Source organism: Ceratotherium simum, chromosome 6, assembly GCF_057802395.1.
Source record: "Ceratotherium simum simum isolate JZ-2026a chromosome 6, ASM5780239v1, whole genome shotgun sequence".
Taxonomy (NCBI): domain Eukaryota; kingdom Metazoa; phylum Chordata; class Mammalia; order Perissodactyla; family Rhinocerotidae; genus Ceratotherium; species Ceratotherium simum.
The window spans coordinates 88,485,418-88,773,775 of record NC_141905.1 but is presented as its reverse complement, the minus strand read 5'-3'; the positions used below and the strand labels follow the sequence as shown (position 1 = coordinate 88,773,775).

Sequence of the window (288,358 nt, the reverse complement as noted above, 5' to 3'; positions counted from 1 at the left end):
AGAGACCCTAGAACTGAAAAAATATTAACTGAAATGAAGAATTTGTTGGATCGGTGTTGGATGGATTTCCAACAGCAGAACGTGTTAGGTAACAAAGAGTTAGGCAAATAGGACGTATCCAAATGGAGGCACCATGAGAAAGATTCACGGAAAAGACAGAGTTCAAGGGCAAAATCAGGCGTGCTGTGAAGTTCTAAAACATCTGCAGTGGGAGCCCCAGAGTGGGAAGGTAGAGTAAATGGAATGAAGCAAAATTCAATGAGTAATCAATGAGCATTTTCTGAAGCAGGGAAAGGGGTTTGGGAGGCTGAGGTGGCTGGAATTTGAAGAACAGAGTCCTTACAGAAGGGAGTTTCTCAGAGGAAGAGCTCCAGAAACGTGCTCTAGGGTCCCCTTGAGTCCTTGCCCAAACACTAACCCGAGATGCACAGGGTGAGATTCCGTGAGGCTGACGAAGAACGTGGGCTGAGGGCAGAGTGTGGAGCAAGTCCTGAGCTCACAGGGGTCGTCCGAGCTTCGACCAGTCAGACAGAAGAGACCGCGCTGCACAGTCACTGGTTTCATTACAGACTCCGAAGGATCACACCTTAGGAATAGCTATTCTAGTCTTGCTCTAAAATAGCGTGCAGTCCAGCAAACGATGGAATGGGCAGATATATCACTGACTGTTGCCTCATCACATACACACAGTTTAGGTTAAAACAGAAGTAGACCAAAGTGTAAAAGCTTAAAAACATAAAACTTCTAAGAAAACTTAAGAGAAAATTTTGGATTAGGCAAAGATTTCTGAATCATTCTTAATCATAATTGGAAAAAAAATTTTAGTTGGACTTCATCAAAATGAAAACTTCTGCTCTTTGTCCAATACCAGTAAAATATGGAAAAAAAAAAAAGAAAAACCATGGACTGAGAGAAAATATTCACAGTAGATAAAATGGGCAACGAATTTGTTTTCAACACATAAAAAGAACTTTTGCAACAATGTTGCGAAAAATGAGATATGTCTTAGCCAGCTCTGGCTGCTGTAAGATAGACCTGGGCGCTTACACAATATTTATTTCTCACCTTTCTGGAAGCTGGAAGACAGAGACTGGGGTGCCACAGGGTCTGGTTCTTGTGTAGGCTCTCTTCCTGGTTTACAGATTGCAGTCATCTCCTTCTATCCTCACATAGCAGAAAAAGAGATCTTTTGTCTCTTCATCACCTCATAAGGGCACTAGTTCCATTCACGAGGGCTCCCCACTCATGACCTAATCATCTCCCAAAGGCCTCGCCTCCAATACCATCACAATGGGGATTCGGGCTTCATCATGTGAATTTTGTGGGGACACAAGTATTCCATCCACAGCAACCTAATTAAAAATAGGCAAAATACAGACACTTCTCAAAAGGAGATATTTGGATGATCAATCAACACATTAAAAGATACACAACATCATTAGTCCTCAAGGAAATGAGAATTAAAACCATAAAGAGCAATTTCTACTCAATTTTGCTGTGAACCTAAAACTGCTCTAAAAAACAAAGTCTACTAGAAAACAAAAACCACAATGAGTTACTATTTTCCCTTTACTTAAACGGTAAAAAAATTTTTTAACAACAATACCAAGTAAAGTGAGAACGCGGAACAACTGGAAATTTGTACTTCAGAGGTTGGGAGTGTAAAATTGTGCAGCCTGCTTGGAGAATAGTTTGGCAGTTTCCTATAAAGTTAAAAGGCCCTTGCCACGTGACCCGGAAATTCCACTCCTAGGCATTCACCTAAGAGAAAGGAAAACTTAAGTCCAAAAGAAGACTTGTTCGTGAATGTCCATATCAACTTTGCTCATAATAGTACAAAACTGGGAATGATCTTAGTGTTTTTCAACAGAAGAATGAATAAAATTCTTTCGGAATATCCATACAAAGGAATAATACTCAGCAATAAAAGTGAATAAAGGACTGATTTATGTGACAACATGGATGCATCTCAAACACAAGCTTCTCAGCAAAGGAAGCCAGACAACAGACAGTACACGCTGCACGATTCCACTTATGTTCATGTGGAATTCTAGAACAGCCAAAGCAATCCACAGAGAAGAGTCAGTGGCTGCCTGAGCACAGAGGTGGGAAGCTTGACCAGAAGGGGCATTAGGGCCTTTTTAAGGTGATGAACATGTAAATATTTGTCACAACGCATCAAACCATTCATTTAAAATAAATGTATCTTATAATATGTAAATGGTACTTAAATAAACTTGATTTAAAACACTAGAACCCTTATATTACTGCTGGGAGGAATGTAAATTGGTACAACTCTTTTAGAAATCTATGTGGCAGTTTTACTAAACTGAAAATAGCATATAACCAAGCATTCCATTCCCAGATAAGGATCCAACAGAAATGCATGCATGTGTTCAAGAAAATGCACGAGCTAGAATGTTCATTGCAGCATTGTTGGCTACAGGTCCGCACTGGGAGCAGCCCAGATGCCCATTGATGGTGGAGGGGATCACAACAGAACACCGCCTGGCAATGAAAATGAACAAATTGCAACTACACACAATGACGTGGATAAATATCACAAACCTAATTCTGATTGTAGGAGGACAAACACAATCTTGTACTCCCGTGTGATTCTAGTTATACAGAGCCCCAAAGCAGGCAGGTGGACCCTGGGCTGTCACAGGTCAGGATTTGGGTTCTCTCGGGGGAGCTGGGGATGTGGTGACCAGAAATGCCCTCGGGGGGGCTTCTGCAAGTCAGTAATGACTATTTCTTGATCTGGCTGCAGTTACACAGATTGTCCACCTTGTGAAAGTTCATTATGCTCTACTTTTATTATTCGTACAGTATTCTGAATGTTTAAAATACTTAATAAAAAGTTTACATAGAATGTCAAAAAAGAAGAAAAATATAAATGTTCCAATAGAATAATGGGCAAAATATTTTACTGGAATTCAAGAAACACAATGGGACTGAAACTGTATCAACCTAAGTGGACAGTGAGAAAGCATGTGGGTCGAGCAAAGGTGACCAGGATCGGGAGGTGACTGGAGACTTGAAACGCAGCCCTGACTCCTGGTGGACCCTTGATGGATCTGACCACTCGCATTTTGATTTTTGCTTGCAGAACAGTCTGCCATGTTTGTATGTGTGTGTGCTCTTGCATATGCAAAACTATTTCATGACTGATATGAAAACTTTAATTGTGACTACTCCTGAAGAACGTAGCTGGCTGTGTGGGAGAGACATATTGCACTGATCTTTCACTAGGACATTAAGTATTTACCAGCCATTGTACCTGCCTACTTATAATAAACTAAATAACTTCAGTACAGGGAATGGACACATCATTATCCCAAATCAGTAGCTCTCCTTGACGTCAATTAGAGAATGTGATAGAATGACAGAGCCTACACGTAATAGGGGTAAATCTAACAGACGTGAGCTCTGAGGACGGCATGCAGGTTGAACCTGGGACAGCAGTAGAGAGGAGCCCTGGGCAGAAGGATGCCCCTGACCTTGAAAGGATGGAGGAACCTCCCCTCACCTGTGTCCCAGAGAGCGATGCCTGCTTACTCTGGGGGTCATTCAGCTCTGTAGTCTTTTACATTATTTTATAGAACATGCTCTCAAAACTTATTCTACACTTGAGGAAGGGATTATTTATTTGTCAGAAAAATTATTCAAAAATAGATAGCCCATGAAGAAAAGATGTGTATCACTTTCTTCTACAGAAGCATACCATTGATTCAAAATTAGTGATGTTGAATACTGTTTAGTAGAAGGAAATAAACCTCCCAATATGTGAGACAAAAATAAGCTTTGAAACCCTAATGCCGCAGTAAGATTGTGTCCACCTCTGTAATTTTTACAAAGGGACAGAGTTGGAGGGAAATAGAGATGTGCACCTTCATTATTTCGGTGGGTTACCCTGGAGTGTGCAATGGAGAGTGAAAAGCTAGGCAGGCCCATTGGGGCTTAGAACTTTCTCCCTCATGTTTAGATTTCTATTCACAGTGATTAGACATTTAATTAGAAAAGATAAGAGAGGGAACTCTCATAACTTGTCCCAGGTATTTCCCATCAGCAATGTGACTTCATCGTGCGACAATCTTTCAAACGCAGAAGCTGCGGTGCAGAGAAGAGCGTCACTCCCCTAAGCCGAGCCGCTGATTCACACACCACTAAACCTAATTCCGAAATGCCAAACTCTATTTCATGCGTGTTTCTGCCTCTATTTCACGCTGGCTTTTTTTTTTTTTTTTAAAGATTCGGTTTTTATTTTCCAAATGACGGAATTACTTGGCAAAGGGAACATCTGTAATTGGATGTCTTTCTTTCGTCAAGGTTGCTAAGTGCTTGACGGCGGCCTGATTATGTCACAACCCTCCCATTTCATAGCAGAGAATGGGCTCCAGAACACACTCATCTGAGATGTGAGTGAGGGTTGCTTTCACACTCAGCATCTTCACACACGAGCACACACACAAACACATCCACCACAGCAAAGTAACAAAGTGCCCTCGATGTCCTGTTTTAGGATGTGTAACAGCAGTGCTTGGCTAATTGCTAAGGAGCAGAGGAAACGCTGTTTGGTAAATGAGGCGACTTACTTTGGAAAAATTATCATTCCAATAACCAAGGAATAGAATGTTTAAGAGGTTTTAAATTCTTGCATAGAACTAACTTTCGTACAGCACTCTCGTTGTGAAACACAGAAAAGAATCAGCAGGGCAGAAACGATAATTTAATTTACATTTCGCAAAAGCAGCCAAGAAAACAGAACAGCTTGAGAACGTGGTGCTGCCAAGTAGCAGGACGTAAAAATTCATTTCAACTTTGTAAAGAAAATATTTCTCCTCCCACTTCTGCAGAGCCCAGAAGGAAAGTTTCAGGAGCCCCGCGGGCGACAGTCTCCACGAGGCATCTGATTCACGTTGGAAGTCACAGGGCCTGGCAGTGTTGATCACGAGCTGCCCAGGCGGCCAGTGTCCAGAGAGGGAGGGACACTTAGGAAGTGGCGGTGACCATGTTCTGTGGTCAAGTGCTGTTCGCTGTCTGTGGTCCAGAAGATGCAGGAGAACTTTGCTTCGTCAACCAACTGAACAAACGAACGACCGTGACGTTGGGGTTCAGAAAGCAGGTTCTGGCTCACAGACTCAGGGTCTAGAATAGTCAGACTAGGTGAAGCAGACTGTTAGAACATGTTCCTGCGGTGAATTCTCAAGAGCAGGGGCCATGTCTGAATCATCCTCATGTCCCCGCATGTGCCACAACACCTGGAACGTAATAGTGCTCAATTAATGTCCCCTGGCAAAATGAATCTAAAATAACGTTGATCCAGCAAAAGAAAAAGAAACCTCTGATGTTCCTGGACACCCCTGTGTCCTGGCCACTATGCTAGGACCCATAAATCCTCATGACACATGAGGAATCTGGGGTTACTAGTGGTGAAGTACCTGGTCAAGGTCTCACCCCCAGGTAGAGGGGGAGCCATGACAGGAAGTCAGATCTGCTTGTCTTCTGGAATCGAGGCTTCTTCTCTTTCTAGTGTTCTGTGATTTTAATGGAACACCTGGATGTGATAGAATAAACACCACTTTTAGTAATTTGTTAGCTTAGAAACAGAAAGGACAGGATGTAAGTGGCCAATGAGCATAGCATGGAATGTTGTGCATGAAACCGAATGTTGGGTCTTTTGGTCTCCCCTACAGAGGCTCTGGCTGCCATGTGCTTTGTATACTCTTTCTTTCCCTGAGTATGCTAAGTGCCACTGGGCACCAAGTACAGGGCCCTCGAAGACCCACGCCTGTCCCCTCACAGTCCCAGTTTAGTGAGGGCGGCTGACCCGTAGGAACATGGGGTGGCAATGCATGTTAGAGGAACTCTCCTGTTATATTGAGGAGCATCAAAGAGGGTTGGCCATCCCTTTTGGGAGTCTTCAGACAGATATCACCAGAAAGGTGCATCTGACCTAGATCTTGAAGAAGGAGCCAGAGTGGCAGATAAGGGAGAAAGGGCATGGAGCTTGCAGAAAAGAGAAGCTCGTGGCGCCTCAGTACAGAGCACGTGGTGGGGGAGGACCAGGAAGGAGCTGGAGCTGGGAGGGGAGTCAGGAGGGTGAAGGAATTCATGTGCAGTATTAAAGCATGGCAGGTGTTGGTTTGACAGAAATTACTCTAGAAGTTGTGTGGGAGGTAACAAGCTGTGGAAAGTTGCAAGCAGGAGATCTGAGAGAATTTGGCTGTTGTCTCTCACTTGGACTTACAGGCAGCAAGATGGAGAGGGTGGAAGTGATTCCAGAGGGCAGAGCAGGATCCAGAGACCTATTAGACTGATTAGATGTGGGCAGCAGGGGGTACTCCGCTGGTAGGGTAGTTGGCACTCAAATGTCTAGAGTGGGCATTTGGGAGAGGCTGGAGGGATCTGAATTCCTGAGGAGCAATTCAGAAGGGGACAGAGGTTCAGGGGTCTGGGAAAAGATAACGAGCTTTGGGCATTATCTGGAGGTGTCTGGGGGCATCAGCTATGCAACTGGAACTTGGCAGAGCCTGGAGTTCAGGGGGCGGGGAGGTCAGGACCAGCTCTACTTTGGGGATTCAGTGGCGTATTGGTGCGGTCACTCAGGGAAGATACGTCAAGGGGGAAGGGACCGCAGAGGGTAGATGAATCTGGGAAACACCCAAGGGAAGAGCTCAGGCTGAGAGAGACCATGTGGACTCCTGAGGTGCTGTTGGAGAAGCAAAGAATCTGGAAATATGGGCCCCAAAGAGGAGAAGATCAAGGCAGGGACTCAGCGAGGCAAGTGGAGGCAAAGGGAATGGTGGGAGAAAAGCCATCACCCATCATCACACTCAGGATCAAGCTCAGGCTGGGACCCCGTCAGACAGGCTGATGCTGCAAAGGGTGAGAGTGCTGTTCCATGTCTTCCTGCCTGGAGTCAGAGGTCCTGGTGCTCAAAAAACATCCTGAATGAGTGAATACAGGAATGAATCTCTTCCTATAAGACCGAGGTATGTCACAGAAACTGTTAAAGTGCTTAAATGGTGCCTGGTACAGATTTGCACCAATTAAATTATCTGTTCTAATGAGGCTCAGTTGGTTCATCTGGCAAAAAATTAATTGAGAGCAATTATCGTCATTAAAACTCTCAAGACCACTGTCCTAGGGCATTAACGATTTGGGAATTAGCAATGCCGGGGATGTCCCGAATGATGGCTCCCCAGCTAGTGAACGTCAAGGGGCCAGTTGTTCTCAAGTCCATGCCCCTGTAGTGCTGCCCCCATCATTCCCTCCCAGGTCTCAAGGGCAGCCACCTTGCTTCCCAATGGATGGTGCCCCCTCTTCATCCACAATGACGCTAGGACCCTATAGACAGGACAGCTCCTCCTCCCCTGGGAGGTAGAGACTCAACAATAACTGCAGCCTTGGTTCCAAAGTTGTTGCCTCCAGTTGCGCCATCACCTCCTGGGGGACTCCTGGGTTGCAGGATATCTTGGTTTAGAACACAGGTGGTGCAGAGGAGCAAATGTGCTCCTCACTTCATCTGTGGGAGCCTTTGAGAAAAGACTGAGAAACCAACAATTTCTGAAATCTCTTCTCTTAATGAGTAATTGCCACTTGGCAGCAGAACCCTCCTTCAGGCATTCCTTTTCTCTGCTGGAACTTCTCTGAAGTTGAACCAAGTGTCCATGAACCACTTCTTGTCCAAATATTATTGAACAGACAAAATCGAGATGGAATAAGCCAGAATATTTTCTACATAAAATTAGCATGATTTTCCTTCTCAAATGCAGGTAAGCCTTAATTTTTGCAAGAAGTATCCCCCCTCCTGCCTCCAGAGGCTGAGCAGTGGTTGGATCTCATTGGGCGCAGTGGGATTGTTCAGCCTGGTCCTGCACCAATAATGGTGTAGCAGTCCTTGGCATGGCAGGCTGGAGCCTCTAGGAAGTGCTGAGTTCTCTTCAGCCTTACAAACAGCCACATCTCCCCAGCAGAAGACTCTCTAGATGACATTATCCACTCACGGTTCCCGGGCTCTGAAGGGTGGTTTCATCTCCTGATGGGAATACCACAGTAGGCATTTGTGCTTTACACCAATCCTAGTCATTTCCTCCTTCCCAGCAAATGGAAGGAGCACCTTCCTATGACTCCTCAGAGTTAGGTGGGCCACACAATGAGTTGAGAGCGGAATTGATATGCATCACCACCAGCTCAAGTATTTAATCATCAACGTGAGACCATCCAGCAGATGGAAGACGCTGAGTGTCCTGATGGTGCAGCTTGTAGTCTGGCCTTTATCTCTGATTGCTGAGTCGCAACATGAAGGAAATGTATCCTGGAGAGTTCCCAGGCCCATGGCGGACCTTGCCTGAGCAAGAAATTCAGCTTTGTCTGCCAAGCCCTGAGATAAGGGAGCTGTTTGTTACTGCAGCATAACCTCACCTATGCTGACAAATACACCCACCTTGAACACTTACAACTCTCTCTTCCGAGTGCCACCCCAAGAGTCTGTCCCTCCACAAAGGGCTCTTTTCTTCTCCTTCACACCATGATGAGCTTCCACCTGCTCCTTTGGGCTCCTACTGTTACTTGAACACAGCTCCCATTAGGCACTTTGTCATGTTCTCTTACCAGCACTTGTTGAAGTGTCTGCCTCTCCATCTCCAGCATGAGCTCCCTAAGTCAGGAATCATGTCTGTCTTATTATTGTTATAGCCCCAGTCTGTGTTCAGGAATGTTTGTTGAACAAATGAATGAATAAAAGCTTCACAAAGAGAAGAAAAATTGTATAATGCAAACGACTACTCACTAATTTATTGTTGATGTGAATTAGGAGCATTTTATGTTGGATTTGTTTTAAATGGGACATATATTCCTGCTAGATTTTAATTTTAATTAAGCAGACTCTTCTGCTGAAGTTGTTCTTGGTTTAATCTTTTAATGTCTCACATTGTTCATGAACAATTCTGCTCGTTCCTTTTTCTCCAGCAGTGTGGGAGACTGGAGGGTAGCCTGACATTCATGAACAGATCTTGTATCTGCATCACAGTGTAGTCAGCTCAGATGTGGGCAGACACCTTTCTAAATGGGGATTCTAAGGGTGGCGGGGATGGTGGTTCTCATTGCAGGGTATCAGACCAGCTGGGAGGGCTGGACGTGTAGATGGAAGACGTGTCCCTCTCACCTGCTGTTTTGCACATGAAAGCAAGGCCTGAGTTAGTCTCAGTTGAGGGTCCTGCTCTGGTTCTATTAACTGCTCTCTCACCTATGTATTCACTCAGTTCTTGACTTTTCAACTACTATGGGCCAGCACTGGAGATCCATGGTGAGCAAGCACAGCCCTCGTCATCAAGGAGCTTAGAGTTTCTTTCTCTGGTCCTGAATATGCTTAGTCCGTTTGTCTACAACCTTTCCCCACTAGAACACATGCAAACACATGCTTGTGCATACACATGCATATGCATACAAACATGAACACGGGGACACAAACATTCATGCGCACATGCATACACACAAACACATACACGCACAAACATACATGCACTCATGCATGTACACACAGACCCACAGGCACAAACATACATGTACACACAGACACACAAGTGCACAAACATACAAACATGTATGTTCACACATATGCACGTATAGACATACATGGACACACAGACCAACAGACACAAACACGTGTGAACACATGCACACAGAGACACAGACATGCATGCATACATGTATACACACAAACACACGTGTGTACAAATATGTATTGTGCACATGCACATGCAGACACACACACAGAGACCTACGGACACAAACACACACACACAAATATGTACACACAGATATGCATGTGCACACATGTACACATATGCACACACCTGTGCATGTGCATGCATGCATATACATATCCACATGCACACACAGATCCACATGCACAAACACATGCACACACATGCGACACACATACATACCTTCAGACTCAGAGCATGGCAGGGGTGGGCTGCCACGTCTAGGGTACCATGGGAGTGGGAGTGCCCTGAAGGCACAGTACTGCACGTAGCAGCTAAGCCTGAACCTTCAAATGAGCCACAGATAACCTGGACTATTTTTAAGCAGATGCAGTGGCATTTCTGTCACTGTGCTATGTTGATAAGTTTCCTGAGCACTGCAATCATTGCTTAGTGGAAGGGGCACTATCTGCTTTGGGGAATTTTGCTGAGTGCCTTTCCTTCTCAACTTCAAAGGAAATCCAGTCAGCCTGCAGATCATGTGAGGAGATAATAACCCGCCTTCAGGAAGTAAAACTGCTGAGAGATGACGAGCTACTCAGAGAGCAGGACAGGACGGGAGAGCTCCGAGCGCAGACTGGGAACATCACTACGCTCCCTCGCCTCGATGGGCTGCCATTGTGCTCTCATGAGTATATTTAACTAAGAGAGAGTTAAAAATTGAGTGGGCCCCTGTTCAGGTGATTCAGATAGTCTTACTTCTGAAATTAAGGGGATGCCTCTCATTTATTTGTTTGAAATTTTCCAAGGGGAACTGACTCAAACAACTCTATTATGAGACATTAAATCATAATTTCCATGATAGAGAACTATAAAGTGAAGAGAACCCTCAAATTTGGAGCCCCCTTGTGGTGCACGTGAATGTTTACCAAATGCTTCACTCTTCCATTGGAGAAATCCTCTCCACTGGTCAAACCTTCACTCTGGATACAGCACACGATGCACCTGGTGTGGGAAGCTCGCTCAGGCATGAAGCTCTATTCTAAAGGGTAACATTCTCTATTCTTCTCCCACAGCCACAAATAATTGATGACAAGGAAAGGAACCTGCACTAACGAGGGGCATTGAAGTACTACTAACTGCCTTCTCCTGTGGGCTGCCTTGTTTGTCCCTCTCACTGACATCCACAGCAGTTCAACGTTTTATGCTGTGGGAACAAAGGGATTGACTGGGATAGAAAGCCTATGACCCACGGAATTGAGCACTGAACTCCAGAGATGAGGGAGGAAGGTAACCCAACACCTTCTCCTTTTTGAGTGGCAAACAAGACATCCCTGAGAGCTGGGGCATGTTTGAGTGTGAGCCCTAGAGCCAGAAAATCAGCAGAATATTTCTTGTTAATGTGGAGGATGAAAACACTTATGCTGAGTAGACGTTATTTCCCCACTGAAAATCTGCAGTAATTGATTTTTAAAGCTCCCGTAGAAAATGCTATCATTCCCATTTACTTCTCTGTTGTTAAAATACAGTAAGCACATGTCTGATCCTATCCCCTTACATCTCTATGCAATAGCTAATAATTTTGTCAGATTCTTTTGCCAGAATATGCCCTCATATTTCTTCACTGGAACCTTCATTTGCAAGCAGCGGGCTGCCTGAGCAGAGCTGGAAGGAAAAAGTCAGAGACCATCTTTGCAAAATGACAGAGAAACGATGTGAACGGTTGACTGATTTTCAAATGCCTGACAAATAATTAGTGAAAAGGATAGCTTCTGTTTATCCAATATCTCTTTACAACATAAAATATGTTGCATCTCCTCAACCTGTGATAGTCATTCGGGAGCTCAAATCTCAAACAATCTGGTTGGTCTCAAGAGGTGTCAGGATTCCACCTAAACCTTGTGATTATAATGAGCTGCACATGTGATTCTTGGTAATTCCGGGGCGTCCCCTTATCAGGACATGAGCAGCCGTGGTTCCTCTAATGCACGTATGTGGCAGCAGTGAAAGCGCTGTCATTTTTGATAACTGGCATTTGTTCTGAGTCCAGCATCGAGCTGCCAGCAAGGGCAGCACCCGGGCTCGTGGAGCCCACATGGTGATTGTGGGGGCCTGTCTCCCACACGTGGAACTCAAAGTCAGATGAGAATCAGTAACAAGTCAGGGTGCAGGCCTCCGATTTTATGAACATAGAAACAAAAACCCAAAAGCAGCATTTTTGCCAGTGGGAGATGTCAGCCTTGCATTTCAGTTGAACTTGCATGTTTTTAGAAAGCAGCTGACTGAAGGAACATGAACCCTATGTTGTATTAACCCATTCTTGGTTTAAATTTTTAACAGTGCCCAGTAATTTTAACACCAGCGGGATTTGTGTGGTCAGTTTCCAGTGTTTAGGATCCGGTGTCTCAGTCTTTCTGAGACTCCTTGTGCCTGGTCTCCTCTCTCTTAATCTTATCAAATTCCCAGTCATCAAAGTCTTGGCATTAGGAAAAAGCAGGGATCACAGTTCAGACAGGGTGGGATTATCAAATGCTGGGACTCTATGCACAGCGCATTTTCCATTTTGAGCAAATCATTTCGAGGTGAGAACACTGAAACCTGGAGTGAAGAGGTGACTGACCCCTGGTTCCGGCAAACTTGAGCGAGTCCCAGTGGCAATGGAGAATGGAATTCCGATAGTGCGTTGTGCGGAAGCTTGAGTTCCGGGGGAAACAGTTTGTGAATCACAGCTAGAGTCTGTCTCCCTGTGGTGTGGTCGCCCCCTTCGTTCCCGCAGAGAGGTCTGTGGTGGGGGAAACTAGCATGATAGATCATTGGCTGCGTCCTGTTGGAGGCCATTTTCCCCGCTGGCTGTTGTCCTCAATTCCGTGCTGAGCCACCTCCGAGGGAAGGGTTTCTCTGCCTGACGCTGAGCTGTAAGCTGCCGTGGACTCAGGAAAACCAATTTGGAAGGAGGTTTATTATCCCACACACGGCAAAAGGGAGAAGAAGAGCTATTGGCTCACGCTGGAAAAGGCCTCAATAGATGCGAAACTCGCTGAATCTGACACTGCTTCAAAGCACTGTCAGCTCTATTTTAATAGGGTGACATTGAAAATAACCCCAAATTTCTTCTTAAACTCAAAATGGAAAATCTCTGCAGATATTCCTTGCCACAAAAATAAGTCCAAATGTTAGGTTAAGGGGTTCTAAATTATGAACTAGGTGCTCCTTGGGTTGCCCTATGACTTTAAGCCCCAAATTGGTGTAGTGAACATGATCATTATCTCCTGCCAAGCAGAGCAGAACAGAGAAGTGAGTCTCCGGTGCTGCAGGTGCCTCTGACTTCTGTATCATTGAATGGTTAGATGGCAAAAGGAAGCTGCTGGCCTACACTTTGGGGGAGCCACAAAGTTGGGTTGCAATGAAAAGAAAGCTCACTCTGCAGTTGCCCGGGTTCCTTCATTAACAGGTATTGGAGCACCTACTGTGTGCTCGGAGCTGTCTGTGGTGCTGAAGACACCACAGGGAAGGAGAGACATTCCAAACCCCTGCTTCCAAAAGAGGCGTGAATGAACCCAGCCCAGATCTGCAGACACTGGCCCAGGTCACAGACCGTGTGCCAACCTGGAGACTCATGAGCGATAATAAATGCATAATGCTTTAAGACCAGAAAAAACCCACCACCAACAAAGTCTCTGTCCTCCCAGAACTTAGAGCTTGCACTCCAGTGCGTAGACACAGACAATAAGCAGAAAATAAATGAAAGCTGGGGTGCATTAGATGGCAAATGCTACGAGGAACACTAAGAAGAGGCGAAGGAGGGGTGAGCCACGTGCACACCTGGCAATTTAGAGGGAGGGCAAGGAGGCCCTGAGGAGCTGAACTAGTGGGAGGGAGCATGGTAGAGTGAGGGAGGGAGGGACGAGGGCAGGCTGAGCAGGGCCTGGCCAGCCAACTAAAGACCTGGCTTCATCCCGAGCAAGACAGGTGCCACGGAGGGCTCTGACCCGAGCAGCGCCATGATGTGTCATGACCAATAGGAAGGCCCTCTAGTGTGAGCACCGACTGGAGGGTGCGAGGAAGGGGTAGAAGGAAGCTGCAGTGACGTAGGAGTGAAGTGAGAGCTGGTGGGACCCCAGATACATCTGCAGGGAATGCTGAGAGTGGGTACTGATGAAGTGCACATGGGTATATGGGCAGGAGAGGAGCCACAATGCCACCAGACTGGCTCGAGCTTTGAAAGGACAGGGAGAACAAGACAGCGAACATAACAAGGTTACTGGGCAGCGGTCAGCCCACTCAAGGGCTGGGTCCTGGATCTGAAGTGAGAATTCTCCGTCCGTCTCTGTGTCTCCCCAGCCACATCCAGCCTAGGAGGTGCAGCAAGTAATGGGTGGGTGTTGGGTTGAATCCAGTAGGTGGTTTGGCCAAAAAGGGGGCGAAGGTGGGAAGGTGCATGCAGAGGAGTGACTAATGGTGATGCACGACGAGAGAGCTTGGAGGAGGGAAGCGAGGATGTGGGGCGGAAGTCACCTGGAGAATGAGTGTGGTCAGGGCAGCTGGCACCAGGTGGGGCATCAAGGACAGGAGGAGGTGTCAGGGATGAGCACACCGGGTCTCCTGGTTATATGTGAGCTGCAGTTCTTGGTGATGCAAGGCCAAGTATATGAACGTGGAAGGGAGTAGCCAAAGTGAGATGAGATAGAAGGTGCTGGAGGAAGAAAGTTCAGGAAACTTGTGTTGATCATTTAGATGGAAGCTGAAATAATCACAGGTTAGGGCAGCGTAATGCTGGAGAGAGTGACTGAGTCAGGAGTGAAATTGGTCAAGAAATGGGTGTTAACTGGGTGTGGAGTTATCAGACAAGACCTTACTGCTCTGAAGTGTGGGAACACTGAAAACCATGTCTAGGAGCCCATTCTCCTCTGGGGTCCTGTGGATGAGGGATGGGGCTGATGCTCCCCACATCACAGATGAACCCAAAGACCTTGGCTGGTGGAGGGTGGACGGCTCAGTGGACGCCCTAGGAGCCGCGTCGGAAGCCATTGCCATGCAATCTGCCCTGTGCGCCCTCCACGCGTCTGCCACCCGCACACCTGCTGCACCCCGGCAGAGACGGGAACGGGCTGTGAGGGGGAGTGTGGTGAGGAAGGAGGGGCAGGGAAGCATCTGGTCGTCAGATAGTATCCCCACTGCTGTGGGTAGAACTACCACTGAGTAACACTTATCTGTCCTCACCTGTTAGGCAGGTTGAGCTAGTATTACGGATTCTGGTGTTCACACAAAGAAACTGAAGCTCAGAGAATTTAAATGACACCCAGGGTGCCAGTCCAGTGGAGCTGTGATTCTGACCCTGGCCTTCTCCACCTCCTGTTGGTTCCTTCCACGACGCTAGTAGAGAACCACCCCGAGCAACTGCCCCTGGGAAGTGGCTGTGGAGATCAGAACGGGGCCTGGGCAACCTGGGCGAGGGTGAGCACGCTCTGGGAGGTGACAGCAGCCCTGGCTGCGGCCCTCAGGCCAGCTCTGAGCCTGAGATGGGGAGGACTGCTCCACTGGGAGCCAGAGCCCTCCTGGGTCGGTTGCACCTGTGGCACAGATCCTCGCACCTCAAGCTCAGCTGTGAGGACCCCCGCCTGTCGGGTCTCAGGGTCACTCTCTCCACCTCTTCCTCTTCCGCTAACCAGTGCCTCCGCTGTGGTCTCAGGGCGCCTTAAAGGGAATGGCCTCTGCAGTATGCCTGACAGGGCCTGGGGGCCTCGCCTTATCCCGCTCTGAAAGAAGGGAGCTCGGGCCCTCCGGGACGGACCTGAGGCCCTGCACGTACAGCCGCCGTGTGAATCGGGATGAGGAGGGACCTGGAGCTGACTGAGAAGCACCCTGCTCCGCCGGGTCCCTGGGATGGACCTGGCATCTGCAGGAAGACCTTTTAACCTTGTTTCTAACTCTGGAGACAAGAAAATAGGGGTGTGTCTATTCTCAAATTGGACCCTGAAAGATTTGGTTAGGGTAATGGTCAGCCTTATGTGTCAACCTGGCCAGTCTGTAGTGCCCATTGATTGAATCAAACACTAGTCTAGGTGTTGCTGTGGAGGCATTTTGTAGATGTGGTTAACAGCTAGGCTCAGTTGACTTTAAGTAAAACAGATTACCTTCCAAAATGTGGGTGGGCCTCGTCTAATCAGGTGAAGGCCTTAAGAGCAAAAACTGAGGTTTCCCACAAAAGAAGGAATTCTGCCTCAAGACTGCTACATCAACTTCTGCATGAGTTACCAGCCTGCCATACAGAGTTCCAACTTGCCAGCCCCCACAACCCTTTAATTCCCTGAAATCTCCCTTTCTTTCTGTACACACACACACACACACACACACACACACACACACTTCTGGTTGTGTTTCTCTAGAACACCCTAACTGATACAATTAGTCATAACAAAATGAGTAAATATGAATGGACTTTCTTTTAGTTTCTCCTGACAAGTATCCAGAGAAACATTAACCTTTCCCCCCAAACTTCTGCCCCGACGTCTGACGAAGTGGCTCTAATCAGGGCCAGGGCAGAGGGGCAGGACTCGTCCGTCACCTGCTTCCCACAGGACCGTGTAACTCTGAGCTGCTTCCTTACGAGGGAGAATTTCATGAAAAATTGTTAATTCTGAAAGCAAAATTATAAATAAACAGATTGAATATTGTTGAGGCCAGTTCACTCACTCCTTAATTTATTCCCCAGAAGCTGCCTCTGGAGGGTTTCATTGGGCTGGGACCCTAAATTTTTCACCAGGCTATTTTGCAATTGAAAATTCAAATTTTACGAAAAAGTAAATATTTATTTAATTTCTGTTGGTTGGCCCCATTACTAATTTACTTATTTTTTTTTTGTTGTTTTTTTTTTTCAGAAAGAGAGAAGGAAACAAGAAGCCGTCATTTCCCCTATGAACCGCTGTGGAAACACGCTAAGGTCGGGGTTCCGCCTGGGGCGTGAGCTGCACGTTGTGTCAGAAACTGAAGGCTGAGTGTCTGATGCATCGACACACCCCATTTCCGACAAAATAGCCCAAAACAAGAGAAGACAAAGCAACAACAGTCATTGAACTCTTGCATTATTTGTCACAGGAGGTCATTGTGTTTGCTTTCTTTTCTATTTGGAAGCAGATCAATGCTGACGACGTTAGCAACAGTGTTGAAACCACAGCGATGCTCAGGAATGAGGAGAAGCCAGGCTGCCACTGCGCTGGCTGCGGACAGCAAAGGTTGCTATGGCGGGCCTCACGGGAGAGGTCAGGGCGGGCCCTGGAGACGCGGGATCCAGAGGCTTCAGAGACCAGGCGAGCTCCAGGGAGAAGGGGCCCCGCTGACCCAGCGCCGGCTGTGCTCCTGGGCCGGAGGAAGTGTCTCCAGATGATTCCCGATGATTCCCGGCTCCTGGCGTGGCAGGTGGCCACCAGGAAAGTGCAGCTGACGGGGCTCTGCACCCGCTCCACTTGCAGACCTGCACGCTCTCCCGCAGACTCAGAGTTCCCGGGTTAAACCTGCCCCTTTGCCAGCTGCTTGTGTACAGCAACGATTTTTGGTGTCCTCAGTTGAGTAAACTCACAGAGCACCAAGTGGATTTGCTTCACTCTCTGCTACGCCCATCCTGAGGCGTGGGTAGCCCAGATCCGTGATGTTGGCTTCATGTGGTTTCATGATGTGTTTGCAGACTGCAGAGCATAGGGTAAAAACACCGATGCCAAGCCTAGGCTTAAATCCCAGCTCTGTCCTTTCCTAGCTGTGTGACCTTCCACAAACTACTTAACCTCTCTGTGCCTCAGCTTCCTCAACTGTAAAATGGAGAGATAATAAGGGAAGCAGCTGCCTCATAGGTCTGCCCTGAGGATCAGAGTTGTCACAGATTTAAGGGAGTCGGAGCAGTGCCTGGCATGGCTGAGCACCCACAGGTGTTTGCTCTCATCATTTGAGATCTAACAGCCCAGGTTCCAATCAACCATATTCTTTTTTTTTTTTTTTGCGGGGAAGATCGGCGCTGAGCTAACGTCTGCCAATCCTCCTTTTTTTTTTTTTTTTTTTTTGCTGAGGAAGACTGGCCCTGGGCTGACATCCATGTGCATCTTCCTCTACTTTATATGGGATGCCGCCACAGCATGGCTTGACAAGCGGTGTGTCGGCGTGCGCCCGGGATCTGAACCAGCGAGCCCTGGGCTGCCACAGCAGAGCACGGGCACTTAACCACTTGTGCCACCGGGCTGGCCCCTCAACCGTGTTCTTCAGGGCAATTTTCTGAGTATCTGGAAATTACACTGAAGTGCACCTGTGGCTCAGGCCTCAGGCAATGACTCTACTACCGGGCAGAGCTGAGAGCCCCGTCTCAGGCTCCGAGGTGGGTATCAATCCTCCCGCCTCCCCAGTGTGACCTGAAATAGCCACAGGGCTCCATGTGGTCCATTCTCAGTCAGATGCCCAGTCACAGAAACAGGACCAAAATAGGTTAAAACAGCAACGGAAAGAAATGCTGGTATTTAAGAAGGCTTCCTCCTTGGAAGACGGGGCAGGGTGGTGGGGGGGAAGGAGGACGTTGAGATGACGCACATGCTCATCGTGTGGTGAGTCCTCATTGATTGCACCTGTCTCTCTAACACATCAAACGCAGTGTGCGCCCATCTGTAACTTGCTTCCAATCGGTTTGTTAGTCCTCAGCTGCTCTCATCAGGTTCTGAGAGGAAGAAGAAAGAGTTTGGATGAGGAAGGGCCTGGAAAGGCAGGGCTGAGTTAGGTGTCAGGGCAAGGTCCTTGGTGGCCGGGGTTCAGCGTGGGGAGAGATGGGCTTGTTGTAAGCCAACAGCTCCATGCTCCACCCTACAGCTCCCATAAGCCTTGCTGAAGGGCTATTGCCAGAAACAAAGCTTGTCCTGGCGGGATTTCCACTGATGCAACCCGAGGCTCTGCCCTTCCCTCTGCCGGCACGGGGAGAAGGGTTGAGCCACTCCCCGTTACTGGTCTGTGAGCTCACTGGTTTCCCTGACAGCAGTTGGAAATGCTCCCACCTGGCTCCTCTGTGATGACAGGGGCTCAGGAGAGCCACCTCCACGAGAAAGGCAGCCCTCCCTCATCCACAGCCCCCAGACTCTTCTGATCCTGCCCAGAGCCCACTTCCCCACTTCTGGGAGTGGGCAGAACCTTCCGAGTATGGGATTTTATCAAGAGACGGTTTATTTCCAGCAAGGACAATTGCTGTTTGGCTCTTCAAGATTTATGGACAATAAAAATCCTCGCGCACGTAAAGAAATGCTCACAACAGCCACATGATGTGCCCGGCTGCAGATTGCAGAGCAGGAGGAACGACTCCGAGCTGTCGTTCTGTTATCCCAGCTACCTTTTAACCTCTGGGTGTATTGTTTGCATCAATGGTGAGGAATGTAAATGCATCATAATTTAGCTGATCGCACTAGCTGGAGGACAATCAGAGGGCTCTGGAGAGAAATGGGCTCGACACAAAACAATAGCCCGGAGTCCGTGGATAAATATTGCACCCAACGGCAAACCTCTGGGGTGCGATTGATCCTTGGGTAATAAAGACTGGACGCAAAGGCTCCCCTCAAAGGTGAGGGCATAACTTATACTGAAATTTGGCCGCTGCAGGCTAAGGCCACCCCGCTCTGTACTGAGAGCATTCCTCCCCCACCAGTTGTGGGCGCTAGGGATGTCTGCAGGGTAAGGAAGAGCTCAGAGCACTTGCCCTCAGGTTGTCACACACGTGGTGATGACCGGGGAGTTCAAGCACAGCTTCCGCTGCTCAGAGCCCAGGGAGCGGCTGAGGAACGTGCATTCTGGTGAACGCCCGGGTGGGTGAATCTGATGCAACAGGCCAGGGGCACTCTGGAGACCGCCGCCTTAGGGGAGGGTGAGGGGCTGTCTCCTCTCTGCTCCTCCCAGACATCTAAGTGCTGCCTCCCAGCAAGAAAGCCAAGGCCAAAGGCCTGAGGTTCAGGAACCGGCAGGACAGAGGGGCTGCTGCCCGCTGGTGAGGAGGAGGTGAGGGTGGCTCCTCGGGGGTTGACCAGAAGGCCAGACTGCTCAGTGCTGGCCAACTGAAGGTGGTTCATGTGTGGACAGGCCTTGGAGGCTGGGGGTGGGTGGATGACAGAGAATGGCTTTGGGGTCAACCCCCCTCCTCCCCCAAGGCCACCTTTGAAGTCATGTGGAGGGATTGCTGGTAAGAATTTTCCGAGAGTGAATGCAGCTCCGGGCAATGGAGGGGAGTTTGGGATTCTGCCAAGTGTCACCCACAGAGCCCTGTGCTGGGGAAGATCCCGGGGCCACAGCGGGTCACCCAGAGCAGCAGCTGTTACAGCAAGTGGTGTGTATGAGGCCGGGTTGTGGCAGGGCGGGGCCGCGCAGGCTCCTCCCAGGGGCCTTGCTGGCTCTTGGAGAAGGAGCTACAGCCAGGGATGGTGGCAACCAGGTGACACACAGCTGACGGGTGAGCACCCCCAGGGTCTGCTTCCAGCTGCGTCTTGCTTTTCTTGGAAACACTTGCAGCTTCCCGAGGCCTTGGCTATGGGAGGCTGACAGCACACAAGAGCCCTGCCTGGCGGTTTGTGTGGCCTTGTTATGACTGAGCGTCGTTTACATGAGACCCGGTGAGTCTCTGCCAGAGTCCCCGTCGGACGGATTCTATCCAGGGGACACCCGAGCGGCCAGCCTGGACCATGGTGCCTCCCCCTGACCATCACGTCACTACTGAGGTGCTCCTGAGGGGCTCTTCGGAGATGACCAGGCCGTGACCGCAGGCACGCAGCCCCGAGGTACAGCCCTATGAGAGCAGGGCCGCTCAGACGCGGGAGCCGCAGGTGAGCATTCTGCACAGGTGCACACAGTGAAGATTTCCTGAGGCGCCGATCACCTTCTCCTCTTTGCTCCGGCAGCTTAGGGTCACGGGTGCCATGTGCACCCCACAGTCTGGCCACCATCCCCCTCTCGAGCTCAGGGAGCCATGTCAGTTCACCTGGCATTCTGCTCCAGTTCCTTTATCTGCAAAGTGGGCAGTCTGAGCACCTGGCTCCAAGGCCTGGTGAGGTTTGCGTGAGATGACGTGTACAGGAAGGGCATATAAGAGTGCCTGGTGCATCTTAAGGGCTCAGTCGACACACAAGCATCTCCCAGTGGTGGGACCCCCGGAACCTGAGAAGTGAAGTGGAGCTTCCCTGGATTATACGCCTTTCTCTCCGTGGAACCGGGCAAGTGATTTATTTTTGGTGGAGCCTCTCCCGGTGGGGGTGAGAAAGGCCTCGCGGGCCTGTGCAAACACTGAGCAGCGTGTTTGTTCTGCAAGTTCGCTAGGCCCGAGGAGTGAGGCACTGTCGCTGTGTGCAGGGAGGGGCTGTTCCCGTCCTCGCGTGCAGCGGGGGGCAGCGACCGTGGCTGGTCTTCATCCTCCAATTTCCCTAGTCGCTTGCATCAGTCACTTTCCGGTGTGGGATAAACCAGTTCTGAGTGGTCTCCTAGAACGCGGCGGAGGAACAGAGGTGCCCCCGTCCTTGGAGGAGGGATTACTGTTAGAAAATCTCAAGACTGCAGAAAACTAATCCAGGAGTGAAACGCCCGCTGTTCCCAAGAAGAGCAGACCCAACACCCAGTGACATGAGGCAGACTGCACGCTCTGGGTCCCTTGGCGTTGACCTAAAAGGGGAAGCAGTGGGTCTCAAACCTTAGGGGCATCAAAGCGCCCTGGAGGAGCCCGGCCCTGACTCAGTGGTCTGGGGCAGGGCCTGAGAATCTGCATTTCTAACAAGCTCCCAGGTGCTGCTGATGCTGCTGTGCCGGGAGCACACTTTGAGAACCCGTGAACAGATTTCTGATCGCCTGGGAAAATAGTGTTCACTGGAGGGAGGGCAGAGGGAGAAACTGGGAGGGAGGAATGAGCTGTCCCAGGCCCTGTGGCAGCGGGGGCTCCCAGCTCTGCAGGGGCTGATCCTTTGGAGTCTGCTGTTCTTGCTCCCCGGCTGTGAAATTCTCCTAGTTCAAGGGCAAGAGGGGCAGAAAGACAGGTTTTTGCATGAACTTTCTCTACCACTGTGCAAAGCAAAGCACGTGATGACATCAAAGACCAGGCCAGCCTCCAGGCTTAGCATCTGCACGTTTAATTCGTGCAAGTTACCACCTCAGCTGCACCGTTCAGGCTCTTCAACTAAAGCAGTTTAATTGTTAGAGACTCACACATTCCAACCAGCTACAAGGGACAGAAAAATTTCTGTCATATGACACCAGGCCGTCAAGTGTTTGTATGTTGCAAATCATCATAAAACACAAAGAAAAAGTTTTTCCCAGGTGCGTTGCCAATAGCTGCCTGCTGGGTTTGTCTTCACCGTCACTGTGACACCCGGACTGTGGGCAGGTCAGCCAGATCCTGGCCTGCAGGCCTGGGAAAATGAGGTGTCAGAGGAAGGAGAGAACAAAGGAGGGAGGGAGGGGAGACAGAGAGAGGGAAGGGGAAGGAGAGTGAGAAGGAGGCAGAGAGAGCGGAGGGAGGAAGTCGGTGCCATCACGTCCACTCTCTGTGAGTCTTCAAAGTTGCTGTCCATCTCTGTGCTCTAGGAATCCGGCCGAGACCACGGGGCCCAATTGGTGTTCAGGAAACAGTTGTTGTTAAATAAACAAATCAGATTGTCCTGCAAACATTTATTAATCAACTTTTCTCTGCTTAGCTCTGCGCCCACTGCCGGCGTGTGACACTTAACAAAGCCAGTATCACTGCTGCCCGGTGTTGATTGGCCTGGTGGCCCCGTCACCCACCCAGGTGACATTCCCTCCTGGGAAGTTCCTGTGGCCAGGCATGCTGAGTTTGGGAGGAGTGAGTGTGCACGCTGAGGCCAATCTTTGGACACTCGTGTCATCGCTCTGAGCAGCTCGTTCTTCTTGGAACATCTGTGGACCCCACGTTATCAAACAACACTTACAAGGCAAAACCACAGAGGCAGCCCCAAATCCAGGAAACACGTTCATCCTGTGCACCTTGAGGACACTGTGATTTTAAAGTTATAGCAAGATGTCATTGATATTTTATTTGCTATATGTGAAATATACGTATATATAAACACAGATATATAAAAATATGTAATATATATAAAATCTCTATGTCTCACAATGATCCTAAATAGTAGGACTTATAACTGCCATTTTGGGGATGGGGTAAAAGACAGTCACAGATCTTGCATCAGTAACTCAAGGTCATATAACTAGTATCGAAAGAGCCAGAATTAAAAGTGACCAGCTTTGAATCCAGAGGGAACTTTTTCACCATGGTGACAGAGGCCGTGTCCCCTGGGAACACTGGGCCCTGTGCTAGTGGGGCCTTCTGCCCGAGACCTGCCGTCAGGAGGGGGGCCTTCCCCAGGCACAGCGAGTCTCTGTCCTTCCTGTCCCAGCGGGACAGCAGGGTGGCCGTGGGGCCGAGAGGGGTCCTTCCTAGGGTTCTTTTGTAACTGCAGGGAGTCAGTCTCAGACCACACCAGTGGGCACTAAAGCTTGGCTTCCCCACTCTGAGACCCCCCCTCCCCAGCCATGGCATGCCCATTGTCCCATTCCATATTGCTATCTTCCCATCCCCATCCCCACTCCCCCGAGGGTCCACTACCCCCCAGCCCCTCCGATTGGTAATGAGCTGTGGTGACAATGTGCCAAGACTGGGCCTTTTGGTCCATGCTACAGGCCCAAGAGGAGAAAGGGCAGCTACTCTGAGTCACAGATGCCATTCGGTTCCTCGGAGGTGGGCTCCCTCTCCCAAGTCCGACAGCATCAGACCAAACCCACTTTGTGGGAGGGGAGGACGTCATCAGGGTGGAGTCCACCGTCCGTTAGCCGGGAGAGCATCCTGCCGTGAGAGATTCCCACACTGCGCCAGCTCCTCTCCCTCCCTGTGATCTCCTCCCAAACTGACCCAGACTCGCTGGACACGTGCTCTGTAGTGGGCTGTGAGCAGTTGCGGTGCAACCAGGAGCCTGGAACGCTCTTGCAGGGTTGGGCTTCTCTGTCTGTCCCTCTGCCTTTGCCACAGCAGCATGCTCCAGCTACCTGCTGGAGGATGGGACACGCGGAAGAAACCCAGGTCACTCAGCTGTCTTTGGCAAATCCATTATAGACCCAGTGACAGCCACCCAACCTCAGACAAGTGAGTTCAGCCAAGACCAAAAGAACCACCCAGCCAACCCACAGGTTCACGAGCTGGGTGAATGTTTATTGCTTCAATCATTGAACGTAGGGCTGTTTGTTACACAGCGGACACTATGGCAGAAGATAACTGATACCCTAGCGCTATCTGAACTGACAGCTACAAACACAGGCCCAGGGTGCCTCTCCCACTGGGGCCAGCGTTGATAACCAAGGCCAGAGAGCTGGGATGAGAGAGACCTGTCTACTGGGCCATCCCAGAGTCATCTCCACCTGCGTGGGACAAGGCTCGGAGGACACTGCTTATTGCAGAAAGGGGCAGGAAGCTGCCTGCCACATCTTTCTGTTATAGACTCACCTTATGGTGCTTAGAGAACCACTTGTTTCCTGGGTTGTGTTTGAATGATGACACCAAGTACTTTACGGGGAGAGAAGAGCCAAAGGAGGGATGTGCTCCCTTTCAAGAAATGAGAGAGGAGACTTCCTAGGAGCTAACTGTCCTTCCAGGGCAAGAATGAATCACAGTCATGAATCTAGGAAAGGCAAAGCCCAATTTTTCTTTCTGAAATGGAGTGTCTAATCTCACCATAAATACTACTGCATGATTTGACATGCTTTTACAGCATGGGGATATAATAATCAATACTAAAAAGATAAAACAATGCATTTGGACGGTGATGAACCAAAGAAGGACAGGATTGGTGGAATTAAATTAAGCAAAAATCTAAAACAGAAACAGACACTGACTTCCCATTATCTGAGCTATAGAAAAATTCATTTCTGTAAACATTTTTTAAAAAGGTTTCATCCAGTTATTTCAGTATCTCAATTACTCTTGAAAATGAGACAAGCTGGCAATTGAGAATAGCTTTCTTTTAACTATTCAGTGCCAAGGAAAACATAAAAATGACTCTATTTTAATGAGTAAAATTTACATATACTATTGACCTTGCATGAATCCTCGCGTTATATGAAACATACTGCACGCTGCATCATCTGATGCACACTTTTCCTTTCATATAGTTGACATTTAAAAGTAGCCCTCAGCGTCAAGAAAACCATCACATTAATCTTGCTTTTCCATAATCTGAAGCAAGGAGGGAGAGAAAGAGCAAACAAACATTTCTCGTTGACAAGGACGCACAAGGCCCAAAGTCCCACAGCGCCATTGTCCCCAGTATGTGGGTCTTTCAGGAAGGGCATCAGGGGAGGAGGGAGGGGCCCCGTTGAAACCAAGATGGAGCTTTGGGGTTTCTGAATTCTCACGGAGAACGTGTGCTTCCTTCCTTTCAGCCATGTTATTGAGCACCCCGGGGCACGAGTTCAGCTGACCCCGGGCTGCACTGGTCTGCCTCAAAGACACAGCTTCTGCAAGGCCAGGCAGGCCACTGGGCTGGAGGGGAAGGTCTTACCTGTGGACCGCCTCTCCACTCAGCTCTCCTGACTGTGGCTTTGCTGGGGAGTGGAGACAGAGTTCTGACCACCAGACTGTCTGTTCTGGCTGAACTTGACAAGCAGCAGGTGTCAGCTTTCCGACCACACTCTTTGCTCAGAGAATTTTTTTATCCTTATTTCTGCCTCTGTTCTTGCCTAAGTCCAGTCTCTCCATGTTGCCTCAAATTTGCCACTCAAGAACGTTGGCCGGTTTCCTCAGCTCCTCCTTAGATGAAGAGCCAAGTATCCCTGCTACTGTCCCTGCCCCAGACCTGGGAGCACAGAGGCAGGAGCCTCAGCGTCGTCAGAAGAGCCGCACAGAGTCATTCGTTCATTCTTTCAGTCATTCATCCAGGAAGCATTTATTGAGGACTTTCTATGCACAAACAGATAAGATAGAACTCCTATTCTCAAGAATCATAGGAAGCAATGTGCAGTGATACAATCAAGACATACAATAGCTGTGGGAGTGGAGCAAGTGTGGGATTAGCAATGCCACAGAGGCAATAAAATGCTTTTCATAGGTGAAGATATTTGACTTAGGCCTTGAAGTATGAGGAGGAAGAAAAAAATGACGGGGAACCTCCTCAGGCAGAGTACAAATAAGGAAAAGACCTTTGTATCATGGAATAATGAGCAAGGGACATAGGCCAATAAGTCACAATAGAAGACATACACAAGGACACCAGTAAATAAACATCTTTTAAAAAAGGATCCAACCTCAGTAGGAATCCAATATATGTAAATTAAAACCACAAAAAGGGATGACTTGTTACCAGCCAGATTCGAAGGGTTTTAAAAATGATAACACTCCATGATAGCGTGAGATGAACTGACTACACTCCTACACCACCGACCTCACAATACGTATCAGGAATTTTACAAGGGTCCATACCCTCTGGCCTTCTCTAATCTGAAGACAAAGATTTATACTCAAAGATGGTCATACATTATTGTGCACATTAGCAAAATTGAGAAGCTCTAAATATTCAACATGGAAATATGGAATACTCATAAATGTGTTATTATGTGGCCATTTAAAATCACGTTTGTAAGAAACATTTAGTGACATGCAAAAATAATGATAGTATAAGTAAAATTTATCTTTCAAAATTGTGTAATGAATGTTATCATTATCATAAAAAATGTGTGTTAGGTTGCATGTTTTCAGATGCAGGTAACAATCTGTGAGTTAGAGTGTCTTATATAATGAGTTTATTCTCATCCATAACGAGACATTTGGACATAGATGGCCCTGGAATTAGTACACAGCACTTTTAAGGACTGGGCGCTCCCAACCTTCCTCTCTGCCATCCTTTCTGTCTTGGTCCTGTCCTCAGTTTTGGTCCCTCCTGCTGCTTACAAGATGACTGCCAGTGTCATGGACTCACAAGCCATGTCAAAATGTTAGCCAAAAAACCAGCCATTTCTCTCTGTCTCTTCATATATATCTATTTTTTAAATATATTTTTCATATACATATGTGAAAACTCTTTTAACCAAGTTTTGGTAGAATAGCCCTTACCTTTCATCAACCATGGGTCAACATGTCCATGCCAACACTAATCTCTGGTGATGGGAATGGACAAGACAAATCTAACATTCACTTTCTGAGGTGGGGAGGAGCTATTTTCTGAGTACAAGGCCATCTAACACCTGAGCAGGGTCAAGAATTTTGTCAGCAAAGATTGTGAGCAAAGGAATAACGGCTGTTGGGTAGACAACCAGCAATTTTCCATAAAATACTTGGAGTAAAGAAAAGAAATCAATACTCCAAAAAGTGAACAGTAATTATCTCCAGGCTACTGTGGAATTAGGGTTGAATTATATTTTCTTCTTTATGTGTCTGAATGCTTACAAATGTTTTCATCAACGTGTATTTATTTTAAAGACAGAGAAGATGTAAAAGATAATTTGAAAAGAAACATTTAAATGGAGAAGTTTGAGCATCATGTGATATTTGTGTAGACTGTCAGTAATGAGCAACAGTTAGAACACCTGTGTTCACGGGAAATGGCTGTTTCTGCAGCTGTGAGTAGGTGAAGTGTGTTCCTGTTACATATCTTAAGTAGTTAAGACAATACTTACATTCTCTCTTTAATGACTTCCATAGACTAGAAGGGTGGGAAGAAGTAGTGAGGGCTGTAGATGCCAAGACCAGTTGCTAAAGTGAGATAAACATGGAATGAAAGAAAAAAAACTTTAGATCCCCAATGCACAGTAAAATAAAAGACATGAACATAGAAGGCCAGGTTTTAGAGAAAAGTTGAAAATAAAGGCAAGAATATATAAATAAAACTTTGTAAAAGACAGTGTGTAAAAAAGCTGGAGGGCTATGGTTTTAAAAACTGAAATATATAATGATTATAGATAATAAATAATTTCTAAAAAAGCATTTAAATCAAACTAGGATGTGGTAAAGAAAAGCATAAAATAATATATGATTCTTATTTCACTTCCACCCATGACAGGTTGGCTTATACGTGCTCATCTTCACTCCATTCACTAGAAAACTGGACAAAATATATAAAACAATATGTGAGAGTTTTTCATGAACTGGCAACCTGAGACTGCAGTCCCTAAGAGAAGGTAAACAAATTAGGTGAGCCCTCTGATCACCTCACCCTTTCTCCCTGCAGGTGTTCTCCAGCTGTGGCATGAGGAGTGGAACCCAAGAGGTCCATGCCAGTCTTGCTGAGCTGAGGATGTGGATCAGAGTTTAGCAAGGTTGATGTGGCTGGAATTTGCAGAGCAGTTCACTCAAGAAGAAGCTATGCAGAGAAAGAGCCCTAGAAATTTTCATAGGATCTTCATTGTCTATTTGGCTGAATACGAAGTTGCACACACACGATGTGGAACTCCATAAAATTAGTGAAAGAACAGGTGCTGTGGGTCTGTAAAATGAACAATTCCCACAGCTTACACAGAGCTGGAAGATGTTAGAATTCCACTTGGCCAACCATAAGAGAGTGGCCTTGTTAACACCAGACCATTCATCAAAGACATAAAGGAGAACAACAGCAATAACATGTGTCGTGGAGTCAAATGAATGAAGATGACACGAAGGGGAAGAGTGAAATGGAAGTATACTGCCATTTCTTACCCATGAAGTTGTATATTAGTTGAAGGCTGGTTGTGATATTTTAATTATGCACATTCCCTACAACCGCTACTAAAAAACAAACAAACAAGAAGATTTAGCTAATAAACCAGTGGGAAAGAAAAAATGAATATGCATATTCCTCAATCAATCCAAAAGAAGGGCAAAAAGAGGAAAAGTAGAAAAAATATAAAAAAAAAGAGTAGACAGGACAAATAGACTACAAATGGTAAAATGGTATACCTCAACATATCAATAATTACACTGAATGTAAATGATTTAAATTGCAGTGAAAATGCAGAGATTATTAGACTGGAAAAAAATGCAACACAACTCTATGCTGTTTCATGAAATGCACCTTAAGTATAAAAAAGAAGAAATATTTTAAAAATAGAAAGATGATAAAGTATACCACATAAATATTAATGATACAAGAGCTGAAGTGGCTGTATAATTATTCAACAAAATAGGTTTCAGAAAGAGGGAATAACATAAGAGTAAATAACAAACTTTTACAATGATAAATGGATCGATTCCTCAAGAAGACATAACAGGCATTAACGCATCTGCACCCAACAACGAAGCCTCAAATACTTGAAGAATAAACACTCAGAAGTCAAAGGCAAAGTGGAGAAGTCAACAAGTACAGTTAGATATTTCTGAACTCCTCTCTCATTTGTCTAAGAACAAGTAGATGTAAAATCAATAAGAACACAGGAGACTTCAACAATGCCATCAACCAAATTGATCTAGTGTTCACTGGACACCACCCAACAACAGCAAAACATATATTCCTTTCAAGTACACAAAGAACTTCACCAATATAGATCATGTGTTGAGCCAAAACAAATCAAAATAAGTTCAAAAGGATTGAAATCACACAGGTTATTTTTTCTGAACCAACTGAAATTAAATTAGAAATCAATAAGAAAAATATCTGGAAAATCTCTAAATATTTGGAAATTAAACAAAAATGCTTTGAACCTAATGATGAAAAACACAATGTATCAAAATGTGTGAGATACAAAACTGATATAAAGAGGAATTTCAAGCTTTAAATATCAGAGAAGGAAGTTTTAAAATTAGCCATCATAACTTTTACATTAAGAAGCTAGGAGAGGGTCGGCCCCGTGGCTTAGCGGGTAAGTGCGCACGCTCCACTGCTGGCGGACCGGGTTCGGATCCCGGGCGCGCACCGACGCACCGCTTCTCCGGCCATGCTGAGGCCGCGTCCCACATACAGCAACTACAAGGATGTGCAACTATGACATACAACTATCTACCGGGGCTTTGGGGGAAAAATAAATAAATTAAAAAAAAATTTAGAAAAAAAGAAGCTAGGAGAAAGAGAAACAATATAAACCCAAAGCATGTAGAAAAAAGGAAATAAAGAGAAGAGATCAGTGAAATTAAAAAATGGGCAAAAAAAAAACAGGAAATAAATGGAAAGTGATATTTTAAAATATCAATAAAATTATGAGTTTCTAGCTTGACTTATTTTTAAAAACAGAGGGAATACAAAAACTGCTATCAGAAGTGAAAGAGATGATATTACTATAGATCCTACAGACATTCATAGGATAATAAGGGGTTAGTAGGAACAACTGTAACCCCAAAGCATAAAAATATAAATGAAATTGGTGAATTATTTGAAAAATAATAATGTAACAAAAATTACACAAAAATAAATATCTCTTATCTAGTAATGTATTGAATTTATATTTAAAACCCACTCACAAAGGAAATTGCAGACCCAGATGGTCTTAGTGGTGAATTCTATTGAACATTCAGGGAAGATGTTGCACCAGTATTATATAAGCTCCCTCAGAAAATAGAGGAGGAGACAATTCCCAATTAATTTATGAAAAAAAAATTTCATGAAAAGGAAGCTACAGACCAATATTCCTCATGAATATAGATGTAAAAATCCTTAGCTAAATATTAACAATTCAAATCAGGCAATATATAAGAGAATAATATATTATTATCAAGGGGTGATTATTCTCAGAATGCAAGAGTGATTTTACATTAAAAAGTCAATCAATTTAGTTTACCATATTAAAAGAATAAAAAAGCACTGACCTCAATATATGTAGAAAATGCATTTGACACAATTCAACATCCATCCCTGAGGAAACACGGCAGCAAAGTCTGAATAGCAGGGAATTTCCTCACTCTGCTTAAGGGCATCTAAAAGAAACGATTGACATATTCTTTGACCTTGCTAAATTCATTTATAAGTTCTCTGCTTTTGTTCTTTTTTGAAATTATTTCGGCTCTTCTAGTTACTTTCATTTATTTATTTATTTATTTTTGTGAGGAAGATCGGCCCTGAGCTAACATCTGCCGATCCTCCTCTTTTTTTGCTGAGGAATACTGACCCTGGGCTAACATCCACATCCATCTTCCTCCACTTATACGGGATGCCACCACAGCATGGCTCAACAAGCGGTGAGTCGGTGCGCGCCCGGGATCCGAACCGGCGAACCCCGGGCCACCACAGAGGAGCCCGTGCACTTAACTACTTGCGCCACCGGGCCAGCCCCTCTTCTAGGTATTTTTAATTTTCATATGATCACTATCTGATTTCAAGACTTATGATAAAGCTACCTCAATCAAGAAAATGTCCAGTTTACATAAGGATAGACCGATAGTTCAAATGAACAGAACACATGTCAAGGAATTTCAGTGGAGAATAAATAGTTTTTAAGAATCCACTTCCAGAATGGCTAGTACCTCTGGAAATCCATTACTCCACAAAGGCAATGAGAACGCTAAAGAATTGTCAACATCAATTTTTTCAGGACTCTGTAAATTAATCACAGGCTTGCAACAATCCGAGGAGCATTTATTAAAGAAAAAAGGCTGAATCTTGGAATTGCATCCAAAACATAAACAACTCATACAACTCAATAAGAAGAAGATAAACACTCCAATAAAAAGTGGGCCAAAGATTTGGGTGAACACTTCAGCAAAGAAAGTGTTGTGTTGTACACATTGGACTATATGCTTCAAATGAGTGCATTTTACTCTACGTAAATTAAATCTCAGTGGAATTGATTTCAAACTTTAACGTTGAAAACTCAGCAAAATATTTGAGGAGACACTTGACAAAGCAATATATATGAATGACCAATAAGCACATGAAAAGATGCCCAATATGAGTAACCATCAAAAGGCAAAGCAAAGCCCCAGGAAGACAGGACTACATACACACTAGGATGGATAAATTTTTTTTTTTCTTTTTGTGAGGAGGACTGGCCCTGCGCTAACATCCAATGCCAATCCTCCTCTTTTTTTGCTGAGGAAGATTGACCCTGGGCTAACATCTGTGCCCATTGTCCTCTACTTTATATGGGATGCCGCCACAGCATGGCTTGACAAGTGGTGCATTGGTGTGTGCCTGGGATCCGAACCTGCAAACCCCAGGCTGCCACAGAGGAGCATACACACTTAACTGCTGCGCTACTGGGCTGGCCCCCAGATAAAATTTAAAAATAACCATTTCAGGTGAATATGAGAAGCAAGTGGAACTTTTCTATATGTCTCGGGAGATTAAATGTGGTACAACCACTTTGGAAAACAGTTTGGCAATTTATTACAAAGTTAAAAATACACTTTTCATATAACCTAGAAATTCCATTCATGTATTTACTAAAAAGTCATGAAACATGTCCACATAATGACTTGTCCACAAATGTTTATAGCAGTTTTACTCATCATGCCCCAAACTGGAAAGAACTAGAAAGTCCACCAGCAGATGAATTGGTAATCATGTCTGAGTACATTTACACAGTGGAATACTACTTAGTAATAAAAAGGAATGTACTGCTGTTCCTCATAAAAACGTGAATGAATCTAGAAAATATTGTGCTGAGTAAAAGAATTGAGGTACAAATATGTGAATATTGTAAAAATGTTTTTGTATGAAATTCTGGGACATGCAAAACTAATTAATAGGACACAAAGCAAGTCAGAGGTTGCCTGGAGGCTGGAGTGGGGTTGTGGGATGGTGTTCCAAGGATGCTTTTTTGGGCTGATGGACATGTCCTATATCTTGATTGTGGTGGTGGTTACAATGATATTTGCATTTGTAAAAACACTTAAAATGGATGCATTTTACTGCAAGTAATGTGCACTTCAGTAAAGTTTATTTAAGAAGTAAAAAAAACTATAAAAAACAAAACCAAATAATTAGTGTTTCCTATAAGAAATTCACTGATCCATGAATTTTAACAGGGGAAATGTCATATATTTCCCAGGACAGCCTACCCCATGCCACGAGAACAGTACGTGGCCGTGAGACTAAATAGCAGTCTGTGGTCCCTAAATGGATGCACGGTGTGGCAGAATCTGGGAACCTCCGTGAAGGAACTGCTGGTACTGAGGGAAGAGAAGTCATCAAATGAAAAGTCACTATCAAAGAAGGGTGGCTGGAGAGGGGCAGTCCCGAGACAGCCGACCACCAAGGCCCTGGGTGCTGGGGCTGTTGGAGGTGGCTTCTCTCCACTCTCCCCCCAGAACAAAGCCCGTTGTTCCTCTCTCAGCCCATGTGCACGGTCAGGGTGACAGTCCTCTTAGCCTCAGTTTCATTCGGTTACAAGACAAAAATAATACCCCACTTGCAGGTTGCTGTGCAGATTGAATGCGAATGCCTGCCACATGCCGGGCACAGAGAGCTCAAGGATATTGCTCAAGGTCACAGAGCCAATGAGAATCAGAGTCAAGATGCCAATTTGGGCACTTCCCCACTAAGTGTAGAGCATCATATCTCCCAAAAGGGCCTTCTGGTGTCTCGTGTCGTCAGATGTATGCGTGTGGGTATCCACAAGGCTGCTCCAAAACTGTGAACACAGCTTACTGTAAATTTGTATTTTTTGCAAAGTGTAAATTCTCATGGGATATCCTCCATGGCTAAGATTGCTGGTTGTCATCTAAAAGCCTTTTTTCTTCCTAGAGAGTAGTAGAGTTTTTAGCTGAGACACCCTCCTACCCCCACCTTAAGTCTAAACACCACATTTACCAGAATCCCTTGCAGGTAGGTATGGCCTTGTGACTAAACAGTGGCCCCGTAGGCTCTCAGAGGATGTGGCAGGCTGGCATGCACCTGTTGACTTTCCTTCTCTCCTTCCTCATCATGCTTTTCCTATAGCTGGAGTTCCATCTGGGACCATCAAGGACACTCCAGGAGGACTTGTTTCCAAAGTCGTCTGCGAGCAGAGCCCCAGCCCTGTATGGCTGTCCTCAGCACTTCTGCATGTGAAAAGGAAAACCCCAAACATTAGTGCTTAAACAAAATGGATAGACAAAGTAGATAGATATTTGTTTTTGCTACTTATTAGCTGAACCTAATCTCAACCATGGGTAGAAAAGTGTATGCAATTTTATTTCTTAGGATTGTCCTAGCTATGAAGTACTTACATCATGTGCGCACTTACAGAGAAAATCATTTCTTCTAGGTATAAATGGAGTGGGGCCAGAAGATAAGAGGAGGGGGAGCCTAGGCATCAGTACAGAACGTGAAATGGGGTGAGGCATGGATTCCCTGTTACCCAATGTTTACCGAACACGTACCACGTCCACGGGGCCATGGTGACCATAAAGACCCAGCCCACGTGCTCCTGAAAGCAGGATGCAAAGAACTCCTCTGAGAGGGAATATATACCCTGGCTTTGCCTGTGTCTACAGCGTTGCAAGGTAAATGTTAGGGTGTCTATTCCGTCTCCCAGAGAAGGCTGGGTCACACGTGTTAAATGCCTTGCTTGGTGTCACTCAGAAAGTGGTTGAACTAGGATTTTAATCCTGGCAGTCAGACTCCGAAGTCTGTGCTGTCCAGAAAGCCCAGTGCCTCTTGGAGCTCACCGGCTTGCTGAGGATGAAGGAGAGGAAGACAGAACAAAGAGAGCTAAGAAGGATGCAAAGAGGAATGAAGGCGGCAACAAAAGAAAAATAAATTGGACTACATCGAAATGAAAAACTTCCATGCATCAAAGGACACAATCAATAGAGAAGGAAACTGACAGAATAGGAGAAAATATTTGCAAATCCTGTCTCTGATAAGGGGTTAATATCCAGAATATACAAGTAACTAGTAAAACTCAACAACAAAAAACAAAACCTGATTGAAAAATGGACAAAGGACTTGAATAGACATTTCTCCAAAGAAGATACAAATAGCCAATATGCACATGAGAAGATGCTCAACGTCACTAATCATGAGGGAAATACAAATGAAAACCACAATAAGATACCATCTCACACCTACTAGGCTGACTACGATTTAAAAAAATAACAAGTGTAGGTGAGGATGTGGAGAAATTGGAACTCTGTGCACTGTTGGTGGGAATGTAGAATGGTGTAGCCACTATGGAAAACAATATGGTGGTTCCTCAAAAAATTAAAACTAGAATTACCATAGGACCCAGCAATTCTACTTATGGAGATATGCAAAATAATTAAAAGCACGGGCTCAAAGAGGTATTTGTACACCTATGTTCATAGCAGTTTTATTGACAATTAGCCTAAAAGTGGAAGCAATTCAATTGTCACGAGGGATGAATGGATAAAGTGTAGTATACACATATAAAGGACTATCATTCAGCCTTAAAAAAGACAGAAATTCTGACATTTGCTACAACGTGGAAGAACCTTGAAGATATCCTGGTAGGTAGAATAAGCCGTCACAAATGTCAAGGACAGATGGTGTGTGATTCCACTTGTGTGAGGACCCTAAAGGAGTCAGATTCACAGAGACAGAAAGCAGATGGTGGGCGCCAGGGCCTGGGGGAGCGGAGAATGGGAATTTAGTGTTTAATGGGCAGAGTTTCAGTTTTGGAAGGTGAAAAGTGTTCTAGAGGTGGACGGTGGTGATGGTTGCACAACACTGTAGTGTACTCCATGCCACTGAACTGTACACTTTGAAATATTTGAGATGATAAATGTTATGTTTTGTGTATTTTCCACAATTTTTAAAAATTAAAATAAAAAAAACATGAATGGAGGTAAATGGAGGCTTTGGACTCAGCATCTTCCCATGCAAAGATATAGGAAGAAAGGAGAGAAAAGAAACACATTCACAAATTGGAGAATAAATGAGGAGGTGAAGTCACTTGCTTTGGAAGGATTGAAATTCATATGCATTTTCCAAGGTGGAGTTGGCTCCTGAGTGGTCAGCAGTAGCTGGGAAAATGATATGGAAAGTAGGTACACACAATATTTTTCAGTGTCTTTGCATCCCACCATCCACCCCCAGAAAATATTCTAAATAACTTGTAGCGATCCATGTACCAACTGTCGTCTGATACTGAGGCTTCACACGGCTACCCCTTCTTGGCAATTTGTGAGAAATGATGAAATACTGTGTGGGTTGATAGTAATTAATGCCTCAGGAAAAGTCTGTCCTTGGCATGAAATTTGGACTCCCTCACCATCAGTGGAGGGAGTGTAGGTTTAATTGCTGTTGGTGGTTTGGCTGGTTGGGTGGATCTCAGATGCTTTGAACCTTCTCACCTAATACCCAGTGCAGCTCTAAGGTTACTTTTTGGTTTTGACATTGCCTGTCTGGATACTTCTTATTATTGTTGCAACAAAGCTGACTTATGTATGCAAGGAAAGATTTTGTGTACAGACTGAAGAAAAAGTGTGCCATTCTACATTCTTTATTTGTTGAAGATATTTATTAACTTTTTAGAGGTTTTGCATCTTCTTGTTTGTTTATATATAATAATATTTGGGAGTGGCAGGGGTGCACATTTAACAAGCTGATTGCATCACTAGCCATGTATTACATGTGTTATGTTGGCAGCATAAAATTGTTTCATTCATTTTTTCATCCCTCCATCCTTCCATCCATCCATCCATCCTTCCATCCATCCATCCATCCATCCATCCATCCATCCATCCATCCACTCATTCATTCTCTCCTTCATCCATTAGTTTGTCATACACTGATGGAATGTCTGCTATATGCCGAGCACTGCACTGGGTCCTGGGGAAATTCAGAGTCTTCCAGTTTGGGGAGCAATGACCAACACTACGATGTTTCGTGGCCACCTGTGCCAATGCTATGTGAATGCAAAAAAGATGGTGACCAATCCTGCCTGGAAGTGCCAGGCCCACACAACAGCGACTCTGAGGTGGGCGTTGGAGAGAGGGAAAGGCTTATGTACATGGAGTAGCGCATTTAGGAGAGGACAGCACAGGCCAAAACCAAGCCAGACTTTCTGGTGTGTGGGGAGTGGCCAGCGCCCGGGTCTGCGGGATGGAGAAGTCGCCCTGTAGGGTGTCCCGGTGACTGCGCCCTGTATCCATCCCATTTCTCCCTGCGATGGGCACGGGTACCCTCCGCTTTCTCCTTGACTGCTCACCCAGGGGACGGATGGCCCTTCTTTACTGAGACTTGTCCTTTACGTAGGTGCCTGTCTTCACTCACATAGTGGTGTTTGCTCCTAGGGACAAAGTCTTGTCCAGTGGAAGAAGGCTGTGTAAGAGGGGCAGAGGAGGAAATCTGGGATCCAGAAGTCTAAGTGGAGCACGCTGCTGGTTTCAAACCCATTTTCTTCTCTGTGACTTCCAAGGCTGGTTTGCACACATGTATGACTACATAGCACGCTTCTCCATAGTGGCTTCCTGAGACATTCGCTATCCTTCTTAAGGAGTTCCGTCCTGCTGCTCCCAAAGAGGTGTGGGATCAGGCCGCTAGGAGGAATCTGGGACAACACAACATCCATATCAAGATGACTTGCTCCCAAAGAAACCTTCCTTCCACAGCGAGGGCTGCTCTGGGCATCTCAGGGCAGCAGACACCCCGCTGGGGTTGAACTTGTGGATGGTCCTGTCGTTTCTGGTGTTAGGAATGCAGTCTGTGAGGCTCCACCTCCCGCCTCCTCCCTTGCCGCTTCTGCTGAGCCCAGGGAAGACAGGCTGCTTTGCATCTTTTATTCATAGGCTCTTCGTGAAGCAGGCTCACAGGGGACACCCACAACAGCATGAGTGATGTTGTTTAAAAGCATCTTGCCACTTGATAGCAAAAGTGGAATTACTCTTGTAGTGCAGCTCATCCATCTCCAAATACGGCTTTTTAATGCTTTTTCCTGTGGAAGGTCAACTTTGAATGAAATAATGGGAGTGGCATCCTTGGTGGCTGGTTGCAGTTTTACTTAAGTTCTTCCTTAAGGAATCTGAATGAGGAATTCTCCTTTTTGGGTGTCGTTCAGTAGGGGGCCCTTCCCCCATGGCGGAAATGCAGCCTGGTGTCTCCGAGACTGGAGACGTTTTGCAGCATCACCTAGAGTGGCTCTTGGACATAGTGAAAGCACAAGAGGACCAAAGCTGGACCCTCCTTCGGAGCAGGAGGCTTTCGTCAGCTGGGGGACGGGGTCTTCACCAGGCAGATGGAAGCACATTAGCCTGAGTCGTCCTGGTTCAAGCGAATTGGAAAAGGTGGACGGCCAGTGTGATAGTGTGGTCTTGGGTCGTAGTGCAAAGTGCTGCCCGCCTTTTCATTGCAGTCAGCAACAGGAAGATTGAGGGACCTGGTCGCTAACCCCCGCTTGGTGCTTCACTGGGTGGACACAGAGAGTCCAGGGAGTGAGGAAGCCATCTTTTTAGTGGTCTGAGTTGCTCTAGTTCACTGAAGTGTCGGGCTGGCCCGTAGGAGTGTGTGTGACAACCACTGGACCTTATTTCAGCCTCTCCGCAGGATGGCTCTGCTTTGGCCATCTTCACAACGGGCCTGTGGACATAGCTTCAAGGTTCTCCTTACTTGCTCTTTTCTTTTTCTATGACATTGGGTCTCAATGTTGGGGGGGGGCAGTTCCTCTTAGGGGATATTTGGCAATTTTTTGGAGAATTTTTTTGATTATCATGACTTGGGGGGTTGCTACTGGTATCCAGTGGGTAGAAGCTAGGGATGCTGCCAAACACCCTACAAGGGCCGGGACAGACCCCACGACAGAGGGTTGTGCTGCTCCGTGGATCTTTAACACCTTTACAGCTTCACTGAGGGATACATCGCCCTTTTAAAGTGTATATTTCAGGGCTTTTTAGTATATTCACAGATATTTGCAACTATCACTACGATCAATTTTAGAACATTATCTTCACCTTAAACAGAACCCCCCACCATTCAGCTTTCATGCCCCCATTCTCACAGCCCCTCCAGCCTTAAGCAACCACCTAGCTATTTTCTGTCTTCATAGATTGGCCTATTCTGGACCTTTCATAAAAATTGAATAACATAACATGTGGTCTTTGCAGCTGGCTTCTTTGACTTAGCATAATGTTTTCAAGGCCCATCCATGTTGCAGCGTGTCAGTGCTTCCTTCCTTTTTATGGCGGACATTCTGCTGAATGGATGCGCCACATTTTGTCTGTCCGTTCATCAGCTGATGGGCATTTGTGTGGTTTCCGCCTGACTAACCAAATTTTCACAAAGGTGCAAAAGCACCTCAAGGGAGGAAACATATGCTTTCAACAAATGGTGCGACTGGAATCTAGAGGCAAAACAAACAAGCAGAAATGCACCTTGACCTAAGATTACACAGTCTGCAAAAGTTAACTCAAAATGAATCGGGGACTTAATGTAAAATATAAACCACGGAACCTTTAAGCATAGGGGTAAATATTTGGGATCTAGGGCTAGATCAAGAGTTCTTAGACTTGACACCGAAACTGTGACCCACAAAAGGAAAAAAGTGATAAAATAGACGCCGTCAAAATTAAAATACTTTGCTCTCTGAAAGACCTTGTTAGAAGGATGAAAAGGCAAAGTAAACACGGAGAGAAAATGTTTGCCAATCACCTGTGCAACAAACGGTTGTTATTTAAAATATATAAAGAGCCCTCGAAACTCAGCATTAAAAAAAAACCTGTTAGAAAATGGACAGAGACGTGAAGAGACGTTTGACTGAAGTGGACATGCAGATGGCAAACAAGCACAGGAAAGGAAATTCAACATCATTGCCAATTAGGGAGATGCAAATTAAAACCACAAACCAGACACCTATCAGAATGGCTGAAAATTTTTTTTTTAAGTGACACCAAAAGCTGGTGACGATGAGCAGAAATTGGATTTCTTGTATGGGGTGTAAAATGGTAAAGCCTCTGGAAAACAATTTGACAGTTTCTTGAAAAACGAAATATGCAACTATCATGTGACCCAGAAATTGCATTTCTGGGCATTTATCTCAGGGGAATGCAAACGTGTTTATACAAAAACCTGTGCATGAATTTTGATGGATGCTTTATTCATAACAGCCAAAAACGTGAAACAATCCAGACGGCCTTCAGTGGATACACGGTTAAACAAATTGTGATACATCCACACCATGAACTACCACTTGACAGGAAAAAAGAACAAACTAATGATACTCACAACAAACTGGATAAATCTCCAGAGAATTATACTGTGACAAAAACAACCACAAAAAGTTGCATCCCATATGATTCTATTTACATAACATTCCTAAAATGACAACATTATAGAAACGGAGAACAGATCAGTGTTTGCCAGGAGTTGGGGAAGGGGTGGGAGGGGCATTGAAGTGGGTGCGGCTGTAAGACCACATCCGGGATCCTTGTGATGATGGCATGTTCTGTTTCTTGACTGTGTCAGCGTCAACACCCTGCTTGTGATACTGTGCTACAGCTTTGCAAGATGTTACCACTGGAGGAAACCAACAGGCAAAGGTACACAGGATCTCGCCGTATTATTTCTTACAATTGCACGTGAAGTGACAATGATCTCAAATAAAGCATTTAATGTCTAAAAGCATAAAACAAGTGGTTCTATTGAACAAAACATATCTTCCTTAGGAGTCATTTACCTATGTTTTTACGAGATAAATTTACATAGAGTGAAATGCATGGATCTTAAGTGTAAAATTTTATGAGTTTTAATAAATGTTTGCACCTATGTAACCCCATTCACCCAAGATATAGAACATTTTCATCACCCCCAAAAGTTCCTTTGGATCCCCTTCAAGTTAATCCCCACCCCCATAGCAACCTCTGTGCTAATTTCTATCACTATAGATAATTTTTGTCTGTTCTTGAATTTTGTAAAAGATGGAATTATTGAGTATGCATTCTCTTAGATCTGGCTTCTCTCGCTTCACACAATGCTTTTGATATTAGTCAGTTGTAGGTATCAGTAATTTATACTATTTTATTTCAGAGTAATAATTCATTGATTGAATATGCCAAAATTTGTTTTTCCACTTTCCTATTGGACATTTGGGTTGTTTCCAATTTGGGGCTGTTATGACTAAATCTGCTAAGACATTTTGTACAAGCCTTATTGCAGACATACCTTTGTATGTATCTCAGCTAGGTAGCTCAGAGTGAAATTGTTGGTCACATGACAAACTTAAGTTTAATGTTAGAAGAAACTGGCAAACACAATTCCAAAGTGTCAGGACCATTAACATTCTCCTCCGTAATGCGTGAGTTCTGGTTACTCCACAGCCTCATGGTATTTGGTAAGGTCAGTTTTGTTTGTTTGTTTGTTAATCTTAGCCATCTCAGAGAGGTGTGAAATGCATCCCCCTTGGGGTTTAATTTTGCATTTTCCCTGGTAATTAATGATGTTTAGCAACTTTTCATGAGCTTATTAATATTTAATTTGCATCATCCATTAGTATACCTTATTTTGTGAAATGTTTAGTCAAGTCTTCCTTATTAGGCTGTTATTCTTTTTGTTATTGATGTGTAGAAGTTCTTTATATATGCTGGATAGTCTTTATATATTCTGGATCCTTTGTCAGTTATATATGTTATGATTTTTTTTTCTCCCAGTCTGTAGATTGCTTTTTCATTTTCCTAGTAGTGTCTTCTGAAGAGCAAAAGTTTTAAATTTTGATGGAAACTAATTTATCCATTGTTTCTTTTGTTTTCATGCTTTCTGTATCCTGTGAAATTTTGTCTACCTACCCTAGGTTGTGAAGATTTTCAAATGTGTTTTCTTCTAAAACCTTAATAGTTTTGGCTTTTAATTTTAGTTCTGTGATAACTCTTACCTTAAATGTTGTGTGTGGTATAAGCTAGGGGTCCAAGCATTGTTTTGCTTTATTGTGCTTCATATTTTTAACCAGCAGTTCCAACGCTGTTCGTTGAAAAGACTTTTGAGCAGTTTTCCCTGTTGAACGGTTTGTCACATCTTGGCTATTCTTACTTAGCCTTGGCACTTGTATAAGTATTTTAGAACTAGCATATCACGTTCTATTAACAAAACATTTTGATTATTTTGATTGCATTAAAATTATACACCAATTTTGGAAGGATTGACAGCTTTAAAATATTGAGTTTTCCTATCCATATATACAGTCTATCCACTTTTAAGTTTTTTTAAATGTCTCAACAAAGTTATGCAATTTTATCCATAAAGAATTTACACATTTTTGTTAGATTACTCTTAGGGACCTTGTTATTTTTGTTACTATTTTAAATATTACATATTTTTAAATTATATGTTCCACTTGCATGTATTATGGAAATGCAAATAACTTTTGTATATTGATTTTTAAAAACTTGCCAAACTCTATTTTTATTCTTTTAGTATCTGCTGTAGAAATTCTAACATGCATATTGAATTTAACAAAGTTAAAATTTAATAAGTGCCGTTACTTCTTTCCAGATTTACGTGCTATTTTTGTCCAGTACATTAGTTCCCACTTAATTTTTAACTCCACCAAGTATTCATTCACTGTTGTCTTGTCAGGGTGTATATTCCACCCACATGTTGACTGTGTTCTCTGCTCGCTGCTCCTGCTGGCGTCTCTGCCCTTCCTCCTGGGATTATCTACCTTCTGTCTCTAGAACCTCATTATAACTCCCTTCAGTGAGAGTCAGTTGGAGTAAATGCTATCAGCTTTTATTAGTTTTCACAAGTCTTTATTTTGTTCTTGTCTTTGTATTCCACAGATATCAGATACTGTGTTCCATATTTATCAAAAAAGGTGAACTTCGGGGCTGGCCCCGTGGCGTGGTGGTTAAATTCGTGTGCTCCACTTGTTCACAGGCTTGGATCCCGAGCGTAGACCTACACATCGCTCATCAAGCCATGCTGTGGCAGCATCCCACGTAGACACTAGAGGAAGACTGGCACAGATGTTAGCTCAGAGACAATCTTCCTCACGAAAAAAAAAAAAAGGTGGACTTCATTATCATCTTGTTCATTTGTTCTATATACTCTCTGATTTCTGTATTCATCTGCCTGTTCTATTGGCTACTAAGAGAGATGTGTTAAAACCTCCCATGATGGTTACTAATCTGTCTACTTTTTAAAAAATTCTGCTAGTATTTATTTTATATATTTTAAGTTTACGTTATTAGGTACATATACATTTAGAGCTGTTACATCCTCTTGTTGTATCATTAAATGCTGCCCCTCTTTAATCTCTAATGATGTTTCCTGCTTTGAAGCATACTCTCACAGCAGTGTACTTAAACCAGCTTTCTTTTGCCGGGGTTTGCAGGCAGCGCTGCCCCTAGCGTGTGTGGGGCTCTAGGCAAATATTTGATGTGGGGCCCCGTCTATAGAAATAATTTGATTTAAAAGTGTATTAGAAAATCCCTGGGTGTATTGGAGGTATCATGATTTATCCGTGAAGATTTAGAACAACGGGTAGAGAAGAGGGGCACACATGTTGGTTTGTTCTCCAATCAGTGCATATGAAGACTCTTGGTAGTTCTGAGACACTGTCTCTGCCTGTTCAGGTCCAGGAATCTTCTCCTCATTATTTATTGCCAAGTGCACCACTCCTGGACAATTTCATCTCTCCCAACATGAGAAAAGAGCGCGGTGCTGTTGCGGCTCACCGTGGCACGGCCCTCGGGAACCTGCGTGCCTGGACGTGGTGCGGGTCTGCTGTCTCTGCGGTGGTATGTGATGTCAGTTACATAATGACCCCAGAAGCCGCATCGTCAGCCCTGCTTCCAGTGAGCCTCTCAGAGGTCGCCCCTGGGCTTCCTTGATGATGATAGTCAGGCAAGCCTCCTTCAGAACACTCGGAAATGTGCGTGGGATCTGCCACACTTCCAGAAACTGGGGACTTGTGATTCCATAAATTCCGGAAAATGTTTGGCTATTATCTCTCTGAATATTGCCTCTCCCCTCTCTCCTTTTCTTTCTTCCATGCTTTCTTCCATGCTTCCGTGTAAGTCTTCCTAGACACACATTAGCGCTTTTGACTTTATCCTGCATATTTCTTATCCTCACTTCCCATCACCCAAAGCTGGAATTCCCACTGTGTGATGTGTCCTGGGTGGTTCCTTCATCTCTCTCTCCTGATCCGTTTATCTCTTCAGCTGTGTCTAATCTGCTTTTTAATCCACACATTGTGTTTTCAGCCTCAAACACTGTGTTTTTCATTTCTAAAATGCTTATTAAATCAATTTAAAAGTTCACCTAGTTGTTTTTTTATAATCTCTCCTTCTTTAACTGCAACATTAGTACATTAAAATATTTTTAAAGGAAGGCATTAAAATATTTAGATTTTATTTGACTATATCAAGCACATATATTTTATATTCCATGTCCTGTAATTCTAACACTCCACGTTGGGGGGACTGATCCTTCCGTTTTAATTTTTTCCTACAAACCTCAGTCAAGATGACTTCTTTCCTCTTGTGCTTCTTGCTCTCAGATGTGTCCCTTTGATCTTCTCCTGTGGCCTGTCTCTGGGGCCTGGATTTACAATGTCTTCCTCCAGAGATTTACATTCTTACTCCCAGGTGCCTGGGGCCACTTCCCTTCAGGGACCACTTGGAACATTTTTTTTGTGTCACATGGGTGGTGTGGATTCTTACTCCAGTCTGACAGTCTGAGGACGGTCTGTGATTATAAATTTTCAGAGGAGGACTTCTCCTCCCCACCTGGGATCAAACGCAAACCAGACACGTGTCTGACCGTCTCCTTTTGCAGATGTTTTTCGAGTTCACACTGAGGATGTCGTCTTCCTGGGATCCCAGCTCCTCACGGGACTCTCTCGGCCATCTCCGCCTGTGCCCCCAGGGGCAGCGCAAGAAAGCAGGGGCGTCTAGTCACCGTGGGCAGTAAACGTCCCGGATAGATGGCGGCTTCAGCTTAATCACGTCTTCGCTTTGAGTTTTCTTGTCATTTTTGGCCTCTCAGGATTTCCTCTACTTTTTTTTTTTTTTCCGATCAGCCCTGTGTTTTTAAAGTTGTAATCGTACTTTTTTTTTATGTTTCATCGTAGAAACTTTTTCCAAGATGTACCATTTATAGGATCCTCATTCAACAAATGTATACACAAGTGCTGGCCAGTTACAGACCTGGTTCCAAGGACACGATGTGTGCAGTTCACATCTAGAGATTCTCAAGGCAGAAGGAAGGGCATGTCCAGGTGACTTGGGGCCCCAGCGAGTGCCCTGCCTCCTCCCCCACCCCCTCCCCGGATGAGTGGCCGTCACCAGCCCTGAGGCACCTTCCTGGGCTGCTCCTGAAGAGGCTGAGTTAGGAGCCAGTGATGAAAAGGACAATGGCTCCACCCAACGCAGGACAAGGGATGAGGGGCGATAGATGTGTCTCAGACAGAGCGTGTGGGCGAGGGGCCCGTGCCAACATTCTCAGCAGCAGCCAGAGAAGTGGAACTGGGGACAGGGACTGGTAAACTCTCTTTGGAAGCTGTGTGAGCGGAAGACGGGAAATCCCGTCTCCTCGTTCTGAGAAAGTGAGGGAGAAGGAGGCGTCTGGACAGTCGGCAGAGGCAGTGGGCGCCCTGCAAAGGTGGCCACACTTGGTTCCAACCTGCTCACTAGCTCGGGCCTTGGTGGACTCACTTGACCTCCCACCCCTGGGCAGGTCCCTGTGATAGTCAGAGGTGAGCTCTAAGTAAGAGTGTGGTACCTGGTACCCAGGTAGCACATGATTTTATTACTAAAATCAGGAAAAGCCGCACTGCTTCCCTCTGCTGAGGGTTGCTTCCGGGCACCTCCAGGGCTGAGGAGTCTGGGACAGGACTCTCTCCACCCCAGATGTTGAGTTTCTGTGTGTGAACCCTGATGGTGTTGGACAGAAGTTGCAGTGGCTGCAGGGAGGCCTTTGACTTTAGCCTCTCCATGGCCAGCATTGCTGATACAGTGGGCTGTCACTTGGTGTGAATATTTAACTTTCACAAATTCAAATAGTCACACTGGTCAGAGAGAGAGAAAGTGAGAGGGGGAGAGGCTGAGGGAGGAGGGCACCCACTAAGAAGAAACACTCGGCTTCAAAGCTGGGCTCCTGGCATTCCCTGCCCAGGGTTTGGCTGGCTTTGACAGGGCAGGAACATTTCACGTGTGATAGCCCTACAGGTGCTGTCTCTCGTCCCCAAACCAGTCTGTCCATCTGTAATTGGTCTCTGTCTTGCTGATAGAAGAAAGAGCATTGGACTGGGCCTCGCAGAACCAGGATCCTGGCTCCGACTCTTTGGTGACCAGGGCCTGCCGCCGTGGGGCAGCAGCAGGGACTGGGCAGGGAGCCATGGCTCCTGGGGCTCCTGTGGCTCCACCATCGGTGGGTGGACTCGGGACACCCGTGCGCAGTGCTTCCTCTCCCACAAAGCTGTGGCCACAGCAGCATCCAGAAGGCTCCTAGTTCCCAGCCTGCGCTTGGTTCTGGAATGCACAAGTGAAAGGAGCTTTCCTGCTGAAATGAAGAGCCGTCAGATCCAGTCTGCTTTACTCCCCCCTCTTTCAGGGCTATTTTATTTTACTGTTATTATTTTTGTCTTTTCTCTGACTGTGCTGAGGAAGGTGTGCCTTCTGAGGCATTGGATGCCCCAGAGGGGTGGTGTGGCAGGCCAGCCCCGTACCTGGCCCATGGACCCCAGGCCAGGGGCAGGACCCCAGAGTTCAGGTGCCCGGGGTGGGTGAGTTTCTGGTCCGGTCCAGAAGGAAGCTGCTGTCCCGTCACTGTCTCCGGTAGGAAGCTCCATCTGACAGCACAGGCTACTTGGGCTCCTTGCACATTTTGTTTTATTTTGGAATGGAGTTCAGAAAGTTTTGCACCTGTGTGCTGTTATGGTCTGAATGTTAGTGTCCCCTCCAAATTCATACTTTGAAATCCTGCCCCTCCCCCAATGTGATGGTATGTGGAGATGAGGCATCTGGGGGGCAATTAGGTGTAGAGGAGGTCATGAGGGTGGGGCCCCGTGATGGGATTAGCATCCTTTTAAGATTTCCCAGAAAGCTTGCTTCTCTCTGCTCTCTGCCGTGTGGGGACAGTGAGCAGACGGCCGTCTGTGAACTAGGAAGCAGGACCTCACCAGACGCCCAATCTGCTGGCGCCCTGAGCTTGGACTTCCTGTGAGAAATGCAAGTTTGCAGTTTCAGCCCCCGTCTATGGTATTCTGCTACAGCAGCAGGAATGGACTGGGTCACACATGTCTTCCTTCACTGAGCTACTGTGTTCCAGGCACTGTTCTAGACGGTGGGACACAGGGTTAAAAACAAGGTGAAAACGAACACATCCACTTTATCAACCCTCATCAGCTTCAGCGACATCCCACCTCGGTGCGGCACCACTGGCCGATATTCCCATCTGCTCATCCTCGTTTCCACAGGAGCCCTGCTAAGTTGATGTGACTTACCTCTGGCTTCCATCTGAGGAAACTGAGCCCACAGGGGTGGCAGGACTTGTCCGGCCATCCCGGACACACAAGGCTCAGACTGAGCTCGTGAGAGGCATGTGGTGTGATAACCATTGGCTTGATCCAAACCTCTCTTACTTACGGACAGCTGAGGTCCAGCAACGTCAGGGACTTGGCCAGGGGGACACCTGGGAGGGACAGAATCTTTATGACCTACCTGATAGGACTTGGAGGTTGGACCATGAGGCATCTGCACCCCAAGCGCGTATGGACATCCTCGGAACGGTTTGCAGGGAGGGAAAAGCCTGCCACTCTGCTGAGTCATCCTCGCCCTGTCCGATCTGGTGGCAGCCCCGGTAGCTCACAGAGCAGGATTTTCAGCAGTGAGACAGCTCAGCTGTCCCTCCACCAGCGTCCCTGTGAAAACCTCACTCTTGGGGCCCCCGGTTTCATGTACTCACCTCCATTTTACCACCTAACTCCTTAAATAATCAGAACTTTTGCCCTGTCCAATTCTCAACATGGGTAAAGGTCAGAAGTCGGATGCCTCAGAGATTGGTTCCAAAGCAAGTGTATTTCAATATATTTATTAATGAGTTGGAAGAGTCAGAGAAAAGGTTAAGTGGCAGAATGTGCTGAATGCACAGAATTATTTGTTAACTGTTCAGGGAAGAAAAATCACAGACTATCTTCTATGAAATTCTATTTTTTTCCTACCCTAAGAATATTTTATCAAGGTGAAAAATGTTAAGACAGTCAATGGTGCAGAGAGCACATTTAGTCATCTCCTTGTTTTTTCTGTTGAGATATAATTTACTATCGAGGGTAGAGAATTTGGATTTAAAGGATATGATTGCTGAATTCTGAGTTGTCACCTTGCAGGAATGCGTGCTGCTGGGTGAGATCAAAGACTTGAGAAGAACAGCTGCCCGGCCCAGACTCTTCGAAAGAGAAGGGAAGAGTGCGAACATGTACAGAGGCCAAGGATGGACACGCCGGCCTGGCCTGAGCACCACCGGGAGCCGGGTCTGCTAAGGAACCCCACTTCCTCCCTTGTTCACACTGCGGGCTGGATCTAGACATTTACAATCACACTGCACAGTAAGCTTGCGCTGCAGCATTGAATCTGGGTGACTCAGACGCTGCTAACACAGAGTGGGGGAGTGTTGGTCACTCCCGGTCAGCTCAGGCACATGTTGACAGATGCTGAGCCACCAGGAACGGTGTAGACTGTCCTCTCCCCAGGAATCTTGTTCTTCTGGTGCCTGTAAAGAAGTGTGCTCTGGGCTATGTCATGAACCCAGACCGTGCACTTTGGGGTTTGTGCTAATTTGAATCTGGTTGGAATCTGCAAAGCATAGCCCGTGTACAGAGGAGACTGATTAGCCTGCAAAGAGAAACGATTTCCGTGCGCTGATTGCTGAGGCTTCTCACCTGCTCTGGGGCCAGCAAAGCAGGGCTTCCCCTTGACCCCTCATCACCTTGTGCTCCTGGTTATGCCCCCAAAGCAGTAAGATTGTGTTAAGAACGCACTTGATAATCTACATCCTTCCCTGGTTCAGACCAAGCCACTTCTCCTCCTGAATTATCTCCAATTAGCAGGTTTGTTGTAATGTGTTTCCCCATCGCGGCCCCTCTTCCATGTCAGCGTGTGGCACGGCCACCGTGTAATTAAGCTGAGTGACGGCACATTAAAGTACAAACGATTTCATGTCTCCAAAACCCACAGATCATGCCGCCTGACTCGTGTGCCGAGAAGGAGGCAGATAAATCCTCCGGCTTGTGAGGATGCACTGCACTGTGTGTCTTTCTCTTCCCTCCTTGTCCTGAGTGCCCCGTAAATCATATTCTGATAAAGATTAAAGACCCCTGTCCCCTCCCCCAGCAGCTGGGGCTACCAGACAGTAGTGGGACAGGAAAGGGCACAGGAAGGGGTAGGGCAGCGGGCAGGGGCAGTAGAGCCCCCCAGCACTGGCAGAAGCCTGTCCCAGGCATGCCAGCTCATCCCTCGGCCTCTGACCTCCCTGCCTTCTCAGGGAGTCCTGGGTCTAAAGAGGGGGAGAATGGAACGGGGTGGGGTGGACTCAGAGAGAATGCATGGCCAGGCCCTGCCCCCACCCTTTGCTCTCTGGGCCCTGAGCACTTCTGACAAACAGGGCCCACTGCTCTTTACGGTCACATGTTTGGTATTGTCACTCCCCCCTCCAGGCCTCTAAGCTTCACAAGGGACGTCTGTGTCACTCACTGTCATTCTCTAGAGCTCAGCACCCAGGCTGCCTTGGTGTGGATTCTGGAAGGTGCCCCTCTAGGTGGACACATCCCTGCACCCGGCATGTGGCTAGGCAGACGGCCTGGCTGGATCCCAACACCCCCCACCCCCCACTTGGCTGGGCGCCTTTATAAGGACACAACCTGCAAAGCCGTTACTGAGTTACTGTCTGTTGGACGGGACATGGTCACATGGCAGATCTGTCTTTGCATCCAGCTGGGGCTCAGAATGGGCCTCCCAGTGATCCTGGGCTGGGACTTCCATCCAGCATGAGGAGACTTCACTGAGTGTTTATTACTTTCTTACTAGTGTTGTGGGAGAGCAGAAGGAAGAACGCATGGTTCCTGCCGTCCAGGGCATCTCAACTGAGCTGAACCAAGAGGCGCACTGTGCAAGGATGCGAGATCAGTGTGGACCTTGGGAAGTGCCTCCGTGGAGGGCAGGGGTGTAGACACAGCGGGAGGAGCCTGGTTCCCACCCAGGGGCCTCTGCCTTGCCCTGAGGATCCAGGGAGCTGAGCCTCGAGCAACCACCTGGGGTATCTGGTTCTAGAACAGCCTCGCTCTGCCCCCACACAACCTCTATGCACTCTAGTCTTTGGGACACTTATATATATGTCTTATAGACAGACAGATAGATAGGGAGATAGGTAGGTAGGTGGGTGAGTGGGTAGGTAGATAGTTTTTCATAACCACAAAATGTGTGACAGGCTATTGAGTGGGATGCCCCTGTTGTCCCACAATTGACTACTGAATTACCGTTAGGGGCACATGTACCTTAACGCATAAATGTCCTCAGTGAGGGATTTGCTCTGCTATTAGTAAGTGAGCTCCTCTAAGAATTTTTAATAATGTGGGGAAATGCTCCTGCTATGGTATTGAGTGAAAAATAAGATTTAAAATTATATATAGTACAAGAGAAATTAAAACTATTTATTATAAAATACAATTTAAGTATAAAATGCAATATCATAAGACACACTATATATAATATATACAATATATATTATCACATTGTATACAGAGAAGGATGAGTAGAAAAAAGTGCTGTGCAGGGGAGGTCACCAAAGGTTCACATTCCTTTTCCCTGAGTGGCTTGACTCATTATGTGTCTCTGTATTTTCCAGATACTCTAGAGTAACACATTTATAGGAAGAATGATAATAACACCCTTAATCGAACAAGCATACTCCTGCTGGTCCAGGATGGCTTCGTGGCCACTGCCTGGAGTGGCTTGACTCATTATGTGTCTCTGTATTTTCCAGATACTCTAGAGTAACACATTTATAGGAAGAATGATAATAACACCCTTAATCGAACAAGCATACTCCTGCTGGTCCAGGATGGCTTCGTGGCCACTGCCTGCCTCGGTTTACCTCCCTGCGTTTCCTAGGGAGCTTCGTTCCCAGTTGCTCGACCCATGAATGGCCTAGGGTGATCCCATCCATCTCTGAGATCTCAGTGACTATAGACAGCTGTCGCTCTCAATTCTTGTGCTAATTGAAGTTCTGTAGCCCCATGCAAGACATTGCTCCTGAACTCCAGACTGAAGTTTCTTACTGTGATATAGATGGATTTTTCCAGGTGTCCCTCGGAGCCTTCAAAGTCCTCGTGTCTAGAGCCATCCTCTCTCCTCTGCGCCTCATCCCCAAGAGCTCTCATCTCTGGGAAGGGATGCTTAGCTGCACAGACTCCCAAGTTTAACAGAACTCTGGAAATCACTCTTACACCCTCTCCTTCTCACCCGCACTGAGTCAGGTATGAAACTGCCAATTCCTCCTCCTGAATGTGCCGGTCTCCCGCGGCGGTGGCTTGCTTTCGTGGCTTTCATCCAGGGTCTCATCATCTCACAGTTGGCGAGTTTTCAGTAGGGAAGGACCTGGTCGGATCAGCATTTGTTTTGGAAAGATGTTCTGGGAGTGTAGGCGGGTGAGAGGGGCAGGGTGCTGCTGAGGTGGCATCTGAGTCCTCCACCTCCCTCCTGTTCCCCTGGGGCTTATTTTAACTCTGCAGGCCTGGAAGGAAGCATTTTCATTTCTCTCTCTCTCTCTCTTTTTTTTTTTTTTTTGGATTCTTTTACACTTTAGTTAGAAAAATAGAGTGAAATAACTTGGAAAACAAACAAACAAAACTTTTTACAGGCTGCAAAATCTTATTTCATTGATCTCTCCCTAACACTCAACATTAATTTTTCCTTAAAGGTAATAAACAATTCAGAGCTCACTAGCATATGTAGATAATTCACATGTTTCTTCTGGTGTGGATCTCATCTTGCTTTGGTTAGGTATTCTGTCTCACCTCAGCTGGAAATTTTTGCTGATTTTGCCTGAATAATACGAACAGACTTGAGGTTGTTTTCATTGGTTAGGAGAACTTGAGACTAGATTGCATACAAAATGCTTTATAAAGAAAATTTCTCACTGATTTTTACAGAGAGATAAAAGGCCTGAGTTTAGAAAAAAGTGCTGTGCAGGTACCAGCCACGTGCCCTGCCCAGGGCTGACCCCTTGGAGGTGTTGACAGGTAAGTAAACCTGCCCAGCACCAGCACAGGTCTACCTGGCATGGAACCTCCACTCACGGATGGGAGGTCCCCTGATTTGTGGTTCTCAAGGAGCACAGGGCTTCCTGCTTCCTTCCTTTATTCTTTTCTTATGCTTCTCTGTATTTTCCAGATATTCTACAGTAACACATTTATAGGAAGAATGATAATAACACCCTTTATTGAACAGGCATACTCTGGTCGGTCCAAGGTGGTTTCGCAGCCACCTCACTCCATTGGAATGAGAGTGTCTACGAGGAGGCCTTCTCCCACCCATGGGGGTGTAGGGTTGTTCCTGAGTTGAGTGGGGTGTGTGGGGAAACCTTGAGATGAATCCAATTGAAACAAGAGCCAGAAGTGGGAGATAAGCCCATGCCCTGGGTCCCCTGTCATATCAGTTAATTAATTAGTGGAAATCGCTCCTCATCTGTGTTGTCCTTAGCCGTGTCCCCAGATTTCAGAACACAACATGGTATGGAAAAGGGGTTCAAAGCATCGTAATAAGCGAATACAGTTAAGCCTGTGGCAGGAAGTGGCAAAGGAGTTTGGGCTTCTTTGAGGTTCTTTGAGTGAATGTTACTAGTGATTTTCCAGCTCTTGTTCAGAGCCAAGCAGTTGCCCAAGGCACGGTGCACTCAGGGCACTGGAAGCCCAGGAAAGGAATAAACATCACCCGTTGACAAAAGCTGACTGTCGCAGAACCACTCCAAGGACGTGAGTGATACTCTGTGAGGTGAGACTCCTCCCAAGGTGCCTGCTGGAGCACCCACAGATCAGGGCTAACCCTGTCTTCCCAGGACCCCGTGGTCAGTGCATGCGGCACTTTGTTTTTGCTGAGAGCAGCCTGCAAGCCGGGCACTGCCACTAGTGGTCCCCCATCCCCAGCCTCCAAATGATGAAGAAGGGATGAATAACTCCTGTTCAAACAGGGCCCTTTAAGAGGTCAGCATTAGCCTGCCTAAAGATGCCTGCCTCAATGCCTTAGTCTGGTTGTGACCAACCAGATCAAGAGACTTGTATCACGTGTGCGCATGTACAAATATATGCACACGAATTAAGGGCTTAAGCTGAATAGTAACAGGCTTCCAATCTGCAGAGCTCTCTGACTTTAGGAGAGAAAAAAACAAAATCTTGCCAGTACTTTTGCATCAAAGAGAGATAAACTTGCTAATTGAAAAATGGCTTGTGTGGAGGAAAATATGGAGACGCCAACTCTGTAAATTAGCATATGCCTGGATCTAAAAGAAATCCTGCCAGGCCAGGAGGAAATTAAGCAAATTAAGAGAATGAGGAAACAACCCTAGAAGCAAATTGGAAGCACTCTGGTGCTTTAGTTTGTCTCAGGAGTGTGGTCAGTGGACCAGTTGAGAGGTGATGAGAGCACATGTTTAGAGAGCACCCCAGGTGGGTGCGGGTGGGTGTGTCAGGTCAGGTCAGGGTGGGCTTTCCACACAAGCTCTTGAAGGCTTGTGTTGTAACACCCCTCTTCTGCTCTAGGCGGCAGGAAGCCCCTTCACCAAATGCCCCTAAGAAGCAGTGGGCTTGCCCTGCTGCTAACTGTGACTGGGCTTCTGTGGCTTAGCGACCTAAGGAGTATTTATTAGCACAGGGAAGTCTCCATTCCCCTCAGCACGAAGTGCCCAGGGCTGGGCTAGGTCTCAGAGCTGACGTTCCCCGCAGGGTATCACAGGAGGAGACGCACCTCCAAGGGACTAGTGTCTGCGGCAGGAGGGAGGTCGTCCCGAGCGGCTGAGACGCGCGCCGCCTGGCGGTGACTGCGAGTGAGCAGCGCTGAGCCCGGCTCCGCTCTGCAGGCGCGGGCTGTGCTCTAAGCCCAAAGAGGGTCCTCGGAAAGGGGGTCCGTCCCTGGGCCCAGGCAGCTCCGGGTGCACAGCAGAAGCCACGAGCGGTGGGTAAAGGAGGAGCCCAGTTTTGTGCCCGGGGGAATCCAGGACGAGTTCACTTTGGGCGATCCTGGCGACAACCTGACGTCCTGTGCAAAGGCCCGGAGGCGAAGGGCGTTGCTCCGGATTAGTGGGACGTGGGGTAGGGTCCGCCGGGACAGAGGACCCGCTGGGGGCATAGGAAAGTGTTTGTCAGATTTTCCCGAGAAAGAAATCTAACCGTCCCTAGCGGCAATCGGTGCCCGCCTAGCGTCGGGTTCTGCAGCCAGCGTCCCCTCGGGGCCCTGCGCCCTTGACCCGGGCTAAGCCAGGCAGAGAGCAGTCCCCGCCGGCGCCCCAGCCCCGCCCGGCGGCGGGACGTGCCCGGCTCGGGCGCCGCCACCTTGGCCTCCGCTCGCCGCTGCGCGTGGATTCCGGCCCCTGGGCCTGGCCGTGCGCGCTTACCCCGCGGTGCGCACCGTCCGCGAGAGCCGGCTGCCTCCAGCGGCCGCTCGGGAGCCCGGGGGCGCGATCCGCGGGATCCTTGCCACGCGCGCCCTCAGCTCCCCGAGCCCCTCCCGTTCCCTGCCCGCCGCCGCGGGGGTCCAGTGGCGCTGGCGCTCGGGGCCCGGCCTGGCGGGGGAGGGGGCGCGGGCAGGCCAGAGCCGGGAGTCTGGGGGCGCTGGCGGGCGGGCCCAGAGCCGAGGTCCGGAGGCGCTGGCTGGCCGGGCCGGACCCGGGGGGCGGCGGCTGCGCGGGCGGCCGCGCTCGGAGGGGAGGGCGGCGGGCAGGAGGAGGGGCTCCCCGCGCGGGGCAGGGGCGGAGCGAGCTGCCGCGCCGCGGAACCAAGTGAGTTCGCTCCTCCGGAGCCCGCGCCGCCGCCGGCCCGCACCTCGGGCGCCCGCCGCCCCCGCCGCCGCCGCCCGCGCGGGGATGTAGGATGCTGGTGGGCGCCAGGCTCCAGCGGCGGCGGCGGCAGCTGCAGCAGCAGCCCGGGCGGCGGCAGCCTCTTCTCTGGCCGATGAATGCAGACCCGCCGCCGCCGCCGCCCTGGGTTTGGATGGTCCCCGGCTCGGCCGGGCTGCTCCGGCTGGGCGCCGGGGTCGCGCCCCCGCCCCTGCTTCTCGCCTCGGCCCAGCCCCCCGCCCCTCCGCTGCTCCCGGGGCTGCCGGGCTGGCCAGCCCCTGGTGAGCCCCTGCTGCCGCTGCTGCCGCTGCCCTCTGCGCCAGACCACGCCGCCGCCGCCGCCGCCGTGCACCACTACCCCTTGCTCCATGGGCAGGTAACGTCTCCCCTGCCCCCGGGCTCGGGGTCGCCGGCTCCCCTCCTGACCCCGGGCGCGGCCCTCTCCCGGCCAGGGCGGCTCTGGCCCTGTGGCTCGCGCTTTTTCCTCCCCTGGTGGCCCTCGGCTCCCCAAACCATCAGGGCGCAGCCTGGCAGCCATGCATCGGCGACAAAGTTCATGCTTCGACGTCCCGTTCTGTCTCTCGGCAGTTTTTGCTGTATTTCCTCCTGGTCTCTCAGCTGAGCGGTTTGGAGACCCGCACCCCGAGGCCAGAGTGGGGACCGCCTGGCCGCAACTTTCGCCCGGGCCGGGGTCGCTGTCCACGGCGCGGTGCTGAAGTAGCCGCGCTGGAGCTGAGCGTGGCAGCCGCGTACCGTGGCCGACTTATTGCAGAGAAGTTAATACTTTTACAGTCTCTGCCAGACTTGAAAAGCAAGCTGGGAATCAATAGCTATTTCTGATTCTGATCTGGGTTTTTTTTTTTCCTCATTTGAAAATGAGATTCAGGACAATGCTTAAGAAAATTCAAACCAATGGAAGCCGGCAGGGAAATCCTACCTTTAATACTGAGAAGCGTTATCGGTGATTTCCCCCCTAACCTAGGTCTGCCTGAGCCCACCCCACCGAATTAGCTAACGCCGAATTGCGCTTTAGAAGAGTTTGGCTTTTAAAACCTGGAATTAAAAATTAAAAGTGACTGTACCTTTGATTAATGGTGCAACAGAGCAAGGCAGGCTGGTTTTGGCAAAATCCATTGTTTGCTGTCTAACTATGCAGATGCATTTATATCAGAGAATAACGTGTATTTTATTCCAAGGATTGTTCTCATTAGCATATTCAAATGAGTGGTATGTTAGAATACACCATTTAATTAATTTAATTCCGATATTATCTTGTGAGCTTTTCTAAAAGATATTAAACTCCTCCTAAATTGGTCTCTAGACTTAATGATACATCTCATGTGTGATCCTGGGTATTGCATTTTGACATGTGATGCAGTCGATATTGGGTTTTATTGAATAAACGGTAGCTTTTTCGATATTTTGAAGGGGTTGTTATATCAGAGTGCCACCACTAGAGGTATATAATGCCAAGGCACTACATTTTTTTTTTCCTGTACAGAACACTGCATTTCTTTCTAGACTAAATTTTAAAAGAGAAATCCAAAAAAACTTAGCATTAATCTTTTAAATATTTTAGTGCTACATATTTTCTGTTAAATAACAATATTTAGAACCAGAAGAACATTTTCACGTAACAGGAAAATAAAAAATACTCTTATGATTTTAAAACAAATAGATATTGAAGTGTTCCATGTCACTGAGCAGTGATCTTATTAGTTCTCCATTGATAAAGATTCAGTTATTTTAATGATGGAGACTGTCTCCTAAATTGTCTGCGTCCTTTCAGTGTTTGCTATTCCATTCTGTGCACTGGGATCTTCAGTTATGTGATAAGCTCATGTACATTTTCTTTGCCTTGGAATCTATTTGCATTTGTGAACCTTGGGAAACTTTTAATCGTAACACTTTAGCTAGTTTTGTTTTGAAAATATTAGTCGTGTTTGTTTTTAAAATAAGTATAATTAATGCAAAATGTTATATTAAAAGGACTATCATAAAATATAGCTCTCTGATTGCTTATGAAAATAATTCCAGAATTATAAAAGGAATACCCAGCATTTCACCTTTCCATCATGGCTTCTCATTGTCTAGGGGCAGAAGCCCATTTCTTACCAAGTTCTCATGGTTTGTGCTTAGAAGTTCTTTCTCAATATTGAAGAATGTAATGTTGGCCATGCTTTGTGATGATTCAGATATGAAAACTTTTATGTGTTTTTAAGTTTATATTTTAATTTTTTAAAATGTATATTTTAAATTTAAATTATAAATTTTTATGATGTTTCTTGACTGGGGAAAGAGGACATTTTTCTCATAATCAAACCCATACATTTTTAAATTCCCTGTGTAAAGCAGCCATCCCCGCCTCTTCTGGTACACAGTAGAGTTGATTGATGTGGGCTAATGAGCACTCTCTTCTCTTGGGTTTCAGTGGCTGTTTGGTGGCCATTCTCCGTCAATAGGACTGTCCCCCCCTTGCACTGTGGAGTTGGCACCCACTTTCCCACATGTCTGCCCATCTGCTCTTCTACTTCCTGTTGGGAAAAGTTGGATAGACAAAAGGATACCTAACTGTAAGGTAAAAATGCAAATGGTTTAGTTGGATAAACGGACTTTTAATTATTAGGTTGTTGAGTATTTCTATAACAACGTGTATTTTCCATTTTCTAATTGCAATAGTAGACCATCTAAGTGTAGAGAGAAATCCCTTCAGAACAAGATCAGCCTGTTCAAAAATGCCAGCAGATGGGGGCGGGGGTCAGTTAGTTTTAGCTTAAAAATTTTGGATTCCATTGAACAACATTAAAATTTCCAATTCTGAATCAGAATCTACTTTTTAAATTTTTTAGTTTTTAAATTTGTAACCATTGATCAAAATGTAGACTTAAACATTATGTTATTCAAGTATAAATTCTAAAAGCAAATTTTCCTTGCTATTGTTGCTTTGAATGTTCACCTTTCTGATGGTTTATCTTGGCTTTTGAATTCAAATTTACTGACTATACTTTGTTTACTTGAAAACTAAAAAAAGGCAATGTGGTGACTTGTCCTAGAGCACACTGCTTCCCTCAGCGGGGTGATTCTTTAATCTGTAAACTGGCTGCTGGGCTGAGTTAACCGAGTCAGTAGTTGAAGCCCAGCCCAGATAACTTTAACTAGGTGATTGCTATTGGGGCCGCATGGATCTTTAAGTTGTAGAATGATGCTTTTATAGACTCCCCACTTATAGGATCTCCAATATTTGATCAGTGTAGGACAAGATAAATATTTTACAGTAGTCTTTAGCTTTTATCACATGCATGGTCTTAAATGTTATACTTGCTTTCTTTGGGGACAGATCTTTTTTAATAATTCCTTCGCTCTGGACTCAACATGGATATATCCGGAGGAATCAAGATTGTTCCACGGTCATGAGAAGCCTCACTTGTTGGCAAATCAAGTCGCTATGTCCCTGTCCAGGCCAGCTCCTGCCTCCAGGCCTCTGCCCACGGTGGTGTTAGCACCTCAGCCTATACCAGGTTGGTGCCCAAATAATGGTGATGATGTGCTTTTTATTTTTCATTGCTTTAGCCAAAAGTTAGTTTTAGGTATGAAAACTGTCTTTGCCATTTCAACGAAACAATTCTTTTAAATTCTTTCAGTAAATTATAGTTTCTTTACACAGGCATTATTCCTTTTTATAAAGAAATTGAGTTTTGGGTAGCGTACTCACTGTGTTTTTGGAGTATGGAGTCTGTTTTAAGATGAAGAGAGGGCTGAAGGGATTTGCGTAGAATTGTATTTTTGGTGCTCTATTTTAGAATTGGACCAAATCTGCCGATAGCTCTTAATGGGGGCACTAACTGATCAGGCAATTACTTGTGTGGGGTGAGGTGCGTGCAGCAAATCTCCCTGGTCTGCAGGACACAGGCACATGGACGATTTTTGTGAGTCTTGCCTTCGCATTGGGGTGATATTGGGGATGGTCTATAAAAATATGCTGCTTGGAAGATGGATTTTGTTCTATCTTTGGAGTCTACTGACCTGAAAGAACATTTGTCTCAGAACAGACTCTCATGAAATAATCCCTGGATGAAAGATAGTATAATAAACCTATATAGTCTCAGGAGAATAAAATCATCTTATGAATTTTTAAATTGATTTTTAAAATCACCTTAACATATGATCATGTTATAAAAGCAAACGTTTCCTGTGGCAAAATTATCTTGCAACACCTTCCGTTGTGGAATATTTTATGACTTCAGATTTACATTATCTTCCTGTAATTTCCTACCTACCAAGTTTGTCTCAATGTGTGTCTCTAAAATTTAGTCGTGAAGGCATGTTCCTGTGGATAATGCAATGCTGGTTTAGGGGACATATTTATTTTCTCCTCTGCTTGTCTACACTTATGTATACTAATTGGCTGTGGATCTTGTTTGGTGATAAGTCAGGAAGAACAACTCAACGATTTGTGTTTTTCACAGGCCTTAATGATTCTTGACTGAAACTTGCCTTCTGTCCTTGTAACTATGCATGCCTGAGTTATTAAAATCTGAATGAGCATCATACACACATACATACATTTATAAACATTTTGCACTAAGATGATCATGTTTCCTATTTACTTTAATGATGATAAAAGATGGTTAGATAGCATATATTATACAAGGATTCCACAGTTTTAGATTGCTCTTTGGTTTATGAAAGAATAGTATTTTATTATCCTAATGCATTGGCAAATCTGTCACCAAAATAATCAGAAAATTTAGTTTAAAAAATAGTGAAATTAGTTCAACCATTCCAACAAAATCTTTGAATGAACTTTCTTCCTCTCAGTTCATCCTTGAATATCATATGGACATTTTACAGTCTACTTTAATCCTCTTCTTAGAAAACTCGTACAATGAACATGCTGAATATCTATTTAGTTGAAGGAGCTTATGGCAACTTATCATAGCTTCTGTCTCAAATGGATATTGTTTACTTACTATTGTGTAGCAAATATTTCATACTTGTTTCAAAAGTATATTTGTGTTAATTTTACCTTTTGACTTTTTGACTGATCTATTTTAAAGGAAAAAATAAAATAATGTTTCTTGCTAATATGCTGATAATAGAATAACAGTTCATTCTAACCTAGTCTACTAGTTGTCAAATCTCTACTTTTTTTTGGACATAAGAATGTAACACTTAACAGTTTTACTTATCTTTTGGGGAGAAACATATCTGTCCCCAAAGGCAATTTAATAACAGCCAAATGCATTTGTTTTGAGATGGGAGATTCTGACTTGCTTGGCGAAAATTTTGATTTTTTGGTAAGTTTCAGAATTCTTAGAAATTACTACTCTGGAAAGCATGCACATAATGACATTTCAGTCAATGACAGACCACACAGATGACGGTGGTCCTCTAAGATTAGTACCATAGAGCCTAAGTGTGTAGTGGGCTATGCCACCTAGGTTTGTGTAAGTTCACTCTGATGTTCGCCCAAGGACAAAATTGCCTAATTACCCGTTTCTCGGAACGAATCCCTGGCATAAAGTGATGTATGACTGTATTAATTGTTCCTTAGTCCAAAGAACACATTTAGGGGTTCTATATGTTACTAACTGCGTAACGGAGACCTTGGGAGGGGGAGCAAGTAAAGGAGGAAGGTGGGGCAAACCCCGAGTCAGTTAAAAATTGTTACATTGTTTCAATTTTACTGAAATTAATGAGAAAATATAACTTTATTAAAACATTTACACGTAAATTTTTGGATATATTGTTAAAAGTTATTATTAAAAATTGCTATTAAGTTTTTATACCCTATTATAAATAGAAAAACATAAATATATTTAATATGTATTATATATATTTAATTTTTGTATTGTATAATATATTTATATTTATAAATATAAAAATATGTATATTGTATATAATATAGTAATACATAATGTATAAATATATTATATAATTGATATTTTAAATTGATCAATCTTGTTATAAATTGTTATATTTAGAAGTAATTAAATGGACTCAGAATCATAGATATATTTTATTGATCATCTTTCAATTGATAAACAAGCACCGTTAAAACTCCAAGAGAAGCGGAAGAGTGCGTCCAACTCCCTCATTTTAAACAGGACTTGGGGGCTAAGCTCGTTTTCCTTTCTCGGATAGAGAGTAATTTTTGTGTAATAATCGTTCTTGAAGTAATGTTGTATGTGCAGTGTTGTTTAAAGGACAATGGCAATTTGTACCATGAGCTCAAATAATGTGACACTAGAAAGCAGTTTTGTTTGAATAAGTCTGTCTTTGTGGAACTGAGTTAGAGGCTGCAGTGGGTAGAGATGTAGGGGTGGGTGACCTCTGAGGCTAATATTGCAGCACCCCTGATCTGTTGTTGATTAAGAATTAACTGTAGGGCAACTAGGTTTCAGATAATATGAGCACAGCTTGAGTGAATTTGGATAAGTCATCTAAAATTTAGTAAATACTACCAAAGACTTAACTTTATTTTTGATATGTACTAGACTCACTTTTGTCGACGACAATGACGATCTACCATTATACTCAGATCTGAAAAAAGTTGGCTACTTTTCAGTGTAGCAACTGCTATTAATATTCATATTCTTGTCTTTGCTCATTAGGCAAGCTAGCATCGGGCACCTTCTCTGCAGGTGTGCTGCAGAGCTGGGACCATAGAAGACGCTGTTAAAAATCTCATGCTTTTGTGGGGAATATGCAAGTCAGTAGATAATTGCACAATGCTGATCCTGTGTGCCCTCTGCAGACATTTGAGGAGAGTCTTGGGAGGAGGATCAGCAGGGAGGTGGGGGTGATGCCACCTGAAACACATCACAGAGACTCAGCAGAACTTGACCAGGGCAGGAGGAGGGGGATGGAGTGCCAAACGAAGGGAGTGGAATGTTCAAAGACAGAAACACAAGAGAAATGTTGTTCTGTCAGGTAATTATAAGCAGTTGAGTATGGCTAAACCAGAGCAGTAGATGGGGAGTGGAGGGGATGGGGCAGTAGGTGGCCCAGCCTCTGGGGGCCTCTTCATGCAAGATGAATCCCATTATCCCACTGGAACTGTGTTGTAAGTCCAGGGCTCTTTATGGAGTGTTGTGGAACTTTCCATCATTCCTCCACTCCGGATCCATGGTTCCTTCCGGAAAGTGTGAATTTGTCCTCAGTAAGCAAAGCAGCCCAGAGAAGGCAGAGAGTCTGCTCACTGAAAAATAAACCCAAGCATGCAAAACATGTGAACTTACCACTGTCCTGGAAACTAAGGTCTCCAGTGAATAGTTTAGTGGTTTTTTTAAGGAATTATTCCTAATTTAGTGTAAATAGGTTAAATTGAGAAACAAGCTAGGACTCATTCATTTCCAGATGGCAGAAATTGATTCAGGGCCAGCCTGCAGGAGAGGGTCACCAGTGTGTCCCTCCTCTTCGGAGCTTCTCCACATGTGGGACAGGCCTCGTGGCTTTATGTCCTCTGTCATCATCTCCCTTCTCCCACGCAGTGCTGTGAGTGCCTCTTCTTCCCAGGGAGGAAGGGGTTGCATCGATCTTAGGATATGAGGTTAGTCACAGGTAGTGATGGAGGCAGGGCCAGCCTGGAAATCTGCTCTCTGAGGAGTCTCTGTACTCTACTTGTACAAATAAGAACTTTGGAATCCTTCAAGCTATTCAGAAATAAAATTACATATACTCAGAGTCTCGAGTAATGGGAGGAGAAGATAATTAATTCAGCCTCTGTCCAGTGAAGGCACATGAAATACTAGTTTGCTGGAAACCTGGAGATTTGTCTAAAAGTTGCCTATATCATATTGCCCTTCAGCTTAAGATCAAAGAGACTGATTCTACTTACATCTTGTTAGGAAAAAAACTCCTGGCAGTGCCTCACCTCATTCAAAGATGACTAAAGAGAGAGAAAGAGAGAAATTGGAAGATGAGGTGGGGTACCTGAAAATATTCTGCTTCATGAAAGATTCATTTACTGAAAAGATGCAGAAGAAAAACAGATCTGGGAAAAGGCTTTTGCATGGGAACTTGTAAACATGTTGAATAAATCAACTTTTGCCTTACCTTAATAGGAAAAAAAAAAGAACTTTATAGAAAAGCAGTAAAAGAAAAACAAAAAGGAGCCAGCTAAGATGCAAAGTGATATGGAAAGATAGTTTGAAGAAATGAACAAAGAATGCAGGGAAACTTTCGAAAACTGGCAATTAAATCATTAAAAAGATGAATTGATTCTGACCCTAATGATAGAAGACAACATAAAAAAAATTAATGAGCTTATATAGCTGTGACAACGAAAAAGAGATGAAAATGAGAGAAGGTGGTACGTAAAATAGAAAACAAACAACTCTGTATTTATTTGACCTCCTTAAAAAACAAATAGAATGCAGCAGAGTATTAAATGTGGCAAAGCTGTATACCTTGCTCACTAAACCCTGGTGAATTTTATGAGTGAGAGAGGCACTACTTAGAAGGACCCAGAAGTGGACATAGCTTCAGACCACTGTACACTATTAGATGTGGTTAGTTGATGGAGAACGTTGGAAAATTATGAGGAAAATTTTAGTGATGGAAAAATGTGTGCTCAACGAGAAAGTCCTGCACGTGCATAAACAAGGAAAAGACTCTCGCAAATGAGCCGTGGGTCGACTTCGTCACGTCTAATGTTTTCACCTCAAATTCTACTTTGTCTAAAGTTAATGTTGTTACCACCGTACATTTCTTTTGTGTCTTTCTTGTCAGTGTTTGCCTCGTCTTTTGTTTGAAGCTTGGGTGAATTGTTTAAAAGCACAGTCTCTGCCTTTGCCTTTTAAAAATGTAGTTTAGCATGCTTATATTTGATTTCCTATTTTTGTATTTCTTCTGTCATATTATTATATCCTGGTTTTTGTGGTCTTTTGTTATTCCTTTGTGTTAGTCTGTTTTTATCCTTCTGCTGTGCCATTTATGTTTTGTTGATGTTGTTAACTTTTGTTTTTCTGCTCATTTGAGTTGTGTTCACACTGGCCCCATTTTCTCAAGCAATCACCAGTAAGATGTAAAAAACAGACTTGAGATTATGTTTCCTCTAACTTTCAAATCATGACAGTGCTATCACTTTAGAATCCTTTTATAGAATATGAGAAATTTTGGAAAAGTTTATGTCATAAAAACTTTTTTTCTCTTTAATTTCCTAAGCTAATTGAGAAATTAATCTAAAGTAATAACTAAGAATGCAAAACTGAAGTTTCAAAATATGTCTAATTATCAACAATTTCTGTCAATCACATAGAATATACATAACATTTGTTAATTTGGTTACAGAAATGAATGAAAAATTCAAAACAATTTTCTTGATGGAGAAGAGATTATAATAATAATTATAATCTGAATACAAAACCTCAAATTAGGTTGATAAAACTGAGAAGAGGTGAAGGGAGGGAACTGCAGATACAAACTATTTAAAAATTCCTCAACTTTGTTGAAAGAAGCAGAAACACTAGAAAACTCTCACACTCAACGCCCAGATAACAAGGTTATCTAAGACTGAGACTGGACCAGGACTCCTGCCCACTAACCAGCCTAGCAAGTCGGAGTAAAAAGCAACACACATACACCGTTGGTACCAGGGCAGGACATGGAAAGTGACCCTTTTGTGTGGTGCAGGAATATAGGGATGGCTGAAAGCTGAGGGAGGGGGGCACAAATGTTAAGAAAGACTGTCAGACACTCCAGAACTTACCCTAAGCAGAAGCATTGCTAAAGGATTTTGAAGCCTATGGGGCATTGAAGGCAATCACGGCTACAAAATCCAAATCCAGGTCATCTCCTGAATACACTGACGCACCTCATTCACTGACAGGTTGACACAGGAACACCATGCCCATTTCCAGGAGCAAATCCTGTTTACCTCATTCTCGGTTGCTCTGCTCGTGATGTGTGGCATTCAGTAAAAAAGTTACGAGACATGCAAACAAAGAAAGAAATGATAAACCATTGTCAAGAGAGAAAGTAATCAACAGAACCAGCTCCTAAGATGACACAGATGTTGGAACTATCAGACAAGGACTTTGAAATAACTGTGATGAAAATATTAATGAGTCTAATGGAAAAGGAGAACAACATGCGTGAACAGATGGAGAATTTCAACATAGATATGGAAAATACAAGTAAGTCAAATTGAAATACTAGAAAAAATAAAACATGGTGTCAGAAATGAAGAATTAGTTTGATGGGCTCATGAGTAGATGTGATGCAGCCGAGGAAAGAATGAACTTAAAGGTAGAGCAATAGAAATTACCTCAATCGTAACAGAACATAGAAAACAGTGAGGAATGGAGTATACTTTCCCAGAGCTATGAGATAATATCAAATGGTTCAACATACATGTAATTGAAGTCTCAGGAGAAGGAGAGAGAACGTGACAGAAAAACGTATTTGGAGACATAATGACCAAAGGTGATAAAAAAATAATTAAAGTTATCAAAACATGGATCCAAGAGACTCAGCAAACCCCAGACTGAAAACTTGCAAAGTGAAAAAATAAGCCGCAAACTGAAAACTGGACAAAATCATATTCAAACTTCTGATTCAAAGATTAAGAGCAAATCTTGAAGACAGACTGAGAAAAAAGACACATTGCACAGATAGGAACAAAGGTTAAAATTTCAGGAGTTTATTGTCAGAATTTGTACAACCCAAAAGGCAACAAAGTGACATCTTTTTTTTTTTTTTTGTGAGGAAGATCAGCCCTGAGCTAACATCCATGCCAATCCTCCTCTTTTTGCTGAGGAAGACCGGCTCTGAGCTAACATCTATTGCCAGTCGTCCTCCTTTTTCTCCCCAAAGCCCCAGTAGATAGTTGTATGTCATAGTTGTACATTCTTCTAGTTGCTGTATGTGGGCCTCAGCATGGCCTGAAGAGCGGTGCGTCGGTGCGCGCCCGGGTTCCGAACCCAGGCTGCCCATAGTGGAGCGCGTGCACTTAACTGCTAAGCCACGGGGCCAGCCCCAAAGTGACATCTTTAAAGGACTGAAATAAAAATCTCTCAGTCAACAACTTTTTACCAAGCAAAAAAATGATCAAAAACTAGAATGAAATTAAGATTTTTCCCAAAGAAACTAAAGCTGAAAAGAATTCATTGTCGGTAGACCAGCAGTTCAAGAAATTAGAACGAAGTTTATCAAGAAGAAGTAATATAATGGCAAAGAGAAACTTACGTCTGCACAAAGAAATAAAGAGTGTTAGAAACGGAATGCATTAAGGTAACATATTTATTTTCCTTGTTTTTAATTGCTCTAAAAGATAACTGACTGTATAAAGAATAAAAAGTAGCTATGTAGTGTGTGCACATAAACATGTAAAATCAAAATAACCTCAACACTCACAGAAGATGGGCAGGAATTGGAAGTATAGAACTGTGAGGCTATCACACCATACATTAAGTGGTATGATATCATTTGAAGGTGAACACGAATAAATCAAAACACACATTTGTAAAACACAGGGCAAGCACTTAAAAATTAAAAAGAGTGAAAAATAATAAAACAATAGTGGAGATAAAATTTGAATCATAACGAATACTCAACCCAAAATCAGGCCAAAAGAGAGAACAGAGGATTAAAGCACAGAGGGACAAACATTAAAAAAATAATAACTACAAGATGGTAGATTTAAATACGAAGGTGTAAACTCCCTCATTAAAAGGAGAGGTGGGGGCCGGCCCGATGGTGGAGTGGTTAAATTTGTACACTCTGCTGCGGCGGCCCTGGGGTTCGCCGGTTCGGATCCCAGGTGCGGACAGACACGTGGCTTGTCAAGCCATGCTATGGCAGCGTCCCATATAAAGTAGAGGAAGATGGGCATAGATGTTAGCCCAGGGCCAGTTTTCCTCAGCAACAAAGAGGAGGATTGGCAATGGATGTTAGCTCAGGGCTAATCTTCCTCTCACACACACACACACAAGGAGAGGTTGTAAGGTTTTCACCCTCAAAAATGAGGTCCACAAGGAAGTCATTTTTATTATAAAGATATAGAGTAGGTAAAAGTAAAAACAGCAAAAGATATCGCATGCAAATACAAATCAGAAGAAAGCTGGAGAGACTGCATTAATATGAGGCAGATTAGAATTCAGAACAAGAAGTGTTACAGGGATGAGAAGGGACATTACATATCTAAAAATACATAATTAAAAACATACCTAGAAGTCATGACTATTCTAAATGCATATGCATCTAATAAAAGAGATTCCACTGAACAAAGAAATAGACAGAGCTACAATTGTATTTGGAGATTTCAATACTCATCTCTCAGTAATTAATAGAGCAAGAAAGCAGAATATCAATAAGGACTTAACGGAACTTACACAATCCTATCCATCAACTTGATTAAATTGACATTTATAGAACACTCTACCTAACAAAAACAGAATACATATTTTTTGTGTGCCTACGGAACATTCACCAATACAGACTATATTCTAGGCCATAAAACAAATCGACACACTTTAAATAATTAAAAATATACACAATTTGTTCTTTGGCCCCAATATAATTAAGTTAGAAATCAGTAACAGAGAAAATATCCAGATGAATCTCTAAATATCTGGAAACTAAAAAACTCCCAAGTAACACATGGGCCAAGAGGAAGTGACAGAGGAAATAAGAAAATATTTTGAGTTGAATGAAAATAAAAATCAATATTAAAAAAATTCTGTGGAATATAGCTAAAACAATATTCAGATGGAATTTATAGCACTAAAACGTCTATATTAAAAAAGAAGAAATTCTCAACGAAATATTAGCAAACTGAATTCAACAGCACATTAAAGGGATCATACACCATGATCAAGTGGGATTTATCCCTGGGATACAAGGATGGTTCAACATATGCAAATCAATAACCGTGGTACAGCACATTGATAAAATGAAAAATAAAAATCATATGATCATCTCAATGGCAGAAAATGCATTGACAAAATTCAACATCCTTTAATGATTAAGAAAAACCATTAACAAATTGAGTATAGAAGGAACATACCTAAAAATAATAGAGACCACGTACAGCAAACCCACAGCTAACATCACACTCAATGGTGAATGGTTGAAAACTTTTCCTCTAAGATCTGGAACAAGACAAGCATGCCCACTCTCACCACTCCTATTCATCGTAGTACTGGAAGCCCTATTTATGGCAATCAGGCAAAAAAAGAAACAAAAGACATTAAAATTGGAAGCAAGAAGTAAAATTGTCTTATTTTCAGATGACATGAACTTATATATAGAATATACTAAAGGGTCAACCCAAAAACTGTTTTTGGAAATAATTGACAAATTCAGTCAAGTTGTAGGATACAAAATCAACATACAAAAATCAGTTGTGTTTTATACCGTAACAATGAAATATTTATAAAAGAAATATAGAAAACAAACTCATTCACAGTAGCATCAAAAACAATAAAATACTTAGGAATACATTTACCCAAGGAAGTGAAAGATCTGTCCAATGAAAACTACAAGACTTTGATGAAGGAAATTGAAGACGACACAAACAAATGGGAAGATATCCTTTGTTCATGGATCAGAAGAATTAATATTGTTAAAATGTCCATACTACCCAAAGCCATCTATAGATTTAATGCAATCCCTATCAAAATTCCAATGGTATTTTTCACAGAAGTAGAAAAAAAATCCTAAAATTTGTATGGAACCACAAAAGACCCTGAATAGCCAAAGCAATCCTGAGAAAGAAGAACAAAACTGGAGGCATCACACTTTATGGTTTCAAACTATACTGCAGAGCTGTAGTAATCAAAATAGTATGGTATTGGCATAACATTAGACACATAGACCAATGGAACAGAATTGAGGACCAAGAAATAAACTCATGCATATACAGTCAACTAATATTTGACAAGGGAGCCAAGAATATTCAATGGGGAAAGGATAGTCTCTTCAATAAATGGTGTTGGGAAAACTGAATAACCACATGTAGAAAAATGAAATTAGACTTCTAATATAAACCACTCACAAAAATGAACTTGAAATGAATTCAAGACTTAAACATAAAACCTGAAACTGTAAAACTCCTAGAAGAAAATGCAGTGAAAAAGCTTCTTGACATTGGTCTTGGTAACAGATTTTTGGATATGGCACCAAAAGCACAAGCAACAAAAGCAAAAATCAATAGGTGGGACTACATTACAATAAAAAACTTCGTGCATAGCAGTTAAGATCATGCGTTCTGCTTCAGCGGCCCAAGGTCTGCCGGTTTGGATCCTGGGTGCAGACCTACTCACCACTCGTCAAGACGAGAGGAGGCGTCCCACATAGAAGAATTAGAAGGACCTACAACTAGGATATACAGCTATGTACTGGGGCTTAGGGGAGAAAAAAGAAAAAAGAAAGAGGAAGATGGGCAACAGATATTAGCTCATGGCCAATCTTTCTCGAAAAAAAAAAAAAACACTTCTGTACAGCAAAGTAAATAATATGCAAAATGAAAAGTCAGCCTATGGAACGGGAGAAAATATTTGTAAACCATGTATCTCACAAGGGGTTAATATCCAAAATATACAAAGAACTAATATAACTCAGTAACAAAAAAAAATCTGATTAAAAAATGGGCAGAGGAACTGAATAGGCATTTCTCCAAAAAAGACATACAGATGGACAATATGTACATGGAAATGTGTTCAACATCGCTAATCATTGTGTTTCAACACAATCAAAACCACGGTGAGATGTCGCCTCACACCTGTTGGAATGGCTACCATCAAAAAGAAAAGAGATAAGTGTTGGTGAGGATGTGAAGGAAAGGGAACCCTTGTGTGCTGTTGGTGTGAGTGTAAATTGGTGCAGCCACTATGGAAAACAGTGTGGAAGTTCCTCAAAATATTAAAAATAGAACTACCAGGGGCTGGCCCCACAGCCTAGTGGTTGAGTTCGGCGCACTCTGCTTTGGTGGCCTGGGTTTGATATCTGGACACGGACCTATACCAGTTGGTGGTGGGCATGCTGTGGAGGCGACCCACATGCTAAACAGAGGAAGATTGGCACAGATGTTAGCTTAGGGTGAATCTTCCTCATCAAAAAAAAAAAAAAAAAAAGAACTATTATATGATCCAGCAATCCCACCTCTGGGTATACAGTCAAAGGAAATGAAAACAGGATATTGAAAAGATATCTGCACTTCCGTGTTTATTGCAGCATTATTCACAATAGCCAAGATATGAAAACAACCTAATGGTCTATCTGTGAATGAATGGATAAAGAAAATGTTGCATACGTAAATATGGGGGAATATTATGCAGCCATGAGAAAGAAGGAAATCCTGCCATCTGGGACAACATGGATGGACCTTGAGGGCATTATGCTGAGATAAGTCTGACAGAGAAAGACAAATACTGTATGGTCTCACTTATACATGGAATCTAAAAAAGAGCTGAACTCATTGAAACAGAGAGTAGAGTGGTGGTTACCAGGGGCTGGGGGGAGAGGATGAGGAGATGTTGGTCACAGGGGACAAACTTCCAGTTATAAGATGAATAAGCTCTGGGGGTCTAATGTACAGCGTGGTGATTATAGTCAACAGTACTGTACTGTATACTTGAAAGTTGCTGAGAGAGTAGATCTTATGTGTTCTCACTAAAAAGAGAAAAAAAAAGAAAAAGAACAAAGATCTCAAATCAATGATCTAAGCTTCCATGTTAAGAAACTGGCAAAGAGAGACCTAATTAAGCTGAAACAAGCAGAAGGAAGGACATAGTTAAGATAAGAGCAGAAATCAAGGAAATTAATAACAGAAAAATACAAAGAAAATCAATGAAACCAAAGGACTTTTTTTCAGAAAGATCAATATAAGCCCCTGGCTATGGAGAATAAGAAAAAAAGAGAGACAACACAGATTATTGATGTCAGAAATGAGAAAAGGGACATCACTATAGATCTTAACACTAAAAATATAATAGGAAAATGTTATGAACTACTTCATGTCAATAAATTCAACAGCTTACACAAAATAGACAAATTCTTTATAAGTCACAAGCTACCTGTGCTCACTCAGGAGGATAAATAGAAAACATGAATACCACTATATCTAATGAAAACATTGAATTCATAATTTCCATCCTTCCAGCAGAGAACATCCAGGCCCAGACAGCATCACTGGAGTTCTCCAAACATTTAAGGAAGAAATTCATTCAGAAAATAGAATTGGGAATAACATTTCCCAAATTACTTTTTTTGAGGTCAGCATTCCTCTAATACAAAAACCAAATAGATATTACAAAGAAAGACAATTACAGACCAATATACTTCAAAAGCATAGATGCAAAAATCCCCAACATAATATTAGCAGTATATAAAATTGATAATCTATCATGACCCAATGGGGCTTTTTCTAGAAATGCAATGCTGGTTCTACGTTAGAAAATAAATGTTATTTCCTTTATCAAAAGAATAAAGAAGAAAAACAATGTGATCATTTCAATAGTTGCAGAAAATGCATTTGTGAAACTCAACATCTATTCAGATTAAAAAAAAAAACACAAAACCTCTAAGTCAACTGGGAATTAAAGGGGACTTCCTCAAACTGACAAAGGACATTTATGACAGAGCCACAGCTAACGCTGTATATGATAGTGAATGCCTGATGCTTTCTCTCTAAGACGGAGAACAAGACAAGGGTTTATGCTTTCACCACTCCTATGCAAAATTGTACTGGAAGTCCTAACCAATGCAATAAGGAAAAAAAAAAAAAAAGAATGAAAAGCATACAGATTGGTAAAGAAGAAATAAAACTTGTTTCTATATGCAGACAAAATGATTGCCATATATATCCTCTCAGAGTCTACCAAAAGCTAATAGTACCAATAAGTGAGTTTAGCAAGGTTGCAGGATACAAGGTGAGTATGAAAATTCAGTTGAATCCCTGTATTACTGTTGATGAACAATTGGAAATTAAAATAAAATAGAAGTATCATTAAAGCATCAAAAAAATGAAATATTTATGGATTAACGTAACAAAATATGTATCCTGAAAATTACGAAACTTTGATTGGAGAAGTCAAAGACAGTAATAAATGGGGAGATATTTTGTATCGATGGGCTGGAAGACTCAGTAATGTTAAGATGTCAGTTCTCTCCAAATTGATCTATCAATTCATGTAATCCTAAACAAAGTCCCAGTTTCATAGAAATTGACAAGATAATTCTATAATTGATATGGAAAGCCAAAGGAAGTGGAATAATAGCCACAACAGTTTTGAAAAAGAAAAGCAAATGTGGAGGACTCATACCTAACTGATTTGAATGCTTATGATAAAGCTGCAAGAATTAAGGCTTTGTGGAATTGGCAAAAGCATAGGAACAAAGATCAATAGAACGTAGTAATAGACCTTCCAGAAATAAACACCAAGATATACACGGTCAATTGATTTTTGACACAGGTGCAAAGGCAATTCAATAGAGAAAAGCTTGCCTTTCCAATAAATGGTTTTGGAACAATTGTACATTCATGTTTAAAATAAATAAACCTTGACCAAATAGATTATAGACATAACTATAAAATCAAAAATTGAAAAGTCAGACTTGTATCATATACAAAATTGTATCATATACAATATTACGGAAATACACCTTTTATAAAATAAACAAACGTGATGTGCGCATATTAGAAGTGATAAGTTTCAGCCAGTTGTGCTACGAGGCAAATCTAAAGCCGGAGATGAGGATGATGTTGACTATGAAAGCAGGGCATAGCAAAAATTAGCTTTCAAATCAAGGCATTAGAAAGTTAGAGAAAATTAAGGAAAATATGAGGAAGAAAATGATAAAAATAAAGGCAGACAGTCATAGTTTTAAAAATAGAAATAAATTAAATTGATTAAAAGTGCTTCCCCCACCCATAGTCAGAAAAAAAGAAACACATTAAATGGAGACATCTGTGCTCAATATTGCTAACTTTTTATAACTAGATGAGCTGTTTTCTGAGAGAGAATGAGCTATTCAACTTGAATCAAGATAGGGCAGCTGCATCAATGCACAGGTCTCCTGCCTCTCCTAACTGGACATGTGCTCGGAGAGCTCATCCTTGCCTGTTTCCCTACCTGAGTCCCCTCTACGCCTTGACATGTTTAAGGTTTTACTGGTAAAATCTCCCAAACTTCAAGAAGAATCTTCTCCTGATACAGAGTTTGTTTCAGAACATCGAAAATGGTGAAATGCTCATATAAACGTGGTTACCTATTTTACCAATATTTTCCAAAAATAGGGAAAAAAAGAAGCAAATAAATTATATGGACACATCTCAGTTGTTAAGATGGCTGTAAAAATCCTGAAAGTATTACTGAAAATTTAACAGTATGGTAATAATAACATCTGTCAGGGTTCAGTGGGTTGCATTTCATGACTACAGAAACTGTGTAATAGTAAGAAAGGCATTGGCAACAACATCACATCCATGGATTTAATAAGAAAAAATACATTCTTTTCATTGTACCCAGGAGGATGGGTTGTTTGAGAAAATGCAGCAGCCATTTTTTAAATCAGAAAACTAAAGACTGAAGTGCAATTCCTCAACGTGATACATAATATTTACCCCCAAACTGCCACATCGCATGGTAAACATCATTGTCACTCCCATGATAATCAGTCACTATTTATCTTTTACTTTGACTGTTTTCTGGAAGTTCCAGCCAATGCAATAAGAAATGAAACAGAAATCTGAAATACTGCTTGAAGTTTATATACTTTCACATTTTGAAATCTCATGGCATTCAACTTAAAAATTCTCGGGCTGACCCAGTGGCATAGTGGTTTAGTGCACGCACTCCGCTTTGGCGGCCCAGGGTTCTCAGGTTCAGATCTCAGGCACACACATAGGCACCACTTTGTCAAGCCATACTGTGGCAGTGTCCCATATAAAGTAGAGGAAGATGGGCACAGATGTTAGCCCAGGGCCAGTCTTCCTCAGCAAAAAGAGGAAGATTGGCATCGGATGTTAGCTCAGGGCTGATCTTCCTGACCAAAAAAAAAAAAAAAAAAAAAAAAAATCTCAGATTCTCAGAATTAAAAAGACAGTTCAGCAAAATGGCTTGAGAAAATATAAATATACAAAAGATAATATATTTCCTACATATTAATAGTTATTTAGATATTGCAATGGGGAAGAGATTCTCTTCCCACAGGATGGAAAATGCTCCAAGTACCAGGGCACGACCATCAACACAGGCCCACGGATTGGACCTTCACTTACGTATGAAACCTAAAGGAAAAAAACTAAGAATTTGCTGAAAATGATATTTTTCAACTGAAGAGACTCACTATGGGCTTTGATAGGAAAATGGAATGTTGTGGGGATGTAAATTCTCCTTAAATTAATTTATGGATATGATACCATGCGAATTGTATTACTTTTTTGAAATGTGAGAAAATCATTTTAAAGTTTTGACCATGGAATATACATGAGATGAAAAAAATCTATAAGAGGAATTTAACTTGTTACTCTAAAGTTACATTAGTTTTTTAAAATGTGGTACTGATGTACTAATCTACATATATATTAATGTAGTAAGTTTTAAAAGGATTGTTATATAGGACAATATTCTAATACCATAATAAAAATAGACAGACGTGAACAGATGACTCAGAATAATTATAAATGATCATTATGCAGTATGTGGTTTACTTAGAAGTAATATAGGAATGCAAATTTAAACCACCAAATATAATATTCTCCTACTCAATTAGTATGAACTTTCAAAAAACCTTGGCTCTACCATGTTGGCAATCACGCGATAGAACGGGCACAGTTCTCCGCACTAGCAGAAGCCATGTAATGGGTCATGCAATTTGGCTTTAAGAGCATTTTAAAAAGTTAATATAATTTCATTCAGTGATTCTACTTCTATGGCAGGTTAAAGAAAGAACAAATATGTATGTACAGTAATTCAGCGCATCATTATTTATAACACCAGAAGGAAAAATGAGATCTCAAATGTCTGTAACTAGATAATTAAGTGAATTATAATATATCAATATTTGGAAGATTATTTAGACAAGATTATTTAGACAAAAATAAGATTATTCTTATTTTGTTTTAGTAAGTTTTTAAAAGCAGAATACAAACTGTGATGAACCTATCATGAACAGGATGATCCAAATTTTGAGAGCACCATACACACTCTCACACTCACTCACATGCATGGATAAAAGATAGAAGGAAACATACCTAAATGTTAATAGTGGTTATATCTGGATGCTGGGATGAGAGGGTGCTTTTATTTCCAACTATATAATATCTTTATTTTCCATTTTTAATGAGCATTTATTACTTTTATATTCAGAAAAATGCCATAAAATACATGACAATGCTTCTTTCTTCTTTGTGCCAAATGGGAATATTATCTGCTGCTATAGCCTCTCATCAGCCGCATCACACTGACAGAATGAAGGTAATGAGGTGTGTCCGTCTGTCCCGCAAAGAAACGGCCATGCTAAGGCGGTGCTTGATATAGATGTATATAATTTAACCACTCATTGTGTCTGGGGAAGGGGCAGTGCTCCATCTTGTAGTCGCAGTGTTAGACATCTGGAAGAGCCTTGGGAAGACGTCGTTCATTTCCTCCTTGGACTCATAACCCAGTGGATCCTTGGGGTCCAGCACAGGTGGCAGTACCACCTTCCCTGAGGATAAGTGTCCCCACAGAGCACCCATCCTGAGCGGTTTGGTCTGTCCCCACCTGAGACTGTGCGTCCAGATGCTGGTGATGGGGTGGGAGTGGAGGAATAAAATGCAAATAGAGCTAATCGCTCCTGGTCAGAAGAATGTGCCCGATTTACTAGGAACTGAAACTGTGACATCATAGCTGTTGCTGGACCTCAGCTGTCAAGCTGGGCCGGCTCGGTGCCCAGTGATTTCTGGAGTAAAAGGATTAACAGATAAGTCTTTCGGGATGTCCAGTTTTACTTAGAGAGTTGGGGAAGACAGCAGCTTTTATATCCCGGAAGAACAGATATTTTAGTAGAAGTTGCAAATAAGTTTGACTCTTAGAGATAACGAAAGGTCCTCAGGAGCCTTTCAGGCTGGTGGTGGCCAGCGTAGGGGCTGCCCTTCACCCAGCTGGTGTATTCCTGCTTCCCTCCAGTTCCAGAGAAAACTATGGGGGAAAATCCAAGGAGTACTGTAAATTATGCCATTCGGGAAGAAGTCAGAAAAATACTTGCATGTGAAAAACATTTATCCAAAGCCATCTTCTTAAGTTGTTTAAATTCTCCTTTTAGAGCTGTGACATCACAGCACAGACTTTGATGCCAGACTGACTGGGTTCAAAAGGACCCTGCCACGTGCTAACTGAGTGGCCTGGGGAGCATTATTAACCTGTTTGTGCCTCAGTTTTCTCATCTGTAAAGCGGAGTTATTTCAAGAATTAAGTGCATTATTATTTTAATAGTAGAAATGATGTAAATGGCTAACATCCCCATGGTATCTTCGATGCCAGCGCTATCCAACTGCTTGACATAGATAGTCCCCACGGGGTGCTTCTCCACACAGGACGAGGTGGATGTCTTCTTGGAAATAATCGTGTGAGCCAGTTATCCCTTTTGATCACTTATGTTTTCTCTCTATCCAGACTGTACTTTAAGGCTCCATTTGTATGAAAATTGGTTTTGTCCGCAGACCCAATGGTAAATTATTCAGACGTCAACGAAAATTGAGAGACTGCTTTGATAATGAAAAAATTAAATGAGGTTTGTGTTTACCAACATGACTCTCATCGTTTTAAGGAACTAGGAATTTACATCCTGGTGATCATTTTTTTCCTTGGGTTTGTGGGTGACATTCCATAACATAATGAATCAGTTCATTGAAAGATGAGAGTGGTAAGTGACAGATATGATCCTGAGTCACTGTATTCATGCTGCGATACTATTAAGGAAATAAGGAAATGTGAGAATTCCGTGATAACCGTGGGCTTTAAAATCTAAATTAGACCTGATATTCGCTGATTTTTCTTATTGGAGGTTTTCAGATGCCATCCCTATTCTAAAGCAGCATTATCCACTGGAAATATAATGTGAACCATGTGTGAAATTTAAAACATTCTGGTACTTCTATTTTAAAAAGTACAAGGAAACAGGTGAAATTAATTTTAATAATTAATTTGATTTAGTTCAGTATATCCAGAACATTATCATTTCAACATGTAATCGATATAAAAATTATTGATGAGATATTTACCTTTTTTTGGTACTGTCTTTGAAATCCAGTGTGTATTTTATGCTCATGGCACATCTCAGTGCAGGCCAGCTGCATTTCGAGGGCTCAGGTGCCACACATGGCTGATGTCTCCCGTATGGGACAGGGCAGCCCGGGAAGATAATAACCAAGTTTATTTGTGAAGATCGCTAAGATCTATTTGTGAGTATATTTTAGAGCACCTGCTCAACAAGGTGTTAAGATTTCAAAGAAGTTTACTTAATGCTCATTCAGTGAACAACTTGAATCTGAATGTGACTTCTCTATGTCTGTGATCTTATAAAAATAGAGCATCTGTTTTATCCTACATCTAAAATATTTAAAAGATATAAGCTTATATGGTGTTTATATGCACAAATGGCTTGCCTTTTAACACAAGTAATTTTTCCCAATTTAGTAATAGTCCATATTTGTTAGATATAGAAAATTTGAAAACTACCAAAACGTAGAAGGAAGGAAAGACATCACCCACAGCTCCAGTAAACATTTACAGAAGGTGTTAATATATTGGCGCATTGCCATACATGATGCAATATCGTAGCTGCAGTCTTGTATTCTACTCTGAGTTAATATTTTAATGTGTATTTCCCCATGATAGTATGCTAGTAAATGTCATCTGTAATGAATTTTTAAAAATTCAGGGGATGAATCAGAGTTTACTTAACATAAATACACCAGAGGAAACTATTTCCAAATTTTCACTGTACATAAATAGTTTCTGGGCATTTAGCATCATTTCCTTATAGTAACTTCCCAGACGACGACTTCTTTTTTCTTTTCTTTTTTTTTTTGCTGGGGAAGATTGGCCCTGAGCTAACATCTGTGCCTATCTTCCTCTACTTTAAATGGGACACCGCCACAGCACGGCTTGACAGGCGGTGTGTTGGTGCACGCCCAGGATCCGGAACCCCGGGCCGCTGCAGCGGAGCACGCACACTTAACCCAGCGCCACCGGGCCGGCCCCGTCTAGACTTCTGAAAGACCCCTTCATCCAAGTTGTCAAAGTCTTTCACTTTCTTTTAAAGGACACAAGCCTGCTTCACAAGAACCATAAAAGTGTTAATGATCAGGAAAAAGATTTATTTCTTCCTTTCCATTCTCACGCTTTTTAGTTTTACTTTTAAAATTTTTATTTTTGTTTTTGCTAAGACTTTCACTGCAATATCTAACGTAGCAATGACAGTAGGTACTCTGTGCTGTCCCTGTTTTAAAGGGGAGGCTTCTGATACACTCCATTAACAATGGTATGTATTGTAGATTTTATTAACTACCCTGTAGGAAAGTTCTTTTCACTCCTACTTTGCTAGTGGTTATTTTTTGTTTTCATGATTTAGAGATGAAATTTTTCAATGTTTTTCTTTTTTCTATTAAGATAGTCACAATTTTCTTCTTTTAATCTGTTATTGTAGTGTATGAAATTTTAAAATTTATAATGTTGAATCACTTGCATTCCTTGGATAAATCCAAGGTCTTCGTGACGAGTTGCCTTTTTTGCACAATGCTGCATTTCTGGCCATTACTTTGTGTAGGTCTGTGGTCTGTGTTCCTGTGTGAAGCTGTCTCCTGTGCTCACCTGGTTTGATGTGAAAGTTATTCTGGCTCCATAGCATAAACTGAGACGTGGTCTCTCTTTTTTAATTCTTTGGAAGGGTTTTACAATATTAGAATGCTATATTCCTTTAAAAATAATTTGTAGGACTTTCCAGTTAAAATATAAAGAACTGGTCTTTCCTTGGTGGCAAGATTTTTTTTTTTTGTTGGGGGAGATTAGCCCTGAGCTAACGTCAGATGCCAATCCTCCTCTTTTTGCTGAGGAAGACCGGTCCTGAGCTAACATCCATGCCCATCTTCCTCTACTTTATATAGGACGCCATCACAGCATGGCTTGACAAGCAGTGCATGGGTGCATGCCCGGGATCCAAACCTGTGAAGCCTGGGCCACCGAAGCGGAGTGCGCATGCTTAACCGCCACGCTGGTGGGCCAGCCCCTGTGGAAAGATTTTTAACTACTGATTTAATGTCTTTAATTGTTATGTGACTGTTCATATTTCTATTTTTTATTCTGGTAGATTGACAAGTTATACTTTTTTCCTAGAATTCATACTTGCAGTTAGGTTTTCAAATTGTTTTTGGTATACCATTGTTCATGATATTTATTTATCTTTTTAATACACTATATTAATAGTTATCTCTTTTTTAATGTATAATATTGCTTATTTGTACACCTTTATTTTAAAAAATTTACTTGTTCAACTTCACTAGAGATTTGTCCATTTTATTAGAACTTCAAAGGAATGATTTTTGTTCTTTAAAAATATTTTCTGTAGATATTTTCAGCTTTATTGATTTCTGCTGTTATCTCTATTTTCTTTGGATTTATTCAGATTTTTTTCTTAAATCCTTAAGTTGTATATTTGCGCATTAATTTTCTGTCTTCTAATAAAAGATATAAGTCTATACTTTTGTCTCTACATACTATTTTCACAAATTTATAAAGATACTATTTTTGTTATCTTTCAGTTTTATATATTTTAAATTTTCATTATAGTTTTATGTCTCATGTTTTTTAGAAATATGTGTTTAATTAATTTTATAATTTATGAGGATTTGTAATTTTCTTTTTGTTATTTATTTATAATTTAAATAAATTGTGGTCAAGTGGTCTATGTAACAACAATTCTTTTGAGATTTGTTGAGATTTATGGCATGATACATTCTTAGTTTTCATAAGTGTTCCATTTGTTATGGTTCATAAGAAAATGTATCTGTTAATGTTGGATGAAATGTTCTATATATGTGCATTTGAATAGGCTTGATAATTATGTTGTTTAATTATAGTTTTCCTTTTGAGAAGCATTTGAGAAAAACATGGTTAAATCTTGTACTATGGTGGTGGGTTTCTCAAATTCTCCTTGTGGTTTTATCAATTTTGACACTTTCACTAAGTTCATTTGTATTTTGAATTATTATATTTTTGTGATGAATTTACCTTTCTCCCACTATGTAGTCACTCCCTCCTTACCCGTAGTTCTTTGTTCCTTACAGCCTTTGTGCTCATTACGTGTTTCACCGCAGTGTAAGGTAGTTAACGCTGTTCTCTTCAGCTTACACTCTCCTGTGTCTTTTTCCGAATCTTTGCTGTGAACTTTTCTGTGTCTTGACAATTTAAGTGTGCCTGTTTTAGACATTAAATAGCTGGATTATTTTTTCAACTAGCAATCCATCTTTTAGTTAGGTCAATTAGCCAATTTCATATGTTGTGAATATTCATCTGTTTGGAGTTGTTCTTAACCTTTTAGTTATGCATTTTTATCTTTCCTAATTTTCTATTCTCTTGTCTTTTTTTGCTGTTAATTTGATTTTTTGTTTGTTTTAAAATTTTATTTTCCTCTCTTGTTTGGAATTCATATACTCTGTTTCTATTGTTTAAAAATACTTTTAGGGCCGGCCCTGTGGCTTAGCGGTTAAGTGTGCGCGCTCCGATACTGGCGGCCCGGGGTTCAGATCCCAGGCGCGCACCGACGCACCGCTTGTCCCGCCATGCTGAGGCCGTGTCCCCCATACAGCAACTAGACGGATGTGCAACTATGACATACAACTATCTACTGGGGCTTTGGGGGAAAAAATAAATAAATAAAATTATAAAAAAAAATACTTTTAAATTTATACTCTAAATAGTTAAGTTAAAAAGTATAAAGTTAAATACTATCTTGCCACTACCATCCCCCACTAAACAACACGAGGACATTACAGTAATTTAATGCTGACCAGCCTGTCATCCTTACCCTTCCTGACTTAGATGCTTGTATTGTTCATTACTTAGTTGTTTTTTAAAGCACGTTTATCATTATTATAGCTCTTTATACTCGTTAACTATTTTATTTTTCTCAGATGATCCTTCCAGGGTCATTTTTCTTCTTTTTTATTAGATCCTTTATAGTCCTGTGTTTTTTTTGTTGTTGTTGTTTGTTTTTTTTTAGTGAAGGTCAGCAAGTAGTAAAATCTCTGTTTTTGCTCATCTGAAAAAAATTATTTATTTCTCTCATTTTTGAAGGACGATTTTTCTGGTTGATGGTGATTTTTTTCTCAACTCTTTGAAGATATGGTTCCAATGATTTATGGCATCTGTCTATTAATGCTAAGTTTTCCATTATTCTAAATGTTGTTCCTTTGTAGGTCATCTATCTTTTCTCTCTGGATGTTTTTAAGATTTTCTCTTTGACTTCCCAGATTCACAATTTCATCACAATGTATCTAGATGCAATTATTTAAAAAATTCATGACTCATTGTATGTTATGCTCCTGGGCTTCAGGTCTTTCATCCATTCTGGGACATCCTTCCAATGCTGACTTTCCTTTGTTATCCTCATTTTCTCCTTCTGAAGTGTTGATAAGGAATATTTTAAATTTTATTGCTCTCAATTCCATATCTCCTAATTTTCCTCTAATATTATTTATCTCTTTGTTCTCTATGCTGTCTCTGGATAATTTCCTTAGATATATTTTCCAGTCACCGAGTCTCTCTTCATCTGTGTTTAATCTTCTGTCTCAGCTCTCCATGAAGATTTTCATTTCAACAATTATAATTTTAACCTCTAGAAATTCAATTGGCTTCTTTTTTCAAACTTGCTTCTTCATTCCTTATGGTGTCTTGATTCTTGCTCTCTTAAAAACATTTCACACAGAATTATTTTATATTCTGTATATGAACATTCTGACATCTCTAGTCTTTGAGGGTCCAGATTGTTCGTTGTTTGAAGACTGTCCCTCATGGTGGCTTGCTCTTCTTTTACCTGCTGTGGGTTAGTTATGAGGTTATCATTTTGTCATAATATGTGGAACCTCAGAAGGCCTAAGTTGGTTGTACTTTCCTCTTAAGATGTTTTACACCTGCTTCTGCAGAACCAAGGGGCACCACTGACCCAGGGCCAGACCAATCCTCCGTGAAGATATAGCTTCTGCTCAATTCTGAAATCCTAGACTCAGCTCCTCTGTCTACTGCTGGCCAGCCTCTACATCTGCCCCTGTTGCAAACCTATCCCTCCTGTCTGCCACCTATAGGCCTAAGACAAAAGATTTTCTGGAAAGTAGGAAAAGATGGAACCTTTGGAGACCATTTTTACTTTGGCAAGCTTAGCAAAGCATCAAAAATTGGAGTCCATCCAGGGTTGTTCTTTTCTGCTGTTGGAGAGTCCCTCAGAACACCTAACTCATCACACTGTTGGAAACATAAGTCGGTTCAACTTTGTTGACTGAAAAGACTGGCCAGCTCCACGGCCCATATCCGCTTTTCTCTAGAATTCTATAATAAGAAATAGTCCTTCAATAGAGAATACATTTTTATCTCAGATCGTATACCTTGTGGTCTGATAGCCAGGCAAAGAGCTAGATAAGTAGGTTCATAGATTTCTCTTGAATTACTAATATCACCAGGACCTTATTTTAGTCAAAAGGTAGGTTCAACACCTATAAGAAATTAGCTTGTAAGTAATAATGTTTTTGATAAAAAAGCTTGCGCCATCATAATTTTCTTCCTTTAAACATTCAGTGTCAATGTCATGCAGGTAAGAATTCTTGGAGGGCAAAAGCCCTTTCTGTCTTGTTTACTGCTGGGTCTCCAGGGCCTGGCAAAATGTCTAGTCTCTAACAAAGATCTTGTTTTTAGTGTCATTGAGTTGATTCCAACTCCTAGTGACCCTGTGTACAGTGGAGTGGAAATCTGCCCGATCTTTTTGCGCCATCCTCTCACCTTCTGGCGCTATATCAGACAATGCTCTGCTGCTATTCATAGGGTTTTCATGGTCAATTCTTTTGGAAGTGAGTGGCCAGGTCCTTCTTCCTAGTGTGTCTTAATATGGAAGTTCTGCTGAAGCCTGTCCACCAGGGGTGACCCTGATGGTATTTGAAATCCTGGTGGCATAGCTTTCAGCAACACAGCAACATGCAGCCACCACAGTGTGACAACTGACAGATGAGTGGTGTGGTTCCCTGACCCATAAATGAACTCTGGTTGCAGTGGAGAAAGCACTGAATCTTAACCACTGCACCACCAGGGCTGGCTAGCAGGGGCCTGGCAAATATTAGATCAATAATCAAAACCACAAATGTGGATTGAGCACCTACTATGTACCCACACTGGTATATGTGCTGGGGGGTAGAACAGTGAACAAAACAGATCAAACATTTTGCTTCTGTGTTATGGGTCTTACCATCTAGTTTATTTTGTTAACATTTTAGTGTATCAACTTGTGTTGATAGATTAAAATACTCTTGGTGAAAAGTTTTCAGATGGGGAGACCTCGTCTTTCTGGTACAACATCTAAGGCTGCTTTCACTGGTTTCTGTAGTAAAGAATCAGTTCCCTCCTGCTTATGAGGTATTATGAACCACGAACCAGTTTTCAAAAAACAGCTGATTCAGGAATCCTAAAAAATAATGTCTGTTCCTAAAGCTCCCTGCATGTCATGGTCATAATTCCCATAATTATATTTGTAGAATTCATATAAATGGGACTTCAGTTATAATTCTGAGAGACTTGAAGCTTAAGTTCTGAATCTCTAGCTGTAATGTGTGCTTTAGGCGATGGAGATTTGGGCATATTCTTCCTAAGGGGCTTTGTAGAAGAGTGGGTTTTGGTTTGTGTCAGGCAGTGTTTTCTCTTCGGTATTGTAGGTGGTAAGCAAGAGCAGACTAGGTTTTTTGGACCCTGACATATACAAATTTGGGCTTTCTTTAATGAAAAGGGTACAAAATTACTAACAGGAATTGGGGATCGAGACTTGGGGTTTTCGTGCGCATGAGTGCCCTGGAGGTGAAGCCTTGTCAGCTTCAAGTCAGCTCTGCCTCTGGAAGGAGCAGAAATAGGAGTGTTTCCAAATGACCAAGCTTTGCATTTTTTCTTATAATAATGTCCTGGGGATCTTGAGTTTTACTTGCAACTTCCCTGTTCTTCCGGCATCAATACAAATGCCTTTTATATAAACAATATATTATTCACTCTTTTAAGGAAAGTAAGTATTCATTTCAGGTAGCATTATCTTCAATACTTTGGATTTTTTTTTAATTGAAAATGAACCTTGAGTCCCTTCTGATCTAATCAGCCTGTTTGCATCCATCCCTGCGAAGGAGAGACAGACCTGCATGGTTTGTTCTCTTGGGCAGTGTGAGGAATGCAGGGTAGTCTTCAGCATGTGTTGCTGCAAGATCTCACACACAATGGACACTCAAGAAATGTCTGCTGATTCAGTAGAAGGGAGACTGAATGCAATTTTGGATGCAGAAAATGGGATTTTACAATTTGCAATAGAAGGAAGAAGGGTAGTGGCTGTTGGTGGTAGATTATTACCTTTGAGATCCTGAGAAAGAGGCGTGTAGACATTGACGCAGGCTTGGAGAAGAGAAGACATCTCACAGAGGACCACAATAGCTTTTATAAGTCAAATGTTGTGATCGACTCTAAAGGCCAAGATATGAGTAGTGAGACAGAAGAGGGAGAGCGGGGCTGCAAAGTTTGCTTGGGTTCCATGGATGGCCAGACTTCTTTTCTTTTTGCTGGAGAGGGGAAAGACAAGGCCCAGGAGGTGCCTCTGACCTCTGGCTGCAGATCCTCTGGTGGCAAGGCTCAGCACTGCCCGCCCTGAGGCTGCGGGAGGTGCCTCTTCAGGGCTACCCAGGTGAACTTGAGGCAGATCCATGCATTGCAATCATAGAGAGAATGTGTGTGTGCGCGTGTATCTCCCTGTGCAGATGCAGGTGCCACGTGTAGCTTAATATTTAAGGATGCAGCAGGCTGGCTCTGCTCGGCCCCATTGCAAAGGGAGCAGCTCTCACCAAGTGATTCCCAGTGGGAATTCCCAATGGCAGTAGGATGCACTGCCTGAGAGAGTGGCTTACCCACTGCCATGACAGGTGGGCTGAGCAGCTGGAAGTGGGTTTGGACAGGTTTGCTTTGAGTGTTATGGCCATTTGAGACCATGAACTCTTCCATTTTCCATTCTTTCGGGTTATGTAGGGACAGTTTCCCTGACACAGTTGAAGTGGGTCTGTTGAAGTGTGACCGTCCTCACGGGGATGTTGGATGGCCGGTGTTCCTCTTGGGTTTGGAATTTTCATGATTCCAGGCTAATGTGGCTGTGGTCTTCTCTTTGCTTTGGGCACCATTAAATGTGTGACATGAGTCTCTTTGCCAAATGTCACTTCTTCTGAGGCTCCCTCACTTTGTTCTCGTCACTGAGGATACTGAGTTTTCTTTGCCCATCCTGGGAATGTTACCAATTGAGCTTCCTCCCAACCTCAGGGGGTCCCTTCCCTGTTTGGTGTGGCAGCTTTAAAATGAGACCAAAGCTTAGTGTTTGATAGCACCAGCTTTATTCGATGGCCAAAGAATGGAGAAGCAGGAATAAAGTTCACAAATCTACTTCTCGCTCTTGGGGCGACCAAGCAGCTGTTATAAGGGGTCCAGGTAATCAAGGGGGGGAATAGTCATAGCAATACAGGACACTGGGCAGGCTTCTCTAGGAAATGGAGTGCCACCACTTTCTTCCTTTATTTGGTCTGGTATTTCTTGTCATGGCCACAAGCAGGTGTGTTATGTCGCATGGTAATGTATTATAATCAGCATATAATGAGCTGTGGAGTCTAAGTCAGGTCAGGTCAGACTGCCACCTTGCCTTCAACTGGTTTTACCTGGTTTTGACCATATGTCTCAGTCATCTTCTCCTTCTTCTCTTTGTGATTTCCTGTAAGCTAAAGATAACATGTTAGGCTTGTTCTGAGCAGGGTTGTGGTTAATGTCTTGTGGGGTCAGTGGGCAGGGTAACAGGAATGCTTTAGACCATAAGAAACCTAGGCACGACATAATGCCTGGAACTTACTGGCAGGAATGATGATTATGGGTAAATACATTGCACCAAGTATCTTATGCTCCTGCTGACCTGCTTGCCTGCTGCCATCCTTTTTTCTCTCCTCCCTCCCTCTCTTCCTTCCTCTATCCCTTTGTAAAGTCAACACATGTTTAGAATGCCTTAAAATCGTAAGTAAAATGGCCAGTCTTTATTTGAGCACAAGCAGTGTGCAGGCATTTCATAAGCGCCTTCCCTGTGCAGGGGCGTTACCAAATTCTCACACAGACTTAGACTCTATGAAGCATGTAGCAGTGTCCCCACCCCAGGGGACGCTCGGTGCTACTATGAGGCTGGGCCAGGTTCCAGAAAGGCAGTGCTGAACCAAACCAAGTGAGGTCTCCAGGAGCCTGTAGCTTTGTATCCTGCGGGGGAGAAGGCTTTCACGTAATGAGCACAGAAGTGCGTGTGCAGCGGCAGCAGACGTATCTGGGAGGGGAGCTGTGTGGGGCCAAGTGGTCGTGCAGGCGGATCGTCGTGGAGGTGGACACAGGGATGACTGTCAAGGGTGACCATGGCGAATATTCATGCGAGAGGGAAGAGCACCTTCTCCTTGCAAAGCTCCTGGGGCAAGAGAAAGTGTGAGCCTCAGGGGCCTGAGAGCCATCTTGGGGCAGAGGCACCAACACCAAATGGGAGTGCAGCAGGAAGCAGGGGGGAACCAGGCTGGCTGTGGTCAGGTAAGATGTCCACAGAAGTGACGCCGTCAGTTTTGTGTTTTGAAAAGACACCCATGGCTCGTGTGTGGAGATAAATTGGAGGGACTGGGGGCTGCCTTGTCTACGCGGCACAAACGTGATCTCGAGGAGGTGCTCGCATCTCGATGTTACAGATGAGGGAACTGCAGGCTCTGGGCAGTCAGATCCCTCGGGCCCAGGCCCTGGGTGCAGAGTTGTGGAATCAGGAGAAGGTGCCATTCCAGAGAGCCCTGATCCAAGTTCTTGGGGGACCATGAGGCCCTGTCGTGAAGGGAGGGAGCAGGGCAGCTGCTGCCATGGTTCTCCACGCCTATCCCTTAAGTGAACGAGTGCACAAGCATGGCTGTGGGTGGTCATTAATGTTCTTGCCAGGAAGCAGGGAGCAGCCCTCTATTTGGCCAGGGTCTGGCACAGGCCGCCACCTCCCCAGCCTGCAGGGGTTTCCTGGCCGGCCATCTGTGTAGCTGCCATGGCTGGGACTGCTGTTAGAGCTTGGGGTGTGCATGCACCTTCACAGGGAATCCTTCTGATGATTCAGTGGCTGGGGCTCAAAAATGACCTGAAATCCCCTTCATATCTTCCATCGTCTCTATAATGGGTGGGCCAACTTCAAGCCCCTTTTGTCTTCGGTGGTCATCATGTGTGGGGTGCAGGCAGTCTTGAGCATGGTCCAAGCCCTGGGGCCAAGTCTGCATGCAAGAGAATTCAGTTCCCACCAGCTTCTGTCTCAGCAGGGATATTGTTCTCCTTATTCCTAACCAGTGCCTTGATTCTGAGGACTCAAACCCTCGCTTGGGTACCAGTTCTATAAGGACAGACACGATCGTGCCACGGTCCCTGACATGTAAATGCAGCACGGCATGTCTCGGCAGCAGCAGCTACGTACGACGAGAAAATTTTCCTGAAAATTTCTGTCTTAGAGATTTTCATTCTCAAATACTGTGGGTGTCCATTGGGGGATGTATGGAACCCGGTTCCAGAGGCTGTTTCCTGGGGATGTGTTTGGGTTTTGAGGAATAGCATTGTCAGTGTGGACATGTTTATCCTGGTGTGATCCATCAAAGCCACATCCATTGCCCTGAAGAGTCTTGCAAGTGAACAGCTGCACACATTCACCTGGGGAAGTTCAGGGGACAGAACCCACTCTGGCAGGTGGTGAGGGGACAGGCATATTCGGTGTCTCCATTATGAGGCATTCGATCATCTTGATTTCATAATGAAGATAGGCACAATAAAGCAGGAAAATTCCTACAGATCGTCAGCTGGCTGATTGCATCGCTGTCTAAATGCGTTTCTAAAGAGAAAGACTTGGGCTGAGAATAATTTCCTGTGCTTCATTACTGCCATGGGACGTTACGAGACAGGTAAGAGGTGAGTGTAAATTGTGTGTGCGTTGAACATAATGATGTGCTTTGAAAGCAGCTGCCTGGTGATAAACAGTGTAGTTTTGCTTAATGCATTATAGAACCCTTCACACAACTTTTGTTGTCGTGCAAACAAATAGGATTTTGTCCTGTTTTCAAGGTCAGTAAAACCTCAGGCTGTCTGTTAGGAATAGAATCTGCCTATTGCAGCTTTAATGATATAAACACACGTATTTTAAGGCAACAGGTTAATTTTCTGCCCATGCCATAGCATTCCATAGAAAAAGACACTCCTTTTAGGGACAGCCATGCACATCCTGGGACCCTCCATAGGGCAGGCATTGCCGATCCCCAAGCGTGAGCCCCACTCAGGACTAAACTCAGAAGTTGAGGAATCTGCATGGACCCATTGAACCCAATAAGCCACTTATGGAATGAATCTTTTAGGAGACATGTTGACATGTTGAGCACTCATTTGACATGCATTTGTTAAGCTCCTACTGCATACACAGTACCTGGATGTGTACAGTGAGTACAGTCTTGTGCTCAAGGAGTTTATAACTGTGGGTTGTAGAGGTAGCTATGTCTTGGGTGTTCTGACGGAAAGTGGGTCTGGGGGAGACAAGGGGCTCTGCTGAGCCAGCCCTTGGGTCCTGCTTGGCTGGCATGCATGTGTGTTGTCACAATCCACGTCCACCCCAGGCACCCGAGCCCGGGTCTGCTGCACCCCCACCCCTTCCTCTGACAGATCTGGGATTCCGGAAAGCTGGTTGCTGTAAGCAGGTGCTGCCTCAGAGTGAAAGGCAGGGCTGACAGTGCTCATTGGAAGTTATTGTCAAACCGCCCATGGTTTCTTAATGAAGAAAATGACTGCCCTGCTCTCTTCTCTTCCCTTCACGGATGCAGTTCATTACAGCAATAAGGACATTTAGATTACCCAGTATTAGCGGCAATTTGTTCTTTGGGGTAGTGTAATTAATCTCTAGTTTTAATAAAATGAATATTCAAATTATTGTGCACCAAGTTACATGAAATCGTAAAAATGACAGTAAATTAGTATTTCTAAACTGATGCATAAAGCTAAGTGAATTTGCCACCCTCTTAGCATTAAATAACTCGTCCGTCCTCACCTGACCGTCTTTGGTGCTGAGGTGGGGAGAGCTAGTTCCACACTCCTGTTCAATGCACACTAACCCCAAGAGGTGACTCAGTGATTAGATCTTCGGAATTCTATCCTGTGGGGGGTGGGGTTGTTCATACTGATGCGGTGGGATCCAGGGAACGTTTTGAGCATGCATCATCAGATGTCCCCAACAGAGACACACACGTCACAGCACGTCTTTTGTCTGTGGGAGGAGAGCCAGCTGAGAGGGGCCCCATGGCTGTGAGGAGAAGGAGCTGGATTAATGTGGCTGGTGGCTCCTTCAGTGCTGGGAGCTGGGAAGCATGGGCACCTTTCATCATACGGTCAGGGGACAGTGACCAGAAGGGATCATCAATCATGGGGTGGGGGGCTCAGAGCACACCATGCGGTCTTCAGGGTCTGAACCCATAGCTGTGGGCTCCACTCCAAGGCTCTGTGTCTGTCCGGCTCCATCCAAGATAACAATTCATAATGGGGAAACTGGGAACCTGGATGGGGGGACAGGTGCCCGGGGCTCTGTCATCTCCACATTCACCCCAGCTGGTAAGAGATACAAAGAGATGAAATGCTGCTGGGCTCTGACTCAGCTCCTTTGGAAAAGCAGAAGGGAGATATATCTTATCTTGATAGGGCCTCCCAATTCTGGGGCCTGGGAGGAGACTGGGGTAACTTGAAATGTGTAGGGATGTGCAGACAAAGTTAGATTAAAATGAGTCACAGAGCAGCCATGCTGGTTCCTAAAAAAGTTTTACGTGAATCCCAGCTAGACTGAAGCCAGCCCTTTGCAGAGCAGTTGTCGTGCACAGACATGCTATGCCTGTAAATCCACAAAAACCGAAAAGGGGTCATGTGGATAAGATTAAAAGGATCCCTACAGGGAAGTCGCCTCCCAAATGCCTTAAAAGAGGGGAAGAGGAGAGAGAGATAAAGCAAAGACTAAGAAATCTTCTGATCTCGGTTTTCATGGTGATGGGATTTTAGCAGAACTGAACAAATGCAGTTGGGGTGGTGCAGGAGCATCTGACCGTGGGCAAACACTATCCTGAAAGATGGGTGTTGTGTGTGCCGACCAGTTCTTGGAGTGTGGACTCTGTGTGCTAGCATCATTCTGAAGAAACTGAATGATCCTTTTAGAGTGTGAAAATGTAGGTACTTTCAGAAATGCAGTTCACTAGAATCTTTCCTTTCCATCGTCTGCTGGGTAAATGACCACGAGCTAGTTACAGAGGACAGGGAAGTGGAGACGTGAGCTCTTTGTGACTGTGAGTGGATGGTGGATGGCGGTTAGTCTTCTGCCTCACGCAGTGCCCTGCTGTTCCCTCAACCAAGCAGCAGAAAACGGGAGATTTAGGTAGGGAGTGTTGTTTCCCTGTGACGTGCTTTACAACAAATTATCTTTCTGTCTGGGAAGCTTTCCATCTGGGAATACTTATCCCTCTCATCGCGGACTCTGACTTGGGGACAAATCCTGATGTTATTTTCCTGTTTCCTGGAAAGACTTGAGAAGAGAGTGTTCCAGGCTCCGTTGTGCCTAAGCTGCATCACTATTGGCTGGGCTCTGAGCCTTTGTGGGGTTCACTGCCCTAGTGCTGCAGGTCTCTGGGTGCCCTCGGCGGAAGCAGATGCACATCAGTGATTGTGTAAAAGGGGGGGGTCTGGAAGGGGGCGCTTGGGTGAAAAGACAACGCCAGGGGAGACCTCCCGGGCAGAGGCAGCGCAGGATGAGATGGGGGCTCTGCTGCTTGTGGGCCAGCATGTGATGTGGGGGCTTGGAGGAGACTGGAGGCGTCCGCGTGGGGAGGGGGGGCGCTGAAGTTCCCAGGAATGAGGGAAGGGGCCCGCCAGTAGGTTGCGAAGGCCCCCTGGGCACAGTCTAGAGGGGGATCAGAGCGAAGCAGTGAGCTGGGTTGGCAGGGAGCTCTTGGAGTATTCAGGCTGTCACTGATGGTAGGGTCCAGGAGAGAGCCCAGATTTGAGAATTATTGGGCCAAGCTGTCAAGCCTTGAAGACTGATTGATTAGATGTTGAGCTAGAAAGAGAAGGAGGCATCTAGGTGATTCTGGCATTTGTGCCTGGGGTGACGATGAGCTGGCTGGGTTGGGGGACTTCTCTGAAGTAGGCATAGCAGTAGGAGTGGGAAGTGGGGGGCGGCTGAGGAATTAGCTGGGGGCATTGATGGTTGGGGTGGGTACGTGCACTGTGAGGTTTGGAAGAGGAAAGGGCACTAGGGAGACTCGGCTCAGGTGGCCCAGCCCAGGGTGGGTGCTGTCACTGGGGTGGAGGAGAGTGAGGGGACGGCATGTGGTCCGGGATGGACGTTCCTGAGAAAATCAAGGGGGAGGGTCCAGGAGAATAGAGAGGAGCAGTCAGAGAGCCAGGAGGACCCTGGGGAGCCTCGTCAAGGTCAAGGAGGGAGCAGGAAGGAGGGGGAGGGGAGGGGACAGGGGGCTGCAGGGAGAGTGGGAAGATGGACTGAAAAGCAGGCCTTGGAGGTGGTCCCAGAGGCCATGGTCATAGCCAGAGCATCTCACTGCGATGTGGAGGGGGATGCAAAGGCCCTGGGGTGATGAGTAAATGGAAGTGAGGTGGTAGCAATGGCTCTGATTCACTAATCAAGTTTATTGACACCAACTATGTACCAGGAGCCAAAGTTTCTGAAAATCCCCCTCATGAGAAGGGAAGCAGGGCGAAGGTGTGTGTGGGGTCACTCAGGGGTCACTCAAGGGACACTCAGTTGAGGGATGTTTGAAGGAGGGAGGGATGGGGACACATCAGCATGGGGGGTCAGCACTGCATCCCCTGTGCCCCAGAGGAAGGAGGCCCAGCTCCTGGTCCCACCACAGCTCTGGCTGCTGCCAGGCCCAGCTCCCACCCTTGTGGGTCTGAACTCTGGGGGACTCGGTTTCTGAGTGCCCCCGGGGAGATGGCCGCTGCTTCTCCTGCACCCCCCTGAGCCCTGGGTGGGCTGCCCGTCCCCTCCTCCATGGCCGGCTCTGGAATGCTCTGGCCAGGGTGCCTGCTGCAAAGACAGGGTAGACGGCACCCTCCTGCCCGGAGCCTCCTCTCGACTGTGGAGCTGTTGGCTGCTGCCCACGGGGGTCCCTGCTCAGCGTAAGCCTCACGGCCTGGGCCAGCCTGAGGGTCCTGGACCGAGACGGGGGAGCTGAAGTCTACAGTCGGGGCTGTTCCTGTCACCGTTTTCACTCTGAGAGTCATTTCTGAGTGACAATGTCCAAAGCATCACTCCTTGGACAGTTTCCTCATGATTTTGAGGCAAAGAGACTGAAGCTCCATGTTGAGCTTGTGACAGCAAAACCCAGGCGCTGGCAGAGGGCTGCTCCAGGACGCAGGTGACTCCTTCAGGGGTTTGGCTAATTTGTGACTTCAGACCCAAGGAAGAGGGAGCCCCAAGGGAAACTGCCAGAGACATCACCACTGCGCGTGGTCAGTGCCTGGGCCTCCCGCCCATCCGTCCAGGCTGTGCCCTGCCCCTACGGGGTGCCCAGGCGGCCTGGCTGTGAGTCCATTGGTGTCATTGCTATGGGGACAGTGACTGTCCGAGGCCCGGGATGGCTGAGGGCCAGAAGGGGCGTGGATGATAGAGCCGCCTGAGGGAGAGTCCCCGGGCCTGACATGAGGCTGGTGCTGACCCACTCGCGACCGGTACTCCCCAGGCCATCTCTGCCTGACTCATTGGCCAACTGCTCTTGTCTGAGGTCCCCAGTGCCTGTCCTCTTGGGGCTGGGGGGGGCCGCACCCTCTGACCCCACCCACACCTGGCCAGGCCTGCGGGAAGGAGAGGGAGATAAAGGAGCTGCTTCCTACAAAATCTCTGGCTGCGGTGCTGCTTGGTGGCCCGAAAGGCCACTGGCTCCTGCCCAGGCCTGCTGCTCTGCGCCCGACCCTCGGACACCCAGCCGCAGACCAACCCAGACCCCAGGAAGGGTGGGGTGAGAGTACATGGGACCACCTCCAGCTCCCCTGGCTCTGGGCACAGGGCCGCTTTCCTCTCTCCTCTCCCCTCTCTCCCTTTTCCTTAGTTTGCTGAGAATTGGATTACGAAACCATGCTTCTGGATTCATCTCTGGTGTATCTCCTGGTGTGCCAGTTTCAGGGACTAGCTGGCGGTGAGCTGGCTCTGTCCCCAGGACCTGCATTTTCTAAGGGAAACATCCTTCACTCACGGGTTATTAGCTGCATCAGAACCTGCTGACCTGCCTCTGGGTGGGCTCCTCCTAGGGCCGTGGAGCTGGCCTCGGGGCAGCACAGAGGGGCAGACACAGGGACGAGGGGGCAGGAGCCACGACCAGGGCCAGCTTGCTCAGAAACCCCTTGAGAGACCTTCACCCTCTGTGGAGGCGCCAGGATGAGCCTTGTTGGGGGAAGGGGACAAAGATGTGGTGGGAACCTGCAGTCGGTCTGGCAGGTGATCTGCTGATGCCGTTTGGTTCTCCAGACAGCACCACCCCCACCTCACAGATGAGGAGCTGAGGGAGGAGGTTCCGGGACCTTCTCCAGGTCACATTGCTGGTTGCTGAGCCTGCTAAGGTCCGAAGCTGGCATCACCTCATCCCGGGAGGCCCAGGCAGCAGCCTGGGTGGCCTCGTGTTTCAGGGCTGGTGCGGAGGTGGGCCCAGCGGGCCACCTTCATCCATGATTGGATGTGCAGTTCACAGACTGGGCTAGGGGGTGGGACCAGACCAGGAAGGAAATGTGGTCAGGGTCGTCCACCCACCCTATGTGGGGATTCTGTGCCGACAGATACTCCCTCAGCATCGGGGTCCCAGGCCGCCCCAGGTGGCGGAGAAGACTTTGTGGCAGGTTCCTTGAGCAGTTCAGGTCCAGAAAGCCCGGTCGTGAAACAGATAACCTGGCAGGTTTGCTGAGAGGGTCTGTGGAACTTGGGAGACGGTCTGGCCCAGCTTGTGGATTTCTTCCCCGGCCCATGGAAATCTTTAACTATACCAGGAACTGGATGTCTCTCTCGGGAAACAGCCAGAAGGACAAACACCAAGAAAAGCTAACAGAAATAAGAGGCCCCCTCGTTAAGAACAGTGCAAACACACGGCAGGGGCGGGAGGGGCATGCGTTGCTCTGGCCCGTCACTCAGACACGCAAAACCCATCACGTCTTCCTGAAAGGAGTGAGTCAGGTGCTGAGGATTCTCGTATGCCTGGGAGCTGTGTGTCCACACGGTGCTCTCAGAGGACAGGGAGGAAGAAGACCCTGTGCTCTTGACGCCGTCTCTGCAGCTGTCCCTTCTGCCCGCTGCAGGTCAGGCCACGTGCACCTGCTAGAGACCCCGGACTCGCCTCCCGTGAAACCCACTGCACCTGCACCACGAGCCTGAAGTCTCTGTCCTGATCAAACAGTCGTTTTTGCAGAAATAATTACTAGTCGGTAGATCTATCGCCTGAAGGATTTCCACCGGAGCTGAAATCATTTGCTAAATAGACACAATAAACTAATGATTGTTTATTTTTTTGAATATGCAGCTCAGCACAGAGACTCAGCAGCTGGTGTTTGTCAGATGAGCTTCTCTCCTCCGCAGAAGACTGCCTGCTGTCTCAGTGTTTATTCAACACCCTCTGCCATCTTTGAGACCTGAGGTCTTCGCCTCCACATGGTCATTCTCAGAGACAGACACGACATGCTGAGGCCTTCATCCCGTTCTCTTGTAAAGACGCAGAAGTTAAATGGGTAGCATTTTATCTACTCTGCAACCCTCTGGCAGTGAGAATTCCCATCGTAGTGTCTGGTGACTCTCTCATCCCAGAGCAGTCCTTCCAGGCCAAGCATCCCTCCGGCAGCGGGGCTAGAGGCCTGGACCAGGGGCGAGGGTCTGGGCTGGACCAGGGGCGAGGGTCCTCTGCAGCACTACCTGCTCCCGCTCTTTCTCTGCAGAACACAGGCAGTGACTGAGATCCTCTGGGCCGAGAGTGGGCTCTTCCAGTGCGTGCCTGGAGAGGAAGAGACGATCCCAGATGCAGTGAGAACAGGCAGCACCGTGCAACCTCTGAGTGGGTGTTCCTGAGTGGGAACCCCTGAACTTGCACTGTGCCAGGATTAGCATACTCAGCCTGATGCCGGGTGGTTCTAGAGCCCCTGCTTGTCCCACCACCCCAGCTCCCCTGGCCTGCAGCCTTTCTCTTCCTTTCTCTCTGTTGAGTCCTGGAGAAAGCAAAATACAGTCTCCTGCTTTGGAGGCAGGTTGTGGGAGGCTGTCCATAGCCAATGTGCCCATGAGCACAGCAGGCCACACAGAGCCCACCTGTCCTCCCATGTTGCCAAGGTGCATGGAGGTCTAAGTAAGTGAGTGTGTCACCCGTGACCAAGGCCCCCTGTGCATCTGGCCCCAGGGTGGGCTCTGGTGGTGCCAAGGAGAGAGTCCTCCAGAAGCACCAGTCTGCCCAGGTGTCTCAGACGAGAGAGAGAGGAAGCAGGTGTTCAGCCGGGTGGGGCCCCAGCACCAGCCCTGCACAGAGATTTGGGTCAGATATGCCTGATGTTAGGGTTCAGGCGCCATCCTTCTCCGGGGGCCTTTGGGAAGTTTCTTGAACCACTGAGTCCCGTTCTCTTCAGCTGCAAACAGGGACAACAAGTTCCCCTACATTTGGCTCTTAGAGGGGTTACTCAGAATAAAACCTGCAAACAAAGCTCTTTTGCATGTTTGGCCATCAGAGAAGGAGGTAGACATGGCAGTGATGATAAAAGGGCAGCGAAGGGCCGAGAGCCCAGCATGCGTGGAGTTTCCCAGCGGCTGGCCTGCCCTCTCTCAGCTCAAGCCGTCTTCAAGGGAAGCACACAGTTAATTACTATTTTGCTTAAAACGTTGATTTTTATAAGTAATCCTTATGGGATAGCATCTCTGGCTTATGTCTTAGCTGGCTTAGCAGTTTTTTTTGGCCAGAACTCTTATCTTGCTGTTTATTTACTCAACTAAGGGATTCTCTGCAGCCCTTGGGGAAAGCGAGTTATGATGATTATTTATCAGTCGACAGTTTATCAAGTGCCTGCTCGTCTTCCAAGACTTGGCTCAGGAGGCCTCTCTCAGGGAGCAGCTGGTGCCCCTGGGCTCTTGCGGGCTCTGTGTGCCTCCTGGCTGGTGTCCACCGGCAACACATACCTGCCAGCCTTTATCTGTTTGCATCAGCATCTCCAGTCGCATCGTCTTTCCAGTCCCACGCGGTGTGCAGTCTGGCATGTAGAGATGCTTGATAAATGCCTGGCCAAGGGGGGCTGGAAGGAAACAGGAAAACACAGACGACCAACAGCCCTCCTTCCCATGCTGGGCACCCCAAATTTTATTATTGCACAACCGTCAGTAAAAGTTCCCAAGCACCTGCCTCCCACAGTGCATTCTACTTATTTGCGATGTGCACACGTGTGTTCTTCTGCTCAGGTGTGCTCTCAGTGTGCTGGAGGTTGGGTGCCAGGTTCTGCTCCTACAGCAGGTGCCTGCTTCTATTATGAACACACAGCACACCTCGCTGAGGCCCGGAGCCTGGTGGAAGACTTGCAGTGACAACACTGATACCTCTTTCCATCTCATCCACCACTTACAACAATACTTTTGTTCGTGTTGGTTATTAACTTTCTATCTTCCCTGATAACACTCAGTAGATTTTGTGAACTAACTGGACAGTGTTGCATTTTTATAGCTAACCAGATGAATTCAAAGCAGGTTAAAAACATTTTTCCAAGTTTTGGGTTTTTTTTTTGGCTGAGGAAGATTAGCCCTGACCTAACATCTGTGCCAATCTTCCTCTTTTTTGCTGAGGAAGATTGGCCCTGGGCTAACATCTGTGCCCATCTTCCTCACTTTATGTGGGATGCCTGCCACAGCATGGCTTGACAAGCAGTGCATCGGTCCGCACCAGGGAACCGAACCCCCAAACCCCGGGCCGCTGAAGCAGAGTGCTCAAACTTAACCACTAGGCCACCAGGCCGGCTCCTGCATCTGATTCTATTAAAACACCATGAGCTACTCTCTCATTCATTGCTAAGAGGCCGTCTTCATTTGAACAATAGATCGAGTTCATTAAACAAATTCAGTAGGTAGCGTATCACCGAGACCGTCCAGTTTGGCACTGTCTTCTTATAGAGGAAAGACTTTAAGAATAGCAATTCTCAGGGCCAGCGCCCTGGCTTAGCGGTTAAGTGCGCGTGCTCCACTACTGGCGGCCCGGGTTCGCATCCCGGGCGCGCACCGACGCACCGCTTGTCCAGCCATGCTGAGGCCGCGTCCCACATACAGCAACTAGCAGGACGTGCAGCTATGACATACAACTATCTACTGGGGCTTTGGGGAGGAAAAAAAAAGGAGGAGGATTGGCAATAGATGTTAGCTCAGGGCTGATCTTCCTCCCCCCGCTCCCCCAAAAAAAGAAGAATAGCAATTCTCTTAAGCACTACGTCACTAGCAGCGGATCTGTCTTTGAACGGGGCAGATAAGTGGTTAAATTCCAGTGAAGACACTTCTGGTGAAATAATATAAATGTGGAGATGCTGAGAGAAGCCGATGTTAATAAGAAACATTTGTATGATGCTTTGTAGTGTGTTGAGGTTCACAAAATCACCTCATTAGACTGACAAAGGCACATCCCAAAATGCTCACACTGTTTAGACCCTGAATATCTAACTTAGGGCAATAAATGCAGAAACTAACTTTTTTTGCACACAGTTGTGTATGTCACGTTTATCATAGTATGATGGGGGCTGGTTGAGTGAACATGGCAAATTCGTGTCCATTGCCTGGAATACCAGGCTCTGATTAATAATTGGACTTAAGAAGGCCCTTTAGAGGTAGGGGAAGTAATTATTTTGAAACACCTCATGAGAAAGCTGTGCCTGCACAGCGTAATGAGGCTGCATTACCAACACAGCCAGACCGTGCACCAGAAAACTACCGGTTCCCTGCTTGACAAAAGATCAACAGTGTTCAGCTGAGGAGACCAAATGGATCCTTTTACCACTTATTTACTCCATTTTATAAATTTTCTATAATGTGTTTTTATTAAGTAGGATGATACATTTTGAATAGTGATTGATGTATTTGATATAATTGATATATTTGATATAATTGATATATTTCAAATATATTTTGAATTTTTTTACTTTAAATATGTATATGACAACAATGAGATATACTATACACCTGTTAGAATGGCCAAAATCTGGGACACTGACACCAAATGCTAGAGAGGATGAGGGACAAAAGGAGTGCTCGTTCATTGCTGGTGGGAAGGCAAAATGGTACAGCCACTTTGGGAGACAGTCTAGCAGTTTCTTACAAAGCTAAATATAGTCTTACCATACGATCTAGCAATCATGCTCCTTGGTATTTACCCAAGTGAGTTGAGAACTCGTGTCCAAACAAAACACACATACAAATGTTTTGAGCTGTTTTATCCATAACCAGAAAAACTTGGAAGCAAACAAGATGCCCTTCAGTAGGTGAATAGCTAAACTGTAGTACATCCAGACAACGGAATATTATTCAGTGATAAAAAGAAATGAACTATCTTGCCATGAAAAGACATGAGGAACTTTAAATACATATTGCTGAGTGGAAGAAGCCAGTCTGAAAAGGCTACGTGATGTATGATTCCAATTATATGACATTCTGGAGAAGGCAGAACTATGGAGACAACGAAAAGACCAGTGGTTTCGGGAGGGTGGGGTGGAGGTGAGTAGGCAGAGTACAGAGGGTGGTTAGGGCAGTGAGACTGCGGTAGTGCGTGGTGGGTACAGGACTCATGCATTTGGCAGAGCTCACAGAATGGACAACGCAGTGAACCGTAATGTAAACTACGGGCTTTAGTTAATGATGACGTGTCCATGTTGGTTCGTCAGTCGTAACAAACGGGGCACCCAGTGCAGGACGGTAATAACGGGGCGATCGGGTGAGGAGTGGGAGTATGGGAGTACGGGAACTCTCTGGGCTTTCTGCTCAACGTTTCTCTACACCTAAAACTGCTCTATAAAAATTAAATTTTTAAAATCTGTATGTGGCCATCATAAGGCAATGTGAAAATATGAAAAGACAGAAACGAAGAGAGTCTGGATAGGATCTGGCAGAGTGCATCCAGAACTAGCCTGTCTGTTCCTAGTAAAGCAGCCGGATGAGTACATGGAAATGGAAGTCAGAGCATGCCCCTCCTCTGCTCCATACTCAGTGTGGGCTTCCTCACTCAGAGTGAAAACCTGAGTGATCACCATGCCTCTGCCTCTCTGCCCACCCTGCCCACATATCCTCATCTCTGCCCCTCCCCGTATCCCCTCTGGCCTCCCTGATCTCCTTGCAGCTTCTGGAATACACTGGGTAGGCATCTGCCTCAGGGCCTTTGTACTTCCTCTGCCCCTCACTGGCCCACCTGGCTTCTGTCTTCACCTCCTGCAGGCTGTCACCCATGTACCCCTTCCCAGTGAAGACCCTCCTCCCAGTTCTCAATCCCCTTCCCTGAATTACTTTTCTCCCTTGTGCCCACCAACCTATAACACAAAGCAAATAAACATGAAAAGTGTGCCCGTGTGTCTTCCCGGCCTGGGAGTATGGTCCCTGAAGGCTGGCCTCTGTCTCTTTGGTCACTGCTCTGTCCCTAAAAGCTAGAACATGCTTGGCATCTGGTCAACCACATAAAGGTTTGCTGACTGAATGACTATAGCGTGTAGACATAGAAGTGGTTTTGCAACCTGTTTGCTTACTGAACATACTGTGAGCTGCCCCCTTGGCACTGGGTGTTCTTCCTTGACATGGTCCTACTGGCTGTTTAACATCTCACTGAACGGATGCGCCATCCTTTATATGACTGTTCGCCTTTAGCTGATATTTCTAGTTTCCCACCATAAACCTTTATCTTAAGGCATTGGGCACGTGGATGAATTACAGGAAGGGAAATACCAGATCAAAAGTTGCAAATTATATGAAGGTTTTTAAAACATATTTCCAAATTGCTTTCCAGAACTGGCCAAGCTAGGTCTCCACCATCAATATAAGATGGTATCTGCAAAATGTTTCTTAGAAACCACAATTATTTGAGGGAGTGAGGATTCCATTAAAAAAAAAAAAAAAGCTTTACAGAAAAGTCATATACAGAAGCAAACTTCCCAATGCCGGAAAAGACAAGCTGGCCTCCAAGTTTGGAGCCTGACTCCTTGCATGGAGCTACGCAAGCTGAGATGGATGTTGAGTTCTTCCACTGCTGCTCTGGCCCGTCAGGTGGCCAGCCTGACTGCTCAGGGCCAAGCTAAGCCTCATGGGCTCTGGAAACCCCTCTCTGCCCTGGCCCCTAGCCGCCCCTCCTCTGCACACACCTCCCGCATTCCTTATGTGCCCCTCCCTGGGTCCTCAGCAGCAATCGCCCACTTTTCACCATCGGCTCTGATTATGTATGTAACGCACGTGACTGTAGCAAAGTTGCTTCTCTTTAAGGTGCACATGTCCCTCTGGTGACTGTAAGCCTTGTGACTCACTGAACATCACACAGAGGTGTGTGTGTGCTCTGTGCACAGTCGACATTTTGATAGATTGCAAACTCATCCTATTTATTTCCGGGATAGTGGCTTGGGCTTCCAACAAAGGGGGCCAGCGCTGCTCTTGTTTTCTGGGTGTTCTCATGTTGCATAAGGACATGGTGTCTGTCTCCTGAGGACACTGGGCGTCCCCGTGCTGACCTCCCTATCCCTCTTCTGCAGGTGGTTGCCACAGCAGCCTTAAACCTGTCAGCAGCAGCCCCACCATTGCCATCGCGGCTGCCGCCACAGCCATGGTCTCCATGGACCCTGAGGGACCTGGAGGCCCATCACCATCCAGTGTGCAGCCCTGCCACTTCCTGACGCTGGCACCCATCAAAATACCCCTGCGGACCAGTCCCTTCTCTGGTAAGCACGGCGCACGGTCTCTCAAAGCCTTGAGCTGGTTCCAGAATCCGCAGTCTGGAGAACAAGGCAGGAACGAGTCTGCCTCCAGGTCCTCGGTGTCCTGGGTTCATGTGCTCTGGGGGTCCAGGCCTGGCTCCCGGAGGGACGTTCAGTCGGGTTACACAGGTTTTGCTCATCTTCGAGCTACACAAATGGGCCTTGATTCCATTGCACAAGGTCTTGTTAAGTCAATGCGGGCATTTTCTGCCAGAAAGCAAAGTTTAAAGTTTCTGTCTGAAGAAATGAGACTTCCCTTTACTAACTCTTTAGGGAGGATGAAGCTGTAGCTGATAGTGCAAAGACATCGAGAAGTTTGGACTTTCCTTACATGGAGCGTGGAAGAAAGCAAAGGCAGCGTGCTAGAAAACGGTCAAGCATCTAAGTTAATAAAACACAAAAGAGTACAATGCTCAGACTCACGTGGAGCTCTCACTAAGCCCTCCCACCTGGGCTTGCCAGCTGGGCCCTTTCTGAACACGTGGGGTGGGGTCCTACCCCCCATGGCAGGACCTCTGTGGAAGCCCACTGAAGCGCCGGGCTGAGTAGCAGGGGCATGGATGGCCACAAAGGTGTTTGAGGCCATAAATGCAATGGGTGTGCCCTTCTTCAGAAAAGTCCTCAGGGTCAAGGCAGGGCTGGTAGACCTTTTGATGTCCTGAGTGATGCCGAGATGTGTGACAAGGGGCTCAGGAGGGAGACGGAAGACTCCAGGTTCTGGATTGGTTGTGATTATGTGTTCGCAGCTGTACATGTATGTCCATTACCTGTAACCAGCATGCCATGTGTTCAAGCGCCATCCTTGTGAACCCATGTTTAGGTCCTGTCCTCAAATGTAGCAAGAGCAACATTAATTTGGAATGACATTTAGTAAGTACTCAAATCTTGTGAGCTAGTACTCTTTAGTTTTAGTTTTTCGTGTGATATTGTAACCGAACTTAATGGGTTTGTCTCTTGGTGATTGTGGAGCCGAAAAGCACAACCAAGGCCGAGGCAGGTGAAGAAAAGGTTTATTGCTTGCGCAAGCAATGGAGGATACCGGGGGCAGCTCCCAGCGCAGTGTCTCCTGGAGCTCGGTGCCGGTGGAGACTTTACACACAAGAGAGCAGAGGATAACAGGTTTATTTGTAACAACTGTGTAACAACTGTGCTCATTTAGGGCCCAGGCGTAGCAGGTAAACATGCTATTACATACATCGTATGATCTGAACATAGCTGCTTGGACCCTCCCAGAGGAGGAGAATATAAGATGCTAATGAGTTTAAGGTAACTTTAGGACGCTTGGAGCTGGAACATTTTGCAGGGGTCTTGCTGCAAATGTGTAAGTTTCCCTGCAAGACAGCAACATCTGCAAAACAGGGACATCAATTTCTGTGAAACAGAACACATAGTTTCTTCTGGTCTGAAAAACATTTGAGGGATCATGTTAGCACATGATCACAATACGATCATGGTCACAGTGTGATAAGACTTGAATAGAAATTCTATACTAGAATTAATACTAGAATCCTAGTATTAATATCATTAATTGCTAGATTATCAGTAACAGGAAACATCACTAGAATGTAAGATATATACATGCATATATACATACGTAGAGAGAGAGAGAGCGATGAGTTCATGGTAGAAAGGGAAATAACCTAGTTTCATTACTTTCCAGTTTGGGGAGTGTTTTTGATTTGCTAACCTTGTTTCTGGTAAATCTAATGTGGTCTTCTCAACACTGGACCTTTGGCTTCTGTATTTCTATATTGACTTAATAAATTAGTTGGTCAGTAGAACATTGTATTCTCAAGAACAAAATCTTATTCCTATTGCAGCATGTTAGTGAACATACATTCACAGTGTGATGGGGAAATAAATAAGACACATAGATAATCTCTTGTGTGGAACATAATTTACAGCTGTGTCAAGATTTTGGTTAAAATCCATCAGTCCACTGGCATTTATTAAGGTTGACTTACTATTTTTCAAGAAAATTAATCTTAGAAAGAGCCAAAAACCATGTACCCCAGGGGTGGCTTCACTTTTCACGTCTCTTTTATGATTTATAAAGTGACATAATAATTAGGCATCTTTCCATGTTTGCATTTTATAAGGCTCTATAATCAAATTTGCCATAATGTGCATTCAGTTAGAAAAAGACAAGTGTCAACATTATCTATCTTGTGGATAACCGCCAAAATGGGCTGTCAAAAAGATGAAGGGGCGGGACTCAAAGGTAGCTTCCAAAATTGCCTTTACAGTATTGGCATGGATCCTTTTGATTTTTGCAGTAGAGGTGCCAGGCTGAAGTTGAAATACAGGCAGGGGGCTGGGTCTGGACCAGTGGGCAGCCTCTGAGCTTTTCTGCCAATCAAGGCATCATTGGTGGATGTGGTTCTACGCAGGGATGCCCTTGGTAAATGAGTTCTTTGGGAGATATGACCACCTAGTAACGTTGTCCTGGCTACCTCCTCTTGACTTTAGCAGAAGGTATTTGAGTGAGACTGGCCACGCCCATGATGAAAACCTTTCAAGAATTTCTCGAGTACTTTCTGAAAACCAAGGCTTAAAGGAGACTGAGGGTAGACTGTTTGTCTATCGGGGCTTTTTTTTTTTTTTTTTTAACAGTATCAGTAGCCCCACAGAATCAATGAGACTGAAGCGTTGACTGTTCTGATGAGCATTCTTAGTGGAGGTCCACGCATTCTGCTAGGAAATTCCTGACACCCTCCCAAGACAGGTGGACTGGAGCAGGGGACAGGGGTAGGATAAGACAAATGAAAGGCCCGTGGAGGGCTGGGTGGGATGCATGGGGTGGAGGAGATAGAATGGCATCCACAGCAAAACAGGCTTTTACAGATCAAGAAAAGCACACCTCTCTGTGAAGTTTGCTCCATATTCAAATTGATTTTATAAAAGCATATGAACTTGAATTGGTCTACACACACATAATCTTATTTTTATTTAGAAGATAATTAATTCCTATTTTAGACAAATGAGCTAGACTATTTAATTTACAACCTTTGCTTCATGATAAAAGTCAGACAACCTTAGAGGCCCTACGTGGTTTGGCTTTACAGTTCTCAACCAGGGACAGTTTTGCCCCAAGGGGATATTTGGCAACAGGTGGAGACATTTTTTGGGGGGTTGCTACTGGGATCTAGTGGGTAGAGACCGAGGATTCTGCCACACACCCTACACCGCCCAGGACAGCCCACCGTGATAAAGACTTATCTGACCCAAAATGTTTATACTGCCTCTGTCGAGAAATCCTGGTTTATATTCTAGAATTCCACTTAACAAACTAAAAACTGAGATTGGTGTACGTATGAATAAGCTCACGTGGGAGATGGTGGTCCAGGAACTGAAGGACCCTCAAGGAAATAGGCTCGGTGCTGGAAAAAGCAGCCATAAGAGTTACACTTCATTGTATGCCTTTAACGTGATTTCGAGTTTCAAATAAGACACCGTATTTAAAGAACCCACAATCAGTTCCAAATTCAATCAGAAACTGGGTTTTCTCTATCAGAGTGTTGTCGGCACATGCAGAAGGTATTTGAGTCAGACTGGCCATGCCCATGATGAAACCTTTACAGAATTTCCCTTGAGTACTTTCTCAAAACCCAGGCGTGAGGAGACTAGGGTAGACCATTTGTTTACCCAACAAATGGGTAAACAGTATTGGCATGGATCTTCCATGGGACCCGTGCATACCTGGGGTACCCTGTTGGCCTCAGGCTCGCATTGGTCTGTTCACTGGCCTGTCCCCTTCCCGAGCCTCTAAGTCATCTGCTGGCGGGCCTGTGTCTTCCTATCCTCGTCCAGCCTGTGTCAGGCATCCAGGGCACTCTCATTATGTCTGTTGAACTGATGGTTCTACACACTGAATTCTTCAGTGGTTTCCCTGACTTAGTGTCCATTCTGCATATTGTACATGGATAGGTTGAATACAACCTATTCTCCTTATTCACACAATGTCTAATGCTATTTCTCGCATATTTGCCCCTGAATCAGAGGTGAGGTAGGGGGAAGAGTTGGGGGTGCAGAGGGTTTACCTGGAGATATCACTTCCCTTTTCCAGGTGCTGGCAGCCGTGGGCCAGTTAAATGTGAGCTGTGTCAGCTGGGAGCGAGCAGGTGCAGGAGGGAGAGCAGAGGTGGGGCACTGTCTTATTCGTTTCCTTCAACCAGGTTTCAGCTAAATATAGTTTGCCTCATTTCCAACTGTTTCTTTAAATCTTAGAACTTCAGGTTAAAGAAAGAATGCATTTGGGGTAAAAACACATCTTGTATCCTATTTATTGCCTAGTTTTTTTTTTTCTAAGATTTTATTTATTTATTTATTTTTCCCCCAAAGCCCCAGTAGATAGGTGTATGTCATAGTTGCACATCCTTCTAGTTGCTGTATGTGGGACGCGGCCTCAGCATGGCCGGAGAAGCGGTGCGTCGGTGCGCGCCCGGGATCCGAACCCCGGGCCGCCAGCAGTGGAGCGCACGTACTTAACCGCTAAGCCACGGGGCCGGCCCTATTTCTTACTTTTTAAGGAGAACGTGAAGTTTATCAGGGGAGAAGGAAAGAGTGCAGGATTTGTCCGAGAGAACAGAGCTGCTTTCCTGGCTCTCTCTAGGGCTGAATCCTCCTAATCCGCTGCACTCACAACAGCTCCCCTCAAACTTTCTGCCGGAAGTGTGAGGTGGGCGCTCACATTCTAGAGGATAAAAACGCAGCACAACTCCATCGTTGGCCCCTAATAGATGAAATAAATGAAGAGATTCTTTTTCTAAGAATGATGGTAGTTATTTTTAAAACTTCGCCCACCATTTCATAAGCATTCAAATGAAAAAGGTAAAATATGGGTGATGGTTATGATCTCTGGTAGAGCAAATGACTATTGCATACAACTATTAGCAAGTACCATCTGCCCTGAAAACCATTCACCACCTGCTCTTTTGCTTCCAGAACTATTTAATGGTTTAAATTTAACGTTTCGTCCTGCCACAGAACAGCTGGGAAGTGACTATTCTTTTTTCAATCAGGAACTTACCAGCCAAGCTACACGACAAGTCAGGAAAGTCCCTGAGCCAGAATCCTACCACGCAGGCTTCCATGTGGCTGTCGGCTTGCCTCATTAGCGAAATCGGCGGATGCTCGAACAGGTTCTATAACAAGAATAACCCAGCCATTTGGGGATGAAATCTTTTCTTTTTTACCCAGGAATTGTTTCTTCCTCCACTATAATAAAAAATGTCATAATATGTATTAACATTTTAGAGATTTTCAGAGACAAAAATACTGTGACAACATAATTACTTACACCCCAAAGTGCCTGAGATTCAGCTGGCTTCTGTGAGAAAGACATATGTGTTTCTAATGGAAGGACTGAGCTGCTTTTAGCAGAAAAATTATTGGATTTAAACAAACAAGAAAAGACTGTATAGTTTGTTATCCACAAGTGAACTCATATTAAGGATGCAAGCTACAAAGATTCAAGGTGGCCGTTGTTCCATGTAGGCATGTAAGATGTGGATCTCTCTAAATGCAGCTCCCACTGTTGGGATGCAAAGGGGCTGCTGGGAATTGCTCCCACTGTGAATCCTTCCTGCCAGCACATACGCCTGTTCTAGATTGCCCATCTAGAAAAGGTCCTCCTTTGACTTTATCTTCCCTCTGGCTGCTCCATTCCTCCTACCCTCCCTGAGAAATCCCTGGCACTTTAGCTACATTAGCCGTCTGCAGTGTTAGCTCCAATTCATTCTTTCTTTGAAAAGAAAAATTGGAAATCCATCATGCACACAACAGCACATATATGTTTATGCCAGGTACAAAGAATGCTGATACAGTAGACCCCCGAATACTATCTACACACCCAAGGTGTTCCCAGCAGTGTTGACTGCCACGGAACCCGGCTCCCGACAGACGTTCTCACCAGCTCAGCATCAGTTGGGACATCTAGTTGCGAAGCTCAGCAGAGAATGAGGCTATCTTGTGAAAGACTTCAAAGGAGTGGTCATGTCTCAATGCTACATTCTTGTAAGATTTGAATTTCCTGGAATCCAAAACTTTCACCCTGAAAAGGCTCTTGGACCCCACACAGCCAATCCCATTCCTTAAAGGTGAGGGATGGAGGGAGGCCAACTCTGAGTGGAGACCATCTTACCTACATCTCACAGCTAGGGGGGCAGAGTGAGGCTGAAACTCGGCTCCCGCTTTCCCAGGGCCCTGCATTGCTTTCTTATGCACCCCCTCTGATCCCTCCTGCCAGCCGTAGTTCACCATCGGGGGTAGAGCCATTGAGCTAAAATCCATGACCCAATAACCGACTCTGGTCAAGCTACCCCTGCTGTGGGAACGTTGACTAAACTCAGCTCTGTGGCCACGTGGGCCCCTCAAGGGGCTGGGTCCCTGATGCATTGAGGGCCTTAATCAAGAGTCTGTGACAGCCCAGGCAGAGAAGGGTGGCAGGGCCATGCTCACACACGCCATTGCATGTGTACAATCCCTGTGGGGGGCCTGGTGGTCTTCCAGCAGGGGCCATTTTTAGAAGAGACTCTGGAAGGACTATGAGAAAAATAGGTTGGTCTGCAGACAAGGAAGGATGAAAGAGCCACATGTTGGTTGTTGCTTTAATGAAAACGTCCTCTAAGGAGGCTTGTTTGCTGCGTTAGATCATGTTGTTATAGCTACAAGCCAGAGCATTGTCTTAGCACACTCACTGTAACAAGAGCAGCTGGCTCCTTCCTGGGCTGGGCTGTTTCATTTAATCTGTGCTAAAAGCACTGTTGGAAATGGTATCCGTGGCCAGTGGCCATCAGAGGCGGCGAGAGTGGCATCTGGTTAAGGATGTGGGAGGGGCCGAGTGCCCTGATGTGCACTCACTGGAGGCAGCTGGTCCAGGAGCGTTTCAGGAAGAGTCTTCAGGCTCAGCTGCTTTGGTCTTAACTCTCAAACGGATCCCTTTGGTGCATAAATAAGATCAAAGCCACACGGAGGCCTGTGCATATTTAGGAGTTTGTGACCCTGTGTTTGTTCAATGGCCTGTCAGGGAGGGAGCTGACATTTTGCTTTTGGTGCTTAAACTTCCAGAGACCATGTGGGAGCTACTTGAACAAGCATCCCCAGAGCAACATTGGTCCTTTAAGTAGCTCCAGCTGTGGAAAGCAGTATGACGGGGCCTCAAAAAGTTGAACATAGGATTACCATTTGATCCCGCAATTGCACTTCTAGGTATGTACCCTGAATAATTGAAAACAGGGTCTTGAAGAGGTATTTGTACACCCAACTTTATAGGGCAGCAATTGCAATAGCTAAAACATGGAAGCAACCCAAGAGTCCATCAATGGATGAATGGATAAGCAAAATGTGATAGGTAAATACAATGGAATATTATTCAGCCTTAAAAAAGAAGGAAATTCTGACATATGCTACAATATGGATCAACCTTGAGGGCATTAGTCTAAGTAGGATGGTGGTTGTTGGGGCTGCGGGGATGGGAATGGAAGTTAGTGTCTAATGGAGACAGAGTTCCAATTTGGGAAAATGAAACAGTTCTGGAGATGGATGCTGGTGGTGGTTGCAGAACACTGTGAATGTATTTAATGTCACTGAGCTGTACACTTAAAAATGGTTACAATGATTAACTTTGTGTTATGTGTATTTTACCACAATAAAAAAAACGAGTAAGAAACAGTAGCTCTGGCGCTCTGTATGCTGGGTCCCACTGGGAAGAGGCGGGTGTGGAGTCACCCCCTCTCGGAGCTCCAGCTGTGTGGTGGAGGCATGTTCACATATGCATGTGAATGAAATTTGTTTTAGGGATTTGGAAAGTGCCAGAAGAGCGGCATTAAGTAAGATATAGAGAAACAGCTTATGTGTCACTGTGAGTTACATTTCTGACAGTGTAGCATCTTCATCTCCCCTGATTCAACCCTAATAACAGCTTTTCCAGCAGCCAGATTTCTGGCAACATGAGCTTTCTGGAACATATTAGAAATTGAGGCATGAAGAGGAAGGCAGGCCTCTGAGCCTGGGTGAGGACAGCTGGTGCAAAGTGCGTGCTCTCTCCTGGCTCTGTAGGCAGCAGGCAGAGAGCTTGAGTGGGATCTGCAGAGAGCAGAATGGTGGTGGAGAGCCTGGGGCTGGCCTGAGTGTGTCTGACTGCCGGATTGCGGCCACTGGAGTAGCAGAGGGTGAACGGTCCCAGGTTGTCCTGATGTGGGAGGGACAGAGAGGGAAGCAAAGGCAGGCAAGGGGAGAATGAGAAAAGTCAGGATTTGCTCTCAGTGTGGACAGGCAGACCCACTGTGCCGGACTTGCGGCCAGAGCAGAGAGTGGGGTAGGTGACTGAGCGACCGGGGACCAAAGCCAAGGTCCAGAGCATCGAGGGGGTGTCAGTGCAAAATCTGGGAGAGTCCCGTGAAGACGAAGCCTGCTGCCCCACGTTTTCCTAGAATTCTTCAGTGCCCTGAAAGAGGCACCATCCACTAATGATGAGTGGGGTTCCCTGAAGGGGCCCATCGACTGTGGGCATATTGATGTTCTAACAAACCAGAGAATTCTGGCTGCTCTTGGAGTCCTTGAGGCGTGAGCAGTTGCGAGGCCCTGGTGGTCAGAGCTGACACAGAAATGCTGCAGCTGAGAGGAGACCAGGAGCCTCCAGCACGGGATCAGGGCACTCGGCCTTTCCCCCGATGCCGGGTCACGAGAAAAGCAACGCGTGCTTAGGAAACTGCTCCGTTAGAAAGTTACGTGCTGTTGACGTGCTCTGTCAGTAGTTTGACGTTTTATAAATGTTGATGGTTAAAATGGTGAGCTTACTTATCTAGCAGCATGCAGAACTCCTCATTCCCTTAGGAAGTCAACTGAAAGCGGTACCCGTCGACTGTGTGGGGAAGAAGAGAGAAAGGGGCTGCTTTAGGGCAGATCACAGGCACCTCACCCTCCATCCCCGATAGAGTGCAAGAACGGCTGTGCTCAAGCCTAGCTTATTATGATCAAGGTCCAAGATGCGATTCACCACCCAAGTGTGTCTCCTTGGGGTTCCAGCGCTGTTAGATGAGACTTCCCGAACTCAGATACCCAGGCTGTCTTCCCGCCTGGAGGGCCTGCTGTTCCAGCAAGGGTCAGCACAGAATGTGTGCTGCGCATTCCTCTGAGGCCAGCAGTTCAATTTTAAACATTCTTGGTGGATATTTATCTTCCATATAACCGGTAAAGACCTGATCACAATTTCGTCTGACGGTGTTTTCCGTCCTGACTCCTTCTAGTAGAACGTTGCTGCATTGCACACTTGGGCCCTGCATGTTTTTAAAGGATTTGGTTCAGAACGGGAAATGCACTAGTCTGCTCTGTTGTCCAGGGACACAGAGGGTCTGGGAGCTCTGTGGGCGGTCAGTCATGAGATTGAGACACAGAAGATGGTGACCTCCCCTAGGCTGCAGGGGCCAGCAGGGTGCCGCTGAGGTGTGGTGGCATGACCTTGAGTTTATTGTCAGTCCCTGAACCCATCTTGCTAGAATCTAGCAGGAAGAAAGAAGAGGGAGTGAGAAGAGGAAAGTAGCGCCTCTCCAGAGCTGACCCCTGGGCTGCGGCCCCTGGTTCTCATGGGGGCTCAGTCAGCTGAGGAGCCGCTTCTGCTGCCGGGAGGGGCACCATTCTCTCTCGGGCAGATCCCCATTTGCAGGGCCCTCGTCCTCTTCCTGCTCCCCATTTCTCCAGTGCAGTGATGGTGGAAGGAGCTCCTGCCTTTGCGCCTGGGGTCCCGGGCTCTCCCTGGCACATTTGCTCAGAGTGGGTTGGGCCCATCTTGGGACAGGCTGCAGGACCATCTTCCTGCGTAGAGGGACATAAAAAGGATTCTCTTGAAAGGACCTCTCAGAAAGGGATAGGGCACCATGTTAGAACTACAACCTAAGTTTTAACAACTGTGCTTTCTACCTGCCCCCGTTTTGATGGCCTTTCCTTCTCCTCAATTTACACCCCATTTTTGGAAGTCCAGCTGAGAGCTGACCTTGTCCATGGCACCTGTCTTGACCCCTCTGGTCTACCAAACCCTCCTGGCCTTCAAACTTCTATCCTGTGCCTGGCCTCACCTGCCACTCGTCTGAGAGTGAATTGTTCAGAAGTTTACACTTGGTGCCCCCATGTTGAGTGTCCCTGGGTCAGCGCTCGTGGTGCCTAGAGCAGTGCCCTGTGCACATCGCAGGTGCTCAGAGAATATTTACCGAATGGGAGATTCGGCAGCTGGAGGAAATTCAGTGACTTCCATTGGTTGTATTAGGCTGGATTGTTAAAGTTGTATTGCTTCATAAAATAGGCCCTTTCCTGTATGTGCAACGTGTAGAGAATGTGGTCTTTTTCTGTTATCAGCCGTGTAAATACAGTCCTATTGACTTAAGAAAGAAATAGCCCAGGTCATTATACGGTACATTTCCTCTGAAAGGTGTTATTAATGTTTCCACTCTGCGCTCAGTTCCCTGTGCAGAGCAGCACAGTTTTACTTGGGGGACACGTGGGTGCTCGTGATTCCACCTCTAGCCACAGAAAGTGTCATCAGCCTCATCTCATTCACTTTCTGCTTGACAGAAAATGGCAATGCTCCCGTGCCATTAACATAAAAGAGAGTTAAAGGCACAGAGCCTGAGAAGGACCATGGCATTCACAAATTGTCCCGTATCGTCCACACCGAGGACTTACTCTGAATGGGGCTGGAAGACACTCAGTATCTCCCTGTGCTGAAGTGTAGGGGGTATCCCGGACCGCCAAGCACGAGGTGTAAATGCCATCCTGCTGCGAGGGATGAAGCGGGGGGGCCCTGAACGCAGGGCTGGGGGTGCAGAGCCTCAGAGCCAGGGAGGCCTGCCTCCCAGGGAGGCGAGGCAAAGAGAAGTGGTCACTTCAGGACAGAAACATTTCCTGATCTTCTAGGAGAAAGCTGAGGAAATGGCCCAGACGCCCATGCAGCCCTGCCCACCACACCCAGCAGGGGAAAGCTTTCTGTTCTTATCTCTGGTCAGGTTGGCTGTCAGCGCCGGGAAGAGGCGTACGAGGTCTCTCCCTGGTCTGCTGCAGTCGGGTGGCCCATTGTCCCTTCCAGGTCCCCTATGTGGGCAGCCTCTCTCGTTCGTCTGAGTTCCAAATCCACCCGAGTGCAGCGTGGAAGGAGGCAGGGCGACAGGAAGCGATAGTAACAGCACAAGGCTCCGGGAAGTGCCTGGCCAAGCACAGACTAGAGGGGCCCCACTGTCCCAGACCCCGGGCCTTGGAGCCCTGCTCCTCCCTGCTGGATTTAAGACTCCTCCACGGTCCCTGCTCAGAAACGCCTCCCGTGGACAACTTCCAAAAGTTTTCTTCCTATGTCACGAGTAAGGCTGATATGCACATTTTTTCAGTGAATTAAAATTCACATGACATATAATTATCCATCAGCCCTCTTTCAGCGTACAATTCAATGTACGTTGTATGTTGTGCGACCAACACTACCTTCTAGTTCCAGAACGTTTTCATCACCCCAAGAGAAAACCCCACACTTGTTAATCAGTCACTTCCCCTGCCCCCTCCCCCTACCCCTGGGCAACCTCTGATCTGCTTTCTGTTGTGATGGATTTGCATATTCTGGAAGTTTCAGATAAATGGAATCAGACCATACGTGACCTTTTGTGCTTGGCTTGTCCTGGCCTCAGAGAATAAGTTGAACACACTCCCTGTCTTTTCTTTTATTCTGAAAGAATTTCTGTACGATAGGAATGGTCTGTTTCTTGAAGAATTGGCAGAACTCTCCTATGAGTCTATTTGGCTTTGTATTTTTCTCTTTGTTGAGAAGACTTTTCAGTAATAATTTAATATTTTTTCTAACCACATGACTATTTAAGTTTTCTTTATTTTCCTGAGTCGATTTTGGAAATCTTCTCCTTTCTAGGAATTTGTCTATTTCTTCTAAATTTTCAGATTCACTGTATAAAGGTATTTTTAGGCTTCTCGTGATTTTTAAATTTCTGCTGCACCTGTATAGATGCTCTTTGACAAATGGTGCTGCTGTGGAATGATGGACATGCCTTTCTGGGCGCCCCCAGCCAGCCTGCCCATCTGCTCTCAGGGCACCCAGACGTGGCCCTGCACACGCCTGCTGCCGTCTCCCGACTTTACTGGGCCGAGCCTGTTGAAGATGGGGGCATTTTCTTGTCTGCTTTTTATCTCGACTTCTTGGCACGGACTTGCCCACAGGTTCTCAGCACATCTTGGTGGAACAAAGGGGAGGAAAGAGAGGTGGGTTCTGTGTATGAGACTGTGGTGGCCCATGTGGAGGGGCTTCGGGAGGAGGTGGGGACAGCCCCACCCTTATTCTCCTGACGGAGGAGACCCTAGAAGGACCCCCGAGTGGCAAGTGGTCAGTTGTAAGAGTTCAAAGGGGTGCAGCCGGGGACCATCAGAGATGGGGAGTGGGGTCTAATCAGGGCCTGGGGAAATGGACGAGATTCCAGGAGCCAAAATCTAGGCTGTCTGCAGGCCCCCAGCCGGGGGACACCTGCTTTTCATGCTGCATCCCTGATGGGGACTCATAAAACAAGGCACTGCTGTGGTGGGTCCCAGAGCAGCAGGCTGGGTCCAGGGGGGCGCAGGGTGTGGTTTTCTTCTTTACTGTTACTTAGGGTTTGAGTGGGAGCTGTCAAAAGGGGCCCTGAAATTAGGACGAACGCACCAAAGGTGCCTCTGTCTTCCAGAAAACTGGTTTGGAGTTGATGCTGCTAGGTGGACAGATGTTTAAAGCTTTCCTTGTCAGTAGTTATAAGGAGTTCTCTGAGGGTAAAAATAACTGATGAGTGAATGCCCCTTCCCAGTCCAGACACTCAAACTCTCTGAGTCAGAGGGCGGGGTTCTGAGTCTCGCTCTCTCCCCCACACACACATGCACACGTTGTCTGTCTTTTTCACTCACACACACATGCACATTCTCTCTCTCTCTCACACACACACGTGTGTACACCCAGCATCAGGGGCGGCAGTGTAGCGGGTTGAGGAGTGTGGGCATCAGCTCCTGGTGCCGCGAGCGTCTCAGGTGCCTCCTGCTCACCCCGCGTGGGGTCCTCACGTTTCAACGGTTCTGTTTGCAGCTCACCCTCCCTTTAACCCAGGCTCCAAGCCTGGTGCTGATTCTGATTACAGCAGGAAGTACATCCACAGAATCGGAACAGCTCTGGGGACAACTTGGACTGTCTGTCCCTTTACAGCTGTGACAAAGTCCTGGTGACGAGGCCTCGAGTTCAGGGTGGACCAAAGGCATCTTTTCTGGCTGTTGTTTTCCTTTTCATTATGTTATTCATAGATTGTCCCCTATTGTTAAAGTCGTGAATGCTCACTTAGAACACTTAGAAAAAAATCCAGAAGCATAAATGAGAAAATTAAAATTTCCCTTAATCCCTCTGCCTCAGGTGAGCCTCTGGAAACCCTTCCAACGTTCTCTTTAGTGTAGGCAGTCTGTAAGGGATCAGCCTGCGTAGGTGAGGCTGCATCTGGCTTTCAGCACTTGCTATTTTCTTTTACTTCTTTACAGTCACAGGCCGCCTGGCCACTGGAGGAAAGCCCATGCAGATGGCGACGGTCCAGTGGTTTTGGGTGGACTATCTTCAAAAGGATCCCGCGGGGCCATGTGGGCTCTGCCAGCTTACCGTGGGGCATGTGGGCAGGAGGCACTTACTATACTTCAGTTGACTCAGTTTCCCCACCCCCAGTCTACTTTACCCTCTCGGTTAACCACATGATAACATGGCGCTGCCTTATTCTCTCGCGGCAGCTCTGCCCGCCCAGGGGCAGTGCTCGCGCACGGTGTTCATTCTGGGCTCTGGCAGGTGCAAGCTGCTTCCTGCAAGCAGAGCCCCTTCACTGGGCGAAGACTAGTGCCTGAATTATTCTACGAGCAAGTGTAGAGTGCTGTCTTCTGCTCCCAGGTTCTCATTTGCCGGGCTGACTGCTCCTGCTTTCCTGCCAGGATCTGAAGAGGAGGAGAAGGGCACGGCTTTTGCTGCTCGCTCTAAACCAGCCGCCAGTGTGCGTGGATGAGCGACCATGCTCACACATGCTCACGAAGACCAAGGTCAAGTAGAACCAGGAGAGCAGGCAGGAATTAATGCTCTGAAGTTTTGACTGTGGATATATATACTTGGGTAATTTATACAAGTGGAAGGAAAACTTATGTCTGAGGCTTTTCAAGAAAGAACTGAAATGGCAATGTAACCACAGAATGGAACATGCTTCTAGTGCTGAAAAGTTCCCCTGCGTGTTTACCTTCCCTGGAAAGGACAGCTCTTGTCCAGGGACTTGCAGACGCTGGGCTTTAGACGACCACTGTGGAGCCAGAGTGGAGCCGCCCTCAGGACCATTGAAGTTCAAACACTGCTGAGCCTGAAGAAGGGCTTTCCAGAGCCTCTGTTTTCCCTTTTTCAGTTGGGACATTGTGTCTGTCCCACGGCAGGGACAACCTGCTCATATCTGCTTAAGGTAGTTGACTCTTCAGCAACACAGTGTGTAGAGAAAATCTAAATTTTCTAAAATAAATTCTTTCATTCCATCCCCCACTTGATAAATCAAGCAGCCAGCCCACTTTTCCTGAGTACCTACTGTGTTCTCGGCTCCCGGGTAGGTTCTGAGTACTCTGTCATGAGCAAAAGAGAGGGGACCTCTTCCCTCATGAGGATGCCAGTGCCCTAAATGAGAGGAATTGCCTCTGCAGACCAGGTCAGCTCCTTATAGTCAGTCCTGCCGAGAGCTGGCCCAGGGTAGACACGACCTGGAGGGCTGTCTCAGGTTGGGTGGCCCCAGAAGCAGACTCTGAGACAGACATTCGATGTGAGCACGGGCAGAGGAGAGGGAGAGGGAGCCTCTATAGGGTTGATACCCATGGCAATGGGGGCTCAGTCCTGCTGGTGACTCAGCAGAAAGGCTAGCACATTCTTTAGAGAGTTCTGCTCAAGAAAGGAAGAAGCTTGGTTCTTTTTCGTCGGCTCCCACCTGAGTTTGGTTGAGGGCAGCCCCTGAAGCCTCTAATTTCCTGCAGTTCTGCCCACCCAGCACCAGGACAAGACTGCTCCTCAGCCAGACAGCCCCAAGGCAGAGAGAGTCTTAGTGGTCACAGGAAGCTGCCTTTGGTATGAACAGGGAAGGTGAGCACCTCAGGATTATGGTAGGGCACCAGGCATGGCTGATGGCCGGGCAGAATGTGCCACCCTGGGAACCAAGCTAGGGCAGTGACATAAGAGTGGATGGAGTGTGGTGTGTTTTGTGACCTGACCTCTCTAAAGGGCATAATAATTAAAGCTTCAGTGCTGGGGTTCACGAAAACCTTTCTGTAGTTCTCTCAGCTGTGACACTTCTTGCCAACTGTAGGTTCAGGGCCTGGATGGCATACAGTGTTTAAACAAATTGCCTTCTGAAGCAGTGGCTTTTGTAAAAGGCCCACTGTTGGTTCACAATGAATAGAGATGTTGGCTCTACTGATGAATAGAGATGGCTGGGGAAGGAGGACCTCGGACTCTAGGTCATTCTTCTGGGCTCCCTCCTAGGCTTTTCTTGCCCTTGGGACCACCGTTCACCTTGTGATCGGGTGGTGATGCTGGCCAGGCAAACACAGGACCATGGTAGAGTTGTCGATGATGACTATGCTGAGAAATGGGGTCCCATGACTGGGCTCGGCCCATGGAACCATCCAGTACATGGTGGGTGTTCAGTGAGTGTCCACTGAATGAGGAGGCTGCCTGTAGACGTAAGAAGAAAACACAAGCAGAACCAGTGCAAAAAGCAAGGCTCTAGGGAGGTCCAAGTACCAGGCCCAAAGTGGATCAGGGGTGTGTGGGGAGCCAGGAATAGCCCCAGGGAAAAAAGAGCATGGTGATGCTAAGGCTTATGGCAGGAAAGGGACTTCACCCCAATTCTAAAGAGCTCTGAGATCTTGGTCGATCCACTTCTCTCTCTGGCATTGCTTTACTCAGCAGTGAAAGGAGGGGCCAGGGTGAGGTCATCCCTGAGGTGCGCCCCATCTCTAATGAGCCATGATTCTGCAAAGCAGGGTCCATGCATCCAGGTGAGCAGGGATGCAGGAGCTGGACACCTTCTAAGGTCAGAGTGGACCACAGCCAGGGCTGCCAGGTGCAGCCTCCAGTGAATATTGCCATGGTTTAATGTTCTTGCATTGTCCATGTCAGGTTTTTGTAATACATGTAAAGGTCTTGTGCAGTCTTTATTAAGTCAGTTTATTCTATTTTGGGTAGTCAAGCAGAGGGGGAGCTATCACAATGACATGGGTGGGAGACGCTGGAGGCTTGGACTGGGCAGATAGTAGTGGGGCTGGGGAGGGACCTGATCTGGGGTCTGACTTAAAGGTTCACTCAACAGGCTGGTTGGCAGAATGCTTGTGGGTGTGAGAGAAAGACAGAGTCAAGGGTGGCATCAAATACTTGTCCTGAGCAACTGAGGGGATGGAAATGCCATTCATCGAATGGGGGACATCTCAGCAATGTGGACTTGGGAAGGCAGATCTGGAGTTTTCTCCAACCCTGCTTCTCACTTTCCTTAAACAAAATCCCTCCAAATAAGTTGTCTATACTTGCTGCTTTCAATTTCTCTCCTCCTATTTTCTTTTGAATTCATTCCAAGCTGACTTTGGCTCCTCCGCTCCACTGAAATTGCTCTTATTGAGATAACCAACGCCTTGCATTTTCCTAAATCCAAATGGTGCATTCTGTCCTCCCGTTAGTGACTTTTCATCAGCATATGATAGAATGAATAACTTTCTCCTTGAAATATCTTTGTTCAACTTGCCTCCAGCCAACACACGTGCCTGGTTAGTTGCACCTTCCTGGGTGCACCTCGTGTGTCCCCTATGGCTCCTATCATCCCCCACCCTCTAAATGCCAAGCTAACCCAGGCTCAGTCCCTGGTTCCTTCCTTCTCAGTCCACGCTCTGCTTCTCCAACACAACCACCTGAGCTGACTGGTACAACTTCTGATGAAATCATCCGGTCTCACGGGTAAGTTACCACCTCGACATTGTTGCCCCCAAATTTCTGTCCCAGCCTGGACCACTGCCTGACTCCAGATTTGTGTGTCCAAATGTCTACCTGACAGTTCCACTTGTATGATTAATAACCACCTCGCACTGAACAGATCCCAAACTGAGCCCAAAAGTCCTTATAATTTTATAAGCTATAATTTTTATTGTATTCATTTTTCTCAAGGCAGCATCTCGGGGGAAAAAACAGAGAGAGGATCTATGGTGTGAAGGGTGGAGGGTGTGTCATGGACAATGGCTGAGGGGCGGGTGGCAGGGATGCTTGTGGTGATTCAGGCATCTTTCTGTTATAGTGTCATGGTCACTGAGGATGTGATCTTGTTCCTGGATGAGGATCTATAGACTTTCATAGGAGGCCCGTGTTCTAGCAGGGAGGACCTTGTGCTTACTACCCAGTTCATCAGACTTGCACTGCTTATGTGGCTGTAGCTGTCATTTTCCAAGTGTTGTAGAAGTATGAAGTTTGTTAAAGATTCATTAGGACTTGTAAAAGTATGTATGCAAGATAAATAACCCATTTCATAAATGGGCAAAGATCTGAGTAGACATTTCTCCAAAGAAGTTTTACAAATGGCCAATAAGCAAACGAAAAGATGCTCAACATCACTAGTCATCAAGAAATGCAAAATAAAAACCACAATGAGATACCCTCTAGTGGCTAAAATAAAAATGGTGGACAATGACAGGTATTGGTGAAAGTGTGGAGAAACCAGAACCCTCATACACTGCTGGTGGTAATGTAAAATGGTGCAGCCACTCTGGAAAACAGTGTGGCAGGTCCTCAAATGGTTAAGCGTAGAATTACCATAGGATCCAGCAATTCCACTTCTAGGCAAATAGTCTAGAGAAATAGAAACATCTGTCTACACAAAAACTTGTACACAAATGTTCACAGCAGCATTATTTACAATAACAGAAAAGTGGAATGAACACAAATGTTCATCAACTGGTGAATGGGTAAGTTAAATGTAGGCTGTCGACTATATAATGGAATATTAGTTAACAATGAAAAGAAATGAAGTATTGACGCCTGCTACAACGTGGGTGAACTTTGAAAACATTATGCTAAGTGAAAGAAGCCAGTCACAAAAGCCACATATTGTGTGATTCTATAAATATGAAACTTCCAGAATAGGCAAATCCGTAGAGACAGAAAGATTAGGGGTTTCCTAGGGTGAGGGGTGTTGGGTGGAAAAGGGAAGTGGTTGTGAATGGGTACAGGGTTTCTTTTTGTGGTGACAAAATATTCTAAAATTGATTGTGGTGATGGTTGCACAACTCTGTGAATCTAATAAAAACCACTGACTTGTACGCTTCAAATGGGTGAATTTATAGTATTTGAATTATGTTTTAATAAAGCCATTATAGAAAGACAGACACATGCACAGCCCCTGTTTACTTTCCAGCCCCTGCATGAAGCTTTGCTGGAGAGGGGGTGATGCCTTGCACTGCCACATATTCAAATTGCTCTGGAGTAAAGTGACCAGTGAAAACCACTTCAGATCCCAGCAGTTCAACATCCCTCCTGGAGACAGAGCGCAGGAGTGGTCCATCAAATTGACTAATTTCAGTAATTTTCTACTTAACTATGTTTTCAAGTCATTCTTACCTCTTCCCTGGTAGCTTTGTGGATCTGCATGACTGTGGCCATTGTCACATCTGAGGCCCTGCAAGGTGGGATCTCAGGGGACACCCTTCACTGCCCTACTGCATCGGTCTGACCATCTTGAGGTTCCATCCCCCCCACTAGGATCAGGCAAAGAGTTCCCTAGGCAGCTGGGTTGGAGAAATGGGGGTTTATGATGAGATGAGGCTCTGTAAAACTTGCTGGATGATGAGATGGAGGTTCAGGATGAACATCAATGGGGCCTGCTGGATGGAGGGATGGGGTTCAGGATAAGGGTCTATGAGGTCTGCTGGATGAGGGGATAGGGTTTGTGGATGAGGGTCTATGGGACCTGCTGGATGGGGGAATGGGGGTTCAAGATGAAGGTCTACAAGTTCTGCTGGATGGAGGGATGGGGGTTGAGAGTGAGGGTCCATGGGACCTGCTGGATGGAGGATGGGGAGGTAGGAGAGAGGATTCAAAGGCAGCGGGGGCTTCACGCCTGTGCAGCTTCGTGATGGGGGTCAGGAGGAGGATTCCGGGCTCCGTGTGAGGTGTCTGCTCTTGTGCAGTTAAGGTCAGGAGGGGACTGTGAATGGCTCTTCCCCTCCTGGCCTCCTCTCAGAATGAATCGTTACCTGTTGAAAGGTGAAGCCAAGAATGCTACTATGGGGACCTATAAGAAGAGAATCTGTATCCTGAACCAAACGTGCATGCCCGTGTGAGAACCCGCACCTCCTCACACACATTTAAGTAACTGGTGTATCTGAATTTGAAATTGATTTTATTGTTTTTCTCAATTGCACATAAAATTGCTTTAGTACTTTTATTCATGTTTATGGGAGCAGCTCCTCAATGTCCCTTTCTTGTAGTGATGACATGGGAAGATGACTTATATTCTAGCTTTGCTTTTAGTTAAAGTCCTGGCTAAAACCTTCAGGAGGTCCTTCGCTGTCTTCAAGAGGAGAGCCTGGAAAGCACGGGCTTTGCTGGAGAGAGTGGCCTGAGTTTACCACAGTTGCTGTTTATTTCCTTTTTTTACTCCAAAGAGCTGTTCCTTCCTGTGTCACCGTAACATCCACCCCTAACCAGTGCCAGAGACTGGGCGTTCCCAGTGACCAGCCGCTGGCCCTGGTTGGGATGCTCACCAGCTCACATTGTTCCCTTGAAAACAAAGATGAAAGGGCTTCCCACTCCTTCTCAATCAGGAAGGGTCCGAGGGAGCTGGAGCAAAGTTCCCAGGCAAGCAGAGTCAGGGCCTCTTGCGTGCAGAGAGAGCAAGGGAGGGTTTCCAACTCTCCTTCCAACTCTCCATTTCCAACTCTCCTTCGCTGAGAGCCCAGCTCTGAGCTTCCTAGACCACTGGCCGGCAGTGCCACCTGATATAGGAGTGATTCTGGGCACCTCCCTGCAGACGGCTCTTCCCTCAGCTCTAAATCCCCCATGTCTGCAGTTTCATTCTCCTCCTTCAGCTGTTCTAGAATGTTCCCTGTCTCTCTGAGTGTGACACTTGGAAAGTAGCCCCACAAAGCTGCAGAGGAAGCGGGAGCCCCAAGATGTCTCTGTGGACATGATTCCTTCTGCTTCGCGAGGGGCTGTCAGGAGCAGTTAGACTTGAGAGTGTTCCCAGCTGCTATCCTCCGGGTGCTTGCAATCGTGGGAACCGTCGCTGTGGACTCTGTCACCAGTGACAGTTCATGTCGGAAACCTCGTGCTAATTAGATGCAGTTCCTTGAGTGTGAGCCAGAATGAGGAAATTTCTTAATCTTTCTTACTCATTTTAAAGATTACAGGGCTCGGATGACCTGACATTTCTATACAGAATTCATAATGTTTCCTCTGGTTTGCTCAGTGACTCACAAAGATTCACGTTTGTGTGTAAATATGTATGTAAGTGTATGTGCAAGGGCGTGTGAGGGTGTGGGGAGTGAGTGTAAGTGTGTGAGTGTAGGCATGTGTGTGATGTAGGCCACACAGGAGGCCAGGTGATAAGTGATGGTGCTGGTGGGGTGGAGGGAAATAGCTTTGAGAAGGGGATTTGGGAACCATTCGGAAAACAGTAACGAGACCCGACTTGAGGATTGTTCAGGGATGGGCTGTGGGGAGAGAAGTCGTGAGGATCTACTCTAAAAGCCGTTTGACGCATTCTCACCCTGGAGGATTTTTATTCACTCATGCTTCTTTTCATCATTCTTGTCATATCTTGTCTTTCTTATCAAGTTATAAACTCCTTTGCCACAGAAACCTTATCTTACATTTCAGTGCCCCAGGGGCTCATCCAGTGGGCAGGCCTGTGGGTGTTTAATGTCATTTAAGGGAGGAACTTCTGGGCCAAGAAGATGAACACAGGCCATACCTGGTAGATGACGCTGATTTATATAAATGTTTCAAAATTTGATAACGGTGAACAAGAACATGCAGACATAATTTGCTACAGCTAATGCATAAATGCATAATACTTAAATACATAATACTTAATTCAGAGTGATTAATAGAAATGCATTTACACACATGAGCCACCTCACAACTTCCCGACACACGGTAAGTGTGAGTAGCGTGGCGTTAGTTCTCATTCCAATGAAACTGTGCCGATTGCTGTGTGTGGGGGATGTGTGTGTGTGTTCGCGCTCCTGTGCACCTGTGTAATTCATGTTTACATCTCTACCTGAGATGCTGCAGTGGCTTCATCGGTGCTCCACGTTGAATGAACTTGCACATCCGCCTCCCTGCACATCCGTGAGCCTGGGACTCATTGAGCCGCAGCTCCTGAGCCCTGGGTGGAGAGGGTATCAGGGAAGGGTGTTTGCTAGTTATGTTTGAATACAGAGTACTGATAGCTCTGTCCCTGGAGCGTGTAACTCTGGGTGCCAACCGATGTTGACCTTCCTGCCTCCAGTGCTCAGAGCAGGATGATGCACCGAGGGCATGTGTTGCTGCGAGGGCGTCTCGCCCCTGGGGATGGTCCTGCCTGAGAGGCAGAAGGTTGACCCTTAGTTTCTCCTCTGGTCAAGCCCCTTGCATTTGTTATGACTTCTGCTGCACGCCGGGGTGGTCCCTGAGTTCTGGCACACACAGGCAAGGACAGCCACACCACGTGGGGGAGCCTTCTGCAGGGGTAGGGTGGAGGGGAGGAGTTTCACAGGCCCCCCAACTTTTCCTCTGCTTTCTACCATCCTTTCTCTAACTGGGAAATGTCCCTGGGCTCTCTGCTCTAGGCTTGTCCGTCCTTTCCACATAAACTGTAGTGTGCCACCCCAGCCATGCGGTTCCCCACCCGCATGCCCCACAGTCTCCAGCACTGGGGTCCGGGCCTGGCAGGCACACCTCTCCTGATCCAGCCTCTGCTCCCCAGTCCAGTGCACTGCCACCTCACTCTTCTCTCCATGCTCAGCACCCACTGCATCTCTTGGGAGCCCCACACCTCTCTCCACGGTGGTCCCAGACGATCTTGCTCATCCTTGAGCATTCAGCTGGTGTCACCCCCAGAAAGCCTTCCTGAGTGCACCCTGACCCATGGCCTCGCCACTGCGAGTAGATTACATGCGCCCTGCATAGTGCTGTGCCCATCTGTCATTGTTGGTTTATGTGGTGCTGTCGCCCCTCTGACTGTGAGCCTGTGAGGGTCCAGATGAAGTGTAATCCTCCCTCTCGCCCTGGCACAGCCCAGCTCCCGGGAGGTGCCCAACCAGCATTGTGGCCAGGATGAATGTCCTGCACGATGGCACCAACACCTCCTCACAGCAGTGATTCTGAGGGAGAAGACCGTCGGAGCCTGGAGGTGTGTGATGCTCTTAGAACAAGCAGACAAAGCATAGGATGATGCTGACAGCCAGCGCCCTCCGCCCACACACCCGCCTGCCTTGGAGAACCTCTGCCGCCCAGGCCTCCTGCTAGATTTCTGGTCCAGCCTTCCAAATGTCCCCACTCAGCGCCATCTCGCACAACTCAGATTAAAATGGCCCATGTACACTTCCCAAATTTGTACAACATCCACTGCATCCCTCCCGCAAGGCAGACCTTGGACCAGTTCTGTATTAGGACATAGTATTTAACTTTTAACCAGAATGACTCACATCAGCCTCTTTGGAAAGCCCCACCTCTGGTCTGGGCCGTTGCAGTTGAAGGTTGCTGGAGAAACCGTGTGTCCGTGTGGCGCATGGTCTTCTGGGGAGGGTCCTGAGTTGCTGACTTCTCTGTGTTTCACGCTCCTGCGCTTGGAAAGCCCGTGCCCTCACTGGAGAGAGAATGCACATGGAGGAGAAGGGCTCGTATGGAAGGAAGCTGACACACTCTACGAGCAAAATTACCATAGGCCCTTAGGAAGCAGAAGCCAACATAAACCCCTCACAGGTTTTTAAAATTTATTATTTTAAACCTATTAACAAGCTATGATGTCGACTGTTGTTTCTGGAAATAATTAATCATAGACAAACTGAAAGACTTCCAGAGAGGTTAAGCTGGCAGCCCTGCCTAATGGATTAATGCTGTAATTAATATCGCTTCCGCAGCCTCCTTTCACTCAACTCTGTAATTACGCTTTGCCGACACTTTTCCAGTGTGTGGTGGATCAAGGTTTCCTGTTTCTCACACTGGTGGCAGTAATGCCAATGAGACCCTGAGAAAGCTCCGGAGGTCCTGCCTGCCTTTCATCAGCGCAGATGCGTCGTGAGAAATTCTGATTTCTTTGACGGGGAGGATGCGACTGAAGTCAGGCTCGTTTCCTGGGACCCAGGCATGATTGACAGTGATGCAACCACAGTGTGGCCTCATCTCTAGGGCTGGAGCTTGGCTTTTTCCAGGTGCCACCACAACTGCCAGTGGATGGGGTTTGTCTCTACCCCGTACCCACTGGCACTTCCCTCTGGGTCCCCCTGAAAGCCCTGCCTCTTCCCATAATCCTCCTACACCCCATGCCACTGCCCCCAGGCCGGAGTGTCCTGGGCAAAAGGACACCTGATCCCACCTGTGCTCCTGTGCTCATGATAAGCGCGATGTGCCAGGTCTTTCGTGATTCCCTGACCACCCAGGGGAACTGCATCAAGACTCTAGGCAGCAGCTGGGCGGGGCTGGGGACACCCAGGCTCTCTAGTCCATGGTGAATATGAAGTCACACGGATGACTTTGTCCAGAGCGAAAGCACATTCAGATTGTGCTATGATTTCAATGGCCATGAGCTGGAGGAAGCCCTCCCCAACTGGTCATCTTGACCAGAACCTGTTGAGGATGTGCCACCACGCCCAGGACATCCTTGAGACCCAAGTCCAGGCCCTGGCTGGTAGGGAACACAACATCGTGTGTGAACTGGCTGCCATCTTCTCCGGAGCCAAATTTTAATTGTACTCCCCCCCAGCTTAGTGAATATTGGTGACACTACAGTTTTTGTATCCTTCCCTCCACCACAACTTAATCTTTGCAGGCTGTCAAGAGCGCCCTCCCTCACGTACCCCCAAACCACCCCTCCCACGGTGCATATAGTTAACTCCCTGGGGCTGCTCACTGTGAACTTAAATCTCCCTTTCTGGGGGACATGTTCCCCGAACTCCCAGAACTATGTGCCCTAACTCCGCATGCCCGTTAGATGGTGCAGTGAGTCCGGCACCTCCACTCTGGCATTTCCCAGGGCTCTAATTTCACACCTCTTCTGATTTATTTTTATTCATGCCTGTACATGCGGGGACAGAAGATCAAGATGAACAGTGAGGGTCTCCAGCCCCAGGACCTGGTAGCCCCACCCGAGAGGCAGCTTCTTTCGATAGCTACCACTTTCATTTTACGTTTTGTAGTTTTGTCAGTTAACTTTTCCATTGTAACTAGAACGTTGATATCTTTATTTCTTGATTTGTCAGTTGTAGACAATGGCCATTGACATCAGATGAAGATTCTTATTAGTTATCTATGGCTGCAAAATGGGAAAGTTAGCATTCGCTGACTAACAAACCATTCCAACATGTGGGGGCTTAAAAGAATGGCCACTTATTTAACTCATGATTTTGTGGGTCAGCAGTTGGGGCTGAGTTCAGGTGGGCGGTTCTTCTGTTGGTACAACAGTCTTAAATGCTTTGTGGGTTTTCTATGTATTGGATTCAGCAGAAGCCACACCGTGTGTGTTGTTGACACATACCTCTCTTTTAGAGTTATAGCAATTACAGGATTAGGCTTCTGTGGGATTACACCTGCAAGATTTCTTAGAAGACTTTTTAAAATTATTATTTTATTGAGGTCATGATGGTTTATAAAGTTGTGAAATTTCAGGTGTACATTATTATTTATCAGTGTCTGTATAAACCGCATCATGCTCACGACCAATAGTCTAATTTTTATCCGTCACCATATATATTTGTGCCCCTTTACCCCATTTGCCCACCTCCCGACCCCCTTCCCCTCTGGTAACCACTAATCTGTTCTCTTTGTCCATGTGTTTGTTTATTTTCCACATAGGAGTGAAATCATGCGGTGATTGTCTTTCTCTGCCTGGCTTATTTCGCTTAACATGATACCCTCAGAAGACTTTTTGCCTAGCTAGTAGACACCACCCTAAATCGTTCAGAGGTCTTACCAAAGTGTTTTATGATAATTTCTTTCACTTGGTCTTGGCCCAGGCTTCATTTCACTTTAAGAATCACTTACTAACTGGGGGAACTGCGAGTGAGAAACAGTTTTCTTTCTCCACCTCAGCAAGTCTTGGGCCCTCTCAATTCTACTTGCAAACTGAACAATTCTTTCCTTAGTTCCTCTCGCTTTTCTTGTATCTCATCACAGGCAGACATCAGAAGATGACTGACTCCTGCAGCCTTTGTCTGGAAATCATCTTCTGAGATCCACAGGGGACAGAGTGTATTTTCCATCTTTCAAGCTCACACAGACAGTGGTGGTGTTGATTGTTTCAAAACCGCACAACAGGATCTGTTTTCTCTGTTTTCTAGTTTTCTCACCGTTTTTCAGCCTGTGCTAATGGCTTCCTCCCTGACTTTCTAGCATCCACTTTCTGCCTGGTCCTGAAGTAAATGCCACACTTTTTAGGTTTTAGCTTTGGCAGCACTTTCTGTTCCCGTTCTGTGACAATCATCTACTGCTACATAACAAACCACCCCAAAACTTAGAGGCTTAAGACAACCACCACTTATTTAGCTGGTAGTTCTGTGGGTCGGCCCTTGGGGCTGGGCTCAGTGGGGCAGTTCTTCTGTTGCTCCTGGCTGTGTCCCTCATGTGTCACTGTCAGCTGTCATTTGACCCGTGGCTGACTGACATAGGGTGGTGTTAACCACATGCCTGTCAGTTGGCAGGCTTTGGCTGGCGAGACAGGGTGACTGGCCACATCCTCTCCTTATTGAGACCACGTTTTTCACGTGGAGGTTGCAGGTTCTAGCAGCAGCAAGAGGAGGACGAGCCCCAGTGTGCAAGCAGTTTTCAAGTCTCTGCTTATGTCACATTAGCTACTGTCCCATTGGCCAATGCAGGTCTAATGGTCAAACCTAGGGTGGGTGTGCGATGGACTTCCAAAGGACTTGGACATAGGGAGCTGTGAGCAAATTGGATGCCGTTGTTGCAACAGCCTCCTCAAGAGTTTAGTTCATTTACACAATCCCACACAAGGATGTTGATATCATTTTAGGTATTCTAAACTAAATATTCTTTAAATGAATTATAATGTTATTAAAACACTAACCTTTAATTCTTCATCCATAAAATAGTGAATTTCTTCTTTAAAATGGTGACTCTCTTTTTCATAACATGAGGATATTAACATCCCTATTTCTCTCTCAACCTTCCGAGTCCTTAACATCTGTCCGCCACACTTTTACGTTGTCAAGGGTGTTAGTAATTACATTCTGTCCCACAGACACCACCAAGATTTTCTGGCCTTGTTCATAGACTGGTTCTACAGGCTAATAGATAATAATAGCTTCTAATAGTTAATTGAAGGGTAAATAAATCAATAAATTTTCAATATTATAATGAAGTAGGTGCTGTTCCACAGAGAGTCCCCACCACCGGGACGATGCTTTAGCATCAAAATCAAACAGATATGTCTACTCATCTCCAATTGCTTAAATCCACTGGATAAGGCCATGCCTTTCTTACGTCTTTTGGTTTGGCTGTCCCGCCATTCCTCACTTCTTTTCTCTTCCTTTTTGCCAATATCTTCTTCTAATTCCTCCCTGCGCTTGCCTAGTCTGTCCCTCCTCTTTTTCCCTGAGGCCCTTCCTGCCTCGCAGCACGTGTCTTCTTGGTTCCCGTCATCTTAGCCGCCCCCCAGGGGGAAGCCGGACCTCCACATCAGTGCCCTGCTGCTCGGAACCTCTCTCCCTGGAACTCAGCATCTTCCCCTTTCCTGCTTCACAGTGACGCTTTCCCAGAGCTCATCCTGAAGTCACGTCCCAGTGAAAGATATTTCTCATTTTTTTGATATTTAAAGTTCTCATGTGCCTTCAAACTTGATCGATAGGTTATCAAGTTATGCAATGTTTGCTTAAGTTGTTTTTCCCTCAAATTTTTAAAGAAATTGCTCTATTTTCTTCTGCAATCTGAACTCGCAGAGAGAAAGACTCACTCCAGTTTTTGTTATTGGATAGGTGACTTGTGTTTCCTTTTTGTAAAAATCCTATTGTAATGAACTCCTTTCATTTCCGATGTTCACTGATTTTCTAATGATATCTACACATTTTTAAATATTAATTCTGTGGAAAATTCTGTGGGCCGTTTCAATACAAAGATTCATGTTCTTCTTTACTTCTGGAAAATTCTCTTTAGTTTATACACACACACACACATATATTCACATATGCACTGTGAACATAAATTATATTTTTATGCTTTGCTATATGTTAATTATATATTATACTATACACTGTGTATAGTATAATATAAAATATATATTATATAGTCTAATAGAAATTATATATTATATAACATTATATATAATATGTGATACTATACACTATAAAATATTTATAGTATATTTTATTTTCTCCCATTCATCTTCCTGTTTCTGGGGTTCCTATCAGTGGGCTGTCAGAGTCAGTGGCCTGTCTCTTACTCTTTTCTCTCATATTTTCAGGATCTTGGACTTTTTTCCACATTCTGGGAGACTTCCTTATCTTTGTTTTCAAAATATACTGAATTAAAAAAAAATCTGTTTGCATATAGAGAGCGTTCTGCATTCTGCGAGCACGTCTTCTTGTCCTTCCTGGTTTTCTCTTCTTCCCCTGGCACGAGTGGCGTCTGCTCAGCTCTCTGACACAGTCGCCGTCCTGTTTCATTTTCAGTTCTAGTCGGTTCCCTGAAGTACCTGCCCCCACCTCCGGGGTGACTCCTTCTCTTTGATCGTCTTAGTCTCTCTTTCTTGCTGCCAGCTCTCTTCACTTTTGCCTCATGTGCTGTGCTCTTTCCTAGTTGAGGAAGCATCGGACGTGAGTGTGGGTCTCCTCTGCTGGTGAGTAGCAGTGGCCAGAGCCTCAGGGTTTCAGCCAATGACCCGATGGTTTCAGCCATCCCCCTCGTGGGGCATCCATGGCTCCCTCTGCCTCTCGCCCGGCTCCCCTCTGCCTCTCACCGTCCTGAGCCCCGTGGAAGCGTCTCCCTGTTAGAGACGCCCCTATGCTCTGCGCCTCTCATCTCTCCACCATTTGGTTCCGCGTTGTGTCTGGGAGGGGCCACAGAAGGGAGAGGCGGCAAGCGCGTGCGCCTCCTCCAGCAGCTGGAGGCATCAGGCTCTGCGTTCCCCTTTGAGGACGTTTGATTCGTGGCCCTCCCACGAGACCAGACTCTGTCCAGGTGGGGGCTCAGCTTGCACCCGCTGTCACATTTCCACCCTTTGCCCCGGCCTGGCCTCAGGAACAGACGCTCATTCATTCATTCATTCATTCATCAGATACCACTGAGTTCTTACTGGGGCCAGGTGCTTGAGACTGTCAGTTGAGAAAAGAGGCAAAACTCCCTGCTCTCCAGAAGCTTCCAAGTTAGCAAGAGGAGACAGATGATAAACACAATAAGTCGGCTCCACAAATGTACTCAATAAGTGAATGAATGTAGGGCTGGGGGAATAATGTTTAATTCCTGTGTGGATAACAAAGCACCTGCTGCCAGAGGGAGGATGCAGGTGTCGGCCACACCTCGCAGGTGCTGCCCCTGGTGTCTGACGCATGGCTGCCGTGTGCCTGCTCCGGACACATTCTGTGCCCAGAACTGGGTGTGGCCAGGTACTGCCTCAGGCTGGGAAGGTGTTCCCGGAGCAAGGCCCTGTGTCTCGGCACAGAATTAAAGATGGAGGACGAGGAGGGTCTGCTGGGCTCCTGGGGTCGGGCACTCTTAAGATCTAGGACCATGTCCCATCACAGGGGCAGGGCAGTGAGAGTGGTCCAGGGGAAGGGCTCATTCCTCAAACCCAGGTATCCGTTTCCTGACGCAACCTGGCATGGGCCCGTCTGGTTGGGGTGCCATCCTCTGTATTCTGGGAAGTTTTATGAAGGCTCCGCCCATTCTAGGGGGCCAAGAAGAGCCCTGCAAGGGTCTGGCCTCGGACCTGAGACTCGTGTGGGGTCTGCAGGTTGGGAAGGAAGAGGACACACCCTCTTTATGCAGGATCCCAGGCAGAAAGGCAAAGGGCACCATTTCTGAAAGCAGTTTCTCCCCAGTGTGCCCGGCGCTGAGGTCTTCAAGGTCAGTCCTGTAAAAAACCCTCTGCCTGTGCTGCCCCGCTGACCCCTCGTTTCTTTTTATCTCAGCGTCTTGGGTTCTGCATGGCTGACACGTTTGGCAGTCCCTGCAAATACAAATCATTGAGTGTGGTTTTTGAGAAAGATGTCTGATGATTACCAAGCTTGTTTCCGCTATTTGACCACTTGTCAAAATTGGCAAAGAGCTTTCTTTTGAGGTAAGAAATAAACAGATAACAAGGGAACATATTCTTTGTTGGACGTGGCTTTATTTTTAGGAGATAAGATGTGTGTTGACATTTAGTTCTCATTTTTATTCTGGGCGTTGGACGAATGTCTTCTGCAGCGGGCACTTTCTATCTGGGTGTCCCTGGTTCCCGTATCAGCAGACAATTTACGGACTGCTATTTACTTTGTTACGTCTGATAAAGGCTGCGTTCAAGTGAAGGCATGGAATTACATTTCAGAAAGGCACCTGCAGGTGTGACTCCTGTTTCTGGGTGAGAGTGGAAGGGCGGTGTCCATGCTCAGCTTTGGGCTTCCTTATGGAATTCGGCGGCTCTTCTTGGACTGTCTTCTGGGAACAGAGCTCTGCTTGGTTTACAGCAGCAGAAGGAGCACACGTGTTCCTTGGGGCTTTTGTATTCTCAGAGTCCAAGTTTGTGCCAGGCAAGGAGACCCAGGGGCAGCAGGCACCTGTGCCTGGTGTGTGGCTTTTGCCAGAGACGCTCTCCTGACCAGGAATGATGGCTCCCACTGCCTAGTGCTCTCCCAGTGCCGCTGAGGAGAGGGCTCCAGGCACCACAGTGTGAGCGGAAGGTGCGGCCAGCGCCTCCTTCCCTCCAGCCCAGCCTTCCTGATGGCAAGAGGGTTGGGCCATCTGGGGCAGCTACAGGGACTGCTTCCAGCACTCAGCCACCAGCACTTCCAGAACAATCTTTACAAGCCTCCCTGGAGTGTGCCTCTAAACCAGGTCCTTGTTCTCGTAGCTGGAGCGGATGCCGCAGGGCTGCGAATGGAAGCATCGTTTCCTATTTCACAGAACCTTGGGACACCCGAATGAACGCTATAGAGATAACGAACACCGAGGAAAGCTCGGAATAGGAACACACATGACTTCCAGAAAGCCTCTGCCTTGGATGAGGCTTCTTCCCATTGTTTCATCGAGGCCACACGTGAAGTAAAGCCCTGCTCGCTGGCCTTGCTCGGGGCCCCAGCACCATCCTTCCACACACAGCCCCCAGCTGGCTCCTTGGTGGGCTTCGGGCAGCGTCTGAGGCGAGCCCCTGCCCCACGCAGTGCACTTCCTCCAGAGCGCTCGCTTTCTCCATTAGAACATTTTGGTGAAAGCTTTGTATCTTCTGCAGAAATGTTTCAAAATACCACATCTAGAGAGACAGCAGTCGTTATTTATACTCCGGTGTGGATTCCTTACGAGATGGCCGTGCAAACTGGGACAGCATTCCGGGGCCAAATCCTGAGGTTCTGCTGTGGTCGGCCCCAAAGTGGAGGACGCGCTGATCCAGGACTGGGGTGGGAGTGGCTGCGTGGGTGGAGGGGCCGAGGCTGGGAGGGTGGCCGGAAATGGGGCAGACCCTGATCTCACAATGGTTCCTTGATTTTCCAAAACACAAGAAAGTATTCTGATGAAAATAAAGCAATTTACTGCACCATGCTCGAGTTAGGAGTGCTCTGAATTAGGACTTTAGGTTGGGAGGGTTGTACAAAATACTCTGACTCCAAAACCAATAGAATACCTAATGAAAGAGTAAACGCAACTCGGCTCTCACACTGGGATAAAAGACCATTAAAACCTGCAAACCACCGGGTGTTCCTGGGTGCAGACCCCTTCCGCCTGCAGGGGAATGTGTGGAGAGAAGCAATCTGACCCGCTGAACTGTGGAATTGACGTTTTTCCACCAGCTGACCCCTTGGCTAGCTGCTCCAGCACAGAGGTGCAGAGGGATTTCCAAGTCGCTGAGAGTGGTGACCTCACAACTCGGCCCCCAGGAATCTACCAGCCACGTTCTTCTCCAGACCTGCGTCAAGTCGCAGGCTTCTTTTTGTTTTTTTTTTTAGAGTCTCAAAGTAAATGGATGAAACAGCCCTAAGTCAGCACTGTTTTCTTTAAGGCTGTGAAGTTTCTGCCCTCAGTGCCCCTCATGTCTCTGAAAACTCTCTGTATGGAGATGCGAGAGCCCACAGGTCTTCACTCGGCCCATGGGCTCAGCCATGCACAGCGATCACGCTGTCCCCCACCTTGCCAAACACACAGTTCTGCACATAGGGACAAACACCACCCCCCCGGCTCCACTGCCCCCACAAGGAGGACCTGCTTCAGGTATGCCTCAGAGATAGAACTCTTTCTTTGGGAAAACATTAACATCCTCTTAAAGTACCATATAAAATGGTGAAATTTTATGAGAATCCCTCAAATTCTTCATCTGCATTTACTCAGGTACAATGCAACTAAATATTAAATTAGAAGATGCACTCGTTTGTCTTCTTTTATTTATTCATTCACTTATTTCAATAAGTATTCATTAAGCACCTACTATATTCAAAGCGCTGTTTTTGGTGCCTGGAAAACCTTGAGAAGCAAAATAAAAGTCTCTGTCCTTGAGGGGTGTCCACCCCAGTAGGAGAAGCAAACAATAGATGTGGTCTGTTAGTGGGTTACATGGTATGTTAGAAAGCGATGAGCCTTCTGGAAAACAGACATAGCAGACAAGAAAAGGGAATTGGGTTGCAGAGGGGCTGTCACAATTGAAATAGGGGTGGAGATAGGCTCACTGGGAAGGTGACCTTTGGGGCAAAGCTGGAAGGAGGTGAGGGACTCAGCTGCGTGGTTATCGCGGGAATGGCCGGTGGAAGACCTAAGGTAGGAGTGAGTCTGACATGCTCATGGACCAGCGGGGAGGTGACAGACGGGTGTGGTGGGAGATGGAGTCAGGCCCCTAATGAGGAGATAGCCATGGAGGGATTTACCAGGCTGTCTTTCACTGCGAATGAGATGGGACCTCTGCAGGGTTGGGACAAAGAAGTGCCACCCAATGTCTTAGGGTTAGAAAGTACCACTGCGGCTGCCACCAATAAACCCTGGGGGCAAAGGGTGAAGCACATGTTCAAACGATGAAATCTTTAAGAACGATGGATTGTCGACTCACGTCAAATGGATGAGTGGGACGTTTTGTTTGCACCAGCCTGTGGGGACTTGTGGGTGTTCTTACTCCTCTGCCTTGGTGCTTTCCTGCTCAGAGGATAAGCTCCTGGTGCAGTCTCATTAGAGACACGATTCCCCCTAGTCAGTGCCCTCTCTCCTGGGTCCTCAACAGCTGTGTTCCGAGATGGGGAGAGAGCCGATACAAAGATTTATAGGTCTTCCACCCAGCGGGGATGGCTGTAATTGAATAGACGGTATTTTTTTTTACCACAAACAAGCTAAATAGGAGGGAATATGCTACTGGTGTTGTGACAGTGACGGAGGAACATCCCCTTCAGACGTGGTTCTCTCAGTAGCAGTTAACTCCTGGAGCCGTGCCCCCTGGGATGTCAACACGGCCACCTCATGTGCTCCATTTTCATTGGGATGCTGATTTCCATGGCTGTTTTAGTTAAATTGTTTGAAAAAGAGTCAGTATTTAATAACTAGTTTACTGAGAACCATTTTATGGTTGAATCCATGAGATCATAGGTCATGGATTGAGCTGTGTGGCCCTTGTATATTTATGCGTTAGAACCACTAACCACTACAGGGGTAACTAGATGAAAAAGCTAAGGTTGCATATAAGCAAGACAAACAGTATCTTGGGAGATGGAGAATGAAAGAGTCACCCTGGCATTGGGGTTGAGATTAGGCATTATGGGGTGACTCATTGCCAGACACAAACATTTAGGTGAGCCTCCATGGAATGAAATGTCTCCTGTTTGCAAATATTGAAGGGTACTGTTTGTGTTACAATTGTATTATATTTACTGTGTACTTCTTTAATTCAGAAAAACATTTTTTAGGGATTTATCTCTTATTTTAAAGTAATAAATGGATGCATATTCATTTTGTAAGATTCACACAGGGCAGAAGGACACAGAGTAAGACTAGCATGTCAACCACCAGCAGCCTTGTCCTCACCGTCTGCCTTTGGTGGCCCCTCCTACCTTCCAGACCTCTGTCTATGCCACAAACATGTACAAGTCTGTTTGGCCGGCTTGCATAAACAGGATCATATTATAAATATTGTTCTACAAATTGATTTTTTAAAATTGTGGTAGAAATACCTAACATGAGATCTACCCACGTAACACATTTTTAAGCACATAATATAGTATTGTTCATAATAGGCACCATGTTGTACAGCAGAGCTCTAGTGTTTATTCATCTCACATAAGTGAAACTTTATATCCATTGACTATCTCCCTGTGTTCCCCTCCACTCAGCCCCTGGAAACCACCATTCTCCTCTCTGTCTCTATGAGTTTGACTATTTAGAGACTTCGTGTAAGTGGAATCATGCAGTATTTGTCCTTCTGTGACTGGCTGATCTCACATACCATAATGTCCCCCAGGTTCATCCATGTTGGCAGGAGTTCCTGCTTTTTAAGGCTGAATAGCATTCTGTTGTGTGTATATACCACATTTTCTTAATCTATTCATCTGTTAATGGGTAATTAGGTTATTTTGAAATCTTAGTTATTGTGAATAATGCTGCAATGAACATAGGAGTGCAGATATCTCTTGGAGATTCTGCTTTCAATTCTTTTGGATATATATGCAAATGTAGGATTGCTGGATAATATGTCAGTTTTATTATTCATTTTCTGAGAAACCTCCATACTGTTTTCCACAGTGGCTGCACCATTTTCCCTTCCCACTCTCAGCAAATGAGCTTCACTTTTCTCCACACCCTCACCGACACTTATCTTTGCTCTTTTGGTAACAGCCATTCTAACAGGTAGGAGGTGATATCTCATTGTGGTTTTGATTTTCATTTCCCTGATGATCAGTGATGTGGAACACTTTTTCATGTATCTGTTGGCTATTTGTATGTCTTCTTTGGAAAAATTCTTTGCCCATTTTTTAATCAGTTATTTATTTATTTAGCTATTGAGTTATAGGAGTTCTTTCTATAATTTGGATATTAACCCCTCATCACATATCTGGTTTGCAAATATTTTCTCCCATTCTGTGGGTTGTCTTTTCATTCTGTTGATGATTTCCTTTGCTGTGCAGAAGGTTTTTAGTTTGACGTAGTTCCACTTGTCTATTTAGGCTTTTGTCGCCTGTACTTTTGGTGTCATATTCAAAAAATTGTTGCCAAGACCAATGGTCTTAAACTTAACTCTTTAATCCATTTTCAATTGTTTTTTGTGTATGATGTAAGATAAGGGTCCAATTTCATTCTTTGCATGCGGATGCACCAGTTTTCCCAACGTTATTTGTTGAGGGGACTATACTGAAAATGATAAAACATTGATGAAAGAAATTAAGAAGACATAAATAAATGGAAAGTCCTTCCATGTTCATAAATTGGAAACCTATATTATTAAAATGTCAATACTAACTAAAGCAATCTACAAATTCAATGCTATCCCTATCAAAATTCCAATGACATTTTTTATAGAAATAGAAAAAAAATTCCTAAAATGTGTATGGAGCTACAAAAGACCCTAAATAGCCAAAGCAATCTTGAGAAAGAAGAACAAAGTTGGAAGCAACAGCTTCCTGGTTTCAAAATATATTACAAAGCTACAGTAATTAAAACAGCATGGTACTGGCGTAAAGACAGACATAGAGACCAATGGAAAAGAATGAAGAGCCCAGAAATAAACCCACACATATACAGTCAATTGACCTTCAACAAGTGTGCCAAGAATACACAATGGGAAAAGGGTAGTCTCTTCAACAAATTTTCATGGGAAAAATGATTTTTCAACATAATCATTTTATTGGCAGGTTTTCCATAAGAGTACTTACATATCTATCTTGTTCTGTTATAGTGCACTAGATTAAAAAAATTTTTGAACCACTATAATTTACTGAATTACTTGCCTATTAATATTGCTTTTAGCTTTTTCTCTTTACGAACAGTGCGTGCACGTCTCTATGCTTATTTGCTTATTTGCACTATCTTTAGGACAATTCCTAGAAATGGAATTGTTGGGCCCAAAGTCAAGCACTTTTTTGTTTTTGATTTAAAAAGATGCTGCCCAGTGGTTTTGCAGAAGTCTCCGCCATCCCTCTCTCTCCAGTGGCACAGAAGAGCCATTTCTCTGTGTGTTTGTGTCTACAGGGTAGTCTACTTCTACCCTTTTCTGAGGTTAAATATCTGTCTTTCAGTCCTGTCATCATCACTGAACTTCTCTTAGACAACGACCCTGTTGTAGACTCTGTGAAGGTGAACTGCAGTTGGCATGGGGATTTTCACAGGTGCTGATTTTAGGATTTTAATCGACCTTGGGCACCACGTTAGTGACCCTCCTGCGGTGCAGGAGCCCATCTGTAGCATCTTGCTGGACCTCATGCTGTTCACTGAACCACCACTGACGGGAAGTCAGCACCTCCTAAGGCAGGCCGCCTTCTCCATAGAACTGTCCTCATGCTAGTGAACCAGCAGGCTTTTCAGCGACTTTCTGTAAGGGGGGTCATTTTTTGCCCTTGGGAGCAAGAAAGACTGAATGTACACTTTCTGCTCTGTGATAGGCCTTTAGCTAATCTGAAGTCAGCTCTCTTGATCCCCTTGAGTCTCCTGTCTTCAAGCCAGAAACCACTGGTTTTCTCAAAACTTTCCCATAAAATGTTTTAATAATTTTTCTCCATAGGCTTCGTATTTAATTCCACTATTTTAACAATTCCACCATGCTTAACAGCTGGTGATAAATTGCAAAGATATTATTTGTCTTAGCAATCATTCATGAAATTATATTAGTAAAATTAGCTTATTTAACTATGAAGTGTATTTCCAACAGCATCCTTGAGAGGAATATTGGATCTCTTAGATGCCATGAATGGGGACTGATTGGAGCAGAAAATAATCCAAACAAAAATACTTTCTGATCTGCTTCCAAGAATTTTTGAGGACGTCAGTAATTTCTTAAAAGTTCGATGGAAATTAAAACTGCAGATTCTCTTTTTACTGCAATATATATTTGATAGTTTCAAAATGTATGTTTTAACGCTGCATTAAAATGGATTATAAAGTTACATATAAAAAAAAGTGCTAACTAGGGAAAATATCTGGAGACAAAAGCACTAGTAAACTGTAAAAATGAGAGAAAAAGTCACAAAAAACACTGGGAAATTTGAATGCATAATCTAAATTTCATATCTATCTGTGTGGTATGCTTATATATGTATACATATATCACAAACATATATACATGAACACTAGCTCTTATTTATAAAAATATAATGCTATGAATAAAGGGATCCAGGAAGTAGGAATACATGTGTTCATAAAAATACAGAATAAGTGTAACTTTGTTAGTAATCGAAAAATGCAAATTGTGACAATGAGAGCTCAATATTTTGCTACATACTTTCCTCCCTCCCTCCTTCCGCTCTTTCTTCCCTCCCTCCCTCCTTCTACATTATCTTATCCTATGCTGGAGAAGGTGGTGAAACAGAGACTCAGACACTGCTTTTATCAGAATAAAGTATCTTTTTGAAAATATTTTGGAAATTTATGTCATTCGCTTTACACATGTTGGTATCCTCTGACCAATGATTTTTCTTAAGAGAATTTGGTTTCAGGACACAGGAAATTTACTCCAGGCAGAGCTATTGGTGATATTTAAAATTGGCAGCAACTTACATCTCCAATAGTATTGTATATAAATTATTGTTTGAAGTATATCTTCTATGTAGCCTTTTAAAAAAGCTGTTTACAAAGACCATAGAGTAACATGAAATGCTGGTGCAGAGACTGGAGATTGGTGGGGGAATTTTCTTGAGAGAATCTCTCTCCCTGGCCTCTATCTTTTGTGAGCTGACGGGAGGGCATTCGTGTGATGGATCTGAGCGGTGAGGGGTCTGCAGCACCCTTTTTAACAGCTCCTGGCAAAGAACTTTCCATGCACATACTTCTTGAGGACTTGGCACTATTAGAAACAATAGCTTCACTCCTGGCAACTCTTCTACACCCTGCAATTTTACAGAGAAAGAGCAAAAAGTATTTTAAAACTTTTTTCAGGATTCATCAACCTCTTTTACTCTTTTTGTGAACAAAAATGGGCTACAGATCTAAGCACATGAGATCATCTTGATTCTGCAGGCTTTCTCAAAGCCTCTGTGAAGTGTGTGTGTGCTCGTGTGGGTTTTGGGCATGCGAGGTGTATCAGTTATCTGTTCTCCCAGTAGTGTTGTGGAACAAACAACAAAACCTTGCTGGCAGGCAGCAATAAGCATCCGGGGCCATCGATCTCAGGTCAGCTGGGCCGCTGCTCACCTTGGCTGGGCTTCTCCCAGATCCAGGGGTTGGCTGGTGGTCGTAGGGCCTGGATGGCCCCATGGGGAATGACGAGGGATTTGCCTGGGCTCCGAACATCCCTCGAGCTTTAGTCAGCCTGCCAGCCACGTTTCATGGGGATGGCAGAGGCGTGAGAGGGAGCAAGCCCAACGGCGCAGGTGCTTCCGTCCAAGGGCTGCATTGCATCAGCTAACTCGCCATCGGCCCCAGCGCTCGGCTGGCAGTCAAGGAAGGTGGGCGGGCTCTGCAACATCAAGAGACAAAGCTGGGACGCGGAAAGGGAGGAATGGGGCCATTGCTGCAATCCGCCACAAAAAGAAAGCATAATTCTTTATTTCCTTATGATCCTTTTCTTCTGAATTAGCCTTCCACTAAGCAAGAATAGTCTCTGTTTAAGAACTTTTCATTCTCTTTAAACATTTAGTCATTTCAAAATGAAACTCCCAGTCAAGGTTGTTTAAGACAAGTTGTTGGAATATTTGCTCTCTTTAGGTGACATCTGAGTCAAATTTTCCTCTCCAAGTTAGAAGCTGGTGTTGTTGGGTCAACAGCATCCCTGTGGTGTTGGGGCCTCATGCCGGCCCTGGGTGTGCAGGCTGGTGTCCCCTGTGGGGGCTTGATCTGAGAGTCTCCCGGGGGCCTGAGACCCTCTGCTGAGCTTTGCAGGGGCGTCAGCCATGTCTCTTCTCTCTTGGTCGGGGTGGTGGTGGGGAAGCAGGTCTTCCTGGCTTGATGGGCCCCACTGTGGCTCTGCAAGTCTGCGGGTGGCTCCCATGTCATCTCTCCACTACAGGCCCACCGTCCCCTTTGCAGCGCCCCCACCCTCGCTGTCCCAAGCTCACTCCATCCTCCCCTGTCCCCTTCGTCCTCCCTCCATGAGTCCCTGCCCCACATGAAGCTAAGGGAAGTTCTGGAGGGTTCACTCAGGCCCTTCTTTGCCCAACTATGGGGCCCCTAACAGTTGGGGCCACTCTGCCATCTCCACCCAGAGCCCCAAGTGTGGAAATAGAGAGTCCTCCTTGCCCCCAACAGTCACTGAGTCACTCTTACTAGATAAAATCTGCACATTGACTTTTCTGCTCTCACATTCCTGCTCCCGTGGTGGCCTCATCTCTCTCACAAGGCGTGTGGACACCCCGCCAGGAAGAAGGTCATGTGCATAGAGATGCAAAGGAGGACAGGCCACAGCACACTTCAAAGCACATTGACCCTGTCCCCCCTGCTCCTTATCCATCCTCATAATCCTTGTGAGTCAGAGTTGCAGTTCCACGGGAAGCAGCGTAGCCACAGTGGTTTGGGGTGGAAGCTCTGCAGCCAGAGTCCAAGCAGATCCAAGTGTGGCCTGAGGCCGGCCCAGTTCTGGGGGCTCAAACTCTCTGAGCCCCAACCCTTCTTCTCTAAAGTGGGGCTGATGACATTCGCCTCCGGAGGGCGCCGGCTGGATGAGGGATGCGTGCGTGCCTGCACCCAGTAGGCATTTAGAAAGCTGTTGCCATTGGCTGTGTCATTTTTTTCATTTTCCAGTGACATAGTTTTATTATCACAGATTGGGAGCCCCCCTTCATTAAGAAGAAGCTGAATGAAGCCAGTGCCTCATTACAGTCAGAAATGTTTAGTGTCAGAGCCGCACTACACAGAATGGCTCTGGCATGGATGAGAGACCCCAGCAAAGGGCCGCTCACTTGGAACTTGGAGGTGCAGTTGGCAGTAATTCACCCTGGCCTAGCGGGTCAACGAGGCCACAGCCCACCTCCAGATCCAGTGGTGATGCTGAGGTCTTCTGGGCTTGACCATCAATTGGCAATACCTCCTTATGTTTTTAGTCGAAATCCCAATCATACTTTCAAGGGCGGCACTGAGGATTCACTTGCTTGCGTCTTCAAGTATGGAAATACTCTATTCTGGTCCTGCACACAGCCCCTGCAGTGGCCCCTCAGTGCTGGCATGGGGCGCACTCTCCCCCATGGGGAGTGGCTGCCGTGTGCTTGTCGGAGCTGCCTTCCCCGTGCTGGTGAAGGCTCGGCCTCTCTCCTAGCAGAGTCAGCTCCAGTCCCTCAGCTGCTCCCAGGAGCTCCGGCCGTGAGTGGCCTGTGAGCCGGCCTTGAGATGCCTGGGGTTTGAGAGGGGCCGCCGTCCCTCAGACAGGTTAATGACAGCTCCATCCCGAGCTCTGTGGTGAATGCAGTGGGATGTCCCTGGGCCTTGTGCCCACAGCTGGCATCTTGCTCCTGGCATGAGTGGCCTTGCTGAGGTGTAATGCAGGACAGCCTCCAATGGAGGTCCCCCAGGCTCCCCCTCCAGTGGGCGTCCCCCAGGATCCCCTCCAATGGGCATCGCCCAGGATCCCCCTCCGGTGGGTGTCCGCCAGGATCACCAGTTGGAGGAAGGTTTCCACGTCCCTTGTAAATGGTTGTTTTATCTGGTGCTCCTCCAGCTGCTGGAGCTTTGCTGCAGGTGAAAACTGCCCAGATTCTGCGTCTTCAGCCGGTTCCCTCTCAGACGGCATGTGAGAGAGGCCGCAGGATAGAGCCTAAGCCAGGCTGGTTACAAGGAGTCGGGGCAGGCTGTCAGGGACAGCCAGCCACAGGCACCTAGTGGACGGAAGGATTGATGACAGGAACAGCACATGCTTTCTGAAACAGTCCAGACCACAGTGAAGGCCACACGGTGAACGTGGAAATACGCTCCGTTCCAGCCTGGACTTGCTCCCTGGGCGGACGGCTGCTGCTGGTGGTGAGGGTTTGGTGGGTAGTGTTCAGGCTTTCCTGTTCCCATTAATATACACACATGCACACACACACACACACACACACATGCACTCACACATACACACACACACATGCATACACACTCACACACATGCATCCCCCCACATGTGTACACACACACTCACACACATGCACCCACACACACATGCATACACATATGCACTCACACATACATACACACATATCCCTACAAACACATGCACTCACACATATGTGCATGCACACACCTCCTCCTACAAAAAGGAGAGCATTTTCATTGTATGTTTGTACCTAGTTGCTCACAGAGGCTAGAAACCCTGTTCCTATTCTACTGTGATTATCTTGGAGTTATGATAACCATGTTTGTTAACTGTTAACTCGAGTGTGGGCTAATAGCCTCAAGAATAATGCAAGGCCAGGATCCAAACACAGCTCAGCCAGCCAGCAGACCTGTGGGATCTGGGCTGAGAGACCCCATCCTTCCGGATCCTGGAGGCCCCCTGACCCTCAGCTGACTGGGTGAGACCCACCAGCATCGAGCAGGGCAATCTCCTTTACTCACTCCACCCACTCGAATGCTAATCTCTTCTGGAAACACCCTCAAGGGCACACTCAGAATCGTGTTTGACCAGATGTCTGGGCACCCCATGGCCCAGTTAGGGTGACACATAAACTTCACCCTCACATATAGACACGAGACTGCTAAAGTGGGAACTGCTTAACTATATGAGAAAAGTCTTATTCTCTTTACAAGATATTTTATGAAAATGGCTTTAAGAGGCAAAACTCCCAGGTGAGTTTAATAGGCTTATCGTCACAGTTCCTAAACTCACATTCAGGAACACACGCCTTGACGAGAGCAGGTGTGCGGGGCTTGGCCCCACCTAGCGATGCATTAGAGGAGATGCGAGCCCAAACAGCGACCCCAACACTAGCCCTGCAAACAAGCTATACTTTTCGAGAGTGATGGCAGCGGCCAGCGGCGGTCAGCAAAGCACTCGCATGTCCCTGAGTGCAGAAGCAGCCGCTGCAGTGCAAGTCGGGTGTTTGCTCCCGTGGCTGGGCCGGGTCACTGTTCCCTCTGCTCCCTTAGGTTGTTGACCATTGGCTGGAGTCGGTGTCCGGCACACTGCAGGGAGGCCACAGGTAGAAAACACGAGATGCTGATACAATGCTCACGCTGAATCATGCTGACAGTCGATTCACTGTGTTGAGGGGCTGGGGGCTGAGTTCATGGATCATCCACGGCCGTCGCTCCTCTCTTTGCTGATTCACAGAAACTTCAGGGCTCAGGACCAGTTCTCTGCAAAGAAGGCAGAAAACAGCTGCCCTGTCCTCATAAAATGCAACTAAAGGAAGGGAGAAATGGCAGTGAAACGTGTTCACATTCCTCAAAGTCAGACTTGTCCTCAATTTAGAAGGTTACTCATCCCCTTCTTTATTCTTCATCTCTAACTCTTCTACAATAGCAGACCCCTCTCTATCTCGGGTTATTTGAGGAGTTCGTTCCTCTCCTGAAATCAGAAGTCGACGCCTGTGCTAACTAGTCACTGGAATTTATACATAACATTTCCCAGCCTCCACTATGACTTTGACCTTCCCTCGTAAGCAGCAATGTTGAATAATAGCCTTACTGTCAGGGGATGAATGTTCCAGAAGGCATTTTGGCATTTGGCATGTGAGGGTGGGAGGCATAAAACATGTGTATGTCATCAACTGCCGAGACTTGTCTCCTTAAAGATACTGATTCTATACATGGAGGCATTTACCTTCCTCCCAATCCATCCATTTGGAAAGAAATAAAAAGTCTGGATGAAATTCTGAAGGAGAATTAGCCACACTGGCTCTGTCCTGGAGCGTCTGTTGTGCTGGAGAAGTGTAGCCCCAGGCCGGTCTGTCATGACTGACCCAGAAGATGAACTGGGAACAGCCTCATCAGGTCGTGGAGAGAGAGCTTTCTGGACCCTGAGGCAGAGGGGAATGGTCTAAAGGAATACTCCTGGGATGTCACTAAGAAAGCAAACGATGGTTGGGGACGGGCAGGAGAGGTGGTGGCCCTAGCAGGGAGGAGAGGATCAAAGTCAGGGGGCAGGGACATTGGGAGGGACACGGTGATGGGGGCACCACAGGAACGACGGGACTAGCGAGCCAAAAATTAATGAGATGGATCTCCAGCCTGACACTTCCGAACTGTTGTTGAAGATTGACTTTAAAGATAGTGGTGCTCAAATTAAAATTTAAATGCTAGACAGATACCATGGGAAGAGTTTCCTTTTTCTCTTTAAAAAGTGAGAAATAAAGAACATTATTCGTAGCGTTTAATGAATCCCACTGTAATCTTTTGTAATCGTCATAGTGCATATGGTAGACTGTGTGCTAACGTCCAGAACCCACTCGTCTATTCAGTCTAAAATGGCCAAGTCAGGGAGACGGCCAGCTTGACTGATTTAAAAGCTGTAGCTGGTCTGTTGTTCGGCTGAGCTGTGAGGTCAGTCAATGGAAAACAACGATGGTTGTGGATGTAGACGTGCACGAGCTTTTCCCTTCCTCCCCTCCTGAGTCTGAGCGGAATGACCCTTGGTGGTGTTTGTCATTTCAGGTTTGCCTTAGGTGTGTGTGGGGGGGGTGGGGGTGGGGGTGCAGTTACCCCTCCTGCCCAACCTCACAGGAGGGAGACCAAGGCCTGCCTGGGACAAGGCAGAGCCCAAGGCCAGTGTGTGGGGATGGCTCATCCACCTCTGCCCCACACCTCATGGCCTACCTGAGTGCATTCTGCTCTGCCAGTTTTCCAGCTCTGAGCCCAGCCCGGGAGAATGAGAATGGGGGTGGTCTTTCCCAAGACCACCATGCACAGGCAGAGAGATGGGAGCCCTCCGTGTGGACAGGCACTGGGTTCGGCTTAGACCAGCCATTGCATTTCCAACTCTGCTGATGACTCCATATTAAAAGAAATCTCCCTTCCCACAGCCAGTGGCCACACCACAGAAAGTTCTGGAGAGCAGGCTTCTGAATGGGGTGTTGCTGTCTCCTGGGGTCTGTTGTGAGGAGGTCAGAGGCAGAGGCAGAACTGGGAGAGCAGGCAAGCCCCTGGGAGGGAGAGAAGGGGCTGGTCCGTCCTGACCAGAGCCCCCTGGCCCTGAGATGGCCCCCCGCTGGGAGCTGACGGAGGGGCCCACGGTGTCACAGCTGCCCACATTCAGGTCTTTGTTTGATTTCTGTGCTTTTACTTTGAAGCAGGAAGCCTCGGTTCTCCAAGTTTTACACAAATATTAAAATCCAGCATTTTATCTGCCCATCTGCCCCTAGGCAAGACTAGGATTCTTCTTTGTTCAAAATGAACCTAGTTTTTGTTGCCTGGGCTTTTAAACTTATAAACTATAATTATTTTTGATTACATGTATTTACTGTGTGGCTAATTTACCTTGAATGCCTTGAAATTGAATTTGTGGGGTGTATTTTTCTCTCCTGCGCGCCAGCTGTTCCATTGATTATTTCTTGCGTCCCTCTGTTGTCTGCTTCAGAAGACCAGGCTTCTGTTCCTCTGCTGCAGAGCAGAGAAACTGCTTCTTCTGAATGCCGATTTTCATGGCTGTAATCCTAATTTGTGTGGTTTCTGAAAGAAAACTTGAAAACCCAATCATTGTCTTGATTCTCTACTATTCTGGAAAGGTGGTCATTGTTTCTCGGACTGACTAGAATTCTGCTGAGTGAAGAAATCTGGAGCAAGTCACGTGTTTGAGAGAAATTAATACCCGGGGTCCAGAGTATGTTACTGTGAGATGCGTGTTCTTCAGGCCATTTCATTTCATTAAGATGAGTTAAAACAAAGTCACTAATTTTGAATCTGCATTCATGAGGCTGACTACATTTATTTCTAGCCTAGAGCTAACTTTGGGTATCATTGCCCGAGTACATCGGAGAGTCACTCCTGTGAGGGGGTGGTGGGTGATGTCTAGGGGTGTGCATTGATATGGAAATCTTCCTCCATCTGCACCTCAGGGAGGCCGTGTTCTGGTACGTTAGCATTTAGGAGGAATGCTTCTGTACTAGTTGAGAGATTTGGGTTTCCTTCAGATGTGTGGCTTTGGTTATCCTCATTAAATGGTGACTGGGTCATGAAATTAACTGAAGTGCATCCTTGGTCTGACATGAAAACAAGTGTGAGTTTCGTGCAGGCAGCTCAAAGCACAGAGGCAGGACTCGGAGCCGGTGTCCTTGAAGTCATCACAGAGAAAAGACGAGGAAGGCGTCCGTTCTTCCCTTTTTGCTTGTGGGCAGAATACCGTGCTTGCGTAACTAGATGCAAGTATCTCCTCTAAGCTGGTCCTCGTGGGTCCCTGTTGATGGTTCTCGTTGTGGTACAGCGTTCCAGTCTGAGCTGCCTGGCCTGGTGTCTGTTCTCCGGGCTTTGCTGTCGGACATTGGTGTCTGGCCTGTCACGGAGGAAACTTCATGAGGCCATAACAAGTGTGCTCCCCTCAAAGCCCTTTTGCTCCAATCAGCGAATAAGGGGTGTGATGCAGAAGCAAGTCCAGGCTCTGGTGTCCAGGGGGATCCGGTGAAGCTGGCTGTGGGCTCTGGGCCAGGGCTGTGGGTCTCAGAACCTCACTCTGCTCAGCTGTGAAATGGGATGATACCAATTTCTCCATGGTGACAGGTTGGTGGCATTAATGAGCGAAAGTGCCCAGACTGGGGCTTGGTGCAGGCAGACACACACTGCAGAGTCACGTTGATGGTGATTATCGTGAAGTGTATTATTGTCTCCATATAATTATTATTATTGTCTCTAATAGTAAAACATGTGCTGCTTGTCATGCTCTTCCAATTCCTAAAGTTGAGGTGCTCTAGTTAGAGTAGAAACTGATTTCAGCAAGATTTGAACTTGCCAGAGGTTGCTATTTTTTTGTTATTTCCACACATTGTTGGTGTTTTCTGATATTTCCTCCACGAGAGTTAGGGGAGGGGACTTGGGGACACTAGTCCACATGTTCTAAGGTGTGGCCTCCACGGATACCCCCACCCAGGGTCCCAGGAGAGTGTCATTGCCTCTGTCTCAGAGGGCAGCCTGAGGTGGGGAAGCTCCATAACTCGGCTCAGCAGGGCCCACAGGATGTAGTCAGCCCGGCTCACTCACTCATCAGCACACGTTCGGCTGTCCGTCACGTGACAGATACGGTGATCCGCACGAGAGTCCCGTGGGGAGTCAGATAAAGTCCTGCCTTCCAGGGTCTGCGAGTCTGGGGGAAGACAGTATAAATAGCTCACTTAGTGGATACACCCAGGACTGGGTATGGCGGTTGCTCTGGGATCGCAAAGGGAGAGTGGAAGGGGACGGAGAGCGAAAGGCACAGGAGAGCCAGGAGCAGGTGCTGCTGGAGCCGAGGTCGGCATGGGGAGAGTGTTCCAGCCAAGTGGGACACAACAGTCCAGATCCTTCAGGGAAGGCACGTTCTGGGGTTGATGGGAAGTGACACCAAGGCCAGACGGGCCAGCGGGGCGAGATCATGGAAGGGGGCCCTCACTGGGGCTTGGAAACTAGCATCAAAGAAACAGTGAGGCGGCATTTTTGAGAGTTTAGGTCTTCGCCAGGACTAAGGGGAATAACTGGAAACAGAGGACTGTGGATTCAAGAAAGAAGGAAGCTGGGGACCTGGCAGGACTTGGCAATCAGGGGCGTGTCCTTGGTGATGCCAAGTGTCCCATATAAAGCTCTGGTGGCATCAGGCTGGCCTTACCAACGTGGGTAACAGGGCCAGGAGGAGGAGGAGGGTTAGGAGAGATGAGGAGGACTTGGTGTGGGGGGGATGCCTGGGAAAGGTACAGTGCTCAGTGTGTCAAACCGGGGTTCATTAGTGGGCTGGTTACCGTGCTTCCCGAGGAACAGTGGGCACAGAGGAGGGCTTGGAGGGGCTTGGGTGGCCGGGGAGCAGATGGCCACAGGAGACTGCGGGGGTGGGGTAACCCGAGAGCTGAAAGCAGACTTGCAGGCAGACGGGTCCCAGAAGATGCTCTCCAAGGATGGCCCATCACCAGCATCTGAGTGTGCAGAGGCTGCGCATGTGGACAAGCCCTGAGGAGAACCTGTGCTGTTTGTCTGTAAAATCAGCCCAATGAGAGCAAAGCTTATCTGGTTATCGACCGATCATTGCGGGGCGCTGAAGGTGCAGACTCAGAACAGAGTTTGATGTGTCAGGAAAGTTCACTGGGAAAAAAAAATGTCAATGGCTTGGGGCAATTGGCTCAAAATAAAGCGTGTGTATATGTGTGTGTGAGTGTGTGTGCAAGTGTGTGAGTGTCTGTGTATGAGTCTTTGCACACACATACTTTGTTTTGTTTCATTTTTGTGGCTGTTAGTTTTTAGGGTAAAAGACACCGGGATATGTTTATATTCTAAGAAAAAGGAGCTCACAGATAGACATTGAGGACATCAGAAAGGATGGATCTACGGGAACATTTGAATAAATCACAAGGGTTTGTGGCTTCACCCTCCCTGGAGCAGAACACAGGACCAGCTGCAGGAACAGAAGGGAACCTGTGTGATGAAACCCAAGTGGAATGGAGGGGTGGGCCTCCGGTTGGGTCTTCCCTGTGCTGGGATGTGGCCCAGCTTGTCCTCTGCCTCAGTGCCCCCTGGGGTGTCCTGATGTTGCTGAAGCCAATGGCTCCATAGACCTGGCATAGAACCTTAGTTAATGGTGAGGAGCTCGACCAATGGAAATGGTGAAATGCATAGCGCTGATGAAGTGCCCCAAATCACATCTGGTCTTAGCTCCCTTCAATTCACAAGCTAATTGGGAACCTTTGGGGTCCCCTCCCCTCCTAACTGATTCATAGGGAATTAAGAACTGTGCTTGCATGCCATGAGGCCCCAGGGAGGGGGTTGGGGACAAGTCACCATCAAGGATGGAACTCTGCCTTCAAGGTTGATTCTGGGCTACTGTTTTTTTTGTCCCAGTTCCTACAGGGACAGCAGGTGTTCAGAATGGGCATAACCACTCCCCATGGCTGATGGGACCCTCAGGCCTTCTCTCGTGACCTCCCCAGAAGGCTCTGAATTGGGAAGGGACCTTCTCCACCCTCTAAAACACATGTAAGAGAGGGGGCAGGGAGTGACCAGGAGAGAGTGCGCAGGTGAAAGAGGCCATGTCCATGGCCGTAGGAAGGCAGTGCTCTCTCCCCACAGTGGGACGATCCCAACAGAGGCCATGTCTTGATTATTTCACGGAGCCTCACTTCAGGGAGTCATGCAAGAAGCCTTTGCAAAGATCCATTGTGCTGAATAAGCCATCTGAAAATCTAGAACTTTCTCCTCTCTTGTCAGGGAGTCCTAGTACCCTACTGGAGCTCACACACATGCTATGCGTGCCTTCTGATTTAGGTGGAGAAATTGCAGTGAGTTTCTTGCCAATAGAGATCCGTACCTTTCTCAGAATGCTGAATTTTGTCTAAAGAGGCCGTATGTTTCTCAGACTCAGGGCCCGTTAGAACAGCACTAGTCCACACACGAGTAGGACGCCGAGCACGGTTCAAAACGCAGCCATCACTGTCTGCACAGAAATACCATCCGTGGGTAATTTTGAGGCATTTGTCAGATTTGGGACGCTCAGGACGCCTGAGCGTGCATCAGTAATTCAGTCCTCTGATGAACTGTCGCGTTTGCCACGCTAACTCCAGCACGCTGCAGAGAAATGGCCGTCTTAATGGCCCGGAATCTGTAAATGCTGTTTCCTATTTATTGTGTAATAAATGTCACAGTTGCTCTCCAGGTTGAGGAAGGTGATCCTCCCACCAGTTTAGGGTTGTTGAGGAACGTGGACGATGCCCAGGGATTTGAGAGATTTCGCATGTTTCCATGTTCTCTGGAGGAGCAGGAATTTAGAGCTCTGCCAGCTGCAGGAAACAGGTAAAAATGGGGGTTCCATGACCACAGTCTGCCTCGTCCATTAGCTAAGGGCGGAGGTCACTTTCGTCGGGATGGCCACACAGATGCTTGTGTGCTGGATGCTGCTAGTGTCCCAGAGGCGGGATGAGTGGTCTGTAGAAAGAGCTCCTCTTCTTCTCGTAGGATTTTCATGCAGCAGAAAAGCGAGTCCAGGTCGCCCTCCTGCCTGGGTATGAGGTGTTCTAGCATCTCGCTTTTTCAAGCCCCCAGGTGCAGCACAGGGGCTTGGCTGGCTGTGACAAACCATACCACACAAGTTCATTTTGCAGAGAACTCTAAATCTGTTTTTAATGAATGATAATAACAATGTAATTTTTAACCTACGTTTGGCATATTTTAAAACTGTATGACTCTTGAATGCTACATCCCTGTTATGTATCTTTCGGAAATGTCCCATTTGGAGACACATACCACAGTTAGAAGACCTGGTGTTTCGTGAGCTGCCTTCTACTTGCATTGAGGAAATGAGTTTCTGGGGAGAGCATGCTGTCACCCTGGGCAGGGCCTTCCTCCACTGCCTCTCCTGCCTTCTCCTGGGAGGATTTCTCTCAGGGTCCCTCTTGGCGGCTTCTGTAGAAGACGACATTGAGCAGAAAATCCCTCAGTTCCGTTTAATGGTGTTACCATCTCTGGATTGAGTCTCTTTAGTGTGCCTCTGCTTCCTGATGAATAACAGTATATTTCCTAGAACATAAAATGTCTTGTGTGTACAAGACTAGACTAGTTTAGCATAAAAGAAGGAACATGGTTCAATTTTTTAGATTAACAGGAAATATGTCCTTCGGGAATCTTTATAAATTAAATGTGTATAAATGTACAATTGTCATTACCAATGAAATTCATCTCTAAAAAAGAGATGATTTCCCTGATAAAATTTTAAGATGCATTCTGCTCAAATCATCTCTAAAATGCATAGGATTGGAAACCCTGAATATGTTCTTTCTCTAAAATCAGATGATGGACGTTGGAAACAGTCCTTTCCTCAGGCTTCAAATCTTCCACAGAATTAGGTGGGACATTCAGGTCTTAGACATGGAGAGAAAACCACTTTTAATTCACTTTCTTCTCTCCTTGGGAGATGAGGGCCTCTGTCTCACCTGTTACCTGCATACAGGAAGGAAGTGGGCTCAGAGGCTGCTTCTCTGCCCTGAGACAACCTGCCAGTGTGTGGTCCCCCAACCACGCTTAGGTTTTGGGGTCAGTTTTCTAGTGTCTACAAAGAGGAAGACTCTCACTCAAATGCCCTTATCTGTTCCTTTTCTGTCCAGGCCCACAGGTAATGGGCTCTGTAGTCATTCCATGCCCAGGCGGTTGATCAGGTCCAGGAAGGATAGGACATCAAGTCCAGTGTTGCAAAGTCCTCACTACAAGAGCACCTGGCGTTTATTAAGCACTTGCTGTGGGCCATGCATATATATACATTTTCCCTCCTGTGCCCCTCATCACAAGCTGGCTATGAGGAACCCCTAGTTCTGCCCTGTGGTCCCTAAGTCCAAGGTGGGAGATGTTGCTCTCCTGTGAGAAGATTCCAGGCTGCTTACGGGCACGGCATCAGTGACTTTCATCAAAACCTTCCCTCTTTTTTCAAGACTCGTCTAGTCTTTCATCATGTCTTGGTGAGAAAGGCTTGTTGGGCGCTGGGCTTCAGAGCCCCTGCTGTTTGCTGATCCACCTGGACACCAAGGCTGGGCAAACCTTGGTCAGAGCCCGAGGCTGCATTGGCCTCCAGGATTTAATCATAAAATGTGTGTCTGTGATCATTTTAGTGTGGCCAGCTATGCTAGATATCCATTTGTGACAACGATGCAAATGTCCGTTCAATAAGTGTGCATAAGTACAAAAGTGAGTCACTGTAAGAAAACAGCACAGATGTTTGCGGGTTTGACTGAGGTTGGAGGACCTGGGGCCAGCCAGCTCTGGGGCTAGATCAGGAGGAGAGGGACAACCAGACCAAGGAGCTGGGGGATGCCAGGGGTGGCCCTGCAGATGAGCATGCCTGATGGGTCCTCAGGCAAGGAGGGCATCAAGTCAGATGGACATGGCCTCCAACAATCTGAGTTACCTGAGCCTCAGGCCCTCACAGGCAAATGTAGCATTTTGTCTTCCTCGCAGGCTGGTCACCATATCACTGGCCAAAAGTTTTTTCATGATCTGACCTCTCAGACACTCATCCTTCCACTTTTGCCAGACACCATCTGCCCTTTATATGAGAGCCTTGATAGAGAGGAGGATGGGAGAGGCTGGAGACACCCTGTGTGGCTGGCTGCACAGCCCTGGGCCTGCCCGCAGCCCTGGGCTGGGAGGGGTTGATGGATGGATGGATGGATGGATGGATGGATGGATGGGTGGATGGATGGATGGATAGATGGATCGATGGATGGATGGGTGGATAGATGGATGGATGGATGGATGGTGGGTGGATGAATCGATGGATGGGTGGACAGATGGGTGGGTGGATGAATGAATGGATGGTGGAAGGTGGGTTAGTGCGTGGAAGGTCGCTAGGGCAACAGGAAGGAGCATGATACCCAGGCTGGAAATAGGAGAAAGAGAGTAGAGGGAATGGGGCCTGGAGGGCACAACAGATGCACGCTACTGGCGAGAGGGTAGGCTGGGTTAGGTGGATGTGCGGAGCTCATCTTGTCTAGCTCGACAAACTATTGTTTCAGTGTCAGCACTTGTAACAAGTAACTACCCCTTAGCCAAACCTTCATTTGGAGGCCATGAACATGAGAGAAATGTTCTATGTAGTATTGGTTCTTATTGACGTTCTGCCTAGAAAGGCCCCACAGGATGTGGAGCTCGTGGAAGCCCCTGGGCTGGCTGGTGGTCTTTTCCCCAAGTGAGCCCACTCTGTCCTCCTACAGTGGATCTCCTGATGCTGCATCGTGCCCTACGTCAGGATGGATGAAGCCATCTCTCTCCCAGCTTGGCCAGAGGACTTCCCGAAATCCACATCTGCCACTTACTGCCTGCGGCATGGGCTCTCTCCGTGAGGGCTGATACGTGCCTGTAGGCCTGGATCTGGAGGCCCAGCAGCCCACAGAATCACCCTTAAGGTTCCACACCCACCTCCCACCTCCTCAGTTGATGGTAGCATGTCCTCCTTGTGCATCCATCTTTGGCTTTTAGATGAGAATTGGGTTCTAGATAATGTGTTGGCTTGTTCTAGACCACTGACACCTTGACATTCTACACCTGGTGCCAGAAATCAACAGGCTGAGAAGGGTTGGTTTCTTAATGGAAAGGAGACACAATTGTGCAAGTGAATTAGTGTTTAGCTGGATCTGAACCCACTGAGTTTTCATATGTAATCTGTACATTGACATGCAATGATATGACACCTCCTGAGCCAGAAAGAACGCTGGGATCCCTGCAGACAGTAGATGGTGAGACTGGGCTACTTTGTTCTCCAGTGTGAAGGTGGACAGCTAATGGGATTATATGGTGTTTCCGCAGGGTCTTGAATTGCTTACGTGTTTTCAAAACAGCATTTCTAGCAATTTCATTTATCTATTAGATGTGTTGGTGCTTTCTAATATAGCACTCACAGAACTTTATGTAGAAATATAAACAAGAGTCAGATACTGTTAACAAAACAAAAATCAATGCACCGGGAAATGCACTCAGGGAGGCAGGCAGGGCGGGAGGTGTCTGCTGGAAGAGATGGCAAGTGGGGAAAAGCCAGACCTCTGATCATCCAGGCAACGTGGGCCCCTGCTCTGCATGCAGCTCACACCTTGATGGATGCACTATTTCATCCTTTAATTTAAAAAAAGCCTTTCACTAGGGTAAGACCTGAGCCAAACTCTGCCTGGGTATGCTTTCCGGTTGTCACCTGCTGTGCCACGTGACGGCCATCCTGGACTCTGGGCACACTAGCGCCATTGCTGGTCAGGCAGGGAGGTTGAATTTGAGGATTCTCTGCGGTGTGCTAGGTCACCAGCCAGTGTCTCAGATCCGGACCTCTGCTGCAGTCCTGCCTCCCGCCTCCTGTGCCCACCAGCCGGGGTCTCTGGGCAATAGCATCCTCCTCTTGCAGCTGCAGGTGGGGCTGCTCTCCTGTCGGGTGGGCTTGAGATGCATGTCACGTGCCTCCCATGGCTGGCCCGTGGTCAGCCCGAAATGCATCTTTTTATAAATATCTCCAGTATCTATCTGCCGTCTGCGGTCAGTGGACGTGAAATCCAGTGTCCTGGACTGATGGGCAGGCTGTTTCCTCAGCTCTGTTTCCTGTCCCTCTTCCCACTCGCCCCGATTACAGCCCCAATAAAGCAGAAGAGAATGTTGAATGTGGGAAATGTCGGTTCTTGTCCGGCCTCCGGCTATAGAAGCAGTTTCCTCCTTTGTCATATGTGAGAGAGAAGTGATGAAATCTACTTTAGAGTTTCCAAAGCAGGTGCATGCCCATTTTATCCAAGATTCTCAAAACAGCCCTCGGAAGAGGCAAAATATTGTCCAAACTGAGGGCCTTACTGCACTAAGAGAGCAGGCAGCTGTGCGATCAGTGACAACAGATGGTGCAAATCCGTGGGCTTAATGCCTCCAAAGTGGGGCCTGCAGGCTCTGTGAGCTCCACTTTGCCCCCCGTCCCCACCCCTCCCTATTGTCTTATACCTGACCCACTCTCACTTTATGTGTCTTTTGGGCTTTGTTTGTATATTTTGGACTGTTTTCCTATTTCTCCATCTTAAGGGCAGAGTGGACGGGATCTGACTCGCTGATGACACCTGGCTGGATTTTGCCAACATGGTACTATTTTACTTAAAATGAATTGCCTCTCTTCCAGTCTGCCTCTACCTTCAAGGCTGGTGCGGGGACAGAGCCACCTGTGTTCTTGTCCTGTCCTGCCCTGTGGCCTGTCAGGTTCCGCGTCTGCGCGAGGCTGGGCAGCACAGGCTCAGCTGTGCCTGCGGGCAGCTCGCGTTCACGGGCAGAGAGCTTCTGCATGAGCCGCAGACCGACGTTGCTCTTTGTGCCCAGGGTGGCCACCATTCTTCTCGGTCAGGCACTTTTGCCGTGGAAAATGCTTTCGTGTTTCCCTGCGACACACTGAGTTCGTCCTGTGTTTGGATGGTGTCTGGTTTCTGATCCACGAGGGGTCAGAGTAAGCCCTTGGCCGTGACCACACGCCTCCCCGTCCTCAGAGATTCTCTCTCGAGCCGGGGCATCACGCCCTCCTCCTCTCTCGCCCCTGGCAGCCCCTCTCTGACTGCGCCGCACGCTCTCCTGCGGGCTCACCAGTGCCCTCCGAGCTGCGGTTCCCTCAGCTGCTCCTTACAGGCGGCTCCCCTGGGCGGGCTTTGCTCTTCCCAGCCTGCACAGTTTGGGATCCCAGGTCCCTACTGTGATGTTAGACCCCTTCATCTCGTCAGTAAACAGAGTGCCTCCGAGGAGCTGAAGGCTTATGCTTTTGCCAATTATGTTTATTTTGTTTTAATCAAACTGGATTGGAGTTAAAATTTCCATGTATATTTAAATATACATTTTAAGGTAATTTTCTCTCAGTAATTGCTATGTTTATCTAGTGATGAGTTCCCAATTTCAAACGCTACCTTCAGCTTCAAAACAATCTTATCTGATTAGCCATTCATTTCTGGCTCCCGTGGGTGATGTGGATTCAACGTAGGACTCGTGAGAGGGCAGGGTGGTGAAGACCCTTGGATGACTTACGGTATAGAGGTTTTCAAATGATCATATATGGCCATACGGATGTGTCACACTTAGGAGCTGTGAGTATTGGTCCCAGGGGCAGACGCTGGAAGGACCTGGCCAGGCTGAAGCCCCGGCTCGTGCACTGTGCCATCTTGAGCAAGCTGTTCACCCCAGCTCTGAGCACCAGCTTTCCATCTGTAAGTGGGGACGGTCACAGTGCCTACCAATAGGGCCATTATGAAAATTCAGTGAGATAATACTTGTAAAGGGCTTAGAGGAGGGCTGGGTGCAAGGTGGGCACCCATGCCATCTTCAGACCATCTCAAGAGCTCGAAATTGTCTGTTAAGCTGAACGGAAGCCTGTCCCCTACCCACAATCAGTATTCGGCACTTCCTGAGAGCCAGAGGTCGTGATAGGCTCTAATCTCTGTGGGAAACACTGAAATGAAGGCGGTGACGCCTTCCCCTCCCCCTACTCTCACTGTCAGTGAAGACAGAAGGTGTGGACAATGATGGTAAGCCCTTTATTAAATAGTTTATTTAAAGACTCCAGCTTCCTAGGAAGAGGGGCCCCAACTCTGGGAGGATGGGAACCTGCCAAACCAAGAGGCAGAGACAAGGGGTGAAGGGTGTCGGAGACTGGTCGTGAGAGGAGCTGAGACGTCTCCAGGTCAAACTGGACTCCTCGGGAAGAAGAGAGATGAATGGCGGCCAGTCCCAAGCGTGCATGGCCTATAGAGGCCAGTGGGTCAGGTCTGACTTGTGCCCTGGGCATGCCGGAGGGTGTGTGGTGAAGACGGAAGGGACCCGGGGGCAGGATTAGTCGGCTCCACGTGGGAAGCTCAGGACCTGCCAACTTGGCCTCAGACGTGAGCCCCAGCCATGCTCCAGCCCCTCCACCCCGCGTACCTCTGCAGGGCCTTGAGCCACGTGCAGGGGACAGCAGGAAGCCTGTGGGGTTCTGCAGGGAGCTGTAATTCACAAACGAGTCCCCGGTTCTGCAGTCAACAGGGTCATTGTGTTTTGTTTATTTTACATTAAAAGCTCGTCTTCATCCTCATAGGCAAGGAACCTCTGCCAGGTTGAATTAATTCACTTCCACAGTCTCCAGACTCGTCCTCACTGCAGGACAGACAGACACCTGTGAGCGCCCTGTGACTGTCCCCCCTACTGGACAGACAGACACTTGTGAGCGCCCTGTGACCATCCCCCCTGCAGGACAGACGGACACCTGTGAGCACCTCTCGGGACCTGGGAGACCACAGCCCTCTGCCGAGCCCTCTGGTCTCTTGTGGATGTGGATGTTTTGTGTTTTCTTGTGTTGTGGCCAGGGCAGGGCAGAGCCCAGCACAAGAGCAGCCATAAGCTTCTGCTGGGCTGATTCTCACGTTCGTGTGTAAATTGCTCTTTCAATTAGGATGTTGTTGAGCAAACACGCAGAGTGCAGGACACACAGAAGCGTGTTTGCTCAGGGCTGACGGAGCAGGCGCTGTTCCCAGCGCTCTGCATAAATAGCTCACGGAACCTTCACAGCTGCGCTGCAGGCAGCTCTGGTTATTGTCCCCATTCCATAGACAGGACACGAGGCACAGCCAGGCCAGACAGAGAGAGGGGGCCCCACTGAGCTGGAGTCCGAACTGAGGCTGCAGGGCTCTCGGAGTCTGAGCTCTTAGCTGCCCGCTGATATTCTACTAAGAATCTGAAAAACAGAGTCGTGTTTCAACACCTTATGGGAGTTTACGAATATCTGGTTCTAGTGAAGAATAACTTTAAAATCTGAACCATCATTCCAATTATATCTGTTTTCTCTTTGAATTTCTGTAGAAATGTCCAACAAGTGGGTCGCCTGGATTTCAACACTCCCAGGTTCATGGGAGGGTCGGGGAGCAGATGTTGATTCTGCAGGGTCTGGTATTCCTTCTTCCCACCTTGAAATGTGCCATCTTCCCAGTGCTGGGGGCCATTCTGACCACTGGAGGAGGTCCCATCTAGGGTCTGGGGGGCTGCGGCCAGTTCTCAGCCTGCCCACACCCCCTCATTGCTGATGCAGCCTGATTGAGGCTGTTTAGTAGATGGTTTTCTGGGCCGACTGCCTCGCAGGGGTGGAAAGGGGCATTTTTAGGCTGATTAGTGATTAAAGTCTTCAGATCCAACATGCAGCTCATGGTCGACCGGTAGCTATGAGAGGAGAGTGCGCTTAGAGCCTTTCTGTGAAGTGTGCGCAGGGGCATGGCCCCATGCAGGACAATTCTGTCAGCTGTCACAGCACGAGTCATCTCGGGCCTGGACCAACAGTCCTGTCTTAAACCCTCCTCACTACCCACGCTTTAGCTCTTTTCATCTCTTATTGTAAAATAAGCTTTTGTTTGCATCTGTGGTTGCTCACAGCATTCATGAGTTAATTAGTTGTTTTATTAGCCTAATTTGGTAGTTTCAGGTGTAATTAAGAATCTTGGAACAGCAGACTTGTGTATGTGCAAACTAGTAGGTACCTGAGAACCTTCAAAGAATTACCCACACGCATTTGTCAGATCCCCTGTAACCTCGCCTCTTTCATTTACCATTCCACTTTGGAGGCTAAATTTAATTATATGCTCATTAGGTGAGGTCTAAGAATTTTGAGCTTACAGATGCCAAGTCTAAATGAATGAGAGTTCCCATCATGCATTTGGCTGGATGAATGAACTTCCCCATCATGCATTTGGGATACACTTAACTTCGGGTCATGGATGTGGACACTGAGAAGGACCTTTGAGACCTTTTGGTTAAGATCTTGCAGAATAAACTGTACCGTCTATCTGAGGGCAGTGGCGGGGAGAGGACGGCTTTCTGGCCCCGTCTGAGCTAAGATGGTGTCAGCAGGCAGAGAGAGGGGACCAGGAGGCAGACGCAAGCTTAGCTGAGCCTGACTGCATTTCTGTGCATCACCCGGGGATGAGGCGGCCTCTCATCCACCTGAGATGAGGACAATGTGGCCACGTTGCACACCTGAGCCACAAAGTCTTGGTGCTCTGTGTCTTTGAACTTTGTGGGACTGAGGACGAAACCAAGAATTAAGTTCAGCTGAGGGATTTTAGCCGTGAGCGCAAATGTGAACTTCCAGTCTGGAAATAGAATTCTTGTCTCTAAGCCGACTTGCGGTGCTAACTGCTCCCTGGAACTGACCTGGGTTTCTCCTGTGAGACTCAATAATCCCATCTGAGAAGAGTAACGGTACTGAGTGCACCCACTGGTGCCTACCTGGGGCAGACAGGGCTCTAAAGACTCACTCACCTCACTGGCCTTGCAGCCTCACGGGGAGCCACTGTTAGGTGCTATTGTGATTCCCTCTCCAGATGGGGAAGCAGAGGCACAGAGAGGTTGTGGCTCTCTCCTATGGCTGCACAGCCAGAGGGGCAGAGCCACTTCTCTCTGGAGTCCCCTCTTTGTGCTTCCCCAGACAACAGTGGCTTCCACAGAGAGAATGCACGTCCATGTGTGTATTTCTGTACGTGTCTGCACAAAACCTTGGCGTCGCCGTGTTTTGTCATCTGCATTGCTTCATAACCTGGGGTAGAAAGAAGGTCTCTGGATGGTCGTGTGCCTTCTCAGCAACAGCAAAAAGATGATTTCGCTCCGGCCCAATGCTGTGGAAATTTCTGTGCGTTTGATTACTTTGACGTTTTCCTGTTCTTGCGTAATCCTTTTCCATCAGAGAAATGGAGGCTGCCAGCTGCTGTGTGTTCAGGAGAAACCTGGGGGCGAGGGGCCGGGTCGCCGGGTCTCTGGTGCTTCTTGGGGTAGAGGCCACTCTCAGGCTGAGGCCGTGTCCCCCAGGTGCCCCTCCTCAGGTTGTGCGATTCCTGGGCTGTGCTGTGCACGAAGCTCTAAATGTTAACAACGTCCAGTGTGTGCATGAAAGTAGCTGTTCATAGTCTTTCTGACAAATTTCCTCCTTTGGCTGAAACTCAAGCCACAGCCTGGCTTTGCTTCCACTCGTCTGGGAGGTGAATGAAGATGTGGCTGTGCGTTGGGACGTAACTTGTCACAGTAATTTGTAACATAGAAGAGCTTCCAGCAAGTCCAGCACCTGAGTTCTGGGCCCTTGAGCTCTTCACCACCCAGGGGTCTCCCGTTATTCCACACCTCCCCGCACTGTGGATCCTTGCTCAAGGGTTTTGCCTGCAAAATGAACTGCACTGAAGTCACAGTTCCTTTTCCAGTGTGAACGGGGCCCTGGCCGCTCTGGTTCAAGCAGAGCCTTGCTGTCGCCGCATGACCGGCTCCGTTTCTGTGAGAGCTGGCACCGGGCCCCTTGTGGGAGCCGGGCTCTCTGAAACGTAGGGGGCCGTCCATGCACCTGCACTGCGCCCAGGGCCTGGGGGCTCTGGTGCCTCCATTTGAGAACCCCGGCACTTCAGTGTCTGGCTTCAGAGGGCACAGGAATGTCAGTGGGGCATCAGGCAGAGAGGCCGAGCAGCTCCCCAGCACGCCTGTGACGCTGGATCAAGGACATGGATGCGTCATCAGCAGGCTGGCATTTCTCCAAGAGTGGGTTTTAACTTGTCCAGATGCAAATAATTCCTGTGGTTGTCTGTCTCACTTTGCATGTTAGCTAATTTTATTCTAAAAGTGTCTCCTTTGGCTGACGGTCGTGGCGGGTTGTGGTGGAGGTAGCTGCCTCTCAGCCTCTGCTGTTCTCCTCTGTGGGTGGGACGGGGGAGAGGGGACATGCACACACAGTGGGGAGGAGAGGGAGAGACAGAGAGACGGGGAGAGAGAGGCTGGGCTGGGCACAGGGGACACTCTGGGAACCTGTCTCGTGCTGCCTGTCTACTCTCCCTTCCCTCACACTGTCCACTGCAGGGCCTTGTCAGAGGATGGGCCGTTTCTCCTCTGGGCACCCTGACTCCTCTACTGGCCCTGACTCCTGTGTCTGCTTCCAGTTGCATTCCCTTCTCTGGCCCTTGAATCCTCCCTGGCCCTGTGACTCCATGCTCAGTCCCTGGCCGTGAGTGGCCCCTGGAAACCATGCTGAGTGTGACAGTCAAATGTGCATGGCTGAGCTCAGGGAGGCTCGGAGGCTCAGGGGAGGACCTGGACGAGGTGGGACGGGCATTTAGAACCGGCTCTGCCAATTTGGCTCTCTCCCTCTGGGGAAGCCAGCCATTGTCCAGCAAACAGTGACACCTCCGGCTCGCTTCCAGGACACAGCAACCAGGAGCAAGAGTTGAGGGATGTCCAGAAGTGGGACCTGAGTGGGAGTCTAAGCCACAGGCAAAAGAGGGGTCGGGGTGGCAGCCTCACCTCCCTGGCAATCACGGTCTGGTTCTAGAAATGAGACATTTGGCCCAGAGACAAGGAGAATGGAACTGGTTAGCACAGGACAGCCAGTGGTTTAGGGCTTAGAAGCCAGGGTCTTGAGGTCAGATGTCTGGGGTCAAAATTAAGCTTTATCATGTAAAATCTGTCTGGTCTTAGGAAAGTCACTTAATCTCTCTGTACTTTGGTTTCTTCACTATAAAATGTGGATTAAAAATGTGGGTATTTATAGTGCAGAGGTAGATGGAAGAATTACATGAAATTCTGTATGTAAGGATGCTTAATGCAAGGCCTTATACAGCGTAAGGCTCCAAAAGTGTTAGTGATTACAGTGAGGGTGGCCATGGTGGCCGCAATGGTGGTGATGGTGGTGATGGTGGTGATGATGGTGATGATGATGATGATGGTGAAAGTGGTGATGATGATGATGACAGTATGGTGGTGATGGTGGTGATTATGGTGGAGGAGGTGATGGTGGTGATGATGATGATGGTGGTATGGTGGTAGAGATGATGATGATGATGATATGGTGGTGGCGGTGGTGATGGTGATGGTGTTAGTGACGAGGGCAGTTGTGGTGGTGATTGTGGTCATGGTGGTGGTGTGATGATGGTGATGATGATAGCGGTGACGGTGATCGTGGTAGTGGTGATGGTGGTGGAGGTGGTGACGATGATGGCAACGGTGGGTGATATGTGGTAATGGTGCTAGAAGTGTTGTGAAGAGCAGGGTCCCCAGCACAGTATGAGCCCACAACACCAGGAGGGGAATTGCAGTAGCAATCCCTCCACCACCCCCTGGGGCACAATGGCAGGGTAAGACAGAGCTGTGGTTGGCTGCATGACCAGGTGCCCAGTCTTACCCCAGGCTCACTAGACACTGTCCTGATTTGGGGCATATAGTCTAATTCTAATCCTACCTGCTGGGGCCCTGAGGGCCCAGGATGGCCCCTGGGCCCCTCCAGGCTGGCCTAGGTCTTACACTTGCAGGTGGAGGGCCGTACGATGCTGGACTCAACTGTGCCCCACCACCCAGACAGCATCCCCGGCCTACCTTCTCTAACTCCCTCCATGAGTCTTTGCTGCCGCCCCCAGAGCACAGATGGGTACGCCATGAGCAGCGTCTGAAAACAAGCGTTCAGAAGCTCCCCAAGTGGGGCTGAGTCAGGAGAGGTGATTGAACGAAATGTCTCTTGATGTTTTGTTTTGATTAAAACATTAAAGTGCATGGCAGCTCCTTGTGGAAATTGTAAATCTTTACTGGAGGAAAATGAGAAAATAGGAAGGACGTGAAATAATGACTCCATGTTTCAGTGGTTTGCAATGCCTACTTGACTTCACATGGAAACTGGGTATTGTAGCTCCCAAATTAATTTTTGGAAAATGAGATATTGACTGCAGGTATAATTTATTACTAATAAGCAAAATATGTTTGTAACCTGGGCCTGATGGGGTAGTTAAGCAGGAAGAAGGAGCACTGAGAGGGAGGAGGGGGAGGGGAGAGAGGAAGCCGCCAGGAGAGTGAGGAAGAGGAGGAGAAGTGCCCCCCAGGACAATCTGCTCAGCTCCCGGTGAGGCGTAATTTAATCCTGTGCTGCTCCAGGAACTACAGTGCGTCCTTCAGTGTTCTCAACTCGCAGTCGTGAGATTTAAATGACTCGGGAGGGCTCCACCACTTGGAGGTGGCAAAGCCTGGACGCCCACCCGGTGTTCAGTCTCTCCAGATGGTCCTCTTTCTCCTATTTTCCCCTTGATGTTGCCCACCGTACCTCTGCCAGAGGGGGCTTTGGAGGGATGATGTGGTTAGGGTGGCTCTGGTCACAGCACGGACTAAAGCAAGAAGGCGGACAGGTTCTCTCAGCCCTGCTCTTGGGGTTGGGGCTGGGGTGGCGAGGAGCCAGGAGGCGCTGGCCTTGGTTGTGAGTGACCCTCCCTGCAAAGCTGGAGACCTCAGAGAAAGCGCATCCCTCTACCCCATCAGTCTCCACATCTGCAAAATGGGCACAATAACAGCTCCCAGTGTTCTTCTTGAAATTATGGCAATAACGGGAAAAAGAGAACGTCAAAGTGCTTGAAAATCTACAGCGTTACACCGAATTTCAGGTCAGGCCTTTATTTTTCTCCAGGTAATCATTATCTCATTAATGTTCCTTTCTTAGCCCAAAATACATTTTTGAAAACTAGGAAAAGAGACGTACCCACTAGAGTTTTAAATTCTCACTTTTGTTGTTAACGACCGGCCCAGTGAAGTTACGGTATGTTCATAATACAGTCTGATCCCGAATGCTGTATTTGTAGGTGTGAAAAATACTTGTAATCTTGCTGTTTTGGGTGTCGCGTTAAGATTCTGACATATTAAACAATAATGTTTACAAAGCATTTATCTTTGAAAATTAGTATTGAAAACAGAAAGCCTCTCAGCTTAAAATCATTTAAATGCTTATATTTATTTAGATAATTATAAAGTCATTTATTTCATAATTTACTTTAAGAAGTATTTAAATCACTCTAAAATACAATGGTTATTGTCACGCTGTTCTATAGTGTTGGTCACTGTGGGGTAAGACAGATAGTCGCGTTTAGCTGCCAGCACCTACAGAATCAGACTGATTATTCAGAGAGGGTTGGCAGGCCTCACAAGTGCCCAGGATTACATATTTTACATTTATAAGCACATTTGTCTACAACCTTTACATTTGTGATAGTAGAATTATTTGACTAGTCATGCCCTGTGCATATGAAAATGTCTGTTCCTCAAAGATCTAATAGTGACTCCTTCATGGTTTTTAAACAAAACTCCTACTTCTAACTAAAATTAGAGTATGAGACCCTCCACTTTCCCCTTTCTGTTGCAGTGGAAATTATCAGTAAGCTTGGTTCACACTTCTATGTAAATGGTTCATGCTTTCCAGATTTCCACATATTTGTTAAGGCTGGGCTGAGAAAGACTGTTTTGCTACAGGCAGAAAATGGCTTTTTCTCCTCCCTCGCAATGGTTGGGCAGGGCACAGATTACATGGTATTCATACCTCAGCGCTGTTTATATTTTGACTCTGACTATGAAAATCCGTCTGCTAAAACGCAGACTGATAAGAGGATGCTGAGAAAATAGAAGCTGTGTGTGAAATCGGGAATCTTGGTGGTGGTGGGACCCACGTCACCATCACGGGCTTAGAGCCTGGGTCGGGGCGAACTCGTCTCTATCAAGCTTGTGGTTCTGGACGTGTGTGGCCCGAGCTGGGGAAGCCAAGTTGAGGACGGCCAGGCTTGCAGATTTCCCAGGCACTGAAGCCAGGGTGACTCAGAGGACGGGGCCGTCACAGCTCGGGCAGAGAGCGATTCCAATTGGAGTAATCTGGGGATCCCTCGTGGAGAAGCGGTATTGAATTTAGGGATCCCTCACAGAGGAGGGTGTTATGTTTGAGGGATCCCTCGTGGAGGAGGGACATTGAATTTGGGGAGTCTTTCACAAAGAGAGGCATTGGATTGGGGAATCCCTCATGAACGAGGAGCTTGGATTTAGGAGGCCCTCATGGAGGAGGGTGCTGGATTGAGTCTTCAAGAAGGTCAGAGGCAGCTTATGAAGGTCCATCCTGTCCTCTCTCGGTCCTCAGGTGGGCCCTGGGGTCCCCGGTGGGCTTAGTGGGGCTGGCCCGTCTAGGGTTGGGGCTGCTCCCTGGGGTCCCTGTATTAAAACTGTGTCAGGGATTTGATTTATAGAGATGACAGGATGACCACGTGGAGGGGCCAATGCCAGTGAAGGAATTTGTTATCACATTTCCTGAGAGGAGGGGCTCCCTGACCACACAGGCCCTGGGGGAGCGTCGGAGGTGGTCAGGGGGCAGAAGCAGAATCAGAGAAGCCGAGGCCGGAGCCTTCCTCGTTCTTCCTCAGGAGCAAGCAGGCAGGGCAGGGAAATGGCTTAGGACTGGCCGGTCTGAATGGTCCCCGTGGGCTCTGGGCTGTAGGTTGGTCTCCAGTTGGCTGGTACCTGGCCCTGGGGTGATTTTGGGCGGGGGAGGTACTGGTTTGCTGTGCGAGTCAGATAAGGAGGTGGTCGGGCGGCATGGACTCTGGAGTGGTTGGTGTGCACGTGAAGGGCGTGTTGGGGCCGGTGGACTCTGGGAGAGGCACACAGTTTGGCTGTCAGGTTGGCCCTGTGGCTAATGGGTGCTAACCAGACCAACAGAATCTAAGATGACACCGTTGGAACAGCCCCTGGGTGGGCTAGGTGGGTTCAGGCCCCTTCGTTGTCGCTCTCCCAGATCTGCCTTCTCCTGGGTGCTGACCCTGGAAGCTGCCTGGCCTGGGGGCTCTCGTTCCTCGTTCATAGGTGTCCCCAGCTGATGCTGGTAACTTCTCTCTTCCTTCCATCATTGCCCCCCTCCCCAAAATCCACTCAGGCATTCTAGACGGCTTGGTATTTCACAGCCGACTCCAGCTACTGGACCTGGAGAGTCCACAGTCCACAATGGTCGTCCAGGGGGGACACTCTTAGTGAGCAGGGGCCATCATGCTGCCGTAGGGCAGGGATGCGCTTTCCCAATTTGCATGACTCTTTCCTCTGTTTTAAGTTTTTGCCCATCTGTGTTCTTAAACCTGCTGTGGCTTTTCCTTGCTTGCTAATGGGAGCCACAGCCTAACAAAACCATAGCCACTGACCCAATTTTAAGGGGACATCTGCCCTCGCGTTGGAGACATTTTGTAACCAGGGCACTTGAGCTCGTCTGCTGGTGATGGAACTGAACAAGGCACTGTGCTCGGGGTCCCTCAGCAGCCCACCCGCAGGGCCCCCCTCCTGGCAGCCTCTGGGCAGCACTGCCGCAGCCAACAGCATCCCCCTCTACGAGGCCTGAGCACAAAAGTCAAGCAAAACTAGTGCAGATTTTAAGCCGATTTGGAAAGCACTGTGATGTCCCCACATCTCCACAACAGAACATTTGGAGAAGCTGCGGTCATCCTGCCTGGAGCCAGAGGTTTGGGTGGGGTCCCAAGTGTTGGGAGCAGAGGGTGGGAACCTCTCTGCAAATGACCATGCAGCTTTCTCCAGCCTCTGCTGACGGCCAGCATGTGTGGAGTGCCCCCTTCCCATGTTCACAGGCAAGGACAAAGCGTACCTTCTGGAAGATTCCTGGATCAGGTCTGAGAACAGGCACTGACGATGTGCCAGCCAGGGGGCCCCACACAAAGACCTCTCTGGGGTTAGGAAGGGAGAGAGTGTGGGATATCTTATTCTCCCTGGCCTTTCTTCCCTGCTTCCCTGGGCGTGAACTGACCTTCCCAAACACTTTCATGCTGCCCCTCGCTCAGCCACAGGGACCTCCTTGTCTTCCCTGGATGTGCCCCACCCTCTCCCCGTTTTCCTCATCCTCTGCACAGTGAATCAGGTTTCGAGCCCCATGTACATCCAGCTTCCCGGGGAGCAGGGCTAGCCCAGGCCCCTTTCCACCCCCCAGCTGAGCGCAGCTCTCCTCAGGATCCATGATGCCCTGGTTCTCATCGCAGGCACTCGTTCAGGACATGGCTGCCTCCTCCTCCCTCCCCGCAGCCTCTAGCTAGCAGTGAGCTGAGCGCTGGGGGTCCCTGTCCACGTGGACTTTGTACCCATTGTCTGTGCTCACAGTTGGCCTCCACAGATGCTGGCTACGTGCACAAAAGCTCCACGACTCGGCCTCTCCTGGTGGCTGCCTGGCTCGGGAACTGCCCTCTCTCTGATGGCATGTTGCTCCTCCTCATGCTTCTCCGGGAGGGCTCGTGTCCTGTGCTAAGTTCTGTCCTTCCTCGTGGTCTGAGGGCCTTGCAGGCAGTGTCAGAGCTCCCTGAGCCGATCTCTATCCCCACTGCCTGTGTCCGAGCCCCCTGCCTCAGTGTCCACCTGGAGGACCCTCCCCTGCTCCTCGCTGCCTTCAGTCTACTCCTGGGTTGATGGCCATCCCTGGGATCACTGCTCCTGGTCACAAGACTGGGCCATCTGGGGGGACCTTTTGCTCGTGAGGATTCTGTCTGCTGACCTCAGCTGGACACCCTGGTGGATGGGTCAACTGATGCCCAAGGCATCATTTCAATACTGTCTGTACTTTTTATTCTAGAACAGAGAGCCACCAGCCAGCTCTCCAGACTGGGAATCTTGAGGCCACGAGTGTTTATGGCATCCATCCATCCATCTCTGCCCTGTCAGAGATCTCAGGGCCCTGCAGACCCCGGGGGTGGGTTCGGGTGGGACAGGACCCATCACCTCAGCCCTACGTCATCAGCCACGTCCTGGCCTCTGCGTCCCGGGCCTCCCACTGCCTCTGGTTGAATGTTGTCTGTGTGTTAGGAACAAGCAAGTCTCTGCAATGCTGGGCCTGCAGGACTGGTATCCTCAGCCAAGGGCCCTGGGGAAGTGCCGCCTTCTCAGGTCGTGGCCCCTCTTGGACTCACATCTGGAAGTGGTCTGTACAGGGAGGCCACTGAAAGGGGTACCCACTGCAGCTGGACCTACTGGGGAAGAAGTTTTGGGTTTTTTTCCAATAAAAGTTCAGCCTGTTAAAGAGTTTCAATGTGAGAGACAGGTGGAATGAGGCGATTCCACGGAGACAGCATCTTGGGAATAACTCACGTCTAATGTAGTTTCCTGGAGGATGCGTTTCCGGAGTCTAACTCCTTCTCCCTTTTTCTCTCACTTTTTGATTTTATTGCCATTTTTTTGACACTAGGAGAAATTGAAAACCTGTTTAGACTTCATAGCTTCCCATTTTAGAAGTGAGGGACGCAGCCAGCAGCCAGGACGTGTCTAATTTATGCTGCACGACGGGTCCTTCCTTCCCTTTTTAATTATGCAGCATCCCACAGAAGAGGTCTGTGGGGATGAAGGATAAAGTGCTAAGATGAACATTTTCTTCCCTTTTTAAGGGAACCACTTATCAGACACAAAAGGCAATAAAACCAGGTATGATGAGATTGAAGTGAGCATGAGGATGGGTCTGGTTACGAAATGAGCCGTTTGATGCCACCCGGCTGGGTTCCCAGACTGCAGAGGAGCAGAGCAGGGTGGGATTGGTCCCAGAGGCAGAGACAGAGACTAGAGCCCGAATGAAGATGGGGCTGAGCCCTTGCCCTGTGGACATGACCCTGATGTCTCCAACTTGACTGAGAACCTCTTCCTCCACTCACTCTAAGACGAGGAGGTGGGCGAGATCATCCCCAGATTTCTTCCTGGGATTCAGGACCAGATAGCATTCATGCCTGTGAATATCTCAGAGTGTCCGTTGGTGACCATCCTCCTGTGCAAACCCCTTGATGATTTCAATTTGTAACAACTTGGAAACAGGAACCATACTTGTAGCATCTTCTAAAAAGATATCCATTTCAGATATATAATGTATACTGGGTTGAATAGCATCCTCCAAAATTCATGTTTACCCGGAACCTCAGAATGTGACTTAATTTGGAAACAAGGTCTTTGTAGATATAATTGGTTAAGGATTTTGAGATGAGATCTTCTTGGATTTAGGGTGGGCCCTAAGTCCAATGACAAGTGTCCTTACAAAAAAAGGAGAGGACACAGACACACACAGGGAATAAAGCCACGTGAAGACAGAGACAGAGACTGGGGTGATGCGGCCACAAGACAAGGAATGCCAGGAGCTGCCAGGAGCTGGAAGAGGCAAGGAAGGAATTCTCCCCTGGAGCCTCCAGGGGGAGTGTGGCTCTGCTGACACCTTGATTTAGGACTTCTGACCTCCAGAACTGAGAATACATTTCGGATGTTTTGAGCCGGTTTGTGGTAATTTATTCTGGACACTAATACCTGAGCAATGTGAAATTTTTGGAAACATTGTGGGGGATGTATGCTGCATACAACACAGCACGTGACATCATGACCCCCACTCCTTAGACAGCCGGTTTCCACCGTCCTGCTGCCTCTCTTTCTCAGCATGACTTGACTCTCCGCTACCGTGGATACACAGAGTGGTCCTTCCCTGTTGAGGCTCTCACACAGCTGGTCCCCAGACAACCCACTGACCCTGGGGGCAGGGCTTCAAGGACTGATGGAAAAAATGCCCTCCTAAGGGGGGATCTCCTTTCCTGGAAGTCTTCTACTGTGCAAAAAAATTTCCCCTTATCATGTAGCAGCTTCAATGGTTTATGTTAGCCTCCAGAGGAAGAAGGTTAGACAAATGTCCTTAGATTCAAGGACTCACACACTTGGTTTACCCCGTGCCCTACCCCCGGGGCTGGTAGCGTGATGGACTCGCCAGCTCTGCTGGACGTGTGGGTCAGCTGGCATTTGATAGAGTCCCCTCTCTATTTATTTAATTTTGCTGAGGAAGATTCACTCTGAGCTAACATCCGTTGCCAATATTCCTCTGTTTCTGCTTGAGGAAGATTATCTCTGAGCTAACATCTGTGCCAGTCTTCCTCTATTTTGTATGTGGGACACCTCCACAGCATGGCTGACAAGTGGTGTAGGTCTGCACCCGGGAACCCACGAATGCAGGCCGCTGAAGCAGAGAGGGCACACTTAACCACTACACCACCAGGTCAGCCCCCTGAGTGCCCAACTTTAGGAAGGGTTTAACAGGTGCTTGCTAGCACCAGGGATGGGTCTAACTATCTTCACCCCCATTTCTCAGCTGTGCATATGGAGGTTCAGAGGACAAGGGATGTGCCAGAGCCTGTGGGTGGGTGTGGGTCAAGATCAGTGTTCTTTCCTGGAACCCCCCACTGCCCCTTCACTTCCTTCCATCCGGAATACACTGTTTGCACAGGCCACAGAAAAAAAAAGAGCTTGTCATAGAATTGGAGGGAGCAGACTCCTCCAGGCAGGTTGACACCGCTGCCTCCCAGCTGGGACCCCACCAGGATCCTTCCCAAAGCACATAGACAATGGGCTGGTGTACACTCTGCAACCCAAGTGGCTCTTATTGTCCTTAGCTTGGCAACAGCATTGACAGCCCATGATGGTGCGGTGACATTCGACATGAATGAAATTCAATAGAGAAACCCAGTTGGGTTAAACACCCTTAGCTACACACCAATGGCTGACTGCATCAAAACGTTTTACTTATCTTTACCACATACTGGAATCCACTCTTGGTGGCAGCACATCCAAAGGCCAAATGACCCAATTAAAATGACTGTAATTAAGAGCAAACGTTATAATTAATCATCTCCTATGAAAATATCCACTTCATCCCTGGGCCAGCCAGCATCCCACAGCAGTGAACCTCTGTACCCCTTAAAGCAGCAGTGAGTTAAGAGGACGTTGTGTTGATGCCAAGGATGCTCATTCTGGATGCTCAGGGGCACCCACTAAGGACCCTGATGGGGGAGCCCCAAAGGGTTACTGGAGGTGCCAAAATCCAGAAACCCTGGTGAGCTACGGCCACCTGGCAGCTAGAGATGGTCACATAGCCCACTTCTTGGTTTGTGGTCTAATGTGCCATCCCCCCCATCTCAGCTGTGCTGTGGTGGAGACACTAGCTGTTCACTCAAGGTTCCCCTCCTCTTCCAAGGTGTAGGGTTGTAGCTGGAAAGTGGCTGCTGAGAGATTTCCCTGCATGCTGTGAGTCAAGGCGGTCCATGTGGCCAGTTCTAACCTGAGTCAAGGAGGTCCACGTGGTCAGTTCTAACCTGAGTCGAGGAGGTCCATGCGATCAGTTCTAACCTGAGTCAAGGCAGTCTATACAGCCAGTTCTAACCTGAGTCAAGGAGGTCCATGTGGCCAGTTCTAACCTGAGTCAAGGAGGCCCATGTGGCCAGTTCTAAGCAGCACAAGGTGAGCAGAAGTGTCAAGTCCCAGCTCCCTGGCGTGGCGGTTAGGAAGAGGAAGTGCCTTCTCCACCTATCTCCTCTACCTACCTTCTGATTCCAACCACCCTGAGACTCTGGGGATGGCAGAACCCCCAAAAGAGGGAATACTGTCCCTGAATCATTGCCGATGACACTTGTTGTTTCTTACACAAGTGATTCTAATCTCTAAACTTGAATGGTTTAACACGATAGGAATGGTTTTGTGGCAGAGCTAACAAGTCCTATACACGCATTTCCTTAAAGCAGAAACATCTACCTGTGCTTGGGGCCAATTTAGATATTCTACTGGAAATGGTTGTCTATGACAAAAGAGCAGTCTTGGGCACTTCTTTGTCAACAGCCTCATTAAACCCTCCATCCTTCATAGAGCGGAGCTGGTCATAAGTGCTGCGCCTGGGGCACGTCACTGTGGTAACATATTGAAAGCCATAAAGGAGATCTCCTCCCACACAGCTGCTTTCAGTAAACTGAGTGAGTGCCCTCCCAGGGCTGTCGATGGATATAAGCACTGTTCATAAACATAGCTATGACTCCTTGAGAAGTCGCAGCAGTCATTCAGTGCTCTTCGAGGGCGCGAGTGTTCTGCAGTGAGGGCATAAACATATTTACTTGTTCTTGGACATTAGGCTGTTTCTAACGTGGGGCCATTACGTACAGTTCTTTTTTGTTTGTTTGTTTGTTTGTGAGGAAGATTAACCATGAGCTAACATCCATGCTAATCCTCCTCTTTTTGCCGAGGAAGACCGGCTCTGAGCTAATATCTATTGCCAATCCTCCCCCTTTTTATTCCCCAAAGCCCCAGTAGATAGTTGTATGTCATAGTTGCACATCCTTCTAGTTGCTGTATGTGGGACGCAGCCTCAGCATGGCCAGAGAAGCAGTGTGTCAGTGCGCGCCCGGGATCCGAACCCGGGCCACCAGTAGTGGATCACGCGCACTTAACCGCTAAGCCGCGGGGCCAGCCCCGTACAGTTCTTAAAGAGTGTTTTTCTACGCGCTTTGTCATGCAGGTGGTAAAGTGTCATAGGTAGTTGATGAAATGTAATTTGGTACAATGTTTCTGAAAAGAAATGGGTTCATATAAATTAAGACTCTTTATTTTTCTATATCACTTAGCCCAGCAGTTCCAATCTCTATTATAAGAAACGCTGTCACTGGAAATCCAGTATAGGGCTGCAGCCCCCTGGACAGGGGTGAGCTCCCCGCCCTCCCTGGTGGCTGTGGGTGCCTTCTTAACCCCTCTGATCTGCTCTTTCCTCATCTCTAAAGAGGGCTGCTGGGCCCACTGATGGCACAGGGCGCTCCTGGCTGTGGGTGGGGTGAGGGGTAAGACCCTCAGCAAAGTGACTGGTAGGTCTCAAGATGCAATAACAGCTGAACGTTTAGAACATTGTCACAGGCCACAGGGAAGAATGCATAAGGACATACCACGGAATATGGATTAAAATAGAGAAATTAAAAATGAAAAAACTAAGTGCCAAGCAGCAGGGGCTGAGTAAATTGCAGTCTAAGTTTCTGGTGACAGATTAGGCAGCCATTAAAATCAGCTCAGAAAGAACTTTGGCCAGCAGGAGTGTATGTTGAAATATTGAGTAAAGCAAGTAATCCTAACATTCCTGCCACAGGTTCACAGAGACGAATGAAGCCAAAGTTCCTTCCAAGGCCCTGGGAGCTCCTGGCGCCGTGTTTGCATGATCGTGTGTTCGTGTAAAGTCTGCAAAGACGTTGGACTGTGCCCCACTGGGGCTACTTTCTGTGCCCCCTCTTGCCACTGCTCCCTCCCCTGGGGTGAGGTGGAGTGGTCCTGGCCACGCGGGATCCAGCTGGGGAAGTGGAGCTGGGGACTCATTTAGTTTAGCAAGTGCTGGGATGTTTCCGTGGCTCACTGCCCCTTTCCAGCAGGGCAGTGCCAGCAATGCCAGTGGACAGGACTCCCAGGGACTCTCCTGCCTCCTTCTCTGCTCTCGCCGCATGTCCTGAAATGAAGGTGCGGGACCTGTGGTCCTGCCTGCAGCGCCCGGCACTGGGGGGCATGCGGGTGCCCGGCCACGTAGGGACCAGGTTTGAAGCTGGTGGGTGGAAAATTCTTCCAGTCATTAGAGGTGTAAAGCTGGAAGATGAGGATTCATTTCTCAACAACAACTGGTCAAATATGAGTTCTCTCCTGTCCAAATATAATCCATAACATACGTGGCCATGACTGCCCATGGTAATCCCACAAAACCACAGAACAGAATTTACCGGAACGCCTGTGCTGCTGGGCAGAGACCTGCGGCGATGCTGCGCGCACTGAGCACGTCTGCATGCGCGGGAACATCTTCAGGCGTAGCAACTATGAAGAATACAAAAAAGTTCCATCAAACACACGACAGGAAAAATTGAGCTGTGTTTCTATTTTTCTATAGAATCATGTATTGATGTTACAAAATTATCATATGAAGAGGTGGATGCAGCCCAAAAATGTAGGAGCAAAAAGTATTTTAGAAATATGGAAGGCAGTTGGTGTAAATATTGTGTTACTTTTCTGGATTTTGAGATACTGTAAATTTTTTTTTCAATTTTCAGAATAAGTGTGATATCATTCCTCATTCTAAGTAAAGGCTTGCATTTGTATCTAATTTTATTTTTGTGATTGTATGCTCTTTTTCCTAACGAGGGCAAGCCCTGGCCCAGCATCCCTGGCTCGTATCCACACAGCTTCCTTCCTCCATCATCTCACCTGCGCAGATGCCTGTGGGTTGAAGGTTAAGGTGTCAGTGAGGTATTCCCAGGGTTACAGACACCGTCTCCTGTTACTCGATTTTGGATCATTCCTATTTTTGCTTCATTTTGCGTTTGTTCCTTTACAAACTTCCTGCAATTTGTCAGATAAAATGGAGGGGAAGGGAACCGTTAGGTGATGTTTAAGGAGCAGGAGCTTAGTCGTCCCCGCTGAAAGTGGCGGTGAGGACCAGGACCACAATGCCGTGTACAGAAAGGGGTGGAGGTGTGTTGGGGGTGTTTTCCAGCCCGGCTGTGCCTCCAGTTGGTAGCCTCTCACTGCCTTTCTGCTTCTCTGGAGCAGCACCCCCGCTTTGCTCTCCTGATCCCCAGTTCCCTCATTCTGCCTCTCTTTTGGGGCCAAGTCAGGGCCCTCCCTGAGTACTTCATTCTCTAAAAAGTTCTTCCTTTTCTTTTAGTAGTGTTGGTATCAATACAAATTTGCCAACTTATACTAAGAGGTGAATAGCTGCTAGCGCATGATAGTAACAGAGGCAATAGCTTTTTATTTTTAGAATATTTATTAATTCTAATAAATTGCTTGGTGGTGGCATCCCAACCAGTTTAGCAAGATAAAGTGAATCTGTTCAGACAGCACAAAAACTGAGACTTGGGCAGTGACCCCAAGGTATGAGAAGGTGATCTGCTTCTACGCCCCTCCTGCCCTGTCTCTAAGCCTGCACGGGGAAGCTCAGGTCACATGCACAGCAGCTGTCAGGGCAGTGGAGGTTGGACCTTCCAAGGGGGAAGGGTAGAGGCATTGCCTGCACATCCAGGCTGTCTTCAGAGAATCTTCCAGCCTCAGGCGTGGGTGTGGTGATCCATGCCTGTGCCCTGGGATCCAGGGCCTCCAGGTAGGGACTCGTCCATCTTACTCTTGGGAGGAGTTGGCAGGTTTGCCTTCTCGGCAGACATGGGAGATGATTGCACAAATGCAGCCATGACTGCTCCTTCACCTCTGCAGGAGGACAGTGACTGTAAGAGGTTTGAAAAGTGGTGACCAGAGGGCGCTCTCACCAGGTATTCAGATGGCGCCGAGCCTATAAAAAGCCCCATCTCCACTGGCAGAGGTCAGATCTCCATCTGCTGTGACAGATGGAGACACACCTTACACAGTGAGTAGAAGTTATTTTTCTCTAGCACAAAGCACCTCATGCCCACGTCTGCCTGAGACAGAGGTTAATCCCGAACTGAAGCTGTCTGGTGGGTGGGCCGTTGGGAGGCTGGAGCCCTTATACTCAGGAGCATTGGGGACTGATGGGGGGATTGCTTTGTTTGTTATTAGTTTATACTGTGTTCTGAACATCTGGTCAATATCATTTTATCCATTAATTTTCCCTTCTTTTTATTTTGTCCTCTGCAATGTGAGTACCACGAATGTTGGATTCTTTACCCACGGGCACCCCAGTGGGGCTAATGGAAGTGGGGGCACAACTGATGGTTGGGGTGGCTGACCCAGTCAGTCTTTCCTTCATTTGCCTGATATAGTTTGCGTCCACTGAGTGCTGCCCCATGGCAGGCTCTGGGGACAGGCTTCCTGGACCCACATTACATGGCTCTTCGAGGATCCCGCAGCCCAGTTAGACTGTGAACGCAGGTGGCTGTGCTCACCCTCTGCTGCACTGCTGGAGGGACGAGAGGCGTCCTGCAAGCAGAGAGCTGACCCTGCCCCAATGAGCAGGGCAGGGCTTTGCAGCAGAGCGAGGCTTGAGCTAGGCAGCCCATGAGGCTGCGTCCAGCCGGAGACAAAGAATAGGCTTGAGGAAGGGCAGTGGGAGCCTCCCAGGCCGAGGAAGGAACCAAGCCAGCAAGGAGGGGTGGGTGAGCTCTGGAGACGGGGGCAGGCGGTTCTGTCGGGTCCTTGGGGCCCTCCCAGGGAAGTTCTTGCGGAAGGGGAGCTGGGAAGACAGTCCAGGAGAGCGTCTCTAGGAATGAGCCAGCATTTCTGTGTCCCGTTTCTGGAAGGGAGTCCCAACACCGATCAACCTTGAACACAGGGATTTCCTTTTTCCGTTTCAGTTTGATGCCGTGAGCCAGGTTCTGGTTTTACTGACAGTGTTCTGGGCCTTTGGGATGGAGGGATTTAGTGAGGTAACAATGGGTCTGTTGTTTGTGAGCTGAGCTGTGCCCCAGCACACAAGGAAGAAGGCCACACCTGCTTGCCAGATGAGGACAAACAAAGGCTGTGACATGGGCTTATTGTTCACCACCCCAGATTCCTGGGTGTGTTTGCTAATGTGCTCTCATGTGATGCTCCATTATTATCAAAATGTGACAAATAAGAATATTCACCTGCTCCCCATTTCACCTCTGTTCCCCATGCTTGTCAGAGCAAGTCCCCAGTGTACTTGAACCTGAAACACAGCCTGGGCTGGCGGGACGAGGGCAGAATCTGCAGACACCAGAAGGTCTGGCTCTCCAGGCGTCTTTGCCGCTGTCAAGGACCTCAGTAAGCGGAACGGTGAAAACATTAGTGGACTGGATTTAGTAACACGTGTGTATCATCTGCCAGATTTTAGAATTAGCATTCTTTGCTCTTTGATCTTAAACTAGCGTGTGTGTGTATACACACATGCAAACATATATGATTAACATGCAAATGTGTACATATAAGTCCAGGAATAGACTCAGATCCCTCCAGGCACCTAGTGTATGATAAAGAAGGCATTTCAAATCAAGGGGTGAAATGGATTATTAGGGTGATGCTGTTGAGAAAACATGGAAGCCACCCAGTGAAATATGATGGTGTATCTATACCTCACATCTTCGCCTGGATAAAGTCCAAATGGAGCCAAAAAAATCTTGGGAGAATTATTATGTGCTTTTGGAGTGAGGCAGCTCTTTCCTGATACAACAGAAAACCCAGAAGCTCTAAAAGAAAAGAACGGTAAATTTGACCCCTTAAAAATAAAAATTTAGGGCGTAGAAACCATGATCACAATGAAAGTCAGAAGGAAAACAGAATTTCCCCTGTTTTGTTCCCTCGGTCCCACTCCATCCACCCCCACCCAGGCCAAGAACAGTGCCTGGCACAGGGCAGGTTCTCCATGAGCATTTGTCTAATGGAGGAGTGAAAAGTACAGTGAATCTCTACGAAGACATGCATTTCCCCCCTCCAATGGGCACAGGTCAATGATGCTCCATTGTGAGGCCAGGATGCAGGAAGCCAGGTACCACCCAGGGTGGGAGGTATGCTCATTAATTAAAATTAAAAACGAGATGGTCATTGTCAAAATCACAAGGATGTGTAGCTTTCAACCAGCCAGTCCCCTATGGGGATTCACCTCCGGTGAGCTCCTTGGTACCAGGCGAGGTGAGTGCAGGGCTTCTGTTGCACGAAGACCTGCAATAACAAAAGAGGAGACAACCTTCACCTCCGTCGTCTGTAGGACGGTGCCGGGTAAACAGATGCTGGGACGTCCCCACAATGGACCGTGTGAGCCGTCAGAGAGGATGACGTGTGCTTTATTTACCTGGATCTCAGAGATATGTTATTAGATATTTTTTTAAAGGCACAAAGCAAGTATATATTATGGTGCATTTGTATACCGAAAAGAAATAGCTTATGTACTCATATTTGTCTGTAAATGCATAAAATATCCAAGGGAATTCACCTGTGAGAGTGGTCACATTCATTAATTCCAAGGAGGGTTGTGTGGCTGGATTTAGGCGTGGAGGGAGATGTTTCACATTATATCCGTCTGTACCTTTCAAAATTTCAATAATTATTCCATGGATATATTATCTATTTAAATTTAAATTGATTTAAAAAGAAAAGTACGGAGTCACGGCCCATGTATATGTATAACTTACACATGCGAAAAATCCAAAGTCAAAACTGTTGAAGCATTTGTGTGAAACACCTTTTGAGTTTTCTATAATAATTGTCCTGAATTAATGTTAATTATGTGCCCATTATTGAGTGTAGGGGTAATTGAAATGTAGCAATTCAGCTTTGCTTTTGGCATACTAATTAGATGTTGGGGCTGCCTGTGAGTAAAATTGTTTTTGTATATATTTGCCTTTTATTTCAGAGGTCCATTTCTCTTTGACTGTGGTCTATATAGCCCCCCAACATGGATAAAGTAATTGTGCAGGCAAGAGGGATCTTTTATCTCCCTGTAAAAACTTTGAAACCCATTTTCTTGGTGTTCTGCATGGAAACTAGCAGGGCATACTCATTTTTATTGTGTTCTATTGTATCAGGCGGTATTTTGATTCCCACTATTTCAACTCATAAACCTCACCATCAATGAAACTAATTGCATCAGAAACAGGCGGGGAACTTCATAAGCATTCAAAACACATAAATAATACCACCAATTAACCGCCACGACGGCGGAGCCCTGCATCTTCCTGTCAGAAGCCGTGTGCTCGTGGCTCTAATGGCACCACAGACAGGCAACAGCGGAGTGTGCCCGGCTCCGCTTTGGCCTGTGCCAGGGACAGAGCGATGGGGACGCCGCCTTTCGGGAGGGAAGGAGCGTCTTAGGATGCAGAGCGTGCATTTAACTCGCTTCCAAATTGATCCCTTTCTGTCAGGGGAGAGGCTAACTAGGACAGAAGCGGCGACTGCACAGAGCACGTGAGACCGTGCGGAGCCCTCCCCTCGGCAGGAGACGACGGTGCTCTTTTCCTTCTGCTTACCTGTCCACAGCAAATCCCCCAGAGCAGCTGGACAGAGCCAGTCGTAAGGGAGAGGACAGCTGCATCGGTCTGCATCAGAGCCCACAGGAGAACCAAGGGGCCCAAAGGTCACCATTTAGGGCAGTTTTGTGGTGGAAGGATAGCGAAGGGGGCCAGCAAGAAGTCAGGAAATTCAAGACCTGAGGGAGAACCAAGGAGACACCATTGCCCACAAGGGACGGATCATCTCAGCTTTGGGTTTTCTGTCATGGTGTTAAGGACAGAGTGCAGGAGAGATTGGCAGCCGCCTCCTTGCAGATCTGCCCTCCTTTGTACCACGGGGCAGGAATAGGGTGGGGTGGGGATGGGAGTCAGTCCTGAATGAGGCCATTGGGTTGAATGTCAGCAGAGCGGAGCGCCAGAGAGAATGCTTCCTGGTGGGCCACTTGGACGTCCATGATTGTGTCCCGGACAATGGGAAGGTCCAAGACTGCTCTGCACAGCTGGGACCTTGATGCTGAGGTGGCACAGCCCTAGCAAATCTCTGCTGCTCATTTAATCCTCCATCCAACAGACCCTCCTGCACTGGGAGTGGGACGGGGGTGATGGTGAACTTGACCGATGACCCCTGCAATCTCTGAGGTCACTGTCTTTGGTATGGTCAGACTCTGTCCTTGGCCAGTTTTTGGCCTGTCTTCTCTGTTACCTGGGAGCTGAGGTGCACGTGGCTCTGGTGGACTTGCTTTGCTGTAATGGGCCAGAGCTGTGAGTGAGAGGGGAGTGAGGGAATGGGCTGAAGGGAAAGGACCCTTGTGGGGTGAAGGGCAGCTGACCTAATGGTTGGTAGTGTGGGGTTAAGGATCAGATGGCAAGTGGCTACACCCTCAGATGCGACTCTCATCCCCAGCCTCCGACTTTTCAAAGCTCTTGCATAAGTATCACCTTGCACTAGTCTAACAACCGTTCTGTGGGGTAAATGGAGGCACTTTCTTTATCCCTGTGAGACTGGTGAGAAAAAGCAGAAACCAACCAACAAGCAACACCGACGTTGAGGGCATCACAGTGGTGTGTGTAATGCCCAGTGCAGAGGGGCAGACCAGGTCTAGAACCTTCTGTGCTGCAGCCCTTCTGCCCATGAAACAAGGTGCACAAAGACGGGGCCTTCTTATCGACCGCATTTAGCGCTCAGCCACCTCTGGCATCTCCTTGTCCTTTTGTAGGAAAATAGGTTTTCTTTTTCTTTCTGGAACTTTCTAGACTGATGCTTATCATCAGTGTTCCAAAATATCTCCTTGATGTGTTGTCCGGATATAACTCTGTAGCTGATAAATCTGAAGCGTGTGTCTCTGGAGCTTTCAGAAATCCCCTTCTGTCACTCTTTGTTCTCTTTCTGGGCCTTCCATTAGTCGGATGCTCAACGTCCTCTAATAATTCTCTATATACCTATGTTTCTTACCTTTTCTTTTTTTTTATTGAGGTGAAATTCACATAACATAAAATTAACGATCTTAAAGTGAACAATGCAGTGGCGTTTGGCACATTCACAATGTTGTGCAACTGCCTCTTCTATCTAGTTCCAAAACATTTTCATTACCCCAAAAGAAAACCCCTTACCTATTAATCGGTTACCCCCCATTCCTCCCTCCCGCCAGCCCCAGGCAGCCACCACTCTGTCTTCTGTCTCTGTGGATTTACCTATCCTGGATATTCCATATAGATGAGATCGTGGAATAGGTCACCTTTTGTGTCTGGCTTCTTTCACTTAGCATGCAGTCTTCAAGGTTCGTCCATGTTGTAGCCTGTATCAGTACTGTATTCCTATTTATGGCTGAGTAATATTCCTCTTTATGTATAGACCACAGTTTGTTCATCCAACCATCCGTTGATAGACATTTGTGTTGTTTCCACCATTTGGCTTGTGTGAACAGCGCTGGTATGAACATTTGTCTACAAGTATTTATTGAGTACCTGTTTTCAATTCTTGGAGTACATATTTAGGAGCAGAATTACTAGGGTTTATGTTAATTCTGTGTTTAACTTTTTGAGGAACCACCAAACTGTTTTCCACAGCAGTTGCACCATTTTACATGCCCGCTAGAAATGTACAAAGACTCAAATTTCTCCACATTTTTGCCATTGCTTATTTTCCCTTTTTTAATTATCATCCTAGTGGGTGTGAAGTCATCTCTTGTGGTTTTGATTTGCATTTCCCTGGCAACTAATGATGTTGAGCATCTCTCCCTGTGCTTCTTGGCCATTTGTATGTCTTCTTTGGAGAAATGCCTATTCAAGTCCTTCGCTCATTTTTTAATTGGGTGGTTTGTCTTTCTCTTATTAAGTTTAAAGAGTTCTTTATATACTGAATGCTAACTCTTTATCAGATACGTGATTTGGCAATACTTTCTGCCATTCTGTAGTTGGTCTTTTCACTTTCCTGGTGTTGCCCTTTGATGTTCAAAAGCTTTTCACTTTGGTGAAGTGCAATTTATCTATTGCATTATCATTCTTCCTCAGGCTTTTGGTGTCATATCAAAGAATCCATTGCCAAATCCGTCATGTCTCTCTCTTTAAAATCTTTATCACAGTCTTCTCTATTTTGGAAAATTTACTTGATATTGTCTTCCAAACCTGTATTTATTTTTTGTATTTGGATGATATATATAATATGCATATATTAATATGCATATATTAATGTAAATTTACATATATATCATATTTATATATATAAATTAGAGAGTAAGAAAGAGCTCTTTGGGAAATATAAATATAGCATATAGAAATATAATAGGAGATTTATATATATGGTTTCCTAGAGCTTACTTATGTTTTCTAATTGTTATTTTTTGGTAGCATTTTGTTCTTGTTTCATGGATAAGTACCTTCTTAACCCCTTTGAGGACATGACGTAGAACATGAATAGACCCTGGTTACGATGTGTTACATTTTCTCCTCTGTTACATGAGGTCCAATCACTCACTGACCTGTGTCCCACGGTTGACTTTGTACTTTCTTTCTGTGGACTTGCTCAGGTGTCTGGCAGTCCTGAGCTGCCCGTTCACACTTTAGAATCAGCTGGTGGAAAAGCAAGCTCCCACCGTGATCTCTGTGTATCCATGCAGAGCCTCTGGAGATGGGGTTGACCTGAGGTTGGAGCACTGGGAGCTAGCCATTTGGTAGTGGGCCCTTAACTTACTGGTGTGGAGGGTTTTACTCTGGAATGGAAACCCCACACCAGCTGCCTTGGCTTCTGCCAGTAGCGTGTCCAGTTTCTTCCTTATTTGCTGATCCGTGTCTCTTTTGTTTGATTGCTCCGCACATTCAGTGGCAGGTTGACAAGCCCACTTCTCCCTTCCAGTGGATGGTTGTTCATTCATTTGTGTATACATTTAGTCATCCATCCAACACTTATTAAGTGTCTATTTTGTGTCAATCACACAGTTGATTTAAAGTAGATTTAAAGATTAAAAGACATGGCTTCTGTTTCCGGGGAGCTCGCAGATATGAAATGAGTCATTTAAATGTGATGTGCTAGAATAGAAATATCTAGAACGCATTTTAAAACAGAGAAGGACAAAAAGATCTCCACTCTGTGCGGCACTCTAAGTGGAGGCTTCGCAGAGGAAGGGGCATTGGCCTCTCTATTGTGAAGAGAGGAACGACTCTGTCGGGCAGAAATGGAAGAAAATTCTAGGAAATAGAAACATCCAGTGCAAAGGCACAAACACCGAGCACATAGCTCAGCCCAACCAGATGCAGAGAAAAGGAATGGTCCTCGAGGTGGGGAAGTGACTTTGGCCAAAGGAGTTAGTTAATTCCCACCGAACAGCAATGCCCGTGTAGGTACATGAGGGACAAAAATGCTGAAGACGTTGTTTCCACCATTAAGGAGTTTATCTTCCAAGAAGGAGAGAGGCGTGAGCCAATAATTTCAGTACAATCTGTAAAGAGATGAGAAATGGACAGAGTGGAGGGCAGAGCAAGGATTCTTGGCTCAATGTGGAGAGTCGGAGAGTGTCCCAGAGAGGATGAGCCCTAAGCTCAGTTTGCGGGAGGGGTGGGGAAGTTATTCCAGGCAGAGCAGGTCCATGAAACTGCATTGTGTGCTTGTTCTGGGGGGGTGGGGTGTGGGGAGGTTCAGGCAATAGAGAATTCCTGGAGAACAAGACACCAATGAGGAAGGAATGGGATTAGATTCTGTCCTTCTGAGGATGAGGGGCCATGGAAGGGCATGGGAGGTCCAAAGTTGGATTTGCAAAGGAAGTGCTGGTTTATGGACCAGAAACTTTGATTCTAATTGGCTCTTCTAGTCTAGTAGCTGACCCACATGGTAACCAGCCCAGCAGAATGGGGAAAAGATCAACCCAAGACAAGAAGCTTCATCTGAGTATTTCCGAAACAGAGGGTCTTTTTACCAGATGCTTCATGATAAGTGTAGGATTGACTGTTTTTAATTTTTAATACCTTTAGAAGAAATAAATGTTAAAAATGCCAGTTCTTTGAAAAAACTTCTGCTATACTTTAAGCCAGAACAAGACCCCGTCTTGGGTAGTACCAGGCAGAGTAAACAGAACTTAGACATGTTGGTCTCCTCCTCCCCATCATTCGACAAGATGCACCTGCCCTTGTCATAAAAATGCATTTGTGTACGGGGAACAGGCTGGCTTCCTGATGGCCTCAGCAGAGGAATTATTCTTCCAGGTGAAGGGAGGTTTATTTTGATGCCAAACCAAATCGGATTGTGCAAGCTGACATTACAAATCATCCCGCGAGCACAGCCCGGATTTTTATCCCTTAGCAAACAGACCGGCAATCCCAAGCCTGTATTCGTTATATGTTATGTTTGCCTTAAACTAATTAAAGCCATTTGTATCAACTGACTGGAATAACTTCTTTTTTGAAAATAAAGAAAATAACTGAAAGAAGTTGGTTTAAAAAAAAAAGTCTAAGTTAATTTCATCAACCGAGATGAGAACCGCACTATTAATTTTATTACATCTAAATGTGAAAATAAATCAGCGAGGTGAGGACTGCATTTTCATATAGATTAGTCTGCAAAAAGTCAGAGCTGACTCAATAAGAGCTCTTCGGAGAATAACTAGCCTACAAATGCTAAAGCAGCAGGTCTATCAATCAAAAGGCCACCCCCGTCAGATATGCAGAGGGATCCACATGGTTCTCTTTAAATTGCTTTTTGTGTTAGTCATGTAGGGTTTATAAGAAACATAAGTACACTTTTGTGCATTGGGCTTACATCCTCATAAGTATCTTTTCCCTTAAATCATGTAAATGGGTCAGGTTAGGATGAATTTATCACAAATCATGATTTATGTCTAAGAGGATTTTTTAAATAGATGTTTATTAGTTTTAAATTATATACCTAGTGAAGCCCTGCTGGTCCCAGGCTCCCAGCAAGGTGTGGGAGACATAAAGACTGAATGAGGCTCCAAGCATCTCATGGCCTTTGCATTGATATAACTCAACACAATCCCATCCGATGACAACGCAAGATGCATTTTTATAAGAGGCGTGAGAAACTTCTTCTGGCCTTTTTTCCTATGTCCTCTCACACAGGAGACTCAGGGACCTGTGAAAGGCTCTAGAATATTCGGCAGGGTGGCTCGATTTAAAGCAGGGAAACACATACACGTGCACACAGATGCACCTAGATTCACTGCTGCATCAGATTGGTTTTGGCTGCTGCGTCCTGATTTGCAGCTACACCCTAACAGGAGCAGTGATGCTTTGGGAGGAACGAACGGTCTTTCTCAGCTTATTTGCAAGGAACTGTTAAATGTTTCTCTTAAAATTTTCACAAGAGAAAAATTGGTAGTACAGTTTTTCAGAAGACCCAGCTAGGTGAACAAGCTGCATTTTGCAAAGAAGATAATTGGACCCGGGGGGGCTGAGTTTGCCACGTGGGAACTAAGGATGCAGAGGCCCCTCTGCTCCTGGCAGCTATCTTCCAGGAAGGAGAGAGAGGCATCAGCCAATAATTTAAGTAAAATTTGTAAAGAGATGAGAAATAGACAGAGTGGAGGGCAGAGCAAGGGTTCTTGGCTCAATGTGGAGAGTCAGAGATTGCACCCCAGAGAGGATGAGCCCTCAGGGCCAAGCCTGGGTCTCCGGCTGGGTGGGGTCCTCTCTGCTTGCTCAACCAGAGGCAGAGCCTGCAAAGTGGGCAAGGCTGGTTTAGGATGATTTTTCCCTGTAATTGCTAGAATCCCGTTGCATAAGCACCTGCCATGGCAGACATTATGCACAGCACTGCATATTTAGTATCCGTCCACAGCCAGAATCTTCCATGTGGTATTGTTATGGACTGAACATTCGAGTCCCTCTGAAATTCGTATACTGAAGCCCTAACCCCCAGTGTGATAGCGTTTGGAGGTGGAACCTTTGGGAGGTCCTTAGGGTTAGATGAGGTCATGAGGGTGGGGCCCCATGATGGGATTAGTGCCCGAAGAAGAAGAAGAAGAAGAAGAAGAAGAAGAAGAAGAAGAAGAAGGAGAAGGAGAAGGAGAAGAAGAAGAAGGAGGAGAAGGAGAAGAAGAAGAAGAAGAAGAAGAAGAGGAGACACTGGAGTGCTCTCTCTCTGCCACCTGAAGACACATGAACAACGTGGCATCTGCAAGCCGGGAAGAGAGCTCTCACCAGAACCCCACCAAGCCAGCACCTTGATCTTGCACTCCCAGCCCCCAGAACTGTGAGAAATAAATGTCTGTTGGTCTGTGGTATTTGTTATGGCAGCCCAAGCCGACTAAGATGGGTATTATTTTGTCCATTGTGTTGATGTAGAAATTGAAACTCAGAGAAGGTGGGCGATTGTCCCCACACTTCAGGGCTAGTAAGTGGCTGAGATGGCTCTGATTTCCAGGCCCATCTGATTCCAAACCCAGCCTCTGTGCTGAGCCCAAACACCTCTCTGGGCCTCGGGGATGCAGTGGCTGCTGCTGTCCCATCCTCCCTGGTTCCTGATCCTCCCAGAGCAGGTGAAGGGGGGGTGGTCCCTAACTGAACCCGCTGTAGCTCTTTCCTCCCAGGTGAGGCTCCATTGTTGGGGGAGGTCCAGAGAGCTGAAGGATATGTTCAACAATGTGGACCAGAGATCCCCTAGACTCAGGGCCACTGGCTCAGTGCCATGGTGGGCAGTGGGGGGGGGGGGGGGGGCTGTGCCCTTCCTGGCCTGAGCCCTAAAGTTCCTGTCATGAGAATTCGGCCAGCAGGGGGTCCTCTTGAATAATCTCATCAAACCCGAGACCCACCCACACAACTGCCCTCAAAGGACAGACCGCTAATAATAGGACACACTCCATGAGCATAATTCCTATTCCAGAAACATGGGCTGCACTCATCTCCCTTCTATATTACAGTTGCTTTAATATTGAATCCCCCTTTTTTTACAAAAATGTTCCTATTTGATAAAATTTAACGATGCAATTTAGAGTATAAATACATCTAATCATGTGTTTCTCTTCTGCATGTAACTGAAGGTTATATAAAAAGGTACTTTTAAGGATGTGTTAAGATCTGAAGCTGTGAATACTCGTACTAAGACAACTAAGGTGTTAAATCAGATATTTGAGCTCTGAGATAGCAGCTCTTCATTTTAGCGTTTCACTCACCTGGGAAGACTACTGGACCCTCTTGAGATTCCTCGTCTTCTGTGAAATAATAGTGACAGTAGATAGTGGCCTTGAAAAAATCTTTAGTGTGAAAATAAAATTTAATCATTTGTATTATATGTGTAAAACACTATATATTATGTATGACATTATTTACATTGACAATTCCACACATCAACGTCCTCACATTTTTTCAGCTTTCTCTGCTCCCTGTAATGCCCCAAACAGGGGAAAGTGGGGTGACTGGTCTTACACCAGGCCTGAGCTGGCCTTGGCTGCCCCCTCTGGCCCCGTCTTCCATCACCTGCCCCTGGCACCAGTATCTCAGCTCTGAGACTCTGCCCCTGCTCTTCCTCATCTCCATATGACGCTCCCACCCCTTGTCCCAATGCCCTCCCATCATTGGGGTCTCAGTGGATTGTCCTGGAGCCTCTCTCCATTTATGTGCAGGAGTCGCCTGCCCAGTTCCAGAGGAGCCTGTCCTGTCCTCAGCCAGGCCCTCCGGCCGCGGTGTTGGTTGGTCACCATCTGCCCGCCAGACCACAGTCACCCTGGCCTCGGATGCGCTTCTCTTTTCTCTGTAATCCCCTCACCCCTCGTGCTGTCCTTAGAGCAGGCCAGTGACTGGGACATACTTTTGGCCCAAAACTGAAGAAACAGTTGTAAACCTTTGTCTTCGGGGAGGACTGCTGTCACCAGGCAGACACCAGAACGCAGGGCTTCCAAACCTGCTGGGGTCACCTCTCTGCGGCCGGACCAGGAGCAGCTGCTGGGCAATCGAGGGCATATGGGCCACGACCTCACGGAAGGACCCCCCATAATCAGGGATGCGACAAAACTGTCAACAGTCCTGCAACTGCTTCTATCATCGTCAAGTATCATTTAAGGTTCTGTTCGCCTGCTATAGATTATAGATTAGCAAAATTTTCATTAACCTCAAAACCCAAATCAAAGAAAAATCGGTGATCCTTGCTTAATAACCTAGGATTCCAAGAAATTGCAGAAGCCCCCACCTCCCAGCCCTCCTTGGTTGTCATCTTGGTGAGTGGGGCTTTCCTGAACCTTCCAGAGTCCTGAGGCTGGGCTGGCTCAGCCACACCAGTGGCTGTCGAGGTTGGGGGAGGCGCCACCAAGGACCCAAGTCTACCCAGTGGCCTCTGAGGGAAGCTGGGGCTCTGCTTTTCAGAACACAGGGCACTCTGAAGGGCGGATGCTTCATACCTCTGCCTAGTGCATTCTCGAATTGAAGAAAAGTTTAGAAACCACCTTAAGTAATACAAATTTTGATGCAGCCAGTCCTGCCCTTCATCATGGCTTGGCCTCTCAACATGAGCTGGGAAAAAGGAAACAGAGAGAAGTTCTTCCCCACGGGCCTCTTCACAGGTGTAGCTCTGTGCCCAGGTGGCCGCAGGGGGGCGTCAGCCTGCTCTGCGAGGGGGCCCAGCTCAGCCTCCTGGCCCTTTGGCACAGACTTCCCTTCCTTCCCCACCAAGGAGAGGGCTGGTGGGGGGTTGTTCACAGGAGCCCATCCAGGTCCCCCACATCATGACATTTACTCTGTAGTCAGCAGGAGCTGAGGCTGAGCTGATGTCCCCACAAGAGCAGAGCCCCCCGGTGATGACAACAGCGGAGCGTGTCCCCATGGGACGAAAACAAACATAAAAGAACACATCTGAGTTATTAAATGCTTGAGTCCGATGAAGTAGTTAGCATGGCTCTGTTGGAATTGCTTTGTTTTCTCATTAAACAATTAATTTGTGGCTCTGTGGAGTGTTCAGTGGAGTCCCATCTGTTGATTCTGTTATTTAACTTGATAAAGAGAGAGCCATCAGGTTTGGAAAACTAGATATCAACTTGGGAGCCTTTATACCAAGGGGGATGCTTGGGGGCGAGTCGGAGGGATCCAGGAGACGCCTGTAGGTGGAGCGGGAGGTTGGCCCTGAACTGCCATCTTTCCCAGGAGCCCCGCAGGTGTAACCAGGTGTCTCCCTGGGGTTGGGGGAGGGGAGGACTGCAGGTCAGCTGAGGGTGAAGGTCTCTACGACCAGTTTCCAAATTAAGGCCGGTGCCAGTGAGAGCAGGGTGTCCTGTCCCTGAGAGGTTAAGGAGCCCCGTCTTCTCGAGTAAGGCCCTGGAAGCATACTCAGCCATTAGGTGGCTCTTCCGAGCCTTTTGAGGACCCTTCAGGAGTTATGAGATGCTCATTATCACATTTATCAAAGCTCAGTTGATGCGAGCGAGAGGCCTTCGCACCACAAGCCTGCATCGTCCTTACCCAAGACCACTTCACGGACCTCACACCATCGGCTCTCTTGTTCTTCCATTAGCCCAGGAAGACCTCCACTGGGCTGGGAACATCACTCCTGCCACTGCCTTCTTTTAAATTCATAATCCTGTTAAAAGTAAAACAGATAACCTCGAGGTGCAAAGGCTCAGAGCAGCTTCCTCAGGCAGCCCCCCTGCAGAGAACTCGGCTACAAGGCAGAATGCTCACGGGCCAGAGGACAGGTCCCACATGCCAGGTCTGTACCTGCCGGGACCGTGGGCCTGGCGCGTGGTCCCGGAGCTTTGTCATTTTGACTCTGCCGTGTCAGACCCTCTGTCCATCGTGACTTCAGGCCCCTGTGGAAGCAGCATTTGTTAAAGCCCCGAGGAGGACGAGAGGAAGCTTGAAAAAGCCTCAGGACAAAGAGATAGAAGAGACTTAATAACTGTCCGAGACTGTAGAGGCTGGTTAGATAAAAACTGTCAACCTGCCAGGGCCTGTCGCTAGAGGAGAAAGATAAGTGGAAACAGACTTGAAACTACAGCTGAGGGCTTAGGGGCTGGACGGCTTCCGTGCCAGAGCACAAGCATCCGTACAGACTAAAGAAGTTGGAGTGTGGATCTGGAAGGGTCCGACTTCGGTGCAGATGGGGGAAGCAGATAGGCCGGCATTGCTGTGGAATTATGTTCTGGAGCCTGCCCTTCAGCCCGTCACTTGCCTAGTCGGCGGCTGATGTGTGTCCACTGCCTGCTGCTCCATGGCGGTCCCAGAAGTGAACGTTTGCTGTGGCCTTGGGAATCTTGCAGAAGTTGGGAGGTATGGCACACTCCCCGCCCCTCTGACATACCTCAGAGGCGTTAACACCCCAGTGAAAGGAGATGATGAAGTGCCCTGGAGTCAGAAGAGGGGGCTCACCTCCGGATGAGGCGAAATGATACACTGTGGTCCAATTGGTAAAGACGGTGTCTGTGTTTCGAAAGCAGTGCATAGTATACGGAGTCTTTCTAATAGAGACAACTTATTTTTGATGTCACCTTTAGAAAACGTCACGGTGCTGACATTCCGCTTGTTCATTTTTACATACATATGTCAGCTTTTCTTCCGTTCTTTTCTGGCGTGAGTAGGCCGGAGAGCACCATAATTAAATGGTGGATTTATGGGTAATGCATTTATCTTCTGTGATGGCTAAAAGATCATCCTCATAATACTAGTCTTTTCTTTGTGCGTGTGTGTGCATGTGTGTGTGGGGGTGGGTGCAGCATCCTCTTCTTAGATGGATGGGCGCCTGAGCCCCTGGTGCCAGCTCAAGTCACCAGGGTAACCGCCGTGACAAGCCCAGCTGTGACTTTCATGACAGCCAATTTGGTGGGACAAGCACTGCCAGGTGTGCACTCTCTGCATCCTGAGGACGAGGTGGATGGCGGGCGGGGGTTCTCCTTCTTTCAGCAGCTGTAATGTCCCTGCTGCCTTGAAAGGGGGCGTTGCTTGAATACCTCAGCCCTGCACTGTGAAATGGATTTATGCCTTTTGGAAAAGGTTGAATGCTGCTCTTTTATAACACATTCTACCTGAGCCAGAGGGAAATGTTTTAAATGATGGTTTGCAAGTTTACATGAATCTCTCTCCCTCTTTCTCCCCCTGTCTCCACCTCCACCTCCAGCTCCGTCTACCTCTGTGTCTCCGTCTCCGACTCCACCTTCTACTCCATCTCCACCTCCACCTCCACCTCCACCTCCACCTCCACCTCCACCTCCATCTCCATCTCGACCTCCACCTCCACCCAAACCTCCATCTCTATCTCCACCTTCACCTACATCTCCACCTCCACCTCCACCTCCATCCTCCACCTCCACCTCCACCTCCATCTCCACCTCCACCTCCACCTCCACCTCCATCTCCATCTCGACCTCCACCTCCACCCAAACCTCCATCTCTATCTCCACCTTCACCTCCATCTCCACCTCCACCTCCACCTCCATCTCTACCTCCACCTCCACCTCCACCTCCATCTCCACCTCCACCTCCACCTCCACCTCCATCTCCATCTCGACCTCCACCTCCACCCAAACCTCCATCTCTATCTCCACCTTCACCTCCATCTCCACCTCCACCTCCACCTCCATCTCTACCTCCACCTCCACCTCCACCTCCACCTCCATCTCTACCTCCATCTCTGTTTCCACCTCCACCTCCACCTCCACCTCCACCTCCATCTCCACCTCCACCTCCACCTCCATCTCCACCTCCACCTCCATCTCTATCTCCACCTCCACCTCCACCTCCATCTCCATCTCCACCTCCACCTCTATCTCCACCTCCATCTCTATCTCCACCTCCACTTCCACCTCCATCTCTGTCTCCACCTCCATCTGCATCTCCACCTCCATCTCTATCTCCTCCTCCATTTCTGTCTCTCTTCCTCTCTGCACTTCTTTCTTCCCCTCCACCTCCGTGTCTATCTGCATCCCTGTCTACATCTCTGTCTCTGTTTCTATCTCCACCTACACCGCCTCTCTATCTATTTATTTCCTCTTTTCTTTGTCCAAGTTTGTGGTGAGGTCCTACTAGGTTCATTATAGCTGACAGAGTACTCAGAATATGTTTAATTTATTTTCTTTTAGGAATTGTCTCATTTAATATGTCTCTTTTGCCCATAATATCTTTATTGTTGGATGATAATTGTAACTTTGAATATATTTTTTGAAATTGCAGGGGACTCACCTGTACCTCATTTATTCATTCATTGAACACATGTTTATTGAGGTCAGAGAGGTGGACTGGGGATCTGGCCCTGTTGATCACTCCCTGGACACACTCTGTGCATGGGTGCTGACTTTCCCTGGGCACAGCAGGACACAGCCTCTCCTGGGGTGGGCTGCAGTGTCCTGGTGACTTCTGGAGCAGGTCTCTAGGCGTGGCACAGCATGAAGCCAGTTTCCATCACAGACTGTGACATCCCACTGTGCAAGAATGCCACGTCTGGGTGACACCAGTGAGGCAGGCGCTGTGCCCTCTTCTCTGTCGCCCGCTGAAAACCAGGGAGGATACTGTTGCCATCAGCATTCAGAAGCCCCGCCATGCACCGTGCCCATTTCCTGCTTCTCCATCCTAATGTGGCTCCTCATCAGAAGCCTGCCTTCATCAAAGAACCGAAGTGCTTCAGGTTGTAGAACAGTCCAGTGAAGGTGCTCCATCATCTCCACAGGCCAGTCTGTCCAATGGTGACCTCAGATCCTTGTTAAGTCAAAAAGGCTAGCAACAGAATCTGGAAGCTCTGGCATGAGATCTTGCCTGGGAACAGAGGGGATGGAGACATGTTACATGGGATGTAGTCACTTTATAGGGCTGGAGCCACATTACTGGGGTGGAGCCAGTTACAGGGGTAGAGCCCATTACTGGGGTGGAGCCAGTTACAGGGGTGGAGCCACGTTGCAGTGGCTGTGACCCTTTCTTTGGAGGAAGCGAAGCCTATGTCCTCTAATCTGAGCGTTTTAAACCCTTGTGTTCCTTCAAAGGGAAATCCAGGATGTTACAAATGGGTAGAAAATGAATTCTCTGCAGCTTGTCAAGTCTGTGAAACCACTGCCTATGAAAAATTTAGGAGGACTCAGGAATGATTTGCCATTTATTTGACAGTGATCTTCAGTTATAGTGGATTCAAGGAGGTTCCCTCAGACCCCCTCTGCCAGCCGTTGCTGGGGGAGAGAAGGGTGGTCAGGGCAGGGAGATCTGGAGCTTCAACATCCGGGTTCCTGAAGCCCCCGGGCCCCATCAAGTGACCTCTTGACCCAAGACCCCCTCCGACACGATGTCCTGGCTGCCAGGCGCTGTTCCTGCCCACTGAGCAGAGCTTGAGAACATGGCCTTGGAGACTCCACTGCCAGAAATTTGTCTTATCTTCGTATTCCCATGAGAGGCTCTCTGAGAAAATTGCTAAAACATAGCTGCTGCCAGGATCCCTGCCTTTGTTGCTGGTGTGTGGGCTTGGTATTTGTCCCGTTGTTGTGGTTCTCAGTGAGATGGTAAGATGGTTCTTCTGTCCCAGTGACTGAGCATCAGTGGTGGATGGTCCAAGCATCGTCTTTATGTCAGGCAGTTGCACACCCAGGTGTCTCGTTACTTTGACTCATGGCCTCATGTTCCTGGCTGTGTCCGCCTCTCTGTGTGGTGTCATGCCTTGAGAAGGGCCAGAGACCTCAGCCTGTGTGTCCCTTGGTGAAAGGAGAGGACATGATCCCTGGCTACCACCTGCATTAGCCACCCCTGCCCCTGGCCACGCTGACTGCCCAGCTTCCCTGCAGCCAAGGAAATCTGGCACTGGGAGGGGAGACTCCCCAGGGATTCATGCCTCTGCATCCTCCTTCTAGTTCCTGAGCTGGGAATCAAGAATCCAAGGGCAGGTGCTCAGTCCTGCCCTTTTCTGTAAACTCCTCACCAGCAGGACTCTGCCTGCTGAGGTGAGGTTGTCACAAGGAAAGGCGTGGAGTCTGAACTCTGCCCATGGGTCTCCCTGGTGGGACAGGACTGAAGGGAAAAAGGATTAAAGGAGCATTGTCCCTGCTCCAGGCTCCCGTCACCGGGTTGCAACCATGCCTCCCTGCACACGGCCAAGTCAAGCCCCCCACCCCATCTCCTCGGGGTTCTCTCGAGTTTGGTTGCTTTCAGTCCCTGAAATCTGTCTCTTCTGCTTCTGCCGGTGCCCCCTGGCCAGCAGCTCGCACTAATTCACCACTTGGGCAGCATTAAAACTGGACTCTGGCCACTTTTCCAAGGCCTGAGTGTCCCTTTGAGGTTTTAGTTCTTATTGAGGAGGCTGACTCTGAAAATCACTGCACTCTCCAAGCCTCGTTGAAAACCATATACAACAGACCTGAGTGTGTCAGTTTGGTTATCTCAAACAAATTGCATTTTCCCCCTTATTTTATTACCAAATTTTTCAAAGGAGCCCAGTGCTTAAATTGACAAATAATATCAGCCCTCCCTAATGGCTTACTCTGTAACCTGGAAGATGACTCACCCGGCCTATTTTTCTTATGTGTAAAAGGAGATGAGTGTTTCTACTTTGCCCAAGCATCTTGGAAATTATTTTAAGATGCTGCTTATGGGGAGACAGTATGTGAGATTAAAATACCGTTCATTCTTCTCTCACGACATTTCTGTAAGTGGATGACACGTTATTTGTTCTTGGAGGTGAGAATGTTCATATATGGAAATGGGGTCACTAGATTGTGGCAAACACAGAAAATGGAGCCCAGTGACTCCAGGATTGTTCCCTAGTACCCACGCGTCTACACTGGCCTCTCTAGGAATAGAGACCCCTGGAGAGATGTGTTTCCAAGCTCGGTTCTCCTGCAATGACTTGTCGTGAGCTGGTCTCACTGTTTACTCCCAGCTGCAGCTGAGGCCTCGTGCACGGGGGTCAGTGGTGTGGATTTTCTTTGTAAACTCTTCCCATGACAGGCAATGTCTGCGACAACCAGAGACCTCAAGTCATCCTGCCATCTCCTCCAACCTCATGGGCAGCCCAGGACGTCACTGTCAGGGTCATGTGGTGGAGACTATCTGTGGACTGGAGTCCCCTCAGTCTCAGAGGAGATTTCTCACCTAATTCCAAATTCGTAGGCAGAGGTTAGTTCTGGAGGAAAAGTCTATCAGAGGTCACTATTGGCTTTCAGAACAGAAGAGGTTAATCCTCTCTCTCACCCTCTTCCTTGGAGTCAGTCTCCCATCACCGACAGGAAACCAGAAGACAGCTGCTCTCACGGGCCCTCCAAGGTCTCTATGTGTGTCCTCTGTTTCTTTGGGATATACCCCAAACAGTTCCAGACATCCTGCTGACTTTTAGAATCCCAGAATTGGAAGAAACCTAGGAGATTATTTCCTTTTATAGATGAGGACCCTGAGACCAAGAGAGGTCAGTATTTATTGAATTAAAGTTAGATTGGGTTTCAGAATCGCCCTTTGAATTAGGAGATGGTGACATGCTTCTCATGGCTTTTTGACAAGCTGGACAGTTTTGAATTGTTGGCAGTAGTTCTTCATTTTAATAATTTTAAAAAAGCAATTTTTTGAATGTTTAAAAAAATCCTAGTGCTCTATTCAATATAAGTGGTCTTTGCTGAAGCTTGGGTGCACCATTACCACAAGACCTTGCTGTCCCATTACTGTCATATTTAAGCTGTCTTTGATCTGTGGCCTGATATGAGACAATGACAGATACTTTTGAATCTTCATGTTTCCGGGACTTAAGAGAAGAGGTAGCTTAGATCTGGACTAACGACCAACAAGTGATATGCTGGGAAGCTGGCCAAGGACCCCTGACCTCAGATTAGAACGCAAGTAAGCCTGCCTCCCTCTCCTTTTAGGGAAATGAAGTTGATTGATTGCTGAACTGCACGAGTTTCCAAAGCCGAGTCTTGCCCTAGAGAAGGAGCAGGGTTTCCTTTCCCACTTTTTTCAAGGGGACGAGTTATTGCCACTACCCACCTTCCAAGGGCTCCTGGTGTGTATGCCCCTCTGGCCGCCCTCGCCAAGTCCTGCAGCACTTTGAGGGGAGAAGCCATCTACCTGCTCACATCACTTTCCCCCACAGACGACCAGGGCTGTGCTGGATTCCATGTGGCGGTAAATATAGGCCTGTCTGTTGATGGACGTGGCAGTTTTCAGGACAGACTCCTTTTCTCCTTCCAGACTTCCACATGACCTTTCCAGTCCCCCTTGTCGCTCAGCCCTGCCAGGAGGAAAATCAAACCAAGGCCATTTGAGGGCACTTCAAATCACAGAGCTGGGCTTGATCGATAGACGAATTGCACTGAAAGATATTACCATCCTGCCTCTCTCGAAGGGTGGAAATATATCGCATGCTCTCCTAAGTACTTGAACCCCCGTAGTGTTAGAATTTGTTGGTTTTCCTCCATAAACTAGTTCTCGTCCACCCTCAAGGGAGTCTTTTATGGCAACATCATTGGAATTAGTGGAGAGGCCCAGAGCAAAGAGTGCTTAAGCATGTCAGAGTGGACCCCAGAAGTGGCCCACGGAGAGCCGTAGAATAAGTGCTTCCGTGGCGGAATGCGAGGCGCAGGCCCAATTACGTGTGCGAGCTGGGGTGCCCCGGCCCCCCACGCTCCTCCGGGGTGGCTGCAAAATCAATGACTGTTCAAAAGTGCCGGCTGTTAAGGAAACTGAGCAGGGCCAGGCACAGGCATCTGTCACAGCCATTCTGGGGATACGAGTGTGATCAGGGGCTCTCAAGTAATCGTCAACAGCATCTCCTCCCAGCAGCAGCCACGGGGAACAATGCAAACCTGTTTATCTCAGAGCCAGGTTTGAAGAGCTGATTTTTACAAAGATCAACTATTTTCAATAAAGAAAAGATTTTAATATGTTTTCTCAAGGTAATGAGGGAATGAACACAGCAATCCTACGTGCAGTAGAGAACAGTGCTGTAAGCACCCGGCCGGGCTGTCGTTTGCCTCACACATTTTTCTCCGATCGTGTTATTTCTATGCGCTGAGGAGGTGCCGCCACACGCTTCTGTTGATGACCGCTGTGTCTTTATACGGGGCTGCCGCGTTGCAACACGGAGCGGGGGGCATGGAAGCACCGCACTGGCCCGTTCTTTCCCTGCCCGGCCCGCTCAGACTCGGAGGAAACCCAGACTGAATGGCTCTGGCTCGCACTCGGGTAGTAAAGAGCCGTCTGCTCCTCTCAGTCCGGGGATCACACGCGTGGAGGCAGGGTCATACCCGAGACGTCGGCTTCGCCTGAAGTGGAAGCGTTTCTACCCCCTTCCTGGGTCCTGCTTTGGGCTGAGTCTCTGCTTGTTTTTATTCTCTGGCCTCCCTCGCTCGGCAGGGGACGAGGGTCCAGGTCCTGCCTGGCCGCCTGGGCAGCTCCTTCAGTGTTGGTCTCCTAGGGCTCAGCAGTGTTCCGGCAGCCGGCCTCTTTCTTTCTCACAAAAGCTGCTCTGGTGGCTTCTGCAGACACCTGCCGTCTCTCTCCTCCGCGGTCCCCCAAGGCAGGCCCATGCGTTTCTCGGGCCGGCTAGACACCCTGCTGCCCACACCCGGCCTTCATCGCAACCTCCTGTGACCACCTTCGGCACCCGCTCCCCTCCCGTTTCCTCGGCTACAGGTGGCAGAAGAGCTGGGGTTCCAGAACTGTCTCTCGGACGCCTCTGGTCTCACACAGTCGGTGTGTGGCCAGATGGAGGGCCTGGGCTGAAGCCCAGATGGAGCTCCCTTGGCTCCGGCATCTTGTTCCATGCAGGGGCTCTGTAGGATGAGTGGGTGGGGGCAGAGCATCTGGAAAATCTATCATTGATCTAATAGAATCACCTGGCACTTGCTTTATGGCTTGTTTCACCAGAAAGGAAAAATCCTGTGGCTGAGGGCTGCCGGGTGTTTAGGTCATCAGGTCTCCCCCTCACAAGCTGTCTCCCAGGCAAAGGAGAGGAGTGGGCAGTGCGGGAGGAAGTGTGGACAGAAGTGGCTTTGACGTTGACTTCTGTGACCCGAGCATCGTCACCTTGAGGATGAAGTGCCCCCACATATGACGTAACACATCGAGGGAAGTGGTCGTGTGGTTTCAAAAAGAAAAACCCACTCTCCGGAGATGCCTGGTAAACTGAGTCTCGCTTGTCTGTTTGCCTCCAGTTTTTCCCACAGTGCTTCAGTTTCTCCTACATTTTGCCTTAAAGTCATACAGCAAATGGCCGTTTTCCTAAATCATTCCCATCTGTCAGCTCCTCTCTCTGATGTAGATGCAGTGACCTGCTAACCCATTTCACAGACACGGAAATAGGGGTGAGGACGGGATTGCCCTGCGTGGAACCAGGGCAGAGACATAGTGTCCAGGCTCCGCACTGCCCTTTGCACCTTGAGGAGAAATGGGCTTTGGGGAGTAGTTCTTAAGGGTCTGGAAATGTCAACAATCCAGTGGCTCTGCTTATCACCATGGGTGATAACAGAACATTTCCACTGCCCGCCAGGTTGGAATGACATGCAGTTCAAGGAAAAGCTGATAGTTCCTTCTCCAAAGCTGATGTTGAAATGGACTCACATTTGGTTGCCAGGCCCCAAGGCGTGTCTCTTGGTGGTGGTCACAGCTGCCCAGGAGCCTGGTGGTCAGCACTGGCCGCCTCTGTGTGAAGGGGGAGGGCAAGGTGGGGCTCTGGAGACACATGGGGTAGAGACGCCGATGACAGGAGGAGGCCAGCCAGTCCAGGAGTCCATGCTCCATCTGTGTGCCAGCAGCCTCAGCTAAGGGTCCCTAATAGCCAGGACCAGCCAACTGGCCGCTGGGGAGAGCCCACAGGCCAGGGCACTCTTCAGAGTGACAGCAAGTAGACAGCAAGCCTCCCTGTGGTCATCACACCCTCTGTCCATCCATCCATCCACTCGGTAGATGGAGAGGAGTGCTCTGTATGCTTCTGCCTCGTGTGGATGGGACTTTTGGTCCAAGTCCAGAGCTGTCCCCCTGGTGCTGCTCCACCTCTGAAGTACAGCTGTTAACGGAGTGTTGCCAGATGAGGCACTTCCTCACCGAAGGCTCTGCAGCTGGTTGCCCTGCAGGCTGGACCTGGCCCTGCAGCCACAAGGGTTCCAGGTACAGATGCCCACTGTGAGCATGGTGGCCGGGCCCCACATGGGACCCAAGCCTGTGTGGCCTCTTCCTGCAAACCTCCTCCCCAGAATGGGGGCCAGGGCAAGCCAGAGTTTGCAGTGGGTTGAGGAGGATGGGATGGAGGTGAAATGGGCCCTTTTGGCCTCCCAGCTTGGCTCCTCCCCTGCCTCCACCCTCCAAGCACAGATGTGAGGGCTTGGGGAGTACTTGTTGCTCACGCATGCACAGACGGACACACACACACACACACACACGGCGGTCCTCGCTTTCCTCCCTTCCACTGGGAAGAATCTACCCCAGAACCTTCCCGACTGTGCTGTACAGACGTGAGCTCTGGGGCAAGCAATTCCTCTACTTTCAAAGGCTCCTGACCTTGAAGCCTATGAGACCCCAACAGGGTGTCCTCAGTGATCTAACCTGTTGGTTAGGTTGGTGTGTAGTTAAATGGCTTGGGTTTCTCTTTTAATTCTTGGCATTGAAGCAGTGGTCAATCTTCCTGTCTTTCACTGCACCTGTTTACTACTTGCGAACGTTTGGGGGATACATAGAGACTTTAGGATAAGATGAGACCTAACCTTTGTTTGCATATCCAGAATCCACATTTCTGCCATTTCCCTCTCTCCTCCCCAACAACTACTTTTGTGGAGAGCTGTGTGGGCCAGCCCATGGCAAAGCCAGCGCCCACTTTAGTGATGAGCAAAGGAAGGTGACCAGAGGCCAGACCAGCATGGACCCCACCCGCCCACCCCTCAGGGCCAGGGCCAAGGGGGGCCTATCACTGCCACCAGCCATCGAAGCCTAAGAAAGCCTGGTTCTGCTGTCCCACATTGTCCCTTGTCCTTGTCAGGGAGGCCTGTGTCCTGTCAATCCATAACCCACATGGCCTGGGCCATGAGGCGTGGCCAAAACCATCGTGGATGGTGCTGTGCACAGAGGTAGATGGAGTTGCCAGAGGAGTTCAATGTCATCGGAGGCACTTTGTCACCAGACCACAAACGAGGTGACGTGCCAGCACGGCTTTTCCATGGGCTGCACGGTGTTTGTCAACCAATTTGAGTTTATTTTTTAAACCAGGATCCCTTTATTTATTTATTTATCTTGTGCTGAAGATCAGCCCTGAGCTAACATCTGTGCTAATCCTCCTCTTTTTGCTGAGGAAGACCGGCTCTGAGCTAACATCTATTGCCAATCCTCCTCCTTTTTTTTTTCCCCCAAAGCCCCAGCAGATAGTTGTATGTCATAGTTGCACATCCTTCTAGTTGCTGTATGTGGGACGTGGTCTCAGCATGACCGAAGAAGCGGTGCATCGGCGTGCGCCTGGGATCCCAACCCGGGCTGCCAGTAGTGGAGCGTGCGCACTTAACTGCTAAGCCACGGGGCCGGCCCCAATTTGAGTTTTTAGGGCCACATTTCATCCTTGTTTAATTTTTCCAAACTCACGTGACCAATGGAATGCTAATGACATTTGTTTTGGTCCCACAGATAAAAGCCTAGAGCGCAGCCTCGCGCCCCGCCCTCCCGCTCTGATGCTGCACGCAGACAGGAAGAGCCCAGCCGGGGACGAAGGAGACAAGGTGAGTCTCGGGACCCACTGCGTGTTTTAAAGACGTGAAGCCCCAGGTTTGGAGGGCCCCGGGCCAGCACACCCTTCGCACCTGTTTCCCCACATGGATCTTGTGCAGAGACGTTTTGCAGTCCGCTGTGTGTAACAGAGCGAGACCCAGCACATCCCGGAACACGGAGGAAAAGGAGAAATCCCAGAGGTTAGATAAAAACTGCCCGGCCTTCCCTCTGGATCCGGGTCCCGGAGCTTGGTCAGTGCTGTGTGGAACGTGGGTGGTGACCCCGGTGACCCTCTTCAGGAGAGAGCTTCGCAGGGCAGCCGGGCTGCAGGCAGACCCACACCACTCAGGCACAGCCGTAGTCTGTATCTGGACTTAACTGTTAAAGAACACCCAGCACGCGTTTGCTTTTTCCTGAAATATTCTGATCTCAGGCCCTTCTCTTTGCCAAATGGCACGTTAAACATTGACCAAGAATTCGTTTCGTGCATTTCCCTCCCCAGGAACAGCCCAAGAGATTAGCTTTTATTGCTATATTGGAAAGTGACAAGTGGCACTTAATTTGCTCTGATCTGTCTAATATGCTGGAGGCCTCTGGTCCGACTGGGTCTTCTGTTAACTTCCTCTCTTAACTTTACTTTCATCAGGTATGTCCCGGCCTCAGGCCCTGTGGAATTCCTGTCCCGCTGGTTTTCATATCATGTCCCCTGTTATGGACATTCCTCCCTTAGGCACCGTCACTGGGTGGTCCACCCCTCCTTCCCCATCATCAGGGCTGATGTCAAACGGTGTAGATTGACCATGAACGTTACTGCAAATTAAACTCTCGCTCCCCAATGTATGATTTCTCTATAAGATGTTAGCATCCATTCCAGAATTACATATTTATTAAACAGATAGTCTTCCTAGTGCCTTAAATACTTTCTTTATAACTGGGCTCTGCGTGTCTAATTCACTTTTATTACTTTAGCGTAGAAGGGGAGTTTTACGCCATGATTAGGCATTTTTATCACCAACAGGAAATCATCACCCCCGCATGCGCCTCATGAAGGAGGCCTTGGTAATTAGAGGTGGGGAAACCCAGCATGGCCCAATCTCAGTGCTGGTCCCCATTGCAAATCCCCTCCCGCCATGTTTACTGGAGTAATTAGCTGGGTAATCCACGACTCAGAGGCCACTCCTTGGGTGTCATTGTTCAATTAGCTTCTTAATGAAAATCTCCCCTTGTTTCTCTAATTGGATTAGTAATATAAACTCTGGTCTTATATTTTTTTAACAACTCTTTGTGAATACTCGCTGTTATCTTAATTGTTTATCCTGACCTTATTTTCTCACAGGAAACAAAGACATTTCCTACTACCTGAACATTCTGAAAAATATCGTTCTTAACCTTACAAACTTAAGGATAATTATATAAATTACAAATCACTTGTGTAACGTAATTATCTGTCACAATGAATGAGGGGCCACAGGAAGACCCCAGTAAAAGACCAGGATGAACACGCATCGGTAGGAGGAGCCCTTGTTTCCCGGGGGGTTACTGGTGTGAGGTTATCAGATGCCCTTCCCGACTGGCCCTCCCCCCGAGACCACACAGGGACTCTTCCTGATGAACGTCTCGTCCTGCCTTTCGGCGGATTCTCGCCCTGGCCCTTCATTCCTGATAACGCGGCCTGTCTCAGTCCTCGTCTCATGGATGGGGTGTTCACTCTGCGGCCAGTGGTTTTACCTGCGTCCCGTTGTCTGGCGTTGATTCCATCTTGGATCTTACAGACACTTGGGCTCTTTTAACTTTTTGTTTGAATCTCATGTTTCAGTTCTTCCATAGTTGAGCACTTTCCTTTCTGACGACTCAGTTTGAAAGGAGGCTGAGGTGATGGAAATGAGTGCTGACCCCGGGGTAGCCCTCGGGGGCCTGGAGCGAGTGTGTTGGGCTTTTGGTGCAATGGCTGTCTCCTCGTGTGGCCAGACCTGCACGAGTGCTCACACGGGCATGGAGCCTGACTTCATTTCGCTTTGATCGTTCAAACAAATGACCAATCATCTCCTCACCTACACCGTCTCGTAGAGTACTGACGTTAACGGCGGGAGAAACAGAAATTCTAAAATTTTAGGACGACATTCAGTTTTTCCTTAGATGAATCTAGAGCTTTAACCGCACTTGACATTCTCAGCTCCGAACCTGGCTGTTGCTTTGAATGATGCGCTGGTATCTTTTAATCTCACCTGATTTTCCGGGAGAAAGAGAATGCAATCTTTATCATGTTATTCTAAGTCTGAGATTAAAACCATGGGAACAGCTGGGAGAAGAAAATAAATTGCTCATCACTAGACTTTACTGTGCTCGCTGTGAGCTCATTTCTTCCTTTAGCTGCTGTAAAATTGAGTTGACACTTACTTTTTAAAAAATTCCTCACTGCGATTTCGCAGTTCCAACTGTAGGAATTTGGTAGTTTTCCCCTTGTTTAACAAAGATCCAGTGTCCCTCATACATCGATGCAGCTGAGTAGGTTAATCGGAATCTTGGGTCACTGTTTAGTTGGTGTTATAGTCGTCCGTGTTTTCTCATCTCCAGCAACTTTATTTCTCTCCAGATTCTGCGTAAGGAACGATGATCCAGTGTCCCAGCCACAGTTTTTTTTTTTTTTTCTTTTTCTTTTTAAATTTAGGGAATCAACCTTCATTTTCTTCTAGGTGATGTAATGCTCAAACGTTATTTTCTAAGTGGAGGCACAAAGACAGAGTGATTTTCACACCCACTGTGCCCCGGAATCCCCTGAGCAATGTAGACACCCCTGAACCCCCGCCCAAGTAGACACTCTAGAAAGGCCCATCACTCAAGCATGGGCATGCTGCAGGGACATGGGCCTGTCACTTCCTTCTGCCTTCAAGGGACCTGGCTGGGCCAGCCCCAGCTGCACCAGGACCCCTCAAAGCTTCGAGGTTCTTGGCCACTGAATGCAGTGTTTTGGCGGCATGGAATCAGGTCAGCCTGATTCCAAAGATGAGTCTGGTGGGATTTTCTGCCCCCGAGTCATTAAGGCCCTGGAAGCAGCCCCTTGGCTGCCGCTGCCTGTCTCCATTTCTGCAGAAGCAGGCAGCTCAGCCGATTCCGGATAACTAGCGGGATACTAATTATCTGAGTAACTGTCTGAGTTACTCAGCACGGTCTGTTTGTGCCATTAATTCTGTATTCTCAGCATAACTGCCCAGCCCATTTGCTTTGCTGTCCTGAGTAGGTCATTATTTACTGGATCTTGTAGGCAGGTCTGTCTGCAGGAGACTTGTTATCCTTTCCTTGGTTGCCTGTAATTGAAGATGAATGTTTAGATTAAAAAAAAAGCTCTCCTTCTCTTTCTGTTGAAAGGAGCCTCCATCGATCCTAGTGACAGGAGAGGACAGTGCAGCAAAAGGCAACAGACCCGTCGCCTCTACCCCGGTGCCCGGATCCCCCTGGTAAGATGCCCTGAAACCTGACAGCAAGGAGCCTTGTCTTCTCTCAGCGTTTGCTGGTGGTCACCAAAGAGAAAATGCGTGCTCCTTACATGATATTGTGCTTTAAAAAATTAATTTGCAACTCATGGCAGGTATAGTTCTACACTGCTGTCACAGTGTGCAGAAAGAAAGATGGCATTTAAGTGATGTTATCCTGCTCCGATATATTTGGAATTTGTTAAAATAACAATGCTGTTGCATGTGTATATATCAGTGAAAGACAGTGTCTAAAGAAAATGTAGCACACCTTAAGCTTCAAAAGATTTTTTCCCTCTACTCCAAGAAAAGTGTGACTGCGTGGCTGTTAATTAAAGATGTGTCTGGCTCTCTCCATTTGCCCTCTGTGAGGATTCCTGATCTTTGACTATGCCACACTCAAAATACCCTCCACAAGGGAGCCACCGTCTTTGGTTTTTAAAAATGTCCTTTTATAATGGAGTAATTTGGAAGCAGAATAAAAAGGTTATTATAGTAAAAATTAGTTTTAAAACCTGAAGATTATAGTGCAGGATACAGCTGGGAGGAACAGCAAATTTAAAGCACAGAAATAGCAACACTCATGTCCACTTAATGTGCTGTCCGGGTAGGAGCAGCAGCTGCCCACAGTCCCAGGTCTGACGTCAGCCTTGCATAGTGTCCCTGGCAGCTAGCGATATCCAAAGAGCACGTCAGGGTCTGTCATGTCCTGTGGCCCTGCCCTGATCACTTGCTTATGGTGGTAACTCCAACTGGAGAGACTGGGCACCCGTGCCTTCTTTGTATGGTCAGTGGTCAGTGTCGGCCAACAGCTGGTGGCCTCCCGCCCTCTGCCTTCAGCTGAAACTGCTCTGCACCCTGGGGATGCCTCTCGGATAAGGGCGTCCTTGTCCTAATGTGTGTTGTTTTCCAACAACAACCAATTCTCCCAACACTTACAGAGTGTCCTACAGTTCATTCAGTTCTGATGCTGACTCCCGGAGCTAGCCCAGACCCCATAGGCTGAGAGCTCAGTCCCACAGGACTGCCCGACTTCAGACCCAGTCACAAATGGGGTCCAGGGCTATCTGCACTTCTGCCTGGCTGATTGCAAATTCGGGAGTCCCCACAATCTCCCCCCAGGTTTGATAATTTGCTTGAATGACTCACAGAACTTAAGAAAGTGATTTACTTATGATGACAGTTTTATTATAAAGGATACAGCTGAGGAACAGCCAGACGGGAGAGATGCAAAGGGTGAGGTATGGGGGTGGGGCAGAGCCTTCCCGCCCTCTCTGGGTGCACCACCCTCCCCGGACATCCATGTGTTCCCCAGCCTGGAAGCTCTCTAACCCTGTAGGTCAGGGGGCTTTAGGGCTGTTTTATCACAGAGGCGTGATTGATAACATCACTGGTCAAGTGATTGAACTCAGTCTCCAGTCCCCACTCCCTGGAGGTTGGGGGTGGGGCTGAAATGCCCGTCCCTCTAATCCTGTCATTGGTCTTTCTGGTGACCAGCCATCCTACAAGAGTCACCGCATTAGCATGAACTCAGGGGTGGTCCCAGGGGCTTGTTGTGAATAACGAAGGACGCTCCTGTCACTCAGCAAATTCAAGGGTTTTTGGAGGTTGGTGCCAGGAATCCAGGACAAAGACCAAATATTTCCTTTTATTATGCCACAGATGCTGTTTTCGGTCTTCTATAATAAAGTTTTAAAACCCTCTCGACTGTGTTTCTAAGGCAGGCTCACTTTACAACAAACCCCATTTGGGGGACTTGGGATAAATTCAGTACAAGTGCGGCCCTGTCACACGGCCTTAATGGTGCTGCCCTCGGGGGATTGTACAGTCGTCCCCCCTTATCCGAGGTTTCACTTTCCATGGTTTCAGTTACCCGCAGTCAACTGAGGTCAAAAATATTAAATGGAAAATTCCAGAGATAAACAATTCATAAGTTTTAAATGAGTAGCATAATGAAATCTCCTGCCGTCCTGCCCAGGACGCTATGTCACAGTGCCTGGTCACTCTCGCCACTTCATCTCATCATGTAGGCATTGTTCATCTCACATCATCGCAAGAAGGGTGAGGGCAGTACAATAGGGTATTTTGAGAGACAGAGACCACAATCATGTAACTTTTATGACAGTATATTGTTATCATCTTCGTGATCAGATCGACCATCATGGTATTGCAATGCTTGTGTTCAGGTAACCCTTGTTTTACTTAATAACAGCCCCAAAGCCCAAGAGTGGTGATACTGACAAGTTATTACAGTATATTGTTATAATCTTTCTATTTTATTATTAATTATTGTTGTTAATCTCTTCCTGTGCCTAGTTTATAAATTAAACTTGATCATAGGTATGAATGTGTATATATATGGTTCGGTACTATCTGTGGCTTCAGGCGTCTCCTGGGGGTCTTAGGACGTAGTCCCTGTGGATAAGGGGGCACTACTGTAATTAGGTGGAAGGTGTGACCTTGAGCACTAGAACCTTCTAATTGGGAAGCTGCGTTTTTGCTTCCTCAATATTACCGTGTTACAATGCAAAATGCTAAGTGGGATCCTGAGACTCACACTGTTCCTCGGCTCTCCCTGCCCTGTCTCAATGTGGGTCCTTGCCTGTAAATGATAAACCAGCACGAGCCCTTCCTGGGCTTCCGCCAGTGGCAGCCGTGCGGTGGAGCCTGCTCTCCGGCCAGCTTCTCTCTGACTCTCCAACAGAGTGGGGGTGGAGACCCTCAGGAGAGCCAGCTGCGCGGTGGCGCAGGTTATCTCGCCAGAGGAGGACATGGGCGATGCCTGCTGGTGCACGGAGGAGCGCCACCCCACTCCAGGGGATGCACTTTCTGAGTGAGGATTAGCCTGCTGGCTGGAACTTGTGTGCTCTTTCCCCGAGGTGACGGAGATGCTGCTGCTGCCCCCGCTGCGCTCCTCATTCTCTGCTTTTCCGACTCAATTCTTCTGGCAGGAGAGTTTCTTGGCTTTGTTGAGCAGCCCTTGGTTGAGGATGTGAGTGTTGAAAGAGCCCCACGGTACCCTGGAGGCTGGGTCTGCATTTCCCCTGAAAAGTGGGGGCGGGACCCTTGACCTTGCTGGGTGAGGGGGCAGCTGCCAGACTGGCTTCCTCTGTGACTTTGTTCCCTGATTGAGAAGTGACTTGCGTGCGACGTGGTCTGACATCCTCATTCATCTTGGCATCACACATATGGAAACCTCGGTGACAACATACTCTACTGGTGCTGCAGTCTGCCACCAGGAGAAGAGCTCCTCAGCCACAGGGAGCCGTGCCTGTTTCACTCAATTAACTCAAATTGTCCACCGCAAGCCCCGTGGTCAGCCTTTACTCAGGGTCAGCCAGGCTCTCTGAGAGACGATGGGCAGAGAGACCCACTGCAGGGGCGGGAAGGCCAGGACCCCTGGCTCTATCATCTGTCGTCCTCACTGGCAACTACCTGCGTGTTAGGACACTTGAATCGGCCCATGGAGTGGTGAGGACACCCTCACCCGGATGGAGGATGTTCCAGGAGCAGTGGCTACCTTGAACTTTCTGATAAGGAAGACTCACGGTGAGGCCTTGCATGTGGAAGTGGGTGGGAAGAATGGTGGGAAGTGACTGGGTCTCTAAGAGGTGAGCCCCCAGACACTGGCGGGTCCTGCAGGCGGTGTCAGCTGCAGTGGTCACCGGGGGAGCGAGCAGGTCACCGAGGAGCTCTGGTGGTTTCGCTGAGTCTCTTTACTTCTCACGGCCAAATGCCCAGAGCTCCCTGCCTGCATCTCGGGGAATCTTGTTCTTGTCCTTCCCTTGATGGTGCGTCCTCTCCACCCTGTCCCTTGTCAGTCAAGCATCAGGCCCCACTCCCACTTCGGGGATCCCCCTCCGGAGGGAAAGGTGAGGGTCCAGGCTGCCAGCTCAGGTCAGATCTGAGAATTAGACCCTTTGCCTACAGAACCTTAGCCTTAACCCCAGACCAACATTCTCCTAAGAAAACTTAGGATTTCTAGAGGCTTCTAGAGGATTCAATGCAGGTGGTGCGGGGTGGGGGGCGAGCAGGCTGGGCTAACGTAGGCTCAGAAAGGATTCCTCCTGATCATCACAGAGCTGTGTGGGGGCAGCTGGAATCACAGCAGTAGGAAGAAAAGGCTTTGGAATCGACTCAAAACATGTAACGTGGAAATCAAAGTATTCTTGCTCTGTTAACATTTTCATTGTGGTTACATTTTGAATAAATCGGAGCTGAGAAATTGAATGTTTGGGAGGACAGCAGGATAAACTAAGACCCTAAATCACATGTGTGTAGTTATAGGGAAGAAACTTGCTTTCAAAGGTTAAAATTGTTGCTCCGTGGAAAACATACTGGGAGGTGAGAGAGCTGTATAAATGTGTGTGAAGTGGTGAGGAAAGAGGGTGCTTTTCTCCCTGTTCTCGGAAGGAGCTGTTCTGTGCTCGAGCGCTAAACGGATACATATGGAATGCCCAAAGCACGAAAGAGGTACCTTTAATTATCCTTAACTATGCAGGATTCTCTCTGCTGTTCTGTTGCCAGGAGAGGTGGCCAGATGTGTAGCCTCCGTGAAGGTACTCATGCAACACGGAGCACTTCAGAAATGCGCAGGGAGTGCTCTGACGATGGAGGAAAATGGAGAAGGAGCCGCTGCCTGCTCTCGTCTCGCGGCCCATGTCAGTTTCACCCCTAAAAACGGTTCCAGAGCCCAAAATAATTCCTTTAGCCAACTCTGCTACTCAGAAACTCATTTAGCTTAGTGCCATTGGGAAGTTGTAAGTATGCCGTAATCTGAGGCATAATACGTTAAGAAGAAAAAAGAAAGCGAAGACTATATATGCACTTGCATAAAAAGTAGTATCCTATCCACCCCTAAATGGAAGACTGGACTTGTGCAATGTAATTTGAATTATTTTTTCAAATCTCCCGTTTCCAGGTATGTTAATACTAGAATAGCACTGTTATTCTGTTAAGGAATTTCTTCTTCTCCTTCTTCTTCCGTTTTTTTTTTTTTTTTTTTTAATAATTTGGCTTTTGACCCAAATGGCAATTTTGGGAGAATTAAACCACTATGTTATTGACAAGTAATTAAAATATTTTTTTTTGCAGTTGTTGAAGATATGGGAAAATTTCAAAGGTAATTCTTAAACAAAGTATAAAATCCATAAGCCTTTGGCTTAAATGACAGTAAATGCCAATACCAATGATTAATTAGCATTTTAAAATGATTTAAAAGACTGTGGATTTACAAAAAATTAGGTATTTTCATGAAATAAACAAATGAACATTGGTTTTAGAATTATATCATTTTCTGAAAAATCAACAAAGATATAGTACAAATTTTATGTCAGTGATGTATTAATAGCAAAACCCACAGTCCTTTTTAAAATGACTGAGGAAGAGATAACAGTGGCCTCAAGAAAGAGGAGGGAAATGCTGCATCCATCAGAAAACCGACACCTGGGCCCGGCCCGTGGTGTAGCGGTTAAGTGCGTGTGCTCTGCTGCTGGTGGCCCGGGTTCGGATCCCGGGCGCGCACCGACGCACCGCCTGTCAAGCCATGCTGTGGCGGCGTCCCATATAAAGTAGAGGAAGATGGACACAGATGTTAGCCCAGGGCCAATCTTCCTCAGCAAAAAGATGAGGATTGGCAGATGTTAGCACAGGACTGATCTTCCTCACAAACAAAACAAAACAAAACAAAAAAAAACCCGATACCTTCAGAAGGAGCTGCTGCCCAGCAAGGCTGGCTCAGGTTTCATCGTAAGAAGGGAAGGCAGTTAAAATACAAGAGGTGTGTGAGGCTTTATCAAAATGACCATGGTGAGTGCTTACGATGGTAGTAACTTGTGTCGTCACTGAGAAGCCGATGGCTGATGTTGGATACCTGCCTTGGAGGTAGGAGGCTGGGCCGTAATTATGGGCCCAGTAAGGACAACAGGAAATGTGCTTTTGTTGAACTATTGTACATGTAAGCACGGGTGACAATCTTTTGAACAGCTGATTAGTGTATCAAAATCCTAGGTATACTCCACGGTCCTCCTGATTTTATGTTTAAGAGCATACCATACCATTTTTATTCTGATTTTATTCGATATTTTAGCACCTGTTGATGACATCTTTTTATTAATTCATAACTATTAATGTATTGAGTGTGATATTTTAAAAGTAGATTCTTTAGATTTTTCTAAATGTGGGTCATGGACATGTTTGACATCAGAAGAATAAATATGAAAATATGAAAGATGTGTTCTTGGATGAAGTTGGTAGAACTTTTCCAGAAAGAAAGGAAATTTTCCCCAAACATAATACACACAAATGCTGTTCGACAAAAGAAAGGTAATTAGAAGTTGTGCTTGTTAAGACAGGTGCCGGGCTGGTCACATCAGAGGACGTCTGTTTCTCGTGTGTGGTTCCGTGACCTACAATCGCACTAACTGAGCTCAGAGACCACACTACGTCACTCTTCTTTGAATACATGCCACTGAGGAGAAGCCAGATGTCACTCTGTCCTCTTAGCACAACTGCATCTTTCATTATGTCAAAGAGGGCACAGGTGAGACAGTACTTGTTGGGGGAGGAGATACTGATTAAAATAAATGTCAGAGAGGGTTACTTAAGGCAGATGGAGGGCAATGCATGAGGAGGCTGCCATTTAGATCCACATTTAAGAGCCCTCCTGCTAAACTGAAGGACTTTAAGCGGCTCCTTGAACCAGTGTGCTGCTGACCAATGCCTTTCCAGCTCTGCTCTTGGCTTATTGTTATCAGTCTCCAAGTGGCCTTGCTGTAACCCCGAGACAGCGATGGGCTTCCAGGAGCCACTGCGGGCCCCTCACCAGTGTGGGGCAGGTTGGTGATTCTGTCCCCCTCAGGCTGGGCAGGGAAATCAGCGGTCAGGATTTCACTGCAGGGAGAAACCCCCAGACTTTGAGTAAGCCAGGACTATGATGGATGAAGGAGCAAAGGAGGCGGCAATTTTGAATCTCCATAAAGGCAGATTCTTCTGGAAGCCAGCCATGGTCAAGATGGAGTTCCTCAGAAGGCTTTTGTTCTGTGAAGACAATCTAGGGGCCCTGGGCTGTGTTCTGATGTTGAGAACAAGACTCCTGAGGGTTTTGTGTCTTCTCTCTGCAAGGCTAGAGGCCCCCAGCTCCTCCTGATCACTGCCTGGCATTTTTATGCTGCTCATCATTTGAAAATGGGAAAATAAGTTTACAGGCAATAACTTAAGACTGATAGGTAAAGTTTTTCAAGAGTTGTGCTGAGACATTAAGTGATGGTCGTCAGGAGCGCAGATGCGTGAACACGGGTCTTGAATTGTCGTCACCAGCTAAAATGTCCTTTCACCGGGTGGCACCCACACTGCCCAGTGTGCTTGAGGATCTTCTGTCTAGAATGGCTTTGCAGTGTCACCCCTGACTAGCCTTCACAAAAGAGATGGCAACTCTCCCCCGTCCTGGAGGTGAGAGCTGTGAAACCAACATGGAGACACTTGCTAGGCACAAGCTGCTTCTCCACACAACAGCTCACTTCTGTGGCTGATCGTTGTCCTTGTCTTGAGTAGCAGGCAGAACATCTGGTCACCTGTGTGTTCTTCACTAAGTAAACGTTGTTGATGGGCACTGTAGCCAGAGAAGATTGGCTTGGAGAACAGGCTTAGGGGGGTAAAGAAAAACAAGCTCCTGTGTGTCTCCCCTGCTCCCAAGACTCCGTAACACTCTTCACTTCTGACACAGGAGGTGTGGGTTTTCCACACATCGAGCAATTCTTGGACACAAGCTGGGTATCCTACAATTTAACTCAGTCCTGGAACTATCTACCGGAGACAGCATCAGACCCCACAGGTTAAGGGCTCAGTCCCATGAGACTGCCCCCCTACAGATACTTCAGACCCCAATTGCGAGTCACATTGCTGTCTGTCACCTGTGCTTCTGACCGACTAGCTATACAGTCGTCCCCTGTTGTCCAAGGGGGATACATTCCAAGACCCCCAGTGGATGCCTGAAACCATGGATAGTGCCAAATCCTATACGTACTATGTTTTTCCTATAGGTACACGCCTATGATAAAGTTTAATTCATAAGTTAGGCACAGTGAGAGACTAACAACAGTACTAATAATAAAATAGAACAATTATAACAATATACTATAATAAAAGTTCTGTGAATGTGCTCTCTCTCTCTCAGAATATATTATTGTACAAATTTAATGCCTTTTCTATCTTAACTAAGCACTTATCATGCACCATGGCCATAACTTCTGCAGTTTGAGGTGCGACAGCAAACTAGCACGGATTTCTTTTTCCTTCTTCACAATTTCACGGACAGAAGATTCGTTCTTACCATAGATCTTAGCAACCTCAGCATACGATTATTTTATTCTTTCCTTATTAAGTCCAGAACTTTCACTTTTTCACCTAAAGGAAGCACTTTACACTTCTCTTTGGCATATTGGGATTGCCAGCATCACTATTCTTGTGCTTTGGAGTCATTGTGAAATAAAACAAGGGTGACTTGAACATAGACACTGCGATACCCAACAGTTGATCTGATAACCGACTGCTAAGTGACTAAGTGGCGGGTAGCGTATACAGCCTGGACCCACTGGACAGAGGGATGATTCATGTCCCTTGGATAAGGGGAGACTACTGTACATTGGCGGTTCCAACGACCCCATTCTTGGGTTCGATTAATTTGGTGGGGCAGCTCACAGAACTCAGGAAACAGTTTACTTACTGGATTATCAGTTTTTATAAAAGGATCTAAATCAGGAACATCCAGATGGAAGACATGCACAAGGCAAGGTATGGGGAAAGGGCGACGAGCTTCCCTGCTCTCTCGGAGAGCGCCACTCTCTCAGAATCTCCACCTGTTCACCAACTGGGAAGCTCTCTGGAACCCTCCTTTGGGGTTTTATGGAGGCTTCATTACACAGGCTTGATGATTAAATCATTGGCCATTGGCGACTCACTGGACCTCCATCCCTCTCCCCTCCCCGCTCCCTGGAGGTTGGGGGGTGGGACTGAAAGTTCTAACCCTCTAATCACGTGGTTGTTTCCCCTGACAACCAGCCCCCATCCTTAGGGGCTTTCCAAAAGTCACCTCATTAGCATAAATCTGGTGAGGTTGAAAGGGGCTTGTTGATATGAATGACAGAAGACACCCATTTCACCTTTATCTGTCTTGCTCTCAACACTAAGGTTTTAGGAGCTCTGTGCCAGCAACAGTGAGGAAGACCAAATGTACATTTCTTATTATAAATCACAATATCACAGGAGGGCAGGTGGGAGGGAGGTTTCTATTCTCTCCTCCCTGAGTCTTTGTGTCTGCAGGCCCCATGCCCCTCCCCCAAGCCACCTGTGGAGGAGCCAGGTCAGCAGCTTCCTGGAGACAAAGTTGGGGAGAATGAGAGAGGGAGATGTTAACCTAAAAATACAGAGCCAAAATGAGAGGCAGTGAGGCATTTATTTTGGGACCAAAGAATTGCAATTCGGGGAGCACAGATTCAGGTAGAAACCCAAATAGTGTCCCCATGACAGGAGAGGGGCTCAGGGTTTTTGTGGGGAAAAGGGAGGATGAGGTGAGTTGTATTCAAGAAGAGTTTAGTGGTGCTCCATGAGGTGAGGCTGGGTTTGTCCCTCACAGACTGGCTTGAGAATCGGTCATCAGGCAAAAGGCTAGACTTGTACTCCATTGTCTGGTTAGTGATTCGGTCATCAGGAAAATCCACTTCCGTCAGTTCTCACAGAAAGGATATTCTTGTCCTTATTGACATCTTGGAATGTTGGCGCTTTGGTCCAGTTTGGAAGATAAAGAAAACAGGACGTGCAAGGCAGTTCCTCTGACATGGCTGCCCCGGCTCTATTTTAATGTGGCTCCACTCATGTCTTCCTTCACAGAGAAAGGAGCAAAGGACACACAGATGCTGCTTCTTCAGTTCAGAGCCCTCATCCCTGGGGATGTGACTCTGTGACCGTCAGGCTCCGTCCTCTGCAGGACACTCCTCCGGGGATGGGCATGCAGGGAAAAAATACAGACAGAGAGAGGGACTCAAAGTGTGTCTTTGTGTGCGTGGGGAGGAGGGGCGAGGCCCGTACCCCATCTCCCCACGGGCTGAGAGCAGTCTTGGAGAGAAGCAGAAATGTCCTCCACCCTTAGAGCTTAGAAACATTGGGGTTTCCTACTTGCAGGTGGCTGTAAGAATCCTTTTGTACAACAAAACAGCAACCCCAGTTTTCATTTGTTAAAATCCAGACCTTCGTGTATTGGGGCTGCTAAGTGTGGATGTTTTGTAGCAGACTTAAATAACTCTGATGCACTAATTATATCCTCTGGGATATGGGGACAGTTAAAGAGAAGAGGGACTGTGGTAGCGATCCAGAAATTATACAGCTTGATTAAAGAGGGGGAACGTATACTTATTACTTAAAATGTGCATAAAATGATACATAAAATTAATTTCGCATGTTACAGCTGGCTCAGTCTAGTTGAAGCCAACTGTGACAAGTAGATGGGCAGATTTCTCTGGGGGAATCATGTTTATTTACCCTGCCGCCAGCTCTTTGGTTCAATTCCACATGCGTCCCCACGGCACAGGAACTGGGTTCTTTGTAGCCCGGATGTAAATGTGCCACGTGTTAATTGTCGTCACTGCTCTCTCCTGGGTAATAATCCCCTATTAAGTCCCTAATTAGCTCCACTCTTCCCTTGCTTTAGAATCTCGGTGGTGGAAGTTGGGGGGTTGTGACTACTTCCCACACTTTGGGGCGTTCTGGGCACTGGCTCTTCCCCCGCGATTAGTATGTCATGTTGGGGTCCCTGGACACAGCACCAGGAGCTTACAGAGTCAGTGTATCCCCGAAGCAGCAAGTGAACAACAAAGACTGACCCAGGATCGGGGAAAACTATGCCCCCAAATCCCCAAATGTAAAGCCTCTTTCTTAAGTTAACATCCTCGCCTGGAACCAGCGGGGAAAACACCCCAGGAACACGTGAGAAAATGAGCTGTGTGCACCTGAGGAAGGACGTCTGGGCCTTGCCGTCAGGGGGCTCTTGGGACGGTGTTTTCTACTGTCTTAGTGCATCCGCTTCTTCAGGGAAAGAAGAGGCGGCAACAGGGGGGACCCAGCCATCAGATTAGGGGCCCTCAGCAGAGGCTTGAAGGAGAACCAAGATCCCTTGACTGGCTCTGGTCTGTGGTGAAGTGTTTGGTTTCCTCTGGAAACCAGGAGACTGGAAGAAATTCAGGTGGGACCTACAGGCCCTGCTGGAGGTCGGTCCAACCTGCAGCCCCCTCCTCCTCTCCCCACTGGAGGAGGCCAGGTGCCCAGCCTCCTTCTCACAGCATCCAGCCTACCACTTGGGGTGCTTCCACAGCATCCTTAACTCTCTGCTGCACGGCTGCCTAGATCCACGTGCCCAGACCCACCTGCCTGCACCCACCTACCCAGACCCACCTGCCCAAACTCACCTGACAGACCCATCTGCCCAGGCCTACCTGTCCAGACGCTGCCCAGATCTGTCTGCCCAAACCCACCTGTCAAGACCCATCTGCCTGGCCTTATCTGCCCAAACTCACCTTCGTAAACCCACCTGTCCTGGCCCACCTGAACAGACCCACCTGCCTAGACGCCTGCCCACACCCACTGTCCTTCCTTCAGCTTTGTGTCAGGTCTACATGAGATCTGTAAGTGGCAGTCTAGGGCCCAAAGTTGAAATCTCATTTCTCTTGAACCCTACAGCACCAATCCCGGGGTGGTGGATATCTTCACTCACCGATTTTCAGTTTCTTCTTATTCTCCCAGTCTCTGCCCTCTCCACTGACCAGAACCTTCTCAGGACCCAGCAGCCTGTCCCTTGGTGCTTAGGAAGACTAGTGACTTAAGGTCAACCACCCAGGAGGCTGTGTGTTCCACGATTAGGACAGCTGCCCAGAGCCAGGTGGGAGGGACTTGGGGTGAGCTGAGGCTGGTCCTGCTTTGGGGGCTGGCTCAGGGCTGAATCTGCTTTCTCTCTGTGCCCACAGGGGCACAAATGCCTCCCCACCGTCACCTTGTACCTGTGTTTCCGAGGCTGCCAGCTCCTTAATAGTTCTCAGTGAAACACCCCGTCCACTTGTGGGATGAATTAACTTTGTCCCATCAGTGGGTCTTAGTTAAGTGCACACTTCCCAGTGAGCACAAGTTACCTGGGTCCTGCAGCCTCTGTAGTGATGGCAGTGCCATGTTTGGTGGGATCAGATCTTGTCTTTGAAAACCCAAAGTGCAGGTATTATAGGGAAGAGGGAGGTGGTGGGGCTGGTGTCCCTGATGCAGACTCTCCCTGCCGTCTTACCTGTTGGAAAGTGTCCTGGAACACTTAGTCCTTCCACCCCTTTGGGGTTTGTCCTGTGACGGGTTCCCCAGAAGCAGTGCCCAGGCCAGTGCCCAGCTAGGAAAGAGTGATTTCTGGGAGCGGGGAGTGGGAGAGCAGGCCAGGGAGGAGCTAAGCAAGGATGTGGCCTCAGCTGGAGGCCGAGCCTCAGCGCCCTGGACCGTGAACTGCACCACAGACTTGGCCCACCTCCACCCCCCAGGCAGGCAGGGCTGTAGGCTGCCCCGGGGTGGGCATGGCCTCCAGGTGAGGCAGCCACTGGCTAAGCACAATTATCTAGAGGAGGTGGGGCTGTGAGCCCAGGGCAGCCAAGGTCAGGGAGCTGGGGTCAGGTGCCCCTGCCCGTAAGGTCCATCAGCAGGGAAGAGGCACCAGTAGTGACCATGACTGGCGTCCTGGCACCAAACTGGAAAATTAAGAGAAAAGAATAGAAGCTAGAATAAAAGTTGGAAGGACTCAAGAAATCATCTGGGGACCCTAGTCCACCAACCTTCTTTTATAAATGAGGACACCGAGGCCCACACAGTGAATTCATTGCCTAGGGTGTTGCAGAGCCAAGGGGCAGAGCTGCAGTGGGAGGCAGGCCTCCAAGCCCCTGGACTCCTGGCTGAGTGCTCTCTCCCTTCAGTGGCTCTGAGGAGGGAACAGGTCGGTCAGCTCTGGGAACGATGCTGTTGGGGGCTGAGGCTTGATGCCCAGATCACTGGCATGTGTGTGTGGAGGGGCCATGGGGACAGGATGACTTCCTGCCAGGGACTCGGTACCTGTTAGGTCTATCAGCCGCAGCAGGACCAGCAGAAGTGGTTCTCTGTTCTGCCAGGTGAGGTCAGGGCTCCCGGAAGACCTTTAAGTTCCATGCAGTACCTCTTAAATCTTAAGTGGATAGACAGGGAGGCAGGGAGCCAGGGAAGCTTTTAGAATTTTCCACTCAGGCCAAATGCAGTCAAACATCATGAAAAAAAAAAAAACCTCCAAGCCACGCTATGAGAAATGGACCCCACTGGCTGCCAGGAGCTTCGGTCTTGTAGGTGTTTCTCCAGCCACAGCCCAGCCAAAGAAGCCTGCGTGTGGGGTGGTGGCTGGATGCGTGTGAGCATCCAACAAGCCTGAGTCCACACGAGGCACCGTGGGTGGAAGGTTCTCAGGATCTGCTGCCACACCCTGCACTGCTGCTGGTCTGCTTGCCTTTTTCGTGACGTTGCCTGCAGCCCGTGTCCAGTTGAAGCTGGAAGCAGAGCCTGCCTTCATGACAAGAAAACCGCCCACCGCCCCACCCACAGTCCCCGAAAAGCACAGGCCGAGAGTGGGGTGCTGAGAACCAGCGCTGGGTGTTGCCAAGGAGGGCAGCCCCCAGACCGACCTGGCAGCTTTTCATCAGCAGAGCTGTGACCGTCCGAGAGGGAAGGCGCCGAGTTCCTCTGACAGGGTTGATGGTCCCTGCAAGCCCAGAAGTCTGTCTGGAGAGCTCATGCAGTGGCTGAATTGTGCACAATTTACAGCACAGCATAATGTACTCAGCAAGAACTTCTGTGCCAGCCGAGCCCTGCCCTCGAGGGGCATGCAGCTCCCTCCAGGCCTGGAGAGGTTAGGCATCTCGGGGCAGGGGAGGGGCCCCACCACTTGCCTGGGGTCCTGTTCCACTTTGCCTCTCTTGCCCCTGGACTTCCAGCCCCCAGCACGGGCGTGGGCAGCTCCCGTGGCCTACAGGCTGTCTTGCCTCTAATAAAGACAGGGGCCCTTGTGTCTTGCTTCGATTTCCTCATAGCCAGGCAATGTTAGAATAACCCAAATCTCCATTCCAACCCCCACCAATGAGATGATGGAACTGAGGCCACACAGGATGAGGGGAAGCTCTCCACGTCACCTGAAGGTCAAGGGCAGGTCTAGAGCGGGAGGGTGTGTCAGCCAAGACAGCGGGTCACAGTCTTCTGCCGCCTGCAATGACCAAGCCACCAGCGGCTGATGCCTGCCGGCACAGTGCTTGGGGTTTGGGTCACTGCTGGCGGGATGCAGGTCCTGATGCTGGCACCCAGGACTGAGAGAGACCAAGGTGAAGCCTGTTGACTAGTCTGCCACAAACTCAGACGCTTCAACTCCACAAACTTATCATCTCACAGTTCCGGAGGTCAGAAGTCCCATTTGGGTCTCCCGGGACTAAAGCCGAGGTGTGGGCAGGGCCAGTTCCTTCTGGAGGCTGCGGGGAGAATCTGCTCCATGCCCTTTCCAGCTGCCAGAGGCGCCTGCGTTCCTTAGCCCCTTCCTCCATCTTCAAGGCCAGCAGGGTAACATCTTCCAATCTCTCTCTCTCCCCCTGCTCCCCCGCTTGTGTGTGTGTGTGTGTGTATGTGTGTGTGTGTGTGTATCTGTTTGTCTATCTGTCTGACCTCTGCTTCCGTCCTCTCATCTCCTTCTCTGACTCTGACCCCTCTGCTTCCCTCTTCCTCTTATAAGAACCCTTGTGACTACTATGGACCCACCTGGACAATCCAGAATAATCTCCCATCTCAAGATATTAACTTAATGACATCTACGAAGTCCCTATTGCCCTGTAAGGTCGCACACTCACAGGTTCCAGGGGTTAAGATGTGGACCTTTTTGGGGGCCATCATTCTGTCTACTACACCCATGAACCTGGCCTGGCTGGGGTAGTATGACCAACTCAGTGTCATTTCTGGGAAGGGTCCTGGTCTGCCCAGAGTTTTCAGAACGTGGGGTTTAGCTCGAGCCCTCCATGTGGCCTGTGGAAAGTGGCTGGCTGGGTTGGGCATGGAGATTCGGGGGTGGGAGTGATTTTCTCTATGCGAAGCAGAGTGGCTTGTGCTGGCCCGAATCCACACCAATGGCAGATAACCACCTGTGTCTGGCTAGGTAAGGCAGGAGCCGGTTCTCAGGGGCCAAAGTAGTGCCCAGAGGGCAGAGGTCCTCCTTCAGAGAGAAATCAACAGCCAGAGGGTTTGGGCACATGGGAGCTTTTCCTGCCCATTCCTATAGCATCTGAGGAGTCCGAGGAGAATCCTGGAGCTGTCATGACCCTCAGAGGTCACTGGGCGAAGCTGAGGCCCAGGGAGGGGAAAGGCCTTGCCCAAGGGGTACCTTCTGGAAGGCCCAGACCAGAAACAGGCCTTGATGCCAGCACAGGGCTCCTTCTCTGCACCATCCTGAGACCAGTCAGAGGACAGAGCCCAAGCCAGATGCCAGCCTGGTGGCCTTAACTGGCCACATTCCTTGGGATACTTTGAGGCCAGATCCAAATTCCTGTGTGTGTTTCCATATCACAGGCCCGCTCACAGTGCTCAGGAAAGGATCTTTCTGTCTTTCGTTTTTCTTCACTTTTTTTCTTTTTTAATCTTTTCTCCTCTCTGATAACCTTCCACTGATAAGGGGCCTTAAAATTGCATATTATTCTTTCAAAGATTTTAGATTTCTATGTATAAAAATACAAAGCTTAAGTCTTTGCTCTTCTAAAAACCAGGCGGGACAGGAGGGTGAAGTCGCTAGTCAAAGCCGCCCATTTGATCTTCCTGCTGTGGAGAGCACTGAGCTGTGCACTGTGCATCCTCCAGGGCCCGTGAAGCCTCCCACGCATGCTCAGTGCTTAATCGGGAAGTTTCCGGGAAACCACTCTCAAATGACTCAGTTCCTGGATCCGGGGCCAGAGGCACCCCGAGGGCTCGGGTTCTGAGCTGCAATTACATTAAAACAGAGAGAGTTGGCGTCTGGGAAGAGCACCCACCTCCTGTGGCCTCCGTAAGCCACTTGCTTTGCTGACCTCTGATGTCTTTACTGGTATAAGGACGGTCAGGGTAATAGCTACTTGTTAATCAAACAAGATAAAATATGTAAGATCTGTAAAGGACCCTGAAAAGCCAGACACGATCGTTATTACTTATACACTACATAAGTAACCTTTGGAAACATGTGGATTTTAGTCATGATGGGCTTTTTGAGTTCGGGTAAACACTAATGACTTTTTAACTACATATCTTTGAGGGTGACTAAGATGAGTTTCTCACTTCCAACAGGTGTGTGGTCTGGACAGGTGACGATCGGGTTTTCTTCTTCAACCCCACGATGCAGCTGTCTGTCTGGGAGAAGCCAGTGGACCTGAAGGACCGTGGAGACCTCAACAGGATCATCCAGGACCCGCCCCACAAGCGAAAGCTGGAGGCGCCACCAGGTAACTGAGAGCTGGGCTGTTTGCATCCACTTTCATAAGGGTTTAAGCCATATGTTCCTAATGAACATGAAAGGAAAGCTTGTTTTTCCTGGTTATGCTGGAAATTGATTTTTAAGGAATCATGTTCACTATTTCAGAATTTAGTAATTAAGTTTTTATGGCATTTTCTGCAGAAATATTGATCCTTCCAAGGGGTCAGCTCTGGCTTTCTTTTCACATTATGTAAAGTTATTAGCTCAGAGAAGGTCTTTCATTCCATCAGCCACTAGAAACCTCCTTTCCAGCCTCCTCATTAGCCAGCCTTTAATTTTTGTTCCAACTGTCTTATGAACCTCCCTTGAGAGACTAGATGTTCCCAAAGGGGAGTGTATTTCCTTCTACCTTGCTCATTCCTTTTAGAGCTTTGTATGAAATCCATCCATTGTTGATTTGAAAGGATGCTTGAATTCAGTGGAAACACAAGGATGGAGAGGGGGAGGATTCCTTTTAGCTGTAGAGGAATGGAACGCTTGGCAGAGAGGTAGCCATTTCTGAGGACGCCCATGTAAATCTCGTCTCCCTGTAGTCAGAGAAGAACGTTTAGCATTTTCAGAAAGGATCCTTTACGATTAGATGTAATGTATTTTTTATTAGCTGCTCCGTTGGGAAGGGCCCACTCCCTGAGCACGTGGGTTACAACCGTGTTGGCTCCACTGGAGAAATCAGAGACCAGGAGCTCTTCCCTGACCTGAGATGCACACGCTTGCTGAAAGGCCGGGGAATGGGGTCTAGACGCCTTGAAAGAGGGTCTTTGAATAAAACACCCTCTCTTGTGGGGTGTTTTATTGGGTTTGCAATGATGTTTTTGATTCCACACTATATAAGGCTAACACAAGATGACATCAGCCCACATTTTTAGTCAAATCCAGAGGCATTTGACTGGAACTTTAGAAAACAATATTTTAAAAGTTTTCTTAACAGTTTTAACAGCGCTAAGAGACACGGCAAAGATTGCTCTTGCAAAGCTCAAAGCTCATAGTCGTCTTTTAAGATTGAGAGATGACAGGTTTAATATGTTTATTTCACTTAAGATAAGAGGAACATTCTCCCGAGAGCTTGAGTCAACTGCTGTTGTTAAAAGAAAGATGTTCTAGGTACATATGTAACTAAATCTGTAAAAACTTAGCTGTATTCAGGGACAATAAGAATTGGGTTTTTGATTTTGTTTCCTCCTTTGATCAAGTGGCATCCATTTTTAAAAGGGATATTTTGTGTATTGAAAGAAGGCTGGGAAAAAAAAAATCCTCATAGAAAACCGTCCCCCAAGCTCCCTGCTCAAGAACCAGAGATGATGCTCAGCCTGGGGTATCACGAGACCTACGAATACCACGGGAAACACCAAGGTGCAGTTTGTCATAGCAATGATTGTATTCGCCTGGAAGAAGGCAAATAATGCAAGCAGATTCCTGCTCCTTTCTTTAGCCTGCTTTCTTGTAGATAATTGGGTGCTGTTTCTTCTTCTTTTTCCTGCAAAGCATCGGTAGGAATGAGAAGAAAGGAACTCATCCACAGTCAATGCACAACTGCTTTCTCATTTCTCTCCTTTGGATCAAATTCAGCCAAGTCTAAGAGAAACAGAGAGGTGTCCCCAGCACAGCCCGCTGGGGCATCTGCCATTTTGAGGCTTGTGAGGACTGTCGGTGGAGGACAGTGTTAAAAGATAAACTGAGGCATATTAAAAATTTGGAGAGTTTATTTGAGCAAAAAATTGGTTCAGATCAGGCAGCACCAAACCAGAAGTGGTTAGGGGTGCTCCGCTGATGGGAGCTGAGGAAAGACTCACATAGAGAAGGCGGGAAGCAAAGAGAGGAAATGATTGATTGGCTACAGCTTAAAGCCTAGTTGGCTGTTTGGGATGGGTCGTCCTTAGCGTTTTGATTGATTTCGGACCTTGAGGCATTTACAGGCTGAGATTTCTGTTTGCTTACTTAGGTCACCTAGGCATTAGAGCCCCTCAGATTAATGGCCTGCTTGTTTAATTAATTTAACCACAGGGACCTGAGTTACTTGGGTCATAGATCAGTGCTTCATTTCACTCTACTAACATGAATCTCATTTTATACTTAAAAGGTAGAGAATTGAGCCTCAAATCTAACACAACCAGAAATATCCGATTGATTTAGACTTAATAAATCAAGCTATCTTGTCTTCCGTCAACTTACAATGGAGGCACTGACTACTCTCCTTAGGTAGATATTTGATGATAAGATTCCATGTAGTTACAAGGCAAGTTTTAACCTTGCTTCCTCTTATAAAAACAGTAAGAGATTTTCTTAAACCTGTATTTTTCAACCTGAATCTTGAAGATATGTAAATGACCTCAATACTCAACTTCTTGTTGCAAGGTAGAATTGACATTTAAGTGTATAACTTCTAGTTTCTTAAGACCCACCCACCCAAATTATTTTGTTTGCAGTAAAACAATTAGGACAGTGAGTGTTTCTGGGGGATTAAGTAGCAATTAGCAGCAGAGTTGATGACCTCCTGCCATCAGCAAGTGCTACTTTTTCCTGGCTGGTCATCCATCATGCCTCATCAAATGATTTCACCCTAATTATTACAAGAACAAGCTCGAGGGGAGAGTGTTCTTGGTGTGGAATTTTGTTTTTCACATTTTGTTGAACTATGAGTCATTATAGATTTGAGTACATTAATACCTGTTACTGGTTGGAAATGGAAAAATTAAGCATTCCAGTTGATACCCATTATTTTTCAAGATGCAAATGAAGTAAATGAATTTTATAAAATAGCAGCCACATTTAACTGCCATTAGGTTTAGAGGTGTCTGTGCGTGTGTGTTTTCTGGAGGTGTCAGGCGTGGAAGTGGAGCTAATGGTGTTAGGTAGCTACGGGGTGCAGGACACAGAACTGCCCAAGGTGCTAAGCCATTCATCACTCAACAGAGAAGGAAAAGTCCTTTTTTTCACTCTGTTAGCATTGCTGAGAGATTTGGACAAAGCTCTGCATTATTTCGTAATTATCTTGTGGTGCATCCCGATTTTTTACGGCTCTAGCAGCTATGCCGTTAGCTGAGAATAAACGTCTGTTGAACTAGAGTGAAATGAGAAGTGCCACCTCCATCCCACATCTATTACATGGGGTGATGTTCTCAGGACTAGTACAGGCTCTTCAGTTTACGGGATGCTGATGTTGTTTTCCTACCCGCCTCAGGATTCCTGAAATCCATCAGAGGCTCAATTCTTTCACTGCAGTTACCTGCAGCACCCAAGCCCTCCCTTCCTAGCGATGGGTAGACATCTTCCTGCAGTCCAGCCAATGCACCTGCTGCCTCATCGCCTCAGCCAGCTCTGCCTGCCCTGCCCACAGTAGAGAATCCTGTCCCTTCCACTGGGGGGGTCTGGTGCCACCCAGTGGGAAGTATCAGAGGAAGATTCGACAAGTGCCCATGGGCTCATCCTCTGGGGAGGGGAGGAGGGGAGGCAGGGGGAGAGATGAGGAAGGACCCATCCCTTCTCCTGCTTTCTTGTCTCCCACTGGTGCCTCCCAGTGGCAGAGCAGGACAGGGGCCTGGGGAGTGAGAACTGCAGAAGTGGCCTCCTCCCGGCCATGGGAGAGGGAGGAGGGAGCCGTGGAGGGAAAATGGGGATACTGTATCTCACCCACTGGGTTACTTAGTGCTCACACAGCCCCAGGAGGTGGGTGCCCTCTGTATTAGCTTCCTGTGGCTGGAAGGTCAGACGCCCAACATTAGTCCCACTGGGGTTGGTGGAGCTGTGTTCTTTCTGGAGGCTCTAGGGAAGACTTACTCCCACGCCTCTTCCAGCTTCTAGAGGCCACCTGATTGGCTTGGCTCGAGGCCCGCCGCTCCGCCTTCAGCAACAGCACAGCATCGCCACATCTCTCTCTAGTTCACTCTTCTGCCTCCCTCTTCCACTTTTCAGGGTCTTTGTGATACACTGGGCCCACCTGGATGATACAGGATCGTCTCCCCATCTCAAGGTCAGCTGGTTAGCAATCTTAATCTCCCTGTGCCACGTAACTTAATATATTCACAGGTTCCAGGGGTCAGGGCATGGACATCTTTGGGGACCATTACTATGCAACCCACCATCTTTATACCCATTTGACAGAAGAAGGAATTAAAGAAAAGAGATTAATTAACACGCCTAAGGTCACACTTCTCTCAAGTGGGGGACCAGGAGTTGTACCCTGGCAGGTCTGACTCCAGATCCGAGGTGGGATAGCCTCGCCAGACATCTTTTGAGCTTATGATAAAAACGAGGTTTTGGGAACCATTTTTCTCCTTGTGCCTGATGCAGGGACAGTCAGGTGCAGGCAGCATTTCACTTAACACTGCTTCATCCCCAACTGTAATAGAGATGGCACAGACTTCCGCAGGCTTCAATTGCTCTGTAAACCTTTTAGTCATTTATATTCAAGACAAATGTACATTGGTAATGACATTTCTTTCACCAAATAGGACATAAAGCCGTCCCGGTGAGTAAACACAGCTGTGACTTGTGAAAGGGTGGCTTTCCCAAGCATTGTTTGCCCAGGGACAGTGTACACGGATCTCCAGATCACAGTGGGACAGGAGGTGGGCAGCACTCAGGAGGACCCAGGACCACTGAAAATGCAAATGCCGAGTTCTTCTCCAAAGGGGCAAGGATGTGCATCCTTGCTGATCCAAGAGGACTCAGGTTGAAGGGAGAGGCCCTCCTCACGCGGGATTCCCCTGCCCCGGCTCTTTGGGAGGAACCTGACCTTCTCATGGGACCCGTGTCCCACATCCTGGCACCATCTGGTGGCCCCCAGCCTATGCCTCCTCTTTGTACAATGAACGAAGCAGCACCTTGCTTTGTGAGCTCCATTTCAGTGCCCACGCTGGTCAGTCTCTGTAACGTGACCCCCAGATAAGGCAGGTAAGTGGAGACAGATCAGCCCTCTAGAGACCCCCTCATCGACTTTTCCAGGAAGCAGAGTGTGGGGCGCCTGTTGAATTCCTGGTAGAATTTTTCAGGCAGCTGGTGTTGGGAAGGAACAAGCTGGGCATGTGGGCACCATGGGGTCTTGACAATTCTCTGGAACACTCCCCTTCAGGTGTGCTGTAGTTGGCTGCGGAACGGGCAGCCAGGATGGGCAGGGCAGCGGCTTTCTAGAATCACCTCTGATTTAGTGCTGATAAAGAGGCTATGTCACATTTCTGTGCCTTCGGGGCTCACGACTGTTAAGCAGGAGAGACTGGAACAGCATTTTTCAAAGCAGTTTCCCCCAGAACCTAATGCTTCAAGCTGCCACCATTGCCCTGGCCCAGGAATGAATGAGGAAGGGAAGGAAGGCGGAGGGAGGAGGCAGTTAACTCCGTTCTAAATCATCCATTTATTCGCTCAGGGACTGGCGGCTGACTAAGCCCTGGGCTTGTCACGGCTCCAAGAGCAAGCAGGAGGTGGGCGGGCAGTGACGTGTTGCGTGCTGGATGTTGGCGGGGAGAGAAGTGAAGGCAGGGGCTGGGTGGAGCAAAGTGAGCCCCCAGACCAGCACCCAGGGGGCCTCCTGAGGCAGGGCCACTCACATTGCACCCCAGAAGATGGGGAGGGGTTGAGCATGCTTGGGGGACCCCTTCACCCATGGCTGAGCTCAGGGGCAAGCTCGCAGTGAGAATTAGGACGCGGAAAGCGTGAGAGTTCCTGCAGTGGCGGACACACCATTAGTCCAGCATTTCCAAGTGACCGAGGAGACTTCCCCCATGACAATGATTGACCAAATGCAGAACTCCCTTCCTAAGTCCCCGCTGGAACCACACACCCCTATGGGGTCCATTTTAGCAGCTTCAACCCCTCCTAATCGGGTGGCGGGCAACACTCTGCCCAGCTCTGTTCAGGCTGTTTCTCTGCCTTACTTTGTATTTTTACATTTCTTTCATGAGTTGATTGCAACCTAGGGATGCAGAGAAGGCCAATTTTGGTACCAAGAGATGCCCTTGGACCTGCCAGTTGGGGGTCCACTGTGCATTTCCATGGATAGACCCACTCTGATCCCCACCTCACCTCTCCCTTCTCCGGTCACACCCTCTTCACACCTGCCGACACCCCCACCCACCTCTCCCACCAGCCTGGGCCCGTGGGAGGAGTGAGGAGGGGGAAGGCCAGTGGCAGAAGCTCAGCCATGTGACTCTTGCTGCCCAACAATGGTGAGCCCTATGCCAGTAACACGAGTGTTTCCCTGAGCTCTGTGAGCTGCTCTAGCAAATCACCAAACCTGAGGAGGGGTCGTGGGAACCTTGATTTACAGCTGGTCAGCCAGAAGTAGGGGTGGCCTGGGACTTGCCACAGGTGTCTGAAGTGGAGGGGGCGTCTTGTGGGATGAGCACTTAAGTCTGTGGAATCTGATGTTATCTCCAGACAGTTGGTGTCAGAATCAAATTGAATTGTTGCACTCCCAGTTGGTATCCCGAGAACTGGGGAAGTGGTTGTTGGTGTTGGAAGACGTTCCAGAATACGAGGGGGCACTACTGCTTGGCATCTCGTCCTGACACTCAAGACTGTGCCCACGGCGTCACCACTCCAGCTCTGGCACCTGTGGATGAGCTCTGACCCAGCTGCTGCGAGAAGCTCTGGGAAGTTCTTGCCGAAGCAGGAGCACCCCCCAATCTCCCCCCTCTGTTTACTCAAGAAAGCCACAATCTTGGGGGGCACGTACTCCTCTGCACCCTTGAAGGAGCATCAGTGCCCTTGGGGGTGTTTTCTGTTCCTTATCCCCATTTTCTCACTCACAAACACCAATCTCAAATGGAATGATGGAACAAACAACTCTTAAATGCGTGACATATCTGTTGCATCTCATGGATTTTAGAAAATGCAGAGAGAGCTGTCCACACGGGGCTTTGTGGAGAGGTGGGGTCGGAGGTGGAGGCTGCCCTGTGGAAGCTTAGCTCTGATCACGCAGAACCCGTCAAGGGTCCACTGGGTGCTGCCTGTGCCGCAGTTCTGTAGGTGAGACTTGGACAGTCCAGCCAGCCTTTGACCTCAGGGCATTTTTGTGAAACATCTGCACAATGCGTGGAGTTCTCTGTGCACAGTTCCCAGGTTGCAGTCTCAGGACCTGAGGAGGGTCTCAGCTCACTGCTGCCTTGATGGGTGCCACCCTAGAGACTGATGACTCTCAGAAGCCTGGACAGAAGCGCCATATCACTGTATCCGTTAGTTTCCTAATTTGCTTTGTTTGTAGACACCCAAGTTAAAGGACATAACTTTGACCAGAGGGGGCTATCGCTCTCATGAAAGCCCCTCTCGGGCAGCCCTCAGCTGTGAACTCTAGGTATTACCAGGTTGGAGGGCTGTTGGAGAAGCTCTGCTGTCTTGTTCTGCTGAGTGACTTGTACATTTCGCTGAGTATAGGAGTTATTTAACCCACTATCAGTCTTTTCAGCCAGATGTTTGCAGACACCCCCAGAACATCTATAAGATCTCAGCTCATCTTCCCAGGAAAGCTCATCTGTGTTAATGGGCGTCTTGCTCCCTGGAAAACAGCGGGCAGAGACGTAAAAGTGGGACTGGTGAGTCTGGGTGCTCAGTGGGGGAGATCTGCTCGGGTGATGACCATGATCACCACCTCCTCTACCGTTAGGAATGAGCTGCAGACTCCCGTCCAGTCCTCAGGCCAGAGCACTGTTGTTCCGGGCTGCCAGGGAGTCATTACAGCCCTCCACCTTTCCGAGGGCCATCCATCTCGGGACTCAGGTGTACAACACACACCACGATCTCCTCCGATGCGAACTTGCTGCCTCATCAAATTCAACTCCTACAGTTCTTCAGTGAGTTTTCACCAGAGGTTGTGCCTTCTCTTTCTAAGGGGACTGGACACACTAGGTGTAATCGCTTCCACTTACAGAAAGGAAGACATTTGTCTCACAGACTCGGAAGATCTTTCACTAGTTGCTCCAACCTCACTGCCCAACTCAGTGCCTTTTTTTTTTAACATCATGCCCTTGCTTGTAAATGCATAAAAACAGTAAATCTTGACAATACGCAGATGTTTGTGTGTCTGTATGTTTTAGTAAAACGTCTCAGGAACTGACATGCTGCACTTTCTGTTCTTCATCTTGGATATCTTTCCAACTTTTCATGTTCTGAGCATCTCTCTCTCTCCTGGCTCTCTGCCTCTCTCTCTCTGTCTTTCTCTGTCTGTCTCTACTCTCTTGGATGAATACACCATGAGTCCATTACATTCTTCTAGTTGATGAACTTATAGGTTATTTATTCGTTCATGCTAACACACATAATGCTTATGAGAACACCTTTGTACACATATATTTATCTTAGGAGCATCATTACAAGTATTTCTATTGCATAAATTCATATTATTGGAATTGCCAGGTCAGAAGGTACATGTATTTTAAATTTTGACAGATATTGCTAAATCTTCCTGTAAAAAGATTGACTGGTTCACATGCCCACTAATAGATTCTGCATACTCTAATAAGCACTGTAGATCATCAAAATTTAATTTTTAAAACCATTCTTTGTTTCAGTTGGCATTTATTTCATTTTGTGTGGAATTGAACCTTTTCACAGGTTTATTGACCTTTGTTTTATTTTGTATTCCTGTGAAGTGCTTAAGAGTTTATCTTTCTTTTTGAATTATATGGACTCTTATAAATCAAGGATGTCAGCATTTTGGCTATAGCATGATTCCAATTTTTTTCCTGGTCTTTTGATTTTTTTCCATGGAACAAATTGATCTTGAATTTTTTCTTATTGTGGTAAATTATACACAACATGAAGTTTGCTATTTTAACTATTTTTAAGTGTACAATTCAGTGGCATTAAGTACATTCGCAATGTTGTGTAACCATCACCAATATTTCCAAAACTTTTTCATCACCCAAAACAGAATCTCTGTCCCCATTATCAATGACTCCCTAGGACCCTTCTCCCTCAGCCCCTGGGAACCTCTCTTCTACTTCATTCTCTAGAGATGAGCCTGTTCTATGTGCCTTGTGTAAGTGGAATTATTCAGTGTTTGTTCATTTGTGACTGGTTTATTTCACTCAGCAGAATGTCTTCAAGGTTCATCCATATTGTAGCCTGTGTCAGAATTTCAATCTTTTTTTTTTCAGATGTACATTATTATATTTCAGCTCTACATAGACTACATTGTGTTCACCAGCATTAATCTAGTTTTTATCCATCACCATACATATGCGCCCCTTTACCCTTTTTGCCCTCCTCCTACCTCCTTCCCCTCTGGTAACCACCGATCTGTTCTCCTTGTCTGTATGTTTGTTTGTCTGTTTATCTTACACATATGAGTGAAATCATATGGTATTTGTGTTTCTCTGTCTGACTTATTTCACTTAGCGTAATACACTCAAGGTCCATCCACATTGTCACAAATGGTACCATTTCATCTTTCTTATGGCTGAGTAGTCTTCCATTGTATATGTATACCACATCTTCTTTATCCATCATCCATTGATGGGCACTTGAGTTGCTTCCAAGTCTTGGCTATTGTGAATAATGCAGTAATGAGCATAGGGGTACGTGTATCTTTTAGAATTAGTGTTTTCATGTTCTTTGGATAAATACCGAGAAGTGGAATAGCTGGATCATATGGTATTTCTATTTTTAATTTTTTGAGAAATCTCCATGCTGTTTTCCACAGTGGCTGCACCAGTTTGTATTCTCAGCAGCGGTGTATGAGGGTTCCTTTTTCTCCACATCCTCTCCAACATTTGTTATTTCTTGTTTTGATAATTATAGCCATTATGACATGTGTGAGGGGATATCTCATTGTAGTTTTGATTCACATTTCCCTAATAATTAGTGATGTTGAACATCCTTTCATGTATCTGTTGGCCATCTGTATATCTTCTTTGGAAAAACGTCTGTTCATATCCTCTGCTCATTTTTTAATTGGGTTGTTTGTTTTTTGTTGTTGAGTTGTTTGAGTTCTGCATATATTTTGGAAGTTAACTCTTTTTCAGATCTATGATTTGCAAATATTTTTTCCCAGTTGATGTGTTTTCTTTTTGTTTTGTTGATGACTTCTTTGTCATCAATCCTTTTTATAGCTGAATAACATTCCACTGTATGTATATACCACATTTTGTTTATCCATGAATTTGCTCATGGACACTTGAGTTGTTTCCACTTTTTGGCTATTGTGACTAATGCTAACCTGAACACTGGCCTGCAAATATCCATTTGAGTCCCTGTTTTCACTTCTTGTGGGGCATAGACCTAGGAGTAGAACTTCTAGCTCATCAGGTATTTCTATGTTTACATTTTTGCAGAATGGCCAAACCTTCTTCCACAGCAGCTACACCGCTTTACATTCCCACCAGCAAAGCATAATTGTTGCATGTCCTTCCCCACATACTCGCCAACACCTGCTGTTTTCTGTTTTCATTATTATTGTTAATATTACTATTACTAGTATTATGGACATCATAGTGTATGTGAAGGGGCACCTCACTATGGTTTTGATTTGCATTTCCCTAATGACTAATAGTGTTGAGCATCTCTCCTTGTGCTTCTTGGCCATTTATATATCTTTGGAGAAATGTCTGTTGAGCCCTTTGCCCATTTTTAATCGGATTGTTTTTGTTGTTGTTGAGTTGTAGCAGTTTTATATATATTTTGGATACCAATCCCTTATCAGATATGTAATTTGCAAATATTTTTCCCATTCTATGAGTTGCCCTTTCCCTCTTCATAGTGTCCTTTGATGCACAAAAATTCATGTTGGTAAAGTCCAATTTATCTGTTTTTTTCTTTTATTGCCTGTGTTTTTGGTGTCATGGTTAAGAAACCATTGCCAAATCCAGTGTTGTGAAGATGTCCTCATATGTTTTCATCTAAGAGTTTTGTAGTTTTAGCTCTTAAGTTTAGCTATTTCATGCATTTTGAGTTAATTTTTGTATATGGGCTTCCTCAGGGATGGTTTCTGTCAGATTCTTTTTCTCCTGTGAATGGGCCATACTTTTCTATTTCTTTATATGCTTTTTTTTCTGTCGAGAACTGGACTATCTGAGTATTATAATGTGGCAACACTGGAAAACAGGTTCTCCTACTCCTCAGGGATTTCTGATGCCTGCTTGTTGAGGGCTGGAGTTGTCCATTTATGCCTTTGCCAAGCTATTTTTTAAAACATGTATGTACTCCCTGTCAGTTTCAGTCCCGAAACTGGAGTTTCTGTGCCGGGGTCTCTGTGGTCAGTTAAGGAGAGCAGCATGTCCCTTCCGCCAGCACTTCTCAGTTGCTGTAAGTGTCTAATCAGGTTCCAGAATTCTGAAATAGTTGATCCCAATCACTCTTCCAGCTCAATGGCTGTTTTGGTGGAGGGACTGACCCCAAAGTCTCCTACGCCACCACTTTGCCTGACGTTCCCTCTGGTCTTGTATTTTTAAAGGCAGCCACATTTATAAATATTTTCCTTTATGGCTTCTGGACTTTGTATCTTGATTAGGAAGACTTTACCCATGATGAGATTATTCAAAACAAACAAATACAAAAACTCTCAAAAGTAGCCAAAATCTTTACAATAGTATGACCTCATTTATTTTTAATTTTTAAAAAATTTTCGTGTCTAACCTTTGAAGTCTCTGGAGTGTGTTGTGGTGTAGGGCGTGAGGAAGGGTCTGCCTCTTCCACGCGTGTTCCCTGTCTTGGTCGTGTCTCTGTCCCTCCTCATCACCCCCCATCCCATCTGCCCAAAAAGCAAGGAGATGACGAGCACAGCCCTGCTCCTTCTTCAAAAGCTAACGAGAGCATCGCCTCCTCTGGACACTCCGGCAGGAGGCACATCTTGGGAAAGTTTCTGAACACCATGAGATGCAGGCAAGCAGAGAAGCAGCTAGTCTGCAGGAGCTGAGGCAGAGCCCACATGAGAGCTCAGTGCGCCCGGCAAGTGGGGACCAGGAGGGCACTGTGAGAGCCAGTCCCGGGTTCTCTCATGGAGGCTGAGACAGGGAATGGTGGGCGCAAGGTGGACCCAGGTTGAATGTGCCGGGCTGGGGTGCCTATGGGACACTGAGGTAGAGAGGCCAGGAGGTGGAGAGCCGGGCTGGAGCGGGGGAGGTAGGTGTGCTTTTTTGGGTCACCAGCATGAGGGGATAGATTGCTGGAGCACTGGAGGGGCACATCCAGAAGGGAGTGTGGAGTGAAGAAGATGAGCCTTTCTCCTCCCACAGCAGCTCTGTTATCACAGACGGTCTTTTCTCTAGACCTCTGGTTCTCAGTGTGTGTTGGGGTTGAGAGACTCTGTCCCCTAGGAAACATTTGGCGATTTCTGGAGACATTTGTGGTTGTCACAACTGGGACGGGGTGTTGCTGCTGGTGTCTGGTGGGTAGAGACCAGGAATGCTGCTAACATCCTACAGTGCACAGGACAGCCCCCATGCCTCAACAAGAAGGATTCAGCCCCAAGGTTGTGCCACGGTTGAGGGTCCCTGCTTGAGAGCCCTGAAAACACCACCTGGGCTCGGGCTCCTCACCTTGCCATGAGCTGAAGTCTTGCATACCCTCCCTTCTCCTAACACTGCCGTGCAAGGAACCCCAATTCCCACTCCATCTTCAATTTTGAAAGAGTGTCAATGTCTGTAATGTCTCTTTTCTGGCCGAACCTCCTCACGGAGCCTGTGTGTGGTGAGAACTGCTGGCCCAGGTGGAGAACACATGCGGACTGACTGGCCTGCAGCCAGTTCTTGCTTAGAAAGCACTCAGTGGTCCCGTAGTGGCATGGTGTGCTGTGCAGGACTTGGCGTGGATGAGCTGCCAGTGGGAGGAGGCCACTAGAACGAAGATGCAAGGTGGGCTCGGGCAAGCTAGGAGCTCCCAGAACCTGACCCTCTCATCCTACCCTCAGCCCCACCCCGTACATTGAAAGAAAACCTATGCACATATGGGAATTAGAGCTGGTGACTGAGGCATTATTGGGATTCCAAACAGCACAGGTGGAGCATTGTCAGGCTTTGTAAAAAGGAGAGGTGCGGAGGGCTTCGCAGCTGTTGAAATTGATATCTTTTCCCGTAAACTCCACATTCATTAGGAAGGCGTTCTCATTGCAGAGCCTCCTCAGGAAGGACGCGAGTCAGAGCAGACGAGGGAGGCGGGGCGGTGGGTGGGGACATGGGGGCGCTCTGCGGAGCCCAGCCCCTGCACCTGCGCCCACACTGGGGCGATCTTGAGAGAGGTCTCCAGGGGATGAGGCACAGAATGAGAAGCAGGGCGAGAAGGCAGTTGTGATGCTAGGGAGCGTTTGGCAATCACTCAGCCTGTCAGGACTGAAATAATAATGCTCCAGAACCATCTTTATACTCATTTTTCCTCTTTCCCTTTTGGAGACAAATATGAAACACCGAAGCACCTTTTTACTTTTTCATTCTGAAAGCTCATCAAACATTTATAGGGCCAACCTCTTCAGGATGGAAACAGGGGACCCGTCTTCAAAATCAGTTTGGCTTTTTGAAGTAGACACGTAGTCAGCAGTGAAGTACATGGTGAATGCGGGAGAGATGTGATTATGCATTGCAGTGGACAGAGGAGGAAGCCAGGTCTCTCAGTTCCCTCACAAGAACGTGAAGGCAGACTCGAAATAGAAGGGCTTATCCAGGGCCTGCGTCCCGAGGTGCGAGAGGAGGGGTCAGGTGGATGCCTGCTTTCAATTCTCCATCCTTCCGACCCTCTGAAGGTCTAGCAGCCTCTAATGAGCAGTGGCTAGAGATGACTTCTCTGAATAAAAGAAAATCAGATTTCTCTTCTCTGAAACATAGAGGGAGTATACCAAGAGAAAATTAATAGGATTTGATAGCAATCTTTAAGGGAAATCTGTTTTCTTAATTTCCAGATGAGTCTGCTTGAAAGTGAGCGCTTCCTGGTGGTTTGCCAAAGCGAGGAGCGCTGACACCCAACCACATTAACTCGATTCTCTTTCAGCAGACCACAGCGATGGGTGGAGCTCTGAAGACGGCAGGGAAGACCCAAACGTGAAAACCAAGAGGAATCGGTAGGTGTCAATGTCCTTTCCTCGTGTGTCTTTCCTTAGAGGATAATTAGGTGTGGTTAAGAAAGAAAAGGCATCGTTTTGACTCTATTGATGGAGCAAAGAGCTGATTGAACTGCTGAGCAGATGGTGGGAGAGCTCAGGACTGCTCCGGGGCCCCACATATTGGGGCGCAGGTGTCTCAGTGGCTCCAGGCACCTCAGACACTGGGCAGCATCTGCCCTCCCCAGGCCTCCTTGGTGCCCACACACTTAGCCCTGGCCTTGCTTCCGGAGCCTTGAAGGAGTCGGCAGAGCCATCAAGGTGCCCCAGAGAGTGCCATGTGCTGGGTGAGGAGGTGGGTTTGGGGGTTCCAGCTCTGTCCCTTGTTTACTTTGTGACTCTGGGCAAAGTAATTCCACCGTGATCTCAGATTTCTCATCTGAGAAATGAGATTGCAGAAGCTCCTAGTGGCAGCTTGAGGAGACGCCTGAATGAGATGATGCCGTGTGACTTCCGGTTGCACTCAGAGAATGGAAGCTCTCCATCAGAGTTTGCCTGTTGCCATTTGGTTGTGGTGGGTGGAAGATCTGCCTTGCCTGTCAAGCCAGGGGGGTGATTGTTACCCCTTTAACCCCTCCAGTCAGGCCCCGGTCCGTGGTTGCTTTCATACTAAATTCCACACAAAGGGGTAAAATTTGCGGTCTAATTTCCCCGGCAGGAGATAGACGGAAGGCACGGTGTAGTTTCTGGGCACCATCTCTGGTGGGGGTTTGTCTAAAAGACGACCCACGAGGGGAGTGTCAAAGCCTGCTTCCCGAGCTCAAGTGGAGCCCGGCGTCCTGTCAGGACTGGCCCTGGCGCTGGCCCAGCAAGCATTCCATCCTGTACAGGTGCCCGTGTATCAGCCCTTCGTGGGACCCCTCAGGCCTGCGGCAAGAATCTGAATGCAGTTGTCAAGAGCATTGGCACTGTGCGTGTGTTCTATACAACAACGTGTCTCAGAAGACATATTACTTTTGCAGTAACAGATGTTTGCAGTAACGAAGGGAAATGCCATCTTGCCCATTCTCACCTCTTCACTCCTTACCCTGTGACTTCCAGGCAAAGGGCAGTGAGACAGAGAGAGGGAGAGAGAGGGAGAGAAGGCGCAGGGCCAGTGGGTGCCCGACAGCAGGGGAGTTGGGAATGGGTTCTCCTCTCCAAGTGACGCCCATGGGGCCATGAACCTGTAGAATTAGACCTGAGTGGGTTCATTAAGTCCTTTTATTTCAATACCTTTGGGACTTTTTCCGTTATACACCCCTTTAAAAATGATTTTAATGACCAAGCCCCAGGTATATTGTCATTTTAACTGATAACAAGCAGACACCACAGAATTTTCCAGAAACAATGCAGGGAAGGGTAAGCACTGTCTTCCCCAAGACAGGGAGGCATTCCCGGTGGGAGGCAGAGGTCTCTCTGAGGTGAAGGAGACCCAGGGCTGCAATGTGGCAGGGCCAGGGGCTCCCTGTGGCCCTGGAGTGAGGAAGCCCCCCACCTAGTCTCGCAGGCTTCTGTGCTCGTGCCCCCTCAAATCTTCTCCTTAGAAAGTCACTTTTTGTTGTCGAAGGACACTTGTGTGGGCCACAGAGGATGTACACGGGATGCCTTCGGTGAGGCAAGGGCTCCAGGAAAGGGAGTAAAATATTGTCTCTTTATACTTACTTTCAGAGCATGGACATCAGCTAAGCCAGTCTCCGTTGGTCTTTGAATGAGTGTGTGTGTGTGTGTGTGTGTGTGTGTGTGTATCTATCTATATATAGATATATATATAAAAGTTTAAAACCAAGATGAGCTTCCTGAGGCAGAAGAGAAATGGAAATCTAGCCATGATTGGATGAACTCTGAACTTGTGTAGGAGGGAAAGTTCGGTCGGATCCAGAGTAGCTGGGGTGTCTGCCTGCATCGCCCAGTTTCACCCTTTTCCTGTGGGACTGGCCTGGAGCTCTGAGCGGTTGGCATGAAAACACTAATTCCGGTTTCAATCACTGAATTGCTCCATAGATGAGCACTCGCTTTGGAGCAGACATGGAGGTTTTGGGTGAAGCTGCCCCGGTATTGGTGATGGTGCATTTTCCAGCGGCTTCCAGCCTGCAGATTCTGTGTGCGAGGAGAACGCTCAGGCTCACGGGCTCCCCTCCATGCCTGAGGCGTCACTGTCATGGGTGGTTCTGTTCTGCCACTGATCTCGGAGGAAAATGCTTCTGTGGTAGTTATGCTGCTGGACTGAGGATCTAGAATGTTCCATGAGTCCTGGTCATGCATTTATGAGCCAGTTTACACAAAGTGTGCCCCCTCTGCTTGGAAGCTTCACTTTCGTACAGTTTTTTCCAAAGCTCCCTCCACAGCACTGATCTGCGTGTCCCTTGCTCAGAGCTAATCACCCCAGGCTGGATGGTCCATCAGTGCCATCTTGACGTTTTTGTCCATTTTGGGAAGGCTCCTGTCAGAGTACTCCTCGGGCTCCTAATGGCTTATTTTGCCTATTTTTATTTAGTGGACTCCGGCATAAATAGTAAGACAACAGGCTTCCAGGGAACCTGCTGAAATCAGTTCGTTTTGACCTACCCTTTTTGTCTAAATAATATAATTTTTCCTCATCAAAAATCACTTAAAATCCTCCTGCCATGTATGACTCATCAGCAGTCATATAATGACATCAAAGACATGAGGACACAAACTACAATGATTATTTTAGACACTGCTCTCTACTCCCTACATCTCTCAGGTACCCTGGCACAATTCATACACATTTTGAACGTTCTCACACAGATGGAATTAAATCAATTGTGCAAATAATTCAGGTCCAAATGATACTTTTCCTAAAATTCCCTGGGAAGAGAAATATGTCATAATGACAAGCTTTCAAATTACTAAAATATTTTAAAAGACCTGGTGAGTGCCGTTTCAGATAGATGGTGATTTTCCATTTAATGGAATGTGTTCGTGATGCGTGATCCCTGGGACCGGGAAATTGATTGTTTGCCTTTTCCCGTTTAGTGCAGCGCCTGGAGGTTCTGCCAGTTTCTGAAGTGTACATCTTTTTATAGTTCAGACCTGCGTTTCACATGTGCTGTCTATTTTAAGAAGTTAGGATTTATTTCAAATAATGGCATTGAAGGCTTCAGTGAAAGCGTGTCATTTGGTTTAAAAATCAGGATGAGATTATCCACAAAACACATTGGAGAAGAACTTGCCAGTGATCTGTATGGCTTGTAGCCCCTTCACGAAGTGCCAGCTTTTGCCAGTTGATGGGCGGGGGGATTCCTGTTAAATTAATGGCTTTCCACAGCATGAAAGAGGGAAACTGCTCTTTCATGTTGTCAATTATCGTTGACCCCACAGCTTAGGAAACCTATTTAAGTTTGCATGATGTTTGGTGTAGATTTCTTGTATTGTGGCTGCCCAAAAGAAATCTCTTGGTGTGGAATATTGTTTATTGTGGTCATTTGTGAACTTTGGGGATGCCCAGTGGATGACCTTGTATGTAAGTGATAAAGTTGGTCTTGTACCGCCAACTCTTTTTTTCTTTTTTTTGGTCAGGAAGATTGGCCCTGAGCTAACATCTGCCAATCCTCCTCTTTTTGCTGAGGAAGACTGGTCCTGGGCTAACATCCATGCCTGTCTTCCTCCACTTTATATTGGATGCTGCCACAGCATGGCTTGCCAAGCCGTGCGTAGGTGTGCACCCGGGATCCGAATCGGTGAACCACAGGCCACCGCAGTGCAGCGCGCACACTTAACCGCTTGGGCAACTGGGCCGGCCCCTGTACCGCCAACTCTTAACATCAAGTAGGGTGCTTTGTTGGGGTCATATAGAGCTTTGGGTGGAGACCCAAGAGTATGGAATCAGCAAGAAGTGCCCCGGGGGTCATTCTTCTGCTTTCCTCAAATATGTCCTCTATTATTCTCCTCTTGGCAAACCAAGGTGGCCAAGGCATGCCCAAAACATGTCTTCTGGACAGGGCTGGGTCTTTAAGGACTTTTGGGGTAGCCTGAGGAGGAAGTCTCCATCCCCAGTGCCCATACATGACCCTGAGCGGTCCTCACAGAGCTGTTAGGCTATGATCTGTCTACCTGCAGTTCTGCACCCAACCTGGGGGCAACCTAGGGCAGGGAGCATCGATCTAGAACAGAAGAAGAACACCACCACCCAAAAGACAACAAAAGCCCACTTTAATGTCTGAGGTTTTGCAGCTACTCCCCCTGAGACTGACCCCAAGTCAAGCCCACACCTAGAGAGAGTCAACTGTGGGGGAAGAAAATACTCTTTTTACAATCAGAAAGCAGCTGATCCCTGGTGCAAGGCGTATAATGGTCACTGAGTGTGTGCAGCGAGGAGGGCCAGCACGCCATGCCTCTGTTCTCACATGCAAGTGTGAGATGAGCCCCATTCCCTTCCACATACATGACTTCTAGAATCCCAGAAAGATTAGCTACTGAGAAAGTGACAGCATTGCTCCTTTGAAATGCTGTAAGATAATGCTAGAAAATATGTGGACTCCAAATTAAGATTGCTGTAGAATTTTATCTTTAATTTGTCCTTAGATAACAAGCGAATGATCTGCATTCCAATGTCGGCACCGGAGTCGCGTTTTCCTCTCCAGGGGACAAGATAGGACGGTGTATGTCTCTTTGTGGTCTTTGACATGCATGGAAAACACATTATTAACATCCACATACCTTTTAAGTTATTCGTTGTACATAATTCATGACTTTAGTTGATTAATTGGTTCTGTATAGAAGCCTGTGGTTTTGTGAACAGTATTGTGTCTGTGCCTCATGTCATGAGGGCAGCCCACTGAGGACGCCTCATTGATATCTGCCTGTGAGAAGACTGAGGGCCCAGGCAGTAATTTGTCATGGGATTTCAATTTGTCTTTTTAGATTGAAACACAGATATTCTCTGGCTTTTATTTTCTCTTCAAAAAGGATGATGAAACTTATGTCTTTCTGAGAGTAGAGACCAGGTATCAACATTAATGATGAGACCCCTGCGTCACACCCCTGAGTACTACATGTGGACCCAGCAGGTGTTATTTCCTCGAGTTGGGGTGAACAGGCAGAGTTCTCTTTCCAGCTTCCATGATGCTGTTCATTCACATGGAGATAAATCTGAAATCTGACCATGAGGAGGCCAATCTAGAACTGGTTCTAGAGCACTTGACCTCAGAGTTGTCATCACTGGTTCTTTTTCAGACCTCTCAGCCTGCCTTTCACTGCCCGTGACTCTGTTGTTCAGTAAGCACTTGACGTCCAGCTGTTGTCACATGTTTTCAGGCAGCAGGTGCAAAGGGGGGCTGGTTAGGCATTCCCGGGGACCTTGCTTGCTGACAGCAGGCACATGAACTCTGACGTGACACCAGGATGTCAGTCATAGGTCTGCCCTCCTTTGCCTGAGAGAGGGGCCTGTTGCATAATCTTCTTCCATGAAGGGTCCATTCCTGTAGTCGAGAGCACACCCAAATGTCCAATGTTTGCTGGGGAACCTGGGGGCCTTCCCAGCCTCTGGATGAGTGTCTAAGTCCAACACAGTGCCCACCCACAGGGAGGTCCTTCTCCGTGCCTGTGGAGCAGCAGCAGGTCGCTCCCAAATGGAAAGATAAGAGACCTTGTCTCACCTCCAACCCCGAGGTTCTGGCCCACTAATTCATCAAATGCTAAGCACCTACTGTACGCAGTGCATTGCGTGCCAGGTTCCCAGTGCGATCCAGGCCGTACATGTCTGGGAGCTTCCCATGCTCCCAGACTGTCTGATGGGGTGGAAACTATCTGGAACAGTGTGAGGCCCACGTCTCCTGCCAACTGATGGTGCAAAAGAAGGCTTTGCCTTTCCACGAAAGGTCATAGCCTGGGGAAGGCAGGCAAAGTGGGTGGATGAACAAATAAACGGCCACATTAGCAGGTTGTAACGAATGCCTGCCCCTCCCCCATGTATCAAGTCCTCTCTTTCAGGCACGCATTGAACAAATGTCTATTGCCACACATTGTGTGCAGGGACCCAGGGACACACAGCCAATTGGATGTCATTTCATGTCTCTGGCAGCTCTAGCCCAGAAGAAAAGGGGTATTCATGCTATGTCCGATGATCACAGTAGGATGTGCTCATCTCCAGCATCCTGAGATGCAGTACTCTTGGGTGAATTGTCTTCTCTCATGGGCTTCGAGCACTCTGGTGCCAGCTTGTTGTAGCAGAAATGTCTCCACTTCCCGCCCTATTTCCCATTGTGTCACTACTCCTGTTCTAGCCCTTGGTTCTTGAACTTGCAATCTGTCGTTCCCACCCTGCCGAAGCTCCCTAGCCCATGATAAACCACGACTGAGTTGCAGCCCCCTCCCACCTTGGCACAGGGACCTCCTGCCGTCCCCACACTGGTGCCGGCACACTGATCGATTCTGGTCCCTCTGTGGGTGCCTAGCCTCTCCTTGGGGTCTCTGGGTGCATGGCAGGAGCAGCAGCTACTGTTTGATTTGAGTTCCTGCCCTGGATGGGAAGGCCCGGGGGTCAGGTCTTAGAAAGTCCCATCAACGCTAGAGTGTTGCGTCCCCATCTATGTTGTATCCCGTGATAAAGCAGCTGGAGGTCTTTTTACAAGGCCATGTGACCATGAGGCAATCAGGGAGGTAATGTGTGGGAATGGAAGAGGAATCGAGAAAGAGGGAGCTGGAGGAGATGTGTGGGATCTTGGGTTCACGCTCTCCTTCTCTCCCTCCACCACTACAAGCCCCCAGAGTCCTCCTCAGGCTAAGACAGCCAAGGGCAGCAGAGTCCTGGCCTCTCCAACATCACCAGAGCACTCCTCTGCGCTGAGGGCTGTCTGGCTCCCGTCTGCGCTCCAGACTAAACTGTCCCCGGAGATGGTCTTTGATCTTAGAAGACAATTTTAATTTCCAACTCTTCTCTGAAATTCTGACTTTAGAATTTTCTCTTTTAAATGGAATTTGAGGAATTTCCTATCCTCAGAACTCTTTCCACCCCGCTGACCATCATGTGCTCAGGGCGGCTGTCCATAATGAGAAGCTTCACAGCTATTGTTTCTCACAAAATGCAGCTTACTTTCCACAGGAATGAGCAACTGAACGTCAGAAACCTGGGAATGGTGACTCAAATTACAGTTATGATTTCTGAAATCACTGCAGCTGTTTGAAGTGGAAATATGTTTTCTGAGTCACCAGAGAGCGAGTGAGATGGACAATGTGCAGCCTGCATGCCGGGCACTCACTAGCATGCCCCATGTGCCTACTTTCCAGAAAGTGGGCCCATCCTCAGCAGTCTTCCCATTTGGTCAAGTTAATCCTCATTTGCTGTGTGATTATGGTTCGCCAGAGGTCTGATGCCTGTCCCCGTGGAGATATAGACATCGCCAAGCGGTAGAGTGCATCTCACCCCAGCCTCACCACTCTCTTCACGAGACCGATTGTCAAGAATTTTGGCTCATTCTGTTACCCCCTGGAGGTGTAAATGTGTACATTTACACATTTGGAGGCAGTTTTTCCTCTTGTCTCCTGTGAAAAAGAATGTATTTGCCCTACGCTTGCCATAATTAATAGGTTAACTCTGTTCGATCTGATGATTACTTCTATTGTAAAGAATGCTCAGCTTGATGGAGGCAGGTAGAGATGGTTCACTGACCAAAGGGCAACTTTTGCTGCTACAGGGACGGGAGAGGGAAGCAGGGTATTTGGTCCTGAAGAGGGTGGACTAGGATGGGAGCTTTGCTTTCAAGACAGGGAGAAGCCAAAGAGGAATGATTGTGTGAGGAGCAAGCACAGATTAGGTAAATTCAAAAGGCCCAGTTGAGATGATTTCTAGTAAAGCAAAGAGGTCTAAATATGAAGGGAGGGAAGACAGACAGCTTGAGGTGGCCCGTGTTTATCTGGCTATCAGACACTGTGCTGGAAAAGGCCCAACACAATGAAGATGACCCGGTATACCCAACTAAAAAGTCATAGTCAATTTACCTATTTTTAACTTTTTAATTTGGAAAAGTTCAATATAAAAAATGGAACAGAATATTTAACCCCACATGCACCTTTCCCAGCTTCAACAATTATCTCACGGCCAACATTGTCCATCTCTAGTCCATGCCTGCCCCGCTCAGATTATTTCTAAACAAACTCCAGGTATCGTATAAATTTCATTTGTAAATACTTCAGGACACATGACTAAAATATAAGGATTTTAAAAATATAACCATAGTTACCCCTAAAGAAACAAACAATAATTCCCTAATATTATCGAGTAGCCTCCCAGACGTTGTTCAAATTCCCTTGATTGTTTTATTTTCTCTTACAATTTTACTTTTCAAATCAATATCCAAATTAGGTTTGCACGTTGCACTCTGTTGATCTCTCCCCCAAGACTATTTTAATCTGTAGGTTTCTCCTCTCCCGATCCAATGTTTTTTTCTTCATTTGCTTTTAAAGAAATCAGAATTTCTTCTCAACTGCAGAGTTTCCCATAGTCTGGGTATCACTGTGGTGTGCTTTAACGGGTTCTTCTCTCCCCTGTAGTTTCTTCAAGTCTGTAGTCAGATCAGGAGGCTGCATCAGATTCAGATTTGATTAGTGTTTTGGCAAGAACGCTTCATAGCAGCACTGAGTTCCTTCCACCAGGAGGCACATTGTATCTGGTCGGCTGTCTTTTTTGTGATGTGAGCAGCTGAGTTCCTTAGATCCATTGTTTCTCTAAGGATGGTTCAATGCTAATATTATAATCCTATCATTTAATTTGCATTTATTAGCCTGACTACTTTTATAAAAAGAAACGTCCTCATAAACTATTTGGTTCCCTTAAGGTACAGTTCAAATAGAAAACACAGGATAAATGCTTGATGCTTTCTCTTTAATACTGATTTCAAATTATCATGTTGGTTCTCAAGCATCCTCCAAAGTTGACGAATTCATGTTGAATTCCTGGATGTAAGCCTCGTTGATGTGCTTCAATCCATTTTAGTTACTAGTTTTATCCTTTAAAAGACAATAGAGTATGTCTCTGTCTTGGTGATCCTTGGTTAATTATTCCGGGTATGAGGTACCTTTTCAGAATGTAGGTGAATGTCTTTTTCATAGAAGGAGATTTTTCTTGAATTATTTTTGGTATTTGTTCTATCTCATTGCTTTGAGTTTCCTTATTGACGACTCCATGTCTCCTGTTTGGTTCATCTTTGCTTTTCTGCTGTATCACATTCTTTTGCATCCTTTTTGTATTTTTCCTTTTTGCTTTTTGATTTTTCCTCTCCTTCTCATCTTTTATTAGTCTTAAGGCATTATTTATGGCATTTATTCTATTCATGTTTGTGCACCTTCTGGTTTATTCTTCATTTCTGATTTTTTTTTCCTTTATTTCTAATTTCTTGGATTGCTCAGATGTCTTTTCAAATATTTCTTTGATCCAATATCCTTTATTTCCCCCTGAATTTGTCTATTCCGACATGTGCTCTTATTTTATAGCATTTTCTACCATTTTCTTTGAAAACTTTAGCTCGTTTTCAACTAGTAAGTTAATATTTGCATCAGTTTCTTGGGCTGTCTTGTTGCTTCTTCTACCAGTGGAATTTTTTGTGGGCATTATTCTCACTGCCCTCTTACTGACTCTGTGACTCGTAGTAATTAGACTATGACCATTGTCTGTAGTTGGAGTTTAAATGGAGGGTGGTGAGGGGAGGGTGGCCGAGGGGACAATCCTGGTTTCTCGGCTCTGGACTCCCTCTTCTCTTGCTGTCGTGGAGTGTGAATATGCCCTGTGTTTGGAGGTCTGTCCACTGTGCCCCTCCACTTTTACAGGGGCCTTCCCTTCCCTTTCCTCGGTGTCTCTGTCTCATTTAGATGATGCTCACTCCAGTAGCTCTTTGCATTTATCCCGGGCTTTATCCTGGAAGGGACCCTCAGTTCACAGGCCCGGCTGCCCCACCTGTCCAACCTCTTTGGGCCACCTTGGCCCCTCTGAAGTTTGGAGCCTAGAGGGCCCCTCAGTCTTCAGTGTCTTCTCCCCGATCAGCCCGCTCAGTAGCCGCAGCCCCGTGGTTGCCACTCAACCTGGGGCCGTCACGGACTTACTGGGCTCAGGGCTTTGGGACGTGCCCCTGCCACCTCTCCACTTCCTCAGGCGGTCCCCAATCCTCCAAGGACCTGGTGGTGCCCGTGGGCCGCTGTGCCCACTCACAGTGTGAGTTTTCAGGATGCCTCGCCCTTGGGTTTGTGGAGATGTTGTCTGTGGCTTTTTGTTCTGTTATTTGAATATCTCCATCTGCGTTTGTGTGAGGATTTGGGGAGACTGAAAAACCTTCATCTGCCTTTGCTTTATTTAGCATCATGAGGTTCATTTTTGTTTTAAATCTCAGAATGTCTTAGAGTCCTGTGTCCAAAGATGTATCCGATTGGGCCAATATGTTTCCTCTAATGTCCCCAAAAGTGATTTCTGGAGGCAGCAAGTAGAGGCAGGAGGGTGGTTTTGTTGTTGTTGTTGTGATGTAGAGGATGAAGCAGCCTCTGAGAGCCACACCCTAAATCCTCCAACCTGAGGGCTCAGCCAGGCCAGCTCCTCAGGCCGCGCGTGCTCAGGACTGAGCTCCTGGTAACCTCACAGGTGCAGCCAGGAAACCCGCAAAAGGAGCAGTGTGAACCCGACGCTGGCGGGACTCGGCCTGGTGTCGCCGGCGCTGACGCCGTGTGATCATAGGTACTGGTGCTCTGAGACCACAGCGTGAGCTCCCAGATAAGGACACAGGTCCGGTGAGGTGCTCGACGGCGTTCCTTCTGACTTCACCAAGACAGGCGCTGCAGACAGGACCCACGTGGCTCCTCGCAGAGCCGTGTCGTACAACAGGCACTCTGGTCAGGGCCTGCCCTGTCAACAGCAAACCTGACCTGTTTCTGGGGACTCCAAGAGCCCGAGATGCCCACTGGGGTCCACTCCTGCTGGGAATAAGACCATCTGCTGTTAGCAACAGGACACCTTTCAACAGGGGCTTCCCCACCGAGGAACCACGGCCTCTGGGATGCGGGTGGTGGCCTCTGCGCTGACCAGTAAACCTGCAGCTGGCAGACCCTTCAGGCCTTCCAAAGGCCCTTGCCAACTGGGCCCTCAGCTCAGTGGGAGGCCCAGGATGGCTGTAGCTCCTGATCCCATGGTCTCATTCTGTCCCCTCCACCCAGCATGTCTCCTGGCTCATAATTGGCATGCCACAACCATGTGGGCAGAAAGGGATGGGTGAATGTGGTCATACCGCCATGGAGGGGTCTGCCTGGCCTCAGTAGGGCTGGGAATGACTTTGGTGATTCCCAAGGCCCCTTCTTGGCGGATGTCATCAGGCCAGAAGGACTGCCCACATCAGGTGTCAGAGGGTGGGGGCAGGGCAAAACCTGCAGGGGTGAGAAGAGCAGAGCAGGAGTGGGCACGAGGAGGTTTGTCAGGCGGTCGGTGGTCAGTCAGGCAGAGCAGGGGGACAGTGAGGCCATTGCTAGGAGACAGGTACCCGAGATCCTGGAGCAGCCCAGGCCCCAGCCTAGAGCCCAAGTCCTGCTCCTCCAGGCAGAAGTGGTGTCCCTGCCCATCCTAGAGCCCTCGTCTCAGCGTGCTGGGCAGCACCACTACGCCATAAGGGCAGGGAGCTGCTATTCCCTCTAAGCTCCCATGGCTCCTCGCCCCAAGCTGTTGGGACCAGTGCCAAGGCCCCCAGCCAGGATCTTGCCCATGGCTGTGACTCCATCCAGGGGAGGCATCCTCCTCAATATCTCCATTGGCTTCAGATCCCAACCATCCACATGAGAAGGGCAATGCGGGCAGAGTCAGTGCCCCGGCACCCCAGCTCCTCCCAGGGACCCGGGGCAAACCCTGAATGATGTGCCATTCTTCCGACAGCGGCTAGAGGCATGCTTCCACACTGCAGCATTGGGGCTAGAAACTCAAGAATACAGATCTTTCAACGTTTGCCTCTTGTGAAGACCATTTGTTACAACTATACGATAGAATGTCCGAGCCCCACAAGCAAAGAGAGTCACGGAAACTCTGATTCCTGCAAAATTTCATGTTGTGTCTAATACCAGAGTTACAGTCTGGCAGTATTTTGATGATAAATTCCCAGCCCTCTTTGCTGAAAGAAAGAACAGATTCTTCCCATCTATTAAATCAAATCAGAGATGAGATGTCACCCAGCTGAACAGAGGGCACGTCAGTGTGAAAGTCCAGATTCAAAGGCAGGTCTGTCAAGATCAAACTTTTAATTAATGCCCGACATTCTGCCTCCTGATATCATCCCTACAATGCAGTTCTTCCTCTTCTTCTTCTCATTTTGAGGGTAAAGAAGCGGGGGCTTGGAGAGGTTAATGAAAGTCCGGACGGACAGTTATTGTGAGACATGCAATCGGCTCCAGTCCTGCCTGAGTCCTCCAGTCCTGCTCCCAGCTCCTCTGCACTGCACAGACCATGGAGAATTTACCAAATAACCTTGTTTTATAAATTCCTTTGACGACTCTGCTCAGTGAGAACAGCCGCACTTTGAGAAGACTTACAAAAATGTGTCGGTTACATCCTGGACAAATTCTGGGAGGATCGCTCGGAAGGGCACCATGCCGCAGCGCCAGCACAAAAGCCGGGATGCGGATGCCGCAAGGAGTCTGAAGACCGTGGCAAGCTGTTCTCTTCACAAGGCAGGCCCTGGGACCCCACTGCATTTGGTGTGTCTCCAAGGAAATCACAAGGAACACACTCAACCACACCATCTAATTGAGCATTTCTTCACTGCTTTTGGGGCGTGAAGCACAGTGCCTCGCGATGGAGATGAGCACGTGTGCAAGCCCTGTCGCTGCCATCAGGGACTCGCCCAGCAATTACAGACGCAGATCCAGAAGTGGGTCTAACAAAAACATCGTGTGTCTCGCCTGCCCGCTGCAGGAACACGGGGCTCTGGGAGCAGGAGAAAATGGCTCAGTCACTCAGGGTGGGACATGACCTCCCAGGGGGATGGCCAGGTGACCAGACTTGTGAGTGGACAAGGGGCAGGCAGAGCAGTGGAGGAAGAAGCATTGTGGTCAAGGCACAGAGGTGTGAGTGATGAAGGCACGAGGCATGCGGATCGGCTTGGTGAAAGACGAGGACCTAGGAAGCACATGGTCCTTCTGCCAGGCTGTCTACAGGAGGGAGGGCTGTGTGCTGAGGACATGAGACGAGGGTGCAGACCCACTCACTGGCCCTGGGATGCTGCCACCACAGAGGGACATGGGTGACACCCCAGGTGGGCTGTGGGCAAGCAGAGGCGTGTTCTGGGGAGTTGAGACTTCTTTGCATAAGCCAAATGTGAATGTTCCAGAAAAACCCCATGAGCCTGGGTGATCACTCCTAGGAGAGTGATGTTGGTGGCGGAGCTTTCTGGACTGGGCTGGAAATGTCACACCCAGGGAATCTCGGGTTCCTGATGTCCAGCCTGGCATCATTGCCTCTCACGTTGACAAAACCTGGAGACACTCCTCAGGGACATGGCACTTGCTTTCCCAATGAGGATAGACCTTGTTATGGGTTTAATTGTGTCCCCACAAAATTCATAAGTTGGAGTCCTAGCCCCCAGAACCTCAGAATGGACCTTGTTTGGAAATAGTGTCCTTGCAGATGTAATTAGTTAAGATGAGGTCGTGAGGGGGGGTCCTAATCCAGTATGACTGGTGTCCTTATAAAAGGGGAAATTTGGACCCAGACACACACACAGGGAGAGAACACCATGGAAGATGAAGGCAGATTGTGGGGTGTTGTATCTACAAGCCAAGGAACGCTACAGATGCCAGCAAACCCCCAGGCCCCTGGGGAGAGGACTGGACCAGATTCTCCCTCACAGCCTGGGGAAGAGCCAGCCCTGCTGAGGCCCGATCTCAGACTTCTGGCCTCCAGATTATGACACAGTACATTTCTGTTGTTTAGGCGCCGCACTCTGAGGTATTGTCACAGCAGCCCTGGAGGCTAACCCAGGCGCCCCAGAGCGCAGGCTTCCATGGCCAGGCCCGTGTTCTTGAGTCCTGGCTGAGTCCATAACCTGTGGGGTCTGCACTAACTCTGGCAGGTGGGACGCTCGTGATGGGGGGGAGTGTGACTGGAATCCACAGATGTCAACGTCTGTGTGACCTGGGCAAGGGGCCTGCCCTCACAGCTGAGTTCTCTCTCTGTGAAGTGTGAGTAAGAGGAGCACATATTGCAGAGAGCTCAGCGAGCGGCGCACGAGAAAACACTGCTCGCTGCACAGCAGTGGCTGCGATTATCAGTTACCTCAAATGCCACCCTGCTGACTGTGCCGACGAGCCCACGAGGAACGGCTGCCAGGGCCAGCAGTGCACCTGGCCTGGAGTGGACGTTGACGAGGAGTGAAGGTCATTCCCTGTCCTGTGGTGGAGCTCAGGGGACTGTGAATTGAGCTGCATTTGTGAGGGCGGGAATAGAACACCAACACCTCTTAGATGGGCCTTCCACAGCCCAGAGCCAGGTAATGGAGCCCCTAAAACACGGCCTTGGAGATACGTCAGAGGTCAGATGCACAGATGGGATGGCCAGCCAGGGACCAAAGACCACAGCATCACATGCAAACCTGCATCAACCTTGTGATGTCGACAGGGCAGAGGAAAGCAGTGACTCTGTCTGTAATGCGATGAGAGAGATTCCCATCACCACACTCCTGAGAGCTTCCATTAGGGACGTGGGATCGTTTTGCATTTGCTTCCCCGGTTAATGCCATCCTTCCCTTCAGGCGGCGTCCGTCCTCGCATGCCCCACCTGGGATAATGAATAATTTTGAAAAGCACATCAAGGAAATAGGCACTCAGGAATCGTTTCACGTCCAGGAAAATATTTCTGAAACACGTCTGGGAAGACGCGGCTGGCGGGCCTCAGCTCTGCGGGGCCTTGACAATAAATAACCATGTGCTCCAGACGAGGTGCAGCGTGGCAGGGAACCCCGTGCCAACTGTGGGTTCCCTGGAGTCTGCTGGGAGCTGCCTCTGGCCCTCACACCTAGGGGAGCCCTTGGTCAAGGAGGAGGAGGAGCAGAGACAGAGCAACGAGTCAGGAATCAGGGCAGTGGGGACCGCAGGACACCCACTCTGCTCTGAGCCCTCCAGGCTCACCATTTCCCTCGGAGTCACAGGCCACGTCCCTCCTGTGACTGAGGAGACCCAGGGTCCTGGCCCCTCGCCGTCCTCTGAGTGCTGCCCATTCACACACTGTGCTCCTGCCTCACTGGCCTCCTCGTAGCTGTCTCTGGAACATTCTAGATGCTCCCACCTTAGGGCCTCTGCACAGCTGAACCCTGGGCCTAGAATGCTTTTTTCTCAGATGTGCCCAGGGCTCCTTCACCTCCCTCCAGGATTTGCTCACAAGCACCCTTTCCAGGAGGCTGCCCTGACCTCCAGGGGCATCCTGCATCTGGCCTGCCCGTGTGATGGCCCCAGACCCTCCCTCACCTGGGTTTGTTATTAAATTTCCTAAACAGGTAACATCTTTGAACACACCACCTAATTTGCTTATTTAGTAGGGTTCATTCTTTGTTACTCTCTGTCCCTCCCCCAGCAGGTGAGCCCCAGGCGGCAGGGGCCTCGTATCCCCCTGCAGGCACCAGCAGACCTGTGCTGAGGGGGGACACGTGCGCCCCTCACAGGCCCTTCCACGTCAGTGATCCTGGCTGAGCCGCACAACCGCGTGGCAGGGTCCGTGCGTGACGGTGAATGATCCGCGGGGCTCAGGAGCCACACAGGCTGCCCTGGTGCCCGAGGGCCTCACGCAGGCCCTGGGTAACGCCTGCTGGATGGAATTAGAACACAAATCGGACCTACCCTCTGACCACAATTCTCTGACGCTAACCTGGTGTCCTACAGTTCGGTTCTGACGCTGACCACCGAGTTAGTGCAGAGCCCACAGGTGAAGGACTCAGTCCCTGAGCGGGGGACGGCCCCGCTTCAGTCGCCAGCCACAGGTGGGGTCCCAGGCCGCCCACACCTCTGCTTTCCTTGGCTCCCTTCAGTTTTGATAATTCGCCAGAATCACTCACAGAGCTCAGGCGTGTGCTCGACTGAAGACAGCAGTTTATTATAACGGGTACAACTCAGGAACAGCCAGACGGAAGAGACGCACAGGGTAGGTCCGAAGGGTCCAGAGCACAGGAGCCCCTGTCAGGGAGTCAGGATGCCTCCCTCCTGGTCCACCGATGTGCTCACCAGCCAGGAAGCTCCCCCAGCCCTGCGTCGTCCAGAGAGTTTATCAGGGTGCCTTACGCAGGCCTGATTAAGTCACTGGAACTCCGTCTCCAGCCCTCTCCCCTTCCTGAGGGTAGGAGGTGAGGCTGATGCTCCCAGCCCTCTAATCACTTGGCTGGTGGGCCAGCCCATCCCTTGAAACTATCTAAAGGCCACCCTGAGTCACCTCCTTAGCGTAAATTCAGGTGTAGCCAGGTAGGGCGCCTGAACAAAGACGCTGCCGTCGCTCAGGAAATTCCAGAGGACTTGAAGCTCTGTGCCAGTAGCTGGGACCAAGACCAGACCTGCTCTTTGTTATTTCACAGGACCACTCTTGCTGCACACCGCACTGCTAACGGGCCCTCGGAGCTGGCAGCGTGTGGCCCTGAGTGGTCACTGACGGTTGGTGGGCAAAGCAGAAATGCCGGCCAGGCTGCCCTCTGCCCAGAAGCACACCCAAGGGCAGGGAGGGAGAGAGTGTGGGTTTAAACAAAGCCCAAGGTCACTCAGCGGCCCTGCTTACAAGGGGCTGCCCAGCCTGGGATCCACCACGGGCCAGCCATCGGCGGGGTCCCCAGATGGTGGCCGAGGCCCCGGCAGATGCAAATGCTGTGGGAGGCGGGCCAGGGCTGCCGGACGTCTCCGTCACTGTGACTGCTGCCTCCTTGCCCATTGCCCACGCTGGGGAGCGCACCATCGCCTGCAGGGTGGAGGCCGGGGGCACTTGCCAGAGGCGTCTGCCTTGGGCGTTTTCTGCTGAACATTTTTATGAACACGTTGGATGAAGAGGCAGGAGGCCTGTTTATCAAATTTATAGGAACTGCAAAATTGGGAGGCAGAGCTAATAAGTTCATGGCAGAATCAAGATGTTTAAATATTTCAACAGGACAAAATGATCAGGATCACATTTAAGTCCTAGAATTGCAAGAATTGCAGTTCTTTTGAGGCGTTTCAAGATCGTCTTGTCCGAACCACGTGTCTTACCAAAATTAAGGTCCAGGGAGCTTCCGTAATTTGCTCAAGGTTTTACAGCAAGCCATCCACACATGGAGGCTCAGAAGCACCTTCAGCCCCACATATCCACACTTGGCCTCTTCTCCAGAACCAGGTGCTCACTCAGAAATCAGCATTTCCTTTAGATAAGATAGAATCCCCATGGCTACAGTCTTCCATCTCAACCTGAGTTGGCGTTTGTTTCTCTTCCCGTCTCACGCTCTGCATTTGAGCAAGGTCAGACTGAATGTCTTCTCTTCCTGCAGTCTGTCAAATGACGGCATTATGAGGGAAGGAGGGAAAGAGGGAAGGAGAGAAGGAAGGAGGAAAGGAGGGAGGGAAGGAGAGATGGAGCAGAGAGGACGGACGGGAGGAAGGAAGGAAAGAGGGATGTAAGGAGGGAAGGAGAGAAAGAAGGATGGAGGGAAGAAGGAAAGGAGGAAAGGAGGGAGGGGGAGAGGGAGAGAGAGCACTCTGAGTGAGGAGTTGTGCTGAGGGATTAACTTGGACTATCTGGTTGAATCCTCACATCAACCCCGTGGTTGCCCCACATGAGGACACTGAGGTGTACAGAACTCAGCATATTTGCCCAAATTGAGGTTTGGACCTTAATCCATCCAGCTCCACAGTCTGAGCTTCCCCCTACCTGGGTGATGCCATGACACTTGTACATTGACACCTGAGTCAGTGGGCGGGTGCCTCAGACTCGCTGAGAAATAAACCTGCCCGGTGTGCACCCCTACAAAAACCACGCAGTCTTCTGAAGCTCCGTCTCTCTCTTTCTCTCTCTCTCTCTCTCTTGCTGTCTCTCTCCCTCTCTCATAGATAGAACAATAGAAAGCCACTTCCCTTTGAACTGTCACAGGCTGTAATTTCTTTGCCAGGGCGACTGTTCTGACCTCAGGATGGCTCCACTGAGAGACTCGGGAGGTGGGAAGAGGCATGTCTGCGTGTCTGACTGGCCTCAAGGCTCACGGCAGGCGTGCCAAGTCCAGTGGCCTGAGTCCTCTCAGACCAGATAAACTAATTACATTTTGTCATCCATAAAAGGAAAATAACGACTGGACTTGCGTGTTTAGAATCTGGTCTCGTGCGTTTTAACAGATAATCTGATGCCCTCGGCACGAGGGCTGCAGACTTACCCACAGGGACAGACATGTGTGTGCACACGTGCCCACGTGATTAGCACGTTGCCTGGACATGCTCAGTAGCCTTCCGAGGGCTGAGGCGAGGGGCAGAAGGGGGAGAGGAGCCCCTGTGTCCAGGGAGCGGTCACCGTAATGTCTCCAAAAGGGTGGTGGACAGAGGCAGGGAGCATGCTGCCTCTCGGAAGGAAGAGACCCCAGGGCTGTGGCCCCGGACTGGGGGACCCTGGCCCTGGGAGAAAGACTGGACAAGACCAAGCCCCTTTTCACCTGGAAAATTGACCTGGAAAATTCCCAAGACGGTGCATCGCCCAGGCGAGGCGCGGGCCATGCAGTGAAACCATTTCCTGATGAGAGACCTTTCCCCTCGACAGCCAGCAAGGCTTGTGGGACCCCAAGTAGTGTGCCCTCGGGGACACTGCCTCTCACCCTTGTACAATTTTGACTTGAGCTAGTTTTATTAAAAGTATTAAAATTTACTTTTTGTTAAGGGTACCAAATTCATTCACCCATAAGTATATTAAAAATATATTTAGCAAGTTTGCATTTGCTTTCAACCAGTTCTAATTGAACTGATGGCTTCGCGGTCTGGAAGGTGTCCAGTGGTTTTGAATAAAATATTTTGTTGAATAAGCTATAATATGCCATCATCGCTGAGCTCACACATTCCTATTAATCTTATTTCAAGTTACAACAATACAAGTCCTGTTTCCACACTTCTATTTTTAACTAATGAAAATTGATTACAAAGAAATCCTAATTATACCTTTTGGAATATGATACAATTGCAAATCTACAGTTAATTTTCTTTTTTCGAAATTCCACATAATTGCATGAGAAGCAAAGAGTGTAAGTTCTCTTCAAATAGTTGGTCTATAAATAAGATTCCCTAGTGGGCTGAGCAAACATTTTTTTTCCTTTGCCCATTTTGTGTTAGGTTGGATTAATCCATGTGACAACCCCGGTGAGTGAAAACCCTTGTTTAACATAGAACATTGTATATTCTCAGCACATCGTAAAAGTGGTAACTAACGTATTTCCACAGTAAGCTGGACAGACATGATGGGAAAGCCATGCGCCTGGTGGGCGTCGGGAGTCAGGGACTGGCCTGGTCCTGGCCACTAAGTGATAGTACAACCTTGAGTGGTCCCGTCTCCTCCTCCCTGCGTACAGGAGTTGTGCAGACTTGCCCAATAATCCTGGGGGGGGCGGGGCTGCCCTGGGCATTGCAGGGGTTTAGCAGCACCCCCGGCCTCTACTCCTGTGTGCCAGGACACCTCCCCAGTGGTGGCAAGCACAGATGTCTCCAGACAATGCCAACGTCCCCCAGGAGCTGTCACCCAGGATGAGGGCACCGTGCTAGACGTATGTCAGAAAGCCCAGACGTGGATGGTGTGAGCGAGTTTGTGCCCCACGCCTGGGGTGAGGCTCCTTTTGCAAAGAGCGGGGAAGCCTCGTGCTTTTTAAATGCACATTCCCTGCTGTTGCCAGACCCCCTGGCACTTAGGGTGTCCATATGCAGAAGGCACTGAGTCACATGCTTTTCGGTGCCCTTCTCTTTACTATTGTCAGCCTCGGTTGCCCTAAGTGCCATCAGAAAGCGAAGGCTCTCTAAGACCCGTGGTCTACTGATGGAATTGCTGAGAGAACGGGTTTGCACCTGCCCTTGTTGGAGTCAGTGGGCACAGGACCTGACGATGGAGAAGTGTAGGGCGGGGCCAGCCCAGGAGGAGGCCCAGAAGAGGGGTCCGTGGGGGCAGAGCCAGGCTGCTCTCCAGGCCGGTGTAGGTGAGATCTGTGCATCATGGCTAAGAATAGGCTGCATGGGAGGGGACAGGAGTGGGGGCTGTGTGGACCTGCTCCCAGGCAGGGCCAGGTCAAGGGGTCACATGAGGGTAACTGTTGGCATTTGGCCAAACATCTTCTTCCAGCAGCAAATGTCAAGGGGTTTTAGAAGGATGTTTCCAGATGCTTCTAGAATAAAGTGTAGAATCATGAAGAGATCTATCAAATGGCCGGTTAAATAACATAATGCAAGGCATGGAGTTGGCGCTTAATAAGAGTGGGCCTCTCCCTCCCTCCCACCGCCCAGTCTGGTGAGGCCAGCTTGTGGCTCCCTCCCCCCGTGCCCACACTGGGCCTGCCTCATGCCCGTTCCCCTTGTGTCCTGGGCCTTGGCTGTGGCCACCCTTGTGCTGGGGGAGGGAATATATCCGGGGCTGCCGGTGGTCCAGCTCTCTACCATTCCCTGTGTAGACAGCCCAGGGCAGGGTCCCAGTGTCTCCCATTGTCACTGAAATCTCCCTTTTGGGTTAGACCTCACGACAACATTTTCCATACCCTGAGTGTTGATAGAATAGTTCTTCCTGTAACTGTCTTCCACAATTTGTCCAAAATGAAGGCCTTTCTGTAAAAATAGAAGGAGGCGTGAGCTCCAATGATTTGCTCAAATGGGAAGGCTCGCTCCATTGCCTCCCTGAGGACTATCTCTAGGCATCGAATGCTGGCTCTCCGCTTGCTTCCCCATCGGCCCTGGTGGCAGCTTGGGCGCATTCGGCCCACATGTGTACCCCCGCCCCGGCTCGTGCCCACTCAGTTAGGGCTTCAGTCTCAACTCTCCCTCCCAAATGCAACAAAGCAGTTTGCATTCCAAGAGCAAAAATCTCTGCTTTCACCTTCACTGGGCTGACTGCACAGGGCTTTAAAAAGTTTTCAAAGAATGTTTGCTTTCTAGTTCCCTGGAGGGTTTTTAAAGGTTGCAATGAAAAGCAGTTGGGTCTCCAGGGCGCAGTTAACTCTCTGTGTCTTGTGCCTTGTGCCTTGAAGGACGGAAGGCCGCGTGAGTCCCCGCATGAGTCCTGGGCCAGAGGAGGCGGAGACAGAGGACAAAGTCAGCAAGACACCGCCACCCCAGATCCTCCTGCCCCTGGAGGAGAGGGTGACCCACTTCCGAGACATGCTACTGGAGAGAGGGGTAAGGACCTGCACGCAAATAGTGGCCCCTCAGAAGCCAGAACCGAGTAATCGTCCCCGAAGCCCGAGCGACACTTCTCCTTCCTCACTGAGCTTGTGGGATCAGGCTGAGGGAAATTCAGGTGCCAAATGATGTGAGGCCAAAGCAACATGAACAGGAGCCCCTGCCTCTCGTCTTAACGGAGAAAGGGGAGTCTTGCAGCGTGTGGTGGCATCTCGGGCAGCTTCGTTCACCTCTGAGAGTAAACAGGTGCGGGTCTCCTGGAAGGGGCAGTGTGCAGATGGGTACGGGAAGCATCCGGCAGTCACAATAAGATGCCTGCTGGACCCCGGCCACGATTCAGGGTCCGTGCCTCCCAGAGGGATGTCCCTATGCTTTTCTTACTCAGGAAGGGACTTTCACACCTGTGGATTAGTCCAACTCTTTTTAATAAAATTAGGATGTCTTAATTGTAGTTCTGAATCTCATTTTGGATTTAGGGGGAAAAGAACATTTTATAATCAAATCTCCTTCCAGTGACTTTTATTTCCTGCTTTAACTTTTGGGTATAAAATGAGCCAGATACGATAGCTTAGCCCGGTTGGGTTTCTTCACAAAATGAGACTGAACGCAGGAGGCAGTAATGGGAACCTATGTGTCATGATGATTATAATGAACCCTGTAAGGGCCTTGGGAATTCAAAAGCCAATTCCCTCTGCAGTCAGCACCCACCCCTGACTGCCTCCTGGGCCCGCCTCTCAACAGCAGGTGCAGCTGGGATTGAGGCTCAGGTGGAGGGAAGAGAGAAAGTACGGGGCCTGCGTGTGGAGACTCCATTTCCCTCCAGAGCAGATGGTCTGGGCAGGGACCCTCAGAGTCAGGGCTGGAGCACTGGCACCCGGGCAGGGTGAGGCCATGGGAATACAGGGAAAACTGAGATGGTCCCAGCTCTTGAGAATTATCAGAGGGAGGAGCTGATCCCAGCTCCCCTCCCGGGGAGACGCCTCTTCCTTTGTACTATGGATTTTAATACACGCATCGCTTTATCTGTCTAGTCACTCATTCAAAAATAAAATACAGCCCTTGCCCACAAGAGACTGGAAGGAAAAGCAGACTTGTGAACTCAAAACTACGATGCAATATGTTAAGCCTAAATTAGCATTTATGCCAAGTAACACAGAAGCGCAAAACAGGGAATGCCCTGAACATACACAGGCACACGGGAACAGTCCCTGCTAGAGATGGATGACATGCTTTTCAAAAAACCCATGATTTTAAAAATTATGTTTATTAGGCTACAATTGTATTTTGAAAAGGACTGTAGTCGCATCTACCCCATACAAATTTCTTGTTTGTCAAGCCATAGGGATGATTGGATTAAACTAATCCTGTAATTTGGAATGGCCCTTGAATCAGCAGGCCTCTCCTCCGTGCTGTATGTGCTCCGCCAGGCCCCTGGGACTGCACCATGGACCACAAAGGGACGGGGAGGGCAGCTGAGCCCAGCGCCAGGCCAGGCTCTCCCCTTGCCATTTGCTCTGCCCCCAGCTAGTTCCATCCTCCCTCTGCTCAGCCCCTCCCACTTCAACAGCAGACAGACATGCCAATCAAACCCGCTCACCCACTGGGTGTGCTGAGTACCACAGCAGAGAGAGAAGGAGCCAGGGAGCATGAGGGTGGGTGTGTGCTCCCTGCTCCTCTGGCCTCTCCTGCCCCTCGAGTTCCTACAGCAGAGAAATGGGTCTGGTCCCTGCACGCCCTTTCTCCAGGCGGCCCGAGAGGGTGCCTTTAGAGCCATCACTGCCACCCAACTGGGTTGCTCATTCTGTGGCTGTCAGACTGGCCTCATGATCCTGGAGGCTTGTACCCAATGTCACCACTGGTCACCACCTCTGGTGGCCTCCCTGCACTGTCTCACCCACCCCCTGCCCCTCCTTCCACTCTTGTCACAGGGTCCCTTGGCCCCCTCCTGCTGCCCTCTCCTGGCTGACTGCTCTGTGTCTCTGCCAGAGTTACTGTGCGAGGCCAGTCTAAGTTTTCCATCTCCTTGTTTTGGAAGCCCACCATGCCCACTTTACCAACACAGCATTAAACAAACCTGGGTGGGAAGTGAGGGCTGCCTGGGAGACCCCCTTTCCCTCCCAAGGGTGCTGGCAGGCTCCATTTACATGGTCTCTTGAGTCATACCAGTGGCCTTGGGTTTACTAATGAGATTCTCGGTGCCTTCTTGCCTCATTGAGGAGGGTGATCCTTTCAGCCTAAGATTCTTAGGTTCTTATATATGAGAATCTTCTAAATATGAGAATTGGCAAGAGCAACATGGAAATATAAAGCGCCACCCCCAGTGCTCTGAGATCCCCCGGGAGAGAGAGACTGGAATGCAGCCTAACCTCCTTCTTATGAGGATTTCAGAAGAAACCCGCACACAACTCGTGAACAGAAATGACCACTCTGAAGTTACTGCTGATATTACACAGTGATGCCACCATTTATGACTTCTTGACTTTATAAAATATGCCAGCAGATTTCATATGTTACTCATGCTCATGAGAATTTGATAGCTCAGCCCATAAGATTTCTAGTTGCTTAAAAATGAGGCCCAGAAAGGTCACTTTTTTCATGGACTGAGAGATTAATAAGATTTTTTATTGCATTTGTTCAATGCTTCAGTTCAGAAATTCATGTACTTACAGAGTGATGAAGCTGGGTCCTGTGGATTTCCACTTGTTTACAAAGGGCACAGTTTGGGGTATTCTGTGGGGATTGTGGATTGGGAAGGGGCCTTCAGCTTTATGGCTTTGGAGTATGTAAGTGATGGCTCAGGGAAGGTTTGGTTCTGGGTTTTTAGTCGTCAAACCACAATGGAGCTTTCTGTTAAACCTCAGTCTATAAAGGGGCCATTTTAATTGAAGGGTAGATTATTAATTGAATCCTGCCTATTTAGGTAAATGCATTAGAGACATTTATTGAGAACTTCCTCCTATAAGTATCCCTCAGAAGTAGGTACGGCTTTCCCAGGGGCCAGGAGAGAAAGGACGTTTCCAGGACCCTAGATTTTACTCCGGGGACTCTGGGGGCTGCATCTGCCGTCCTCTCAGAGGTCCCTCTGTGGGTGACCTTGGCCAGCCTCCCGGCGGTGGGCAGCCTCAGGGAGACGGGCTGACACTGTCATAGCTACGCAGGTGAGGCCGCTGGAGTTTGGACCCAAGTCTGTGTCTGAATGAGGAACTCACAGACCGCATGGTCACACTGGCCGGGCCACAGTGGTCTCTACCTGTGCTGAGACAGGTGTGGATCATGAGGTCGTCAGTATAAAGTGAGTACAAAGGAAGTGGAGGCTCCTTACTACAGGTCTTCCTGCTAACGGGGCGGGGGGGGGGGGTGCCTTCTCCCAAGCAGCAGGAGGGGCAGCCTCGTTCCCCCACTTCTGAGGCCCCCCTCTCTGGTAAGTGATGTCTGGTGCCCCTTTCCCTCAGATGCGTAAACAACAGGCTGTAGCAGGCACCTGGGCCGGGACACATGCTGGGAGGGCTCTGTCGTGCTCATGGGCAGGGAGCACGTCCCAGGAGACATGGCCCTGGAGACGAGGCTCCGAGCTCTGTGCTCCAGTCCCGGCCACCCACGGTGTCAACTCCGTGCAGTGAATCTGCGCTCCCGGGGAAGCTTATCTGCTTCCTGTTCCTATGGCAACTCTTCAAAGTCTCACAAGGCACATAGTAATACCACTAATAACATAAAATTATGCTATAAAAGGAATGCATGCTTATTATAGAAAATTTGCAAAATACAAAGAGTATAAATAAGAAAAAAAATCACCTGAAATCCTACCCTAAAAGACTATTGTCATCAATGAAGTACATTTCCTTCCAGTCTTTTCTTAAAAAAATAGATTTTTAAAAAAATATCAAGAATAAACATTTTTATCTTATAGTGCAACCAAGATTGAACTGTAATTGAACTTGGCTGAACCAATTTTTTTTCTAATATAGTCAATTTCATAAGGTTCAACCTAATTTATAAATTTGTATACTGTTTTCTCTTTTTAAGCATTTTTTTAAAGTATTAGTATAAACTTTTGGAAAACATGTTTAATGAGGGCACAATATTCAATTCATTGTCAGTTCAAAGATCCTACATTTCCATTCACAAAATTTCCCAATTTTGCTATTTTAAATAATATTCTGGTGATCATATTCATGCATGAGCTTTTGTTTGTGTGTGTGTGGGCTATCAACATTGGACCTATATTACCAAATTGTTTTTTAAAAAGTCGCTTTTATACAATGTATTCTCCCAGTAGCAATGTTTGACAGTTCCTGGAAATTGGTTTTGCCCATAGTTCCACCAGCATTGAATAGTAAGAGGGATAAATATTTGCAACTTATTATTTTTTGAATCTGGTTGTTCTTTTCCTTGGATTTATGTTTTCTCTTGGCTTCTATGCTGTGGTTCCTCTTTTCTGAATTGACTGTCACGGCCTTTGGCAATTCAGCTCTTCGGATGCTGTTAGAGTGCCCCCAGAATCAGTGTTAGATCGCCTTCTAATCATCAGGATGGCCTTGGGGGGAATAGTGGACCACCCACTCTAATTCTTAGAATGGGATTGTAACTATCCCTAATGTGAAAATAACCCTCAAAAGTAAGCTAAATCAGCTGAGGGTGTTGTGCAATGACAGTATAAACTTTTATTTATCCACCAAAATAGAAAAAAAAGCTGCAATGGGTGAAATCTGATGAGCACTGGGAGAGGAGGGGTGGGAGTAGGGGGTCCCCAAGTTCGGGGGAAGCAGCAGGCCCCATGCTCACTCGAGATTCATCTGCGGGTCACCCGGCCTCATGGGAACTCTCCATGTGCTGACCACTCCCCCCCAAGTGGTGGGGACTAAACATCTCCAAGGGCAGGTCTCAGTCACGAAGAGGTGGGGACCAGCAGGTAGACCCCCATGTCCCCGTCCTTGGTGGGACAAATCTCAGGCAGGTTCTCATGACCCGTCCAAGTTCCCCTGGCGGGACTGCACCCAGTGGCCCACTGTGGTCACCTGCTCATTTATGCATGGTCAGTGGCTTTTCTCTTTCCACATGTTAGTTCTCAGTACGCCTGGAATCACCTCCCAAATGCACCGCCTGTGTCCAAGCCCCTGTCTCGGGGCTGCTTCTGGGCGATGCTGGGTGATGACACTGCCTCACAGTCAAGGGTGAGGTGCTGTGTCCACCTCAAGTCACCTTTAATTGTCAGGAACTCCAGAGCCAGAAATAAAAGACACAGCATGCGTTCCAGGAAATTGGTAAAGAGGATAATGGCGTAAGTGCTAATTACAAAGAGCAAGACATTTGTTAACAGCCTGAGGCTGCAGGCAGAGTGAAGGGCGGGCGGAGAGGAAGGCAGAGGAAGCACATGTAACAGGGAGAGGGGTGGCCAGGCAGCTTCTCAAAACTGAAACCCGTCCACGTGGAACTGGGATCCTCAGGGCTCATGGGAGATGGCTGTGGGGTCCTGAGGAGAGGGTCCCGGAAGGAGTCAGTGGGCGGGGTGGGTGAGCTGTGGATGGAGGAGGAAGTGTTGGGACATGTGGGGGCTGGAGATGGAGAAGCCAGCAGGCAGACTGGACAGAGTCATAGACAAGGGACCATGGCCCAATTCTCCAGCCCCTGTCCCCTGGAAGCAGAGGGCAGTGGGCTCAGGCTGGAGGGAGATTCGTGAACCTTCTTCAGGGGCCACTGGGCCTCCTGCATGGCTCATGTTCACCTACCCAGTGGTCTTGCTGCCCCTTCAGAGCTCCACACCTGCTTCCCTGCCGCCCCCACCCAGGTGAGGACGGCCTCTGCTCCCTGGCTGAGGCCTTGGGTGAATTTCTCTGAGGCCACGGGAGACCAGGGGGCACCAAAGATGGCAGGAAGGGGAGAGAGGGCGCCCTGGCCAATGGGCCAACTGGTCTGCAGCACATGCTGGGGGCATGTCAGTGACCAGGGACGGGACAGGTTCCCAGTGCCCAGCCCAGCCCCGCTCCTTTCAGCTGCGAGAGTCTCTCTCGGGCAGCCAAGAGCTCAGACCGCTCCTCAAACACCTTTGAGAAGTCTTTCTGTCTGTCTTTATCTTTCTTTGTGTCCCTAACATAACACAACATAATATAACATAACTCGATGTCCCATAGGAGCTTCATTTACTTGTTTACGTTTAAGCATTCTGTGGAGGTGTCCTATCCCCGGGGACACAGACTGAAGAGAAGAACGAATTGAGAACAGAGACGGTGATCGCATTTCAAGGTCTGGCTTTCTTGTCATCGAGAGATGAGCGTGATTGTAACAGATTGCTCCCTTCTGCAGGACATCTACAATCACAAAAACCAGAAGGAAAAGTGGCCTCTAGTGATGAACAGTCCATGCTCTGGGTTCCAGATCACTATTTACAAATGCCAAGGCAGTAAAGAGTAAACACAGTGTGTTTGATAATCAAGTTTGGTCAAAAACGTCTGAAGGAAGTGGATGTGTGTTTGAGATGGACATTATCCCTGTACAGAGGCCCTGAGAACACCCAGCTCCGCGTGCCCGAGCTGAGCCGGCAGCTGCTCTGGCTGGACCCCTGACAGAGCCCGGGTAGGAAGCAACAATGACAGACGGGCGGGTGGCGCAGACAGACGGACAGACAGACAGGCGCCGTCACCTGCTCCACAGGTGCACAGACAACCACGACTGCCCACCAGCTGCCCCAGGAGGGCGTCAGAGAGGAGCCCCGGGCCCCCAGCGTTAGCAGAGCGCCTGGTCAGCGTTGCTTGCCTGGGAGGGCCTTCTCAAGGCAGGGTGGTGACCCTCCAGGTCAGGGCTGAGCAGGAGCTGTCCTTCCCCATCTCCCTCCCTTCTCTCTGGTCCCGAGGGTCCCTGATCCGAGGACTGACAGACGCTCAAGGCAGCCTTTGGTTTTGAGGATGGAAGCAGCGTCTGCCTGCTTCAGGGCGGCCCTGCCCCTGCCTGGGGCATCTTTCTGGATGTAAGGATTGTGGCCGGCATGTCAGACACCAACAGGACTTGCATTATCTTGTTTTCAGCCATGACTGAACTCTCTCCGACCACTCTACTTAAATGGAATCTATTTTTCTCTAAAGTCAATCTCCAGGAGCAACAAAAGCCTTTTTTCCTCAGTTTTCTGAGAGGCTGAGGTGGAGCTGGGACTGAGATTGGAACTAGTTCCTTCAGTGACTTTTCTCTTTGTGCACAGGACCCTGGTCACCTCTCAGTGGCTTCTGATCCAGGGGGGCCCCGCCCGTGCACCACAGGTGGGGTGGGGGAGCCGGTGCTTTGGGGGACCCTTGCTGCTGGGGTGGGTGTGCAGGGCAAGGTGGGCCCTGCATGGGGGCAGCTCAGAGCCACGCTGGCCGGGCAGCAGCCCCGTTAAAACTGAGGGGGCAGCTGAGGCCAGGCCACAGGGGCCCCGGGTGCTGGCTGAACGGTTGGCCAGTCTGAGGGCTCAAGAAAGAGACCCCTTGGGAAAGTGGGAGCTGTGGGTGGAGGGAAAAGGACTCTGGAGGATGGGGGAGCCATTGGGAGACCGTTGTGTTCGTCCAGGCCCGAGATGACCACTACCAAATGCTGCGGCAATGAGGTCGTCATTTTGCTGCTTGTTCTGGTGAAACACTTGGGTATTTTCCAAACAAGGTTATTTTCTCGGAGAGAACACTGAAAACAGCTGTGAAAAGAAGGGCCCAGCTCGAGCGCCCACAAAGAGGGTACCAGCTTCCTCCCTCTGAACTGCAGCCTCCCTCTGCCTGTCATCACTCCAGCAGTGGCGTCTGACGTGCAGACAGTGCCACACAGGGACCCTCATGTGCCAACTAGCCACAGCGGCAGCCTCTGCCCCTGCCCAGAGGTTGATGCTCGCTGACAGTTTCCATTTTACAGCAGCATCTGCTGGGGCTGGGAACTGCCCCCTAGCCTGCGTCCACACTGCCGCTCCTTCTCTGGGCCCATGTTTTAAATGACCAGCTGTGATGTCTTCTGTTGTAGAAATGGGAACAGATAGCAACTCGGACGCTAATGATGAATCAAAGGAGAGTGCGCCAGCAGGAGAAGCACAAGGTGCAGGGGGCTGGAGAAGAAAGGGCATGGCTGCCAGCCCAGCTCCTGGTGACCCGCTGTCCATATTCTCATGACTCTGGGTGGGTGACACTCCAGTGGAGGATTAAATAAAGAATGTGCGTGCCTGCTAACGGGAGGCTAGTGGCACAGTCCTCCAACAGTGTCGGATACGCAGTCCCGCCAAGACAGAGAGCTCCACCCGCACAGACGGCGCCCAGTCCCCGGGTGGTCAGCTCACTGACCTGCTCAGAGGCTTCTGGGCTTACAGCTGCCAATTATCAGGAGGTGACATCAAGGTCCCAGAACATGGTTCAGGAGGGAAGATGGAGCCATGCATCACACAATCAGGCTGCAGTGGAAGGACTGGACTTCTGCACGAAAGTGTCTGAAATTGGCTGAAGAATTCCACTATTCAAGGGCCAAAGTCCATGCAGAATGTCAGAGAATCACAGAAGTGTCAGGCACGATGAGGGACAGAGATGACTGTTGAGAAATGAGGGCCATGGCAGAGAAATAATAATGTGCGTTAGTCCTGGGGACCTGCTGTGTGGGCAGAATCCCGATGTGGCCCCCGAGATCCCCACCCCCAGGTATGCACATCCTGAATAATCCCCTCCCTTGAGAGCAAGCAGACCTGTGAATAGGATAGGGACTTGCTCCATGACGACGTTACATTATGTTATATAAGGCTGGGTCTTATATAGAGATTCTATTGCTGTCTGAAGAAGCAAGCCGCCCCACTGTGGAGGCGGCCTCATGGCAGGGAACCTCAGGTGGCCTCTTGCAGCTGAGAAGAGTGCCCAGCAGACAGCTCAATTGGTGCCCCATAGAATGAACTTACTGGGCAGCGAGACTGTGGGGACAGGGAGGGGGGTCTTCTATCAGAAGCAAGTCACACAATTGATTGTACTGCACTTATCAAGAGGCTTTCTTTGGGAACAGCTCTGTCTCACAGACAAGGCTGTGCCCACCTGCAGGCAGTGGAGGACCCGTTTCACACACAACTGTCCGACCTTCCCTCCTGCTCCAACCTCCGTCCCAGGTCCCGCACCTGGGCGTCCCCTCTCTCAACCACTGCCACCTTCTCTGAACGTCACGAGCATCTGTGTGCACGGCCCTCAAGTACTATGGCAGTGTCTGTTTTATCGTTGTAAATTACAGTCACTGCAGACATGTAGAGATCTTGCCTTAAATAGAGATTGTAAATTCCTTTGGAGGCAAAAACGATATATATACATATATTTTTAAATTTATTTTATTATACATTTAGAACTCCCCACATTCTCAACATACTGGTAGAGTTAGTTATGTGGCACCAATTCTTAATCATCTTCTGCCCTCCCTACAGGGCTGGGACCTTCTGGGACGTTCACAGATGCCCATTTGATTGAGCTGAATCGAGGCTGCCAAATTTCTTTCCATAACTGCCCTAATGCTCCTGTGGTCAACTGTGTGCCATCAAAGAACAAAGAATCATTCTGCCAGCTGCTTTCCCAGAGAGTCCCTACCCCCAGTCCCTGTGATGTATCAATGTTCTCAGTCAACTGAAGAAAATCCCTAGTGGGGCCTAGATCATCCCACCTGATAAAAGAGATCATGAATAGTGAAAAAGGGCCTTGATTTTTTATCATCGAAGATGGATATTGTCAATTAAAAAAATCCATGTTATGATGTACCAAGTTAAGCAGGTATTTATTGAAGAAGTACTAGGAATACTTTAACCTGTTCAAAAGTAAAAATGTGAATGGGATTTTGGTTTTACAAACTGCCACTTAGCTTCCCCTCTCCTCTGTGCCCAGGCCAGGGAGTGGCCTTCCTAGAACACACATGACGTCTGTCTCTTCTCCCGTTGCTCTCCAGATAAGGTCTAGCTTCCTAAACACACCTTGGAATCTCCTGCACATCTGCTCTGTCTCTCCTGCCTCTGCCTGGCTCCTCGTAGTTTCCTTCATTCCCAACCATGTTCAACCTCCTGCAATTCCTGCCTTCCCCATGGTTCATGGGTCCTGGCCTTTGCCCCTATAGACATCCCCTCCTGGAACATCCTTTCAGGTGATTTCACAAGGCAGGAGGAGTATTCATGTTTCAAAATAGTCAGCATTCTAGAAAACTCCTCTCCGGGAGGATATAGAGGCCCCTTTCCTATGTCCTCTTAGCTCCTGGGCATGTCTCTGGTCCAACACTAATGCCTCTCAGTTCATTAGTCCACTTTCTGCCTTACTCTGGACCATGGGCTTCCTGATGTCAGGGGCTTGATTTAGTTTAGCTGAATACTCAGCACCCAGTGTGGGGTGCTGAGTCAGTACTTAGTCGATGTTTTTAAATGAATCAATTACTTTTTAAATGACTTGAACATTTCCTTGCTCTATCAGCTGAGACAGTCCAGAAGCAGCAATGTCTCAGCAACAGGGAGCACCCTCAGCACCCAGATCGTGGTTTCTGACACTGTTCTTCAACAGAAGGATCCAGGACTTCCCGGAGAACTGGCTGATTCTAGGGCTAAGGCGGGAGATATACAAGATGAGCCTGGAGCATCTTGAAGAGCTAGAAAATGAGGAAGTGCCCAAAACACAAAACGATGGGGGTATGCCCAAAGGACACAGGAGCCAACCAGAACAGTCTCAGTGGCCAAAGCTGGAACAATTTGAGCAAGAAAATAAATACAGTCATGTTGGATTATAACCCAAAGTATGAAATAGATATCCGTGAGTCCCTGTGACATAAAGAAATGATTGAATAAATGAGTAAATGTGGGAGAATGGACAGATATCCCACCCAGAAGATTCCAAATAACTTACATAGATACCCCATCCCTAGAGATGGAACATAATCCCTTACGTGTGGGCTGCACATAGTGACTTTCCTCCGAAGAGTGCAGCATGGAAAAGGGAGAAAGAGTAAATTTATAGAGGAGAGAGCTGGCAAACACGACCTCAGCCGGGCGGCCCAGGTCGACATCCACAGTCATGAGTCAAGCTGAGGATGTACCTTGCATGAGGAGATGAACCTGTTCTCCAGTCTTCCTCTCAAAAGCCCATAACCTTAGTCTAATCATCAGAAAACTAAGATAAATCCCGGGAGCGGGGCGTCTTACAAAATACCTGACTAGCCCTCCTCAAAACCGTCAACATCATCAAAAACAAGGGAAGTCTGAGGAGCTGTCAGAGCCCAGAGGAGCCAAAGGAGACGTGAGACTAAATGTCATGTGGTGTCCTGGGTAGAATCCTGGGGCAGAAAAAGAAAATTAGGTAAAAACTAAAGAATTCTGAATAAGGTGTGGACTTTTATTGAAAGTAGTGTATCAATGTTAGTGGTAACAAATCTAGCCTACTAATGTAAGATGTTAACAGTATGGGACACTGGATATGGGGTGTATGATAACTTGTGATATTCTTGTAACTTTCCTATAAAACAAAAACTATTGTAAAATAAAATAGTTTGTTTTTAAAAATGAGCTACCTCAAAAAGTTTTAAATGTTGATTGAAAGTCAACTAAAATGACATTAATCTCAGACTATTTGCAAGAAATTGCCCTCATTTATGGCCTGCGGCCATAAGTTTTTACAAATGTCATTTCTCCTCTCAAGATGCGACATTCAGAAAGCCACAGCTCCACAGATATAATTGGGGCTTCAGATCAGTGGCACATGGCCCTGGAAGATATCCAAGGAAGAAATAGTGTCATGAGTCTAGAAATTAAATGTTCTAACGCTCTAAGTATTGATTTTCTTAGAGAGTTTGACACGTCTAACACTTTTATACAACACTGCATCCCTAAACCGGTGGTCCCTAATGCTGTGATTTTGCTATTGATCATTTCCCATGACTCTGGGCTCAGCGTTAGATGCTAAAAACAGCTCTATTGAATATCTTTCTTCAGGTGTCAGCGTTTTCTACCTGGGAGAAAGAATTACACAAAATCGTGTTTGATCCGCGCTATCTCCTGCTAAACTCTGAGGAACGTAAACAGGTAATGTGGTGGTGGTGGGGCACGGTGATGGCTGTGGAGACACAGCATTAAAATGACGCTTCATCCCGAGAGCCCTGCTCTCTATCAGATGCTTGTTGTTTTCCATTTGTCGGTGGGGAAGTGTTGTAGACTGCGTACTCTCTCTTGTGAGCTCGTGAACAGTAAGGTTATGGGTGCAGAGGAAGATTATCCTGGTAACTGTTCTTAGCAAACCGTCTGGTCGTGACCCCATAAGACAAATACTCATATTCAAAGATGAAAATGCAAATTGGAAAAAAATGCAAATTTTTGGAAACTTGACTGCATCCCAGATTACTGTATTTAAAAGACTTGAGGTCTTATGTACTAATAGTGAACTAGGAGAGGGTCCAGGAAGCAACAGTAGCATAGGAAAAGGATGGAAGTTTCTAGAAAGCAAGTCCCCAGAAAAGCTGGGAATAGGTCAGAGATAGCTTTGAAATGGAGAACATGTTAGACAGAGATTTGACAGGGGTCTGCCCTAGCTTGTTCACAAATTAGTTCTCGGAGCCAAAACTGTTTCCCAGATTAACCGGACAGATGGAGGGACAGGCTGTGCTGCCCAGCTGGAGGGGGAACTGATGCCATAATACATAAGCTTGTACAGCCCACCCGGGGGTCTGGGTGGTCCACGGAGCACATCCAAGAAGGGCCCTGAGGTAAATCCCGAAGATCCAGATTTCCATGCATTCCATCCCTGTCCCAGTCCTGTCTCTCCCTCCCTCTGCCCTTCGATTGAAGAACTGATGCCCGTGGAAGTGTGTCAAGAGCGGCCCCTGAAAACAGAAGAGCCACGAGAGTCATTCCAGAGGTCTGTTGCAGTGGGCTGGCAGGCGTCCATTGGACTTCTCAGACAGCAGAGTCTGGAGAAGCCTGGGTGAGGGGATGGAAAGTGCGATTTTGTTTTCAATTCTGTCGTTGGCTCATGGAGTTCCTTTACTCTTATGCCAAGAGGGTTCAGTGAAGTGCCAACCAGGCAGAGCCTCTGAGTTTGGGCGTCAAGTATTTTTTTCTATAGCCGAGGAAAACTGTAGACTTTACTCATTGGTAATATTTCACCCTTCTGTTGCAATATTAAAAATCAGAAAAGTTCATCTATTCAACTATGAGAACACATAGTAAGAAGCCTGTTTATTTTTGTGACAGAATCACTTTATGCCAAAGTTAAGATCCACAACCTGGCTAATATCTACTAACAGTCAGCACACTAACAGTGACACACCTGGAGATCGTGTGTCACTGACCTGTTGTGGTCAACACGGCGAGCTCTCTCGTTCACAGATGTTCTCAGAGGCCATCAGCCCCCTTGAAGGAAGCTGATTAACTAAGACCTCCCCACCCTCAAAGAAAAGCCCACATGATGATTTGACGCTGAAGTCACATCTCTTAGGAGGTCTGCCCTCCTGATGTCTGGGCCAGTGGTCATCCTGCAAAAGACTCTGCATCCACTGGGGCACAGAGAGGCTGGAATTCCGCAGGCCGTGGTCAGAGAGGGCAGATGCTAACTGGGAGGGGCTGTGTCTGCCTGGGCTGGGACATCCTGGGACGGCCTGCCTGCACCTGGATGTACACTCTGCAGACAGAGCAGACTGGAGTGTGAACTCACGCTGAGAATCCACTGTTTGGGGAAAGCCTTCAAACATCCCTGTGGAAGCACCCAGAGAAAACTTCAGGCCTGTCTTACAAGACTGCAGCTTGGTCCCAGAGGGGTGACGAGGAAGAGAAGGAAGCAAGCTTCACTGGGAGCTGATGCACGTCAGCATCCCAGAGCCCTCAGATTACACACCTGCGTTTGGAAGAGAAACCAACCCCATCGAAGGGGAAATGTCGCAGTTTGCATAAGGAGTGGTACTGAAGCTGAACTGATAAAGGAAACAATATTTGGGCCCCATTCAAAAAACAGTCCTACTTATGAATAAAATGAGTTAGCAAGCTTCAAACCTGGAATGTGTATGGGACCTGCTATCCCATAGGGTTTTCATGGGGAAAGCTAAGGATCATGGTGTGCAAACTGCAACCTGCCCTTTCCTGGGGGTCCTGCAAAGGAGAAGTGACTGAGCCTAATCAGAGAGGAGGGGTCATCAGTGGGAGTGCTAATCAGACCTGTTTCTACGGTGACGGAGAGTGTTTCCTTTTATTGCACTAGAACATGCCATAATGAGATAATGGCCAATGGTATCTCTTTTAAAAAGTCATGCCCCACTTTGAGTAAAACTGGAATAATTTGTTAGAGAGAGGAAAAAAATGTGCTACATTAAATTATAGTGACATAAATAAATCAACAGAGCAAAGGGAGAGGGAAGAGAGAAGAATCTGATTAGATGGCTAAACGGTTCTAGGTGGAGAGAGAAGCAGATCTTTCTTTCGAGCTCTGACCCCACAGCCAGCCAGCATTTCTGTCTAGATTTAAAATTAATAGAGCAAAACTCTGACTAATGATGGAGCCACATGTTTTTATTTGGATAATAACCCTGCATTCACCTTTTTTATGAGTTTAAATTATAAGACAACTGGAGAGCTTACATTACCACTTGCCTTGAAGGTGAAATAAGCCAATCATATTCTTACTTAAATATATACGCACAGGTACTAAATTTAAGTCCTGTTGGTGAATATTTCATTGCACTGCTAAGTCTTCAGGAGGCGAGTAGCATTTTGTATTTATAATCCTATAAAGGCTTGTCATTACTGAAATGGAATCCAAAACCAGAAGACAAAGCCAGAAGAGAGCCACTTCTGCATGGAAGGTGACAGAGGCTTTAATCTGCCAGGTCTTCGCTTCCTGACTCCATCTCCTTGGAAGGAATGCAGAGATTCCCTGAGCACTTGGGTCAAATTTTAATATCTGTCCTGGGCGTTGATTGGTTGGTACAGAATTGCTGTTTATTGGCCTTATACTATCGTATGTGGAATTTTTAATAATCTTTTTATTTATATTTGCATACACATTTAAGTTATCTCCAGTTTGTTTTCTTTGTGATGTTCTTGAGGCCTGGGTAGCCTTAGGAAGGAAAAGCTATGTTTCCACCCCCTCTGGCTTTATAGTCTATAAATGACAATTTTCCTGATAATAGGATGATGAGTGGTCTTCGTCTAACCGAGGGAGGATCATTCTATGGACCACTGCAAAGAGAGATTCCACGGTGTCATGTTGTTACGTCAGCTGCCAGTTCCCGTGAGAAACCGTCCTGGAGCCGTGAATGGATTTACCTACCTGACAATATCCATATCCTCAACCCTAGGAAGGGGGTTTTCCTGTAGGGTTGGCCTTCAAAATACACTGCCTGTCAAACCGGGCAGCATGCAGTGTCCTAGAGTCAGGTCTCCTCTTTGGGCGTTTCTACCTGCGGGCTCCATGACACCCTCAGGGGAGGCTCGCCTTGAGCCCTCCTGGTGAACCAGACCCCACATTCACAGCGATCTTCTTGGAGACTAGAGTGTAGGGAGTCATAGATGCTGGGGTGACTTTCTTTTCACAAGTTTAAGTCACATCTGGAGACTCAAATGCCAATAGTTGCCATATGAATTGACTAGAACAAATTACGTTACTGGTTTTATCGGTGGTGACGTGCAAGTCAGCAAGACAACGTGTGTCTGTACATGCTACTCATGAAGTTCCAAAACGAGAAACACGGTGGCCCCTGGCGCTTGCATTTCCAGGCTGCAGATCGCTTCCTCTGCGCCTCTTGAGAGAGCTGCCCAGTCATTCCCAGGATGTCTCCAGCAGGGCTGATTCAGTTTGGACCCTGAAGTGGCACGTGTACCTGAGAAGCATACTGGCCTCTAGGGGATCGAGGGTTCATTATGGAGACGCTTGGTTTCGTGGAGAGTGTCATGGTAGCTCCAGCAACTGTGAAAAATAAACCTTGCCTCCAGTTCTCGCTACTTTTTCGTGTAGTGTTTGAAATGTAGGATTTCATTTCTGATATGCAACCTTGTAATACTTTTATTTTGTGTGTGGTTTAAGATATTTGAACAGTTTGTAAAGACAAGAATAAAAGAAGAATACAAGGAAAAGAAGAGTAAATTGCTGCTAGCCAAAGAAGAATTCAAGAAACTTCTAGAAGAATCTAAAGTGTCACCCAGGTATGGAGAAAGGAACGTGCCAGGCAATTTCTGGGGCTGGGAATTTTCCAATCATCATAAGAGGGCTTTTAAAGTCTGCTTAGGTTAAGTCATGTAACCTAACGTTCCATGGACATCAAAAGTGTAATTTTAAAGATCCATTGGAGAGAGAAGCCAACTCCCCCTTGTGTTGTCAGTGAATGAAGCTCCAACCCCTCCTTCTGTATCGGTCCAGCAGACAGTGCTCTTTGCTAACCAAATGCACCACAGTCATTCTGTTTTTCTGCACTATGTGGTTTTAAAAATGTCAGCAACCCTGACTCCCCGGCACAAATAAATAATCAATAGGTCAGCCCTTGAGTCATGAGGTCTAACTTCTGATCTAATGATTAAGGAGTAAAAATGCAAAGCAAGCAACAACAACAGCAGAATAAACCAGCCAATCCCCTCGGTTCCAGACACCTTAGCCGTTGGCTGGAGTGTACAGTGAAGATCTGACACAGGGGCTAAAGGACCCAGTGAACTGGGTGCCAAAACTTACTTAAAATAGTCAGGCATTCTTTCTGTGAAATAAAACAAACTAATAGGAAAATAGAAGTTAGAAATTAGAAAAATACATAAGCTTAATTCTTCTTTAATATTAGCTTTAATTCACTGACACAAAAAATAATGAACATTTTAGAATTATAAAATTATAACTTTTATAAGTATAAAAGTGACTGATTTTAATACATTTTTACTTTAGATTGGGATATTATTTTTGAGTGGACATATTTATTATCATTTTGAATAACATAAATTCAACATTATTTTTTTAAATAGAACTTAATGTTTGCTTTCTATGAAGATGTAGGCGTCTATATTTTGATCAATAATTGGTTAATTCATTTGGTCAATAATTGGATAATGTAAGTTAGTGTTGGTTACATAGTCCTCGTAGAACTTCTCCAACTAATTAAAGGACAGATACTTTCTGAATGGGAAAAAATTAGCATGAATTATCCCCATCACAGAATGCTAAACTAAGAAAGTAAATGTGTGTCTAATGATTTGTAAATTGTGATTTTCTATGGTTAAAGTCACCCTGATGAACGCTGGGTTCTAGCCATGGCGTCCCTTTGTCCTCCCACATGGTGACCCTCGGGGGGAGGAAGTTGGTTCTGGAGCCCCCTACCCGAAGATACAGCCCGGCCCCCTCAGCCCTGGCTGTGGGGTAAGGTGCTGGCCTTTACCAATAAGGGGTCATCATCTGAACAGGGGATGGGTGCCCCAGCCTTGTTGGGCAATCAGGAGGACGTGGGAGGTGCTGCACGTGGAGAACACACGTGGTGCCCGGCAGGTAGGAGGACCGGGGACGGAGAGCTCACGTCATTCCTGTTATTGTTATCGTTAAGGACATTTAGCTGATGTTCTCTGTCTGTGTGTTAACAGTAAGCCAGCATAGCCCCCTCTCCTGAATATATCATGAAGGCAAAGGAGAAAATGTTCAGAATGTATCGAGCAATTAAGAAAAAGATCACGGACACACAGAGAGAAGGAAAGTGAGAGATGGAAACGGAAAGAGAGTTAAACTTACTCTTCTTTACAATTAGATTTAATTGCCTGTTTTAAAAAAAAAATGTGCACTGGGCATATATTACTTTTATAATTATAAAACTATTTTTTATTTTTTTGTTTATTTATTTTTTTGCTTGAGGAAGATTCGCCCTGAGCTAACATCTGTTGCCAATCTTCCTCTGTTTTGTATGTGGGTCACCACCACAGCATGGCCACCGACGAGTGGTGTGGGTCCACTCCTGGGAACCAAACTGAGGCCACCAAAGCAGAGCACACCAAACTTAACCACTAAGCCAATGGGAAAGCCCCTATTTTTTATTTTAAAAGTAGCTAATTCTGCAACATTTTCGAAACGTTTTTAGATCTTCTCTACGTTTTCCTCTCACTGCCTCACAGGCATCCTGGTAAAGTACGTGCGGTCCAGATGGCTGCACATGGGATGGTAGGTGAGGCGGAGGAAGGCCGTCCTGAGCATCCTGAGAAGCAGCCTTGTGGGTCTTTGCAGCTCCACCAGTTATCCCAGGCTTTAATGCTGGGCAGGGCCTCAGCTCTCACCTGAGAAGCTCTAGGGAACGGGGGCCACAGGGATAGTCCAGAGCCAGCTCCCAGCCCTGCCCAGCTCTCAGGGTGTTGGGATGGGGAGAGGAGCTGCCCGGACCTCCCCTTTGGCTATGAGGGCAGGCTGTGGGCCTGGCACTCTGTGGCTCCTTATTGAAGGCCACCGTGGCCTACTCCTTCAACTGCAGGTGGGCCGTGTCCCCAGTTGCCAGAGGGAAAAGGGATTCCCAGTGCTGATGCCTCAGATGACTTCCCCAGGCCTGCTGGACAGTTCTGCAGGGTCAGCGGGAAGCCCGGCTGTCCCCTCGGGCATGGCTAAGGGGCCACACAGAGTTTTAATTCTCTCTTTCTTTTCAGGGACACTTCTTCAGAGGTTCCCCAGATAGGACCTACGTGGAAGGGGCCACTGCCCAGCCCCTAACTGAAAATGCTTAGACTCCTCTCTAGACAAGTGAAGAAAATAGGCCCCCAGTGATTCGCATCTTGAGAGGAAGGAAGGAAGGAAGGAAGGAAGGAAGGAAGGAAGAGAGGAAGGAAGGGTCTTAGTCCGTTCAGGCTACTGGAACAAAGTACCATGGACTGGGGGGCTTAATCAACAGACATTTACTTCTCACAGCCTGGAGGCTGGAAGTCCAAGACCAAGGTGCTAGCAGATTCAGTGTCTGGTGAGGACCTGCCTCCTGGTTCATAGACAGCCGTGTTCTCCCTGTGTCCCAATTTGGGGAAGGGTGAGGAAGTCCCCTGGGGTCCCTTTCATAAGGGCACTAATCTCATCATGGGGCCCCACCCTCATGACGTCACCTGACCCTAATCACCTCCCAAAGGTCATACCTCCTATACCATCACATTGGGGGTCATGCCTTCAACATATGGAATGGAGGAGGACACAAGCATTTAGTGCACAGCAAGGAGGGAGGGAGGAGGGAAGGAAGGAAGGAAGTTGAAAAGCAGAGAGAAGCGCTTTTCTTTCAGAGAAGTGTGTGCGCGAGCATGACCCCAGAGCCCCGACAGGGAGACAGCACTGCTTCAGAGGAAGGAAGGAGACTGCTTGTTCAGTGACTACAAAGAGACGAGTCTACTGGTTACTCGTCTTGTCTCCTAACAGCCATGTCCGTATAATCTTGTTGTTCATGTATAAAAAAAGCGAAGTTATAATAATTTAATACAATAATCAAAGGTCTGTGATGAAATATAAAACTCTCCACAAAGAGAAAGGGGAGAAATGAGAGGCTTTCCTGGACAAGGCAAGAGCTCGCTTCCCCTTCCCCCGGGGTGCCCTCCCACAGCTCCGCCTGAGGCTCTGAGGCCAGGACCCTGGGGCAGGGAGGCGGGCCAGAAATGTCAGCAGGCACCGGCTCCTCCCTCCTCCGGACCTCAGCTCTCCATAGCTGTCACCATTCCCGGCTTCCAGTCCAGGCCTGGGAGAAGAGAAAGCCATGGGGACCCGGTGCTGGCAAAGGCTCCATTTGTCCCTGCAAAGGTGCGGCCACTCTTTTTGCTCTCTGAGCTGCCCCAGCCCCTGGGGACCAGCCTCACCGGGCTAGGCTGGCTTCATTCGCATTTCCTCACGTGGGACGCCCTGGCCTGGCAGTTAGGGATTCATTCAATCAATATTTGGGAGCTTACCGCACATCGGCCATGGCCTGATATTCAAGGTGTTCAGTGGAGAGCAAAGCTGTTAATGGTGCTTCCACTGGAGCAGGGAAGAGTTGAGTAAAACTGTACAATTAAGGCTTATTGCCATCAATAACTGTGACAAGGGCCGTGAACGAATGACACGCAGTTCTCTGACCCTCTTGATAGGGCAAGTTTCCCTGAACAAGACACCCTGGTCCTGAATTCTAATGATGAATGAGCTGTAAATGAGGAGGGAAAAAATAAGGGAAGGGTGTGCTAGGCAGAGCGAACAGCATATTCAAAGACCTGTGGCAGGTAGGAGATTGGTGAGAGCCAGGGGGGAAGAAGACCTGTGTGGACGAAGTGGTGTTGGGGGGCGGTTGGGCAGTGGTGGACTCAGAGTGTGAATCAAGGCTGGAGAGGCAGGCAAAGCCAAGCTCATTTCCAGGGACCAATTAGACGGAGACATGGGGGTTCTGCAGGTTAAGTTGGATCAGGACCCCGGGCCCGGTGGGCGGTCATACCCGGCTTGGGGAGGGTGGGGCAGGCCTGGGAGGCCCAGAGCCATGCCCTGCAGCCAGTCCCTGCCAGTGTCCTGCTCCTTTGGCCCTGCAGCCAGCAGCTGGGTCTGCGGGAGGAGCTGTCTGCCATCTCCAGCCATGCCACCCTCAGTGTTCAGGAAGCCCAGGACTGGCTCTTAGGGAAGAAGTCTCAGGAAACCTTTTGTTTTTCAGGACCACATTTAAGGAGTTTGCCGAGAAGTACGGCCGGGACCAGAGGTTTCGACTTGTTCAAAAAAGGAAGGATCAGGAGCATTTTTTCAACCAATTCATACTTGTTCTGAAGAAACGGGACAAGGAAAACAGACTCAGGCTTCGGAAAATGAGATGAATGTGTGGAGAGTGCAATAAGACTGAGCGTTGCAGGGCGAAGGGGGGACGCGCAGTGGAGACACAGAGCGGGGCGTCCGCCCGGAGGGTGGGGTGCTCTCGGCCTCGCTGCTGGCTTAGTTCTCAGAGGATTACTGTTTCATATTGAAGCTCTCTTTTGTACCACATTCAGAATTTGATGCATTTCTAATTGCCATGATATGTTGATCCCTTGTTTTAATTATGCAAATTCCTTATAATATATACAAATTGTAAATCCACTGCAGATTTGTAAGTCAGCACCCTCTAGAACCATCTCAAGGCATTTTCATGAGATGAGCCGATTATCTGAAACTTTTCTGAAAACCTTTGTGAGTTTCTTGGATTCTTCGGGAGCTCCATGGTGTTGGGGAATTCCTTACTCGAGTGTCCAGGGTCTCCGTCTGTTTTCTGAGTAGTAGCAATAGGGTATTCATCATTACTCATAGTGACAACTGTGCACATCTCAACACATGAACCACGGATCACCCGCAAGTGTCGAAGGTTGATCCCTCACTCCCCCGGGGGGCATCAGGCCTGGAGAAGGGGGCCACACCGTCTGTCGGTGTCCTACTTATAAAAAGAATTATTTTGTACAAAATCATCATATTAATATTTCAGTTATTTTTATTGTATGCCCAGAGTTTGCATGAGATTTTTCTCATCATCTTTGTATAAAAAAATTTTAAATTTTTTTTAATTAATAAATATTTTAAAACAGCGTGTTTTTGTGGCTAAGACGTCCAACACAATCTCAAGCAGCAAAATTGTGTTTCAACTAAAGATACTTTATTTCTGAAGATTCATAAAAACATGTCTGATTGCACAGAAGGCTGTGTAAGTACTAGGCAAACAAAAATCTTACTTTTCATATTACTAGTCCTGGGTGGAATAATGTTTTATAAAACCCCAGCCAATTAACTGTATTCTTTAAATTATTGAACATCCGTTAGTTTATTTCAAGATTTGTGGAGTTTCTATTCAGACACACTGTCTTTGTCCCCAGCACACAGTGACACTGTCTCCTCACCTACTTCTCCTTGATCAGTTCCCATAAGAACACTTTTTGCCATGCCTATTAGGACCTATGGCAAGGTGGGATTCTCTCTTGTTTGGAGTATGCCTTGGTCTTAACACTAGTATTGTTAATGTGTGGTCACCTTCTAAGTGGGTGACCTCTGTAGGTGATGGGGCCATCACTCAGGCCATGATCCAGTGGTGTTGGGTGTCCAGGGCTGGGCTGCTGGAGGCAGACTCTGGAGAAATACATGCAAACTCTGCATCAGTCAGGGTCCAATCAGGAAACAGAAACCACCTCGTAATTTGAACAGAGAAATTTAATGGAGGGAATTGTAAATATAACAGGAGATGAGAGTGACGAGGCTAGTAAGTGACGACGTGTGTGAAGAACAGAGGAGCCGCCATTGCTGCCGAGCTCAGAGAAGCGTCTAGGAAAATGCCTCCCCGACCAGGGTGGAGATCTAGACCTCCTGGAGAGGGCAGCTCTGTGGCTCAGCCAATGGCAGAGACGTCATTGTGGTGCCAGTCAGGGGAACCTGCTGGAAACCCACCCTCAAAGGTGCTGGGGAAAGTCGCTCACGTGGCGGTGTCTCCTTAGATGCACTGTGCCCAAACCCACCCAGGAAGATGTTGGGGTGGCGGAGCTGTTGGCCGCCCAGCCCCCAGGGATGGGGTTCTGGGGAAGTAGCCTGTGCTGCTACGGGAGCTGGAGAGAGGAGCTTCTGGTGGCCCCTGGGGTTTTGCTAGAAGCCAGTGCTCTCTTCTGCCGTCAGTATCATCCATTTTAAAGCCAGCTTGGCTTGCTTCTTGCCCTGGTAGAGGCTGGCAGCCTGATCACAGAATACCAAATGAGTGCACCCTAAAGCCCCACCACCACCTGTAGTCTGGTCCATCCAGCATAAAATTGGATACACACAGCAGCGTTTCATCTAAAATGGAAATATATAGCCAAGACTGAGCCTTAGCAGTTCTGGAAGGTGTACTAAACCCATATTCCCTGGGTACCTGCTCCCTCCTGATGCCACTCCCTGCACACACAGCTCTGCCTCCTGCTGAGATCCCCATGTCTAGTGGCTGAGGAAGGAAGGACAGGCCTGGATCAAGAGCTGAACGTCATGGGATGCTGTCTCCAGTCACGAGTAATTGCTTACTTCATCACAGCTCCGGTCAGGAGGGGCCCTGAGAGTGGTGGTGAGGGGAAAGTCTCTCTGTGGGGCCATTTGACTCCTCGTGGCACTGAAACAATAGGGGGAGAAGGTGGTGGCTGTGCTTGCTGGCAAGTCCTCCCAATTATGGAAGGGAAATGACGTTTCTGGCACCTCTTGCGGTTAAGGAGGACCGTGCTAGAACCCAGAGGGTCGCTGGGCACCTTCAGTACCACACTGAGCGCTTGCCAGCAAGGGCCTCACAGCTTCCATAAAGTCAGGACTGCTAAAGACTTAGGCCCATGGGAAAGAAGGCGGGTCATCCCACCATGTTGTAAGGCACCTCTGCAGAGCTGGGAGAGGGGAAGGAGCACGCGGCGGCTGGTCGAAGCTGTGGCCTTCATCTTCGGTCACACGACAGTCTCCAGAAACGGGGACGGGAGCAGCCACATTTCTATGTTAATTTTCCTCTCCTTCCTCGTCCCCTATTATCTCGTGTAGTTGGTGACTACTAGTTTGGATTTGGGGTGTGTGACTCTGAATTAACCTCACCTCACAAGGATCTGGCAGCTGGTTGGATTGTCTCCCCTGTTGGGGCCACAAGGTTCATCTTCAGCCATGACGGTGAGTGGACCACAGGTCCCGGCAGAGGATCCAGAGTCCAACATTCCTTCCTTGCCCTGCGGCCCAGGGTTCTCCACATGCCACAACTCTGGGGCTTCCTTCCTCGGCTCTCAGGTGGTATCAGTGGGGACAGCATCAGGAAACAGGAGGGTGGAGGAGAGAGCCGGGGTGTTTGTTCCCCTGTCCCACCTCTGCTCAGCCAGTTGGCCATGGCTATTGTCCTTCACTCACGGCTGTAGCCCCAGTCAGGCAACCCCTCCTGCAGCCACAGCTTTCCCAGGTTTTGTTTAAGTCTCCGTACCTGCTCCTTCAGGCCCAGGGCTGGAAGTTGTTCCTGCAATGGCTTGTCCTGGGGACTTCAACATCTCTCGATTTCCTTTAACTCTGCTCCTGCGTTCCTAGTCACCGCTCCGTTAAACTCTGCTCAGTCACTCCTGTCGAGGGGCCGTCTGACTGCTGTCAGCACCATGACTAATTTCATCACCATCGTCATCATCACCATCATCACACTCAAATAGTAGTTATCCAGGGCTCACATGACCCAGAATTGTACCCAAACTGATATCAGCAGGAGGACGCAGGGCTCGTGCGATCGTGGCCTTTGTGCTGGACGAAATGTGAAAACATCCATGATCTATCTTAGTGCTTAGGTGCCCATTGGCTGGTAGGAAAATTTCCAGACGTTTTTGCTTTTCACCCAAACGTTTGGGAACTTACATTTTAGTTCACATAATCATGATTTTGAATCTAAGAGAATTAAATTATTTACAATTGTAGATGGACAGATTGACAAATAGATAATCTCTATATTTACATGTACGTCTATATTCGTATCTATCTACGTATCAATCAACAAGTTTTTGGAGATGAAAGGTCAACCCCCATGAGTCAGATAAGCCCTCAGGGAGAAAGATGAGTTTGAATAGAGCTGGTTTAATGTGGTTGTGGACTATATTTCAAATATCGGCCCACTTTGAGGGCTGCAGAAATAATTCCCTTTTTTTAGTCTTCTGCATATATTTAAGACATTATAGAAGTACAATAGGCTAAGATTTCTTTTAACTTATAACTTATTTTAATTTTTGAACATTTCACTTTCATTTTAAATGCTGCTAGTATAACCTGGCTTAACTTGATAGTGACCTCCGTGCTGTAAAAATTTAGCAGGACACTGAGGGCGTGTCAATCAGTTAACACTGAATCCAATCAAAGGACAAACACACGTATTGGAAGGAGAGACAGGTCATCTCATCATTGATTATTGGATTAAAACCTCCTTTCATGCCCCAGAGGCCAGAGTTTCAAGACGTGGCTCTGTGGTCTGGAGCCCCCACCACCTGGACCTCCAGGGCACCCTCCACTCAGCTTTCTCATCACATACTCACACACACACCATATACCCATAGGAGGGTCCCGCTTTACAGAGCCCTCTGTCCCTTTTCCTCTCTTCACCTGACAGTTTTCAAGGCCTTCTTGTCAATGCCACCTCTGTCTCTTCCTCCGAACATTAGAACATCTTGCCCAGGGTATACGTCCCTGGAGAGCTCAGCCCTTTGATATCCCCAGTGGCCCCTACAGGGAGGGTCCTCAGAAGGTGGCAGGGCTGCTACCACACAAAATTGGGGTTCTCTGCCCAATGCACATAAACAAGCCAATTAATTATCGCCTTTGAGGAGAGAAATCAGCTTTTATTCTGAAAAATCGATCTGCAGGGAGACAGGAGGCATGTGCCCTCAGATCTATCTCCTCGATTCAGGATTTAGGATAAAATGTAAGAGGTTAGGGAGAACAGGTTGGCACCCAGAAACACTGGTGGGACAGGTTTTGATTGATGGGCTTCAGGTATTTACGGTAAGGTTTTTTTTTTTTTTTTGTGAGGAAGATCAGCCCTGAGCTAACATCCATGCTAATCCTCCTCTTTTTGCTGAGGAAGACTGGCTCTGAGCTAACATCTATTGCCAATCCCCCCCCTTTTTATTCCCCAAAGCCCCAGTAGATAGTTGTATGTCATAGTTGCATACATGGTAAGGTTTTAAACATTTATGGTGACAGTCTAAACTTTTATGATGGGGTTCTAAACATTCTTGCATGAGGTGGGGAAGGAATTTTAACACCAGATCTTCCTGAATGAGGGACCCCTCGCTTCTGATAAGAGTCCAGCTTTCAAGTTCTGGTCGCGTCCCGGTCCTTGGGTTCCGGAGCAAGAGGATCTTTGGTTCCGAGGTCATTTCAGGTCACAATTTCTTCTTTTGTACATGCCCTGGCTACGTGACTTTGCAGTTTTTCTGAAAGACAATCCTTAATCACTTTGTTGGTAAGAGATGTCGGTTGGAACTGGATCTAAATGGGCCCCTAGTTACAGGGCCCTGGACCTGAGCTTACAGCCTTGAGCAGCAGTGATCAGAGTGGAGCTTTCGGACTGTCTGCTGACATGAATGAGAACGATAACCCAGTGGATTCACTCCCTGTCATCCCTTTATCGACGGCTGTGACAAATTTCTCATCCTTCATCGGCTGTTTATTTTCTTACTAAATGTTTATCGTCTCTATTGTTTATTTTCTTGTGGCTTCAGTTGAATGACCTGCTTCAAACAATCCATCAACGATAGTGAGAGAAAGTTGTTCATTTGTCTTTTCCCAAAATACTTAAACTTTGCTTTGTTTTCATTTTCCCCATGAGTTATTTAAAGTGTGAACCAGGTTAAAGTCTCCTGATAGTTCGTAAAACGCTGTCAAGATAATGAAGAAATGCCTTTGCTGGGATCACGGCTGTGAGATGCTTAAAGAACAGTGTTTATGAAACCACTGTGCTCGACCTCACAGACGATGCTACCGCAGGAGGCCGACCTGAGGGCGGTCGATGTGGGGAGAGAGCAGTAGTCAGGGGGAGAGACAGAGTGGGTTAGAGAGCCGCTCAGGACAGTGCAATTGGAGGGAAACACAATTGCTTAAGTGGAATTCTAGAGATGTTTGTCGTGTGATATAACCCCTCTCTGCCTCCACCTTCTATTTTCCAAGAAACAATCTTTAAAAATTGCGTTACACTTAAAAAATGTTTTTATGACCATCAAAATAATACATGCTCTTGTAGAAAAGTGGGAAAGTGGGAGAGCATGTAGATACAACCTCTCCTAAGACGTCAGTGTGTTTTTTCCCAGCCACAGGGAAGCAGTATCCACTCCATTCTGATACAGGTTTGGGACAGAATGGATTTTCAAAAAATGCATATATATATACTCACACACACACACACACACACGTGTGTATATATCTCCCACACGCTCATCTTTTTTCTCTATCTCTATCTCTATATTTATCCCACATGCCTGTCATGTATGTATGTCTTTATCTGTATCTACCTCTACTTCTGTTTCTATCTCCATCCCACATGGTCCTCTAACCACGTGCCTGACGTTCCTGCCACAGTGGGAGGGGTTCAGGCGGGGCCTGTGACTGCCTCCACAATGGGGTGTGATGGAAACGATGCTCTGGGTCCAGGCCAGGACCTAAAGAGGATGCCGCCTCTCCTGGCTTCTCCTCTCTTGGGATACCCTTCCTTGGGAGCCGCCATGTGCGGGGAAGCCCAGGTCACATGGAAAGGCAGGTGGAGGTGTTCCCATCATCAACCCCAGCTGAGGGCTCAGGTGATAGCTGCACCAACTGCTTAGTAGGTAGCTCCCAGCCTTGGAGAGGCAGCCGCTGACCCTGAGAGGAGCAGACCCCAGCTGCCCACAGCCTGCACAGGCCTGGCCCAGACCGCAGACCAGGAAGCAAAACGAACTGTGTCCCTGTTCTAAGCCACCACGTTTCAGGTGGTCTTGTATGTGGTCACTGTAACTGGAGCAAGCTCCTCTTTCCAAATGACTGTGACACTTTATCTGGAAATAATTAAAATATTAACCGTGAGAGATAATTCGATGAATGCTTCCTCCACGCCAGGCGGTGCACTAAGTGCCTTGCTTCTCACTCATTTAGTCCCCTCCACAGCCCTCTGAGGTGAGTTCTACTATTACCCTCAGTTCACAGAAAAATCTCAAATTTAGAGGAGTAAGCAATTTGCTCAAAGTCACAGGACAGTGACGCAGCCAGCGCATGCACAAAAGTCTGACTCTGGACTCTGTGCTCAAACCACCCCGCCCTGGCCCCCGGGCCTCCCCCTGGCACGTGGGACTCCTGCGGGTACCGGAAGTGGTTGTTCCTCACTCATCATTTACTCCTCCAACGCCAACGTGCGTCTCTTGGACCGGGCACTGCTGGAAGGAGGCCTCCACAGCAGCTCACAGGCTGATGGAGGAGGAACCCCCCGATCAAGCAATCCCCTCGGAGTGCAGGAGTGCTGCCTAGAGCTCGCACGAGCTGAGGGGGCAGGGCAGGAAGGGGGCCCAGAGCAGAGGGGAGGAGGAAGTCTGGGAGGCTGAGCCGGCAGGGACGCAGAGGCCTTCCAGGTGGAGGAAACAGCTCGTGCAGTGGCTCAGAGGCCCGGGAGCAAGATCTGCCTGGGGAACCACCAGCAGCACCCTCACCCCAGCAGACAGGGACGCCCTCCAGGGCACGTCTGATGCATCCTGGGCCCAGAGGAGACCTGGCACCCGCTGCGCCTCAGGGAGGCAGGCAACTCAAACACGCTGAATGGCTGAGACAGTGACGCAGACTCAGGGGCTTCTCGAAAGCCTGTCAAATGTGTGTCCAGGAGAGTAAGGCAATGTTTTTAATGATCTCATTCATTCGTCCAACAAATATTGTTTCACTCCTAGGAGGTGCCAGACACTGTCACCAACAGAGGACTCAACAGGAAACCAAACAGCTGTGGGCTGCCCTCTGGGAACTGGACCCTGGAGCAGGGGAGGCAGATGCAAAGGAACAGACAAATGCATGACATGGTCCTTATGCAGAGTGTCGCAAAGGGGACAGTGGCTGGGACAGAAGGTCCAGGGCGTGCGCTCGGTGGGAACAGTCAGGGGAGCCTCACTCAGAGCAGAGATGGGGCTGAGACAGGCACAGGAAGGGGCAAGAGCCCATCCTGGGACAGGGGCTCAGTGGAGACCAACCTGAGGGGAAGGGCGGGCAGCGGGGGACCTGCTGAGGCTGACCTTCTTGGGAGGACTGGGCAAGGCCAGGGCTCTTTGGCCTGAAGCAGAGAGAGCACCTTCCGTAGGTTGCACAGATGGCCGCTGGGGAGGCTAAGGCTGCAGACTCACCTCTGTCGTGGGGTCGCCTTCCCCACGAGCCCACAGTCCTCAAGGTCCCTTTACCAAATTCCTACTGTGGATAGTAGCTAAGTTAGCACTGTGCATATTTGCCCCATTTTCTCCCCAATTCTTTCAACCTCGTTGTTCCCCTTGTTCCTTAGGAGCATGAACACCTTCTATGAGACTGAAGCCAAATCTTGTGGGTCACCAGCCATTCTCTGAGCAGTGACTTGGAATTTCTTGTCTCTGATAGGTTATACTTAAGTTCATTTCATGTTTAACTTGGGGAGCAGTCATGGGGAGCACATTCACCTTTGGCCCCTGCCCTGCTGTCCATCCACAGGATCAGGCCCCAGTGGTTGAGATCAGTGACATCTTAAGCCAAGAGAGTGAATGGGTGACTTTAAACGGATTGATTTCCCTGCAAGTGTGTGACAGCAGCTGGCAACTGCCCAGCCTATCTCCATGCTGGTCCGACAAAGCCCCACGTATGGCAGGGGGGCAAATGTGGGACAGTTAGCGGTGGGCTGTCTCCCTATTAACTTAGCACACAGGCTTTGGGGTTTTCAGATGCAATTTGCGTCAGGCGGTGCCTGAACGTGCAGGGCTGGCCGAGACCATGCTGAAACCATAAATTACTTCCAGCCCAGTCACCTCGCCCAAATGCTCCCAGCCTGTTGTGACCTCAGCTTGCAAACCACAAATGAAAACAGCTGCTCTTCTGCTCTGCAGACACCTCTTCCAGACACATAAAAGTTTATAATCAATGACTTTACATCTCATTCTCTTCAAAACCAGGCACAGGCATTTTGCTCCGGGCACCGCTAAAATAACCACTAGAATAACCTGCACACAGAGTGTGCAGAATGGAGCTCTCAGCTGAATAACAACGCCGTCCCGTTCCACCCCAGTCATGGGGACACCCTCCCAAACGGAGTGGGAGGAGACCCCCACGTGCTTTCTCCCGGGGGCCCCCAGTTGGTGCTCTGAATCTGGAGCGCCCACTGTCAGAAATGGCCAAGATGATTGTGAGTGTGGGAGAGGAGGGTGATGGTGGTCAAGGCGTGGCATGGGTGTTCCCACATTAGCAGGCTGGGCCTGAACCAGAGAGACGTTACTTTTCTCCTCGGCCCCGTCCTTCTGATCTTAGATTTATTCCCAGGCTCCGAGATCTGGGAAATCCACATCCCCTGGAGGATGGCAGAGGGTTTCATTTGCAGAGATCTGCCCTCAGTAGGCGCCACTCCCCTCGACAAACTCACCAGCCTCCTAGTGAGGTTCCAGCCACTACTCATGGAGAACCTTCATGGGGGCCACAGTCCTCATTCCCAATGTTCCGAATGCCCTCCTTCACCAAGCTCCATGCTCCTCTTCTCAGGAACGTTGTCCCCAAAGCCTCACGCCAGCAGTGTTGTGCCCACAGGGTCAGGTCTGCAGCCAGGTGTGTGCTCACCTTCTCTATGGGGGGCCAGTCCTCTACTCGCCCAACACCACCACTGAGCAGCCTTCAGAGGACCCTGTCTGGGGACACCCACCATCAGTCCTCCTGGTGCTCCAGACACACCCAGGTCAGTAGACGCCAGCCAAAGTGGCTGCCTTGTCCAGCTGATGGGGAGGTCCCAGACTGCACGTTCCAGCAGGCTACCTGGCAGAAACCAGCCCACCTGGGGACATGTTGCTAGGGCTATTCTGGGACACTGAACTGTGCCATTTGCTGTTTTAAAATTTCTAGATTTCCGTGTGCCCCTACCTGGATGTGTCTATCCTATGAGTCTCTCCCTGTGAGTCATCCCCTTGGGACCAGTCTTGACCCTACACAGACCGTCATTTGGAGAGAGAAGCTCTACCTCCAGTAGACAGAGTCAGCGAGGTGAAAACAGACTGGATGATAGTTCCCAGGAGAGGACAGATTCCTTTTCTATACTTTCAGAAAGAGGGTGAGGTTGGCTTCAGTGGGTAATGTTACTTGATTCATCTCCGCGTCCGTCCGAGATGAATCTCTCCATTTCAGTTCTCTAATTCTGCCTGTGAAGTCTCAAAATGTGGGCGTCCCATATGCTTCTTATAATAAATCACCCTCTGGCAAAGTGTGCCGAGGAAATGAATCATTTTTACTACCTTTCCAACTTCCTCCACTCGGCAATACACGCATTAAATACCGAAGTCAGAGATCTACACGCCCGTATTTCGTCTCTCACACTAACAGAATTGAAATGCTCTCTGGATCCAAATGTATTTGTAAATGGACTGTCTTCACTCCCCTATCTTTTACACAACACACTGCCCTCAAAGATACAAAAAGAGGAATACTGATCTAATGGCGGGTTCTAAACACGGAAATGAGCATGTTGCATGAAGTGGTCATTTCCCCGGGTTTGGGGAAGCTGTTCTTCTCTGCCACGTCTGACCGTCTTCCATCTGAGTGGGGCTCCCTTCAGGACAAAGGCGATCATGGTTTCGGCACCACGTGCTGACAAATGCCCAGGGTCGGAGAGACCTCCAAGGTAGCTCATGTTCCCTGCTGCTAGATTTTGGCTAAATCCCAGAACCAGGGCCATAATGGGAAGACATAGAAGAGGCCCACAAAACACTCAGGACTTTTAGGTTTTATTTAGGATATAAGAGAAATATTTATTACAGTCCTACATGTAAGAAATATTTCTTGCCACATGCATCACCACTTTGCAACTCACACCATATTTTAGAAATGGAAATGGCCCATAAAGACCCTGGCGATTCCACTGTGAACACATCAGCCCAGTGCAGCTAAGCGGAGTGAAGCCTGTGCCCCTGCTTGGCAGCTGCGGGAGGGGGCGCTTGCAGTAAATTGTTCCTGGTACTGATTCATCAGACCCACTCTTCCTCAGCTGGCCTGAACTCTGGCGGCCTAGACGGTTTCCCTTGAGGTCAGAACAGCAAGCCCTGGGTTACTGACTTGGGGACTCCCTTGTCCAGGGCAGGGTCATTGGCTGCCCAAATCCCCTGCCACCACCCCTCATCTCTAGCTGTGGACACACAACAACTGGGTCACACGTGGCAATTAGCACAGAGGTACTGAGTACCTGCTAAGTGTCAAAGCTTCTTATGTTCTGGGGGGAAATGGAGCAGACACAGCCCCTGCCCTCCAGGAGCTCATGGTGGAGGGAAGGCGGAAGTGAGAGAGTGGGCTATGCCCACCTAGTAGGTCAGGGTCTAGGGTGGAATGAGGCCTAAGGCAACAATGGCAGCTCAGAGGTCTTCAGTGTGGACCCTCTGCCAGGCAGCTTCAAGCTGCTAGCTCATGTAATCCTCACATGGACGACCAGGCAGTCAAGAAGATTGCTCCATTTTATAGATGGGCAAACAGCCAAAGAGAGGCAGTGAGCACTCAGGCTGGGACTGGAGTGCAGGCAGGCTGCCTCGAGGACCCAGGTGTGTGGCCACTGCGCAACATGACCCTCACAGCAGTAATGAGGGGAGGTGACATCCAGGACAGGCTCTGAGCCTGGAGCTCTCTCCGTCCACACCGGTCCTCTTCTCCAGAGCCCACAAGGCCCACGGGAGCCCACTGTTATGCCTTCTGGGGCTCAGGCAGGGCCACAGATCTAGCGCACACCTGACGTCAGTTTCTCTCCAGGGCTGACGGACCAACAGCATTGTTTAAAATAGAGCCTGTGGGGTCGGAGAGTCTGATGGTCAGCGGGCGAGCTTGCGCTGGCGGTTTAAACTCTTGGAAGCTCACATTCTTCTGCTGCCAAACAGCAGTTCCCATGAGGGGGCTGCAGGGTGAGAGGGTCATGGGTGCAGACAGCTGACACGGAGGGCTCCATCGATGCCACTTGCACGGCAGGGAAGCGCTTGTGTCCCCAACATCCTTGTCACCTGGAGGGGAGTCTCAGGTCTGGGCCGCCCCAGGAGTGGCTGGTACCCTGGGCCTGGGGAGGCAGAGGGTGACGGGGGGAGGTGAGGGCAGGTATTGGAGTTGGGGAGGAGAGCGCCGCCAGCCAGCTTGAGCTGGGAGGGGACCCGTTTTGCTCCACAATTGCTGCATTTAATCACCCTGCAGAGGTATTATTATAATCTCATTTTCTTATTACTTGGGCTGAGATAGGATAGAGAATATATAACCTGATTATGCACCATATAATGTATTAAGCCAGGAAGGCCTTAAAATTAAAACATTTAAAAAGAACTATCTGGGGAGGTAGTTAAAATCCATTTAAATTCTTATCAAATAATGAAAATATCTTTAGAAAAAAAAATCAGCCTCCTAGCTATGTGTTCACTTCCAAGATCATTCGTGTTTTTAGCATAAGTCTAAAGACAAATTTACATGAAAATATTTAGGATTGAAAAATCTCTTTCAGCCACAGGCTGAGAAAGCAGGCCAGGTCTAGGGTGGGCTCCTTAAAGGGTCTCTAATCATGTGGGGGGTTGGTGGCTGTGGAGCAGAGTGGGTGTCCTCGGCCTGCCCTCCACGACCCCCCAACATGCACACATTGGCAGTGCTGCCTTCTCCCTGGCAAGCTCCGCTCTGCCCAGCCTGGCGGGCAGCCTCAGTCATCACAATCCGGCCTGTCCCTTGTCCTCCGTGGGCTCCGGCTCCCTGTCCCAGCTGAGGGTCTGAATTCCCTCCCTTCCAGGCCTCCTTCTGCTCTGAATTCCAGGACTCTCCTGCCGAGGTCAAAGTGGGTGACATGGGGCACACTGTGCCAACAGTACTGAGCTGCAGCTGCCTTTCCTGGGTCCCCAAAGAGAGGGTGGGTGCCGGCACGGGCGCCCTCGCAGCTGCAGGCTCACACACCTGGCCCCTGCCTGCTGGCTCGCCCTGTGGGTACCAGCAGCTCGCCCTGGCTCGTCCTTCACCTTCTCCACCCCTGGGCCAGGTGCCTGTTTGGCTCTGTGACCAGGACACCAGCGTCTACACAGCTCCCCGTGCGTCTCGGCTGGAGGCGTGGAGGTGGAGAGACCGCCCGTCCTGGAGTTCTGCTCATCACACTCACCTCCCCTTCCTTCCCTGCTGCAGGCCCTGCCCCTGTGGTCGCAGGGGGTCAACCTCCTGTAAAAATGACCCCTGCTAGTCACTTCCAATGGTGCTTCGGCCTGGCTGAGCCCTGACTCACACGACCTGCCCCCGGTGTCAGCCATCCCCCACGTCAGAGGGGACAGCAGTGGCACAGAAGTTGTCTCCTCTGCTCAGAAATCGCAGCGCCTGGCCCACCCCACAGCCAACCCGTGACCGGTCATTTACGGTGTCAACCAGAATCCCTCCCCAGCCATGTAGGTGGCTAGTTCCTTCTTGTCCTCGCCCAAGTCCAGGATGGGGCAGGCGCAGAGGCCGGACCCCACCTGTCTGCCACCACGTCCACCGGAGCCGGGTGCCTAATGCTCGCAAGCCCGGATCTGTCTCAGACTCCGGGCCCCACGCCAGCTGCCCGCTCTTCCCTCCCCTCCCCTGACAGGCGTCAGGAATCAGCTCCCTCACCTGGTTTTGTTTTGTATTTGCTTAGTCTGCGCCCTGCTCTGTAGAGGAGGCCCGGAGAGGCGGAGTGACGGTCCAGGGAAGAAATGGGGTGCAGTCTGGGCCGCTACTCTTGCTGCTGCCTCCCAGCTCCACCACGCTTCGCCTGGAGTGCCAAACGGTGGCCGATGGATGGGGATGTTCCAGTGGGTTCTGCACGGTGGGCGGCGGCTTCCTGGCCTCCCGGCAGCCTCGCGGCGGGGAGGAAACAAGGCCCCGCAGAGGCCTGTGAGTGCTGGAGCAGAGGAGGCCTCCCTCCCGGGTGCTCATTTCATGAGTGAGGACGCAC

At 47.7% G+C, this 288,358-nt stretch overlaps 1 protein-coding gene across 1 annotated transcript; it reads left to right on the top strand.

Moving 5' to 3' along the window:
• The first annotated feature begins 54,614 nt into the window (after window positions 1–54,614).
• TCERG1L (transcription elongation regulator 1 like) lies at window positions 54,615–274,574 on the top strand. The gene is made up of 12 exons (XM_004438862.3): window positions 54,615–54,956; window positions 57,012–57,158; window positions 57,918–58,098; window positions 100,612–100,797; window positions 198,418–198,509; window positions 201,865–201,953; window positions 218,349–218,503; window positions 232,441–232,510; window positions 253,702–253,849; window positions 265,779–265,868; window positions 269,854–269,972; window positions 274,418–274,574. The coding sequence occupies exons 1-12, from the start codon at window positions 54,615–54,617 to the stop codon at window positions 274,572–274,574; spliced, it is 1,776 nt and encodes a 591-aa protein (XP_004438919.2).
• The last annotated feature ends 13,784 nt before the right edge of the window (window positions 274,575–288,358 follow it).

Bases quoted from the DNA above. Each gene is read 5' to 3' on its own strand.
- TCERG1L (XM_004438862.3), top strand. From the start codon at position 54,615: ATGCTGGTGGGCGCCAGGCTCCAGCGGCGGCGGCGGCAGCTGCAGCAG. The intron at 58,099-100,611 runs GTTGGTGCCCAA...CCTCTTCTGCAG, and splicing joins AGCACCTCAGCCTATACCAG to GTGGTTGCCACAGCAGCCTT. The intron at 232,511-253,701 runs GTAGGTGTCAAT...TGTGCCTTGAAG, and splicing joins GTGAAAACCAAGAGGAATCG to GACGGAAGGCCGCGTGAGTC.